The sequence below is a fragment of the Balaenoptera musculus genome, chromosome X, assembly GCF_009873245.2.
Source record: "Balaenoptera musculus isolate JJ_BM4_2016_0621 chromosome X, mBalMus1.pri.v3, whole genome shotgun sequence".
NCBI classification, from domain to species: Eukaryota; Metazoa; Chordata; class Mammalia; order Artiodactyla; family Balaenopteridae; genus Balaenoptera; species Balaenoptera musculus.
The window spans coordinates 84,508,854-84,771,444 of NC_045806.1; the positions used below are offsets into that span (position 1 = coordinate 84,508,854).

Consider the following 262,591-nt stretch of genomic DNA (forward strand, 5'->3'; position numbering starts at 1 on the left):
TAACGAATCAACCCACTATCACCTGTAACTCATATTTTCACAGAAGGCAGGATCCAGAGAGAAGGGGACCTATGACAGATTCCTGGGGCATCTGGCAGTAAGGAGAAGTTAGAATGGGGTACTGCAGCAGAGGACTTTGGAAAACAGGGGTGCATTGGGTGTTTGGAGGTGGACTGAAGCCAAAGTGAATGCCTGAAGAACCCCTTGATCCACCTATAATGCCCTCTCCATACCTACTGAATCAGAATTTTCATTTTAACAGGATAGCCAGGTGATTCATGTGCACATTAAATTTGAGAAGTGTTGCTCTTACAGAGTCTGCAACTCACAAGGGCTCAAACACTTAAGCAGGTTGGGAAAAAGATTAAATGGAAAAAAAGTTGGGAATTGATCTCACAAAATGGTTTAATTAGATTCCTTTATTTAACAAAGATTTGTCCTTTAAGAAATGGTTTAGAAACTAAACTTCCTTGCTTGAATCTTCCCCGATGGCAAACCACACACAATCCCCCTTTTTTTTATTACAGGAAAAGCCTCAGTTTAGGTGAAATAAACATCAAGATTCCGGGGTTGGAGCCCTTCTTTTGATTGTTAAGGAAATGAAAACAAACGATAATCAAAAAACCCCTAGAGACTTTGTTTAGATACCACTTTATCTTAGCACCTGTCAGAGGTCATACAGCTGAGAGCTGGGAGGTAGGTGGCAGGTCAGATCTCAAAGTGGACTGCTCTTAAAAAAAAAAAGGAACAAAATATAGTCATTGCTCCAACTTAAGGCTCTTACATTTAGAAATCTCAGTTGGAACTCAGCTTAGTTCCTTGGCCTTTTCTGAGCAAGCTGATTCAATGAAAAGGGATCCCCTATTTTTCCTAATAGGTAGTCCAGCTAGGCCCGTTAATGTGTGCCTATTAGAAGGGAAAAAAACTAGCCAGGCTGGAGACAGAGCAGGTGGCAGACAATCTTTGAGGAAAGATTGAAAATGTGCCTCTGCCTTGGAACTGACCTCTCTTCACTCTGATTTTTTGCTACCCTCAGGTGGCTTCCTGGTAGTATAAAGAGAGGAAAAACAGGTAATTTTGGGGGAGACGAGGAATATTATTTTACTGTTTTATAATTGGATTATAAATTAGTTCATTTCCAAGGCGGAAAATGAATACCTTGAGGAGTTTGGGGTAAGTTCCATTTTCTCAGGGAAAACTTGATTCTACCGGGCTTTCCGAAGACTAAATCAGAGAATCAACAAAGTGAGCATTTGCTCATTCAATGTTCACTCAACAAACATTTATTAAATACTTACTCTCTAACAGGCACTGTGTTAGGAGCTGATGATACAGCAGTAAATAAGATATACAAGCTCCCTGTCCTTATGGAACTTATATTTTGGTGGGAGAGACAGATTAAAAACAAATAAAAAGAAATATACTTCAGGTAATGAGGAGTGCTATGAAGAAAATTGAAACAGGGAAGGGAATAGACAATGATGTGTGTGGTGGAGGGGCTATTTTAGATAGGATGATCAGGGAAGACTTCTTTGAGGAGTTGACATATGACACTTGTGTGCTGAGAAGGGAACAGTCATGCTTCTTTGGCGTTCTAGAGGGAGAACTAGTACATATAAAGGACCTGAGGTGGAAATGAGCTTGGTGTGCTAGAGGAACAGCAAGAAGGCCAGTGTTATGGCTTGAATTGTGTCTCCTCTAAAATTCATATGCAGGGGAATTCCCTGGCGGTCCAGTGGTTAGGACTCAGCGCTTTCACTGCCGAGGGCCCAGGTTCAATCCCTGGTCAGGGAACTAAGATCCCGCAAGCCCTGTGGCATGGCCAAAAAAGAAAAATTTGTATGCAGAACCCCCAGTACCCTAGAAAGCAACCTTATTTGGATGTAATTCATTAAGATGAAGTCATACTGGAGTAGGGTGGGCTTTTAATATGACTAGTGTCATTATAAAGGGAGGAAATTTGAACACAGACATGCACACAGGGAGAACACCATGTGAAGATGAAAGCAGAGATCAGGGTGATAGTTCTATAAGCCAAGGAATACCCAAGATTGCCGGCAAACCATCAGAAGCTAGGGGACAGGCATGGAACAGATTCTTCTTCACAGCTCTGAGAAGGAAAAATCCCTGCCAACATCTTGAACTGGGACTTCTAGCCTCCAGAAGTGTGAGACAACAAACTTCTTTCTGTTGAAGCCACTCAGTGTGAGGTACTTTGTTATGGCAGCCCTAACAAATGAATACAGCCAGTGTTGCTGGAGGCAAGTGAGAGAATGGGGTAAGAAATGAGTTCAGAGAGGTAGGTAAAAGTCAGATTATCTAGGGTCTTGCAGGCCTTTGCAAATGTGATGCAAATAGACCTAAACCCATTGTTTTTGGTAGACTTAGGGAGCCTCTAAAGATTAGAGGTAAATGAGGGCTATAGGTCGCCTCTCCCACAACCTCCTTACTAGGTAGAACATTACAGAGAAGGTAACTGTCAGACTAAATTCTATGACACATGCAGTTATTAGCAATCAGGGGTCAAAACAGTCACATAGCCTCTTCTTGTAAATTGGGTGAAGTATCAATACATACTCTCTGTCTGACCTTTAGGAACTCCAGCAAGTTGCTTGCATGAAAGATTTACCTGAAACAGATGGTCTAATAATATGGTAACAGGATCAACCTATCTTCTGGGTGGAGCAGGAAAATCTTCCATTAAGTGATATATATTAGTTATCTATTGCTGTGCTACAAATTACCCCCAAATTTAGTGCCTTAGCAACAAACATTGATTATATCACATAGTTTCTGTGTGTCAGGAATCCAGGATCAGCTTTGTTGGCTGCTTCTGGCTGAGAGTCTCTCGTGAGGTTGCAGTCAAGATGTTGGCTAGGGCTGCAGTCATCTAAAGGCTTGAATGGGCCCGGGGATCTTCTTCCAAGGTGGTTCACTCATATGCCTAGCAAGTTAGTGTTAGTTGTTGGCAGATCTCAGTTCCTCAACACATGGCCCTCCATTTCTCATAACGTGCAAGCTCAGAGCAATGATCCAAGACAGAGCAAGACAGAAGCTGCAATGTCTTTTCTGACCCAGCCTTGGGAGTCACATTTGGTCATTTCCATAATAGTCTACCGGTTACATTACAGTGGTTACATTCTTCCCTATTCAGTGTGGGAAGGGAGTAACTACACAAGGAAAGAATCACTGGGGACCATCTGGCAGGCTGGCTATCATGTAGTGGGATAGAGGACCACACAGAATCTGAGGCCTAGAATGCCACTCCAAAGAGTACTGAGCTGTTGGGTTTGCTTGCCAGATCTTTATATTCTGATCATGCAAGGATGGAAGCACCTGGACAATATTTCTAGCCACTTCACATATTTTGAAAGCAATCCATTTCACCAATGAAATATATTTCTTACATCTTTTATGCTGATAAGTGGAGTCTGTGGTGCAAGGTTTCCTAACCTTGGGTCCTGGGGATAGAATCCAGGGGGTTCTGGGACCTTGATGGGAAAAAATTATGCCTTTATTTTTTTTTCTTGCTGAATGTAGTCAACAAACCACAGTCTTATTAGTAGTACCTGTGACTTTGTCACCAGCACATATCAAAGATATTTTCATATCACATTATAGCTATTGCCAATATCTTAAAAGATCATTAAATTCATTACTATTTCAAAATTATGGTGATTATTAGATCTGCTGCTAGATCTTGGTATTTGCTGGGCTAATAAAGAAATATATATATTAATATGTCAAAATTGTATCTTTAATATTTTTTTCCTATTTCTTTTTTTATTATTATTAATTTTCATTGGAGTCTGGTTGCTTTACAATGTTGTGTTAGCCTCCACTGCACAACAAAATGAATCCCTTTTGGACTTCCCTCCCATTTAGGTTACCATAGGGCAGGGCATTAGGTAGAGCTCCCTGTGCTATACAGTATGTTCCCATCAGTTGTCTATTTTATACATAGTATCAGTAATGTATATGTGTCAATCCCAGTCTCCCAATTCCTCCCACCCCCCCTACCCTGTATCTTTAATATTTTGATAATTGCGTTTCAACACAATTGGTTTTAATTGTAATCTTATGTGTTTTATCTTGTTGTGCATTAAAAACATGACTCTGAATCGGGTTCAACAGTTGGCCAAAGGGGCCCATGGCACAAAGAAAGTTTAAGAACTCCTGCTTTAGCACAGGTTCATATAGGAAAATGTGAACATGGTGTGGGGGGGAGGGGCATGTAACTATCTTTGGGGTAAGGACACCTGAGTAGGATCTTTCAAATGCTAACTAACCACTCCTGAATCTATATTCCTGATTAGGATAATTCAAATGTTAACTAACCACCCCCAGAGTGTGGATTAAAACTAATTTACAGTGAGTTGAATAAATTGTTTATCAATATGAATAATCATTGCCTGTTCTTTCTCCACTTCAAAATATATACTAAACCCACCCCTTCTTCCTACCTCCACTGCCCCCACCCTAGACCAATATTTCAAAAGATTATTTTTTAGACCAATACACCATTTCATTAAATCATTAATTCTATGAATCCAAGATGTCCGTAGGTTGTAAGACCCATCATTCTCTTATGCACCAAGAAAGAAAAATTGCTCTTAATTAAACTACGCTGTACCATTAATGGTAAAATTCATCCCAATTTCAGAGGTGATGAAAAGTGAGAAAAATATGCATCTTAGAATAAACAAGGTATATTACACAGCTGATACTGAAGTGTTTTGAAGTAAATTATAGGCAATATAAAACATTGCACACATACAATATAACATGGCGAGGAGTTTGGATTTTATTTTAAATGTGATAGAAAGCTGTTTTGAGCAGGGAAGAGATGTGATCTGATTTTCATTTTTTATACGTATACTCTGGTAGTTGTGCAAAGAACAGATCAGGGGAGAGGTGGATGTGACCAGAGAGGCTTGGTCTAGGGTTGGAGCAGTGGAGGTAGGAAGAAAGGGTGGATTTAGTAAATACTTTGAAGAGGAAGAAGACCAGTAATGTTCGTTCATATTGATAAACAATGTATACAACTCATTAAGCAAAAAGAAAACATTGCTACAAATCTAAATAATTCTTAACCCTTGTTTTGACATTCATTAAGTCAGTACTACTGAATCTCTTTGACTTTCAGAAGCTCTGCCAATCTTTCATTAGCTGCAGCTAAGTCCCACCTCCAGGTGCCAGTATTTCACTTCATTGTAAAGGAGAAAGCAGCACGAATGACTAGCACAAGGGTGGGAATGACTGACAACAGCCCCTTGTGTGAGCCTTCCCTAGGGACATTGATATTTTCATATGGGTGCTTTAAAATACAGAGTAAGTATGTGTATTAGTTTGTTCATGCTGCCTTAACAAAATAGCACAGAGCAGTTGGCTTAAACAACAGAAATTTATTTTCTCACAGTCCTGGAGGCTGGAAGTCCAAGATCAAGGTCACCATCAGGTTGGTTTCTGGTGAGAGCTCTCTTCCTGGCTTGTAGATAACTATCTTCTCGCTGTGTCCTCACATGGCATTTCCTCTGTGTACATGGAGAGAGGGAAAGAGGGAGAGACGAAGAGAAGGAGAATGGGAGGGAGACAGGGAGACCGGGACACCAGCCTTATCAGATTAAGGCCCCTTCCTTATGACCTCAACCTTTATCACCTACTTATATGCCTTATCTCCAATACAGTTTCATTAGGGGTTAGGGCTTCAACATATGAATTTTGGGGACACACAATTTAGTCCATAAGATTACCATTCTTCAAAATATATTAGGGACATAATTTGAAGTACGGAAAAAAATTATGAAAAAAGATGTTCATTGCAGCATTATCTGTAGTGGTCAACAAAAAGGAAATGATCTAAATGCTCAATAACAGAGAATAGTCAAATCAATTATAGCATATCTACACAGTGGAACACTACACAACTATTTAAAAGAATGTAACAGGAAAATGTATATGATTTGAAGTTAATGGAGAGAAAAACCAAGATATCAGAATAATCACAACAATGTATAATTTGGCATGTAAAAGGCCTGAAAGGAAATATAGCAAAATATTAAATGTGGCAATTGATAAGTAATGAGTTTCTTTATGATTTTTTTTGATTTTCTGAATTTTCTACATTTTTTTTTGTTGTTGCTGACTTGCATTCTTTCCCAGAAAACATCTTTGATTCATCATAAAACGTCCAAATCTTTTGGCAGATAAATTGCAAGTCTTTTTCTGCATATCAAATTTGATTCTCCAAGAAGATGTAATAACACTATTCTATTTTATAGGTAACGAAACTGGATTATTGTCACTCACTATCAAAACACACAGTCACAATTTCCAGGCACATACAGTGGTTGGTAGTCAGATAACCAAACTAACATGCCAAGCTAGATAACACTGTACTGTTTTTCAATCCCAGCTGGACAGTGTTCCACTTTCACAATTACCATGGTATGCACACAAAAGAAAAGCCTATCAGAAAAAACATCTTACAAATATTGTCATCTTCGGTTACTGACATTAACAGAAATACACAAAGACACAGACCTCCTCAAGTCTCAGTCCTACAGAGACCTTCTCACAGGTTTCCATGGTCACAATATCCATTCACGACCACTTATTGTTGCTTTCCAACAGTAGCATATAACCTCTGATACAAACTGCCTTACACCTAAGGAAACAAAGATTCACATTTGCAGAAACTATCCCATGAAAATAAACAAGTCTACACAGGGTTCCAGACACCGAATTGGACCCACAAACGCACCCAAAGCAAGACACATTCATCTTTTCAACTGCCAGACCCTGCTCCAGTCTCTCGTGCCCAGGTAAGCTCGTGACCCCGCTCAGGGTCATTCTCACGGACTTCACCCAGGATGCCCCCACTCACTGAGGCCTAAGTCCCTGGTCACGCGCCCCTCCCTCTCCCCCCCCCCCCCCCCCCCCCCGGCTCTGGACTCCAGAATGCGTTCCTCAGCCTTCGCTGAGAACCTCTTAATTCGCCTACAGCCATGCTAAAGACTACTCTCTACATTTTTATAATGTGCATCATTGCTTTTATATTTTAATTTTTAAATTTTTTATCAAAGTTATGCATTATCATAGTTTACAGAGTTTAAAAGTTCTACAAGTTTTGTTATGAAAAACAGTGCCCTTTGCCCTTCCCCATAATTTACCTCTCCCCAGAGGCAAGAGTTTTCAACTCTTTTAACTGATTCTTTTGGTATTTACCTTGGTTCTCTAAATAACATTATTTTATTGCTACTTCTTGAATTTTAAGTTTTTGACATTGTCTATTGGCATTACCTACACTCACCCTGCCCTCCCAATTCACCCAAAGACCCTTTTTATCCCTACATTCTTCCAATATAGGCATATCATAATTTTGGTTAGACCACTATTCAATGTTTACAGTATGGTGACCAAGGAAACTTTATTCACAGCCATGAAGTCACAAATACTTTTCCTTACTTGCACAACTTTTTGTGTTTCCTGGAGCTGATAATTACTTTGTTTTTTCTTTAAATAATTTTCTATGTACTTAGCAAGAATTCAACTTTAAACTCTTGATCAGTTACCTCCAGCTCCTCTCCATGTGTTTTGGTGTATCAGGTATCTTGAAGATATCTCTCCTGAAGTCTCCTGACCTGTATGAGCTAGTTGACCTCTATTCCTTCTTTGTGTGCAGCTGTCATCCTGGAACCTACCTTCACCCTCTTCTGGAGCTTCCCTTTTGCCTCTTTCTTATGCTGGATCATCTCCCCACAAACCCAAGTCCTTCTGCTTTCTTGGTTTAAAGAGGTTTCAAACAGGGAACTATACTGAATATCCTGTGATAAACCATAATGGAAAAGAATATAAAAAATGTATACATGTGTATAACTGAGTCACTTTACTGTACAGCAGAGATTGGCACAACATTGTAAATCAACTCTACTTCAATAAAAAAATTTTTTTAAAGAAAGAGGTTTAAAGAGATTTCTTTCTTGGTTTCAAGAGGTGTATGAGGGGTAAATTTTTGAGACCTTGCTTATCTGAAATTGTATTTGTTCTATCCTCACACTTGATTGACAGCTTGGCTGGGTACAGAACTCTAGGTTAAAAATAATTATCCTTCAAAATTTTGAAGGCATTTTTGCTCATCTCCTAGTTTCCAATGTTGATATTGAAAAATCCAAAGCCATTGTGATTCCTGATCCATTATATGTGACCTGTTTTTATCTCTGGGAGCTTGTAAAGTCTTCTTTTTAACCCAATGTTGAGAAATTTTATGAAGCTGTGTTTGGGTGTGGGTCCATTTTCATCAGTCAAGGATATTTCAACCTGGAAACTCATGACCTTCAGTTTGGGGGAAATTTCTTGACTATATTAAACATTTTATTCCCTTCATTTTCTCTCCTCTCTAAATAGAATGCCTCCTTTTCCGATATTGGACCTGCTGGACAGGTCCTCTAATTTTCAAATATTCTTTCTCCTATTTCAATCTTTGTCTTTTTGCTCTCCTTTCTGGGAGATTCCTTCAACTTTATCTTCAACTTTCCTATTGAATTTTTTCCTATTGTCATATTTTTATTTCCAAAGAGCTCTTTGTTATTCTGATTTTTCCTATTAAAAAGGTGCAACCCATTCTTTTTTTTTTTAAATTTTATTATTTATTTATTTATTTATTTTTGGCTGTGTTGGGTCTTCATTTCTGTGCGAGGGCTTTCTTTAGTTGTGGTGAGTGGGGGCCACTCTTCATCGCGGTGCGTGGGCCTCTCACTATCTCGGCCTCTCTTGTTGTGGAGCACAGGCTCCAGACGCACAGGCTCAGTAATTGTGGCTCACGGAGCTAGTTGCTCCGCGGCATGTGGGATCCTCCCAGACCAGGGCTCGAACCTGTGTCCCCTGCATTGGCAGGCAGATTCTCAACCACTGCGCCACCAGGGAAGCCCAACCCATTCTTACTAATGGTTTCTCTTAACTCTAGGGATACTAACAATAGTTCTTTTTTTTTTTTTAATCTTTTCTTCTCCCTATGTAGCAGACGCCTGGTGTACATTGCTTCACATTCTTTCAGCCCACAGTTTAGCCCAGCCATTGCTGTGGCAACCAGTCTTTTGCAGGAGTAATCTGACAGTGCCTCACTTTAGCTGCACCAAGAATTGCTTCACGCCCTAGAGCTCTTCTGACCTACAAAGTTATGCTTGGGGAAATCAGCTCTGCACTGCAGCCTACATAACCCAGAAGTGCACGGTAGTTGACATCCTTGACCAGTGAAGGATGGGAGCCAGTGGATTAATGCTCTCCCTTTTCATAACTCAGGAGGATAATTCTGAGATAGGTTCAACATAGCTCCTCAGAAGGTACTAGCAAGATAGAACCCCAGTTGCCAACAGCAGTGACTACTTGATAATGCATCCTTTCCTTCCTTCCCTTTTTTTACTATCCCATGTCTCTCATTCTTGTTTCCTGGGATTACTTCCCAAAATAAATCACCTGCAGGCAAGCCTTTACCTCAAGCTCTACTTTGGGGTAGAGGAAACAGACTGAAAAACTTTACATTATCCACTTTTGCTATGTTTACGTGGGCTACTATCTTTCATATTAGAGACTTTGTTCAGATGTGTACTGACCTTTGGCCATCTGATTATAATTAACAATGGGAAGCTAAAAAGCGAATTGGAAGTTCAAAGCCTGTAGTTGGTGTTTGTCAATTGTGACACTCACTGTAGGATAATGTAGTTAGGCCATTTCATTGGGGAACATTTGGCATCAATATATTTAGGTCTTTATTCTTGGGCTCTTCTGATTCTCCAGAGAAGAGTCTTCCAGTCTCCTATCTGGAGGATACATAACTGGCCACCAGCTTTCTGGAAACTGAGTGGGGAAGAGGGCTAAAGTATCAGCGTTCAGTATGTAAACATTCACTTAATCTCTCTGTTTCTGGTTGGATACCTTTGTCCTCAATTGTATCTAGTAACCCTCCTGTCCAGACATTCTCTGTTTTACATCTTCCAGAAAATAAATCTTCAATCCTTTGTCAGGAAAAAGAAGGACAGTTGCTCTATGCATGGAATGAAGGAAGGATTCCGGGGATTTGCTTTCAACCAATCCCCCTGTTTTTAGCCCCATCTTCATTCCCACTTTTGAAGGTTCTGTCAATTCCTGATCCCTTTTGGGGGGCAGTGCAAATTGGTTTTTTTCTTGCTATTGTTATAAGGTTCAGCTTTGTCAGATCTGCTGAGTAAATTACCCACTTCACCATTGCTTTCCAGCTTTCAAAATACTATCTATGCTATCTTCTTTCCTATTCCCTTCAGTCTTGTGGGTTATGCCTTTTTAAAAAATCCCTTCATTGTCATTTTTTTACATATTAAACACACATATTCTGGATACTAATCTTTTTGTTATTATTTTGCAAGTCTTGGAGGTTTTCTTTCACTGTCATTTAAATGGGGCTTGGTGAAGGAGCAAAACCAAATTCACATGTTCAATCTGCCATATTTAAGTGGAACCATGTTTTGCTTTTATAATTTACAGTACATATTTTCACATACATGTGAAAATTTCCGGAAGAGTAAAAGTCTAGTGGAAAACATCTTTTTGGCCCCGGAGTCTTCCCAGAACCCTTCGGATCACAACATTTAGACTACCACTGAAACATCAAGTCAGCTCTGGGGAAAAGCTTTAATGAGCTGCAGTACCCAGCATGTACCATGGATAGAAATAACTGATAGGATACTGTGAAAATTTGCCATTATATCAGAAAGTGCTTTCTGTTCCTCTCTCAGCTTGCTAATTCAGGGTCCCTGCAGCAGCTGAATAGACGATGTTTGCATGACATGATTTCAGGAAAAGGTCTCACTCTCAAGTTTGTATCCTCCCTTCATTCTGCCATTGCCACCCTCCCTGGAGCCTGAACTCCTTTTAGCCAAAAACAGAGCCTTTCTTTTCACAGTCAGAGGACAAACTCTCCAGGAGAGGAATGTGATGACATATGGTCACAAGAGGCTATTGATAGGTGCAGAGACCACCAGGGCTCTGAGTATTTGAGGTCAGAGAGAGGGCACCTTGAAGAAGGGCTGGGAACACAAGAATAAGGGGAGGTCTAGAAAAGAAAACCTTGGAACATTGGTAATGAACATTTTCTACCTCACAATGTTGCCAAAGCTGGTGGGGGGTGGAGCCTCAGCCTGTTATAGTTTAGAAAACACTTTCTTCACACTTCTGAAAAGTCAATATTTCAGTTCTTAAGCCTGCTGACCTGCCATAAGATGGCAAGAGCTCCAAGGAGACACTTGGAGAAGCAGTGAATGGAAGTGAAGACAAGTGCCTCAGATGAAAGAAATATCAATAACAATAACAACAATGTGTTTGTCTTTTGGATGCCTCCAATGGGTTTATTTCAAAGTTGACAATAGTGAACAGAAAACAAGTACTTCAGGGAAGTATAAAGATGCACATCTAATGTCCCATTCTGCCTTGTGCGTACTGGTCTATGCCCGTCAGTCACAGGGTCATAGGCAAGATCATATGATTGGTATAGACAGCGGACAATGAGGACTATTTGCAATCAGGCTGTCAGGGCTGTTTAACATGTTTGGGAACCTACTTCAGCCTCAGGCAGCTTGTGACCTGGCGCAAAAAAAGCCAAGGCTTGCCACGTTACTTTGTTCCTCATTACTGTCAGGCAACCCATTTGTTTTTAGCACAGAGTATGTAATAGAGAAAATAATAGGATGCAAGCTCTCTTATGTATCTGTGGGATGAGTGGTGAGGAAGGTGAAGCCTCTCCTGTGCCATGAAGGCCAGAGTTACCAATTTGATCCACACTGGCCCTGTGGAGAGATATAAAGAGGCCTGAACTCTCACACATTGGTGATGGGAATGAAAAATGGTATAGCCCCTACGGAGAGGAATTTGTCTCAATCTAGTAAAATTAGACGTGCATACATAAAGCAATCTCACTTTCCAGAAACTATTCCAAAGGCATATTGGAAAAAAATTCAAAAATAGCATATGTCCAATGTATTCATTGTGACATTATTTGTAATATCAAAAGACTGAAAGAAACCCAGTACCTTCACGAAATGGAATAATATACAGTTACAAAAAGGGATGAAGATAATCTTCATGTATTGACATAGAATGATCTCCAGAACATACTAAGTGGTAAAAAGCAAGGTAGAGAATAGTTTCTATAGTATGTCATCTTTTATGTACAAAAAGGGTAGAAATACCTATACATATTTGCTTATATTTTTCAACAAGAAACATCAATAGTATAAACCAAACTGGGAGAAGGAGGGAAGGGTGCAGTGACAGGAATAGAAGCTAAACTTCTCTGAATGTACCTTGTTATCTAGTTTTGATGTTGGAAGCATAATTAAAAATAAAATTAAATCAAAAGGAAAATAAAAATCAATCCTTAAAAACTGAAAACAAACTGAAACAAATGAACCTCACTGTCTATCAAGTTGGTGGCATAATCACACAAAGAAGAGAATAACGTCAAGTGACTTTAAAAGACAGTATTTTGGCTGTACATCCCTAGCTATATATGGTCTAAGAACAAAATGAACCACAAAGATGGAAATTCTCCAGCTCCCACTGCAGGAGGCACGGGTTCGATCTCTGGTGGGGAGCTAAGATCCCACCAGCCACATGGTGTGGCAAAAAAAAAAAGAAAAAGATATCTTAAAGTGCTTTCAGTAGTCTTATTGTTAATCATAATATTGGCATTGTTATTTTAAATTATTATTGGCTTATTTAGAATAAAGTAAATAAGTATGATGTTAATGTAGTTATAAACCAAGATTACCAGGGTAAGAGAAAAAAGATATAAGTACAAAATAAAGAAATTAGGTAAAACCCTGTACTATTAAATTTGAATTGGAAATATCATTACAAACTCATATTTTTTGTTTTTTTAAACATCTTTATTGGGGTATAATTGCTTTACAATGGTGTGTTAGTTTCTGCTGTATAACAAAGTGAATCAGCTATATATATACATATGTCCCCATATCTCCTCCCTCTTGCGTCTCCCTCCCACCCTCCTTATCCCACCCCTCTAGGTGGTCACAAAGCACCCAGCTGATCTCCCTGTGCTATGCGGCTGCTTCCCACTAGCTATTTTACATTTGGTAGTGTATATATGTCCATGCCACTCTCTCACTTCGTCCCAGCTTACCCTTCCCCCTCCCCATGTCCTCAAGTCCATTCTCTATGTCTGTGTCTTTATTCCTGTCCTGCCCGTAGGTTCTTCAAAACCATTTTTTTTTCAGATTCCATATATATGTGTTAGCATACGGTAGTTGTTTTTCTCTTTCTGACTTACTTCACTCTGTATGTTTTTCCTAGCTCTATCCAGTGAAAAGCCTAGAAGCAATGACAACTCAATAGCAACAAATATCCAGGTCTGAGTCAGTAAGTGTACAAGATGAGCCTGAGATATCTTGTAGCAAAAAGCGAGGAAGCTATCAAAAATTACTGGGAGTCTGTCAAAAGGACAACAAGCCACTTTGAAGGGGATTCCACTGGCCAATGATGAGACAATTTGTGCATTAAAGGTAATGAATGGACATCTGGTTTTAGCTCAGGCATATTAAGAGCTTGGAAGTGGAATTTCCATCCTTACAAAATTTTTTTTTTTTTTAAATGGAGGTCACCAAAAATGGTGGAGTAGGTAATTCCAGGGTTCTGTCCCTCCACAGAAGCAACTAATAAGCTATCAAACTTTCAGAATCAACTTTTTGGGATCTCTGGAATCTAGTAAAAAACTCATACCAACCAAGGGAAAGCTTAATGAAGAAGATGCTGCATTACAGTGAGAGGACTGTGGCATTTTAAATTGTGTGCTTGCCATCCCTCACTCCAGATTGGCAGCAGCTGTGAAGATAACAACCTATACTCCTGGTGCAGGTTGTTGTGCCAGAGGAAACAACGATACAGACCTTATCCTCAAAGAACTGTGAATGTGTATTTTGACCTGTCAAATCTGCTGCTTCCTTCTTGTTTGTCTGGATGATCTATCCATTGTTGAGAGTGGAGTATTAAAGTCCCCAACTATCATTATATTACTTTTTATTTCTCCTTTTAGCTCTGTTAGTTTTTGCTCTATATATTTAGGTACTGTGATGTTGGGCATGTAAATATTTACAATTGTTATATCTTTTTGATGGACTGACCCAGAATATTATTCACTAGATAGATAGATAGATAAAAAGAAATGAACTATCAAGCCATGGAAAAACACGTAGGAAAATTAAGAACATGTTACTAAGTGAAGGAATACAATTTGAAAAGGCTACATACTGTATGATTCCAACTATATGGCATTCTGAGCAAGGCAAAACTATGAAAACATTAAAAATATTAGTGGTTGCCAGGGGTTAAAGGGGAGAGAGGGATGAATAGGCAGAGCACAGAAGATTTTTTTTTTTAATTTTATTTATTTATTTATTTATTTTTGGCTGTGTTGGGTCTTTCGTTTCTGTGCGAGGGCTTTCTCCAGTTGCGGCAAGTGGGGGCCACTCTTCATCGCGGTGCACAGGCCTCTCACTATCGCGGCCTCTCTTGTTGCGGAGCACAGGCTCCAGACGCGCAGGCTCAGTAATTGTGGCTCACGGGCCTAGTTGCTCTGCGGCATGTGGGATCTTCCCAGACCAGGGCTCGAACCCCTGTCCCCTGCATTGGCAGGCAGATTCTCAACCATTGCGCCACCAGGGAAGCCCCAGAAGATTTTTAAGGCAGTAAAATTATTCTTTATGATACTACAGTGGTGGACACATGTCATTATACATTTGTCAAAACCCACAGAAGGTTCAATACCAAGGGTGAACCCTAATGTAAACTGTGGACTTTGGGTGATAAAGATGTGTCAAGGTAGGTTCATAGATTGTAACAAATGTACCATTCTGGGGCAAGATGTTGATAATGGTGCAAGATGTTGTACATGTGTTGGGACAAGGGTATATGGGAACTCTGTACCTTTCACTCAATTTTGCTGTGAACCTAAAGCTGCTCTAAAAATAAAGTTTAGCAGTAAAAGAAAAAATTCAACATTTTACCTATAGCAAAGGACATCTTAGGCAAAATTAAAAGGACAAATAAATGAAAGGGAAGAAACTGCCTGTGTTCTTTTCTTTTTAGTTTTCGTGTATATATTGCAGGTTTTTTTTTTTAACATCTTTATTGGAGTATAATTGCTTTACAATGGTGTGTTAGTTTCTGCTCTATAACAAAGTGAATCAGTTATACATATACATATGTTCCCATATCGCTTCCCTCTTGCGTCTCCCTCCCTCCCACCCTCCCTATCCCACCCCTCTAGGTGGTCACAAAGCACAGAGCTGATCTCCCTGTGCTATGCGGTTGCTTCCCACTAGCTATCTATTTTACGTTTGGTAGTGTATATATGTCCATGCCACTCTCTCACTTTGTCACATCTTACCCTTCCCCCTCCCCATATCCTCAAGTCCATTCTCTGGTAGGTCTGTGTCTTTATTCCCGTCCTGCCACTAGGTTCTTCATGACCTTTTTTTTTTTTCCCTTAGCAGTATGGAGGTTCCTTAAAAAACTAAAAATAGAACTACCATATTGCACGTTTTTGATTTGTGGTTACCACAGGTTTCATATACGTTGACCTATATCTGCTTGTTTTAAACTGGTAGTCATTTAAGTTCAAACACATTCTAAAATATCTACATTTTTACTCCCATCCCACACAGTCTGTGTTTTTTCATGTCATATTTTACATCTTCATGGTCATCTTTTAACTGTTTATTCTAGTTATAGTTGCTTTTACAATTTTTTTCTTTTAATCTTCATACTGGATTATTTAAGTGGTTGATCTTTAGTCTTTACTTTTATTTGTTTTTCCTAGTGGCATTTTCTCTTTCCTATAGATTTTTACTTCTTTTCCACTTAGAGAAGATCCTTCAACTTTCCTTTTAGAGTGGGTTTAGTATTGATGAACTATCTTTTAGTTTTTGCTGGTCTGAGAAGTCCTTTATCTCTCCTTCTATTCTAAAGGATAATCTTGCTGGGTAGAGTATCTTAGGTTGCAGGTTTTTCCCTTTCAGTGCTTTAAATATATCATGCCACTCCCTTTTGGCCTGCAAAGATTCTGTAGAGAAATCAGCTGATAGCCTTATCAGGGTTCCCTTGTACATGACTCTTTGTTTTTCTCTTGCTGCCTTTAGAATTCTCTCTTTATCTTTAACTTTTGCCATTTTAATTATGATATGTGTTGTGTGGGTCTGTTTGGGTTCATCTTGCTTGGGACCATCTTGCTTCCTGTACCTCAATATCTGTTTCCTTCTTCAGGTTTGGGAAGTTTCCAGCCATAATTTCGTCAAATAGATTTTCGATCACTTTCTCTCTCTCTTCTCCTTCTGGAACCCCTATAATGTGAATGTTGATATGCTTAATGTTATCCTAGAGATCTCTTAAATTGCTTTCATTTTTTAAATTTGTTTTTATTTTTGTTGTTTATAGCAAAACAAAAACAGACTCACAGATATAGAAAACAAACTAGTGGTTACCAGTGAGGAGGGGAAGAGGGGAGGGATACGTTAGGGGTATGGCATTAAGAGATACAAATTACTATATGTAAAATAGATAAGCAGCAATGCTATATTGTACAGCACAGGGAATTATAGCCATTATCCTGTAATAATTTTTAATGGAGTATAATCTGTAAAAATACTGAATCACTGAAATTAATGTAATATTGCAAATCAAATATACTTCAATAAAAAATGAACTTGATATAAAACCAAAAAAAGAAACTTGCAATGATATGGCATTTAAAGAATTAGAAGATATAAAGATTTTTAAAATTTTCTAAAAGCATGCTAGTTGGAATGGAGGAAACAAAACTATGTAGAAAACCCCAAAGAATTTACAAAAAACTCCAGGGACTAATAAGTGACTTTAGTGAGATAGCAGGATATAAGGTCAATGTCCAAAAGTTCATTGCTGGAATTCTGTTTCTGGGAAGTTGAAGTAGACGTACTTTTTCCTGTTACTCTCACTAAGTACAACTAAAAATCTGGACATAAGCAAACATAAGAAGCCTCTGAAAGATGGAGATAAGAAGTCAGACAGGCTAGAGACCTCAGAACCCAAGGTAGTACATGGCGGTGAGTTCTCTGGGTTTTCTTTTTTGCATCACATATCATAGACTTGGATCTGAAGAAGCCAGAAAGTTGGAAATGCCAATGAGTGTAGACCAAAATAAAACAAAACAAAAAAACTCCAACAAAAGTCTGCTGTCTTTAGCCAAAGGACTAGGCAAGGGGCAGCCTAGTAAGACAGAAAACTTTTAGACAACGACTGCTCTATTCCAGCCAAACATCACAGAAAAAAATGTGGTCCCACCCCATCCATGCCAGCAAAGGCTGAGCGGAAACCTAGACTTTCACCATCACCAGATTGTAGCAAGGCACCATGAATGAATGAGAGAGAGAGAGAGAAAGAGAAAAAGAGAGAAAAGGAGGGAGGAAGGAAGGAAGGAAGGAAGGAAGGAAGGAAGGAAGGAAGGAAGGGTTGGATTATAGCCCGAAGAATAAAATAAATATCCATGATGCAAATAAATGATTGAACAAATAAATAAATTGGGGAGAATAGACAGATCTCCCATACAGATGAATTCCAAATAATTTATGTAGATAATGCCTCCTCAAGGAGATGGAACTTAACTCCCCACCCCTAGAGTGTGGGCTGTTCTTAGTGACTTGCTTCCAAAGACTAGAGTATGGAGTGAGTGGTGGGGATACTATTACAGCAGAGAAACCTGGCAAACACTACCTCAGCCAGGTGATCAAGTTTAACATCATTAGTGATAAGTCATGTTGCTAGCATGTATCCTTGATATGATGACAACACTTTATCTCTGTGGTCTTCCTCCCAAGAACACATAACTCCAGTCTAATCATGAGAAAACTATATGCAAATTCTACGAATTACCTGACCAGTACTTTTCAGAACTGTCTAGGTCATCAAAAATAAGGATAGTCTGGGAAACTGTCACAGACCAGATGAGGCTAAAGAGACATGACAGTTAAGTGTCATGTTGTATCCTGGGTGGGATCCTGGGACAGAAAAGGGGCCCTAGGGAAAAACTAGTAAAATCTGAGTAAACAATGGAGTTTAGTTAATAACAATGTATCAATAACGGTTTCTTAGTTGTGACAAATGTACCATAGTAATGTAAGATATTAAGAATAGGGGAAACTGTGTGAGGGATATATGAGAACTCTCTGTATTATCTTTGCAACTTTTCTATAAATCTAAAACTAGTTTAAAATAAAAAGTTTATTAAACAAAGAATAATGACTGCATTGGATTGAAGCACATCAAACATATAAAAATACATAAATTCATAATGATGCTAAAAGCAAAAAACCTTTGTTGAGCACCATTGGAGATTGCTAAGGCAACAACTTATTACTCAGAAAACCAATAAAGAGAAAAGAAATGAAGCATTTATTCTGCCTTTCCTTGTATAAATGGTTTCTCAGAGTAAGCAGATAGCTGATGAGGGAAAGTTATTATTTATAGAATTCCAGCTAATAAATGCCAAAGAAATGTTAGCACTAGAAAATCACCATCTTGCAATTCCATAATAATCTAGGCAAAGGTTGACGGAGAGCTTTATAATAGGGGAGATAAGCTGGCATCATCTAAACTCACTGACTGATCTTAGCATCAATCAATATGAGATATGCAGACATAATGCACCTCACAAGCTGATGTGGTAGGAAGCACCTAGCACCATCTATCAGGTATCCTTGCCGAAAAATTGATGCTGAATCTAATCAAATCTCTAGATCTAACAGTTCATAGGAAATATAGGTGATGGGAGAGCAAGTTAAACAATATCATAAGGAAGCAATTGCCCAAATCCAGAGTGCATGACAGTCTACAGAAAAAATGATCCTGTTTCTTCAACAAATCAGTGACATAAAAAAGGGAGTATGGACTACTACAAAATAAGAGAGACTTGAGACCTATTACCCAAGTGCAATGTGTAGATCTTGTTTGGATCCTGATCTGAACAAACCAACAGTACAAAGACATCTTGAAAACAATTGAGAAAATTTGAATATGGACTGAAATTAAGGAATTATTGTTAATTTTGTTGGATGTGCTGATGGCATAGTGCTACGTGTATTTCTTAATGTCTTTAACAGTTATAGATTGCACACCAAATTAATTATTGTAAATTTTTAAAAAATATCCTCCAGCCAGATGAAAAGAAACAACGATTGGAAGCTTGATGAAGTAAGAATGGCAAAATGATAATTGTTGAAGCTGGTTGGTGGTACATGAAAGTATATTATATTCTCTCTTTTATGTATGTTTGAACACTTTTATAATAAAAAGTTTTTTAAAAAAAAGAAGTATAGACTAGGGGTATGAGCCCTAGATTCCATTCTGATTTATCCTTAATTAGTTGTGTGATCCTGGCCAAGCCACTTCATTACAGTACCTTAACTCTTTCCTTAGTAACTTAGAAATTATAACTGATAAAATAATGATAAAATTTACTGTCTAATGTGTGCCTAGAATTATGCCAAGTAGTACAAAGGAACAAAGAACTGTATATATACTACCTATTCTCCTACCTATTCTCCAGGCATCCGGGTTAGGGTGGGGAAGTGGGAGGAGAGGAAATGTGGCTTTTGGAAATGTAAACTATTATAGAGAAGAAAACTATCACTTCTAATTCCATCATGCAGAAATAACACATTAAGATCTTGGTGTAGGGGACTTCCCTGGTGGCGCAGTGGATAAGACTGCGCTCCCAATGCAGGGGGCCTGGGTTCGATCCCTGGTCAGGGAACTAGATCCCACATGCATGCCACAATTAAGACCCGGCACAACCAAATAAATATTAAAAAAAAAAGATCTTGGTGTATATTTATATACCTTCCAGACATTTTACTATCTATATATACATGTCTTTTTAAAAAAATATAAGATTTGGACTATTCTGTATGTGTCCTTTTGTGGCTTGTTTTTTTGTTTGTTTGTTTGTTTTGTTTTGTTTTGTCTATAGTGTGTACTATTATACCCTTTGAGTAATCAATGGAAACTAAAATATATCAAAACATTATAGATATGTACACATGACCTAGTTTAGTTTCTTTTTTTCCCCTACAGCTCTGATTAATTACCATCGGCCCTTTAATGAATATGTACCACCTATGGTCATCTCTAGTTTAAATTCTTGCAGCTGGTCTCTCGACATCTAGTTTTACCCTCGTGTAATCCATCCTTCACACACCACAAAAGTGATCTTCTTGAAATAGCCCTAACTACATCACTCCTCTGCTCAAAAACCCTCAATGCAAGAGGCTGTGTACTGTATAATTCCATATGTATGACATTCTCAAAAAGACAAAACTATAGGGAAAGAGAACAGATCAGTGGTTGCCAGGGGTTTGGGGTGTGGGGAGGGTGTGACTGTAAAGGGGTAGTATAAGGAAATTCTTTTGGGTATTGAAATTGTTTTGTGTCCTGATTGCAGTGAGCCAATCCAATGGGAAAGAGCAAATTGAAGAGTCAAGTGAGGCAGGCAGAGGTTGGTAAACCAGAGAAGTAGAGTAAAATGGGTCCGGAAAGCAAGAAGGGACTGGAGTCCAAAGCCAAGAATATGAGCGCATGGAGGTCAGGAAACTATATAGAGCAGGCTAAGCCATAGGTTAGTTTGGGTATATATCAGAGATAAGCATCCTTTGTTCCCTTCTGTGAATGTACCTGCCCCATTTAAAAAGTCAAAGCTGAATATAAAATACCCACTGACTTCAGTCCTACCCAGTCCAGACCATTGGACCAAATATCTATGGGAGGCAGTGTAGTAGAATGGGAAGGATATGAGCTTTGGAATAAAAAAGAACAGGATTCAAATTCTGCCTCTTTCCCTGAGTAGTGTGACCTTAGGCAAGTCACTGTCAGCTTCAGCTTCTTTGTCTGAAAAATGTAGATAGATAGCATCTACCTCAGAGGAGTGTTGTGATGAAATAAAATTATGTAAATGATCCGACATGAACCTTGGTATCTAATAAGCACTCAGCAGATGATAGCCCACATCCTTCATGGGCACCTATCTTAATTTGTCTTATATTTCTAGTTAGTGTATGCAGTACATCTCTCCCTCTTCAACCAGATCTTAAACTTGTTGGGGGCAGACACTGTGTGTGAATGATTTTTTTACATATATTTACTTTTTAAAGTAATATATTTTTCAAATTACAAACATCATGTAAAATTATACAAAATTCAAATATTACAAACTACTTAACACAAAAGAAATCCCCAATCATGTCCCCCACTTCCCCAACCAGAGAACTGCTGTGAAGAGTTTGGAGCATTTTTTTCCAGCTCCTCCCACCACCATATTGTTGTTTTTGTTTTGTTTTTACAAAAATGGGATCATTGTTAAAGTATGATTTTCAAAATGTTCAAAAAAAGTTTTATACAAAGATTGTGAGCATGTGTCAAAGTTTAATTTTAACTCATGAAGGAGGAAACCAGCAGGATGGCAAAGTTAACTCAAAAGAGGATGTGAGAACTGGTATTTTATATATAGTCAGTTAAAAAACAAAGGAAGGTTAAAATAATATTGCTAAGTTAGACTCAAAGCTGATAAATGTCCAACAGGGCAATAAGAGCCATAATCATGGTGTCTTCTTTAGGTGGACAGAAAATGTCACTGCATCAGTTTTACAGAATTGTAAAATGACTAAACCCTAATCAGTTGTGCTAAATTACACTTCTCTTAGACCTAAAGAGTCAGGTGACACTTAAACAAGCCTGTTAGAAAATGCTCTCAACGTGACATTAAGGCATCAAGTAATCATCTTTTCCCTTTGTATTAGTTTCCTAGTGCCACTTTAATAAAGTACCGCAAACTAGGTCCTTTTATTTAAAAAAAAAAAAAAAAAAAAAAAGAACATTTCCTTAGAGTTCTGACAGTCAGAAATCCAAAACCAGTTTCATGGGGCCGAAATCAAAGCGTCAGCAGGGCCCTGCTCCTTCTGGAGGCTCTATGGGAGAATCTATTTCCTTGCTTTTTACAGGTTCTAGAGCTGCATTTCTAAGTTTGTGGCCCCTTCCTCCACCTTAAAGCCAACAGTGTAACATCTTCAAATATCTCTGCCTCCATCTTCACATCACCTTCTCTCTTATAAGGACCTTTATGATTACATCTAGCACACCCGGATAATCCAGGGTAACTTCCTATTTCAAGGCCAACTGATTAGCAACCTCAATTCCTCCTTAATTCTCCCTTGCCATGTAACATGACATATTCACAGGTTCTGAGAATTAGGACAAGGGAGATCTTTGGGGCAGAGTGGGAGGGAGTGGGTATCATTCTTCCTATCACACCCCTGTTTCCAAATTTTGAGTAATTCTTCATAACCTTATGCTATATATTTTGCTCTCCAACTTGCTTTTTTTCACCTATCTTTTCACTCAGCACATGCTGTATACACCTACCCCATTCTTCTTCTTCTTTTTTTAAAATAAATTTATTTATTTATTAACTTTTGGCTGCGTTGTATCTCCGTTGCTGCACGTGGGCTTTCTCTAGCTGCGGAGAGTGGGGGCTACTCTTCGTCGCGGTGTGTGGGCTTCTCATTGCAGTGGCTTCTCTTGGTGCGGAGCACAGGCTCTGGGCATGTGGGCTTCAGTAGTTGTGGCACATGGGCTCAGTAGTTGTGGCTTGCAGCCTCTAGAGCGCAGGCTCAGTAGTTGCGGTGCACGGGCTTAGTTGCTCCGTGGTATGTGGGATCTTCCTGGACAAGGGCTCAAACCCGTGTCCCCTGCATTGTCAGGCAGATTCTTAACCACTGCACCACCAGGGAAGCACACCCCCCCAATTCTTCTTAATGACTGGACAGTATTCCAGTTATGGAATTGCCAGAATTTAGTCATTTCCCTGTAGATGGAAATTTAAGTTACCAGTTTTTCATGGTTATGAACAGTGCCTCAAAGAACATTCTTGTACATATCTCTCTGCACAATTGTGGCTATGTTTCCATAGGAAAAATTCCTAGAGGTTAAAATTCTGAGACAAAAAGTATGCCCATTTAATTTTGACTAATACTGACAAGCTGCCTTCCGAAAATTTGTGTGACTATTTTACTCTCATACTAGTAATATATGAGAGTGCCTATTTACCTCCAACATCACTTACACTTGATATATTTTTTTAACATCTTTATTGGAGTATAATTGCTTTACAATGGTGTGTTAGTTTCTGCTTTATAACAAAGTGAATCAGCTATACATATACATATATCCCCATATCTCCTCCCTCTTGTGTCTCCTTCCCTCCCACCCTCCCTATCCTACTCCTCTAGGTGGTCACAAAGCACCAAGCTGATCTCCCTGTGCTATGCAGCTGCTTTCCACTAGCTATCTATTTTACGTTTGGTAGTGTATATATGTCCATGCCACTCTCTGACTTCGTCCCAGCTTACCCTTCCCCCTCCTCGTGTCCTCAAGTCCATTCTCTAGTAGGTCTGCGTCTTTATTCCAGTCCTACACCTAGGTTTTTCATGACCATTTTATTTTATTTTTTTTAGATTCCATATATATGTGTCAGCATACGGTATTTGTGTTTCTCTTTCTGACTTGCTTCACTCTGCATGACAGACTCTAGGTCCATCCACCTCACTACAAATAACTCAATTTCATTTTTTTATGGCTGAGTAATATTCCATTGTATATATGTGCCACATCTTCTTTATCCATTCATCTGTCGATGGACACTTAGGTTGCTTCCATGTCCTGGCTATTGTAAATAGAGCTGCAATGAACATTGTGGTACATGACTCTTTTTGAATTATGGTTTTCTCAGGGTATATGCCCAGGAGTGGGATTGCTGGGTCATATGGTAGTTCTATTTTTAGTTTTTTAAGGAGCCTCCATACTGTTCTCCATAGTGGCTGTATCAATTTACATTCCCACCAACAGTGCAAGAGGGTTCCCTTTTCTCCACACCCTCTCCAGCATTTATTGTTTGTAGATTTTTTGAGGATAGCCATTCTGACTGGTGTGAGGTGATATCTCACTGTAGCCTTGATTGGCATTTCTCTAATGATTACTGATGTTGAGCATTCTTTCATGTGTTTGTTGCCAATCTGTATATCTTCTTTGGAGAAATGTCTGTTTAGGTCTTCTGCCCGTTCCTGGATTGGGTTGTTTGTTTTTTTGATATTGAACTGCATGAGCTGCTTGTAAATTTTGGAGATTAATCCTTTGTCAGTTGCTTCATCTGCAAATATTTTCTCCCATTCTGAGGGTTGTCTTTCTGTCTTGTTCATGGTTTTCTTTGCTGTGCAAAAGCTTTTAAGTTTCATCAGGTCCCATTTGTTTATTTTTGTTTTTGCTTCCATTTCTCTAGGAGGTGGGTCAAGGATGATCTTGCTGTGATTTATGTCATAGAGTGTTCTGCCTATATTTTCCTCTAAGAGTTTTAGTGTCTGGCCTTACATTTAAGTCTTTAATCCATTTTGAGTTTATTTTTGTGTGTGGTGTTAGGGAGTGTTCTAATTTCATTCTTTTACATGTAGCTGTCCAGTTTTCCCGGCATCACTTATTGAAGAGGCTGTCTTTTCTCCACTGTCTATTCTTGCCTCCTTTATCAAAAATAAGGTGACCATATGTGCGTGGGTTTATCTCTGGGCTTTCTACCCTGTTCCATTGATCTATATTTCTGTTTTTGTGCCAGTACCAAACTGTCTCGATTACTGGAGCTTTGTAGTATAGTCTGAAGTCAGGGAGCCTGATTCTTCCAGCTCCGTTTTTCTTTCTCAAGATTGCTTTGGCTGTTCGGGGTCTTCTGTGCCTCCACACAAACTGTGAAACTTTTTGTTCTAGTTCTGTGAAAAATGCCAGTGGTAGTTTGATAGGGATTGCATTGAATCTGTAGATTGCTTTGGGTAGTATAGTCATTTTCACAATGTTGATTCTTCCAATCCAAGAACATGGTATATGTCTCCATCTGTTTGTATCATCTTTAATTTCTTTCATCAGTGTCTTATAGTTTTCTGCATACAGGTCTTTTGTCTCCCTAGGTAGGTTTATTCCTAGGTATTTTATTCTCTTTGTTGCAGTGGTAAATGGGAGTGTTTTCTTAATTTCTCTTTCAGATTTTTCATCATTAGTGTATAGGAATGCAAGAGATTTCTGTGCACCAATTTTGTATTCTGCTACTTTACCAAATTCATTGATTAGCTCTGGTAGTTTTCTGGTAGCATCTTTAGGATTCTCTATGTATAGCATCATGTCATCTGCAACAGTGGCAGCTTTACTTCTTCTTTTCCGATTTGGATTCCTTTTATTTCTTTTCCTTCTCTGATTGCTGTGGCTAAAACTTCCAAAACAATGTTGAATAATAGTGGTGAGAGTGGGCAACCTTGTCTTGCTCCTGATCTTAGTGGAAAGGATTTCAGTTTTTCACCATTGAGGATGATATTTGCTGTGGGTTTGTCATATATGGCCTTTATTATGTTGAGGTAAGTTCCCTCTATGCCTACTTTCTGGAGAGTTTTTTATCATAAATGGGTGTTGAATTTTGTCGAAAGCTTTCTCTGCATCTATTGAGATGATCATATGGTTTTTCTCCTTCAGTTTGTTAATATGGTGTATCACATTGATTGATTTGTGTATATTGAGGAATCCTTGCATTCCTGGGATAAACCCCACTTGATCATGGTGTATGATCCTTTTAATATGCTGTTGGATTCTGTTTGCTAATATTTTGTTGAGGATTTTTGCATCTATGTTCATCTGTGATACTGGCCTGTAGTTTTCTGCCTTTGTGACATTTTTGTCTGGTTTTGGTATCAGGGTGATGGTGGCCTCGTAGAATGAGTTTGGGAGTGTTCCTCCCTCTGCTATACACTTGATATTTTGGATTCACTTGTCTTTCAGCATCTACGTAGCACTTTGAGATATCTATATAGGTTTTACAGGCACAAAATAAGAGTTTAATAATTGTTTGATGAATTGAATTGAAAGTTAGCTATTGTATTTATTTATTTATTTAATACACTCACGGCTAAATTTATTTATCCTTATTACATCAGCCTTCTTGCCAGGCTTCTTCTGTTTTAATTGAAGTATAGTTGATTTACAACATTGTGCTAGCTTCAAGTGTACAGCAAAGTGATTCAGTTTCTTTTTCAGTTTCTTTTCCAATATAGGTTATTATAATATATTGATTATAGTTCCCTGTGCTATACAGTAAGACCTTGTTGTTCATCTATTTTATACATAGCAGTGTGTATATGTTAATCCCATCCTCCTAATTTATCCCGGTCATTAGAACAATGCAAATTCATGTGTACAACTCAGAGGGCTTGTCCTAACAATGACACATTGGTAAGAGAGCAATATGTGTAAGTGTGTCTTGAATATTATAAAGTGCTATTCAGATGTTAGTTATTTCTATACATGGAAATGTGTTTTCACAGGTAGTTCTCATATCTCACACAGATTGGCCTTGCTGCTTCCCAGGTTCACATGGTATATGCTTTGTTGCCAAGGCCCATAACATACTTTCACTGTGCACCCCACAGGCTCTAAGGTCTAAAGTGTGTGACTGATGGTGCCCGTCTTTCAGGAGGAAAGGCATGATAAGATTATGGGCATACGTGTCCCCTGAAGATAGTAATTGTGTGGCTGAACCACACTGACTCCATTTTGTCAGCTCCATCTTAGGCCCGTGGTCCTACCCCCTCCCCTCTCTGCATGACTGAGCTTTAGCTTACTCACTAGGAATGCACCCAAGCCAGATAAGTTCCCTATCAACTTTTACCCTTGCCTTCATCTGATATGAAAACTAGAAGAATACCTTCTGCTGACACAGATGGGTAATGGTAATGACACCCCTGGGGTGGGGGAGGAAAAAAGCCTGGTTCCCATAGGTGCAGCCGTGCTTCTCCCTTGGTAGCCAGATTCTATTTGTAGCTTTGGCCCCTTTAAGCTCCCCCATACCCCTTTCGGGGGCACAGAGTGCAGCTGTGAATACCTCTGGATCATTGTCCACCCGATCCTGCCTGTATGTAAGTTACCCCCAACAAACTTCATAATTGTACTTTATGGAGTTGCCTGCTTCACTTTTCGGTCCTAAAGTTCCTTCTCAGTTCAGAGGATATTACTCAATATCCCCGCCTCCCAACAGTAATAAAGCCCAATAGCAAAAGCTTCAGAGAAGGAGGATCTCCATTCTTAGATAAAGATTTTGGAGGGTCCAGAGTCAACTGATTTTGTACTAAAAGATTTCTCAGAGACAGAGTCTCATGGATTTAGATGGAAATATCCTGGGGAGTACCCAACCCTACAGCCGCCCACCTCGCCTATCCCAGGAAGTAGCTAGCAATCAATTCTGTAATGCTAAGGACTATGACCTTGTGAGGTGCAGGGATGAGGGGGCTAGCTGAAAGAGCCCTCAAGGTTGACCTAGTCTCTCAGGACTGACAGCTCCCAGTGGGGCATTATTCTGTACCATCCCCATCCTCTGGCCTGCTCTGGGAGTCAGCTTCTCAGCAGGAGTAAGAGCAGTGTTGGCAAGAGAAAGTATAAGAGAATGAGCTTCAGCACTACCCTGCTCTGATTGGTTATTTCTGGAGGAAGTACTCATACAAACCTGACTGGGAATTGCTCCCTCCAGTTTTATCCCCACAACCAGGGTCTAGAAGGTATGTGTCTAAGAATATACAGGAGACAAAATCCTGAAACTAGAAAGGAAATGATTCCCTTCACCCCCCACTTCCTAACTCTCCCAGTCCCCAGCCTATAAGTGCATGTGAACACATGCTCGGTTTTTATCCTAAGCTTTTTAGGACTTGACCCTTCTCTAGAGTGAACTGAGTGGTGCCCCTTGATAAGGAGTGTTTGTGAGAAAGCATGCTTGATACGAACCCAGCCATAGCCCATAAAATATTCTTGAAACCACTAACATATTAAAATAATTTCACAAAAGACCTAAGAGAACTTAGAGGTTTATGTCATGATCAAGAGTATAAGGTCTGGAGCCTGAGTGCCCAAGACTGAATCTGGCTCTGACACTCTCTGTGACCTTAGGCAGGTCACTTCACTTTTCTATGCCTTAGAATCCTCATCTGTAAAATGTGGAATAACAGTACCTACCCTCATAAGAGTTGTTTTGAGGATTGAATGAAATAATGCATATAAAGGACCATGCCAGACATATCATAAGTGCTCATAAATATTAGCTAGTCTTTAATTATCCGACAGTGCCTCATGGTTCTATGCCCATAGTCTTTAAGGCATTTGTGGAGCAAATGAAATTGATGACCATTAGTTTATTTAATACGTTTCCTTAACATGTTCATTTCCCCATACTTAGCCTACTGACTTTCCAATGACACGAGGATAGTTGTTGTTACAGTGGCCTAGCATTTACACCCAAACTTTGTGATTCTGCACTCCTTTTCCAAGACCTATTTGCTGGCCCCATCTCTGCCTCCTCTCCCACTCCATTAGACTTGCCCCTACAAAAGTACCCTGTGTTACTTTAAGATTTGAGGATAAAAAGAGAGTTGTCAATTAAAGAAGTGTTTGCGGATGGAAGGGAGCACTTTCCTCTGCTCTACCCCCCGTATTCCACAATTTCTTCATCTCCTGTGTATTTAAGAGATTGCTGTGGAACAGAAAGGCCACCACCTATAGGAGGTTCTGAAGGTTCATTTGTATAATGTATCACTAGTGTCTCTCCTCTGTAGGTAAGGGCAACAGGTTTTTCAGGTGGAACTTGCTCCACACTCCTTACCCTAAACTCGCTGCATTCCTGGGATATTAAGTCACTGAGGCTGGAGAGGATACGTGGGGGAAAATATGCCTGGTTCGGCATGAGGCACATTTTTCTGCCCTGTGTATCTCCACTCCAGCTCTAATTGGCTTGCCTTGCTCACTGTGTGTCTCTGTGTTCTCATAGCATCTGACCCTTAAGTAGCCGAGTCACACGGCTTTTATGGACCAAATTATAGTTCCACACTGCTCTTGCTCTTAAAGGAAGGCATATTAACCATTAGGGAGAAATTCTTGCTTGAATTCCAAAGAGGCAGTGTGTTCTTCTGGAGGTTTGGTAGATTATTTCTTTCAAATTCACCTTGAATAACAGTCAGAGGACAGCAGTGTGTGCTTTTTATGACAACAACCTTCATCTCTATCATGAAAGATGAGGATGAGGAATGCGGGAGTTAGGTTGAAAAAGGAAATCTCCACTGCTCCAAAGCAAGTCACTTCACTCTCCCCCAAATTAAGTATCCAATCCTTTTAGCCCCAAACAGTGGTTGAAGATGGGAAAACCACACTAGACATATCAGCAAATAGGACAATTCTGGCTCATAGCCCTGCTACTTAGAAGAGGGAGCTCTTCCAACATAATGTCCTGACACTGTATAAGAGGAGGGGAAATGGCTAAAGATAAATTCTTAACATGATCCCAAGAGTAAAACTGGATGAGAATGGAAAGCCTTAGGTTAGATTGTTCACAGTTCTTCACAGCATTGTGGTGGGCACAACTGTACACGCTACTAGGAGCTCTTCTCACTTTCCTGGTCTGTGAGGGGCAAGCATTAGTTAGGTAAATGCTGGGATACTTGATCCCAATAGGCAGTGGCCATAGTAACTTCAATTCCTTGGTGACTTTAGAGGCATCCAGCTGACTTTCTCATCAAAATACCCAACTCATAAAAGATATAAACACTAAGAAACATAAGGAAGGGAGAACTGCATTCATCCACTGGGGGTGTGTGAGCGAGCAGATGGTTGATAAGCATATGCTCCTTATTAGAAAATAAAATCCTGTGGGCAGGAAGCAGTACCGATGATGATTTAACGTGATCTCGTTTCCCTCCTCTGCCTTCACTCTACCTTGGAGTGTTAGCCACTCTCCCAACCCCAAACAACATAAAGGCGATGTCCTAGCTATCATTACCTCTCTCTCCCCCCTAAAAAACAAATCAACAAAATACTCAGGATAGTAGGAAACACAAAGCAATCTTCATTTCTTCCACACATTAGAAACATTTTCAATTACAGTTCAGCTTCTCTGAGATCTACATCAATGTTGGTCAAAGAGCACAGAAAAGCCAGGTTGGAGGGAATCCCTGATAAGGAGGCATGAAGTGAGAGCTTTGACTCAACCACTCCACTCAGCACAGTGGAGGCCCATGCAGGTCCCTGAGATAGTCATTCTGCTTTATGCCTTGAAGGAAACCCACTCTGTACTCCCTCCTCAGAGTGTGCCTTTGAAGGGCCACTGAAAAGAAAGATCCTTGATGAATGATCACTAGTAAAGTCCTAATGGAGAGCTAACTCATTTAAGGAGCAGCTCTTTTAATAGTGGGGGTTTTCCTCTTAATCAGTGTTTCTCACTGGAATGAAAAGACCCCAGCCACGTTCACAGTTACAGGTTTCACATAAGTCAGACTGTTTCCTGGGAGGTAGCCATAGCTGATAAGCAGGCACATCCTCTGATCAGTCAGGATATATTCTGGTGGGATTCTGGGCCATTCAGTCCAGCCCACAGAAACCTCAGTAACGCTCAAGCCAATGAGCAGAGCTACAGAGAGCCTTAGGTGCATGGAGGTAAGTTATCTCATAGGGCAGCCAGACAGCTGACCTGGGTGGGAGGAATGTGAATGATATCTCTGACCCTCCCAGGTACACAGTGGTTACCTTGGTGTCCAAACATAGCAGTCAATCTTAAGGAAATAAAATCTATTTGGGGGCTGCTCTTTCTTCTGATAGGCTTACAGAAAACTCAAAACAATGTCCTGGTGGGTACTCACCCAGGAGCCTCATCGTCTCCTTCAATTTCACGGTTGCTCTCGGCAACCCCAACCCATCCCAAAATACCCGAAAGACAGAATCAGACAATGCTTTGCCCTGCTTCAGCATCAACGGATGGCTCTGAGTTCTCAACCCTGCCCCGAGGGTGCTGGTAGCAGCAGACACAGTGGAGATAGTCCACTACATTGTGGGTGAAGAGTGAGCGCAACGGGTGCAAGTACTGGAAGAAAAGGAGCATGAAGCCAATGGAAATCAGATAAGCAATAATGAGCTGCAAGGCAATCAAGGAATGACAGTAATTCAGCAACACTTTCACTCCAAAGAACTTAAAAACCAAGACCATGATCACATTCTCTAACAGTCTCACACTATAGTGCAGGCCCATGTGTCCCCAGTTCTGACCTTTCTCAACAAGGTCGCTGTCTGCTAACTTCAACTGCAAAGCTGACCAGCAAGAGAAGTTGATGCCAGCATAGAGGACGGTAACGGAAATCAACACCACTAAGGTGCCAAGCCGGCTGAAATTTTTCTCTATGTTACTGGGCATATGGGCACCACTCCTCCAGAACTTAACCCAAGGCTCAAAGAGGATGATCAGGAAGTTCAGCAATAAGAAGGGCACAGCCTTCAATTTCAAGGTGGCTAAAAAGAGCACGAGAATCATGAGGCGGGAGGTGATCTCCAATGTCCGCCAAATGGTGATGCACAGGACTTCTAGTGGCCCAAGGCGAGTCTTGTATTCATCGTACTTGATCTGGATAGCCAACATATTGCAGAGGGTAGCCCCATAGGTGACAGATATCAGGGAAAAGACTATTAGCACAGCTGTAAGAAAAAAAAAGAAACAGAAGAAAATAGATAATCAGTCAATGTTGGTGAAGTTTGTACTCTGACCCAGAGGTCCAGAGAGATGATAGGTGAGACTCAAGGGCCCAAGTTAAGAGCAAACCTACGAATGAACAGAGCTATGTAAACAAACAGCATACACAGAAAGAAAATGGAAATAAACTAAATTTTTTTGCATGACAGGGATTGGGGCAGTTTTTAATTTTTTTCTACATTTCTCTAGTTTCTAAATTTCCCATGAAATAAGAAATGAACATATACTGGTAATATTTTAATAATCATATAAACATACAAAATAAACTAAAAAAACAGTGGGCCTCAGAACCATCATTGAGAGGTCACTAGCATTGAGAGGTCACTAACACAAGAAGAGTACATATAAAGGGATGGGCAGCATCTACCTGATGAAACAAGCTTCTGAGAAAACAGTGCTGGAGGCAGAGAGAACTTGATCTGAAAAAAATCCAGTCTTAGGAGACTCAGAGAGAATGCCTTTGGTTATAGAAGTCCCTGCTTTGATGAACATCTTCTTCAAGGAACTAATCTTGCTTGTGTATGCTTCTGGAACATAAAATATATACTGGAAATCCCATGAGGGCAGAAGGGACCATGTCTATTTTGTTCACTGCTGTATCACCAGAGCCTAGCACACTGCCTGGAGCATAGTAGGTGCTCAACAAATGTTTGTGGAATTAATGAAGAATTCTGAGTTTAGAGAGGCACCATAACATACCTACGATTAGAAGTGCTTGGTTCAGCAGTGTGAGAGCTTGTGCGACTCACTGAATATCCATGTGCCTTGGTCCCCTAGGTGACCTACACTGAGATACTCTAGAGTTGCTTGTATTACTAATCAGCAATACCAATTTCCCAATGCTTTGGTATACTTTAGGAATCCCCAAACTTCTGGCAGAGTGGTTTAAAAATTTAAAAATCCCATTTCCTAGCCCATAACATCCATACCACTGTGCGTTAGAGTAGGGGCCCTGAAGGATCAGGATGCCCTCTAATCCTGCTATCCTAAGTCTCAACTATAGGTCACACAGTGGCTCTTTCCTTTGCTTCCTTTCTTTATATCAGAGGATACCAATCACTAAGAAAAATCTAGTGCTCTCAAGGAGAGTGAGACGCCAGAGTGTACTCATCCAAAAGAAAAGCTGGAGCTTTCTGTTCCCGTAAAAACACTGGATTGGATCAGGGAACTAGAGCCATTGAAATGTCAATTTAATCTGCAAGCAAAGTAAAGACCTTCTGATAGAAACCCAAAAAGAAGCACAGCGTTGTTTCCGAGATCTTTTCCAGCTCTAAGTAGAGGGTTGCAGTCTCTAAGACTGGAAGACTCTCTTAAAGTGTCTACTCTTACCTTTATTTTTATTCCTTATTATTTTTTTCCAGCTTTATTGAGATATAATCAACATATAACATTGTATTAGTTTAAGGTGTACAGCGTAATGATTTGATATACCCTTAGCTTTATAAACCACTCTCAGTCCCATCCTCAAGAGTTGATGCTCCTTGTGGAGTTTGGAACATCAGGGCATATGTACAGCCAGCCAAGTGTGGTGATGCTTTCCCTTAAATTTAGAACTCGTTTATTGATAGTAGTGTAATAAAAAGCAGAAAGCCTGATGCTTCCAATAAATGTAAAAACACCTTCCATCTGTCTCCCTACAAAAAGACACATGCCATAAGAGGTCATAATGCTACTAGTGAAATTTGCTCATCTATGCTGATCTGGATGGCCTTCCAGAGAAAAAGGAATAAGAAAAGGGGTAGCAAAGAGAAGACAGGAGGGTGGGTGAAAATGAGGAAAACTAAAACCAAGAAGTAGTTCACAAAACCTTAAAAGAGAGGGTGTTGTCAGAAAGTTTTTAATAGGAGAAATTACTGAAGAATTGAAAACAAGGCCTTGTAGAAAGTTTCCCTTACATCCTTTGTAGAGTGACCTATAGTTAGAAACACGGATCCTAAAGGTAGATGTCCTGCATTCCAAACCTCTTTGCCATCTATTACTTATGGAACCTTGTGGGGGAATTCGCTTAACCGCTCGGTGCCTCTGTTTTCTCATTTGTAAAATGTGGATAATAATAAGTATCTCATAGTGTTGTTGTGAAGATTTAAATGAAATAGAGAAATGCCTGGAACATAGTAAATGCTATCTGTTAGCTCCTATTATCATCATCATCATCATCACCATTCTCTATTTCCAAAAGTGCAGGAGATGCATTTACTTTGCTTAGGTGCTACCCTGACACTTAGGAAATCAGGTGATTTCAAAACTGATAGATAGACATAAGCCTTACAAAAATGTGAAAAACCTATAATAAGAAAATGATACAATTTTACGGAAGTATATTTAAAAATATTTAATGACATGTACTTCGGTAAACTTGTATATAGTTGGCCCTCTGCATCCGCAGATACAACCAAAACCATGGATAGAAAATACTCGGGAAAAAATTCCAGTAAGTTCCAAAAAGCAAAACTTGAATTTGCCATGCACTGGCAACTATTTACTTAGCATTTACATCATATTCATAACTATTTACATAGCATTTACATTGTATTAGGTATTATAAGTAACCTAGAGATGATGTAAACTATACGGGAGGAGGTACACAGGTTATACACCATTTAATATAAGGGATTTGAAAATCTACGGATTTTGGTATCCGCAGGGGGTCCTGGAAACAATCCCCTGCAGATACCCAGGGTCAACTATAGTTTTCTTGCTACGGGTCTTACATATTTATGGCACAGAGTGTAGCGATGCTGCACCGATGTATATTTATCTCCAAACTCATCAAGTTGTACACATTAAATTGGTAGAGGTTTTTGTTTGTCAATTGTACCTCGATGAAGTGATTTTTAAATATTTAAGGAAATGGAGAGTTAAATTATCTTCTAATATGAAATTGATTGATCCTGTAAAGATGTAAACTCCCTCTAAAATAACCTAAACAATTGAATGCAATCCCAATCACAGTCTCAATAAAATGTTTTTTCTTTTGTTGTTATTGTTTTGCTTTGTTTTGTTTTCTGGTGGGGGAAATGACAAATTGATTGTGAAAATTCATTCTGTTTGGAAGATCAGGCTAAATTGCTCTACTAGATATGAGCTGTGAAAGGCCTTTGAAAGGCACAAGACCTAAAAGCAATAAAGAATTTGAATACATAAAAATTTAATACTTCAAAATGCCAGAAAAGACTACAAGTATATTGTCTCTTACATATAGTGTGTTGCACATCTGTTACATGTATGACATGTATATGCACATTTAAAATGTGTGTGTGTACACACATACAGAACATTATACAAATGTATACATACACACTTATCCACAGCAGAGAAAGGATTAATAGCCAGAATAAGTAAATAGATCCTCCAAATTAATAAGGAAAAGGTAAACAACACACTAGAAAAAGTGAGTAACATATAAATAAGATATTTAAAGAACAGAATGACCAAATGATGCTCAGCTTCACTCATAAAGAAAGTAAATTATTAAAACAGTTATTTTATAATTATATAAATATTTAGTTTAAGATATAAAGAAACAGGCATCTTCATACACTGCTGGTGGGAATACAAATTCATACAACCTTTTGGCAGTACTGCTAAAATTCTAAATATGCATATCTTTCCTCCCAGCAATTCTACTGCTAAGAAGTTATTCTACAAAGTCTCATTCCAGTACACAGATGCTTATAAAGATGTTCACAGGAGCATAGTCTGTAATCAGAGAAAAACTTTTTTGCATGGATGGAAAAATTATAAACAAACTTTAATCCTACCAACAGAAGATTAGGGAAATAAGAAAAAATGGTCCAATTCATATAAAGGAAATACATAGTATATTTATCATTATCATTATTATATATATAAATAACTGTTGAAGAAATATTGGCATACTTTTGAAAAAAACATGCTGCTGAATAGAATGTTTAATTTGCCTTTTTTGGCAAATATATATATATACACATATATATGTTGTATGTATGTTTATATTTACATAATAAAAAGAAGTCTGCACTACTGTGTATAAAATAGATAACAAATGAGAACCTGCTGTATAGCACAGGAAAGAAAGAAAGAAAGAAAGAGAAAGAGAGAAAGAGAGAGAGAGGGAGGGAGGGAGGGAGGGAGGAAGGAAAGAGTCTGGAAGGATAGACACTAAATGGTAAACAGATTACCTTTGGGAAGTCAGATTACATCTCCTATTTTATATATATTCTGTACAGCTTTGAATCTTTACCATAACCACGTCTGATTTTTATATTTAAAAAAAATAAGGACCAAAAATAGTAATACATGATCATGGTAAAAAGAAATCCAAACCATATAAAAGGGTATAAAGTAAAAGCTAATAAAAGTCAGCTGACTTCTCATTTTCACTCGCTAGAGGTAAATGGTTCCTTGCATATCTTTCTAGAAATAGTCTGTGCATATACAATTACCTGCAGGCCATCCGGTTTGTGCATGTATTACTTTTATGATGCATACATATTTTAATTAGATGATTTAATTACCCTCAAAATTCCCAGGAGGAAGAGCATCATCATTTCCAGATTTTTCTCCCCATACTACTGTCAATTCTAGGTAGGTAAAAAGCTTCAAGACCAGTAGAACTTCATGAACAATTCTTAGTAGAGAAAAAAAGAGGGCACATTTCCTCCTTTATTTGAAACATACGGCTTTGCCAAGCAGGGTCAGCACCTAATAATAAGGAAATGGTCCAAAGCTGTACCCACAGCTGTACCAGCTCCAGCCCAAGCTAGAGGCTTACTCATCTCGGGATCCCTCTTTTACAAGTGGGAAATTAAGACAGTGACCTCTTTGGTAACTTCCTCTAAAGATTACAGAGAAGGTCAGGACTGGGACCAGGCCTGACTCGCATCAGTATTCATTCCACACCCCTTTTTCTTTCTCCCCACTGGAGTTGGAAGGAGTGATTAAATCAGTGGTTCCCAAAAGTGGCTGTTCAGAATCAACTGGGGTACGTTAAAAAAATGCAGATTCTTGGCCTCCCACACTCAGATTGATTCAGGTCTGAGTATGGGATGTAAGTTTTAAAGGAAGCTTTCATCCAGTAATTATGTTTTCTCATGATCCGTAATATTTGGGAACCTCTTACTTAAAGGCAGCCATCCCTAAACCAACCAACCAACCAACCAACCAAACACACTCAGTACAATTTAAACACTGTGGGTAGGGAAAATGTCCTCCTGGCTGCTGGTATTACTCACTTCTTCTGGGTCCAGAGAGGGTTTATCTGTGGCATTTTTAGTCTAAATACCTTACCCCAGTTTAAGAAATCTGGCAGGCCTGAGATGTCTGGCTCCCCAAGTTGACTCTTGGTGCTGTCCAATAGAACTAGTTCTATAATACCAATAGAGTAATCACTAGGCACACGTAGCTACTGAGCACTTGAAATGTGGCTAGTATGACTGAGGAAATAAATTTTTCATTTTTCATTGTAATTTAAATAGCCACATGAAGCTGGTGGCCAGTATATTGGACAGCTCAGGTGTAGATTTCTAAGACCCTTGATTTCAGTGGAGCCCTCCCCTCTCCTGACCCCACTCACCTCTATCCAGGGGGACCTCTGCAGAGATCAGGGTCACATAGAGCTGACAGGTCAGCTGGGGCACTGAGCCCAGGAAGGCTTGGATCTGTGACATACGTTTGTAGGCACTGCGGTGCATAGCCAGGGTCCGGATGGAGTGGCCCACCTCCCATTCTATCAGCACCTCCTCGCCATTTATTAGCATCTTCTTTCGGGTGAGGCTGACATAGGGCTCCTCCTGCCCTCCTTTCTTCCACAGTGTGAGGTACTTAATCATGGCTTCCAAACATCTGCAGAAGTAAAGCATCATGAGTACTTAACTAAAGCTGTCCTAGGAAGGAAAGTTGTAGTGAGGGGGGAACAATAACTCAGGAGGGCTGTGCTACTTTTTGCCATTCCTTCTCTCCTGTTCTACTCATTTCTCATGAGGCAAGGAGTTGGTCATGCCTTCCACGTGTCACTTCAGTCTAAATCCTTTGTGTTGGGTTGGCAATCGACCAACCTAAGAACACCAATTCAGAAGTGTTTGAGGACTTAAGAATAAGCCTGTGACAGAAAAATGGCTTGAACACAAAGACATTAAAAATGTGTTGAGAGAAAATGATGAAGGTTCCAAAAGGCTCTGGTTTTCATAACACCTCAGGTTCCTGAGGTAAAGCATTCCTTATTCAAAGCTTTCAGCTCCATAATCAGAGCTTTTGAGCTCTGCTTTTTCAAGACAAAGCCCACAGCTATAACTGTCGCAGCCAAAAAGTCTTGGAGGGGATCTGGAAAAACCTCTCAAATACACAGGAAAGCCATTTAGCAACAAAGGTACTTAAAAGACTTGACAACTCAGAACCGAGTGTACTATATACCTAGGGAACCTCAAAAGATCTCTTTAAAGGTTGTTCTGGGTGCCTCTTGACCTGTTTGGGAACAATAGCCTTTTAAACTTCATTCTTTCTCTACAAAGAGTAAAACATCCTTATGAGATCCTATCATCCTTGAAATAATATTAAGACCACATTTCCTGCTGTACCTGTCCCATATCCCCCATATAAATCAGAAGTCTTTAGCAGTTCTGATGTGGTGAAAAGAGAAGCAACTAGAACGTATTGTTTTGGAACACCTGAGTTACCACTTCCCCCACTCACACTGAAATAAATGGAAACTGTGGACTATTTCTTCTAAGTAAGAACAGTTGTGTCAAAAATTAAGCAGTCTTTCCTGATAGGCTGAGGGCACGGGTTGCATTTATCTTACCCACTGCTCTTATCACATAGTGGGCATTTGATAAATATTTGCTGAGTAAATGAAAGAGTAAGAAGGAAAAAAAGAATACAGGGTGAGAAGTGATGGAAGGAGAAGATAATAATTAATAATGGCAATGTAATTTAACAAAAAAAAAAACAGACCAAAGACGAGCTCAGATTTATATGCTCTCTAGGCCTTTGGCTCCCAATAGAAAAGCTTGGAACAGTGCTGGCTGCCATTCTCCACAGGATCCCTTTTTTAAAAAAAATTATTTTATATTGGACTATAGTTGATTTACAATGTTGTGTTAGCTTCAGGTGTACAGCAAAGTGATTCAGTTACACATATACATGTATCTATTCTTTTTCAAATTCTTTTCCCATTTAAGTTGTTACATAATATTGAGCAGAGTTCCCTGTGCTACACAGTAGGTCCTTGTTGGTTATCTATTTTAAACATAGTAGTGTGTATATGTCAATCCCAAACTCCCAATTTATCCCTCCCCCCACCACCTTTCCCCTTTGGTAACCATAAGTTTGTTTTCTCAGTCTTTGAGTCTGTTTTGTAAATAAGTTCATTTGTATCATTTTTCCACAGGATCCCTTTGAGATTGGTGCATGTGTACCAGCCTAAAGCATGTAGTTTGAAACATCCATGTTGTAGGGAAAACTCTAAAATCCAGGAGAGAAAAAGATGGAAGGAGAGAACAGAAAAGGAAAAAAAGCAACTTTCTCTTCTTATTCAGGAAAAATGCATAAGTGCATTTCCAACAAGAGAGTTTAGATTTTAACCCAAGCCCATCAATGTTATTGCTGAATAAAACATTGGGAGAGGTGGTGGCATGAAGAATTCTGTTTATGCTTCTATTCTTAAGGCCATCTACTGGTTTAAGTAAGCATGTTTGCCTTGCTTATAAGCGGCAGCAAATGAGAGTACATTTTCATTTCCAGAAGTATCTTTGCGTTTCATACAAGGGAGCCAGGCCCTCCAAACACCTTCATGTGCCTAATAGCATTCATCAAGTTGCTGCCTACCTAAAAAGTAATTTGCCTTGAAAATAAGCATTATCAAGGATATGATTTATGAGCTTTTAATTATTTTTTTTCCCTGCTGTGGGGTAGCTGACTGAGATTATAAATGCTTTCCGATCATTTCTAGTGGGAGCTAAATGACAAAAATGAAACATAGTACTCAACACTCCATATGGACGGTCCAAATCAAAGATGGCTTGGGAGGCCACAAAGCAAAGAGAGAAGTTGAAACGGGGAGCCGGGGCAGAACCTACTGAAATTTGCATCTTAAGAGTGATTGATCCGTTAACTCAATATATTGCATTTGAAAAGGGCAAGAAGAATGGTTTCCTTGCTCTAATGACATCTCTACATGACATCTTGGTTCCAAGTTCGAGATGAGGTCTTCCTTTCACAGCTTAACTTCAAAGATTTAGAACTGGAAAGGCCCTTTAGATTACCTAGTCCAGAGGTTGCATAGGCCAGCTGAGTCACATCTGACGAACAGCTGTGGTGTGTTTGGCCCGGACAGTGTTTTTATTTAATTACCAAAATCAGCTGTCAACATGTTCAATCATTCTATTTCACATAAAATCCTGTCTTGGGAGCTTGTCCTGAAAAGTTGGGGCCTTGGCGATACTGGGTCTGAATTCCAACAGGGAAACAATGGGCTGGAGCTGTAGAGCGGCTGCCCTCCTTTAGGCAGATCTTGCGGACTGCAGACCGCCACAGTACTCACTAACGCTCCATCATTTCTCTGACACCGAGACTTCATTTTTACTTATCATCACACATGAAACTACTGTTTCTTCTCATCCTTGGCTTGCTTCAGTCATTTATGATACCTGCCTGGCCGGCCCCTGTAAGTGTTTGAGTTTGAGACCCATGATCTAGCCCAACCCATTTATTTTACAGATGAAGGAACTGAGGCTCAAGGCATCTTCAGGGATTTCACCAAGGCCATGTAACTAGTCAATGACAGAGGGCAAACTAGCTTCCAGGTCTCCTGAATTCCAGGCCACTGTTTCTGTCGATGTCTCATATTTTCGCTGATGGAGTGTAATCAATTCCTCCCCATTTAAACATATTGATAAAAAAATTTTTTAAAGGGGGCAGTTCCATCCTTAGTCAGTTTCAGACTGTGTTTATTTCTAAGGATGAAATATCTTCCCATTGCAATTACAACATCAACACTCTGACCCATATTCCTCAGCTGACTGCAAGTTTCTGCCTCTCTTGCAATCAAGATAAACTTGGTCCATTCTTTCCTACTGACCTCAGAAGTTTTGCAACATCTCTCTACCTTGAAAATCACATAGCATCCAGATGAGACTTCTGACACAGATGCCTGTATCCCTAGGATAAGGCACATTCTTTCTTTGTTTTTTTAAACATCTTTATTGGAGTATAGTTGCTTTACAATGGTGTGTTAGTTTCTGCTTTATAACAAAGTGAATCAGCTATACATATACATATATCCCCATATCTCCTCCCTCTTGCGTCTCCCTTCCACCCTCCCTATCCCACTTCTCTAGGTGGTCACAAAGCACCGAGCTGATCTCCCTGAAGGCACATTCTTGTCCCTTCAAAGCAATCTGAATGGAAAGACTCAATACTATTACATTGTGCTACAGCATCCCGATGGAGAGATAGGCTATCTTCCTTTGCCCCCTTCTAACCGTGTACCTTTATTGCAGAAAGATACAGAGATAAATAGGAGACCAATAAACTGACAGAGAAAAATAAACTACAATGGGTTCGGGTACCAGATGAGCACAAATGGCTTAAAATACTTTCCAGATGTCAAATAACTCCAGAAAATTTGAAAATATCAGTAGCAGCAGCCCAAGCAACTCAGGGTAAAGAAACTGAATGTGAGATGGGATGGAGGGGGTAAGGAACTTCCATCCAATTTAAAGAGCATCTAAAAGGCAGAGTCAAAATAACACACTCTGAAGCTATAGCCTGTGTTTACAAGGTGACCACATCAATTGGTCTCATACCAGGTTTCACAACCCAAATCCAGATAGCAAACATTGTCAAATGAAGTCTTGTTAATGGTACCATACATGGTTTCGGAACACAGGTACATGCCATATGTTCATTGTGGTGGCACTTAAGACTGCAGATAAGACTTTTTGGATGGCAGGCAGGGAAACCAAGAGTGGGAGGGAATGGGAGAATCGATTCGATTCGAGGCACAGTAACAGTCTTAAAAATATTAAATTCATCTTTCTCTGCACAGTTGGGGGGCAGGGGAGGAGGGAAAAGATTTAAAAGTTGCTCACCTGATAACAGGTCCCAAGAGGATTAGATGCATAAACAGTGATAGTGGCTTGTCTTTGGCCAGATCTCTGTGGACAAAAATGAGGGTCAACTGGACCATAATGGATGAAAACATAAAGAAGGAAAAGGTGTATGTCATCCAGTAGGTTTCACTATTCTTCCGATAGATTGTAACCATGTACAAGGCAGCTGCTGCCTCCCCACAGTACAAAAACGTGGAGAAGAGGATGCCAAATGGAAAGGTAAATCGGGGGTTGGTCCCACGGATGACATCTTCCTCCAGAGAGGATATCGGCTCCACGTTTGGCTCCTCAGGAATTTCAAAAACTCGGTCCATTGTTGAGGTTCTGAGTGTTGTGGTCTGGTCTTCAGAGCACTCCCATCCCCACCTCCCAAGAGAACCCTGTAGCCACTGCAGTGCAAGTATTGGTGAGGAGAGCTGTCAAGTCCAATTCCAGAACGGAGATCTACTAATTAGAGCAGGAGACCGCTCTCTTCTCGTCTCAAACTAGACTTGCTGGAGTCTGGGATGAAGAGGCCAGGAATACCACTTTGAAACTAGACTCTTGATTGGCCCAGGATTCCAATCGTCAACTACGTGCTGTGGAAGTTGGACAAGGCAAAAAGCAAGCATCTTAGCGCCCAGTCCGGAGTCCAGTTCCAGGCGCGTCAAGAGCCATGGGAACAGCTGTTTCCGTGGCGGCTCCGCCTTTCGCAGCCCCCCAGGCAGGGCGGGTAGCCACTCTCTCTGGGGCACCGACACTCAGCAGCTCCTCTTGAGGAGCCCTGACCAGTGTGCTCTCTCAAATCAGCCGAGAACTGAGCCAGGGCAGAAGAGTGGGCGCAGCCTGAGCGTCCCTTCGGGGATCCAGTTCACTGCCCAGGTACCTTAGCTAATGCTAGGCTGCGGCTATTAGCTCGCCTGCTCGCCGGCGGTCTCTCCGCACCCGCGCTTAGTCAAGCGTTCTCACGGCGGCTCCTCCAATTCCCCAAGCTCCGCCCCCAAGGCAGCCAGGCCAGGGGCAGGAGCAAAGCCACAACCCCGGCCCCGAGCGCAGTCACCGGGGAGAGAAGCAGCGCGCGCGCCCGCTACAGGATCAAGAGAAAGCTGGAGGGGCTTCTTTTCCACAGAGAAACTTTGCTAGCGAAAAACACGACGTGCGGGGCGCCAACCCGGCCCGACGGATGTCGGCAAACTCTCGGGCGCCGTCTGCTGCCGGGGTCCCTGCCTGGCTCGCAGTTCCAGCTGTGAGAGGTCGGTGGCTTCAGGAACGAAGGCACCGATGGCGGGGCTGCACGAAATGGGAGAGACAGCTGGGGCCAAACAAAACCAGCCTGCGAGTTCCAGGGCGGCCAGATGAAGGGTACTCGGTGCATAGAGGCGCGACACAAAGGGGCTTGGGCCAGCCTTCAGAAGCACTTCTCATCACGACCCCCGGACCCTGGAGGGAGCCACAGCTTTCCTCTTAGCCAACAGCAGCAGACCCCCAGTTCTACCCCGCCCTCCCTAACTAGCTCGCTCCCACACTCGCTCAAGCCAGGCGGTTAAGCAGGAGTGTCTCTCTCGGCCTCAGGGTTGAATTTCCCTAGGTCCTATTGCCCTACAGATTTTATCACGGTGGGGTTGGGGAGAGACCTGGGAGGCAATTGGGCCGTAGAGTTTCCTTTCCAAGCGAGAGTGTATGTAGCAGAAGGAAGAAAGAGAAAGAGGGAATGTCAAAGAAAGACTCAAGGTCATATCTAGGATGAGCAAGAAATAAACCTTTAGTGTTTTACACCCCTGAAAAAAAAAAAAAAAAAAGACTCAAGGTCAGCCCACAGACCCATATTATATGCCTTGATTTCTCCACTTGCAAAATGAGGCCAGGATGGGAACTTTAGAATGAACTTTCAGGTCTTTGGCTGTTTAAGGTTCTGAAGAGGTGCCAAATTCTAAATAGACTGGAGAGGAGCCAGGAGAGCTGTTAGTAAAAATTGAGAGGGGTGTCTTAAAGAGCTCTGAAATTTGCCTAGATTCTTAAGAGCCATCTTCCCCCACCTCGCTGAGCTTTTGTTTTTGTGCCTTCATCTGCATAATTCTAAACCCCGGGGGGGGGGGGGAAGAGAAAACATCTGCCTCCTGGTAATAATATAAATGTAGCCGAGCCTGTGCCAATCTCCTTTTGCTGCAGGAAGTCAGTAAAAAGGACCTTTGTGAGGAGCAGCCACCAAAATGATGGCTTCAAGAAAGGCTTAGTCTTGCTGTTGTATTGGTTTTTAAGATTCCTGCAATTGCTGTCTCCTTTCCCCGGGGCTGATTCAAGAACAGATCAGCTTCAAAAGGTTGTTGCTTTTGAAGCAGATGTCCCATCTTGGTCTGTACCTGTGTTAGCAGCTGGGTTAGGAGGCTGACCCTTCCTCCTTTCTGTTTCACAAGGCGGGGCAATGCTATCTGAGAACACTTCATACATAGTGTTGATGGCTTGGGCCTTTCCAAAAGGCACAAAGTTCTCTGCCAACAGTATACGGTGCAGAACTTCTTGTGGGCTTCTTCAGGACCTATTCCCAAGATGGATCACAAGTAGGGTGAGAAACTCATCTGTTTGCTGAGTTGGGATGAGTTGGCCACCCTGACATGGGAGACTGAAGCTAGGAAGACTGTAGAATCTCCATGTCTTTCTTTTAGCCTTTCCTTGTTCTTCCTTGTGCCCTTGTCATTCCCCAAATACACAAATCTACACTGCCTTCCTACTTTGTTCCAAGATGACTCCTTCTGCCTGACATTTAAGGCTCTCTGTAATCATCAGACTATTTTCCTCTCCAACTTCATCGCCCACGCTACCCTGCCACACCCTTTGCTCCAGTCCAGCAGGTTTTCTCACTTAATCACACTTGCCTTGCTCTCTCAGTGCCTTGTTGAGGCCGTTTACAACCCCCTTCACTCTTTTCTCCATTAGCCCAAAGCCTAATCTTCTTTCAAGGGTCAGTTCAAGTATTACCTCCTCCAGGAAGCCTTCCCTCACCTCCCCAGCTCTCACTTTTCCCTCTGTCTTTGTGCTACTGGCATGTACTGTCTTGATCTAGTCCTTCAACTCTTTCTGTGTTTGCCCTGCCTCCTAAACAGAAGTGTAGACTCAGGGAGGGATGCTCAATTAATGTTTGTTGTGGTTCTTGTTGATGATAGTGATTAACAAATAGTGATGATGATGAAGCTTCCTCCCCTGTGTTTCCTCCAGGAAAACATACAAGACTCAGGCACACTCATCTCTAAAAGCTGTAGCCACTGTAGCTGGAGCATAAAGTCCTGTGGGGCACCTACTGCCTCAGCCAGCCATTCAGCTCACAGAGGATGTCAGCCCACATGATCTCTCCCTTCTCAGAGCTCCTACAGCACTTTTTTGGGTCAATCCCACAGTTTAGCACCAAATTACAACTTATTTCAAGTATATTAATTTTTATTTCACCACTAAATTACCATAAGCTCCTTGAAGGCAGAGACCCTACTGTTAACATTTTTTTGGATTTCCCCAAGGTTGGTATATACGCGTAAATCTCCTGCCACTTGATCCCCCTCACCCACTAGCTTCTCTGTTTTCAGCCCTAGGACTCTCTGGCGCTTTAGGTCACTAAATCCTCTGGTCTCTTATTTCCTTGTTCCTTTTGCCCTGCTGGGAGAAACTGACTAAGAATTTGCCCTGTTTCTGTCCAACTCTCCTTCCTCTTTTAGACAATCTCTAGACTCCAGCCCTTTACTCTTCTTAAGACTACAGACCTGGAAATGCTGATACTCATGAGACTGCTGAGGACCTGGGAACCCCTTCCCCATTAAGAGCACTGTTCTCCCAAGGACTGCTCATCTGAGGTGATAACCCCGTGCTTCCCCGTGAATGCTAGGCCGTGTTCAGGGGTTTGGTTCTGCAAGAAAGGGAGACCCAAGATTTGACTCCCCACTCCCCCTACCTCCAGCCCCCGACTCAGCAGGAACAGAGAACGGGGTCTAAAAGCAGTTTGATCGAAAAGCTCTTGGCGTATTTATCAGCTTTCAGAACCCCTCTGAACTACATAAGGTTCGGAGATAGGTTTGAGCTTACAAAGCCCCTGCAGCCAGAGCTGATTCATAAGAGGTAGCTGGCATCCACGAGGGAAAAGGAGAGGAAGGAGAGAGATGTGCTGCAAGTGGCTGATAGTCCAGTCACAGAACACTGTCTGGTGAGAGGTGATGGACAAGGCCTGGAGAATCAGTAGTAAGGATGGAAGAATGGCTTCCATCTGTAGAATGCTCGGTTTGGACTGTTAGAATCCTTAAAAGATATGTAATGCAAAATCAGTCAGGTATCCTCTGGGCCTTCTCTTTTTGCTCTAAGCTCCCTAAGGACAAAGACTTTTGATTATCCTTTTCCAAGCCACTCTCTCACCATCCATTTTCCAAAGTGGCTGCACCATTTTACATTTCTATCAGCACTGTGTTTCTCCCCATCCTCAACAGCACTTATCTTTTTTCATTATAACCATCCTAGTGGCTTTTGATTTGTATTTCCCTGATGGCTAAATTAATTGATTTTGTGTGTGTGTGTGTGTGTGTGTGTACAAAGTCGTTTGAACACTAGCTGGCCACAATCATTCAGTTATTTCAATAAACATTTATTTGTAATAGCAGTAAGACAAAGATCTCTGCTCTCAAGAGGTTCACAGAGTGTAATGGTATAATAGACATTTGTCCTTTTAGGGGTGTTGCTGTACAGCATTTGAACCCCTTTATCTGGGGGAGAGGACACAGGACTCTTGCTAAGAAGCAGGGCCCCCTTGTAGCTGGGGCACAGGCATGTGACTTAGGCTCCCTCAATCCAAGGATCCATCCCTTGAATTGGGAGCCAGTGACCCAAAGAAGTGGACAATCTTCTCCAATTCAGACAGTCATGAAAATGTGCCCCTTGGTTCTTCCAGTGTGGGAAGTGTCATTGACCTTTGCCCCAGCTGCTGTGCTTTAAATTCACCCCAATATTTGCTGCTTTGTTCTGAAGCCACACTGCTCCCAGCCAGTGACTGAGCACAGCAGGGATACTAAGTCATGCCCATTTCTGGGAGACACAGGACTATGTGGCCTGTGACTTTGGCAACAGAACTCCCCTCCCCGTCAGCCTGGTCGAACTTTACTAGCACTGCACTTCAGTCTACGACACTTCCTACCTAACCTTCTTTCCTTCTCTCATCCATAAAGGGCAGATTTACACTGCAGTTTAACACCTCTCCCAGCTTCCTCTGGCTCCCTCCCTATGTTCTCTCACTGACATTTTCCCCAATAAATCTCCTGCATGTCTAATCCCAGCTTGGTTTCTGCATCTCTGAGGACCTAAGCCAACCCACTAATGGTGCTAGCATGGTGGTAGTAATGGTGACAGCTGTGATGTTGGCTGTGTAGCCCTGAGTCTGGTTCTCCAGTCCAACTTGTGATTCTGGGAGCTATTCAATATGCTTTTAAGACAAGCATTTTCTGCTTAAATTAGCCAATCAATTTCTGTTGCTCACAACTAAGAACCCTCTGGATTATAGGGGAAGGGACAAAAACATTCAACTACAATACAGTGTGACAAGGGTTATGATAGAAGCACAGAATCTGTGGAAGCACATAGGAGGCACCTAACCCAGTCTTTATATCCTCTCAAATGAAATATCCATATGCTACCTGGAATTGCTGGTCAGCTCTTCTCACTAATTTTACAGGCCACCCCAAATTCAAAGGCTCACAACCATCTTCTCAATTTACCATTCCTTAGGAAGTAGTTCTCATAGTTACATTCACATAAGAATTATTTGGGAAAGAAGACTACTTGCAGATACCAGGGCCCCATCCTTCGAGTAATGCAAGTGCTCAGAGGATCATAACTTGAGAAAAACTGTCCCAGGGATAGCTCTAGAATCTGTTCCTAAAACAATTTTATCCATCATCATAGTGCGCATTTCATAAATACTGGCAGCAGTTGACCCCTCTGTGGCCTGAGCCAAAGTGAAGATAGACTTAAGAGTCAGTCCACACATGGGTCCTTGATTTCCTTGGGCTGCCCACGAAGAATATCACCTGTAGTTTGCTCCCTAGCACAATTCAGTAAGAATTAAACTATCCGCTCACACTTTCATATTCTTTCCTATTGGGCACATTATATGCTTGTTGGACCTTAAGGTGTTCGACCTTATGGCCAAGGAAAGGAGATATTCCAGCCGTGCCAAGAGGAGAAAGGGACTCCCCCTAGACTATACGATGACTCAATGGATGAACTAAGAGAAGAAAGCTTGTGTAAGATCATAAATCTTACGCCATTACCAGACATCCTTCCCAGTACTCCTGCCTCTCCTACTTGGCTTTAGTACTAAAGGGTCCCCCAATTGTCAAGGACTTCAGTTCTAACTTTTAAAAAAGATGGAGTTATTATTAGTGGGAGAAGTCAAAGCAGCAGGGAAAAGTAGGATAAATTAGGTTGGCAAAGTCAGATCCCGGGAAGAGAAATCATGTAAAGACAGGGTAGTGAGATCACAGTGGGCCAGATAATGCACAGTCCTGCCTGGCAGGACAGAAATCAGGCCACGCCAAATCTCTCTGACCCACAGCAGTGTGGTGTAGTAAAAAGAGCTACATTATAGACTGGAGTAAAACACTATGGGTTTTAATCCTGGATCTGCTTCTAAATCTTTGTGTGATCTTGGTTCTCTCTGGGATCTCCAAGATTCTGTCTAGCTTAACATCCCATGACATCTGTGTAGTTAGGCATGGCTAGGCCTCCTAGAATCTTTGATTCCACACGCAGTACCGTGGTTTTATCGCCACCAAGCAACTGAACAAGCCAATGACCCAAGTGTCCTAATCAATTTCTCCTAGAGATATACTCTCACATGTGAAATATAATATGTATAAACATGTTTATAATAGCCAAAGGTTGGACACTACCTAAATGTCCACCAACAAAGAACTGCTTAAATAAATTCTGGTATATCTATAATAATTATGGAACACTGTGCAGCCATGTAGCCATAAAGAAGCTCTTTATGTACTGATATGAAACAGCCTTCTATGTAAAAAGTGAAAAAAAGTAGGGTGCAGAATAGCATTTATGGTATGCTACAATTGTATAAAAATTAGGGGTGTACATATACAAATATGCATAGAATATCTCAGGAAGGATACACAAGAAACTGGTAACAGTGACTGACTTCAGCGAAGGGAAATGGACAATGAGGGAGATGGTAGTAGGGAAAATAGATATTCATCTGTTCAAAACATAAAAAAAGAACCTTAACCAGCCATGTCACAAACCCATCTTTTTCAACCATCTAGCAGAATGTAAGTGAACAAAGTTGGGAGAGACTTTGGTTCTGAAAGCAGAAAGAAGAGTCTAAGGCAATTTCTTGGCTCAGCCTGTCTCAGAAGTGTGTAGGTAGCTATGATGGGTCTTCAGCTGTTTCCTTCCCTCTCTGCCTTCAAGACCTGAAGGTGCATCTTGAGAGTTGCTTCAGGCAGCTGACTGTCAAAGAAACTGGAGCGACTAGGAGAAGCTTCTATTCGGGTGAGGCCTGGAAGAAAAGTGAAGCAGAAGCCAAAAGTTCACAAACTACCAAGTAGGCATCTAAAGAGAATTTCTCATTCCTTGAAAAAGCTGTCACTGCACCCACAGTACATCGTGAGCTCACTGACACCAGATGAGATATATATCTTTGCATTATCAGTCCATTATCAGTCCCCTACAAGGACAAAAAAGAGTTCATTCTTTTTTTCTGAAATGAATATCATAAAGAGCATTCACTGAAAGCTAGTAGCAATATAAAAAGTACAAAGTTTTAAAAGATATATAATTCATAGCCAAGAACTAACCATAGATTAAAGCATTCAGTGGGAAGAACAATTTGTCCTCTATTTAGACTTATTTTATGAAGGATAATCATATGTTAAATTTAGTGAAGAATTATGCTTTGAAATACAACTCATTAAGCAAAAAGTCTAGGGCTTCCCTGGTGGCGCAGTGGTTGAGAATCTGCCTGCCAATGCAGGGGACACGGGTTCGAGCCCTGGTCTGGGAAGATCCCACATGCCGCGGAGCAACTAGGCCCGTGAGCCACAATTACTGAGCCTGCGCGTCTGGAGCCTGTGCTCTGCGACAGTGAGAGGCCCGTGCACCGCGATGAAGAGTGGCTCCCGCTCGCCGCAACTGGAGGAAGCCCTCACACAGAAACGAAGACCCAACACAGCCATAAATAAATAAATACATAAATAAATAAAAAAAAAAAGTCTAGGGCTTGGGTTTAATATTCTGGATGGGCAAATTTAACACTTTGTTGGTGAAGATTAGCTTTAACTACTATTATATAACTTGGAATAAATGAAACAGCTCTTTAGTTTTCTTTTATTATTATTAATTTTCTTTATTATTTTTTTTTGGCTGCGTCGGGTCTTAGTTGCGGCATGTGGGATCTTTTGTTGCGGTGCGTGGGATCCTTTGTTGCGGTGCGCGGGCTTCTCTCTAGTTGTGGTGTGCGGGTTTTCTCTCTCTAGTTGTGGTGCACGGGCTCCAGAGTGCGTGGGCTCTGTAATTTGTGGCACGTGGGCTCTCTCGTTGAGGCATACGAGCTCAGTGGTTGTGGCATAGGGGCTTAGTTGCCCCGCGGCAAGTGGGATCTTAGTTCCCCGACCAGGGATCGAACCCACGTCCCTGCATTGGAAGGCGGATTCTTTACCACTGGACCACCAGGGAAGTCCCAAGAGCTCTTTAGTTTAAATAATATTAATACCAGCATTAATTGAGTGCTTATTATGTGGCAGGTACTGTTGTAAGTCATTTATGATATCATTTAATACTCACAGTGCCCTTATGGGATGGGGCTATGATCATTTCCAGCTGACAGATAAGGACACTGAAGCACAGAAAAGTTAAGTGGCTTGTCTGAGCTAAAACAGCTTAGATAGTACGGCTGGGATTTGAGCCTAGGCAGTCAGGCGGTGGTGCCTGGGCCCTAGTCATTTAAAACAACAAACAAATTGTGTGGAAAATTCAAATCGGGCCTGCAGGGAAATATTAGGAATCGACTGAACAATTCCAAGGACACCAGCCAGAAAGATCAGGATTTGTGAAGTCCATATCTGAACAGTCACCTAAATGGTTTCCTTAGCTAGTTTCTATATCCTACACCTTCTGTCCTTATCAAGCTTCCTATGATTCCTCTATCAACATGTCACTCCTTTGATCAAAAAGCTTCCAAGGGCTCCTTTCTGCCTATCTGATAGATCTCAAACTTGAATGTGCATCATACACACCTGTGGAGCTTACTTATAATACTGATTTCCTAAGCTGTGACCCAGAAAAGTTGATTTAGTAGGTTAGGGTGGGGCCTGGGAATCTGTGTTTTAAACAAGCTTTGCAAAACACTGGCCTATGTGGACAAAGCCCAAACGCTTTGTTCTAGCATTCAAGGCTGTCCATGACCTGGCCCCAACCCATCTAACTCCTGATATGAATACTCTATTCTAGAAAGGCCATTGTCCTCTAACGTCTCATATAGGAAGCGTTTCTAACTCTAAACCTTTGCCCACACCCTCCTACCCATCTGGAATGACCTCCTGCCTTCTTTCCTCCTATCCAAACACTATACATCCTTCAAGGTGAAGCCCAAGTTTCACCTGCTCTACAAGACTTAAAATCCTTAAACTCTCCAGACCAGAAGGGTTGAACAATTAAGTCTCTACTTTCTGACCTCAATCCTTTTGGTATTTAACTGGTTTCAAGAGTATATGCCTTGCTTCCCCAATTAGATTAATGGCTGCCACTACCCACATGTGGCTATTTAAATTTAAGCTAATTAAGATTAAATAAAATTAAAATTTCCATTCCTCAGTCACAGTAGCCACATTTCAAGTGCTTAACAGCCACATGTGTATTGGTCAGCACAGAGAGAGACCATTTCCACGTCACAGAAAGTTCTAATGGACAGCGCGGCAGGAGTCTGCTATGGCTGTCACAGCCACAGCTACCTTCTTATATACACTCCCTATAAACATTGCTTGCTGTGAAGTTAAGTAAATATGTATCCTGACCACAAAATAGTGATGGATTTTCTTTTTAAACTCTGATTCCTATTTCCAGTAAAAATAAGGAGCTCAGAAGATAAGTTTCAAATGTAAATATCACTCAGCATTTCTAATCAAGTCTCAAAACCCTTGCCTTTTCTCAGCTCTCATCCTCCTTGACCCCTCGGCTGTATGTGGCATTATGTAGAGCAGATTTCCCTTGTCTACTCAAAATGCTCTCCTCCTTTGCTTCCATGACGCTGTAACAACAAGAATGATCACCATTAATATACTGAGCTCTTACTGTGTGCCAGGCACTGTGCTAAGCATTTTACATACCTCATCAACCATATTAGGTAAATACTATTATTATCACCATTTTATAGATGAGGCATCTAAAGTTCAAAGAGGTTAATTGATTTGCTCAAGGTCACAGAGCTAATAAGTGGTGGTGCTGGGACTAGAAACCTAAACCTCTCTTAAGGTTTTTCTCAAGGGTCATTACTAGATCAAATGCCTAAAATAGGCAAGGCAGACCATCAATGACAACATCAAAGAAAGGAAACAACCCATCGAAAGGAATCTCTTCTTTTCTTTTCTCCCTTTTTCTTCCCTGCCCTTCTAAAACTCTCTTTTATTCTATCTCACATAGCCCTCTGATAGATTTTCAAGGTCTTAACAGCCTGGGGAATTTAAACCCAATTAATAAGTACTTGAGAAAAAGTAACCATAGTAGGTCAGGGAGAGCAGGGACCATATATTGCCTTTCATTTTCAGGAATTCTGTTTTTTCCTAAATACCCTGTAGGCCCTTAACATTAAAACTTGTGTTGTTCACGACTTGGAATTTCGATTGAAGCACTCTGCCAATAGTCCATTTTAATTACACTGGAGACTGTTTATAGCTTTTCTGTTCTCTGGGCTAGACTTTGTGTCCAGCAGCTACTACTAGAGCTAGTCAAACATGACAGAAATGCTGGAGGAGTCTGGCTTTAGGTTGGAACAGTCACCTGCTTACTAGTGTTTCACATTACCCTGTTTACTGATACCCTTAAGCAGGTCAAACTTAAGCATTCGTGGCCAGTACACCGAGCGTGAGGATATAGGAAAAAAAAGTTTATAGCAACTCTGAGCCCTGACTTCATGTAAAAGAGACAACCTGTTGATCCCCTGAACTCACCAGGCTCCCATAATGTGTTCTGAGCTACATAAGGCATAGTTACTCGAGACAGGGAGCTACGTTAATGACTGTGCAGACCCTTTAGGGTTTGAAGCCTCCATTACTTAGGTTAAAAAAGAATAAGGAGTATGGAAAATCTCTGTACCTTCCCCTCAATTTTGCTGTGAACATTAAACTGCTCTAAAAAAGTCTCTGTGGTTGCCAAGGTCTGGGGGGAGGGATGGATTGGGAGTTTGGGATTAGCAGATGCAAACTAGTATACAGAGGATGGATAAACAACAAGGTCCTACTGTATAGCACAGGGAACTATATTCAATATCCTTGATAAACCATAATGGAAAAGAATATGAAAAAGAATGTATATATTGGGCTTCCCTGGTGGTGCAGTGGTTGAGAATCTGCCTGCCAATGCAGGGGACACGGTTTCGAGCCCTGGTCTGGGAAGATCCCACATGCCCCGGAGCAACTAGGCCCGTGAGCCACAATTACTGAGCCTGCGCGTCTGGAGCCTGTGCTCCGCAACAAGAGAGGCCGCGATAATGAGAGGCCCGCGCACCGCGATGAAGAGTGGCCCCCGCTTGCCACAACTAGAGAAAGCCCTCGCACAGAAACGAAGACCCAACACAGCCATAAATAAAATAAATAAATAATTAATTAATTTTTTTAAAAAAAAGAATGTATATATGTATAACTGAGTCACTTTGCTGTACAGCAGAAATTAACACAACATTGTAAATCAACTATACGTCAATAAAATTAATTAAAGCAATAAAGTCTTAATAAAAAAAGAAAAATAAGGAATACTGGCTTCTCTTCCTAGCTCTGCCACTAACTGGCTATGCATGTGTGTGTGTGTGTGTGTGTGTGTGTGTGTGTGTGTACAAATATTTAGTGAGAACTTTTTTCCTTTTACTATCCATTCATGTACCATAAATATTATAGGGTATTGTTTTGTGTTCTTATATTTTACATAAGCGTAATTATACAGAATTTTATGCAAGGTTTTTTCTCAACAGTATGGTTTTGTTACATTTTGCTCTAGTTCTATGTTGCTACATGTAGTTATAACTCATTTCAACTGCTTTATGGAATATCATCAGACGAATTCACCATACTATAATTTATGTATTCATTCTGTTGATAGTAAAAAATGGAAAACAACCTAAATGACTATCACAAACTAAATCCTTCAGTGGACATCTGTACATGCATATGTATCCTTATTCACATGTGGGAGAGTTTCTCTTGATTAAAAATCCATGAGTGCTGTACACCTGAAACTAACACGACATTGTAAATCAACTATACTTCAGTCAATCAATCAATCAATCAAGCAATAAATAAATAAATAAAATGTACAATTTAAAAAAAATCCATGAGTGGAATTACTTGGTCATAGGGTATGCATAAGTTCAGCTTTAGCAGACACTGGCAAATACTTTTCCAAAGTAGTTGTACCAATTTACACTACCACCAATAGTGGAAGAAAGTTCCAACTGACCCACATTTTCATCAGTACATGGTATTGTAGGTCTTTTTTCATTTTAACCACTCTGATGGATGTGTAGTGGGATCTCATTGTGGTTTAAGTTTAATTCCCATGATGACTAGTGAGATGGAGCACATTTCATAGGTTTATCATCTGATATGCTTTCTTAAAGGAGATACAGACAAGAAAGAGAAAGAGGTGAGAGGAAGGATATGGCGGGGAGGTAGTGACTAAGGGATGGGGGTGGGATGATAACACTGTAGAAAGGGGAGCCTAAGGGCATTAAATCACACTTTCTAAGCAGACCAGTTTTTCTGAGGGCTAGCCAAGTGTACACAGATTTGGGAGTCTCTTAAATTCAGCAGCTAAAGGTGCTATAAAGGTGCATGTAAAAGTGTATGTTAAACATGTTTGAAGTAAATCATAAAAATCTGGCAGCGACCAAAGGCCAAGTTCTCTTTTCCACAACAGCAGCAGCTCTCGCCGCTTCCTGGCACCTTTCACCAAGTCGAGCTCCGAACGGGCTCTCAACGCCCTCATCTCAAAAACTGACAGCTCTGGGGCTTCCCTGGTGGCGCAGTGGTTGAGAATCTGCCTGCCAATGCAGGGGACACGGGTTCGAGCCCTGGTCTGGGAGGATCCCACATGCCGCGGAGCAACTAAGCCCGTGAGCCACAACTACTGAGCCTGCGCGTCTGGAGCCTGTGCTCCACAACGGGAGAGGCCACGACAGTGAGAGTCCCGCGCACCGCGATGAAGAGTGGCCCCCGCTTGCCGCAATTGGAGAAAGCCCTCGCACAGAAACGAAGAACCCAACGCAGCCAAAAATAAAAATAAAAAAAAAAAAATGACAGCTCTGGCTTTGTGGATTCCACTTACAAGGCCACATGATACCAATGTTAAAGAGCACAGAATGGTAAATATTCTTCCCTTCCAGCTTTACTGAAGTATGATTGACAAAATAAAATTGTAAATATTTAAGGTGTACAACATGATGTTTTGATACATTTATACATTGTGAAATGATTACTACAATCAAGCTAATTAACATATCTATCCCCTCACATAGTTACCTTTTTTCTTAAAAAAAAAGTGTTCTTTTTACCTAGTACCAATCAAACAGAACTTTCTATGGTATTCGGTAATAGACTGTAAAGTAACATGGTTTAGATCACTGCATCTCAAACCTTCGTGTATGTGTGAATCCCCTGGAGATCTGTTACAATGCAGATTCTGATTCAGGAAATATGAGGTGACGCCTGAGATTCTGTGCTTCTAACAAGCTCCTGGATGCTGCTGATCCAGGACCACACTGTGTGCTTACAACATGAGCTATGGAGTCAGACAGACCTGAGTTTAAATCCCAGCTCTGCTTTCTTAGCTGTGAAATCTCTGGTAAGCTATTTAATCTCTCTGAGCCTTAGTTTCCTCGCCTATAAAAAGATAAAAATTACCAGCTTCATAGGTTTGCTGTGAAGGTTAAGTAAAATAATGCATATAAAATATGTATAGCCCAGTGCATGGAAAGAGTAAGTAATTGATAAATGCCAGCTATTGTTAATATTCCACGAACTGGCACTCCTACACATTATGATACTCTGAAGACTGTGCTTCAGAATGATTATCTGGAAGCACTGCAAGAGCCTAGATTAATCAGAGAGAGACAGATTGAATCATATTTAGTCATATTTTATGTTGAATCATATTTAGTCATATTTTATGTTAGGCTTACTTTATTGTATTCTAAGTCTTTGAAAATTGAGACTTCATCTGTTTCAGTCAGGGTCCCAGCAGGGAACAGATGGTGCACTTGCATTAGCATAATTAGTGGAAAGTTTACGAAAAGGACTATCCACAAAAGTGTGAGCAGAGTATAGGAAAACAAAGAGGGATAGATAGTGCAGTAACTTGGTGCTGTTACCACCCCTACAGCCAAAAGTATGAGGGGAGGGAACAGATACCAGAAAAAGGAGAATGTGGTGTAGAGAGGGTCCCCTTGAAAGGTGCTATGACCTTTAGTTAAGGGATAGCAGCCAACCAGAGGCAATCCTATAAGAAGGAAGCCAGGAATAAACAACCTGACCTCAGTTTCTTTTCTCCCTTTGATGTCCTGCCAGGGATCTCCACTGCCCAAACCCTACCAGAGGCCAAGAAGGAAAGAGAACTCACTGATGTAATCCATATAGGTTAGCCTCCTGGGGCACAGAGCAGGGTATAAAAGGGCAGAGGGTGGATCAGGAAGGGTAAGCAAAAGATACCTGGTACATCATCCATGACACATATACTCAACCAAAATTCTATCCAAAACAGAACACTATTCTGACCAAGCCAAAAGAGAACAGACTACTATTTTAGACAAAGCTAAACTCAACTAGTTTATCACCAAATGAGGATCAATAACTTCCAGGGTATCTCCCCATCAGATGTCCTATAATCATCCAAATCTCAACACAGCTACAACTGAAATCATCTTCCTCTATCACCATAACTCAACTTTCCCATTTCCATCAAAGGTGGCCTTTGATATGTTAGTCTCTCAGCCTGAAACATTCTTCCCTTTCCTCCTTGTATATTTAAATCTTACCTACCTACCTTTAAGTTCTAACTCAAACACTTCTCCTTCCTTCAAAAGGTCTTCCCCCAGCTATTTTAGCCTACAGTGATTTCCCTTTTCTCTGGACCCTCATTGCCAGTAATTTAGTCACTAGTGTCAGGTATTGTTATTTAACTAGTTTGGGGTATATATACCATTGCCCCAACTAAATAGTATACTTCTTGAAGGCAGGAACTATGTCTTAACTTTATTTTTTTCTCCTTGTCAAGACCAAGCATCTTGAGACTTACTGAATATATGTACATGATAAACACCTAAAGAATGAAGAATAGGGAAAGAATAGCAGGATTCAAATTTTTAATCTCATTTTTCTATGAGAGCTTCTCAGAAAAAGGCTCTCTGAAGAACTGCCTGGCCTTACATAGAAATATGCAGGCACAAAGGACAGCTCTGTTCTCATCTATCCACTTGGCATTTTTAAAACACTCTTCTAAGTAACCCTTGGGTTAAATAGAGAATCAAAACAGAAATTACAAACTTTTTAGAAATGATCAGCAAGGAAATCAAAACCCATGATATGCTGCTAAAGTGGTACTCATAAGAAAGTTGTAGCATTAAATTCATTTATTTATTCCAATATATTCAAATATATTTCAACTGATAATACATGATTTTCACTGACAAAAAATGAATTAAAGTCAACTCAAGAATACACATAAATAACAATAAAATATACCCAAAGAAAGAAATAATTAAATATTTTTTCAAAACTAATGGCCCATTTCTCTCTAGTCTTCCTTCTTACAACAACAAAAAAAACCTGGACAAAATAACAATCAAGTGTAGGAAGACTCTGAAAAGTGGAAAGAAGAAAGTGGACTGCCTGGAGACTTTAGGATGTGAGGAACACTACAGTGGTGAGTTGCCTGGGATTTCTTTTTGCTTCCCATATATTGCAGATAAGGCACCGGAGAAGACTACAACCTGAAATTGCCAAAAGGCCCAGACCAAGAAAAGCCCCAAGAGAATATCGTTCCCTTTAGTTAAATAATCAGGGAAATGGCTGCCTAGCAGAACAGAAAATATTTTTGATAATACCCAACCTACTCTAACCAAACATCAAAGGAAAAACTGCCCCTTCCCTGTGGTGTCAGTGGTGCCAAATAGAGCCACCCATGTCTGGCCCCACATGGCAGCAGTTAGACAGGGAGAGTTGGCCCTCTGTTTCCCCCACAAGTGTGATATCAGTGGGACCAAACAGAGAACAGAACTTCCACCCCACCTCCCTGGTAGCAAAGAAGTGGAACAAGGCAATGCAAGGTGGTACTAGCTGGCACTCCATTTGCCCACTGGAGTAATGTTAGTGGGGCCATCCCCACCTGGAAGCAGTGAGGTAGTGAGAGTCAACCCTCCATTCCCCATTTTTCCATCTGGTGTTGAGGGGATCTAGGAGGGAGCTGAACTTCCACACCCTTCAGGAAGTAAAGAGCCTCAGGGGGGCTGTGGGAAAATGAAAAAAGGACAGAATTTATATCATTGGAGTCTCAGAAAAAGAGAAAAAAGACTATAGGGCTGAAAAAGTATTTGAAGAAATAACTGGCTGAAGGCTTCCCAAAGATGAAAATGTGGATATTAGTAGACTGTGATAAGTTTCTTATGTATAATGTAATAATTAGAGTAACCACTAAAAAATCTATTTAAAAATATGTTCAAAACGTGTAGAGATAAACCAAAATGGAATTCTTTAAAAAGGTTCAAGGGACTTCCCTTGTGGCACAGTGGTTAAGAAACCGTCTGCCAATGCAGGGGACACGGGTTCGAGCCCTGGTCTGGGAAGATCCCACATGCTGTGGAGCAACTAAGCCCGTGCGCCACAACTACCGAGCTTGCACTCTAGAGCCCGTGCGCCACAACTACTGAAGCCCGCGTGCCTAGAGCCCGTGCTCCGCAACAAGAGAAGCCACCGCAATGAGAAGCCCGCACACTGCAATGAAGAGTAGCCCCCGCTCGACGCAACTAGAGAAAGCCTGCTTGCAGCAATGAAGACCCAACGCAGCCATAAATAAATAAATAAATAAATAAATAAATAAATATCTTTCTAGAAAAATTAAAAATTAAAAAAAAAAGTTCAAGTAACACACAGCAAGGCAGAAAAAATTGAGAAGAGGAACAAAAAACAGAAGGAACAAACAAGAAACAAAAATAAAGCAGCAAACATAAGCCTTAACATATCAACAATTACATTAAATGTAAATGGCCTAAATAAACCAATTAAAAAATGAGTTTGGTAGAGTGGCTTAAAAAAACATGACCCAAACATGCTGTCTACAAGAAATCCAATTCAAACATAATGACATAGGTAGGTTGAAAAGAAAAGGATGTAAAAAGATATACCATGCATAGTGTCAAAAGATAAAATAGACTTTGGAACAAAGAAAATTACAAGAGACAGAGAAGGATATTACATAATGATAAAAGGGTAAATTCCACAAGAAGACATAGCATATCTAAGTGTGGATGTACCAAACAACAGAGATGCAAAATACATAAGGCAAAAACTAATAGAAATGAAAAGACAAATACACTTAGAAAGTTCAATATCCCTCTCTCAACAATTGATAGAACTATTAGAAAATCAGCAAGGATATAGAAGAACTAAACAACACCATCAGCCGACATTTGCAAAACATTCAACCCAACAGAAGAACACATTCTTCTCAAGAGCCCATGTAACATTCACCAAGACAGACCATCTCTTAGACCATAAAATAAATTTGAACAAACTTAAAAAAACCAAAACTTTAAAAAAGTGTTCTCTGACCACTGTGAAACCAAACTAGAAATCAATAACAGAAAAACAACAGGAAAATCTCCAAACATTTGGAAATTAAGCAACTCACATATAAACATATCATGGATCAAAGAAGAAATCTCAAGGGAAATTTTAAAAATACACTGAACTGAATAAAAATGAAAATACAATATAGTATCAAAATTTGCAGGATGCAGCCAAAAGCAGTGCCAAGAAGGAAATTTATAGCACTAAATCCCTACATTAGAAAAGAGGAAAACTCTCAAAAAAAAATCTAAGCTCCCATTCTACTTTAAGAAACTATAAAAACAACAGTAAAATAAACTCAAAGCAAAGAAGGAAGGAAATCATAATGATAAGAACAGCAATCAATAAAATTGAAAACAGAAAAACCATACAGAAAATGAATGAAACAAAAAGCTGGTTCTTTGAAAAAAATCAACAAAACTAATAAACTTCTAGAAAGACTGACCAAAAAAATAAGATGCAATTTACCAATATCAGGAATAAAAGATGAAATATTGCCACAGAACTTGTATACATCAACAGGATAAGGGAATACTATGAACAACTTTACACAAATAGATCTGACAGTTTAGATGAAATGGATCAATTCCTTCAAAAGCATAAATTACCACAACTCACCCAATATGAAATAAATAATTTGAATAGTTCCATAACTATTAAGAAAATTAAACTCATAGTTCAAAAGCTGCTGAAAGAGAGATCTCCAAGCCCAAATGATTTTACTAGAGAATCCTATCAAACCACTTAAAGAATTAACATTAATTCTACACAATCTCTTTCAGAAAAGAGGAGGGAATTCCAAGTCACTTATGAGGCCAATATTATCTTGAGATAAAAATCAGATAATGTCAGTAGAAAAAAAGAAAACTACAGTCCATTATCACTCATGAACAAAGATTCAAAAATCCTCAACAAAATATGAACAAATAGAATTCAGCAACATATAAAAATAATTATGTACCACAACTACGTGAGGTTTATTCCAGGGATACAAGGCTGGCTCAATATTTGAAAATCAGTGTAATCCAACTATCAACAGGCTAAAAAAGGAAAACCATATTGGTCATGTCAAATGATGTAGAAAAAGTGTTTGACTAAATTCAACACCCATTCATGATAATAGCTCTCAGCAAATAAGGAATACAAGATAACTTCATTAACCTAGTAAGGAACAACCACAAAAAACCAGAGCTAGCATTTTCCTTAAGGCTGAAAGACTGAATGCTTTCGGAAACAAGGCAAGAATGTCTGTTCTCACCACTGCTATTCAACATAGTACTAGATATTGTAATCAGCACTATAAGGCAAGAAAAATGAAATTAAAGGAAAAAAGATTAGAAAGGAAGAAATAAAACCACCCATTTATGGATGACATGATTGTCTTTGTAGAAATTCACACACACATACGTACACACACACACACACACACACACACACACACACACTACTGATACTACACACAACAAACTGGACGGATCCAAACGGAATTATGTTGAGTGAAAAATCTAATCTCAAAAGGTTACATACTGTATGATTCCATTTATATAACATTCTCAATAATGAAATTATAGAGATGAAGAACAGGTAAGTGGTTTCCAAGACTCAGAGGCATGGAAAGAAAGATGATTGTGACTATAAAGGAGCAGCAAGAAGGATCTTTGTGGTTAAGGAACAGTTCTGTATTTTTATTATGGTGGTGGTTATAAAAATCTATTCATGTGTTAAAATTGCCCAGAATTTCAGGACAACTGGATATCCACCTGCAAAACAATGAAGTTGGACCACTTCTTCATACCATTTATAAAAATTAACTTTAAATGGATGAAAAACATTAGTGTAAAGCGTAAAATTATACAACTCTTAGAAGAAAACAGCCATAAATCTCCATGAACTTGGATTAGGCAGTGGTTTCTTAGATATGATACCAACAGCACAAATAATAAAAGGAATAACAGATAAATTGGACTTCATCAAATTTAAAAAATTTTGCCGCAAAGGACACCATCAAGAAAGTAAAAACACGACCCACATGATGGGAGAAAATTTTGAAAATCATATATCTGATAAAGTTCTTGAATCCAGACTATATAAATAACTCTTACCACTCAACAATAAAAAGACAAATAACCAAACTTTTTAAATGGACAAAAGATTTGAATAGATATTTCTCCAAAGAAGATATACAAATGGCCAGTAAGCACATGAAAAGATGCCCAACATCATGAGACATCAGAAAAATGTAAATCAAAACCACAATGAGATACCATGACACACACCAGGATGGTTATAATCAGAAGGACAGATAATAAAAAGTATTGTCAAAGATGTGGAAAAATTGGAACCTTCACACTGATGCTGGAATTGTAAAATGGTGCAGCTCCTTTGAAAAACAGTCTGGCACTTCCTCAAAAAGTTGTTCCCATATGACTTAGCAATTCCACTCCTAGACATATCATCAAGAGAAATGAAAAGATATGCCCATACAAAATTTTGTACACAATGCCATCACAGCATTATTCCTAAGAGCCAAAAAATAAAAACAACCCAAAATGTGCATCAACTGATGAATGGATAAACAAAATGTGGTATATCCAATACAATAGAATATTATTTAGCAATAAAAAGAAATAAAGTACTGATACATGCTACAACATGGATGAATCTTTAAACTATTATGCTAAGTGCAAGAAACCTGTTACAAAGGATTACATATTGTATCATTCCATTTACATGAAATGTACATAATAGGCAATCAATAGAGACAGAAAATAAATTACTGGTTGCCTAAGGCTGGGGGTGGGAAGAAAAGGTGAGTTACTTCCAACAAGGAATACCCTACACAGCAAAGTTATCATTCAGAATTGAAGGAGAGATGTAAAACTTTCCACACAAGCAAAAGATAAAGGAGCTCATCAGCACTAGATCAGCCTTATAAGAAATGTTAAAGGGACTTCTTTAAGCCAAAACAAAAGGGTGCTAATTAGTAACAGGAAAATATATGAAAGTAAAATCTCACTAGTAAAGGTAAATATATAGTAAAATTCAGAAAATCTAATGTTGTAAAGGTGCTGGATTAATCACTTATAAAGCTAGTATGAAGGTTAAAAACAAAAGTAGTAAAAATAACTATAACCACAATAATTTGTTAATAGATACACAAGATAAAAAGTTGTAAATTGTGACATCAAAAACATAAATCATGGGGAGGGGAGTAAAAATACAGAGATCTGGAATGCATTCAAACTTAAATTGTTGTCACATTAAACAGACTGTCATAAGTTGTTATATGTAAGCCTCATGGTAACCACAAAGCAGAACCTTATACACAAAAGATAAAGGACTACAGAAAATCATCAAATCACGAAGGAAGAGAGCAAGAGAAGAAGAAACAGAGGAACTACAAATCAGCCAAAAAACAACGAACAAAATTGCAATAAGTACACATCTATCAAAAATTACTTTAAATGTAAGTGCACTAAAGTCTCCAATCAAAAGACATAATGTAGCTGAATGTATTAAAAAGAAAGCTAAGACCCATATATATGCTGCCTACAACATTCTGAAAATGAAGGGATGGAAAAATATATTCCATGCAAATGAAAACCAAAAGAAAGCTGGGACAGCTATACTTACATCAGACAATATAGACTTTAAGATAAAGGCTGTAATAAGAGACAACGAAAGTCATTACATAATGATAAAAGGGTCAATCCAACAAGAGGATATAACATTTGTAACTATTTATGCACCCAACATAAGAGCATCTAAGCAGATAAGCAAATATTAACAGACCTAAAGTGAGAAACAGACAATAATACAACAATTGTAGGGGACTTTAATAATGCAGTTTCACCAATGGTTAGATTATCCAGACAGAAAATCAATAAGAAAACATTGGCCTTAAACAACACATTAGACCAGATGGGTTTAACAGACATGTATAGTACATTCCATCCAAAAGCAACAGAATAAACATTCTCCTCAAGCACACATGGAACATTCTCCAGGATAGATCATATGTTAGGCCATAAGTCTTAATAAATTTAAGAAGACTGAAATCATATCAAACATCTTTTCTAAACACAATGGTATGAAATTAGAAATCAATTACAAGAAGAAAACCAGAAAATTCACAAATAGGTGGAGGTTAAGCAAAATGCTACTGAACAACCAATGAGTCAAAGAAGAACTCAAAAGAGAAATCAAAAAATATCTTGAGACAAATAAAAATGTAAATACAACATACGAAAACTTACAGAATACAGCAAAAATGTTCTAATATTGATTGCAGTGACAGATGCACAACTCTTTGAATATACTAAAAACCACTGAATTGCACATTTTAAATGGAAGAATTGTATGGTTTGTGAATTATGTCTCAATAAAGCTGTTATTTTTTAAAATGCATAGAACTATACACACACATAAATGAGTGCATGTAAAACTGGTGAAATCTGAGTATGGTTTATGCATTTTTATCAGTGTCAGTTTCATAGTTCTAATATTGTACTATAGTTATACAAGCTATTATCGTTAATAATAGGGGAAGCCAGGTGAAATGTACATAGGACCTCCTTGTACTGTGAATCTGTAGTCATTTCAAAATAAAAAGTAAAAATCCTGAATATACCATCAACAGACAAATGGATAAAGAAGTTATACACACACACACACACACACACACACAATGGGATATTACTCAGCCATAAAAAAATGAAAATTTGCCATTTGCAACAACATGGATGGACCTGGAGGGCATTATGCTTAGTGAAATAAATCAGACAGAGAAAAACAAATACTATATTATCACTTATATGTGGAATCTAAAAAATAAAACTAGTGAATATAACAAAAAAGAAACAGACTCACAGATATAGAGAACAAACTAGTGGTTACCAGTGGGGACAGGGAAGGGGGAAGGGCAAGATATGGGTAGGGGATTAAGAGGTACAAACTACTATGTATAAAATAAATAAGCTACAAGGATATATTGTACAGCACAGGGAAAATAGTCAATATTTTATAATAACTATAAATGGAGTATAATCTAGAAAAATTCTGAATCATTATCTTGTACACCTGAAATTGATATATTATAAATCAACTATACCTCAATTAAAAAAATATAAACATTCATCTTGTTAAAAAAAATCCTGAACATGAATGTTTATTCTAGCTCCATTCACAACTGCCAAAAATTGGAAATAATCCAAATGTTCCTCAGAAGATAGAATACACTGTGGTACATCCACACAATGGAATACTATTTAGCAATAAAGAGAAACCGACTATTTATAGACACAACTATTTGGATGAATTTCAATGGCATGAGGCTGATGTAAAAAAACCAGTTTTAATCATAAATGTATGATTCCATATATATAACATTCTCGAAATGACAAAACTATGATAATAGAGAACAGATTATTAGTTGCCAGAGGTTAGTGGGGTGGGGGAGGTTGGGGAAGAGGTGAAACTATAAAGGGACAGCAACAGAGAGCTTTTTGGGGTCATGGAACTGTTCTGTATATAGATTGTGGTGGTGGATACATGAATCTATGTGTCTTAAAAGTGTATAGATGTGGGTTTGTAAAGTCTACTTTAAGGTATGATAATGTTGAAAAGAAAAGAGAAAGGAATAGAGAATAAACATGTAGATTAAATAAGATGATGGTTACTAGGGTGTTCACTTTATAGTAACTCTTTAAGCTAAGTTTTGTTTTGTGTAGTTTTCTGTATCTTTATTTTAACTAAAAAGTTGTTTAAAATAAAAATAACAGGGATGAAAGGGGAAATGGAAATAACCTGGGTCAGGGAAGGCTTCTTTTGAGGAGGTGACAGGAAGATGAGAGAATTGAGAGATGAGAACGAACCATGAAAGTGAAGGGTGGGAGGAGAGTATTTGAGGCAGAGAACTGGAGGCAGGAGAGAAGGGGTAGGATAGAAGGAGGTCCTGATGCAAGAACAAGTAGCTGTTCACATCCATCCCAGCAATAGGAGGTGTGTGTGTGTGTAGATTTATTATAAGGTACTGGCCCATGCATTTATATAGTCTGGCAAGTCCCAAGATCTGCAGGGTGAACTGGCAAGCTAGAGATTCAGGAGAGCCGATTGTTTAGTTCCAGTACGAGTCCTAAGGCCTGAAAACCAGAAGAGTGGATGGTTGTAGTTCCAGTCCAAAGGCCAGGGGACTCAAGACCCAGGAAGAGCCGTTGTTTCACTTTGAGTCTGAAGGCAGGAAAGAAGTCAATGTCCCAACTCAAAGGCAGTCAGACTTCTGTCTGACTCCTTCCTCTCTTACTTGGGGGAGGGTCAGCCTTTTTGTTCTTTTTTTTTTTTTAAGAACAAAGCATTTTTTAAAATCAATTAATTAATTAATGGCTGTGTTGGGTCTTCGTTTCTGTGCGAGGGCTTTCTCTAGTTGCGGCAAGCAGGGGCCACTCTTCATCACGGTGCACGGGCCTCTCGCTGTCACGGCCTCTCCCGTTGCGGAGCACAGGCTCCAGACGCGCAGGCTCAGTAGTTGTGCTTCACGGGCTTAGTTGCTCCGCGGCATGTGGGATCTTCCCAGATCAGGGCTCGAACCCGTGTTGCCTGCATTGGCAGGCAGATTCTCAACCACTGCGCCACCAGAGAAGCCCCAGCCTTTTTGTTCTTAGTCCTGCCTCCAACTGATTGAATGAGGTCAAATTAGGGAGAGCAATTTGCTTTACTCAGTCTATTTAAATGTTAATCTCACCCATAAACACCCTCACAGAAACACTCAGAATAATGTTTGGCCAAATATCTGGGCACCCCATGGCCCAGTCAAGTTGACACACAAAATTAACTTATTACAGTATGTGTATTACAAATGTATGAAACAACTTCATTGAAGGAGGCAGGGTAAGTGTGGTGACCCAACTGACTTTGGAAATAAGTGGAGTCTGTAACACTAAAGGCAAAAGAGACTGCACTAAGGAAATGTGAATGAGGTATGTACTTTAGTTAATAATAATGTATCAATACTGGTTCTTTAATTTTAACAAATACTAGTGTGAGGTATTATAAAAATTAACAAACAGAAATCTCAAATAAAATAGAGTCAAGGAGCCAGAAGGGGGAGCTCCCACAACCTACGACAACAGCAGCCCCCAACAAGAAAAAGAAAAACCTCCTCTTTTTGCCTGGCAAGAGCTCAGCCAATGAGAGACTGCCACAACTCAGCCAATGAAAAGCCACTATACTTCAAACTCTCAATTCCTCCAATGGGCTCTCTGCTTACTAGCCTTCCCGGCTTCCTCTTTGAACTCTCGCTAAGAGTTCTCGTCACGTTGAGGCGGAGGGAGTTGCCCGAGGCTCGCCACCGTTGCAGACCGGGAATTAACAATTCTCTGCTGATTCTGAGTAAGTCCGCTTTTACCTCAGAAGTAACTGGCAGTCTGTTTGTTTAAGGTCAACATTTTGCGGGCCCATACAGGGATCCAGAGGAGACCTCCAATGACTCTGAGGCTGGTGCGCAGACAGGTATGGTAACTAAAAATCCCACTGAATGGTTTTTTATTGCTGACCCTGAGGTTTAAGGGTAAGTTTTTCTCCTGAATCCAAGCTTCTGCCCTCTTTGTGTTTTGAAGCTCTCCAGGTTTAATTTGGGATCTATTTTAACGGTTTATTCTTTCTGATTAAGGCCTTATTCTGTCTGTGAGTACTTCTTTGGCACTTCGGCCTGGTTTTTTTTTTTTTTTTTTAAATCAGGCTATTCCAACTGGAACTGTGGTAGCCTTCAGCTTGATTTCTTTTGGAACAGGAACTGTTTCATTGGAACTATGCTATTCAGCCTTCAGCCTGATTCCTTCAGGATTAGGTTGCTCCAGTAGAGCTGTGCTGAGCAGCCTTTGGCCTGGCTCCTTTGAGACTAGACTGTTCCCTCAGAACCGGCTGGTAGTAGGCCTGCAGGCTGTTTGAGCCTGCTTAAGCTGTTCAGGCTGTTTGAAAATTACTATTTTACTCTAAAGAAAAACCTCTGAGAAATGGGATCCCAATTATCTAAATACTTTGAGGGCACCCTTACCTACCAGGACCCTGGCTGATTTTATGTTTAAAAACCGCAGTCCTTCCTCATGTACATTTCTAAGTAAATGGACCAACCTAACCAAAGGCAATTTAGAACATGAATGGTCATTATGGAGAACTATTGAAATCCCAAACTTACTTAAGACCAAATTGACAACCACACCTGTAAAATTTCCAAAACTGAATGGAATGCCTATTTCAATTATTTTGAGGCTTACAAACATTATCAGGAGCCTAAAATTGCATCTCTGCAGAATAAGATTTTAAGATCCTCTGAGGCAAACAAAGAAAGATAGAATGGCTGCAAAAGCCTCATGTTCCTCTTCCCTGGCTTCTGCATCACAGATACCACCTCCAGTGTCATCTTATTCCTTTCCCCTGGCTCTGCCTCCAGTGCCATCCTCCTTCTTCCCTTTTATGCCACCTATACCTCCTCTGTAACCCTCAGTTCCCCCATACTAATTCTCTCACCAAACTTTCCCTTTTCTCTGAAACTCTCCCCACTGCCATTTCCTCTGAACTTACCAGAACCTGTCTCTCTAAAATTAAGCCTTGTGAGGATCCAGAGACTAAACTCTTAAATTTTTTTTATATCCCCTGGACTAAAGTGGAACTGCAAAGCCATAGTCAAAGATTTTCCCAAAGTAACTGAAATCCTTACAGATATGCTGAGGAATTTAATGTAGTCATTCAGACTTATCAACTCTGACTTAAATCAGCTAGTTCATATGCTTGTCAGTGAAGGCCAGGCCCAGCTTTGGATGAAAATCACCAACTGGGGAAATCCTGAAAGGTCTCTAGAATTACAACTGGGAGACCAGCCCATTTACCAATCAAGCTCAGGCAATTGCTAAGTGAGTTCATAGAGCAATTCATAGTGCTTTTCCAAAGCCTGTTGACTGGAACAAAATTCAGGCTTGCACACAAAAACCTAATGAACCTGTTCATGACTATTATGATCAACTTCAGAATGTGTTTAAGGAAAATTCTAATCTTCCTTCAGATGATGTTCTTCCTGGGTAGCTTTCAACTCTATTTTTATTAGTGGGCTGAACCAGGATTTTTCTCTTCTAGTAAAAAGGACCAGGATGGAATGGGAAACTTTGTCCACTCCAGATTTAGTTAATCTGGCAAACCAGCTCTCTTACACTCTAGATGAGTCACATAAAAGGAAAACTGCTAAAATTCTTAATCTTCAACTCCAGCAAGTGGAGGCCCCTAAACAAAACCAAAACCCTCCTAGTTTCTGCTATTATTGCAAAGAGCCAGGATATCAGAAAAGAGATTGTTACCAATTTAAGCACTTCAGGTGCCTTCAGCCTTCTAACTTGTCTATCCAACATCCTCCCAATTCTCAATGACAGGATTCAAAGGAACTATAAGGGCTATTCCCAATCCCTCCCTCTTAATTATCTTGAAGAACATTTCTCTAGATTAAGGATAAATCTTTTCCAGTCCTGACACCAGAGCCACACTCTTGGTGCTCAACCCCACTACAATAAAATGGTCTCTACCTTGGAGCACTAAGACAGTTCAAATAGTAGGGATCCCTAATGAACCTCAAGAGTTTCCAGTCTCTGAACCTATTCTCTTTTGTTTAGGCCCTTTGAGAGATAACACACCCTTTTCTCTTTAGTTCCTCCACCCCTATCCATTTATTTCACTGAGTCTTCTTAGAGAAGTACAGCATCATGCCAGAATTTTTCTCTCCCAAAAGGAAGAAATAATTCTACAATTTGACAGTAGTCATCAAAGCAGTCAATCAGGTGAATTAAATGACCCTTTGACATCTTTTATTTGCTCTGTCTCTGATGGTACTACAGCTGATTCTGCAAACATTGATCATTTGTCCCTATTGGATCAGCTACTACCCTCCTTGTGGGCAAAATCTCCAACTGATATTGGTAATTCACAGTGTACATCCCATCAAGATCCAAATACCCCCCCAAACTTCTCCCCAAAACTTCTCCCCAGAATTAATCAACACCCTGTAAGTAAAGAAGGCGTTCAAGGTAAAAAGCCCTTAATAGAAGATAACAAGGCTCAAGGCCTCATTATCCCTTGTACTACTCCCTGTAGTCCTCTGATTTTACCAGCAAGAAAACCTAAGGGCTGAGGGTGGAAGTTTGTCCAGGACCTCTGAGCAATAAACAAGACTGTTATCCTTCGACACCCTGTTATTCCTAACTTTCATATGCTACTAACATCCGTTTCCAACAGAAGCAAACTCTTTACTATGATTGATTTATGCAGCGCATTCTAACCAATACCTTTTTGCCTTCATTTGGGAAGAGAAACAATTCACCTGCACAGTAATGCCTCAGGGTTTTACTGAGAGTCGTTATTTCTCACAAATCCTGAAGGCTGATCTGGATGGTATAAAGTTCCTTTGGGGTTCTACTTTGTTGCAATATGTGGATGATTTGCTTCTTTGCCCTCCTTCTCAAGCCTCCTCACAGGAAAACAGCATCCACTTGCTAAAGCTTTTAGCCTTAAAGTGACATAAGGTTGCCAAGGAAAAATTGCAGTTTTCCCAAACCCAGGTTCGATATTTAGGGCATCTGATACCAGAAAAAGGGCTATACCTGGATCCAGAAGGCTTCATGATGTCCTAAGTTTCTGAAAATCCAAAACTAAGTGCCAACTACAAGGTTCTCTCGGGCTAGGTGGATATTGCTGAAACTGGATTCCAAATTTCTCTCTTACAGCCAAATCTCTGTATATTTTACTAAGGAGCAACCCCAACACAATTTTACGGGAAGAACCAGACAAAATAGCCTTTAAGGCCTTAAAGGAGAGTTTGATGAACCCACACACCCTTGGGCATCCAACGATCAGATTCCCTTTTCCATTTTTATATATGAAAAGCAAGGTAATGCCTTTGGGGTACTCACCCAAAAACATGGGGGCCACCATTGATCCACAGGGTATTATAGCCAGCAACTGGACCCTGTGGCACAGAGACACCCCCAGCCCACAGCTTGCCTTAGAGCCATTACTGCCACTGCCTTTTGGGTTAAGGCCATCAAACAGATCGTGGTGGGATCCCTTTTAACCATTTTTGTACCTCATGCAGTAGAAGCCCTTCTGAATTCTCCTCACACTCAGCATTTCTCAGTCAGCCAACCTCAACTCCTAAGAAGTCCTTTTGTTAACTTCCTCACATAACTCCTTTAGGTTGTAATAACCTTAACCCTGTGACTCCTCTCTCCTCCATCATCAGCAAAGTCCCTCACAACTACTTAACACTGATGGATCACCTCCTGATGTCTCGTGATGATCTGCAGGAAAGTCATTTGGGTAATGTTGACTTCGCATGGCTTGCTGATGGTTCTTTTTTAAAAGGTGATCATGGTAAATACTGTGCTGGGTGTGCTATTGGAACTCCTTTTGATGTTGTTGAGACAGCGTCTTTACCTATGGCTGCTTCAGACCAACGGGGCTGTACTTCAGCCAAGTACAAAACTGCCAATATTTATACTGATAGTAGACATGCTTTTGGAGAAGCTCACGATTTTGGAATGTTGTGGAAGCAACATGGCTTCCTAACTTCCAGTAGAAATAAAATTTAAAATGGCCCCTGTGTTCAGGAATTATTGAATGTAATACTTTTACCTGCCACTTAAGCTATTATTAAAATTCCAGGGCATTCTAAACTTGACTCCCTGGAAGCTAAGGGAAATTACCTTGCTGACAGTTCCACAGGGAATGCTGCCCTTAAAGGAACCAAAAGCAGTCAAACTTCTGTCACGGTCCAAAGGGATATTTCCCCAAATGATAACTCAGAAAAACTGGCTGGAGAAGCCCAACAACTGGCCTCAGAAAAGAAAACACAAGATTGGAAATTCAACAACTCTTGGTTTGATAAAAAGCGAAAGCTCTGGTTCAGATCAAATAACAATTCAGTCTGACTGAAGACTCTAAAATTCCTACTCCTAATCATTGTATATGCATTAAACCGTTGGTCTACTGACAAAATTACAACTTTCATGAATCAATATTCGTGGGGAAACATTAACAAAGCTGCAAAAAATGCCTACCTCACTTGCCCTACTGGTCCAAAGTACAACCCAGGGAAGCCTGTTCTTACTGCTCCCAAGCATTTTAAACTGCCTTATAGACCATTCAAGGTCTGGCAATTGGATTTCATACAACTTCCTCCATCTCAGGGATGTAAATAAATACGTTTTGGTCATGGCCTGAATGTTTTCACACTGGACTGAAGCCTTCCCTTGCAGAGAGGCTACTGCCTCTTCTGTGGCTAAAGTCCTTTTGGAAAATATACCTACCTGGGGAAATCCTCTCAAACTTCATAATGATCAGGGGACCCATTTTACTGGTCAGGTATTTTGACGTCTGTGCTGTTTGGCCAGTTTTACAACAGTTTCACTGCAATTAGCACCTTCAATCCTCTGGTTTAGTCAAATGCACTAACGGCATTATTAAAACTCAACTGGGGGGCTTCCCTGGTGGCGCAGTGGTTGAGAATCTGCCTGCCAATGCAGGGGACACGGGTTCAAGCCCTGGTCTGGGAAGATCCCACATGCCACGGAGCGGCTGGGCCCCTGAGCCACAATTACTGAGCCTGCGCGTCTGGAGCCTGTGCTCTGCAACAAGAGAGGCCACGATAGTGAGAGGCCCGTGCACCGCGATGAAGAGTGGCCCCGCTTGCCACAACTAGAGAAAGCCCTCGCACAGAAACGAAGACCCAACACAGCCATAAATAAATAAATAAAAAATTTAAAAAAACACAACTCAATTGGCAAAATTTGTGTGGGCCCTCTAAATACGTTGGCCAAAAGCACTGCCATTGATCCTTCTAAATCTTATATCCATCCCTTTTGGAACTCAAACGCTCACCCTCTGAGATAGTCACAGGTCACTCAATGCACTCGGTTCCTACCTCTTTTGCCCCACAGCTGACAAAACGAGAAATACTCCAATATTGCAAAGGCCTAATCGCTTCTATTAAAAATAACCATGTTTTAGTAGAGCAATGTTTTCACAGTGCGCTCTCAGGAGACAAAGACCTTAAGCACCCTCGCAGCCTGGAGATTTCATCTACTGGAAAAGACACCTCCAGGACTTCCCTGGTGGCGCAGTGGTTAAGAATCCGCCTGCCAATGCAGGTGACACGGGTTCGAGCCCTGGTCCAGGAAGATCCCACATGCCGCAGAGCAACTAAGCCCATGTGCCACAACTATTGAGCCTGCACTCTAGAGCCTGTGAGCCACAACTACTGAAGCCCACACGCCTACAGCCCATGCTCTGCAACAAGAGAAGCCACCGCAATGAGAAGCCCGCACACCGCAACGAAGAGTAGCCCCCGCTCACCGCAACTAGAGAAAGCCCGTGTGCAGCAGTGAAGACCCAACACAGCAAAAAAAAAAAAAAAAAAAAGTTCATTTAGTAATTAGCTTTAATCAGACAAGGTAGGGAGATGTGAGTTTGGCTGCTATAAACCAGGCAGTGGTTACCATGGATATGCCAGAACCTTAACAGCCACTGTTAGGACATGGACTTACTCTTCATAAGGGGGCAACTAAGCTGTGTTACTCTGGCAAGAAGGCTAGAAAGCTCAATACACCTTCCTATTACTCTACCCATCTTATGTCTTTCACCCAAAAAGAACCAACTTCTAATCAGATACATAATTAACCACCCCAAGGTATGCAAAATGTATCATTATCTCCATTCTGTAGATAAGAAATCTGAAAATGGTAGGTTTAATTTAGGTGATTTCATTCCAGAGTACCCAGGAGAGGTGCTAGAAATGAAAGGACCCAGCAATCCCTAGTCCAGTTATTTTCCTTCTTGGTTATCCTACTTATCCTTTTTTTTTTTTTTTAAACACATCTTTATTGGAGTATAATTGCTTTACAATGGTGTGTTAGTTTCTGCTTTATAACAAAGTGAATCAGCTATACATATACATATATCCCCATATCCCCTCCCTCTTGCATCTCCCTCCCACCCTCCCCATCCCACCCCTCTAGGTGGTCACAAAGCACTGAGCTGATCTCCCTGTGCCATGTGGCTGCTTCCCACTAGCTATCTATTTTACATTTGGTAGTGTATATATGTCCATGCCACTCTCTCACTTCGTCCCAGCTTACCCTTCCCCCTCCCCGTATCCTCAAGTCCATTCTCTACGTCTGCATCTTTATTCCTGTCCCGCCCCTAGGTTCTTCAGAACCATTTTTTTTTTTTAGATTCCATATATATGTGTCAGCATACAGTATTTGTTTTTCTCTTTCTGACTTAACTTCACTCTGTATGACAGACTCTAGGTCCATCCACCTCACTACATATGACTCAATTTCGTTTCTTTTTATGGCTAATATTGCATTGTATATATGTGCCACATCTTCTTTATCCATTCATCTGTTGATGGACACTTAGGTTGCTTCCATGTCCTGGCTAAATAGAGCTGCAATGAACATTGTGGTACATGATCCTTCTTTAAGATATGTTCTTAATGAAGAATTTGTGTGATGCCAGTTTGACCTCTTTTAGTGGTACTAACAAATACAGACTGCCTGAGATCAAGTTAGGAAGCTCTGCTAATTATCAGGAAATAGACATGAAGCTGCTACTTCTTGTCTCAAAGGGAGATGGCTATCATGGAACCCAGACAATCAGACTCTAGTGTTTCAGGCTCCAGGTCTTATCAACTTCATGAGCAAAGCTGGAGTAAGGCTGGTTTTGATCACAGGCCACATATAAGGTTTCCCTTTCATCTGGCATAAGCCAGAGCTATTCTCCAGGAGGTCCTTATGGGAATCCAAATGATTTTCTAGGGAATGAACTATGCTCTAAGACATGCTATGAAATGTGAGTCCCTATTTGGGGATGGCAATTCTCTAAAACAGTGGGTGACTCTGCAGAACCCTGCTAAGTTATTCATTGATAAGCTGGCACATACACTGTGCTCAGCAGATAGCTAAGAAAAGCCCATCTGAGTATCAGCCTAAGTACTTTGTTAACCCAACCAGAGCTTCCCCCAGCTCTGGGCCCCAGTGTAATTAGTCATTAGGAAAATATAAATCAAAACCACAAATTAGATACCACTTCACATCCACTAGTATGGCTATAAAAAAATACAGCAATGAGAGTTTGCGAGGATGTGGAGAAATTCGAACCATCCTGCCTTGCTGGTAGGAATGTAAAATGTAGAAACAATCTGACACTTCCTAAAAAGGTTAAACATAGAGTTATCATATGACCCAGCAATTACACTCCTAGGTATATACCCAAGAGAACTGAAAACATATGTCCTCACAAAACTTGTACACACATGTATATAGCAGGATTATTCATAAGAGTCAAAAAGTAAATACAATCCAAATGTCCATCAACTGATGAATGGATAAACAAAAGGTGGTATATCCATACAATGGAATATTATTCAGCCATAAAAAGTAATGAAATACTAATACATGCTACAACATGGATTAACTGTGAAGTGACTGTGTAAATTACCCTTTCTACTTAGGCAATCACTTCCAAATACAGCTGTACTTTGATATCACCTGGGGAGCTTATGCTGCTCCCTGAGAATCTTTGAGAGTAGGGTACCTGGACTGATGTTTGAAATCAATTAGAGTAGATGATCTCTAAAATCCCTTATAGCATTAGGAATTGTATGAAATCTATGATAGTGGGTCACCAACACCCACATTTTTGAAGCAGAGGCAGTAAGAGAACCAAGCCCAATGAATAGTTGTTAATTAGAACAGGTCTTCCAGTTGAACTCTAAGCTGGTTCTTCTCCAAGGCATCTCTCCACCCCACCCGCACCCCCAAGGTTGCATGAAGACATTCATAACAGGAATGAACTATGGCTGAAGGGATAGGTCACACCTGATGCCATCATGCCTATGTGGGTTGCTTTAATAAGAAATCACCCCATTTTGCCACTAGAGTTGACTATAACCAGTCCCTCCCTCTATGACATAGACAAGGTTGGATAGAATGAAGTAATGGACTTCTGACAGTCCCAGGCTTCCTGTTTATCAGTACCTGTGTACTCATAAGCTGATTTAGGTTCAGAGTTAATAATGGGGCTGATTTCTTGTTTACTTGTTTCCCTTAATATTAAAGAACTAAGCTGAATCATGTTCCAGATACTGACCTCCTGCTGGCCTTGTGTAAAGGCAACTGAAGAGACACGAAGGTAATACTGTAATTATTTCTCTAGACCTGTTCCACCATTTCCTCCAATGTACCTGCCCACAATCCCTCAAAGGACAAATCTTTATGATATATATTATTAGGGGAAGTGACTAAGTAGTGTCTACAAGATTAGGGACAGGGTTGGGGGAGGATGGCCAATTCTACAAGGCAAGTGAATCAGGGAAGAAAAGCATCCTTGGAGGCTTTGGGGAGGGGTCCCCACACCACCTTCTACCACCTGGCTGTGCCTTTTATGACTGCATTGGAACCACTGCAGGCAGAGCCCCAAACACCAAGGAAGAGTATAATTCTTTCTTTAGCTTAAGAACTAACAGTACTTTTAAGGCTTTGGCTCATTTTCCTTTTCCATTTCTAGGAATGTGACCATCATTATCATTGGACTGGACAACTCAGGCAAAACTGTTCTTGTGGAGGTGTTCCAGAGACGTAAGGAATTGAGAGTATTAGATCCTGGTTTAGGTCTCCCATGGGTCCCAGCGACCAATGAAACAATCATTCCTTCCTAGCCTTACTTCATGACCCTTGAGTTTCCTCTTTTGAAGGTAAACACTTCCTAACACACACACACACACACACACACACACACACACACACACTCCCTCTCCCTCTCTCTCTCTCTCTCTCTCTCTCCCTCCCTCCCTCCCTCCCTCCCTCCCTCCCTCCCTCTCTCTCTCTCTCTCTCTCTCTCTCTGCTCTCCGCTCTCCTCGGGTGTTATCAGCCTGTTTATGTAATGTCTGTCACCTGCTCCCTTTATAAGATATCCTAATTGAAGGTCTTCTCATAATGTCAGTATGAATGAACTCAGACTATGTAAAGCACTGCAGTCGATTAGGAAGGATAGCATGTTTGAAAGTGTCTAGTTTCAGAGCTCAATTAAAGTGGAATTTGGTCTAGATAAGAGAGACAAGTGGGGGATGATGAAGAAGTTCAATAACGTGAAACTCTTTGTGACAGTTCATATAGAGGGTTGGAGCTTGAGAAATGGTGTCAGTTCAGAAACGTGCAAGTTTAATACCAAATCTCCAGTTTAATACCTTGACATTTCAAGAAGCCATTACACAGAATTTCAGGGAGCTACTTTTCTGGTTGTGAAGACACAGCTAACTGCTAGCCAATCAAAGAGCCCAGCACAGTGGTTGGCACAGGATGCCCTCCACTGATTTTTATTAAATAAAAGAAGGGTTATGATGAGGTGGTTGTTTTATGTAGGCTGGCAGCAATCTACAACGTAGAGGAAAGGGCTAACTTGACTCCTCTGCCTCTGGCCTACTTGAAGCCAGCATCAATTTCGTTGAAATACAGCAACAGCCTGCTGGCTGATCTTGCCGTCTGTAGTTGTCTCCCCAGTATTCAGTCCACACAGCTGCCCGAAGGACTTAATGCAAACATCTGATCATGACCCAACCCTGCATGAAACCACTCAATGCCTCCCTGTTGTCATCAAAATAAAACTTAAGTTTCTCAGCTGCACACAAGGAAGGCCCTCCACAATCTGGTCCCTGATTTCTCCAGCTTCACTTCCCATGCTCTGCACATAGGCCCCCTGATGGAGCCAAAACAAATGACTTGCCATTCATCTGCCACTATACCATTCTAGTTCACATGCCCACACTTGCTGTACATGCTCTCCTGCTACCTAGTATTTCATCCCCTCCATCATCTACCTGCTTAATCAGATGCCTCAAGACACAGCCTAAGCTTGACCTCAGGAAAGCCATCCCTGACGCCCAGCGCCTCCTTCTTCAGCTCCTACTCTATTCTGTGCCTCCCTCGATCATGCACTTATCACAACATCATTGCACAACTGCAAGTCCATCCCCTACACTGCGAGCCCCTGAGGAAAAATAATGGATTTTTTCAGCTCTGTATCTTCAGTCTCTGTACTTTCAGTACGTTCAGGTAGGTACTCATTCACTTGTGGAATGAATGTTCTCCCTCATTCCACCATTCTCCTCAGGCTACATGTTGCCTCATTCCAACTTTTCCCTCTCTTCCCCTCCCCCCACCCTCGGAGTGGTAGCCCCAAGCACATTTTAGCCAATGGTTCAGCCTGGTATCCCACCTTATGGGCAGCAGACTTGACTCTGCCTCTCCCAATTCTCTGATTGGCAGAAATGGTAGAAAGGTAAGCAGCAGCAAGAAAATCAAGGAGCCAGGGTAAATCACAAGATTACTGATAAAAGTGGGGATAATTTTTAGAGCCCAACTCAGCCCCACCCCTAGATTCCCATCCAGTCTGGGTGGGGCCTGGGAATCTATATTTTAAGAACTCCCCAGGCCTTTCAGTTGGCCAGTCAGCTTTGAGAAGCACTCATCTGTAATTAGCCCTATGCTATTTTGCCTAGGAGAATAGCATCTGCTTTCCATTTTAATTCCTAGAGGACAGAGCCTGGAGTCTGTTTAATTTGTTACTGTATAACCTGCCTTGTGGTTGGTGAATAACTTGGGGCTGATACATAAACCAATAGGTTTATGGTTGTGACTTCATTCACGGAGAAGTTTTTAATGGCTAAGAAGCAAAGTGCCACTGATGTCACATTCTAAAGAACATCTCAGGCCACCTCTGTCCGTGCAGGACTGCCAGAGTCAATCTAGTAGGTTCCTCTGTACCCAAAATGCAATAGCTTGCCCCCCCACCAGCTCCTGCAAATGTTCATGATTGCCGAAAACAGATAATAGCCTAGGGAGGAAGTTCCAATCTACAAGTAGTAACTTGTGTGAATATCTGAAGGCACCAGCTATAAAATCTTTTGGGACATAAGCCATTATCATTAACATCATTCACTATAATTGTTTAGTCTGGCATGGTCATATGGGGCAAGGAACCCAAGCATGAGCACAAGCAGGTGCCCTAAATGAGGGCGTTTAAAGCAGTTTCTCTCAAACCCGGCTATACATTTCAATCATCTGGGGAGCTTTAAAAGAAAATGCTGCCTGAGCCCCGCCCCAGATCTATGGCATCAAACTCTCAGAGAGTGAGGCCTAATGTCATAGGTTTTAAAAGCTCCACAGGTGATCCTGGAGCATAGTGAGTACTGAGAGCCAAAAATCAGAATCACCTGAAGAGCTTTCACACCAACTGATCTGGGACCTGAAGGTTCAGATATTTTGGCCTGGAGAAAGCCCAGGGAATCAAAACCTTAACAAGCGCACCAGATGATGCTGAGACACAACAGGCATGAATTTTACTGCTCTTTAAGGCAGTGGGTCTCAAAATGTAAGGTGCAGAAGAATCACCTGGGGATTTTGTTAAATGTCGGAGTTTGCTAAACATACAGATGCTTGGGTCCCAAGCCTAGGGATTCTGATTCATTTGGTGCAGGGTAGGACTTAACAATCACCCACATGTAACTCTAAAGCAGACAGTCCCCAAACTATGCTTTATGCAACACTCTGCTAGGGATATAGAGATGGATTCATCTCAGTACCTGTCCTCAGAGTGTTTATAAATTAATAGAGGAAATAAGAGAAATGTAAATTTTCAGGGGACAACTTCTGGTGGCTTCTAGGGTTTGCCAACAACACATTGAATTATTGAAGAATTGGTAAGGTTTCAAGTAAAAAAAAAAACGGGGAAGATAACATAAAGCTTGCACTGATACAGAAAACAAGATTTTAAAATTACCTTTAGAGTTTTCACCTATTCACTTATTATTTTTAAGTAGTCTAATACAGACATAACAAATAACACATCAAAGCTGTGACTGAGGGCTTCCTTGGTGGTGCAGTGGTTAAGAATCCGCCTGCCAATGCAGGGGACACGGGTTCGAGCCCTGGTCCAGGAAGATCCCACATACCGCAGAGCAACTAAGCTCCTGCGCCACAACTACTGAGCCTGCGCTCTAGAGCCCGTGAGCCACAACTACTGAGCCCACGTGCCACAACTACTGAAGTCCGCACGCCTAGAGCCCGTGCTCTGCAACAAGAGAAGCCACAGCAATGAGAAGTCTGCGCACTGCAACAAAGAGTAGCCCTCGCTCGCCGCAACTAGAGAAAGCCCACACGCAGCAACATAGACCCAACGCAGCCAAAAATAAATAAATTAAATAAATTAATTAATTTAATTAAAAAAAAAGCTGTGACTGAAAATTATATGTTCTGTGAAAGCTATAATTAAAAATAAATCATTGACTAACATAAAAACAGAAGAGGACATTATGAGATGACATTAAAATGTAATAATATGTACATATACACACATATAGAGAGACATGTATACATGTGAATGTGTGTATAATCATAAATTTCCAAAGATCTGAAAGCATCCTATTAACTTCTCAGCTAAACGACTTATTCTGGCAATCCTATGGAAAATGTTCCAGGTAGATTTGAAACTATAAATAAGAAGCTACTGATTCTGGTCTTAGAACTCCCAGGTGTGAGTGTAGAGAATCTATAAAATCATTTTATTACTAATATGGGCAGAGAGCTGGGCCAGAACTGTCAGTTGAACAGACTGGAATGGGTCTGCAGACTGTCACGCTGAACCACATTTCTCTGGGGGCTGAGTGAGGGGTGGAATGCCCTGTGGAATTGTATGGTCTGGCCATAGCCTTGAAAGGGCAAAGGTACCTGAGTTTGGCATGGTTTCTCGGAGGAGATAGGAGGAAGAGGACTTCATACGCTCATCCACAGTAACAGGCACCATAAACGTTTACTGAACACCTACTGTGCATAAGGGAATGCAGAGCCCCTCCCTCACAGAGCTTAGATTTTAGCTGGGGAGACAGGACACACACAGAATGAGGTGAAGGACCAGTTTAACAGATCACGTGTTCAACAAGAGAGAGAGAGAAGTGAGAGCTGGACTGGTCAGAGAAGCTTCCTAAAGTAAGTGGTACTTGAGCTGGGCCTTGAAGAAAGGATGCGAGAGAAGAGCATCCTGTTAGTTCATTCATTCATTCATTCACTCATCAAATTCATTCAACAAATATTTATTGAGCACCTGTGTGCCAACCTCTGTGCTTGGCATTATGTATATAACAGTAAGTAAAACTGAAGGGGTTCCTATCCTGTTGCAGTTTATAACCCAGATAAATAAATCATAGAATTTATAACACTGTAATATGCGCTGTGATAGTGGTAAGCCCAGAAGAAAGGCACCTTATCCGGACTGGGGGATGGTGGTGTGAGAGAAGACTTTCTAGAAGGAACAAGATCTAAGTTGATATTTAAAAAACAAAATAGGTGTTAACGAAGCAGAGAGTAGTGGAAGAGTGTTCTAACCAGCAGGAATAGCATCTTGTGAAGGCCCAGGGCAAAAAGAGCATGACATTCATGTGGAGTGGCAGGTAGAGAGGCACATGAGTCAGGAAGCATAGGGAGGAATAGACTGGGTACCAGGGACCCTGGACACCAGTCAGGGAAGAGATGGATCTGGCAGGTTAGAAGGCAAAGGAGTCTGTATTCTATCTTCGGAGCAGTGGGTACTCACGGAAGGTTACTGAGCCAGGAGAGGGTAGCATGAACAAAGTGTGGTTTAGGAGGATGGATTGGCGAGCATGAGCCGGATGGCAGGATACATTCGTAGGATTCCTCAGGGCAGGCTCTAGTCAAAGTTCAGATCATCGTTTAACAAATTCTTTCATCTAACTATAGCCCCGTTTTGTTGTTGCTTCTCCTCTCTTCCCCTATGCATAGTACTCCCCAGTAGGATGGGCGGTTGTATGAAACCTGAACTGACCACAGTCCTGCTGGATGATTATGAAGTTTCCATCTACGACCTGAAAGGAGACAGTAAGGGCCGAGAAATCTGGCCAAACTACTACGCGCAGGCACATGGACTTGTTTTTGTCCTGGATTCCAGTGACTCAGCGCGCATGCAGGAAGTGAAGGTCATCTTACCACGCCTGCTGTCTGATGAAAGAGTGGCCGGGAAACCCATCCTACTGTAAGAGTCTGCCTTTGTGTCCAATTTCCCCTTCCCATTTTGTGCCTTTAGAAGAGAAGTAGACAGCGGAAGGGTTAAGTGGTCCCTGTGTCACATCCAGTTAGACCTCCTCTCCTCTTTGGCTGAAGGGGAGTGGCCCAGTCCTCTGGGGGCTGTTTTCAAGAGCCACTTTCTACCAGGCGCTGCCATGGGGGAACCTGTTACCTAACTGTGCAAAGGTAACTTTGAAGGCAAGCATCAGAGGGAAATGGAGAGTAATATCTGGATCTTCCACTGCACCCCCCGCCCCAACCCATCCCTCGACTCTTCCTGAAGACTGCCTTCCTAAATTTGCTTCTTTTTTCTGGCTTCGGTCTTTGACCCTGAGATGATGGCAGAAAACCCCTATTTTGTATATTCAACGCCAATGGCCTCCTCTCTTGGAAAACTGCCCGAGAGTTATGTAACTAACTCTTACCCCAGGATGATGATTCAGGTGGCCTGTCAATCCTCACCCCTCCCCCACTCCCTTTTACCCTTTTTTGTTCCTCGTTAGGACCCCCAACTCAAGCGTGGACAGAGTTTGGGGGAGGATGTAGAAGCGCCAAATTCGTTTGTATCCCAGTTAGCGATTCTAATTAAAGTTTGATGGTGCAGTGTAGAGGAAGTGAGAAATGAGGCCTGGGGATTATCTCGGATTCAAATTACTTGTGCTATTCTTTCCTCCACTGAGAGTTGGCTAGAAAAATGTCGGGCTCACCTCACTGGGTATGGCTTAAAAGCTAGTCCCTGGATATGTAGCAGCTGTACCAGAATTGGTTGTCCCCCTCTTTCCCTTCTTTTCTTTCCCTTGGCCTCTATCTCAGTTTTACTCTTCCTCTCTTCTTCCCTCCCTCTCTCCAATGCCCGGCTTTAGCCTGGCCAACAAGCAAGACAAGAAGGACGCCTTGCTACTTAGTGATATTACTGAATATCTGCTGCTGGAAAGGCTAACGAAGAAGAACCAGTCCCTGTGCCGAATCGTAAGTGTCCAGCCCTCCCCTCCCTTGTCCTCTCAAGCAAGGCCAATGCCTCCCTTGGCCCATAATCAGCCTCCCATGCCGGGTCTTAGGCAAAGCCTCTCTTTGCCAGGCAACAACTACAGTGACGATTTCTGACTCAACAGTGATAATAAATATCCCACTCTTACAACACTTTCACATCTGTTTTCTCATTAGGCCTGCAAAATAGCTCTTTAAAGTTGGAAGTTTCAATAGCCTCATTTTATGGTTAAGAAAGTTAAGGCTCAGAGACTCTGAGTGACTTGTCCGAGGTCACACAGCCAAGACATTACACTTGATTAAAGGATCTTAGCTTTTGTACCTTTCATATACCTTCTCAGGACTGAATGCTGAGTATCTCCTAGGAAGTCTTAAGAGCCTCTCTAGGCACAGCAGAGCTTATGTGCACGTGTGCTCTTTGGCTGAGGGTGACTGGGACTGTGAGCCCCAGGGGTCCCAGGCTGCTGGGCTGGAGCCTTCTCTTCTCTTTTTGTCACAGGAGCCCTGTTCAGCCATCAGAAGCCTCCGAAGAAGGAACCATGAGCCTATAATTGGAAGCCTGCGCTGGCTGTTATCTGCCATTGGGGATAAATATGAAGAGCTGTGTGCTCGCCAACAGCCACTCCCATCGAGCATCCCAGCCTCCAAGGGCACCACCAGAGGCTTTGGGGAAATACGCTCATCAGACAGGTACCGAGCTGTCTCTATTAGGTGTACTGATAAGAAGAGATGCAAAAGTCAGTCTTCAACATAAGCAGTGAGTTCTGGGAGGGGCATGGATTCTGTGCGGTGCTGAGCAAGTCTCTCAAGATCAGTTGGCCCAAATGGGGCGAGGGCAGTGACCACAAACATACCAACATTGTTAGGTACACCCTCCCCTCGGCACAATTTAAGTGGTCACGTCAGTGGGATGAGTTAAGTCATCAGTATTAGATCGTCTCCAAAAGAGGGTTTCAATTCCCTGGTTTGTCACAGAGAGGAGGAAAGGAGCACGAGCCCCTTAAGGAGCTTACTGGCAATATTCTATGGCTAAATGCCCTGGAGGTGCCCCACATTCTCCGCTTCCTGTTCTCTGATCATCCCAATGATAAGGAAAGATGGGAGGGAACAGGAATATGGAAAAGAAGAAGAAAAAAAAAAGAAAACGGGGTGATCAAGGTTTTGAGGAATAAAAGGACTAAATGTCCTCTTGTTCTGTTGTCCGTTTAATTGTTCCAAAGACATATGGCAGGGCTGGGGGGATAGCTGGATTTGATTAAGGAGCTTGCATCTGTTTTCACTATGGCTTTGTCCTTTCTATCTTCCCCAGCTTCACTACCAGGATGGGAAACTCCAAAGAAAAAAGACAGTGCCTAGGACAACACTCAATGGAACCTAAGCCTCTAAAGCCAATCCTACAGGTAAGTGGCTCATTAAATGTTATTGCCCCAGGGACCAATCCCTGAGCTCTCGGGCACCAACTGACTTTTTTTTTCCTTCATCTTCCTGCTATACAGAAAGAAGGTGTAAGAACAAGACCTAAAAAGAACACATCAGTAACATTTGCTTTAGACGAACCCGAGGAGGAGCATGAGTGTTATGGGGAAAATGGAGCTCGTAACACCACTGAGCTTTGCTACAATGAGAGCCCCCAGCTCCATATGCCAAGGAAATCTTTTTGAAGGTAATCCTGGATCAGTGGTTAGTCAGAGAAGAAAAGATATAAAGGCCTTTCCTCACAATTTATGAAACAGTATTCCTATTTTGAGTCCAAAACTCTTTTCTCATAATATGGTTGGTGGTCAGAAGAAAGAAATGTAGATGAAGTGCTTGGGGATCACCATCTGGCCGTCCAGTATGATGCCCCAAGATCTTTGTTTGGATGTCTATAGGGTTATCTTAAAGGTTATGATTTCCAGTGGTGGAAGTACAAATTGGTACAACCTTTAGGGAGAGTAGTTTGGTTGTATGTCTCCCTCCTACTCTCCCTCTCTCTCTCAATAGATATATATCGAGAACTTTAAAATTGTGGAAACCCTATGAGCCAATCATCTCATGTCTTAAACTGAAGCCAAAGATAATTACACAAGTACACAAAAAGGATGCTCATGGTTGCTTAATCATAGCATTGTGTATAACAGCTAAAAATTGGAAACAAGCTAAATGCCTAACAATAGTGAATGGCTAAATGAATTATGGTGCACCCACACAATGGAATACTATGCAGACCTTAAAAGGGCTAATGTTGACTTATATTTACTGACATGGAAAGTTTTCCACAACCCAAAGTTTTGTTAGAGAAAATGGCAATTGAGAGCACAGCACATATAGCATGATGTGTATACATGCATAGAATATCTGGAGGGGAATCACCAAACACAAGCAGTGGTTTACTCTAGGGGTAAGATTCTAAGTGATTTTGAGAAGAGCCGAGGTACCTTTCTTTGGATTTGTGTATTATTGGACATTTTTTTAATAGTCATATATGATTTCTCCCAATATACTAAAGGCACTAAAAAAATCTGTGAGGACTTAAAGGCCCATTGTTGTAAATGTCTCCTCCATCTCAGTGTTCCTTGGCCCCAGTCTCCACGACGGTAAACTGTTAATATTATAATGTCACTTCTGCTCTCCAAAGGATCTGGCCCTTCAGGCTACCCCAGAGCCTTGGGTTGTTACACCTACACAGAGGGCCCTAGATAGGAACATTGAGGAGGAGAGAGGTACTGCTCTGGGAAGGAGGATGAGAGGTGAGTGGAGGGAATCTGGCAGAAGAGCGGAGGAAGTGTCTTTCTAGATGTCAGAATCTACCCTTAAATCTCTGTCCAAAATTGAAATCCATTTTTCATTTCTATAACCTCAGAACCAAGGGCAAAAAAGAGAGAAGACACCGGGGACCTTGGAAAGTAGCTAACACCCTCCTCACCTGGATGGACAGGAAGCCTGGTGCTTAGCTTTGCTTGCAGTGACTACCTATTTTCTTTCTCTTTTTAGACTTTTAACAGAGCGCTGAAGAGGAAAAGGAAGGGAAGTCAAAAGAAACATCTCATATCCCTCCTTTAGTAAATGGGTTCATCTACAGAACCATTAGGATTATTCAGTTTTTCAATTTCTGTTTGTTAGTACCTCTACAGTCCCCCTACAACTCCACCTACTCTAACATAATATCCCTGAGAACTCCCATTGTGCCTGTACATCGACATTCGAGCCATCAAATGAATCTTATCCCCACCGAGAGGCTCAAGAACAGTTAGGGGGCATCCGTTTGAGAGTGAAGACGACGTTGGCAAAGAAGATCAGAGCCTTGACGTCTTTGTACCCAGATGCTCCTGATGAAGTTTGTGAACAACATGTTGTGGGTGACCAACTGCAGTTGAGCCTTAGAAGTACAGGGTCAGTTTAGAATTACATTTTCCCCCTATGTTCTTGGGTGGAAGGGGACTGGCATAAATAAATAAAACTGTTCTGCTGAGAATTATGCTCTGCTGAATCATTTTCAATCACGCCTCTGAAAACAACTCAGTTTTAAATTCCCTACCACTGTCTGAGAAGCCTGGCAACAATTCTTTTGCTGTCCCTTCAGGAATAGCAATTGCTGTCTCTCCTAACACTTAGGTTAGGTATGCAAAAACCATACGAGCTTAAACACATTCAACTCTCCATCCCAAGGAGGGCAGTGGTAGTGGTGGTAATCATTCTTCACTATTAGTTCAGCTGTTACTTTCACCATCAATACCACAGCCCCCATTTACTGAGTGCCTTCTGGATGTCAGATGCAGCACTAAGCTCTTCACGTTCATTATCTTATTCACAAAAACCTTGGGGGTAGGCAGTATACCTGCCTGCATTTTACAGATGAAGAAACTAAGGGGTAGGGAAGTTAAATAACTTATCCAAGGTCTCACAGCCTGTAAGATGCAGAGCAGGGAACCAAATCCAGATCTGACTCTAGAGCTACTTTAGGCCAGAAAGATCTGCTTATGCTTTTCTCACACTCTACCCAGAAAGAGAAAGCTATACCCAGGAAAAATGCTGAAGCTTCACCACGCCCATGTCAGGAGAACTACATTGACAGCAATAAGCACACCCATGGTAGTGGCAGACACGGGTGAATGAGCACTTCCATTCTGCAGGACGCTGGGCTAAGTGGTTTACATACATTACTGCCTTGCATCGTCACAAGCCTATGAGGTCGGTTCTATTATCATCATCTTACAGAGGCAGAAACTGATGTTCAGAGAGGTCAAATCATTTGTCCCAGGGCACCCATTAGGAAATGGCAGAACTGGTTTTCAAACTAAGCTCCAACTCCATAACTCATGCTCTTAACTCCTACCCTATATGGTCTCACCAGGCAGTATAAACCAACTAGCCTATAATTGTTTCTGAGAGAGAGAAACCTGGCACATAAGGATCAGTCTCACAACACCATCTGGAGGGCCTGACACTGTCAAAGACTGCAGCATTTGCTATTATGCATTGCATATGGCCTCATGTCCAAGAGGATCACCCCAGGCACTTTGTGGGTCCTTGACAGGATTCTGACTAAGGCTCAGCTTATTAGTCATGGAGCTGGAAGGAACCTTACAGAACCTCTAGTCCAACCCCAGCTGTTATACAGATTAGGAATTTGGTACAGAGAGGTTAAGTGACTTGCCCGTGACTGTAGAGCTGATCACTGACAGACATGCTCCTAAAATCCAGATCTCCAGCATGCCCAAGCCAGTGTGCTATCATCCCTGCCCCAACGTACTACACCCTCTCTGGGGCTTCTCTGGCCACTTTTGACCCACCTACTTTCCTCCAAATTGCCCAATAAATATCACTGGAGAATTCTACTGACAATCATTCTCACCCAGGGACGCAGCAAATATCTCTACTGAAGAACAGTTTTATCAGGCAGGAGACTATAATTCAACAAACCAAGGTTCTTCAGAAAATTGGACCACCCACATTTCTCTTTATGGCATGTATGTCTATGAGGCAGGCATACTTTCTCAGCCAAGAGAGAAGGAAAAGTATGGCTAAAAGGGTGTGAGAATGCTATCTATGAATATGGGCAGGGTGGAGAATTTAGGATGCAACGACCTCTGACAAAACTGAATTTCAGTATATCGGCATACTTCCCTTTGTACAATATATGTGTTCCTGGGTGTCAACCAAATTTTCCTACATAAAAATCTATCAACCAAAAATATTTAAAGAGGGCTTCCCTGGTGACAGAGTGGTTAAGAATCCGCCTGCCAATGTAGGGGACACAAGTTCCAGCCCTGGTCCGGGAAGATCCCACATGCTGCGGAGCAACTAAGCCTGCGTGCCACAACTACTGAAGCCCACACGCCTACAGCCCACGCTCTGTAACAAGAGAAGCCACTGCAATGAGAAGCCCACACACCTCAACGAAGAGTAGCCCCTGCTCGCCATAACTAAAGAAAGCCCGCAGGGAGCAACGAAGACCCAATGCAGCAATCAATCAATCAATCAATAATAATAAAATGAATAAATAATAAAATGAATAAATAATAAATAAAAATTTAAAGAATATCCCCCAACACAGCCAGCATACTCTTATTTATTTAACATCTTTACTTAAGTATAATTGCTTTACAATGTTTAGTTGCTGCTGTATAACAAAGTGAATCAGCTATATGTATGCATATATCCCCATATCCCCTCCCTCTTCTGTCTCCCTCCCACCTTCCCTATCCCACCCCTCTAGGTGGTCACAAAGCACCGAGCTGACCTCCCTGTGCTATGTGGCTGCTTCCCACTAGCGATCTATTTTACATTTGGTAGTGTGTATATGTCAACGCTATTCTCTCACTTCGTCCCAGCTTACCCTTCCCCCTTCCCGTGTCCTCAAGTCCATTCTCTACATCTGTGTCTTTATTCCTATTCTGCCCCTAGGTTCTTCAGAACCATTTTTTTCCCTTAGATTCCATATATATGTGTTAGCATACAGTATTTGTTTTTCTCTTCCTGACTTACTTCACTCTGTATGACAGACTCTAGGTCCATCCACCTCACTACAAATAACTCAACTTCATTTCTTTTTATGGCTGAGTAATATTCCATTTTACATATGTGCCACATTTTCTTTATCCATTCATCTGTCGGTGGACACTTAGGTTGCTTCCATGTCCTGGCTATTGTAAACAGTGCTGCATGAACACTGTGGTACATGACTCTTTTTGAATTGTGGTTTCTCAGGGTATATGCCCAGTAGTGGGATGGCTGGGTCATATGGTAGTTCTATTTTTAGTTTTTTAAGGAAACTCCATACTGTTCTCCATTGTGGCTGTATCAGTTTACATTCCCACCAACAGTGCAAGAGGGTTCCCCTTTCTCCACACCCTCTCCAGCATTTACTGTTTGTAGATTTTTTGATGATGGCCATTCGGACCGGTGTGAGGTGATACCTGATTGTAGTTTTGATTTGCATTTCTCTAATGATTAGTGATGTTGAGCATCCTTTCATGTGTTTGTTGGTAATCTGTCTATCTTCTTTGGAGAAATGTCTATTTAGGTCTTCAGCCCATTTTTGGATTGGGTTGTTTTTTTGATATTGAGCTGCATGAGCTATTTATATATTTTGGAGATTAATCCCTTGTCAGCTGCTTCATTTGTAAATATATTCTCCCATTCTGAGGGTTGTCTTTTCATCTTGTTTATGGTTTCCTTTGCTGTGCAAAAGCTTTTAAGTTTCATTAGGTCCCATTTGTTTATTTTTGTTTTTATTTCCATTTCTCTAGGAGGTGGGTCAAAAGGATCTTCCTGTGATTTATGCCACAGAGTGGTCTGCCTAGGTTTTCCTCTGAGAGTTTTATAGTGTCTAGCCTTACATTTAGGTCTTTAATCCATTTTGAGTTTATTTTTGTGTATGGTGTTAGGGATTGTTCTAATTTCATTCTTTTACATGTAGCTGTCCAGTTTTCCCAGCACCACTTATTGAAGAGGCTGTCTTTTCTCCACTGTATATTCTTACCTCCTTTATCAAAGACAAGGTGACCAAATGTGCATGGGTTTATCTCTGGGCTTTCTATCCTGTTCCACTGATCTATATTTCTGTCTTTGTGCCAGTACCATACTGTCTTGATTACTGTAGCTTTGTAGTATAAAGTCCAGGAGCCTGATTCCTCCAGCTCCGTTTTTCTTTCTCAAGATTGCTTTGGCTATTCGGGGTCTTTTGTGTTTCCATACAAATTGTGAAATTTTTTGTTCTAGTTCTGTGAAAAATGCCATTGGTGGTTTGATGGGGATTGCATTGAATCTATAGTCATTTTCACAATGTTGATTCTTTCAATCCAAGAACATGGTATATCTCTCCATCTGTTTGTATCATCTTTAATTTCTTTCATCAGTGTCTTATAGTTTTCTGCATACAGGTCTTTTCTCTCCTTAGGTAGGTCTATTCCTAGGTATTTTATTCTTTTTGTTGCAATGGTAAATGGGAGTGTTTCTTTAATTTCTCTTTCAGATTTTTCATCATTACTGTATTCTTATTTATTTTTGAGTGAATAATTTTGTTGCTGCAGGGTGTTAGCATACTCCAAACCCCTTATCAAGCTGGGTGACCGAGCAATTTCCCCCAGTGAAGACAGGAATAAGAGTACGTACCTCACGGGCTTGTTGGGAGAATCAAAGGGGACAATCCAGAGCAAAATGCTTAGCAGAGTGCCTGGCACATAATAAGTAGCTCATGAAATGTTAGCTACTATTATTATGATTAGGGGAGGATCTTAGATCATTAGATAGCTATACCTCCTTTCTGGGAGAAGTATCCTCTTTTCTGCAAAGAACAACCCAAAGGGAGATGTCTTAGATTCTAAAATACAAATAGTATAGGGAGCTAGGGTAAGTATAACCACTGCCAACCAATGATTCCCAGGTTTGAGAATCCTAAACCTGCCAAAAAGGTCTTACAAATCTGTCTTAGCGTGGCAGCCCAGGGACCAAGATCAGCGAGAGTTTCTTGAGCCTTGAGGGTAAATTTTCTTTCAGGCAAGTGGTTGCCTTGGAGTTTCATTGTCAAGGTCTTGGCCTCCCTCCTCCAGGATTTTTAAAGTCTAGCTCCTGTCAGAGACACTTCGAACATATGACCCTGGCCCATCATTCAACAAGCCCCATGTGGCTCCGGGTACTTGTCCATTTTGTCTTGCAAGACAGGCCTGGGCTTTTGGACTAGAGAATTCTATATGTTTAGGTAGAGGGGTCCCTCTGCTCTGAATGGTTTTTACTCCTGAAATCTTGTTACTACTCTTCATATACTGTTTCTACCCGCCCTGTATTGTCCAATCAGTAAGGCTGGTATCCAGTATGATCTGCAGAACATGGGTCAGAGATTCAGTACACCATAAGGGTTAAGGAAGAACTGTGGTAATTTAGGGTTGGAGATGGAAACCAAGAATAGCTAACCTAGTCACAAATCCCATGGAGATTTGAGTGTTTGGGCCATCCCAGTGGTGTTTATAATATCACTCTTCCCTCCCAGTATCCTATTAAAAATCACTTGTTTTCAAGGCAGTTGCAACTGGCAAGACCTAACCAAATACACCGAGCACAACACCACTCAGGAGAATTTTGCCAATTAGCATCCTTAACTATAAAACACCATTGGCTATGGGTGGAGTAGGGCTCATGCCTGGACTCACTGCTTTGTCACTCACCCCTGTAAACCCTTTATTGGATGGGCCAAACTTAGATTTCTGACAGGAAGGGGTGTAGAGAACAGGAGCTCTATCGCCCAGCTTTCCAGAACTTGAAACCATCCCCCCATCCCACTTTATTTTCACAGGTGTGCCTAAAAGAACTGCAGCCATGGCGCCCCTGACCTGTGCCTTATTCCTTTAGCTATAATAATCCATCCTCCCACTCCTCCTTGCCTTTTCTTCCATATCAAGTTCTGTGGGAAACACAGGTGGAGTTGTTATCCCCAGGCAAGAGAGAAAGCAGCAGGAACTTCCTGCTGTTGGCAGGGAGATAGTATCAGCTGAGGGTCGTGGGAGTCGGGGGGGCTTGTACTTCCACTCCGGTGCCCCTGAAGTGCCCGGCTCAGGTTCACGGAGCCCGGGAGGCTCTGCTGTCAGGTGTCGGGCAGAGCGATGTTAACAAAGCGCTCAAACTGCGCTGTTCGATGATGACTCAAGAATCCCACGCAATCCCACGCTCCTGCCAGTCGCCACTTCCAGGAGCTAAAATAGACCTCTGATGCTAAGAGACAGCAGGCCTTTTATATCTGCTCAGAAAAATGAGCCCAGCCCTAAGAACTATCCTGCTATTCGATACAATGCAATGTTATACGGCCATTAAAGATACCAATTATGCACACTGTGCAGGTGGGAACCAGAATGTGAAATAATGTTACATGAAAACAGCAAAATAGGAAATAGGTACACATGCCGATCAGAACTACGGAAAACACACATCGAAGAGTTCATCCCTAAAGAACCAAAGAGAATGAAGAGCACCACAGTCCTTTGAGTTTCCACCCACCCACACACACACCACACCTTTTATTATAATACACTTTTCTAAAACTGTCGTGCTGGTCATGCTAGGTTACTGAGGCACCTGCCTTTTAAGTGACACAGGAGTTAACTCTGCAGATCATTTAATTCAGGGAATAAAGAAGAACTGAATGCTAAGGGGGCTGGTGCTTTAAAATGACTGGATTCTTCCTCTTCCCACTCCCCTTCTCAAGATCAGGGCACATTATCATTTCAGGTTTAGCACTCCAATGAGAAATTCCTTCAAAACACCTAGCCCACCAAACTCTAAGATGGGAGTTTAAGGAAACATGTATTTGGACCTCTCTGAAGTTGGACTGCTGTGTTTTGAACTTAGCTAGCTTATATGGAGAGAAAGGAACTGTTTTTTGATAGGCTGCCAGAAATTCCTTATTGAAAAAGAATTGCTAAATTCTCTCCCCCAGCCCCACCCCCTGTCACCTTGTCACTGGTAGTGCTTACAGTTAGCCAAACATCTAGCACATATTTGGGTGTCTGGGTGAGCACTATTCTCTTTCTGGGGTCCTGGCTTCAACACCTGCCCAGACTTGGTTTTTCTAGAATTAGCTTCCAATCAGTATGTTTAGTTTTTTTTTTTTTTTTTATAAATTCTTTTTTTTTTTTTAATTATTTATTTATTTATTTTTGGCTGTGTTGGGTCTTCGTTTCTGTGCGAGGGCTTTCTCTAGTTGCGGCAAGCGGGGGCCACTCTTCATCGCGGTGCGCGGGCCTCTCACTATCGCGGCCTCTCTTGTTGCGGAGCACAGGCTCCAGACGCGCAGGCTCAGTAATTGTGACTCACGGGCCCAGCTGCTCCACGGCATGTGGGATCTTCCCAGACCAGGGCTCGAACCCGTGTCCCCTGCATTGGCAGGCAGATTCTTAACCACTGCGCCACCAGGGAAGCCCAGTATGTTTAGTTTTTAAAAGACTATGTGTAGGTTTTTTTTTTAAACTTTGTATTTTGAAATAATTTTAGATTTACAGAAGAGTTGTAAATATAGTACAAAGAGTTCCCATATACCCTTCACCCAGCTTCCCCTAAGGTTAACACCTCATATAACTCTGGTACATTGATCAAAACTATGACATTAACGTTAGCACAATACTATTTACTAAACTACAGACTTCATTCAGATTTCACCAGTTTTTCCACTAATGTCCTTCTTCTGTGCAGGATCCAATCCAGGATCCCATGCAGTGATTATATATAGAATGTTTAGTTAAAAAAAAATCACCCCTAGAAACAAGTTTCCTTCTAGGAGGTGGAACAGGTAAGCCAGTAGGTGTCTGGGCAATTTATGATCCTGAGCTATTCTACCCAGAAGGGAACTCTATCACTTCTGTACCAAAGCCCTTAATTCAGAACACCTCATCATGGTTATTTTCAGAAAACATGTCTTACATCAGCACTTCTCACAGTAGTACAAAGGGATTTGACAAGTGGGTTATTTTAGCAACCAATATTATGAGGGTGACAAAATGAGCAGGATGGCCTTATCTGTTTCCTATGTGTCATTTTTCTTCAAACTGTATTGAAACTTTTTACTAGAAGCTATAATATTTGAGTGGAACATAAATGCTGAGAAACACCCACACCAACAGGGAAGGTACTCTTTCCAATGTGTGTTTGGTTTTGTTTGCCTGAAATTAAGTATTGAAATCTTACAAAAACCAAATTGATTAGGTTATTTTGACTCGTTAATCTTGAGAAGAAAGGGAAAGCAGGCTATAACATCCATTTATTCCTTCAACAAATAATCAGATAATCAAGAATAACTCCCCCCTTAATCCATGCCAACTATGTGCCAGGCAATTTGCAAAGTGCTTTACAAATACTGTTTCGTTGACTAGGTCACCACAATCTCATGAAGTAAGTACTATTATTACCCTTCTTTTACAGGTAGAGGGGCAGGGAACAGAGGATTTAAGAGGTTAAGTAACTCACCCAAAGTCACACAGCATAGAGTGATGGAGCCAGAATTCAAGGCTGGGTCAGCCTGATTCCAAAGCTGGTTGTCTTGGCCAGTATGCTATATTGCCGCTCTGAGCACCTGCTACATTTCAGTCACTGCGCTGGGTGCTAGACAGAGATACAACACTGAACAGCCCTTATTCCCTCAAATCTTACAGTCTAGTTGGAGGAGAGAGACCATTAAAGAGCTAAGTAACAGCCCTCTCTTCTCCTTAGGTATTCCTTGGATTGGTTACAAGTAAAGGTGATCAGTAAACGCAATCAGCGAATCCCAACATCTTTATATATTTAAATTCCTTTTTTAGGTCCTCAGAGAAAAGTCCTCTCCCCTCTGTGTACCCTGAGGATCCCTAACAGTTAGGAATAGACTTGAGGATACTGACATGTTCCTCCATTTTGTGGCTCTGGGCTAGATGTCAGCATTGCCCCCCCACCCCCCGCCACTTAGTCTCCTTTGATGAGAAACAATGGGAACTATAATGTGCAGACACATATAATGATGAAATCAAATCAGCTGATGGAAATTTTTAAAGTCTGGGACACAATAATTATATTCCATTTCAACTGTCTTTTCACACTTGCATTAATTGGTGAGCTCTAAGGGAGCTTCAACTGGTTCATGACTATATGGCATTCCATTTTGAAATATATTTCTTAGAAAAATGACAACGATGACCCTGTACACTATAAACTGGCAACGTGATTTTAAAAGTGACGGGCTGGAAGACTTAAATCTCAGCAAATGACAATCATTCTCTCTCCCAGCCTCCAAACAATCAAATACCCTAACCCTGTGGTTTTCGAGGCTGGCTGCATATGGGATTTTAATGTGCAGACAAGTTTGGGAACCACAGCCCTAATCGGAGGATCATAACCCTGGCTGCACGTTAGAATCATCTTCGGGGCATCTTTTAAAAGTCCAGATGCTTGGGCCACATCCCAGACCAATTAAGTTAGAAGATGTGGGGGTAGTGCTCAAGTCCCAGGAACCAGGATTTTTTGAAAAGGATTTTTCAAAAAACCAGGATTTTTTGAACTCCTAGAGGAGTTCAATGTGCAGCCAAGACTGGGAAGCACGGCCGTAGGTGCAACTCCACACCTGCAATAAGGGCAATGGCAAAATTTTGCACTCAGACGTTCAGCAACTCTAGGATGAGCCTAATGTGAAGAAGCCAGTTCTAGAAGCCAGGTGGGAAGCAGGCTGAGGACAAACCCTTAGAACAACTATCCTACTTTAATATTAAAATGAGCTCACTTTTCTCTTGCCATGTATGAGGGTCAACTTTTAAGGCTTGTCTAGGATCACTAGTAACTGATGGTATCTAAGCCCCACTCCCTACCACACCCACCAAAATAACTGCAGAAAGAATGGGAAATAAAGTACTTTAAAGGGATGAAAACCTTTGCAAAGGGCTGCAAACCACTGCTCAGAGACCCTGCATGGATGTAGACAAGGAGGAAGCAGAAAAGCAAGCTATTTGACCTACGTATTATCCAACTAGTTAGTTTTTACCTGCAACTTCATGTGCATTTTTACTCACCAAGCCAAACTCCGGGCTTGGAGGAAAAAAGCCCTAGACCATGATTCTCATCCTTACCTACACATTAGAGACATCTAGGGAGCTTTTAAAATAATGATGCTAGGGCCACACCCAAAGTGAATTAAATCAGAATCTCTGAGGGGATGACATCCAGGAATCTCTGTTTTAAAAGGTCCCCAGGTGAAAAGGTGAGGGAGAGGGATAAACTAGGAGGTTGGGATTAACATATACACACCACTATATATAAACTAGATAATCAACAAGGACCTACTGTATAGCACAGGGTACTCTACTCAATATTCTGTAATAACCTATATGGGAAAAGAATCTGAAAAAGAATGGATATATGTATATGTATAACTAAGTCACTTTTCTGTACACCTGAAACTAACACAACACTGTAAATCAACTATACTCCAATATAAAATAAACATTAAAAAAAATACATATCTTAAATAAAAATACTTTTAAAAATAAAAATCGCGGGGCTTCCCTGGTGGTGCAGTGGTTGAGAATCTGCCTGCCAATGCAGGGGACACGGGTTCGAGCCCTGGTCTGGGAAGATCCCACATGCCGCAGAGCAACTAGGCCCGTGAGTCACAATTACTGAGCCTGCGCGTCTGGAGCCTGTGCTCCGCAACAAGAGAGGCCACGATAGTGAGAGGCCCGCGCACCGCGATGAAGAGTGGCCCCCACTTGCCGCAGCTAGAGAAAGCCCTCGCACAGAAACGAAGACCCAACACAGCCATAAATAAATAAATAAATAAATAAAATTTAAAAAAAAAAGAAATTGTTAAAATAAATAAATAAATAAATAAATAAAAATCGCTTAAAAATGCTAAAAAAAAAAAAAAGGTCCCCAGGTGATTCTAATGTTGCAACTGTAAAACAAAGACTGTTGCCCACCATCCAGTTCTACCTACAGTACACCCTGAAAGGAATGCAGAGCGAAGATCAAGAATGAAGCACTCTGCTCTGGGAAAACAGGCAGAACAGGCCCTCAGTTATATATTTTCAGGAAAAATTTTTATGAACCCAGATTCTTGCATCTTCCCATACTTAGAAAAGCACTAAAATCATTAGCTAAGATGTCTGTTCCTCGTGACTAGCAGCAACCTTCTACCAGGATGTGTGCTTGGTTGCACATACCTCTTCGCCAAAATCACATACATGCTGACCTCCCCCTTTACCTCTTTGGAGCAGTTCCTCAGAGCTCTCTGATAGGCTGTCTCCCGGGCTTTAGTCCTCAGTTAAGTCCCCAAATAAAACTGAACTCACAGCTCTCACGTTATGTGTTTTTATTTTAGTTGACACAACCAAGGCTGAGAACTGTCACTCTAAACCAGTGGTTCTCAAACTTGAGTGTGCATCAGAAATCACCTGGAGGGCACATTAAATAAAACACACATAGCTGGGCCTCACCCTCAGAGGTTCTGATCCAGTTAGGGTGGAACCTGAAAGTCTGCATTTCTAACAAGCTCCTAGGTGATGCCAATGCTGTTGGTCCAGGGACCACACTTTGAAAGGCAGAGCCCCCTGTGGACCACTGGTTCTCAGCCTTGGCTGCACATGAGAATCACTGGTGGGCATTTAAAAAATACTGATGTCTGAGCCCCTCCCTAAACCAATTAAATTGTAATGTCTGAGGCCCAGGGATCAGCATTTTTAAAGGTGATACAAATGTGCACTGAGGCTTGTGATCTACTGCCCTAGACCTAGATATTTTACAGCTGGAAGAGATCATTTAGTATAAACCCTTAAATTTCCTAAGAATTTATAGCTACTTTAGCTACTACTGGTCCACATGTCCCAATCCCAATTTCCACTATTCTTCCTTAATCATTACTATGTATTAACAATGGGAACTGTAAATCAACTATACTTCAGTAAAATTAAAAATAATAATAATAATTTAAAAAACAATGTGACCAATTTAGGGTGACCAACTTGTTGTCCTGGTTTGCTTAGGACGCTCCTGGTTTTAGCACCGAAAGTTCCAGATTCAGAGTAAATCGGGAAAGTTGGTCACTGTGGTAATGTTTTACAGCTCACAGATTGGAATACAGTACTATTAGATTTTGCTTCTAACATCCAGAATCAATCCTCCACTAAAAGGAACCAGGGCTCCTTGGAAATAGCTTATTCCAGGACTAGGGCAGAGAAATGTATAGTGAGCCTAGGAGTTTTCTGTCAGAATCTAAGGAAGTGCTCAAAGACTCATGGAAGCATGTCAAAAGGACTAAAGGGACTCCCACTGGCCAAACTGGAGAAAATTTGAGCATTACAAAGAAAATGCTGAACTGAATGTAAAGCACTGAATTTACATTAAAAAATCATTGAATTAAGTGACTTTCAAAACAATAAGTAAAACTACTTCTCTACTATTGGAAGTAACTATTACATCAACTTGCTTTGAAAATTGGTATTCGAGGGGAAAGAATTAGGCCTTTACATGATCTTTTTGGTTCATATCCTATAGATGAGAAAAAGCTCACCTTTACGGAAGAATGCCAGCTAAGAAACATAGACTGGATGACAGAATTAGGAAATCACCATCTTGCGACCCCTGAGTAAATCACAAAGTCAGGAAATATATTTTAAAAATTAGAAAAACAAATTACTGAGTGAGGAAACAGGAACTGATGGATGCTGAAATTTTAGGTGAGAGGTTATTGGGGAACAGGACAGTCACATGGTACCAAAGTTAACACCCCAGATTTCTTGCTAATTAGGAAGAGAAAATTAAAATTACATGGAGAGTTCTGAGGGCCACCACCTTAACCATCACCTTTACTAAGAGTGGACAACTGCCATTATGTACCACTGGATGGGATGCTACATGAAGTACACAGCATTATTTATGAAGCATTCTTATCAAAACTGAATCTAATCAAGCCTCTAGACCCAATAAATTCCAGTTTACGGGAAACTCAGGTGCTGGAAGGGAAAGCTAAACACTATCATAAGAAAACAAACCATCCTGGTTTGCCCAGGACTGAGGACTGTCCAGGATGCAGGATCAGTGTTAAACCAGGAGAGTCCCAGGAAAACTAGGACGGTTGGGCACACACACAACAGTCAGAAAGATTCATAAGTGGGGCAGACCTGGTCTCTAAAAGTCAGTGCTATTAACAAAAAGTGGGGAGACTGTTCTAGATTAAAAGACACTAAAGAGAGACCACACTCAAATGCAACATGTGAACTGGCCATAAAAGACTTCAGGGGACAGCTGGGGAAATCTGAATATAGAGCAGTACTACTCAGCCAGCCCACAGATGTAAATGAACCAGGTCATTAAGCACACTATTTAATCTGGCTGACATATTTTTGGTAACAAAACTTCCTCAATGAAGGATGTGGTGCACTGATACACACTCTGGTACAAGCTCCTTATCTCCCTCTGAACCATCAAGCAGTCTGCAGACCACACATTGGGAAGCACTGTACTAGATACTGGATAACACTAGTAAAGATCAGTGAGGTACTGGTAATTTCTTTTTTAGCTGGGCTTACGGTATTATGGTTATGTAGAAAAATGTCCTTACACTTAGAAGATGTATGCTGAGACGTTTAAAGGTGAAGTGTCATGGTGTCTACCACTTACTTTCAAATGGTTTATCAAAGAACAGATACACACACAGATAAAGCAAATATGGCAAAATGTTAACATTTGTTGAATCCTGGCGGTGGATATACTGGTGTTCATTGTATTATTCTTTCAACTTTCTTGTATGCTTAAAACTTTTCATTATAAAAATGACGAAAGCATAATTCTAAGATCATCTTACTTACAAGGTGTAACACTAACAGAATTACCAGGAAGCTGATTACCTACAGCTAATCCTACATTTATTCATTAGATATTCCTTAGGGGATAGCTAAGTTAAAGATAGAAAAATGAGCTGAGTTAGCCAAAAGAAAAAAGCACATTCCCAGCTGAGGAAACAGAATGTAGAAAGGACCAGAATGGAAAAAAATTATCTTTTTCAAGGAAAGGAACTCAATGTGTATAGAAAAATGAGGCTACCCAGATTATGAAGGGGCTTTGAGGCTTCATGAAGAATCTGAGACTTAATTTTAAAAGGAAGAAGGAGCCCGTAACAGACAGATTTCAAGCACCAGAGAAACACAATGAGACTGGCATTTTAGAAAACTCACTCTGGCTGTAGAGAACAGAATGGATGGGGGCAAGAATGAAGACAGCAGCACAAGTTAAGAACATGGCCCTTTCAGTAATAATCTGGTGAGAGATGACGGTAACCTGTAGGGATGGAGACTTGGTGATACACTGCATGTGGGCAGACGGTATAGGAAAAGAAGGACTCAGATATAATTCCCAGGCTTCTGGCTTGAGTGACCAAGTAGATGGGTATATTAATCAAGATTGGAAACATAGGAGCAAGAACAGGTTTGGGGGAAAGATGTGAAGCATGCGACATTAGATATGTTGAGTTCAGAGTACCTAGAAGATATCCAGGTGGAATCCACCTTGTAGGCAGTTGGATATGAGAATGAGAAAGATAACTCCGGCTTCCGGTTTACATAACTAATAGATGGGATTGCCATTTACAGATATAGGCAACAAAGGAGGAGAACATAAAAGTCGCTTTACATTTATGCTTTACATTAAGGTTTTTCAGTTATAAAAACAATATAATATTATTTATATAAAATAAAAAATAGGGAAATGGAAACATAATGTATATAATATACAAATATATAATATTATTTACATAAAATGAAAAAATAGGGAAATGGGAATAAAACTTATCTGACTACCATTAATCAACATTTTTTTGTCATTTTAGATTATTTCCTTCTAATATTTTTTATATGGATAGTTATATAGTAGCTTTAAGAGCCATATTTTTCTGAGAAAGTGGCTTCTCTAGAGGTATTTAGGATTGAGAAAAATTAAAAACACTAGCTGACCTGATATCAGTTTGTAAATCAGACAGTGCTCACTAAGTTACACATCCTTAGTCTGTTAAGATTCAAAACATAATTTAATTGTTGGGCACGTATCCAAGAACAATTCCAGAGTTGAAGAAATCATGACTAGAGAATGTCAGTTTCAATACCCATACTACACAGCCCAATTATAGGTATTCAGTTTCTTCTTTGAAGCTCTCCTTTCCCATAGGGTCTCTACTACAACCACTTCTCCCTCCACAGGTGAGAGCTAATTGGTGGTATTGCTCCTAAGGGTAACCACATTTTTAAAAGCTGTTCTGGAAGCCTCAAAGCCTAGAAAACCCAAAGGAATGAATCTCTACTGAGATCACACAGTCACTCTGCAATCATTTCATAGCTTACTCTGCTTTTTAAAAAAGCTAGACTTGTTTCTAGTTCTAATCCTTGGCTACCTCATGAATGCAGAACACATCTAGTAAAATCTCCAGGCAAATACAGAAACCCCACTCAATGTGAAATTATGACCAGATGCGGAGAAAAGCTCAGTTGTCACCCCACCACAGGCAGAGCTAGACAGAGGAGACAGACTGTAAACTAGGATCAAGGGAGCTATGATAGGCTGACAGCAAAAAGAAGGAACAGTCCGGATCCAGGGCCAAGGAGTGGTCATAACCAGGCAAACACGAAAGAGAGGCAGCAAACGTGAAAACTAAGGTTATAAATCTACCTCAGGTAGGAGGTCCACTATATTTTTCCTGCTCAGGATCCAAAGATTGGTTTCCCTGGTAATGCTCTCAGGGTCAGCGATGTAGCAATATGCCAGACCTGGAAATTACTGACGCTTCAGCCTTAACAAAGAAACTGCAGGCTTGTAGGAGGCTGCTTATCGAGTGAAGAGAAGCACCAGCTCACAGTGCGGGGTGTGGGGGAACAGATCCACAGGCACAGCTTGCCTTAGGACGAAACGCTCGCCAAGGAGCTTCTTAGCAGAGTTTGGAGGACAGCACAACCTGTAGAAACAAGTCATAATATCAGTTTGAGATAGCCTAATCCACCAGAGGGCAGACAGCAGAAGCAAGAAGAACTATAATCCTGCAGCCTGTGGAACAAAAACCACATTCACAGAAAGATAGACAAGATGAAAAGGCAGAGGGCTATGGACCAGATGAAGGAACAAGATAAAACCCCAGAAAAACAACTAAATGAAGTGGAGATAGGCAACCTTCCAGAAAAAGAATTCAGAATAATGATAGTGAAGATGACCCAGGACCTCGGAAAAAGAATGAAGGCAAAGATCGAGAAGATGCAAGAAATGTTTAACAAAGACCTAGAAGAATTAAAGAACAAACACCTAAACAGAGATGAACAATACAATAACTGAAATGAAAAATACACTAGAAGGAATCAATAGCAGAATAACTGAGGCAGAAGAATGGATAAGTGACCTGGAAGACAGAATGGTGGAATTCACTGCTGTGGAACAGAATAAAGAATAAAGAATGAAAAGAAATGAAGACAGCCTAAGAGACCTCTGGGACAACATTAAACACAACAACATTCGCACTATACAGGTCCCAGAAGGAGAAGAGAGAGAGAAAGGACCAGAGAAAATATTGGAAGAGATTATAGTCAAAAACTTCCCTCACATGGGAAAGGAAATAGCCACCCAAGTCCAGGAAGCGCAGAGAGTCCCATACAGGATAAACCCAAGGAGAAACACACTGAGACACATAGTAATCAAATTGGCAAAAATTAAAGACAAAGAAATTATTGAAAGCAACAAGGGAAAAACGACAAATAACATACAAGGGAACTCCCATAAGGTTAACAGCTGATTTCTCAGCAGAAACTCTACAAGTCAGAAGGGAGTGGTATGACATATTTAAAGTGATGAAAGGGAAGAACCTACAACCAAGATTACTCTACCCGGCAAGGATCTCATTCAGATTTGATGGAGAAATCAAAAGCTTTACAGACAAGCAAAAGCTAAGAGAATTCAGCACCACCAAACCAGCTCTACAACAAATGCTAAAGGAACTGCCCTAGGTGGGAAACACAAGAGAAGAAAAGGACCTACAAAAACAAACACAAAACAATTAAGAAAATGGTAATAGGAACATACATATTGATAATTACCTTAAATGTAAATGGATTAAATGCTCCAACCAAAAGGCACAGATTGGCTGAATGGATACAAAAACAAGACCCATATACATGCTGTCTACAAGAGACCCACTTCAGACCTAGGGACACATACAGACTGAAAGTGAGGGGATGGAAAAAAGATATTCCATGCAAATGGAAATCAAAAGAAAGCTGGAGTAGCAATACTCATATCAGATAAAATAGACTTTAAAATAAAGAATGTTACAAGAGACAAGGAAGGACACTACATAATGATCAAGGGATCAATCCAAGAAGAAGATATAACAATTATAAATATATATGCACGCAACATAGGAGCACCTCAGTACATAAGGCAAATGATAACTAATAAGAACCTGCTGTATAAAAAAATAAATAAAATAAAATTCAAAAATTCAAAGAAAAAAAAATATTCAGTTTGATAAACCAAGGAGAAACTACAGGAACACAATTCCTTAAACTTTAAGCCCTTCCTCTGTGTTCCCACAGCCCCCTGTGTTTCTCTCTATAACAGCATTTATCACATTTAATGTAACTACCTGAGTTTTTTAAACCATCTTCCTCATGGGAGTATATAATCTTTTTGAGGCTAGAAACGAGGCAAAAACTGCTTATTATTCATCTCCGTGTTCTCAGTGTGTGACACAGAGTAGGGGTTCAATGGTGAATGGAGCAAGGGGCCTGAGTCATACACTTTTCTGTATGATTTGCACACAATAGGTAATTAATATATATATTACGGAATTATTCTATTGAAAACTTTCTAAGCAAATTACTTTTTCCCTTATTACAGGAAGTCAAGTAAAAATGAGAACAAAAATTCACCTATAAACTCACCATTCAGAGAAGAATACCTGCTGCTAACTTTTCAGGATATATCTTTCCAAATATGTACATTTAAATTGGTTTCTTAAAGTGGAGTCACACTGTACATACTATACACACTGTTTTACAACAGCTTCTTCACATAATAACGCATCATAAGCATCTGTCCACTATATGTAGTTACCTCACTTTTATTGGCTATATGGTATCTCATTAAATAAATGTAATGTAGCTTATTTATCTAATTCCTTGCTATTGGAAATGTAAGTTGTTTCTAACCTTTTGCTATTTCAAAAAGTCCCTTCATGAATATTCTTATAGTTATATCTTTGCTTACATTTTTAGTTATTTAGCGGAACTGCTGAGTTGAAGGGCCTGTATGCTTTTAAGGCCCTAAGATATGTATGACTAAACCTTTTTAAACCTTGTTTAAAAAGGTTCTACTAATTTACACTCAAACCAACAAACCAGATGAGTTCTTGTTTCCCTGGCTAACACTCAGTCATTTCGATAGCACTGTCTTATTAAAATAAGGAACAAGACAAGATATTCACTATCACTCCTACACTGGAACATCTTCTTATCCAGTGTAATAAGAAAAAAAAAAGTATTGGAAGGAGAGAGACAAAACTGCTTTTATATGGTGATCATATGGCCAGCTACCAAGAAAATGCAAGAGAATCAACTGGAAAACCTGTAAAACAAATAAAAGAATAGGTAGCTTGACACAAAATCAGCAATAACCAGTTAGAAAATATCATGAAAAAGGTCCCTTTCATAAAAGCAATAAAAACTTTACAATATCTTGTATTAATCTTAAGAAAAAAGACCTGTATTGGGAAAAAAATACATATTTATTTTTAGAGAATTCCATAAGCCTAGAGTAATTGAAGAGATAGGTCACATATCTGTATAGAAAAAATACTGTAAAGATTTCAATTTTCCTTAAATTAATTAATTGGAATCAATAAATTCCAATCACAAGCCCAAAAGAATATTTTTGATAAGTTGATTCTAGAGCTCTGTTAGAAAATACATGAAAACGTTAAGAGCATATATCCTTTAACCCAGCAATTCCACATCAGGGATTTATCTAATAAATATACTATCACATACACTTATTCATCACATATACATAGTCATTGCACAAATATGCAAAGATATATGTACAAGGACATTCACTGCAACACTGTGGTAACAATAGAGTAGAAACAACCTCAAAATTCATTAGGATGAATATCCCTTCAAAGGGACAAGTTAAATGATATATTTATGTAAGTTAAAACTATACAGCCTATTTTAAAAATTAAGTAGACCTTTAAGTACTGATGCAGATTCTACATCACTGTAGAACAATCTCCAAAATCTACTGTTAAGTGACAAGTATGGTGCAGAATAGTGGGTTTTAAAAAATTTTTTAAATTGAAGTATAGTTCATTTACAATGTTGTGTTAGTTTCAGGTGTACAGCAAAGTGATTTAGTTATACATATATATATATTCTTTTTAAAATTCTTTTCCATTATAGGTTATTACAAGATACTGAGTATAGTTCCCTGTGCTATTCAGTAGGTCCTTGTTGTTTACCTATTTTATACACAGTAGTGTGTATACGTTAATCCCAAACTCCTAATTTATCTCCCCCACCACCACCGCTATCCTCTTTGGTAACCATAGGTTTGTTTTCTATGTCTGTGAGTCTATTTCTGTTTTGTAAATAAGTTGTTTATATATCACTTTTTTAGGTTCCACATATAAGTGGTATCATATGATTTTTTTGTCTTTGTCTGACTTATTTCACTTAATATGATAATCTCTAGGTCCATCAGAACAGTGTTTATAGTCTGTTTCTATCTGTTTAAAAAAGAGAGAAAGAGCGATGTACACACACACACAGAATATATCTGGTAGGCTACACAAGAAACTAGGAAGAGTGGTGACATCTGAAGGACTAGGAGCCAGGAATAAGAAGAAGACTCATTACTCACCGCATGCACATGCGCTCTTATGTACTGTTTTTTTTTCTACCATATGCACATACTGTCTTTTCAAAATAAATTTTTCTTGCCTTTCTGAGGCCATGTTTATTGTTTTACTCAGTCTGAGTGTTAGCAGAATCCTAGGCTTACTCTTTTTTTTTTTTTTATAAATTTATTTATTTATTTATTTTTGGCTGCGTTGGGTCTTCATTGCTGCGCGCGGGCTTTCTCTAGTTGCGTTGAGCAGGGGCTACTCTTTGTTGCAGTGCATGGGTTTCTCATTGTGGTGGTTTCTCTTGTTGCGGAGCACGGGCTCTAGGCGCGCGGGCTTCAGTAGTTGTGGCTCGCGGGCTCAGTAGTTGTGGCTCGCGGGCTCTAGAGCGCAGGCTCAGTAGTTGTGGCGCACGAGCTTAGTTGCTCCGCGGCATGTGGGATCTTCCCAGACCAGGGCTCGAACCCGTGTCTCCCGCATTGGCAGGCGGGTTCTTAACCACTGCGCCACCAGGGAAGCCCTAGGCTTACTCTTAATCGTTGCATTTTTTAATCTATTGTTTTGCAAAATAAATATTTTCATTTTATTCAAAAGTGAAACATATAAAGGTATATAGTGAAGTTTCTCCACACCTCTGACTCCCAACCCTGCAGTTTTCCCCCACCATAGATAACTACTATTATCAGTTTTTTGTTCTTGTTTTTGTTTTTTTGGGCCGCACATCGCAGTATGTGGGATCTTAGTTCCCCGACCAGGAATAGAACTGGTGCCCTCTGCAGTGGAAGCACGGAGACTTAACCACTGAACCACCAGGGAAATCCTTTTTTTTTTTCTTAATTTTTTTCTATTAATCAGTTTCTTATAAAACTTACCAGTTTCTGTATGCATATACAGCAAATACAAATCAATATTCTCTTCACCTTTTGTCCGTTTTTACAAAGATAGTTATTATTATATCAACAATTCTGCATACCTTGCTATTTCCATTCAGAACCAAAATCACAAACCACAAAAGAAAAAACAGACTGGACATCATCACAATTAAATAATCTTGTGCTTCAAAGGATAGTGTCAAGAAAGTGAACAGACAACCCACAGAACAGAAAATTTTTGCAAATCATATATCTGATAAGGAACTTATACCCAGAATTTTAAAAGAATTCTTAAAACTCAATAATAAAAAGATGACCCAACTGAAAAATGGGCAAAAGATCTAAATAGACAGGTCTCCAAAGAAGATTTATATATAAATGGCCAATAAACATATGAAAAAATGTTCAACATCATTAACCATGGGGAAATGCAATCAAAACCACAAGGAGGTACCACTTCTCACCCATTAGGATGTGTATAATAAAAAAGACAGACAGTAGAGTTAACAAGGACGTAGAGAAATTGGAACACTCATATACCGCTGGTGGGAATGTAAGATGGGAGGCTGCTTTGGAAATAGTCTGGCAGTTCATCAAAAGGTTAAAATAGGTACCATACGACCCAGCAATTACACTACTAGGTATCTACCCAAGAGAAGCATGGTGCAGAATAGTGGGGTTTTTTTTTCCTATAAACGGAAAACCCACTATACCCAAGAGAAATGAAAACATATGTCCCCACAAAAACTAGCACATGAATGTTCATAGCAACATTATTCATAATAGCTAAAAGGTGGAAACAACCTAAGTGTCCATCAACTGATGAGTGAATAAAATGTGGTATATATATATCCATAGAATGGAATATTATTCAGCCATAAAAAGGAATGAAGTACTGCTACATGCTACAACACAGATGAACCCTACAAACATCATGCTAAGAGAAAGAAGCCAGATGCGAAGGACCACATTTGCAAAGAAATTCACTTGTACGAATTGTGCAGAATAGGCAAATCCATACAGACATAAAGTAGATTAGTGGTTGCCTAGGGCCAGGGGGTTGGGGAAAAATGGGAAGGGACAGGTGAGAGGTGCAGGGTTTCTTTTGGAGTGATGAAAATGTTCACAATTAGACAGTAGTGATGGCTGCACAAGTCTGAGAATGTACCAAAAACCTTTGAATTGTACATTTTAATTAAGGTTGAATTTTATGATATGTGAGTTATATCTCAATAAAGTTGTTAACAGAAAATAACGTACCTTAGAGGTCTTTCCACATCAGTAAACAGAGAACATCTTCATTCTGTTTTATAGCAGCATGGTATTCCATTGTATGGATATAGCATATTTGATTTAACTAGTTCCTCACTGATGGACTTTTAGGATATCTCATCATTTGCTGTTACAATATTGCAATCAATCAATCAATCAATGCATGTCATTTTACATGTGTGTCAGTATATTTGTAGGATAAAGCCTCAGGAATGGAATTACTGGGTCAAAAGGTATATATACATTTATAATCTTAATCTATATTGCTAAATTTCCCTCCATGGGATAGTGCCAATTTACACTCTGACCAGTAATTTTTTAGAATTCATGTTTCCCCATAGTATTGCCAACAGTGCATTATCAAACTTTGGAACTTTTGCCAATCTGAGATACAAAAAGTGGTATCTCAGGGTACTTTTAATCTGCATTTCCACTATAATGGAAGAGACTGAGCATCCTTTCATGGTTCATAAACACATTTATGTTTTCTTTTTATATCTTGCATTCATTCTTCTTTTGGGCTGTTGTTGTTTTTCTTACTGATTTCCAGGAGTTCATTATAAATTAAGGAAAAAAGTCTTTGTAATATGAACTGCAAATTTTTTTCCAGTTTGTACGTTGTTTCCTCTCTTTGCTTTTGGTGCTTTTTATCATGCAAGTTATTGATTTTTAAAACTGTTTTATTGCAATATCATTCACACAGCTCAACCACTTATTCAGTTCAGTGGTTTTTAGTATATTCACAGGGTTATGCATCTATCACAACAATCAATTTTGGAATATTTTCATTAACTCCTTAGCAGTCACTCCCCATTTCTCCCGAAACCCCCCACCCTAAGCCCTAGACAACCATAAATCTACTGTCTGTCTCTAGAGATTTGCCTAGTCTGGACATTTTCCTATAAACGGAATAAGTGGCCTTTTGTGTCTGGCTTCTGGATACCAGTCCCTTATCAGGTAAATGATTTTCAAATCTTTTCTTCCATTCTGTGGGTTGTCTTTTCATCTTTTCACTTTCTTGATGGTATCATTTGCAGCACAAAAAGTTTTTTTAACTTTGATGATGTTCAATTACACACACACACACACACTTTCTTGTAGCTGTTCCTTGGGTCTTTGATGTTATATGTAAGAAGGCTTTGCCTAACCCAAGTTCACAAAGATTTACTCCCATGTTTCAAGCTCTTACATTTACTTCTATGATCCATTTTGAATTCGTTTCTGTGTATGGTGTAACGAAGGAAGTTTTGTTTTATGTAGCCAAATTTAACAACCTTTTATTATATGTCTTCTGAATTTTCATAGTTAGAAAGGGCTTCTGCACTCCAAGATCATGAAAAAAATTCTCTGATTTCCTAGGGTACATTTATGATTTCCCCCGTTTACACTTAAATCTCTTAACTCTTCTGCAATTTATCCTGGTCTGAAGCATGAGATATAGATCCAACCTTTTTTTTTTTTTTTGCCTTAGCTACCCAGTTGTCCACCACCATCTATTAAATAGTTCATTTGTTCCCCATTGATTTGAGATGCCACCTTCATGACATGTATACAAAAACATTTTTAAACTGTAAAATGAAAATAAAAATAAAGGACAACTGGAAGAGTATGCAGGAAACGATAAGGAAGTAATTGTGAAAATATATGGGCCTCATGATTTTATTTTGGGTAGAAGAAGCTCTTTGACAACTTTCTCAATTTTTTCCCATGGGTACTGGTGTGTTTAGGTTTACTGTAGCTTCTAGAGTTAATATTAGCCATTTGCATTCTTCTGGGAAATCTCCCATTTCATCTAGGTTTTCAAACGTATTAGGAAGGAGTTATACAAAGTACTTTCTTATATTTTTAAAAATTTCTTCATATCTATAGTTATGCTCCTTTTTCTCATTTAAGACTTTATATTCTTGATTAGGTTTACTTATCTATTTTATTTTCTTCTTCCAGTAACACCTTCTGGTTTATTTGTTGAGTCTATAGGTTTTTTGGTTTTTTGTTTTTTTTTTATTGGGGTGTAGTTGTTTTACAATGTTAGTTTCTACTGTACAGCAAAGTGGAGTTTCCTGTGCTATACAGCAGGTTCTTATTAGTTATCTATTTTATACATATTAGTGTATATATGTCAATCCCAATCTCCCAATTCATCCCCCCACCCACTTCCACCCATTGGTGTCCATACGTTTGTTCTCTATTTCTGTGTCTCTATTTCTGCCTTGCCTTTGTAGTTCATTAATTTCTGGATTTTTAAAATGTTATTTATTTCTTCCTTCAGTTTTCGTGAGCTTTATTGTTCTTCTAGCTCACTGACTTGAAAGCTCAATTTATTTCCTTCAAATCTCACTTGTTTCATCTAGGTATTTCATCTGTACTTTATTTATTAATTTATTTATTTTGGCTGTGCCACGCAGCTTGTGGGATCTTAATTCCCGGACCAGGGCTTGAACCCAGGCCCTCGGCAGTGAAAGTGCAGAGTCCTAACCACTGGACCGCCAGGGAATTCCCTCATCTGTACTTTATATCCACCTATGTTGTTCGAATATTACAAAGAAATTGTGTTACTTATGTAAAAAACAGAGAGAGATTACAAGAAGAAAACATTTCAAAAATCAAAATAATTGACCAGGGCTAGAACTGGGAGTGAAGCAGAAGGCATTCCCCATGGGTGCACAATTTAAGAGGGTGCCAAAAACTCAGTAATCAAGACAAATGATATCTTGATGTAATAATTTGGAAAATCAAATTGTAAAATTATGGTTGGCAGGCTGGCTGCCTGCTTTTTTTTTATTTTTATTTTTTTTATTTTTTTTGCCTGCTTTTATAAATACAGTTTTATTGGAACTAGGGCCAGGACTAGAGTAAGGTGACTGAGGCGTGGCTTAGCAAGTACAGGAGTGGATCTCACTTTTTTAAAAAACTTAATATTTTGTTCACAGATATTCTGGACAATTTAATTCTTGAAAATACTGCATTAAAAATGCATCTTGATTACTAAGATTTGGGGCATCCTCTTAAATTTTGTACCTGATGTGGGTTGCTTTATTTGCCTCATCCAAGACCTGGCCCTATAATTGACTCTTGATGACAGTATGACTTTTTTCTTTCTTTACACTTTGTACACTTTCCAAATTCTGCACAATAAGCATAACAATAAGGATTACTTTGACCATCAGGAAAACATAATTTAAAAACAAAGTCAAGACTCACTCAATGATGTTCCTTGTGGTTTCACCATGGGGCTTGCAGGAAACAAAAACTAGTATGTGGATGGCTCCGCAGTTTCGAATGGCTTGAACCACCTGGTAATCTAAAGGAAGAAACACATTGCTATTAATATAATTAAACTATCATGGTCCAGGTTATCGCAAACTTGCAACTGGCTGGCACATAGGACTGGTTAGGAATAGAGAAGCAGGTTCAGAGCCAGCTCACTGAGAGCAGCCTTAACATGGTGTAGAAACGAGAGACCAAAGCTGGTGGACATCATGGGAATACCTAACTAGCTCTGTAGCAGGAAAGCTAGTCATCCTTACGCAGTCCCGCCTGGGCCGGGTTCACTACAGCAACAATTAACTGCCCATCTTCCTTTGACTTTAGTAGCTGTGGCAAAATCTTCTCTGCTCGACCGGTGTGGAATTCACAGTTGGTGATGCCTGCAAAAGAGAGGCCCACATGCCATAACTCAAAATGCAAGCCAAGCAGTTGGGGGTGGGGAGCTTCAGCTTTATAGAAACATACAGAAAGCAGGGAGGGCTCTGCCATCTTCCCTTTGGATCTAACATACTTCTGCATAACAATGACAGAAATGCCTTTGGACCTGCTTCATTTTTTCCAATGCGCTTTCCCTTGCAATATCTGTGTAGGCCTTTCAGCTTGAGAGACTAGATGTGTTATTTTACAACTTAGTGACTCACACAGCACATAAGGCCCTATACCAAGAAGAGAACCTTGACTATAACTCAGGTGCTCCTTCTGCTATATTGGAGGCTTTCACATGGAGCCTCAGGAGCTGTCTAGAGGTGAGGTAGAGGGGAAAGAAAATCTTTTTCCTATGTTGCAGTTTGGCCTAAGACTTTGTTCAAAGAAAAGGTCCTTTTGCTAAAAATAGTTTGAAACCTACTGTATTGTTATGATGCCTCATGAGTCTAATGTCAAGAAGGCTCTTCTATATTATTCAAAGTTTTGCCAAGTTCCCTTCCTATCAGCTAGGCTTATTCCTTCCCTTAGGCTTTTTCCGGATAGAAAAAAAAAAAGATTAGGGAGGGATAAATTAGGAGTTTGGGATTAACATATACACACTACTATATATAAAATAGGTAACCAACAAGGACCTACTGTATAACACAGGGAACTCTACTCAATATTTTGTAATAACCTATAAGGGAAAATAATTTTTTTAATGAATTTATTTATTTATTTTTGGCTGTGTTGGGTCCCTGTTGCTGTGCACGGGCCCCCTCTAGCTGCGGTGAGCGGGGGCCACTCCTCGCCGCGGTGCGCGGGCCTCTCATTGCTGTGGCCTCTCCCATTGCGGAGCACAGGCTTCAGTAGTTGTGGCTTGCGGGCTCTAGAGCGCAGGCTCAGCAGTTGTGGCACATGGGCCCAGCTGCTCCGCGGCATGTGGGATCCTCCTGGACCAGGGCCTGAACCCGTGACCCCTGCATTGGCAGGAGGATTCTCAACCACTGCGCCACCAGGGAAGCCCAGGGAAAATAATTTGAAAAAGTACATATACATATATATATATGCATATAACTGAATCACTTTGCTGTATACCTGAAACTAACACAACATTGAAATCAACTATACTTCATTTTTTAAAAAAAAAAAAAGAAAAAAAAAGGGGGGACCTCTTTTAGAAAGTCATCAGGATCCAACTCTGAGCACTCCAGAACACCTTCCCTTCCTCCCCAGTCGTGGATACAGTAGATGTCCTTTCCCACAGAACCGTTCCCACAGTACAGGACAACTACAGCTCTTAATTTCTCCCCAGAATGTGAGCAGTGTACCATTGAAGGCTGCAGTCCACCTGGCATCCTCTACTGCTTGCTCCATCAACTCAATCCCAAGGACCTGGGAGGTATACTGAGCCAGAGAGAGGCCCATCACACCTGGGGAAGTAGGAGAGAATAAGAGGAGGGTATTTTAGGGTATTACCAATGAGGTTATACCTGCACGACTACCACCACCTCCCCACCTCGGCTGCAAGGGCCCTGGGTGCTGCGTGGATGGTGTTGGGGAGATAAGCTGCATGTTGATTCTGCCCTGGGCTGCCACTTGCCAGTTACACAGCAGATGTCAAGGAGGATGGTGTTAGAGTTCACTCCACTCAGTTCCCCCACAGTCCGATACAGCATCTCTGCACCAGCCGTGTTAACCTGGAAAAAGGCATCTGGAAAGATGCGGATCTTCAACCCCAGGAGATCTTCAAAGATGTGGGGCTCCCCAAATAGGAGCTGGTAGGGGGACTGCTGATGGCTGCAACGGGTCATAGCACTAGAAAAGAATAAAAGAAGAAAGCACCTTGGAATGGCAGGGCAACCTATCTCTAGTGGTTGGTTGGAGAGGGAGGCCCCAGCATCTCAGCTAGGAGACAAAGCCTCCATGGCATGGCCCTGAGAGCTCTGGAGGAGTTCCCCTCTCAGGGGATGGAGGTACATGCAAACACTTGGCCATCAGCAGCGCTGCCTCAGTAATCCACAACCCAGACTATGGCAAGCCATCAGACTCCGGCTTGCTGTTGGGCTGTCCCAGGTTTACCTTTCCTGGAAGTAAAGTGATGTCAAGTCACAGACTGCTCCTGACCCTTTGGTGAAAAACTTCTTTACAGTCTCCTTCTCAACACAGAGCTCCTCCTGCCCAGACCACAAAATCAGGAGTCAAGCAAAAACCCATCTCTGACAAATTTTCTCTCCAAGCTCTATGGTAATCAGCCCTGCAGTAGTCAGACAAGAAGGCACATTACTCAAATCCTATTATAGATAACACTTAAAGCAATGTTCTGTAGGACCAAAAAGAAAGCTATTTTCACATCTCAGCAGAAGCACTGCTTTGCTTATTGGCTTTTGACAAATGCTATACAATAGACATGGCACTTTCTCTGGTTTGAGCCTCTTTAATAGTTCTCTAAAGAAAGTGTGAGAGTTATTCTTGTTGTAACCTAGGAGCTAAACTCAGCTTTTGTTCCATCACGAACAAGCAATAACCTTTCAATTCCTTTCATACTTCTCTACTTCAAATATCCCATCCACCCATCCAAATACCACCTCAGAAGACACGCGTCCTAAGAGAAAGGAAAGAAAGGGCACGGAACAGAATGAGCATGGTAACTAAATCCTTTCTTCGAGTTCTGAATGTTTTAAAATTCTTACGTCACTACAGAGAGCCCTGTCCATTAGCTTGACACAAAGACATATGACAATAAACTATGTTGGAGCTATAGAGTTAAAAGGCCAGGAATCAATGACCTGGGTTCAAGCCCTAGCTTTGCTATTTACTAGCTCTTTAACCTTGGTACCATTTGCTCAGCTGTGAAATGAAGGGAACAATACCTCTCCCTCTCCAGCCTACTTCACAAGTTGCTTGAGATGATCACATAAGTATTAGGATATTTTGATACAGGCATGTTTGAAAGCTCTAAGTGCATTACAAATGTAAAAGTATTATGTGGATTATGAAATTCTGACCATATTCTAGTCTCTGTTAAATTGGCTTCTGGAATCAGCAGAACACCTAATAAGTTCCGTGGGCAAAGTTCTTGTGAAAATCCTCAGGAGTCCTCACATGATAATTAACTTGGTAACCTAGCCTCAGTCTCTTTGGTTTCATTATGCCAGCAGCATGGTTAACAGGATTCTTGCCATCTCCTCCTCATCATCCCCAACCCTTCTTTCCAACCCATACACTCCATGGATGCGTTGCTTCTGCTATCTGCCCTGAAACCTCCAAATACCAACTGCAGCATATTGATAGTAAGGGTTGCTATAGAAGCTGCTCCTTATCATCCTTTGAGTCTCACCTGCCTTAATTCCCGGGGATGGAAAGTGATGATGGCCATTGTGTGCCCTTGGCTATTGGTGTGGGCTATGAGCTCACGCCAGTACCCACCTTCAGGAAACAGAAGGCAGGGCTCCAATGGGGACTGTCGAAGGAATACTTCGTAGTACTAGGAAGAAAACAGTACTATTACACAGGCAAAACTAACAAAGTTTGACAGCTCATTATTCATGCTGAGCGACTGTTATGGGCTGAAGTGTATCCCCCCCCACACACAAATTCATATGTTGAACCCTCAGTACCTCAGAATGTGACCAGATTCGGAGATGAGGTCTTTAAAGATGTGTTTAAGTTAAAATGAGGCCATTAGGGTGGGTCCGAATGCTGTGGTTTCAGTCGGCCAGGCTGCCACCCCAGTGGGCCCACCACACCAGTGGGCCTGGAGGACAGTATCAACCCATAGAGGATTATTCTCGAGCCTTAAAATTTAGTGGAATTTGCCCTGCTAGGTTTCAGATTTGCTTGGGACCCATGACCCCTTTCTTCTTTCTGATTTGTTCCTTTTGGAATGGGAGTGTCTATCCTATGCCTGTCCTACGACTGTATTTGGGAAGCAGATAATTTGTCCAGCTTCACTGGTTCACAGCTAATTCTGTCTTAGGATGAATTATACCTTGACTGATACCTCTCATCCACACTTCATTTAGATGAGATTTAGGACTTAGAGTTGATGCTGGAATGTGTTAAGAATTTTGGGCTGTTGGAATGGGGGTGAATGTATTTTGCGTGTGAGAAGAACATGAATTTTGGGGGTCCAGAGGAGAGTGTTATGGGCTGAACTGCATCCCCCTAGGATTCATACATTGAAGTCCTAACCCCTAGTACCTCAAAACGTGACTGTGTTTGGAAATAGGGCTTTTAAATAGGTGATTAGTTAAAATGAGGCAGTTAAGGTGGGCTCTAATCCAATCTGACTGTTGTCCTTATACGAAGAGGAAATTTGGATACACAGAAACATCAGGGATGCACACGTGCACAGAGGAAAGCCCACATGAGGACACAGCAGAAAGGCAGCCATCTGCAGGCCAAGGAGAGAGGCCTCCGAAGAAACCAAACCTGCTGACACCCTGATCTTGGACTTCCAGCCTCCGGGACTGTGAGAAAATAAGTTTATGTTGTTTAAGCCACCCAGTCTGTGGGATTCTGTTATAGCAGTCCTAGCAAACTAATGCAGTGATATAAGAAACATGATCACTGCCCTGCAACCTTACTGAGGGATCCTATCCATGACAGCCCAAAAAGTATGCTCCATGAAGGCTCAGAGTTGTATCCTGAGTCTAGCACATAACCAGTGCTCAATAATTACTATTGAAAGAAGGCATGAAAGAACAGCAAAGGTATCTGTATGAAGAATCTCAGCTTATTGTGTACACAATGTGGAATACAATAATCATCCATTTCTGTGAATTCCTCCTGGCAGCAATTCCTAATATACTACTAAGCTGCTATAATTCCATTCTTACTTATAACTTCCTGATGTAAGCCCATTGTTTCTATATTTCTTCATATAACCAGGTGCCAACTAGCTTAGTTGGATCCTTCATCTTCCCCTGGTAAATACAGGTCAAAAGCAATCCTGATTCAGTGTTGAGATATCAAAAATCCTTACAGCCAAACTTCAAACACAAGCCAGTTGCTGCCACAACAGGACACACTATCTGATTTACTAGGTCCTCTTGTTTTCATAATGCGTGGGCTCTGGATCCACTGTATTTTCACACAAACCCAAAATAGTGCATGGAAGGGAGAGTTACACCAAAAAACAGTGCCACTTGAGAGGGTAAAAATCAATTAAGGGTGCACTTGACCACTTCTGCTATAATTTCATATAAATGCAACATAAGATGCTTAACTATAAAGAACATATTTTTCCAAATTTTTTTTTCCAAATTTTGAAGTTGGTGATTTAAAGAAAGACTGGTTCAACTGTCGTTTACTTGCTGGTTGGAAAGGAATGTTTTCTGGAAGAAGATTCAAATGTCTTTGAGGTCCTAGAAGGATAGGAACTGAAAAACTGAGTCTGACCTGGAAGATAATGGGTAAGTAAATATGAAGTACAGCTTCTCCACTGTATGATCCAAGGCTTTGGTTTCTTCATTTATAAAATAGAGCCTGAAACTCCTATTCTTACATGGGAATGCCTAAGCATCATATTGCAATATACAGTTGACCCTTGAACAACATGGGTTTGAACTGTGTGGGTCCACTTACATGCGGATTTTTTTCAATAAATACGTACTACATTACTACACAATCTGCGGTTGGTTGAATCTGGGGTTGGTTGAACTCGAGACATGGAACCGCAGATATGGGAAAACCAAGGATATGGAGGGCCAGCTACAGAGTTATAGCTGCATTTTCAACTGTGCAGAGGGTCAGCGCCCCAACCCCCGTGTTGTTCAAGGGTCAACTGTATAAATGTATCAAATCAACACACTGTACACCCTAAACTTACACAATGTTGCATGTCAATTATACCTCAATAAAATAAAATTTTTAAAAAGAGTAAAAGGGGGCTTCCCTGGTGGCGCAGTGGTTGAGAATCTGCCTGCCAATGCAGGGGACACGGGTTCAAGCCCTGGTCTGGGAAGATCCCACATGCCGCAGAGCGGCTAGGCCCGTGAGCCACAACTACTGAGCCTGCGTGTCTGGAGCCTGTGCTCCCGCAACGAGAGGCCGCGATAGTGAGAGGCCCGCGCACCGCGATGAAGAGTGGCCCCCGCTTGCCGCAACTAGAGAAAGCCCTTGCACAGAAACGAAGACCCAACACAGCCATAAATAAATAAATAAATAAATAAAATTAAAAAAAAAAAAAAGAGTAAAAGGGCCTTCTGGTTAAAATAACAGACTATTCCTCTTAAAAATCCTACTAAAATGAAATAAAGGAATAAAAAAGACATAAACGTATTTAAACTCATCGATCCACCAATTCTCCCTTCTCTCTCTCTTGCATCATTTTCCTCCCTCACTACTGGATCATTCCCATCAATACACAAGCATGTTCTTCTAACTCTCCCACCTTTAAAAAGAAAAGTAACCTTCTCGAACCCACTTTCCCCTCCAGCCACTGTTCCATTTCTCCGCTCCTCTTTGTAGCAAAGCTCCTCAAAAGAACTGTCTATATTCACTGCCTCCCATTCCTCTCCTTCTATTCACCCACTCAAATCAGGTCCCCACCACTCCACCTAAACAGCTCCCATTATGGTCACCAACGACCTCCATGTCATGCAGTTCAAAGGTCAATTCACACTCCTCATCTTACTTGACCTACCAGCAGCACTGGCACAGCTGATGAGCCCCTCCTCCTCAGTTCACTGTCTTCACTAGGCTTTCAGGATCCCACACTCTCCCGGTTTCCCCTGACCTCACTAGCTGCCCCTTCTCAGTCACCTTTACCGGTTCCTCTTCTCCTCCCAGACCTCTTAAAATGGGAATGCCCCTGGGCTCAGTCCATGTTCCTGTTCTCTTTCTATCTACTCTCACTCCCTTGGTCATCTCTTCCAGTCTCATGATTTTAAATAACATCTACATGTTAACAACTCCAAGATTTCTAATTCTTGAACCTCATCCTAATAGATCCAACTACCTATTTAACATACCCACTCAGATGCCTAATAGGTATCTCAATGCAACATGTCCAAATTGAGCTACTCACCTCCCCCTGCTCAAATCTGCTCTGCCACAGCTTTTTCCATTTCCGTAGTTAGTAACTCCATTGTTCCACTTTCTCCTCCCAAAAACCTAGAGCCATTTTTCACTCCTCTCTTTCTCTTATACCTTCACTCAATCAATCAAGAAATCCTGCGGTTCTGTCTTCAAGATATATCCACCTCCACTGCTGCTCCCACTGGGCTATATCATCTCACATCTGGATTATCACATGAGCCTCCTAACTAGTCTCTCCCTGCTTCTACCTTTCCCTACAACAATCCATACACAATACAATAGCCAGAGTGATCCTGTTTAAAACCTAAATCATATCATGAGATGCCCCCCCCAATCAAAACCTCCAATAGCTCAGAATAAAAGCCAAAGTCCCAACAATGACCTCTGAGGCACTACATGATCTGGTCCCCATTAACTATCCTACCTCTTCTCCTATTACTCTTCTGGGTCTACCTTCAGTTCCTCCAGAAAGCATGCCATACTCCTTCCTTAGGGCCTTTGCCATGGCTGTTCTCTTTGCCTAGAATGCTCTTCCCTCAGACCTCCACATGGCTGACACCCTCATTTCCTTTAAGTCTTAATTCTAAAGTTTCTCAACCTTGGCACTATTGTCAATTCTGTGTTGTGGGGGGCTGTCCTGTGCACTGCAGGATGTTTAACAGCATCCTTGGCCTCTACTTACTAGACAGATACAAGTAGCACCGTCCAACCATCCCCCAGTGGTAACAACCAAAAATGTCTCCAACATTGCTAAATGTCCCCTGTAGGGCAAAACTAATCCCAGTTGAGAACTACTGCTTTATTCAAATATCACCTTCTCAATGAAGCCTAACTTGATCCCATTTAAAATTACAACCCGCATTTCCCCCAAACTTATGACTTCTCATCCTCCTTATCCTGCTGCATTTTTCCCATGGCATTTGTCTTAGTCTGTTTGCACTGCTAAAACAAAAATACGATAAACTGGGTGACTTATAAACAACAAAAATTCCTCAGTTCCGGAGACTGGGAAATCCAAAATCAAGGTTCCGGCAGATTCAGTGTCTGGTGACAGCTTCCTCAATGACAGCTGCTGTCTTTTCACTGGAACGTCACACGGCAGAATGGACAAGCTAGGGGCTTCCCCGGTGGTGCAGTGGTTAAGAATCTGCCTGCCAGTGCAGGGGAGACGGGTTTGAGCCCCAGTCCGGGAAGATCCCACATGCCGTGGAGCAACTAAGCCCGTGCACCACAACTACTGAGCCTGCGCTCAAGAGTCCATGAGCCACAACTACTGAGCCCACATGCCACAACTACTGAAGCCTGCGTGCCTAGAGCCCGTGCTCTGTAACAAGAGAAGCCACCACAATGAGAAGCCCACGCACCGCAAGGAAGAGTAGCCCCCGCTCACCACAACTACAGAAAGCCCATGCACAGCAAAGACGACCCAACACAGCCAAAAAAATTTAAAAAACAAACAAACAAATAAATAAAAAGAATGGACAAGCTAGTTCTCTGGGGCCTCTTTTATAAGGGCACTAATCCTAATCATGAGGGCTCCACTCTCATGACCTAAGCACCGCCCAAAGGCCCCAACCTCTTAATACTATTACCTTGGGGGTTAGGATTTCAACATATGAAATTTGGAGGGACAGAAACATTCGGACCAGCACTGCACTTATCACCTTCTAACATATTATATAATTTACTTTATTATGTTTTTTAAAAAAATCTGTCTCCCCCCACTAAAATATAAGTTCCACAAAGGAAGGGATATTTTCTTCATTATTGTATCCTAAGCACCTAGAATAGTGCCTGGCACTTGTAGGTACTCAATTGTACTTGTTGAATGAATAAATGAAAGAAATAACAGAGATAATGGGAGAGAAGACAACAAGAGTAAACCAGATAAAAGACTGGAATGGCAACTGACTTAGCAAGATGAAGGAAGCTACATCCGGATTGCCTACAAAGGGGGACCTGATGAGAGGTAAGGCTTATCTGCTCCACACAAGCCTGGAAAGGCTCAAACTTGAAGTGCAAGGAGGCAGAGATGGGATAAGGTACAGGGCTAAAAACAGGGTTTGGTTGAAAGTCTGGACATAAAACTGGTAAACAACCTCATCCTACAAAAAACCTCTATCCTTCTGTAGCAGGAGGTTGGGGATTTTTTTTTTTTTCCTTAGGAGAAAATGAACACACAAATACCAGGTAATACCAGGCGGAGTAGTGGCAGAGGGGTGGAAACAGGAAGATTCAATGTAAGTTCTCTCAAGAAACCGAATAGTCCCAGAGTAATGACCTCCCAAGAGAGAGACATGGGCCCCCACCCACAAGCACCAGCAGTGAAGCCAAGAATCAACAAACCACTCAAGCTGAATTGCCAATCAATTTAAAGCCTCATGCTTAAACATGAACAGTCAGGCAACTACCACCAGCTATTTGATTAAAGCCTTCATTGCAAAAGACAATACCCAAAACAAACAGGAAAAAAAAATCCCTGAAGGAAGCAGATAATTCAAAAAACAGGAAAAAAAAAGGCAAAAGCAAGATTTAAAAATATATATATATGAGATATATATATATATGTGTATATATATATATATATATTACATTACTAAAAAAAAGAAGATGCTGTACAAAAGGAACAATCAGAGAACAAGCAAAAGCTTTTGAAAATTAAAAGGTGGTAGAAAAGAAGTCAATAAAAATGTTGGCATTTATTTCAAGAAAATTTCACAAAAAGAAGAACAAAAGGGAAAAGAGATGGAAAATAGAAGAGGAATGAGCAGCAGATTACAGAATCAATTCATGAAGTCCAAAATCCAAATAATAGGAGGTATAGAGAGAACATAGAAAATGAGAGGAAGTAATTAAAGAAATAATACATCACACCAGTCAGAATGGCCATCATCAAAAAGTCTACAAATACTATATATAAAATAGATAACTAATGAGAATGTACTGTATAGCACGGGGAACTTTACTCAATGCTCTGTGGTGACCTAAACGGGAAGGAAATCTAAAAAAGAGTGGCTATATATATATGTGTAACTGAATCACTTTGCTGTATAGCAAAAACTAACACAACATTGTAAAGCAACTATACTCCAATTTTTAAAAAAGTCTACAAATAATAAATGGCAGAGAGGGTGTGGAGAAAAGGGAACCCTCCTACAGTGTCAGTGGGAATGTAAATTGGTGCAGCCACTATGGAGAACAGTATGGAGGTTCCTTAAAAGACTAAAAATAGAGTTGCCATATGATCCAGCAATCCCACTCCTGGGCAGATATCTGGAGAAAACTCTAATTCGAAAAGATACATGCACCCCAATATTCATAGGAGCACTATTTACAATAGCCAAGACATGGAAGCAACCTAAATGTCCATCGACAGAGGAATGGATAAAGAAGATGTGGTACATATATACAATGAAATATTACTCAGCCATAAAAAGAATGAAATAATGCCATTTGCAGTAACCCATAGATGGGCCTAGAGATTATCATACTAAGTGAAGTAAGTCAGACAGAGAAAGATAAATATCATATGATATCACTTATATGTGGAATCTAAAAAAATGATACAAATGAACTTATTTACAAAACAGAGGGCTTCCCTGGTGGCGCAGTGGTTAAGAATCTGCCTGCCAATGCAAGGGACATGGGTTCGAGCCCTGGACTGGGAAGATCCCACATCCCGCGGAGCAACTAAGCCCGTGCACCACAACTACTGTGCCTGAGCTCTAGAGCCCGCAAACCACAATTACTGAGCCCATGTGCCACAACTACTGAAGCCTGCGTGCCTAGAGCCCATGCTCCACAACAAGAGAAGCCACGACAATGAGAAGCCCGCACACCGCAACAAAGAGTAGCCCCCACTCACCGCAACTAGAGAGAGGCCGCGCGCAGCAAAGAAGACCCAACGCAGTCAGCCATACATACATACATAAATAAAACAGAAACAGACTCACAGATATAGAAACAAACTTATGGTTACCAAAGGGGAAGGGGCAGGGGAGGGATAAATTAGGATTTTGGGATTAACATATATACACTACTATATATAAAATAGAGAAACAACAAGGATCTACTGTATGACACTGGGAAGTATATTCAACATCTTATAATAACCTATAATGGAAAAGAATCTGATAAAGAATATATATATATATATATATAACTGAATCAGTTTGTCGTACACCTGAAACTAACACAACATTGTAAATCAACTATACTTCAATAAAAGAAATAAAAATAGGGAATTCCCTGGTGGTCCAGTGGTAAGGACTTGGCGCTTTCACTGCAGGGGTCCGGGTTCAGTCCCTGGTTGGGGAACTAAGATCCCACAAGCCACGTGGCATGGCCAAAAATATAAAAATAAAAAATAAAGGGCTTCCTTGGTGGTGCAGTGGTTGAGAATCTGCCTGCCGATGCAGGGGACACGGGTTCGAGCCCTGGTCTGGGAAGATCCCACATGCCGCGGAGCAACTAGGCCCGTGAGCCACAACTACTGAGCCTGCGCGTCTGGAGCTTGTGCTCTGCAACAAGAGAGGCCGCGACAGTGAGAGGCCCATGCACCGCAATGAAGAGTGGCCCCCGCTCGCCGCAACTAGAGAAAGCCCTCGCACAGAAACGAAGACCCAACACAGCCAAAAATAAATAAATTAATTAATTAATTTAAAAATAAATAAATAAATAAAATAATAATACAGGAAAATTTCCCATGTCTGAAAGTATTAGTTTCCAGCTTGACAAGGACTAGAAAGTGCCCATCATAACGAATGAAAGAAGGGCCACATGGTCATGAAGTTTCACGGACAGAGATTCCCTAAAAGCTTCTAGAGAAAAAAAGAGGGGAGAGATTATCTACAAAGGAACAGGACTTAAAGTAGCATCCAGACTTACACAATATTAGTGGCCAGATGACAATGAAACCATGTCTTCAAATTTATAAAGGCAAATGATTCAAACCTAGAATTTGAAATCCAGAAATACTCTCAGTCATATGTCAGGAAAGAACTAAGACATTTATAGACATGCAAAGACTCAAAGTTTACTCCTAGGCACCCTTCCTCAGGAAGCTAATGGAGGTTGTATTCCAGCTAAATGAGGATGTAAACCAGAAAAAGGAAGACAGGGGATCTGAGAAACAGGGGGAAAGACAGAAGAACAGCAAAAGGAGTCCCAAGATAACAGCTAGGCAGAAGGCCTCAGGAGCCTAGGATGGAGACTCCAGAAAAAAGGTCTTCAGGGAAAATACTAAACTCAAGTTTTTGACCATATGGAGACTATTGATGAATGTTTGACAGAGCTCTTAGAGCACTCAGAAAAAAAATTAGCAATAGGTTCATAGAAAACTAAGCCAATGAGAAAATGAGGTAATTATTCAAGCCAATGAAAACTAAAAGTTGTAAAATCCATCATATTACATAGGATTAAGCAGTTATTTTTTAAAAAATGAAGCATATAGCAGAAACTAACACACTATTGTAAAGCAATTATACTCCAATAAAGATGTTAAAAAAATGATCAAGGGATCAATCCAAGAAGAAGATATAACAATTGTAAATATTAAAAAAAAATGAAGCACATTATTATGTGGAAAAAAAGGTACAGAACTGTGTCCATATTAAGCTACCTTTTAGCTAAGAAAAGGGGAGATACAAATATGTTTCCATTTTTTAAAATAAATAAAAGTGAATAAAAATGTTACCCATAGAAGGAGGAAGAGAACTGGGCAGAGGGGACAGAAGTGAAAGCTAGACCTCTTTAAATACACCTTTATGGGACTTCCCTGGAGGTCCAGTGGTTAAGACTCTGCACTTCCACTGCAGGGGGGGCGGGTTCAATCCCTGGTCAGGGAACTAAGATCCTGCATGCGGCGCGGCCAAAAACAAAACAAAAAGAAAATACACCTTTATTTTGTAGATATGACTTTGAAACCATGTAAATATCTTACAAAATTATAAAACAAAAATTTAATCAAAAGGAAAAAGAAAAAAATCCCTAAAATTTGAAAGCAAGAAGAATGAAGAAAAAAAAAGAATCCATGTATCATGTCAAGTTGGTGGTGTAACTACAAAGAGATGAATTCCTTCAGAGCCATAATAATTGGACAAAAAGAACTGGACAGAAATCTTGAGCTCTTTTCAGTAATCATTTGTTAGTAATAATACTAGTATTGTTGTTCTGAAATTATATGTAAAGAGTAGGATAGAATAAATAAGTACAGCTGACCCTTGAACAACACGGGTTTGAACTGCACAGGTCCACTTATATGAAGATTTTTTTCACTAAACGTGTACTACAGTACTACACGACACATGGCTGATTGAATCCACAGACGTGGAACCACAGATACGAAGTGGATTTTCGACTGCACGGGGGTTGGCGCCCTTAACCATGGCCTTGTTCAAGGGTCAACTGTAGGTATGCTAATGTTGTCAGGACTAAAGTTTTAATTGTAAGAGACAAGAGATAAAAATATAAAATCAAAGGATTTAAGTAAAAACTCTACAATTTTTAATTTGATTTGGACATATTACTGTGAACTCATATTTTCTTTTAAAAATACTTCCTAGCTCTGTCCACTAAAAAGGCCTTGAAATATGACCAACTCAGTATAAATAAGCACGCACCTAGCACCCTGCCATTTCCCACTAAAAGAGACAAGGATTCCTTAAAGAAACGGCTGATTCCAGCTCCCAGGCATAAAATGGACTAGATGTGCTAGAAATCTTATCATTCCAGAACTATCACGGCCATCTAGGTCTCACAGCCAATTTAAAGAGGTTCCAACTGGCCAGAAATGGAGCAATTGGAGTACCAAAAAACCCGTAGTATCTGCAGTAGATTGAAACATATCAAGTATGTTAAAAATCTATGAGTTCCTAATGATACCAAAACAAACACATTTAACTGATCATCTTCTGAGGAAGGTGAAAGAACCAAGGATTTATCCTGCCTTTCCTGTAAGAGTACCTTAGAGTAACCAAAGGGTTGATAGGGAAAAGTTATTTCTAGAAGAATTCCAGCTAATAAATGATAGATTTAGAACATAACTGCATTGCAACCCTCCCCTGAAATAAGAGATCTAGGGACTGACCACTAATGACAGCTAAACCACTAAGCGAAAAGCTGACAGGGAACTTTTCAATGAGTGGATCAGACTGATGACACCAGAATCCACTGTTCAATGTTAACATCACCAAAAAAGAGAGCCCACTAGACATCTACATATAAAAACATTCTTGCCAAAAATCAAACCTGAATCTGATCAACACTCTAGATCTACCAGCTTAGAGGAAATACAGGGGATAGAGGAAGAACATTCAATGATATCAAGGGGATTCAATCAGCAAAATCCAGAATGGGAGACTCTCCAGAGGAAAACAAACCAGTTTCTTCAAAAAGTAAATTGCAGGGACAAAAAAATTAATAGGGAGGGGTACTTACAAATTAAGAGGCTAAAGAGACATGTTAATCAAATGCAATGTATATACCTTGTTTGAATCCTGATTTGAACAAGCCAACTATATCAATCAAGCTTTTTATGAGATAAAACAGTGCCAAATCTGAACATCTACTAGGTAGTTGATGATATTGTGGGATAAATGTTTATTTGCAGGTGTGACAATGGTATGAAACTATGTTAAAAAATTAAGTCCTTTCTGTTAAAACTCATGCTGTGGTATTTATATCCTATATGATATAATGTCTGGAATTTGCCTCAAATAAATCCAAAGGGGCTGGTGGAAAGTGGGTGAGAGTACAGTGAAAGCAAGATGGGCCATGTGTTGATAGTTACTGAAGCTGGGTAATGGGTACATGGGGTTTGTTATACCATTCTATACTTTTATAAGTTTGTAATTTTCCACAACATAAAATGAAAGAAAAAAACCAGTACAATAAAGGAAACAAAATCTTAGTACATCTACTTGGCTCAGGAGTGAATATCTACAGTCATAACAATACAGATGCTAAATATCAGTGAGACCAGTTGCCTGGACTGGAGTGGTGATGATGGTGGTGGAAACAGAAAGAAGAGGGTAGAGTCAAAGTATTTTTAGAACGGAAAACTGAACAAAATAAATAAGAAAACAAAAAAAAAAAGAAAGGAAAACTGAAAGGACATGGAGATTAATTATATGTGGCTGAGGAGGAAGTGGTAGGATTAAGACAGAGGAGTCTAAGAGGACATGTTTCTAGTACATGTTGCTACCATTTACTAACGTGAGAAAAAAAGGGCACATTTGGAAAGGGAAGAGGGTAAATTTAGCTTAGGGCAATGGTTGTCAACCGGAGGCGACTGTGCCCCACAAGAGATATCTGGGGGCATTTTTGGTTGTCACAACTCATGGCCTCTAGGGGCAGAGGCCACGGATGCTGCTAAACATCCTCCAGTGCACCTAACAGCCCCACACAATAAATAATCATGCAACCCAAAATGTTCATAGTGCGAAGGCTGAGAAATCTGGATCTGGGCCAATGCTGATTTGAAGAGCTCCACAGGAAAACTAGGTGAGGATGTTCAGTAGCCTTTGGAACCCCACCTCCTGAAGCTCAAGATGGAGCTGGTATGCAAATATAAGTTTAGGAGTTGTCACTCTACAGGTGCTCATTCCAATCATCAGCTATAGTGGTGTGCAATCTCCCATGAATATATTCAAAAAGAAGGCCAAGGACAGAGTCCTGGAGGACACCAACACTTATCGTGGGAAAGAAAGGGAGAAAAAGATCCCATGAGAACGACTAAGAAGTGGCCAGCGAAATAGGAGGAAAACCATCAGAGAATGTAGCACAGAAACCAAAGACAGTGTTCCCAAGGAGGAAAATAAGAATAATAAGCGGTGCCAAAGGCAGAGAAAAGTTGAGTAAGTTAGGGGCAGAAAGTTTCCATTTAATTTGGCAAAATGGAGCTCACTGATGACTTTGGCAAGGTTAATTTCTAGGAATTGTTGGGGGCAGAAGCAAGAACCATCAGATTTTTTTTACTGAATATGTTTATGAACTGAAAGAAAAGAGCCAATAGAGGTGGAGAAAAATAGGTAAAGAAACGGGAGAAAAAGGGAATGTAACAAAGGAATAAGGGACTTGGGGAGAGAGGAGATGAGTCCAAGATGGTGTTTCAAGGAAGAAGAATAGCCTTGGACAGGTAGAAGACTAACAGCATTTCACTGAGATAGGAGGGAAAGGAAGGGTAAGATTTCAGCGAAATTGGTAGATGGTAGGGGAAGCAGCTAAGGGAATTCTCATCTGTTGGTCTTAATTTTCCAGTGAAGAACCAGGCACAGCCATCTGTTAAGAGCAAGGGTAAAGGTGATGGGATAGGAAATTCGAGGAGAGGTAAGAGTTTAGAATAGTCACTGAAGACAATGGGAGAAGAAGCTGACAAGGGTCATGTAGGAAGATTTCTGGAGAATGATCTTATGATGGGAGCTGTGTTCTAGCCAGGAAATCTTTGAGGTCAAGATGTGTCCTATGAGAAGGCACCACCCAAGTGTCAGAAAGCTGAATCATTAGGAGGATGGGTGCTGTAAGTATAAACAGGGAAAAAGTATGTCAGTTGGAAGTCCTGTTTCTTTTGCCTTTTTCTTTTAAGTTCCAGGAGGGCAGGCACCATGCTTGTTTGAGTCACCACTGGATCCCCAGCACCTAGTCCAGTGCCTGACACGTAGTAGGTACTCAATAAATAGTGCGTGCATGAAATAGAGGGATACTAAAATGTCTCAGAGGCCAATCTAATGATGTAGATGCCTTACGCCCACTCCCACATCTCTCATGATATGTTTCAACCTTGTTCTGCTGAAAACACTAGCCTTCCAAATCCAGACACCTGCCACTTGCTATCCTGCCCTCATCAGTATCTCTCTGTCCTAAATTTCCCTTGTATTAAATTCCTTGGATGCTTGACATTTGCAATAATGGATGCAGTTCTCTCTCCTCCTCTCCACCCTCTCTGAAATGAAACACTAGCAATGTTCTCTCCACCGTTAAGAAGTACACTTTCAGAACAGAACCCCCCTCCCCTGTAGCACTAGAAGAGCTCTATTATTAAAATGTCAGGCATGCTGCCGTTATAGACTGCAATGCCCAGGGTCATCTTCAACCAGCCTTTGTTCCTTATTACCTGTGCCACTTGACTGTGTTTCTTGGGGATATTTTTCAGATGGTTAGACCGCACACAGACCATGTTCCTGTCTATGGAAAGAAAAAGAATTTGATTTACATGGTTTTCTTCCTAAAAGATTATTTAGAATAAAATGTCTAGCAACTCAAATCCCCTAATCCAAAGAGGCATATGCAAATATGAAGAAGCAAAGTACCTAATTCATGCTCAAGGCCATTTTTCAGAGAAAACCTGTTTCCTGGTCTGGCCATTAAAAAGCTTATTCTTAATGGAGCTAGTCCGCAATATTTTCTCTCATGCCACAAATGTGCGATATGATAATGTCTGCTTTCTGTTCAGATTTTAAGAGGGAAGTAAAATGTAATGGGTTTTGTTTTTCTGTTAGTGAATAACAGAACACTGACGTCATATACTCATTTAATTCAACACACAGGGGAAAAAAAGAAAGCCAAGTGCCTACCCTAATGAACTGTAGTTTAAGGCATATGGATATTAAACAGTGTGACTAATATAAAATGATGGTGTTTCAAGTGGATTTATTGAAAATGGGCAAATGGTAAGTTCAGGAATGGAATCTGGGAATGGATACTGGAATTAAGTCTCAGAAATATGCCACTGTGATTTCTCTCACCAGCACTCACCTCCCCTACCAGTTCTTTTAAGGCAGATTTATCACAGAAAGCTCTGAATTTTCAGGGATATGGGGATGTGAAATAGAAAGGGCATGTCTCTAATAAGCAGGAGACTGCTCCCAGTACAGAAAGTAACATAAAATGATAACGACGATGATGACGATGTTGACAACAATGATGATAATGAGAGAGCAGCAGCACCAGCATCAATATTTATGAAGTGCTTACTAGGCCTCAGGCATATGGCTCTTAGAGGAAGAAAGCTGGGGGGCGGGGAGGTTGATTCCTAGCCCTATAATACAATGACTACTCACCAAAAAGTATCCCCAACTAGCCTTATTTTTTAATGCCTTTTTTTAAATTGAAGTATAGTTGATTTACAATGTTGTGTTACTTTCAGGTGTACAGCATAGTGATTCAGTTATACATATCCATATATACATATCTATATCTATATATTCTTTCTTAGACTCTTTTCCTTTATAGGTTATTACAAAATATTGAGTATAGTTCCCTGTGCTATACAGTAGGCCCTTGTTGGTCATCTATTTTATATATAGTAGTGTGTATACGTTAATCCCAAACTCCTAATTTATCCCTCCCCCACTTCCCCCTTTGGTAACCATAAGTTTGTTTTCTTTGTCTGTGGGTCTATTTCTGGTTTGCAAGTAAGTTCATTTGTATCATTTTTTTTGATTCCACATATAAACGATATGATATTTGTTTTTCTCTGTCTGGCTTACCTCACTTAATATGATAATCCCTAGGTCCACATTGCTGCAAATGGCATTATTTCATTTTTTGTAGCTGAGTAATATTCCATTGTGTATATATATACCACATCTCCAATTAACCTTGTGATCATGCTCTGCATCAAAGGCTTCCAATTCAACTTTCTCCTTTAAAGCCACCATATTTCCCACTCCTCTCCACTCCCACAGACACTGTTCTCTGCACCCTCCCCTTTCCTCTCAGTTTTTGGTTTGTTATTTCTACTAGTCACAGCCTTCGACTGACCTCTCCAAGTTCCCAGGTAGTATCCCACAGTCTTTGGATTGCCATCTGGACCTCGGTTCACAGAGAAGGTGGACTTATTTCGGTAGCCATTGATGACAGGCTGGAGAAGGCAGAAGGATAGGAGAGGGACAACAGGTCAAATAAAACCAAGGAGGACAACAATACAAAGAATGAAAGAATGTTCTCTGGATGAGAAAAAATAAATGATGCTTGCTTGGAAGGTATGGCATAGGTGAAATTCCATGACTGAGAAGATCAAGACACTCCATAGACACTCCATAGGAGAAAGGAGTTCCAATCTTGCCATAAAGCAGTAGTCAGAAAACTTTTTCAATAAAGGGCCAGACAGTAAATCATTTTAGGCTTTGCAGGCCATACGGTCCCTGTCACAACTATTCAACTCTGCCACTGTAGTGCAAAAGTAGCCATAGACAATCCATAAACAAGTGAGCTCAGCTGTGTGCCAATAAAACTTTATTTACAAAGTCGAGCAGCAGAGCAGATGTGGCCTCAGGGCCATAGTTTGCCAACCTCTGCCACAAATTAAATTCTGCCTTTCTGAGGCCTCATTAGAAGTTTTCCAAAGTCTGGAATCTTTCTAAGGAGGCAGTAGTGTACTGGTTGAGAAAGTGGGCTCTGCATCAGATCAACTTGAGTGTAAACCTTAGCTCTGGCACTTTCTAGATGTGTGTCCTTGGTCGAATCACTTAATCTCTCTGAGCCTCAAGTATTCATCTGTAAAATGACACTGTCTATCCCTCAGTGTGACTGTAAATAGTAAACAAGACAATGACACATGTTACTCGCTTAGCATAGGGCCTGGTCCCCAGCAAGTGCCTGGTTAAGTATTGGCTGATAGTATTAGCTATTAAGGAGACTTGGTAGATAAAGGATAGGGAAGTAGGGGCTTACAGAAGGTATAATAGGATGGAGGAAACAACAGAGCCCCTCAGATCTGGGTGCAACTGTTGTCACATTGACTCCATTGAGCATCTGTAGGTAAGATTCTAGTCTCTGTAAAATTTTCTTCTGAGCTTCAAATTTCACCTGCAAAAGAATATAAGCAGTGAAACAAAAGACTTCTGCAGTATCACCTCAAAGTATAGAAAACAAACAGGATAAGAGAAGGTTGTCCCACGGATTCTTGGGTCACGGTCTCAGCAGATAAGGAACTCAGAATGATGGAACAGCAACAGACCTAATGAGGTACCTGGAAAAGGTCAAGTGAGCTCTTATGTAAGCTCACCATTTCATCTGACCTTTCAGACTGAACATTCCAGCTACATGTTAGTGCTGTCCAGTAGAACTTGCTGTGATAATGGAAATGTTCTCTATTGGTGTTATGTTCTGTGTAACAAGGCAGCCTACACTAGCTACAGGTGGCTACTGAGCACTTGAAATGTGACTTGTGACTGAGGAAACGAATTTTTAATTTTATTTCATTTTAATTAACAGTCGGGTCTGCTATCACGTGACACAAGCATTCCTACACCATACTATGCAAAATTACTCAAAAGAAATCACAGGGCTCATGGGACAATGGGGTTGGGCACACACATTCCAAAAATTTATCAGTAACACACACAAAAAAGGTAGGAAATTAGTAAAAATAGCAAAGTTTTGCACATGTTAAATGGCTAAGCAATGTATAAACACTACAATAAGGATGGCTCATTACCCCGACAAAGACCTGAAACTTGCTTGTGGAAGTGGCTGTCCACTTATGAGTTATCGTGAGGTGGTGAAAGGAGGGTTATGGGGGTGGAACAGAAAGTTCTCACAACAGATGTGAATGGGTGTGGCTCATACCACACTCAGTGATCTGAGGGAGCTGGGAGATGTGTGAGGTGTGTGTGGGTGTTCATTTTACAAATTCTTACCCAGCTCAGTTCGGCCGGGTACAGATCCCCTTTCATCTCATGTTTCTTGTGGACAAAATCACTCCTAAGCAAATATGAAATCTGCATTTTGTTCAAATTGTTCCCTAATACATCAATCTGTTGGAACAAATTTTCATTTTCAAAACAAGCATTAGAGCAGAATTGGCTGTATTTAAATTTAAATAGCCACATGTAGCTAGTGGCTACCGTGTTGGAAAGTGCAGCTATATATGAAGCAGCAAGAGCACTTGCTACTCACACACACAGAGCTATAAGAATAACCCAAAAAAAAAGCAAGGAAGAAAGGAAACAGGCATTCGGATATAAGGCTCTAGAGTTTGGAAGACACAACTGGCCTAAAGTGAAAATTTCAGAGTCATTAGCATATTGAGTTTAAGGACACGTTGGGGCATCTGGGTAAACCTGTCCAGCCAAGCTTCCTACAAGTCTACCACCTGATAGAATGGAGGAGTGAAGACTTAAGCTGGGTACCTACCTTGAGCTGTTCTTCATAGCTCAGCCTCTAGAGTGGCGTCACAACATCAGCCAGCCTTGAATAAAATAAGTCAGGCACCTCATTCATTATCTAAATATGTACTGAGCACCTACTACGCATAAGTACTTCCTGCCACCATTTGCTCTGGCATTTTACTTATCATTCAGAAGACCTAACTCTCAGGCCCCTGAGGAGATGGAGTCTGGGAGAAGAGCCCATTCTGGTGCTGTCTACTTAACAAAGCCGAACAGATGGGCAAACCTAATATAAGAAAAATCCAGATTTATCAGGAGGTAATTAATCATATTACAAAAAGGCTTCACTGTTGGGTTCCTTTAAATAGCTCACCTCCCTAACACTTTTAAAATATAATTTGATTTAGAAAATACAGTTGTTGCATAAAATGAGGTATATTTGTGTTTGCATGGTTGCTGTGGGACTATTCATTTCTAATTCATCTCATCTCTAAGTCCCTGGCTTTCAGTATACCTGTCCTGGACCTTTTGAGACACAAGGTCCCAGTTTAATATTCTCTTTCTGCCAAAAACACACATAAAGGCAAGGAGAACATTTTCTGCAATCACAAAGCATTTCCACCAACATTCCTTAGATGTCTTAAGTTTGCCCTGGGTATCCTACCTGAGGGGCCCCCCTGAATCCCTGCATATGCCACATTGTATGTCAGGCATACAGAATTTCAGTAGGCCCAGAGATTCAGATTTGTTAAGGGGAAGGGATATCACCCAGGGCCTTACCTTTCCTGCCAGGAATCATCTAGTGGTCCAAGATGTCTTGGTTTCTTCTGACTTTTCTGTCTTCTTTGACACTTCTTGGCTATCATGTGGGTGAAGTTTCCCTTACATGCTGAGCCCAAAAAGAGTTGTGACCAACCTGGAGGTTTTCTGGCACGCCAGGGGAGCAAATAATAATAGCATCTACCTTATAGAGTGGTTGCAAGAGTTAAATAAAGGATAATAAAAAGCACTTAGCATGGTGCTGGGAAAACTGGACAGCTACATGTAAAAGAATGAAATTAGAACACTCCCTAACACCATACACAAAAATAAACTCAAAATGGATTAAAGACTTAAATGTAAGGCCAGACACTAAAACTCTTAGAGGAAAACATAGGCAGAACACTCTATGACATAAATCACAGCAAGATCCCTTTTGACCCACCTCCTAGAGAAATGGAAATAAAAAACAAAAAATAAAAATAAACAAATGCTACCTAATGAAACTTAAAAGCTTTTGCACAGCAAAGGAAACCATAAACAAGATGAAAAGACAACCCTCAGAATGGGAGAAAATATTTGCAAACGAAGCAACTGACAGAGGATTAATCTCCAAAATATACAATCAGCTCATGCAGCTCAATATCAAAAAAACAAACAACCCAATCCAAAAATGGGCAGAAGACCTAAACAGACATTTCTCCAAAGAAGATATACAGATTGCCAACAAACACATGAAAGAATGCTCAACAGCACTAATCCTTAGAGAAACGCAAATCAAAACTACAATGAGGTATCACCTCACACCAGTCAGAATGGCCATCATCAAAAAATCTAGAAATAATAAATGCTGGAGAGGGTGTGGAGAAAAGGGAACCCTCCTGCACTGTTGGTGGGAATGTAAATTGATACAGCCACTCTGGAGAACAGTATGGAGGTTCCTTAAAAAACTAAAAATAGAACTACCATATGACCCAGCAATCCCACTACTGGGCATATACCCTGAGAAAACCATAATTCAAAAAGAGTCATGTACCAAAATGTTCATTGCAGCTCTATTTACAATAGCCAGGACAGGGAAGCAACCTAAGTGTCCATGGACAGATGAATAGATAAAGAAGATGTGGCACATATATACAATGGAATATTACTCAGCCATAAAAAGAAACAAAATTGAGTTATTTGTAGTGAGGTGGATGGAGTTAGAGTCTGTCATACAGAGTGAAGTAAATCAGAAAGAGAAAAACAAATACCGTATGCTAACACATATATATGGAATCTAAAGAAAAAGAAAAAGAAAAAAAAATGGTCAGAAAAACCTAGGGGCAAGATGGGAATAAAGATGCAGACCTACTAGAGAATTGACTTGAGGATACGGGGAGGGGGAAGGGTAAGTTGCGATAAAGTGAGAGAGTGGCATGGACATATATACACTACCAAAGGTAAAATAGATAGCTAGTGGGAAGCAGCCGCATAGCACAGGGAGATCAGCTCGGTGCTTTGTGACCCCCTAGAGGGGTGGGATAGGGAGGGTGGGAGGGAGATGAAAGAGGGAGGAGAAATGGGGATATATGTATATGTATAGCTGATTCACTTTGTTATAAAGCAGAAACTAACACAACATTGTGAAGCAATTATACTCCAATAAAGATGTTAAAAAAAAAAGCACTTAGCAGAAGATTAAATAGACATGATGTTTGTAAAGCTCTGAGCAGTGTCCAATGCCTGGGAAAAACTCAGTACGTGTTAATTACAACTGTCATGATGTTTAAAGACAGTATGGGACTGAGTGGGGGTGGCAATATTAAAGGAAGGGAGCAGGGGGAAGGAATAGTGGGAGTAACTATGAGTCAAAAGCTGGAAGAGTTAGAACAGGTGAAGGGCCTCACTTTGGAAAGAGGAAGGAACCCCTCTTCCTCCAACACAGGACTCTCTGTTGTCGCCTATTTACCTAATGGTGCCTGATCATTGATGTTTAACTATTTTGAGTACCAAGGACACATGAATGGACTTGGCCAGACACCTCACCGATCTGCCATGAAATTACCTTTTTGCCCTTGCCCTCTACCTTGGATTTCATCCCAATGTTAAGTCATACCTTAATTCAGAATGAAATACATTTCAAGTCCAATGTATGGAATAGGTTTATTAACAAAGATTCTTCCATGGGGGATTCCCTGGTGGCGCGGTGGTTGAGAATCTGCCTGCCAGTGCAGGGGACACTGGTTCGAGCCCTGGTCTGGGAAGATCCCACATGCCGCGGAGCAACTGAGCCTGTAAGCCACAACTACTGAGCCTGCGCGTCTGGAGCCTGTGCTCCACAAGAGAGGCCACGACAGTGAGAGGCCCGCGCATCGCAATGAAGAGTGGCCCCCGCTCGCCGCAACTAGAGAAAGCCCTAGCCCAGAAACGAAGACCCAACACAGCCAAAACTAAAAATAAATAAATTTATTTAAAAAAAAAAAAAGATTCTTCCATGGACTCAATGCAACCAAAAATAAATAAATAAATTTATTTTAAAAATTAAAAAAATTTAAAAATTAAAAAGATTCTTCCATGGCTCCCTCTATTACTGTGAAATTAGTTTGCGTGATCACTACCTAATTTAGAGGACGCTGACATGGGTGCTGCAATATTTAGCCCATACAGTATTTTGTATGTTTACAAAGTACTAAAGAAAGTAACTGTCATAGCTTGGAAGCGTTTTGAGGATTTCAAATTTCTAACAGAATAAATTTAAGCTGGCCCAGAGTTCAGGTGTTAACAATAACACAGTCCACCCAGCTCCCAGGAAGGGACAAGTCATTAAGAACGTGGGCTCTGGGGCCACGTTCTAATCCCAGCTCTTCTTCTCACTAGCTCTGTGACTCTGGGCAAGTTACCTAAGTGTTATGAATCTCAGTGTCACCATCTATAAAAATAGGACTGGTAACACCTACCTTTCAGGGTTGTGGTAAGAATTAAATGAGCTCATATACAGGAAGCACTCAGGTCTGTGCCTAACACAGCAGCTGTTCAACATGTGTCACTGCCCTGCCTCAGGCTCTGATTTGAAGTGTGTCACTTGACTTCTTTGCGCTTCAATGTGTCCAACCTGTAAACCTGGTGAGATATAATAATGCATGCGAGTGCTGTGAGGGTAAGAACAATTATGTGGAAACTTAAAACAAACAACACACACACGCAATCTCTCCTAACCTCAGTGCCTGCTGGAGTGTGGTGAACTTAAGGCCCACTCAGGACCAACTGTTAATACTACCAAATGTGTGACCTGTGGTAGACCTTTTTCCAAGGTGAGACAAATGTATATATTTGATATAAGGAAAAGCAAAACCAGAGAAAGGAAGTGGGCGAAGGGGCAGGAGACAAAGAATAAAGAATGGTATGGAGAGGGGCACTGAGGAGGCCCACACTACAGAGGGAGAGAGTGGTACTCTTCCAGGAAAGGGGCCCTGTCCCTCCAGCTGGCAGGGAAGGAAGAAGGAAACTGCAGGCCCACTGGGGGTTGGCAGAGGGACAGGGGAGCTGAGGAGTTTGAGGACAGCTATCTCTATCCCATGACATTTAGACTTTTTGTGAGTGTGGGCCCTCTCCCTGGTGACTGCCACCATGACTGTGCTCCACTTGCCCTGTACCCCTTGTCCTTCTACGTTTCTCCAAATGGGCAGATATAGTCTACAATAGGACTCTACTATTTCAGGGTGCCAACCAGACATCTCTCCTGGTAAAGAGCCTCTCATCATACTTAGTAATTTCTCAAGTGAAATATAGTTTTCAAGGCAGTACAGTAATACCAGTCAAAGTGAGTTATATTTTGTTTTTATAGTGTTTCCTGTTTTAAATAAATGCTTGGGTTTAAAAAAAAAAAAAAGAATGTGACAACTGCTCTATTTCTGCCTCAGGAATTGATCAGAAAGACACCCAAGGTCCAGAGCTGCCAGAGAGGAAGCTATACTAACTCTCTAGGGCTGAATAGCTAACCAGCCTGAAATGCTCAGAGAGGTTCAAAGCAGAGACTATGTAGTAGGTTTAATCCTCACAGAGCCAAGGATCTCCTTGGAGCAAATGTTCACCCACGGAAAAGGATCCTGCTTACACTCTCCGTTTACCCTTCTTGCAGCTAGCCTGGCCCCAGATATGGTTCCTGGCTAAACCAGACGGACAGATGGGTACTGCTGCGTCCTGACTGCAGCCCACGTGCAGTCAGGTCCTTCCTTCCCCCACCAGACCCCCTTCACCAGCCCTTCCATCTCTCTCTTCTTTGGGCAAGTTCTGCCCACCGTGTCTGTAAGAAGGGTAACGAGGAAGAGACACTAGGAAAGGCTACCACTGAACTTGGGCGGACTGCAGGGCCAGAAGAGCCGGCAAGGGGAAGCAGGGGGAGGTCAGAACACAGGCGGACGCAGAGCTGGATGCGACCACGTGCAGCCAGCGTCCGGTCGTCCCCTCCCCCACCTCGCCTGCCTTCCCAACTCCCCGCCCAGGGTGCAGCTTGGCGCAGTAAGCAGTCTTCTCTACTGCAGGGGATAAATCGGGTTTTCGGACACTCCACGTACCCCTCTTACCTTCGTAACCTATAAATCTTCTTACAAACCGGAGGCGGTTAACGAAAAAATCAGCTAAGGGCCCTCATCGCAGCCTCTGGGGAGAGTCACTTACTGGTGCGTCCAGCGCCTCTACTCCCGGGACAGACGCGGCGGGACGCTGGGCTCCCCCCGGGCGCCGGCTGGCCCGACACCGGGCAGCTGGTCTCGGGAGCCCTTCCCCCGACTTTGTCCGGGCCCTTCTCTAGAAATCTTCAGCCAAAGCACTCGTTGCGCTAAGGTCCGGCGCCTTCCCCACCCCCACGACCCCTCCGCGCGACCCCACCCCCACGACTCCTCCGCGCGACCCCGCCCCCTGCCTGCTCTCCTCACCCTCCCATTGGTGGATCTGGATAAATCTCCTAAATCACTTAGAAATTCTCAATACTGTATCGTAAACAGCGCTACCTCTATAGGGGTAGCCTACAACCAAAAGAATAGTTTTCTGGGTGGTCACCCTAGAGGGGTGGGATAGGGAGGGTGGGAGGGAGGGAGATGCAAGAGGGAAGAGATATGGGAACATATGTATATGTATAACTGATTTACTTCGTTATAAAGCAGAAACTAACACACCATTGTAAAGCAATTATACTCCAATAAAGATGTTACAAAAAAAAAAGAATAGTTTTCTAATGGTAGAATTGCAGGCATCAGATCCATAATGGATTGGAAGATTGGGAGATGAAGAGCGGGGTGGCTTCCTCAAATCGCAGTGTTGAAAGATGCACACGTATGTGCTGTAAAAAACTTACTTTAACAGAATAAAATTTACAGCAAAGTGAATCTACATTTTATGACGCTCGATTTGTATGCTTAATAGTAATTGGGCTTAAATGGAAAGCACTTTACAGTCAACATTTCAGTTATTTATTCAAAGCATAATATGCCTATTATGTGCAAGGCAATGCATTAACCCTAGTGAGTACAGCAGTAAGTTAAACAAGGACCAGTAACTCACATAACAGCAAACATTGTCAGCCTGACCAAGGTTCAAAGCACAGATCTGCCACTTATAAGCTGTGTGAATTTGGGCCAGTTACTTAATTGCTCAGTGCCTCATTTTTCTCATCTGAAAAAATGTCCATAACAATTGTACCTACCTCACTGGGTTTTGATAAAGATTAAAGAAGTTAATGCATGCAAAGTGCTTAGAACAGAGTAAGCACACACTCAATAAATGTTAGCTATTATCATTCAAAAATAATTGTATATACTGTGTGTGTATATACACACACGTGCATATATACCTTTTTTTAAAAAAGAGATCTTTATACGATGTGTAAAATAAATAAGCTACAAGGATATATTGTACAACACAGGGAATACACCCAATATTTTATAATAACTTTAAATGGAGTATAATCTATAAGCGTTTTGAATCACTATGTTGTACACTTGAAACTAATAGAGTATTATACATCAACTATACCCTAATGAAAAAAAATTTTTTAATCCACTAAAAAAAAGAAAAGAAGAGAGATCTTTGCTTCCCATTCTAAAGACTTGAGCAGGTAAGTGCTTGACTCAAATTGTGGCCTTCCTAACTGCTCTAATGGCTCTTGAGCAAAATTGGAGTGCAAACCACTGCTTCAGGTTTCTAGGCCTGCACTGGGCTAGCAAGTGAAACCAGGCCAGAGAGTGTGCTTTTGGGTCTCTTCTCCCTTTCTCTCCTCTTAATCCCCTCTTATTCAGAAAGCCAGCTCTACTCCTTTCCTCACCTCCTCTTCCCCTTTCTTCTCCTTCCCATGCCCTTCTGCTCCTTTATCATTTCTCATCTTGGCATCTTTTGTTGTGCCTAGCCCAGAGCCAGGTGCCCAACAGGAGCTCGATAAATATTTGATGAATTGAATTGAATCCCACCTTGTCTACTGAAAGGAAAAGGGCATATCTTCTCTCACCCCCACCCTCACCTGCTCTGAGCATCCAAGCGAACTCATTTAAAGCAGGTCTGTCATTTGAGAAGGCAGACCCTGAGGGGTGACAAGAGAAAAGAGATTAAGGAAGCTATAATGTAATTATTTAGGCTTAACACTTCTATATATGTTTAATCTGATAAACCATGTTCTTCTCTACAAGTGAAATCATTACATTTGTAAGAGGGGGAAAATATCCCATATTATAGAAAAGGTTAGACTCTTCAACAGGAAAGTCAATAAGTGAACATGTCATAGGTGATAAGAAATATTGTTGAATTAAATAAGAGCCAAAACCAAGATAACCTTTGCTTAACTTTGTTACCAGCAAACCAAATCACCACAAAGTGAAATCTCTAGAAATTTGTCAAATATTCTCATTTCGGACCAAAGAAAGGATTTCTGAGAGGCTACAGCATTAGCTCTCAGAAATAACATGTATTAAAATCACTTGGAAAAATAAATAAACAAATAAAATCACTTGGCAGTTAGGGCTGATTTGGTTCCATTAGCCATGTTCTTCAGGTGTGCTTCCCAGGCCTTTAGGCCTGTGTTAGAGGCCATGAGGGATAGACACAGCCCGCGCCCTCGAGAGATTGTGACCTGATGGAAAGACAAGGCTCACAAAGTCAGAATACATAACCATGGGCTTTGGTAATTCTAGAAAAGCAGAGGATCTTCTTGGTAGTCAAGGAAGGAAGAGAATGAGAATTGAATTAATGCATAGAATTTTAATCACCTGAGAGGAGGTGGGGGCTGCAGCATGAAAAGAGGAATGAGCAAAATATATGTCCGAGGCCCAGGAGGAGGCAGGTCCGGCTGGAAGGGACTGTGGTGCCGAAGTGAGTGGAGATCAATAGGTCCAGGAAGATAAAGGGCCTGGAGCCATTCCTACTGTATTTTTATACTTTTTGGCAGCATTAAACATTTTTATTAAATAGAAAAAAAAAAAGAAGGGCCTGGAGTTGTAGTGCTGGGATGAGGGGTTTGATCTAGTTCCCTTAACAACAGGCAGCTAGTGAAGAGTTTTTCATGAAATGTTTCTGGAAGTGAACTTTAGCAGCTGTGTGTAGGATGGATTTTAGGGTGTAGTGACTTGGAAGCTGAGGGAGACTGCTATAGTCATCCAGATGGGAGGTGCTGAGTCTCTGTACTAAGGCAGGCTACACTGCACTTTGCAAGAGTTTCTCAAAATGTGCACAGGGGCCCGTGTGCAACGTAATCATCTGGGGTGATTGTAACACATGCAGGTTCCTGAGCCCCACCCCACACTTACAGAATCAAAATCCGAGGGGGGTAGGGCCCAAGAATATCTGGGTTTTTAACAGGCACCCCAGTGATGCCTGTGAAAATTTGAGCCCTACTACCAGGCATCAACTCAAATTCCAGATGAATTAGTTGAAGGTCAAAAAAAAATCAAATCATAAAAGCCCTAAAATAAAATATAGATGATTATACATCTGAAATTTGGAGGCAGGAGAACTTTAGCAGTGGGAAAAAACCACCACATACGTAGATTTTACTACATAAATCTGAAAAACTTCTATATGATAAAAATATAATTAAATTCAATCATAAACAAACAGAAAAATATGTACGACTATGGCAAAAGGTCATTTTCTTTATTGTATAAAGAGCTATATAAACTGATAAGAAAAACCTGATGACCACAATAGAGACCTTGGCAAAGGCATGGAGAGGTAATTCACAGGAAAAGAAATATAACTGGTCAAAAAATGCTTTGTTCTACCTCACTAATAATGACAGAACATGCAAACTATATATCAAGTAGATAATACTATTTTATCTATAAAATTGATGAAGATTTAAAAAAGAACTGATATTCCTCAAAGTAGACCATGGACAGTGAGGCAGATGCTCTCATGCATTGCTGGTGGGATTGTAAATTGATACAAACTTCCTGGAAAGCAATTAGAATCCAGAGCCTTTAAAAATTTTATACTATTTGCCCCAGAAATTCCACCTCTAGGCATCTATTCTAAAGAAATAGAGATGTGAACAAAGATATATGCCCAGAGGCTCTCAAAGTTAAAAATAAGAAACCATCGTCAAGGTCCAACATTAGAAAAATAGGGAATGGTTACGTAAAATATGGTCTGTCCATAGACTATTAGAGAGACACTAAAAATTATGCTCATAGTATGGTGTTAGAAGTCAGGATGGCATTACCTTTCTGGTGCAGGGAGTGGCTGGCAGGGGCTATGAGGAGGCTTCTGAGGTGCTGGTAGTATTCTATTTCTTCATCTGGGTGCTGGTTATAAAGATGCATTCACTTTGTGAAAATTCATTGTTATACTCTTCATATGTGTGCTTTTCTGTATGTGTTATACTTCAATAAAAAATTTAGCTTAGGGCTTCCCTGGTGGCGCAGTGGTTAAGAATCCGCCTGCCGATGCAGGGGACACGAGTTCAAGCCCTGCTCCAGAAGATCCCACATGCAGCAGAGCAACTAAGCCCGTGCTCCGCAACTACTGAGCCTGCACTCTAGAGCCCGCGAGCCACAACTACTGAGCCCGAGTGCCACAACTACTGAAGCCCACGCACCTAGAGCCCGTGCTCTGCAACAAGAGAAGCCACCCAATGAGAAGCCCACGCACCGCAACTAAGAGTAGCCCCCGCTCGCTGCAACTAAAGAAAAGCCTGCGCGCAGCAACAAAGACACAACGCAGCCAAAAATTTTAAAAATAATTAATTAATTAAAAAAAGTTTTTTAACTTAAAATTGTGTCTTTGAAAAGTTTATAATGACATAGAAATATGTGTAGAAGGCAACCTTAAGTGAAAAGGGCAGGATAAAGAATTGTGCATTCAGTATGATTTTAAATTTGTAAAGAAAAAAATGCATTGCAAGGCAATATGCCAGCTGTTTACAGTGGTTGTTTCTAGAGAGTGGGCTTGGGGTGATCATTTGCAAAATTTTTTTTCCATTTCTGTACTTTCTAATTTTTTATACAATAGACAGTCATTACATTGAAAATTAGGGGGGAGAGAAAAACACCTAAAATATCAGAGAAAAAAAGTGACTTGATGAATCTTGGTGAAGCTCCCATAGTCCAGTATGTGGAACTGAGAACTAGATTTCATCCGTTCCCGTGGAAGTGATTTAGACTCTGAGGGACTAACTTACACTAAGCAGATTAATAGGAGACTGGCTTACAAGCCAAATGCCAGTGAGGAATACAGTATCTAGTGACTGACATATTCTTATCTCCTGTAAAAGGTTATACCTACCAACTATTAATGTACCTGAGAAACCAAACTAACGATCATTTGTAATTTGAATATATGGAGCTGAATGGTTTTGAGGGACCTCTTTGGCTGGGTTATTTGTAACACATTTTACCAGATCAGTGTTCCTGTTACTTGAACAATGCTGGATAAACACTGACGCTCCAATGTTCTTTTTCCACCATCTCTAACTAGTTGCCAGACTCTTCTGTCATTACAATATTAACTGCCTCCTAGCCTCATTACATGTCACAGTTGCCAAGGTAACAGCTCATCTTACATGAATTACATTCCAGGTTGGTAGCTCCCAGGTGAGATATTGGGAAGCATCTTAATCTCATCTGCAGTATATCTACAAATTATAGTTACAAGAAGCCACTTCGGGGAAGAGTCACAGATGGCTAGGTTCATCCACTGTGAGCTTTTATTTTTTTTTAAATTTTCAGTTGAAGAGTCTATCATTTTCTGATTTATGTGTCTAATTTTTTCTAAACTCTACCTCTTAGGTTTGGAGATACACATTACTTTTGGGGCCCTTCAGTTCCCTGATTAAACGTTAAGGGTTTTTGACAATAGTACTTAGGAGAATGGCACTGGCACTTACTTAGGGAAATCAGGGAATCTTTTGGGAGAGGGAGATGATAGTGCAACATCAAGTGAAGGTCCAGTGGCCATGTAGAGAAAGAGTTAACATAATAGGAAAGCTCTTATGTTGGAGGTGGGAGGAATTACCCTGGAAACTGTCACCAAACTACCTAGCTACCTTTATGTTCTGGTTTCTAGGGTAACACAGATATTTACTACCTCACATTTACATGGCTGGTGCTAATGTTCATTTTCTGACTTAATAAGGTCTCAACCCTTTGCTTTTCATAGTGTTGAAATTTGCAATTCAATGTCAGTAGCATCCCAGCACTGACAGTCATCCCTTAGATCTAGATGTAGAGAAATAACATGGGGACACCTATCCCATGTCCTGCTCTACACTGTAATGCCATCAGTACATGAATCTTGGCTTCATGCTTGGGACTCAGCACCGAGGGCACAAATCCTACAAATTACTTAGAGGCTAAAATTTCAGTCCTTTCCAAATCACCATCCTCAGCAAATACTCAATAATAAAGAGACTCATCTCTACTTTCTTTCCTGATGCTATGCACCTGGATTTCTTTTAAGAGCCATTATTAGGCTGAATGGAATGGTAGAACTAGACTGCTTTTAGGCATGCCCCCACTTTTATGTTCCATGATTCTGTGAAGAAACTGGTAGATGAAATACTTTCTGCCCCATTCCCATTGAGTTGTTTAAGATACACTATTTGGTTTCTGATCTTATAATTAGGATCTTTTCCAGAGGAACCCAATCACATTGGAAATGAAAGTTGATTATCCAGAACAGCCAATATAATAATAATAATGAGTATCCAGGGCTTCCCTGGTGGTGCAGTGGTTAAGAATCCGCCTGCCAATGCAGGGAACACAGGTTCGAGCCCTGGTCCGGGAAGATCCCACATGCCGCAGAGCAACTAAGCCCGCGTGCCACAACTACTGAGCCTGCGCTCTAGAGCCTGTGAGCCACAACTACTGAGCCCACGTGTCACAACTACTGAAGTCCATGCGCCTAGAGCCCATACTCCGCAACAAGAGAAGCCACCGCAATGAGAAGCCTGCGCACCGCAACGAAGAGTAGCCCCCACTCGCCACAACTAGAGAAAGCCCACTCGCAGCAACGAAGACCCAACGCAACCAAAAATTAATTAATTAATTAATTAAAAAAGATAATGAGTATCCAACATTTATTGAATCCTTACTTTGTGCCTCCCACTGTGCTCCGTGTTCTATGTGCATTATTCCATTTAAGTACCTATTTTACAGATAAGAAAATTGGCGGCTGTATTTTATAGATGCGATGACTGAGACTTAGAGAAGGATCAATAACTTGACCTAGGTCACACAGTAAGTGATGGAACCAGAACTTGAATTCAACTATCTGGTGCCACATCTCCACTCCTAATCTTTTAACTTTTGGCCAGCGGTTCTCAAATTTTGATGCCAGCATGCATCAAAATTCCCTGGAGGGCTCCTTAAAACACAGATTGCTGGGTCTTATCTCCAGAGGTTCTGATTCAGTAGGTCTGGGGCAGGGCCTGATAATTTGCATTTCTAACAAGTGCCCAAGTGATGCTGATGCTGATGCTGCTGGAGCATAGGACCTGCACTCTGTACTCTACTGCCTCCGGTCAAGAGCAGAAGAGCCTTGACCTTCTGAAATGAAGGACAGGGGGCTTGTGCTCTCCTCATGGCTCAGTGCTCAGGGATCCTGGGGATGTTCTGATCTGCAGGTTTCAGTCACTACTTCTGCCTCTCCAGGAAGACCAGATAACTGGCTAGAGACTCCACCCTGGGGGAGTACACAGTGCATAGGCTGCCTTCATAGAATACAATATTTCTGGAAAGAGCTGGACATATCCTGAGTTAGGCTCAGTTTCTAACTTAGTCCTGACAGCTATAAAAACCTGCTGCATGTACCATGTGATCTTGGTTCTCCTTTGGAAGTAACCTGAAGAGTTAAAATTGAAGCTCAGTATTTGCTGAGTATAGCTACCTGTCAGTTGGGATTTTGATATAACTCACACATTCAGTCTGAGGCTGCGGAGGGGCTCGATTAGCACCACTTGTGAAGCTGAGGAAAGAGCCATTACCTTGCAAACTCTCCTCAGAGCTGGTTGTTCACACCTACCTTATGAAGAACACATGTTGCCTACAGTAGGCAGAGAGAGGCACATGTTGAACATAACACTTACCCCACCATAACATTATTTCTCTTTTTCCACCATGTGCCTTGTAGTTTCCTGAGATACAGCTGAGGCCGCTGAGTTTCAAGGCAGCAGAGTGAGGTGTTCATTAGTGTAGCTGCACACTAGAATCGCTTGGACAGCTTTGTAAAAATACCAGTACTGGGGACCCCACCCCAGACCAATTAAATCAGAGTCTCTGCAGATGGGCCCCACTAATATGCATTAAAAACACATTTCCAGGTGATTCTAATGCTAGCCAAGTTTAAGGACCAATAATGATCCAAAAATATAGGCTCTGCTATGGGGCAGGCTCCATTTCTAGCTCTGCCACTTAGGAAAAGATGGCCTAACCTCTCTGAGCCTCGATTTCTTCTGTCTGTAAAAACTTGCATAATAATTGAACCCATTGGACTTGTTTCATAGGGCTGTCTGGAGGATTAAATGGGCTGGTGTATGTAATGCACTATAATGATACAGTGCCTAGCACAGAGCGATCTCTCTCTAGATGGTAGCCAGTAATAATATTAAGACATCCCACTTCAGTCTACAGAGCAAGTCCTCAGATTGTGACCCTATGGGAGATGTGGGTGTTGTACCCACTCCTGGGTGGATCTCACAGTCTTTCAATCAGGACTGCTATTACAAGGCAAATGACTCTGCAGAACATCTACTGTACATCACAGCAAACCTCTCCCATAACAAACTGAGGAAATGATGCTTATTTGAATAAGACACAAGTAAATGCAAACCAGAAACAAAGTAACATTAACAGTCTAAGAGAGCAGCCCACAAAATACCTCAAGGGAATAATAGACCACTTGGGGTTCTCAGACCATACTTCGAGAACCACCAAAAGAATGCGGGACGATCTGTGCTATAACTGGTCGCCTCATTAGCAGTTACCCCAGAATTTCCAGAGCATTCAGGGGTCACAGTACAAAAAAAAACCCAGTTCTGTTGCCTAGTGTCTCACTAATTTACACATTTATGTTAACTCTTCACTCTCTGCAGGCATGTGAGTTTGTGAACCCTTGGGCAGTCACCATCCAGAGACCTCTACAGTTGAAGCAAAACCCTACAGATATTTAAGTGGTAGGATGTAAGGAATGAGATGGATCAAGAACAGAATTTCTCAGGCCCTAAGAGACAACAAAGAGGGCCACCTCTTTGTAGGAACCAGGTATAGGGTCTCAGCTCAGTTTCAAGTTCAAGTTGAAAAATCCAGTATTCTATTTCGCCTCCAGAGCCAGATAAAGAATATCCATCTCAACCAATAGCCAACATCATGATAAATGATAAAATAGAAGTTAGTATAATGTAGTTGTTAACAAAATGAACTTTTGGTTTCAGACCTACCTGGGTTTTATTTTATTCTTTTAAAGATTTTTTTTTAAGTGGACCATATTTAAAGTCTTTATTGAATTTGTTACAGTACCGCTTCTGTTTTATGTTTTGATATTTTGGCTGCGAGGCATGTGGGATCTTAGCTCACAACCAGAGATCGAACCTGCACCCCCTGCATTAGGAAAGCAAAGTCTTAACCACTGGACCACCAGGGAAGTCCTCCTACCTGGGTTTTAAATGCCAGCCCAGGGACATACAGGCATGTGACTTTGAGTAAGTTACTTAATCGAAGCCTAACAATGATAGTTCCTACTTTTTAGGGTTGCTATAAGGAATGAATGAGATTATGTATGTAAAACACCTAGAACGTCATTTGACATGTGGTAAGCCCTCAGTAAATGATAGCTCTTTACTAACTTGAAACAAAAGGCAAATACAACCAAATGCCATGATGTGAGTTACGCTGCCGCTGATGTCAGACACTGCTTTGGTGTACAGGGAAAATTTGAGCAGCAGAAGTGCTTAGTAAGAGAAAAGACAAATTAACTTGTCAAGTCCTTCCTCTCTCAATAGCAATAGATTCTTTCATAACAATGATTGTTTCCCAGTAGTAACAAGCATTGGCTTTCATGTTTCTTTTTGTGCTCCAAATTATGGTTCCTTGACATGTGGTAAGTGGGCCTCCATTTGTACTCTTGCCCCGGGCCAGGCAAATGTTAGAAGCTGGCCTGTAGCTAACACAGTAAGATGTGAAAAAGAAAGGAGGCATAAGTATTGGAAGGGAGACAACAATCATCATTATTTGCAGCTGATCCAGTTGTCTATCCAGAGAACACCCAAGGGAATCAATTGAAACACTCATAGATTTAACAAGAGAGTTCAGAAAAGAGTTCAGCAGAGTGGTTGAATACCAATCAATAGTTTTCCTGTAAGTCAGCAACAACCAGTTAGAAGATATAATGGAGAAAAAAAATCCATTCATGATGACAAAAAAATAGCATAAAATCCATAGGAATAACTTTTAAAAAAATGTATAGGCTCTACACAAAGAAAACAAGGATATTTGTACATCTCTCAGCAACTGGGATTTGAATAAATGGAAACTGATGCCATATTTCTGGATGGGAAGGCTAAATTTTGTAAGATATCAACTTTTAAAATTAATTACATGTTTAATTCAATCCAGTCAAAATTCGAAGTTATTTTACCTTGATAAAGTGATTCTAAAGTTCACCTAAAACAATAAATAGGGGAGAATGGCAAAGAAATTTTAGAAAAAGAATAACAGTGATGGGAGACTTGGCTTATAAGATATTAACATGTATACATAAGTTATAATATTTAAAACGTAGTACTGTCACAAGAATCAACAAACAAATCAGTAGGACTGAACAGAAAGCCTTGAGACTCACCTAGAAAAAGACAAGAACCTGATATACAATAAAAGAAGCATCACAGACCAATGAGGATAGAGTTAGTCAACAATATTAAATGTAAAAAAAGATGAAAGAATAGAACTGCTTTAAGAAAATATAGGCAAATGTTTAATCTTCAGGTTGGGAAGAATTTTCTAAGCATAAAAGCAATGAAAAAAATCATAAAAGTATTGTTAGATTTGACTCCATCAAATTTATTGACAAACACAAACTGGAAAAATATTTAAAACATGATCGATGTCATACAGATCTCTTATGAATCAATCAAAAACCACTAACACTCAAAATAGAAATGGCAAAGGACATAAACAGAAGATATACATACGACTAATAAATATATGAAAAAATGTTCTAACACACAAATAATCCACAAAATACAAAATTCTAAATAATGAAATTAGTGAAGATGAAAAACGCACTGATACTCTCAATGCAGATCTGATGTGGTGATGCATATATATTTCTCTGCTGCTGATCAGAGGGTAAATTTTTTTTTCCTGGAAAGCTCTTTAGTAATACGTATCGAGCCTTTTAAATATTCATATCTTCTAAATGAATTAAAGGAGCAGAAGCAGGAAACTGAGGAACAACGCAGGTTTAAGTTGAGTACCCCAACAGGCGGCAGCCCTGCTCTGGACTTGGGGAGCTGCTTCCCTGCTGGCTCAGTTTCCTCATTCACGAAATGGAGAGAATTAATAGTACTAATCTCACAATACATGCAAGTCACTTAGCATAGTACCTGGCATCCTTTAAGTGATGAGTAAATGTTAGCTGTTATTAAATTTGTATACATATGCATACATATATATGAAAAATTCATAATTTTGACCTATTCACCTTCTAGGAATTTATCTTAAGGAAAAATTCAGGAATTCAGAAAAGGCTGATATACAAGGATATGCAGAAGGAAAAACCATGGAAACAACATCAATATCTAGCAATAGGAGAATAGTTAAATGAATTATAGTATATTCAGATGATGCTGGAGCATTATACAATCATTTTTAAAAGATTGTGTTTTTGAAGACAGTCTAATGATACAGAAAAATTGCTAACAACTGAAAAAAAAGCAGGGCATAAAACTGACTCTATAGTAGGATTAAATTTCGAAAAATAATTTATATATATTTTGTACATAGGTATTTAAGAAAAAGGTCAATTAAAATATTGACCCATCAAAATATTAAGAATGTTTATCTCTGCACACTGGGATCATGAGTTATTCTTTCCTTGTAATATTTATTATTCAGTATTTTATACATTTTTATAATTAATAGTGTTATTCCCATTATCATGTAATTTGAAAGGAAAATAGCATATATATATTCTGATCATTTGCTTAAGTATGTGAATGCGCTTCCCTAAGTACTCATTTTACTGACATATTCAATGTAGGACATTTGGAAAACAAATTATAAAGACAAACATTTCATTTTGGTTTATTCTTTCCAGTCTTTCTTTTATGTATGAAGAAATTTTCTCCTCTCTAACAAATCCTACTCTCTACTATGCAACAAGCCCATTGGGAGCAGGGTCTATGCCTCATTTATCTGTGTATTCCTACAGTGCCTAATTCACTTGTATGCACGTTGTAGTCACTCACTAATTTATAGGTAGAATCATAATAAGAAAAGAGTCTGAAATGCTTCCACTATAAGATATAAATGATTGCTAAATCTTAAAGTGTTACCACTCCCCAGGATATTTGCATTTAATTCATCAAATTTTTCCCAATCAAGATATATTAGGATCTGGTGCACAACAGGGGTTGTTCTAGGTACTGTAGGGGATATACAGAAGTTGTTCCTCCCTTTTAAATGCTTATAATCTAAACTAGTTGTGGAGTGGATTAGGAAGGCAGAAGAAGCAAAAAGAGAACCACATCCATTGAGGTATCATTATGTTAGACACTGTGCTAGGCAATTTACTAACATGGAATTCTTACAACAAACCTTTGAGGCAGAATTTTCATTCACATTTTATAAATGTGGAAATGGAGGCTCAGATAAATGACTTATCCAAGTTCACAGAGTTAGTGGTAGAGCTGGGATTGAAACCCTGGACCTTCAGGGTCTGACGCCAGACTGTTCTCTCTCTCTTAATGAACACTGCCTCTCAAAAAGGTGTGTGTGTGTGTGTGTGTGTGTGTGTGCATGCACGTGCCCACTGTGTAATTGTGAGCACTGTGTAATTACAATGCTCAGCAGTATCAGGTAAGTGTCATATTTACGATACAAAATATTATACAGAGAGGCAGTAGAGTAATGGATAAGAACCTGGGCTCTGGAAATGACTGCCCAGGTTTGAATTCTGTCTCTCCATATACTAGCATATACTCTTGGACAAGTTACTTAACTTCCCTGTGCCTCAGTGTCCCATCCATAAAATAGGAACTCATATCTAGCTCACAGTGTTGCTGTTAAGATGAAATTAGTTAATACAAGTCAAGGGCAGTGTCTAGCACTTAGTAAATGGTCAATAAATATTGGTTACTATCACAGGAAATCAGAGGAGGGAGAAATCATATCCAGCTGGCAGTGGATCAGGGAAGGCAAAGGAGGTGACATTGAAGAAAAGGCTGAATGCTAATGAAGGGTGATAGAGCAGGGAAAGGGAATGTAGGGGAGGTAGGAAATCTCAGGTTGGATGGGACCATGAGTGGACAGGAGATGAGGGGTGGCAGTGGGAATTACTGGAAGATAAACCTCCAAAGAGAGGCAGAGGTCAAAATGTGGAGGCCCTTAAATGCCAAATTTAAAATTCTGGAGTTAAACACTGGGCAATGGGAGCCATGAAAGGTTTTGGAGGAAGAGAAAGATAAAGCCTTCTTTGGCAGCAATCAAGCTGGACAACTTTGCAGATTTATCCTCGAGTGTTACCAACTGCAGAAACCACCAACTCTGAGGACTAATGTTTTGACTGAGGGAAAGGAAAAGGGGACAGAAGGGGAGAGGTTGGAAAAGGGGAGTGAATAATTAAAGGACTATACAGATAAAAAGCACTCCTGGTGCGAAGTGATAGAACGGTCTTCCTTAATTCCTCATTGCAGAGGCAGCCCAGGGACTGAACTCGAAGCATAACCTACCTTTTCCCTCATTTAAGACTTGAAGTTTCCACCTCAGTTTAGGACTTCCTTTAACATCGAGACTGTGCTTTTGGCCAGTGCGGAGAGAGCGTAGGGCATTAGGACCCAGCGATTGTTGTAGTGAGAGAGGTTGAATCTCGGTCTCTCAATTTTTCCCTCGAGCTCCCTCTTCTCCCTTTGTCATTCTAGCTGCCTGCTGCCTCCGCAGCGTCCCTCTAGCTCTCTCTGTGCTAAGTGCCTGCGCCTTAGACAGACAGGGTGCGCAAAGCAGCAGTATTAGTCGGGACCTGCCTTGGTGACCCCATGGCATCCCCTAGAACCGTAACCGTCGTGGCACTCTCAGTGGCCCTGGGACTCTTCTTTGTTTTCATGGGGACTATCAAGTTGACCCCCAGGCTCAGCAAGGATGCCTACAGTGAGATGGTAAGTGAAGCAAACGGGTGATGAGGAGCGCACCCCCAAGGGATGGCGAGTACCTCTCCCCTTCTTTCCTTCCCGGTCCACGGTCCCAGCCCTTTCACCCCTACCCCCACCCCGCACCCCCCCTTCTCCCCAACAACTTTGCAGCTGGGAAGGAGCAGCTGGACGAGAGCGATTTCATTTGCGGGCTATGCCGGGAGCAACTGTTTTGGAGCCACTGAATGCCAGTTGGGGGAGGGGTTGCCCAGTGAGTACCCCCACCCCCAAGTAAACCGGAGGGCTGAGACCTGCGTAACACCTGTCATTGGCAGGAGCCCTTCCCTCCTTCCAGCACACCCAAAGTCCCGGCAGCCAGTCTGCAAGTCTGATTCCTTCCCTTGGAGCTAAGAGTTTAGCAAGCTGGAGAGTTTATTTATCTTGGGGAAGAACAAAAGGCAAGGAGGAAATAGCTGAGGGCGAATGGGCTACTGAAACAAGCAGTTTTTAGGGGCGGGGAAGGTATTCCTCATCCCTGGCGGAGAGCCGATGGTGTTCCCCTAGCCGCCTGGGCGTGTGTCTATATCCTCGAGACAAAGCCGTCTTGGCCCAAATAAAGGTCACGGAGAGCCTGCTTCTTCCCTTTCTCTCAAGGGAGAGCTGGATGTTTTGTTTTATTTTGTTTTGTATATGGGCTAATCTGCAAAATCTGCAAAGTCTGCTTTTCCTCTCCTGCAAAATAGTCCTTAATCCCCACCTTGTCTCCTGTGGATGCCCAGGGCCAGGCCCTCTGCAGGTTTTCCCCTCCGCAGAGTTAGAATCACCTGAAGGTGAATGGCCAAAACATCTCCTCTGCAACCTGGGGGCTGGGCTGCTCTCCACAGTTGGGTGTGAAGAGGACTTGTTCCTATTGCTGTGGAGTACGAGGTGATGGCAGGGGATGTTTCCAGCACTTCCGCTCTCGCTTCTCCCCCTGTCACTTTGCCTCTTCATTTCCCCGCCCCAGCTGAAGAGAACCTGCTTCTCTCTGCTTTTGCCAGGCTGCCAGTAATGGGAGGGAGCCCATTAATGGGTTCTCAAGGTCAAGAAGGAAAAGAGCTTAGGGGAGGAACAGGAGGGAGAGAGAAGAAAGGCAAGAGGGATTCCCCATTAGGGCTAAGGCAAGGAGGAATAGCCCCACACGTTGACAGTTGACAGGAATAAATAGCTCTCCTGGAGCTCACTGCAGAGCCTTCCAGAGCCCCTCAACGTGAGCTGCAAGTGGATGGAGTCTGGCAAATTGTAGATGCTCAGAAATGTTTGCAGGCAGCTCTGGCTTCTGTCTCACGGTTTGAGCTGGTGTTTCCCATGTCTCTCTCACCACAGGATCACCTTGGGGTCGGGGAGGGTGGCTGGGACTCAGGGGCCAAGGTCTAGCCCCAGTTGCAAATCCTAATGTGTTTCTCCTTCCCCCTTTCCCTCCTCCCAGAACATTTGACCAGATGGAATTGAAATCAGGTCAAAATGAGTATCCAAGGCAGCCTGCATTGGGGAGGGGAGGGGAAGTGGGGTAGCGAAGCCACCAAAGGCAGAGGGAAAGGGTGGAGGGGAATTGCCACTATATTTTTGTCTTGGCAGCAGTAGTTTGGCGTTAGATTATAAATAAATGCATATGCTCTTGCTTTTCTTTCCTTTTCATATATGCATACATTTATATGTTTGTGTGTGTGTGCCTTGGGTATATTTAAGCTTTCCCTTGCCTTAGGGACATAGTACCCTTCTTCAGTATACTCCCTGTCTCCCTATATCCTGCTCAGCTGCTTTAGAGGCCGCCCAAGCTGCACCCTAAGTACAGTGTTAGGTTTTGCAGGCAATCCAACTAAGATGGAGTCACCGGGAAGCTTCCTATCAGCTTGGCAGGAGCTCATGAGGAGGACCAGCCACAAATGGGTTTGCAGTAGGTTTCTTCCTAGGGTGTGGAGCTATTACAGTTTAATGAAAGGCAGAAGAAATATATGAAGATTCCATATCATACAAAGGAACATATTTAAATAGGTATAATCTAATACAGCAGTACAGAACCATTGTGTGTGTGTGTGTGTGTGTGTGTACACACAGTTCCGTGCTTCTGTGCTCAGGGGCATCTGGAGGCAATGGAAGAACTATATCTAGCTGGGAGGTAAACTTCACAGTAGCATGAAGCTTGAGGAGGATTTTCAGACCGCCGTTTTCCAGGGTCCCCTCCTGCATTGAGCATTGGACCCCAGGCTAGAGATGGCTTTCTGGCATAGGGCCCACTGCATAGTGCCTGGGCCGGCCCAGCTTTATTGTTGAATCCATAGGGAGTGGGGACAATTCAGTTCTAGTACAAAGAAGTTGCTCAGTTTATATTTGTTGAGTGGCTGGGTGAATGAATGAGTCATTGTAGCATTGTCTTAGCTTGTCACCACCCTTCAGATTTCTCTGGTTGGCTCTTGATGATGCAGCTCAGAAGCCATTTCTTGCCCAACCAGAGATCAGCTGGGATGATTATCTGGGATTTTCTGTTTTGCATTTAGGAGTGATTCCTCTGCATTGATGGAGTTAGTCATGTATTGACTGCAGTGGCTTTTTGTATAAAATCTCAAGGTGTTGTTGTTGCTCTTGTTGTTTATTTGTTCTTTAAAACATCTCTGTGAGGTAGATTCATTTTTTAAAGTTATGCTTATTTTACTGATGGATAAACTGAAACAGAGCAAGTTTAATGACTTATCCAAGATCCTAGGGTAAGCTGCTGTTGAAGCAGAGATTAGAAACCAAGTCTGTGACTCAATATTCCCAGTAGAGGAGTCATTAATGGTTACAACTGCTTTTTTGGATGTCAGAACTTACAACCGATTCTTGAAAATATCTGGCACATTTTTTCTCCTTTTTTGGTACCAGTTTAACTGCCCCAATCCCATATTTTGGGGTTTCATTTTACTTCGAAACCAATTTTTCAAATTTAGAGTTTTTTTTTTTTTTTTTTTTGCTTTTCTGTCAACTATTTTTTCTTGTTCTAAAGCCATTAGTGTTATGCTTAGGTGTTATCCCCTCCGTGGACAATCACTGCTAAAAACCAGACAGACAAATGACTATGAACTTCTTTCCTGTCTCTCCTGGGGAAGCCAGGAAAGGTTAGTGGAAGGAGTACAGACTTTGAGTCATGTAGGTTTGGGTTCAAGACCTGACACTCTTAGTGCCTGTCTCAGTTTCCTCATCTGTAAAATGAGGATAACAACCTACCACAGGAAGTTGTTGTAAATATTAACTGAGATTACATATGGAAGCATCTAGTACAGTGTATGAATATGGTAGGTGTTCAAGAAATGCTCTGGGTTGAGGTGATGATAATTGATTCTATTTTATGCAATGGTTTCCTGACTAATTTGAATGGCCAGTTTAAGGGATTGAAATCAGGCATGTAAAAGAGCAAGATGCTATTTCCTTATGCCGTGGTGAACAGACCTCTATGCAGTCAGCTAATATAGAAAACTCCACACTTGCTGCTGGGTAATACACAGTGGATCCCATGCAGAATTTCCGGATGCCTCTCTTGAATAGCCTGTTTGGTATGTGTCACTCCATACCTCCTCCCAATTTAGCAAGTGTCATTATAGAGTACTCTAAATCCCACGTGAATTCAACACGACTGACCGCTCCCCTGACTAAATGCCTTCATTAATTCACTTGAAATTGTGAGACAGCACTTACAAATGCTAAGCAGTTTAACATATGAATGGTTGACTTGCTCTAAATTTGGTGTTCAGCTCTTTGTAACAGTGGTTCTATCCTATAAGCACAAAGGGCCACAAATGGAATAGTAAGAAAACACCACAAATCCTGTCACATTGAAGCCAAAGGATTTTGACCCTGAGGAAGAGAGGGCAAAGTCTCTGACAGGGCAGGTCTCTGCCACTTCTTTGCATCCCCTTATAGGGAAGGTTTGTTGTTGATTTGGATGATTTGCTTATTTATAGTGAAATGCCCTCCAGTATTTCCCCAGGGTTTGTGTAGCCCTAGGAAAATACTCCAGATAGGTTTGGGCAGTTTATTTAATGTCCATAGGTGATCTTTTATACTTCCAATCACACTATTAATTGCTTTCCAACTACATAATAGTTGGAATGATAAGGTAATAATACTAAGATAATAATAATAAGATAGTAATTTACTGGTGCTTAGACTGTTCTCTGAGGTGGTACAGTACGTTTATTCCTTCAGAGAGGCAACTGACCCTGAGATGTGAAATGACTTTGCTTAGTTCACACAGCTAGCCATCCTAAGTTAACTACATTGAAATTTATGCCAGGGAGCTTATAGCCTCTCAATGGCCAACAGCTGTGCTTGTTTCAGAGCGACTTTTGACTGACAGTGGAAGTCAGACCCTTCTCCCCTTAGATGCAATCTGGGAGGGATCCACTTTGGTTAGTAGGACCAGGTTTGCCACCTTCCTTTTTAGGTGGGCATTTTATGACAGTGGAAGGTAGAACTGCTTAAAAGGTGTTTTTCATTCACATGGATATTTGGCAATTAAACATGTGATGGTTTATTACTGCATTTAAGAAATGATCTATGATTCACATATGGCTATTTTTCCTACAGAGATTCAGGAAAATCATACTTGAAACAGTAAATTTTGCAGCACTTATGTAGCCTTTATGATCTAAGATATCAACCAGGCTGAGATTTTTAGCCAAAATATATTTTTGTCAGTGCCCTCTTTTGCTTTCTTATAGTTTTTTCCCTGTAAATTGTATTGAAGTATAACATACATACTGAAATGTGCGCCTAAGTGTATACAGCTTGAGGAATTTTCAGAATCCCCCTGCGTAACCAGCACCCATATCAAGAAGCAGAACATGACCAGCATCCCAGACACCTCCCTCCTGGCCCCTTCTGATTACTACCTCTCCAAGGGTAAATCCCAACTCCAACAATATAAGTTAGTTTCATCTGTTTTTGAACTTTATATAAATGGAATTATACAGTATATTAGCCAAAATTTTTTTTCTTTTACCTAACTAGCATAAGTGAACTAAAGTAAACCAGTTGTGAGCTGCTCAAGTTTAATGTAATTAATATGAGATCATGGCCCCTGGGGTGTTGTGAAGAATAAATGATAAAAAGAAAAAAGGTATAACTAAAGAAAGGCTCCATATGATTTTGACTCATGTCTGAATCATGTCGTCTCATACGATAAAAACGGACCTGCTTGAATCATTGCTATTATCATTTAAATAATTACTGTGGCTTGCAAACATATGGATTTCTAATTGTGTGGTTCATTAATGATAAAATATGTGTGTGTGGCCCTTGGTTGATGCTATGATGTTATGATTCTTTGACCAAATCTCCAAAATGCTCATTTAATTTACAAAAGGGGAAACTGAGGTAATAAAATACTTAGTAATTTTCTGCAAGCAATTTAGGCGCAAAACTAAAATTGGAATTTAGCTTATCTTAGCCCAAGGGTATTGCTAGATGACTGCCTTTGATTAAAGGGATTTGAAACATTTGACTAAACCCTTCTGTCTCCTGCTTCCTTCCCCTATAAGGAAACTATGGTTTCAGGGTCTGGGTCATGGCAATGAAAAAGAAACAGACATAACAAAGTGAACTTCCAGAGCCTTTTGGGAGAGTGACTCAGTCAACTCCTTTTATTCTTACTGTCAGAGCAATTAAAGTCGTTAGAGATCTAATTACTATAGACTTAAGACACGTGGCCCTTCTATTGTTGGAATTGAGGTGGCCCAGACCAAGTATTGTTGCTGCTGGCAATAGCAGGATACTCTTGATATCTCTATCCTACTCCACAGGAGAAAGAATAAAGGGCTTCCTAGACTGTCAAAACCACATCCAAGCTTAGTCCCATCTCTAAGTTAAACATGACTTCCCTATCAGGAGTCGTGGAGAATAGATGCTATCTGTACCTACTCAGCTTTGAACTAAAGATTTGATGAAATGGCTTATCCACATGCAGTTTCCTCTTGAGAAAAGAAGGAAAGAAAGAAGCAACTGCTGCATAAAAATATCTACAGCTGCAGTTTAAGAGGTTAGATAAACAACTGAAAAAGTAATATGGAGTTAGAGCAAATGGAGAGAACAATGATCACTGAAGTCATAGGAACTTGATTTAAAGACCTGGAATTTGGCCTACAGATTTCACTATAGTATAGATAAAAATCTATTCCTAAATGATGGGTGGTTAGCCCTAGGCAAAAAAGGAATGTTTCCAGAAGGCATTCAGTCAGCATCTGGAAATCTTGGCTCTGCACTGACTGTAAGGAACTCATCCTGCTTCCTGTGTTCATTATGTCAGAAGGTTACACTTAGGATTTAGGAACTGCCTCTTGGGGAGCTTTGTGTTGCTAATTTAAAAAGGTCCTAGCTTGAAAGTGTTAAGGAAAACTCTTGGGTCTAGATTTCTTTCCCTTATGTCCCCCTGCTACCATCACCAGAGTGTTGAGGGAGAGAGAGTGGGCAGGTGGCATCTAGGTTAATAGTGAGAGGAAACTACCAGATGCCCTAATCCTCGGCTCAGCTCTGCTCCACATGGGTCTAGCTCAGTTCAGCCCAGGGTTTTACTCTGCCTACTGGTCAACCTCTCTCCTAATTTCTCTCTGAAAATCCCTGATTTAACCTAAAATGGGAAGAGGGAGGAAGAACGACTGATACTTTGTGTTTCACTATATGCTCAGGAACAGATTAGGGACTAGAGGTGAATAAAGGTAAATAAAGACAGGATCTGACAGGGCTAGGATTAGGAAGAGGTGTGAGGCAGTGTTGTGCAAGTGCAGAATCAGATCCTGCCTCCATTTAAAGTTGTGATATTTTATTTGTTGTGGATATTATTTACCTTAATCAATGAGTGTTTTGGTGCCTTCTTAAATTTTGCACTCAGGGGACATAGGCTTACTTCATCTTAGTCCCAGCCCTGCTCAGGAAAATGAGGCTCAGAGAGGGCAAATAATTTGCCCAGGGACACCAACTAGAAAATGACAGAGATGGGATTTGAAGCCAAGCCTGTTTGAATCCAAATCCATTCTTTTTTTTTTTTTTTACTAAACCACTGGTCTTGAAACAGTACTCATAAAGGACTATCTTGTGCTACTCATGATAATTAATCCATGAAATAAAGGTGCATTCACTAGAGAAATGACTTAACATTTGTTCCAAACTAGAGTGTGTGTACACTATTCTAAGCACCAGATGCTCCTGACAGGTCAAGTTGGCTTTCTGCCTGATTCTTGAAATACTTGTCTTGCATCTGGTGCTTTTGACTATTCTCTTCTTAAAATTTTTGGCCCCTATGACCCCATCTCTCCTGGTTTTCCTCCTACTTTTCTGACCACACTTGCTTCTGTCTATTTTGTGGATTCTCTTCCTCCTCCCATTTTTTAAATGTCTGTCAAACATTTTCCCACTGTATACATTCTACCTGGGCATACTGATAACTGTCAATTCTGTATCTTTACCCCAGACCTCTATTATTGAGCTGCCTACCAGACATCTCCACTTAGGTGTCTTAGAGATACTTCAACTAAAAAACTCCAAATTGAGTTCCTCATTCCTTCCTGCCCCATCCCCCTCTTCTTCTGGATGCATTCTTGACTTCTCCGTTTCCCTCAGTGTCCACATCCAATGAGACATCAATTCCTGTTGATTGTGCATTCAAAGTATCCTTGAGTCTCTCCCCTTCCCTCTATCCTTACTGTCATTACTCTAGCCCAGTTCTCTCACCTGATCTCCTCGCTTCCAGGCATACCCCTTCCAATCCATCCTCCATGCTACTTCCAGAGGGACCTTCCTTAAAAGCAGATTATGTTGCTCCCCTGGCTTATAGGATAAAGTCCAGCTCCACAACGTAACACTCCATGATCTGATTCATATCTGTCTTCTCTGTCTCATGTCTCACCCTTTCCCCCTTCCTCCCCCAACCTATGCTGAGCTGGGGCAGTGTTCGAAACACGCGCCAGTCTATTTTGTGCTTCAGGGCCTTTGCTCATCCAGCTTCCTCTGCCCTCGATGCCCTTCCCTTATTGATCTTGCAAACATCTGCTCTTCTTTTAAGATTCTACTCTAGCTTTTCTCAGTCCCCATCTAGGGAGATTTGACCACTCTGGTGTGCCTCCACTGTACCTACTACATAGTTTATTTCAGCACCCATAACACTTTATTGCACTTATGTACTTCCATAACTTTTCTTCTCATAAACTCAAACTTCAGGAAGGCAGGGCTTTTGAATGATTGATGTCTGTATCTGGAGTACTGAGTACAATGCCTAGCACAGGAGGCACTTAATAAATATTGAATGAATTAATGGATACTTCATGAAAACAAAGTAGTGGGCAAAACCAGAAAGACACTTGATAAAATCTCATCACTTTACTACAAAAGGAGGATTGGGTCAATCTGAATAGTGAAAAATATGATTATCTATTACTCTAAGGTCAGTATAATTCTATTACTTTGTAGTATATCCAGTGCCTCCCTTCTCTGTTCCATGATATCTGCCTTTGGGCTACAATTAGATCTTATACAGTACTCTCTTATATACCACTAACCATGCTGCTTTATAATGTTGTTTATGCATCTGTTTCCCCCCACTACACTGAGAGCTTCTTGACCCTATCATATTCATCTCTATATCTCCATCACATAATCCATAATAGGTATTCAGTAAATGTTTATTGAATTAAAATTAATGAACTTGAACTAGGCTAATCAAAGTAGTGTCTTGTAAAATCCTAGGGATTTATCTCAATGACCATAAGAACGATTTTTGTCTTACTATATTTTAAAGATATATAAGGGGCTAACATTTGCATACATTAAAATTTTTCTGTTTGCTTAGCACACACTTTTTTTATTTTTACAGATACCACAAATGTAAACTCCAACTCAGCTCTTTTTTGAATTAACACAGATTCCAAATTAGGGAAGTCCAAATTAGTGAGGCTTTACTGCCTTGTCTCATTTTTGTTGGTATTCATATGCATCTGGGTTTGGACAATGTAGGCACTAGAAAATGTGGATATGGCTAATCAGCACCAGTTTTTATGGGCCCAGTGAATTTTCTTTTAAATTCTTAATGTTGTTTATGATTTATAATCAGAAAAATTTTTTTTTAATAAAAGGTGCTTCCACTGCAGGGGCCATGGGTTTGATCCCTGATTGGGGAACTAAGATCCCGCATCCCGCCCACATGGCGTGCCCCCCCCCCCCAAATTTTTTTTTTAAACTATAAAGCCAAATTCTCTTACCTTTGGTGCTGTGACTAAGGTTTAAATCACAGGGATCTCAGCAGATTGCTTGCTTTTTTCCTTAATTACAAGGCTTTTATTTAGGGGGCACAGTAAAAAAGAATATGACACCCATGTCTGGTGTGGAAAGGGAATGGTGGGGAAGAAGGACCTTGCTTGTGTTTTCTTCATTCTGTTAAAATCATGGTTAATGCAGCGATTTCCTTATGGTATTCCACTCTAGAAACGTGCTTACAAGAGCTATGTCCGAGCCCTCCCTCTGCTGAAGAAAATGGGGATCAATTCCATTCTCCTCCGCAAAAGCATTGGTGCTCTTGAGGTGGCCTGTGGCATTGTCATGACCCTTGTGCCTGGGCGTCCCAAAGATGTGGCCAACTTCTTCCTACTCTTGCTGGTGTTGGCTGTGCTCTTCTTCCACCAGCTAGTCGGTGATCCTCTCAAACGCTACGCCCATGCCCTGGTGTTCGGCATCCTGCTTACCTGCCGCCTACTGATTGCCCGAAAGCCCGAAGACCGGTCCTCTGAGAAGAAATCCTCGCTGCCAGGGAATGCGGGGAGTACCGGCAATGCGGGAAATACCGAGGAGCAGCCGTCCTTATATGAGAAGGCCCCTCAGGGCAAAATGAAATTGTCGTAGGAAAGCGGAAGTGCAAGAAAGTGGACCTTCCAGGCAGTTGCCTCCATGACACCCAGGAAGATGTCAGTGTGTGTTTTTCATTTGATTTATTTATCTTGGGGGAAAAGGGACAAATATAACCTGCAAGTTAATGGCCCTATTGGCTTGTGTACACCTATACCCTAAAATGACCTCCCCACATAGATGTATGTGCACCACCTTTAATCACTCTGGGGCAACTCTCACATCTTGCTGCATGTACATGTATATGGCTAACTATTGAAGTGTATTTGTGAGATGGACTCCAGCAAGCATGTGACTGTGAGATTAAGTGTGGGAAAATGTTACTGTGTGTGTGTGTTTGCGTGTTTGCACACACGTGCGAAGGAGAAGGCTCTGATCTTGAACTAATCCTGCATAGATATCCTTCCCTTCATAGACTGATTCTGGTGAAGGCAGAATAAAATAAATCTCCTATAAAGAGAATCCTACTTACTTCTTGGTATAAAACAAACTATGTATTCCCATGGGATGGGGGAATCCCTCACTAGATTAAGCTGAAAACTTAAACCTACCACTTTAGGAAAAATTTCCTTCAATTTGAGACACTGAGTTACACGTAAAATGAATTAACTTCTACTTTAACAGTTGTTTACATTGTAAATACTCCATACTGAGTTTAATTAAAATAAGGGAAATGTGCAGTCAATAGATAATCTAATTCTTCAAGTGATAAAATTGGAAGTTTCACCTTGCCTTTGTCGGAGCCCAACCTACTAAGCTCCTTTACTCACACTTGGAAACTGAAACAGTAAACTTTATATCGGACATCTTTTTTGGATTTTCTTAAGCCAAAAGCTGCCTCACTTCCACTATTCTCAGCAGCTAACCAGGATTTGGCAGCTGCTCCACTGTTGCGGTTGAGGGAGCGAGGATTAGTCCCGTTAGAAGTCTGTGAATCTCAAACTAGCTGTTCTTTTAAATCATCTGAAATTTGACAGAGGAGCCGTATCCAGTGTTTCGCTGCCAAACAGATTAACTATTCCTATTGAATTTTCATTGAGCTTTGCTAGTGTAAGCAGAGAGCCAAGTTACCCCCACAGCTGTCTCCTCTACACCTCTTTATCATTCCAGTGAGTGGAGTTTAGCTGGGGGAAGGACATTTGATATAGGCTAGTTGGATTGAGCAGTATGAAAATTTGCTTTCTTCATTACGTACTGCTGCTTCTCCTTGTTAGATGTGCTTTGATGGTTTTAATATTATTGTGCCAGGGATGGGAAAAGGGGTGGGAGTGTTGTGTGTGGGGGGAGTACAAATTATTGTATTTTCTTCGATATCATTGTTCTTGTTGATTGATACCTCTCTGTCTTATTTCTCTCATTCTTTCAAAATAAAAATTTTTGAAGTTTGGAGGAAGTGGTCTCGACAAATAATGAAAATCTGGAAAGAAAGGGTCATGTCATGGGATTCAGGTTGTCTTATTTTTGAGTGGATGAGGGAGGAGGATAAAGAGAAGGGGGAGTACAATAACTTAATATACTAATGAGGTTACTAACTTTCCAATCTCATTTAAGTTTCCTCACACTTCTGTGATGTCAGCACATAAGACAGAAAGCCACAAAATTAGATCTCAATACAGTTCCCAGGTTTGGGGAGTTCTGCTTTATTAGGTGATGCCAAGGGAAGGTAGAAGAATGATTTCAGAAATAATTGCAGGTATATTAAATAAAGATGAACCAGTGTCTCTCACTATATATGCATCCACAAACTGGCACAAATTCCCGTGCCACAGACTTGTCACATTAGGCAAGTTATTTTACCACTCAGGGCCCCAATTTCATTTACAAAAATAAGGGGATTGAAGGCTTAAAATTCTTTCAATTTACATTTGAGTATGAAATGATTATGAAAAAATGACTCGAGAAATTTTCAGTTTTACTAGATAAGGAAGATCAGCTATCATAGAAAATGCTGAACACTCAGTTCTCATGCATGATTAAATATGATTTCTTGAAAGTACTCTGAAAACAATGTAAGATGTGGTAAATAATCATTTTTTGCTGTAGTCTTTCCCAAATACATCAACTTAGTCTGATTCTTCATCTCTCCCCAAGATTGCAAAGTTTCCTCCCACACTTTTGCCTATAGTTTATGGGTATATTTTGGCCTCAAAAAAATCAGTGAGAGTCATTAAATTTTTATCTTTCCTCTCCAGTTCCTACTCTAGTAAGAGACTAAACTAGGGACTAAGTTCAGGTCTCAGACTAAGCCCTTGCTGCTGTTTTAGCCAGTTTCTTTAAGGTCCATCGATTCCTCAAAGTTAGGAATCTTTACTTGTTGACTGGCCGGCTACCTACAAGATGCCACATCTGGCTCAGGACATACGTTTCCAGCATACTCTAGAAGGTATGCGTGCCCATCCTCGGTAAAAGGAGGGCAAATTCAGCCGCTGTCCTTTCCTCCCACCTCCTAGCGACAGCTTCAGAGGTGTCAGACCCTTTAACCTAATTCTCTTGCCCAACATGGGAGAAGCAGCCTTTATTGAGAAGTTTGCAGTTTCATATTTTCCTACAGATTCAAAGTCCCGACCTTTGGGGTCAATCTGAGCAAATGGATCACTGTAATTGGTCTTGTTAAACTCAAGAACCGAGACACTAATTGTTCCGTTTTAGGCACAGTGACGAATGGGAACAATATTAGAACAGTGGGAACATCAGCCAATGGGCTGATTTCAGCAGCAACTGCCCGCTAGCCGGGCGTCCCCGGGCCTGGCGGGTGTGGCCGGCGGCTCTGCGGAATTGCGTTTGCGTCAGCGTGGGCGCGCGCGCCGCTTCGCGCCATTGAGCTGTGACCCAACCAATCAGGCTTCAGCAGAGCGCGTGGCTCCGCCCTGAAGCCCCTTGTGTCGCCGCGGAAGCGCATGCGCGGGGCGGAGCCCGCTCATTCGAATCCGGGAGGTGACGTTTGGACTCCAGAGGCTTTGGGACTGAGGAGTATTTTAGGTGAGGTGCTTTTAAACACCGGGCAAAGTGGGAGCCCCGAGGCCGAAGGGAATCAATCTCCTGACTTCTGAGCAAGACTGTCCTACAAGGTATCGGGTTTTTCCCCAGACCGGGAATCTGCCCAGTGGGTCAGTTGTCGTGGCCAAGTTCGCTCCTTGCTGGGGCAGGCTGTGAAAGGGGGTCCTTGGGGAGTGATGGGACGGTTCCACTGGAAAGGGCCAGAAGCTGCTCGCCCGCCCTTCTTTCGTAGGACCCGAGGAAACAACTCGGAACCTGGAACTTCTTGGTGGGTTAGACATACATATTGCTCTTCTGCTCCAGCCTCATCTGTTCTAGGGAGGTGGGGTTGATTGTCATTACGACCATTCCCTTAGTTTTTCCTATTTGAAGCCCAAAACTTAGAAGTCATTCTGGCTTCCTCTCTTTCTTTTTCCCTACATCCAATTCCTTTATTACGGCCTTGCCCAGTCTCCTTCCAAAACATTTCACGAATACAATCATTTTCTACCTCTCCTACCATTTACACCTTAGGCCAGGTTCAGATTGCAGTCATATCTCTTCTGGACTTTTGCTAGACCCTTTTAATTGTCTGTTTCCACTCCTGCACCCCTAACATTCTGTTTTCCGCACTGCAGCTAAAATGATCTTAAAACATAAATCAGATGGTATCACTCCTCTCTGTAACAGTCTTCCCTTCCCCCATAGTGGCCTATGACACTTAAAAACCAAATTCCTTGTTCTGGCTTACAACCCCAATATAGCAGTCCCTGTCTGCCTTTTTGACTTCGTCTCCCACTACTCTGTACCTCTTTCATGCCACTACCCCACCGACCCTCGCCTCTTCCCGGTGTTGTTGCTGTTTCTTTAACACACAGAGCTCTTGCTTTAAGGTCTTAGCATGTCTTGTTCTTTCCTCTCCATGAAATACTCTTCCACCAGCTCTTAACATGGTTGGTTCCTCCTGGCATTCAAATCTCAGCTTAAAGGTCACATCAGAGAGGCGTTCTCTGAACACTTATTCCAAAGTAGCTTCTCACCCCCACCTCTCTTCTATGACATCACTGTATATTATGTTCACTATTAGTTATTTACTTATTTATTGACTCTCACAACTCCTCTTCACTCCACCCCCATAAGTTTCATGAGAGCACAGACCTTGACTGTTTTGTTATTTTATCCCCGGTGAGTAGAATTGTGCATGGCATATATTGTAGATGATGCTCAGTAATTATTTATTGAATAAGTGAATTATCGGGGCATGTTTCTGTTCTGAGAATCCTTGGTTTGGCCACCAGTTTGTCTTTAACTTAGCACTGACAAAGCAGGCAACATTAAAGTTTAAAAGCAAAATCAAGGCAGGGTGGAGAAAAATAGGAGTGGAGAAAGTAACATTGAGTTCATGAGATGGATTAGTTTTGGACTCACTTATGTGATATAGCCCTTTTAAGAGAATTTGTTATGTTGCCTGTACTCTTACTGTTTTTTTCCCCTCACAAGGCCAGCTAGTGAATGTTACCTTGGAGAGTTGTTTCTGTTCCTATTTAGGTCAAGGGCTTTTTGAGAAAGTTAACCTATAGATTTTGTTGCCTGGATTGCTGTCAGTTTTTTTATTGTGTACCTGTATGCTAGGTCCTCTGTACTAAATGTGGGAATACCGGCATGTGTGATCCCTGTCTTTGTGGAGTAAAAAGGGAGGGACAGTTTGGCTGGTTAATGGTAACTTGACACTTGTTTCTGTATAGAACACGTGCAGTAATGTCACCTCAAAGGAAAGTTAAGAACTCTCAGGCACAAAAGAGGACTTCACAAGGTAGTAATAGCTATCAGACTAGACTCTCGGCCTGGAAAGTGAAAGAGGACCTAAGTGACTCAAAGAGCATCTCGAAACATGGACAAAACAATCCAGTGGAAGATTATGAACATGCTGATGATCAAGCAGAAGGCGCTCTGCAAATAGCACTGACATACTTTGAGAAAGGTAAGACAGATTGTTTTCCTTATGTTAAGTCCTATTCCTGTAAAAATATTCAGACTTTTTTTCTTAAGGATTTTTAAAGGAAAGCATATTTTTGCTCATTCGTGATTTTTGTTTATTTAATGGACATTTATTGAGCACTTACTACATATCAGTATGCTAGGTACTAGGGATATAGCAACAAAGCATGTTCCTGGCAGAGTGGTTTCCAAACTGTTGCACATTGGGATTTCCCAAGAATCTTTAAAACCCACTGGTACCTGGCATCCACTCTTAGACTTTCTGATTTTATTGGTATGGGATACAAGCTGGGCATTGGGATTGTTTAACGGCTCCTTAGGTGATTCCAACGTGCAGCAAAGTTTGGGAACCACTGCCCTAGTTTTTGCAACAGCTTAGTCTAAGTTCAGTGCTTTTAGTTAGTTTAGAGCAGAGAAGCCAGGGAAGGATTCAGTTTTCCTGCTTTGCTGTGAAGTGTTCTAGGGTTTTAAAGGCTTTGAAGGGTTTTTAGGAAGACATCTTTTACGTAAAGCTATTCCTTTGAAGAATCCTAATTGTAACTGTTGAGGCTGAGGAGTGAGAGAGTTTTAAAGTCCTCACTATTTAATATTGTTCCTCTTCCAGGTCCCGTTGAAACTTCACAGAGTAAAGATAAAACCTTGGAGAAACACTTGAAAACTGTGGAAAATGTGGCGTGGAAGAATGGGTTAGCTCCAGAAGGAATCGACATTCTATTAAATGTGGCCCTCAGTGGCAAATTTGGTATGTCAAGGGGATAAATTTTTCAGTTTGCTATTTGTTTTGCCTTTCAGACTTTGAATTAGATTGTTGATTGGAATCAGCTGCAGTTAAAGAACTATATATTTTTCCTATTCTCTTCATAAAACCAATCTGATAAGATTATATCAATAAAATGGGCCTTTCTTGTGTTCAGACTACCTTATGAACCAAAAGTTTCTATGTGCATATGCTGAAAATGGCTAGTTATCACATATCTTTACAAATAAAATGGATTCTTGTCACCAAATACATGGGAGCCATTTTTAGTATTTCTCTTAACAAGGATAGATAATAATTTAAATAGTGTTGCTGGAAGGCACATTAAGAGATCACTTGGTCTATTTTATTGCCTTTAGGTTCACTTATCTATGGCAAGTCCCTGTTGATACTGTCTCCATTCCAGTGTCTGTGGCCTTAATAGTCAAGATGTTTTTTCTTTTGTGCCAGTGCTTCCTTTTCTGTTCTAAGTTCATTTGTAATGGCAGTGGGGGGAGAGTCTTAGAAAGAAATCATATCTGTCCGTTATTCTTTTTACTCGAGAAGAACCTTTTAACCTACCCTCACCCAAATTGAGACTTAGAGAGTATTTTAGCCCTTGAACATTCTCATTTTAAAGGTGAGGAAGCTGAAGCCCAGAGTGGTTAAAGAGACTTGCTTAATCTCAGAGCTAGAACTGGGGAACTCAGATCTCCTAACTCCCCTTCTAGTGTTTATGCTGCACCACACTGCTACTGGGTTTTCTCCTTTTTTTTTTAAATTAAGACAACTATCAAAATTGAATACTTTATATACCATTTTCTAGCCCTTGCATATTGGGTTCCTTTGTGCATACCCTATCATGTTTGCAGGTGTGTGTGTGTGTGTGTGTGTGTGTCTGAGAGAGAGAGACAGCACATTACTAGCCGAATTCAGTATATGACTTCCAGGAATTTTAGTTCTCTATATTTTTAAAAATTTTTATTTATTTATTTTTGTCTGCGTTGGGTCTTTGTTGCTGCGCGCAGGCTTTTCTCTAGTTGTGGCGAGTGGGGGCTACTCTTCGTTGCGGTGCGCGGGCTTCTCATTGCAGTGGCTTCTCTTGTTGCAGAGCACGGGCTCTAGGTGCATGGGCTTCAATAGTTGTGGCACGCGGGCTCAGTAGTTGTGGCTCACGGGCTCTAGAGCACAGGCTCAGTAGTTGTGGCGCATGGGCTTCGTTGCTCCACGGCATGTGGGATCTTCCCGGACCGGGGCTCAAACCTGTGTCCCCTGCATTGGCAGGTGGGTTCTTAACCACTGTGCCACCAGGGAAGTCCCTAGTTCTCTATTTTTACCTGATTAGTTCTCTTTGTTTTCCTAGAAAGTTAAATTTGACCTAATAAAATTGGTCTTCTTCTAAGTGGTTTCAGATTGGTTTTGACAAATTTCTAGGAATTCATATTTAACTGATTAGTGTCTATTGAGAACAATTCTATCTATCCCTTCTCCCCTTAAAACATGTATAGAATGTACAGATGTTTTCTATTTTGGAATTTCTCTTTTCTTTTTTGATATCTCAGAAATTAACGTTTAGAAGGTTTTCGTGATGTTTGCCGGGTCTTGTTGCAAATGCATGCATGTTTCAAAATGCATGCCTCAGACTTAGAAACTTGTATGTAACAATTTAAAAAATAATCTCTGGCTTTCTAGTCTAATTTCGTTTTTCTGTTAAGCTGGAATTTGGTGACATTAAATGTAGCCTCATTAATTGCTTTTCTCCTTTTAGTTATTTCTGTGATATCCACCATCACTACCAGATCTTTATATGTAACTCTTTTGCTAAGTTGAAATACATATTGAGGGGCAGGTGTGCTAGAAATGTCATAATTAGGTACAAAGGGACTTTGGACTCTTTAGTAATTGAAAAGTCACTGGGAAGTAAGAATAGAGTCTTTATTGATTTCTCCCTTTGAATTTGGTGCATGTGTAAAGTGTTAGCGGTCAGACTGTTGTAAACTTTACAAGGGTTGGGGGATGGGAGTAGGGGAGAAGAGAGGAGTAAAAACAAGATACCACGAGACTGGAAAGCAGAGATTTTTATTCTTGTGATTCATTACCTGCCATCACTGCTTCCTTTCTTCTCCACAGAATGATGGGGTAGGAATTGATGAGATATATTGTTGAAGTTATGTAGGATATATAAATCTAGAGATCTGATGTACAACATGATGAGTATAGTTAGTAATATTGTATAGAATACTGGAAATTTGCAAGCGAATAGATTTCATGTGCTCTTACCACACACAAAGAATGGTAACTATGTGAGGAGATAAAATGTTAATTAGCTTGACTGTAGTAGTCATTTTATTATATATAGGTATATAGTATCTGCCGGGTGTTGGTTCCAGGACCCCCTGCGGATACCAAAATCCTAGGATGCTCAAATCCCTTGATAAAATGGCGTAATATTTGCATATAACCTACACACATCCTCCTGTATACTTTAAATCATCTCTAGATTACTTATAATACCTAATAAAATGTAAACACTATGTAAATAGTTGTAAATACAATGTAAATGCCATGTAAATAGTTGTCTTGTGTGGCTAATTCAAGTTTTGCTTTTTGGAACTTTCTGGAATTTTTCTTTTTTTAAACAAATATTTTCTCTCTGTGGTTGGTTGAATCCACAGGTGCAGAACCTATGGATATGGAGGGCTGATTATATCGTATCATCATGTTGTGCATCTTAAATATATACAATTTTTATTAAAAAAAATAAGAGGTCTACACTAGTAGGAAAAGAAAAGATGTATAAGATGTTTCTGAGAATGCTGCTTGCAGGCGAAGTTAAGAACAGTGTTATCTTGGTGAATGGATGTGATAACCATGCTATAATGCATGTAAGACAGCGTTTAAAGACCTGTATGTTTCTAAGAATGCTACTTGTGGGAGAAGTTGAGAACAGTGTTATACTGAATGGATGTGATTAGCACGCTATAATACCTGTAAAACAGTGGTTAAAGACACATGTATCCAAGATATTGTTGAGGCTTCTACTTGCATGAGAAGTTGAGAACACTGTTTTTTCAGTGAATGGTTGTGATCACCACTGTATAATGCAAATAAAATAATGTTTAAATACAAAAAGAAATTGATGATATACATGTATATTTAATTATTGAAGCCTTAATAAGCAGAAGTTGATATAGGGTATACACAAAACTACTCGCAAAATCACTTCTATTAGCAGATGGGAGGATAGCATAGAAGCCAAGAGAGTATGATGGAAAGATTGGACCAATATAGAATGATATTACTACCAGCTAATAGTATAGTTGTTTCATTCTGCTATCCTTCCCACTTTTTTGGGGGGGATGGAGACTAGAAATATATCTATTTATTCTTAAACATAGGAGCTCATGCAAGATATCTTAGAGTAGCTTTAAATAAATCAGAATCTATTATGCCATTTTAAAAAGTCCTTGAAATTTTCCTAGGAGTAAAAGACTTTTTGAGGTGTAATTCACGTACCATAAAATTCACCCTTTTGAAGCATACAATTCAGGGTTTTTAAAAAATTTTTTTTAGCATATTCATAGAGTTGTGCAACCATCACCACTATCTAATTTCCAAACATTTTCATCATGCCAAGAAGAAATCCTGTACTCATCCTCCCTTGTTAGATAAAAATATTAGAACCAAAGAATTTGCTTTATAGTTTATATTAAAAGTTAAAGGTACATTTTTGTTTCAAACTATGTTTTGTAATGATGATAAGAGATATTGAATATTATTTTATTGCCTTCAATGTGAAGTGAAATTTTTAGGACCAAGAGTTAATAATAGTAAGGAAACAGTCAAGATCCTAAAATGTAGTTTGATTTAGAGTTTGTCTGCTTTCCAGGGAGTGCTGTAAACACTCGGATATTCAAGTGTATGATTCCAGCAACTCTAATATCAGAAGATTCTGTGGTTAAGGCGGTCTCTTGGCTTTGTGTTGGCAAGTGTTCTGGTAGCACCAAGGTAATCTTTTTAAACCCTTTGATGATAAGTCCTTCAGAACCACTTAAGGGCTGGCAAGGAAGAGCCACTTATGGAGTAATGGCAGTGGCCTTTTGTGCAAAGCCTGTAGTTTTGGAACAATGTAGCTTGATGCAAGGAGTCTGTTCAAACAGAAATTTTTACTGAGAGATAAAATCTATTATCCTTCTTTGTGCTAGAGGCTTCTAAAACAGCCCTGAGGGGGGGAATTAAGCTCCTTCCTCTGCAAGTTATATTTCTCTAAAGATAAGCATTTTGTCTCTCAATAGGTACTTTTTTATCGTTGGCTGGTTGCAATGTTTGACTTCATTGATCACAAGGAGCAAATTAACTTGCTCTATGGCTTCTTTTTTGCTTCATTGCAAGACGATGCACTGGTAAGTAAAAATTGGACAGCATCATGCATTGATCAAATGGTATGTGCTTGTATATCGATGCACTATATGTGCTTCAAAGTGCCACACAACTTTCCTTACTTATTTTAAAACATATGAAACACATAGAAAAGTATAAAGAGTAACATAACAAATATCTTTACACCTGTCTCTCAGATTAACAAATAAAATTTTTAATGCATTTGCTTTATATCTTTTTTAAGGAAATAATTGTAACAGATAGAATTGAGTTCACATTGGAGTCTATTTGCTGATATAGAGCAATGATTGCCATCTTTCCCCTTTTAAACCACTTCAGCAGGGTCCTTTGGGTCACTTATTGTACAGTTTCTTGATTAACACTGCGAAAACCTCATCAGAATTAATGAGGAGAGGATTACTTTTCATGAGATGCCAATGGACTGATTTTGATTAAATAGCATAATTATTCCCATTGAAAACATTAATAACTCTAAGAAATCAATCTACTGTCCACATGGAAGACTTTCAGGACCATCAGTAGTTCACAGACCATGTGAACCATTCATCTAACCGAATTCCTCTTGCTTCTGGATAGGGAATTCATCCATTGATTTCATTTTTAAAAAACTGACTGTCTTCATTGCATTGATCGAGGCAATGTAGAAGATTCAAAGTTTAGCAGAGAGTTTCCATATTCCAGGGGTTTATAATCCAGTTGGGGGACTAAGGGAAGCAGATAAAGTTAAATAACAACGCATAAGTTAAATTATCAAAGACAGTATATGTTAACATGAGGATAATAATTGCTGTGATATTTCCAGGAAGGAAAGAACACTGTAAACCAGAGTGATTAGAAAAAGCATCATAAAGTATGTAGGCATTGAGCTAGGCCGTGAAGGTTGAGTAGGATTTGAGATTTGATGTTTGATATGACAGGAATATTTCAAGCGAAGTTGTGAACTGTGTAAATTGTATTTCAGGAGACCTTAAATAGATCAGACTGACTTAATTACAATTGGTGTCAGGCAGTGGTGGGTGATAAGGCTGAAAAAGTTGGGTGAGGAAAAATTGTTGAGGTCTTTAAATGTGATGGTAAGGAATTTGAACTTTATCCTATATCCAGTGGGGAAATCACTGAAAAACTTGGGGCAGAACATGTTGAAAGCAACACTGTAGGAAGTTGTATCTAGTAGTGCCAAACATTATGAATTAGGATGGAGGCTAGAGTCAGGAAGACTAGTTAGGAGACTAACATGATGATGACATCCTAAACTAGCAGTTCTCAGATATGCTCTGTGGACCCCTTGAGGCTCCCTGAGAACCTTTCAGGAGGTCTCAGTGGTTCAAGTTATCTTTATAGCAATATCAAGATGTTATTAGCTATTTTCACTGTGTTGACATTTGCACTGATGGTGGATAAAACTGCTGGCGCCTTAGCACAAATCAGGTCAGTGGGACCAGACTGTACTAGTGGTCGTTGTGTTCTTCACTGCAGTAAAAAACAAAAATGCTAGTTTCACTTAATAATGTCCCAAATGAAGCAGTAAAAATTACTTCATTAATTATATTAAACTTCAACCTGTGAGACACATCTTTAATATTATGTTTGATGAAATGGGAAGTACAAATAAATCCCTTCTGCATACTAAAGTACAACAGTTGTCCTGAGGAAAAGCACTTGTGTGATTGAGTTGTGAGCTAAACCAGCTGCTTTTTTCACAGAATACCATTTTTACTTCAAAGAGTGACTGACATATAAACTGTGGTTATTCAGACTTGGGTATTTGGCAGATGTTTTCTTGAAAATGAACAAAGTGAGCTGGTCATTTCAAAGAAAACAAGTGGCACTATTTTTTGCCAGTGATAAAATTTGAGCTTTTAAGCGAAAATTACAAGTTTGGAAAATTTGTATCTGCCACTGTGAACTTGACAGCTTCCCAATACTTAAAGACTTTCCTGATGAGGATGGTAGCAATATTAATGAATGTGATTTTTAGATATTGTATAATGAAATGTGTCAATATTTGGAAACTTGGTATAACTAATTTCCAAATTATCAAGTATGATATTATGAAATTATGCATGGGTAAAAGAGCTATCCAAAGTGCAAGATATATCAATGAATTTTAATGGAACAGAGTACAAAGAGAGTTCATTGATAAGATTTCAGATTCCACATTGCAGCTGTTCCCTAAGAGACTATCACTTACCAAGTTTTAGTGAAGTATCAAAGACTAATATCCACAATTTTCTGAAAAGGCTATTAAAATATTACTTTCTTCTCCAACTACATATCTGTGTGAGGCTGGCTTTTCTTCATGTACTTCAATCAGAACAACATATTGTAACAGATTTAATGCAGAAGCAGAGAATCCAGCTGTATTCTATTAAGTCAGAAACATTAAAGAAATTTGTAGAAATGTAAAACTGTGTCACTCTAAGTCATTTTTTTGGGAAAATATAGTTATTTTTCATAAAATATTTCATTTATTGTTAGCATATGATGGGCTTATTTTTTAAATGAGTTAGTAAACATTTAAAAATTTCCGAGTTTTAGTTTCTAATATGGTAAATATCAACAGATATAAACCAGATAAACAAAAGCTCTTCGGGGTCCTCTAAGTTTTAAGAATGTAAAGAGTCCTAAGACCAAAAAGTTTGAGAATCACTATCCTAGACTCAGGGGAATGAAAAATTGAAAGGACAAATTTTAGGGGAAATTGTAAAGGAAGAATTGACTTGGTACCTATATTGGATTAAGGGAAGGGTCAAGAGATAAAGATCCAAGTTTTTAAGGCAGCATGACTCAGAATGATGGTACCTTTGACCATAAAAGGAAATTTGTGAAAAGGAGGTAGTTTTGGAAGGAATATAATATATTTGGCTTTAGATGTACAAAGTTTGAGGCTACATCCTGTAGAAATTCACTCAATGAACATTTATTAACCACATAATATGAAAGGCATTGAACTAGTATTGGAAATACAAATATGAGTAAGAATAAGTTAACTATAAGCCTCATATAATTAACTTATATGAGGCTTATATGCCAGGCAGTAGTATACTTTATATACACAGTATTTCATCATCTCTAAGATGCCATCAGTGTTAAGATGCATCATTATGTTATGAACCGTTACAGTAGAATGCTGCCATTAAAACTATCACATGATATGGATTTTAGGATTAGTTCTGTTTTCAGAGATGTTAAAATGTAGAGAAAGAAATGTTAGACTATGTAAAGTGTTTTTTTCCCAGTTCTGAGGGTCTGAAAGTTCTTTTCTTACATCGATATTCTAAAAGAAATTAATGAGCACCTACTATTTTCTATACTTGTGCTACCAGTATAGTAGCCACTAGCTTCATTTGACTAAGTGAGCACTGGGAATGTGGCTAGGCCAAACTGAAATGTGCAGTGAGTGTAAAACACACACCAGATAAGAAGTGGTTTTAACTCACATGAACCTCTTGCCAGCCTTATGTGGTATACACTTTTATCCCCATTTTAGAGATGAGGAAGCTGAGGCACAGAGAAGTCAAATAATTACCCAGAGTCACGTGACTAGAGCCAGGATTTATGGAAAATGATATTCCCATTTTAGAGATGAGACAACTGAGGCTTGGAAAAGTTATGTAACTTTGCTAAGGTAAGCTATCTAGTAAGAGGCTGAGCCTTGAAGATCTTTAAATGTAGTAGGAGAGAAGATAAGTACAGTGTGATAAATCCTGTGATAGTATCCACAGAGCTCCATGTGAGTATACAGGAGAGGTATCAAAATAAGACTGGGGATCAGGGTTAAAGTCATAGGAATTTGTTTTCAACAGGAAGAGAGACATGGGTGTTGATGTCAATAAATTTGTGGGTTAGTAAGGGACATGATTGAGGGAATTCCTGCCCAGTGGTTTTAGTGATTTTTTTTTTCCTCAAAGTTTCACTTAAGTAGGAGGCAAGGTCTTCTGCTGAGAATGAGGATGGGAAGATAGAATATTATGTTTGAGGAGAGAGTATACATTTTGAAATAGCTTTTGGTGGAAATAGAAATAGGAGGTTAGAGACACAGTTCTGAAGGCCCAGATGAGTTTAGGGAGCACGAATTTGTGATAGGTAATTTCTCCAGGGTGGGACAAGGAGGCAAGAGAGTGACCGCCGATGGATCAGGAAGTCTAGAGAGAAAAGGGAGAAGGTGAAGACAAAACAGGGCAGATTGGGAGCACACGCAGCTGAGGTTCAGGATGCCTTGGTGACATTCAGGAAATGTATTGGGGTTAAAAACTGGAATGATAGAAATTGTAGCATTGGAGTTTAAGATTTCAGGAGGGGATGGTTCAATGTGATGACAAGATTCAGAGTGACAATGGGGTGAGTTGTTGAAGTAGGGTGAGGGAATGAAGGTTATTGGAATTGAAATTTTCTCTATCCTTATGGGTTTATTGTTGTTGCTGCCCATTTATCAATTACAGAGTGAGGTATGTTGAAAATCTCCCACTATGAAGGCAGATTTGTTAGTTTTTCCTTAAAGTTCTGTCAAATTTTACTTTATATATTTTGAGTCTATTACTAGATATATGCACAATTATAGTTTTCATATTGTCCTGCTGAATCAAACCTTTATCATGGAGTTGCCCTTTGTTAGAAATGCTTTTTTTTTTTTACTTGTAACAAGATGAGTTTAATAGTTATTTCATATCAAAAAATAGCCAGAAAGAGTATACAACACAAATATAGTGAGATCCATAATAAATTTCCCTTACTTTTTAAGTGGAAATAATATATATGACTTGAATTTATATAATTATTATAAATAGACTAAAGACAATATTTGTCCTTTTGTGACTGGCTTATTTCACCTGGCATGTCTTTGGGGTTAATCCATGTTGTAGCATGTGCCAGAATTTCCTTGCCTTTTAAGGCTGAACAATATTCCATTGTATGTATATACCATGTTTTGTTTATCCATTCATCCATCAATGGACCCTTGCATTGTTTCCACCTTTTGGCTGTTGTAAATAATGCTGTTACAAAATAATAATAATAACAATGAAATAATAACTAATAATGCTATTACAAACATGGGTGTGGAAATATCTATTCAAGGCTCTGCTTCCAATTCTTTTGGGTATGAATGCAGAAGGGAATTGCTGGATTGTATGGTAATACAGTAATTTTATGTTTAATTTTTTGAGAAGCTCCCATACTGTTTTCCACAGTGACTGCACCATTTTACCATCCCTTGCACAATGCACAAGCATTCCAATTTCTCTACATTCTTGCCAGCACTTGCTATTTTCTGTTTTTGTTTTGTTTTAAATAACAGCCATCCTAATGGATAAGAATTGGTATCTCACTGTGGTTTGCACTTCCCTAATAATTAGTGATGTTGAGCATTTTTCATGTGCTTATTGGCCATTGGTATATCTTCTTTGGAGAAATGTCTGTTCAGGCCCTTTGCCCATCTTTTAATCAGGTTGTTTGTTTCATTGTGGGAATTCTTTATATATTCTGGATGTTAACCCCTTATCAGATATATGATTTGCAAGTATTTTTTCCCATTCCATGGGTTACCTTATCACTCTTGTTAATAATGACTTTTGTTGCACAGAAGTTTTTAATTTTGACATAGTCCAGTTTATCTATATTTTCATTTGTTGTCTGTGCTTTTTGTGTCATATCCAAGAAATCATGGCTAAATCCAACATTATGAAGATTTCCCCTATGTTTTCTTCTAAGAGTTTTTTTTTAAAACATCTTTATTGAAGTATAATTGCCTTACAATGGTGTGTTAGCTTCTGCTTTATAACAAAGTGAATCAGTTATACATATACAATATGTTCCCATATCTCTTCCCTCTTGCATCTCCCTCCCTCCCACCCTCCCCATCCCACCCCTCTAGGTGGTCACAAAGCACCGAGCTGATCTCCCTGTGCTATGCGGCTGCTTCCCACTAGCTATCTATTTTACATTTGGTAGTGTATATATGTCCATGACACTCTCTCACCCTGTCACATCTCACCCCACCCCCTCCGCATATCCTCAAGTCCATTCTCTAGTAGGTCTGTGTCTTTATTCCCGTCTTGCCACTAGGTTCTTCAGAAATGCTTTTTGTTTTAGTCATTTCGTTTGATATTGACATTGGCTAGTATATTGCTTGGTATATTACCATCTTTTGGTTTTTTGAAAAATCTCCTTTTTCCCTCATGTCTTAGATGCCTCTTTTATTTATTTATTTTTAAAAAACAATTTATGTTCTTTTTTTCTTTTTATATTTTTGGCTGCATCAGGTCTTAGTTGCGGCACGTGGGATCTTTCGTTGCGGCGCAGGCTCTTTGTTGTGGTGCGCGGGCTTCTCTCTAGTTGTGGCGTGGGCTCCAGGGTGCATGCGCTCTGTAGTTGGGGCGCACAGGGTCCAGAGCACATGGGCTCTGTAGTTTGTGGCACGCGGGCAGGCTCTCTCTTTGAGGCTCACAGTGCGGGCTTTGTTGCCCCATGGCATGTGGGATCTTAGCTCCCCAGCCAGGGATCGAACCTGTGTCCCCTGCATTGGAAGGCAGATTCTTTACCACTGGACCACCAGGGAAATCCCTTAGATGCCTCTTTTCAATAGCATATAACTAGATTTTATTTTTAAATCCTGTCTGACGGTTTTTCACTTTTACCTGGAAAATTAGTTTATTTACTTTTGTAGTGATTGTTGATATAGTAGAAATAAATTGAAATATCAATATCTTATTTTGAGCTTTCTAAATGATCTGCTTTTTTCTGATTCTTTCCCTCATCCCTTTTATTTTGGATTGATTGTGGTTTTCCCCCATTCTTGGTTGGAAATTACACATTCTGTGTGTGTTGTTTTAGCTGTTATTGTACCTATTTTAACATGCATATATAGTGTAAAATGTAAGACAGTGTCATCCTTCTTACTGCTTTTCTTTTGTTTGGAAAATGTAGTTATTTTTTTGTAAAATATGTCATCTAGCATATAATGGGTTTATTATTTTTTAATGAATTAATAACTTTATAATGTTCTCAGTTTAAATTTTTAATGTTTTTTTCTTAAAGTCCAAAGGTAACTAATATCTTTACCTTCATCTTGAATGATACAAGGACCTCAGAATGCTTTAACTCTGATCACACCCCTCCCAGATTATATGCTATTATCTGGTTTTAGTTCTGGCTCTTTCTTCTCCATCCTCCTCCACATACACATACAGTAGACATTATTATTTTCTTCACAGTTGGTGTTTGTTTAGATTTGCCCACGTATTTGCCAATATCTTTGCTCATCATTTGTTTTTGCATCTCAGACCTTCAGTCGAGCTCGTTTTCTAGAATATTCTTTCAGTAGAATCTTTGATGGTAAACTCTGTCTTTGCCTAAAAATGTCTTTACTATGCCCTTGCTCTTGAAAATTGGTTCTACTGTGTGTAGAACTCTAAGGTGACAGTGAAATTCTCTCAGGACATTGACAATATTGCACTGGCACCTCCTTTCCATTGTTGTCAAATCAGTCTAATTGTAGTATGTCATTTCTTTTCTCGCTGGATACTTTTTAAAAACAGCTTTGTTGAGATGTAACTCACATACCATACAGTCCACTCAAAGTAAAATCCACTGGTTTTTAGTAGGTTCACAGATATGTGCAACCATGAACAGAGTCAGTTTTAGAACATTTTCATCACCTCAAAAATCTCATACCCCTTGGGAAACCAAAAAATTCGTGTGACTTGCTTTATTGTGACATTCTTTCACTTTATTAAAAAAAAAACTCATACCTTTTAGCTATCACCCCCATCTTCCTATTTAGAGGTTCTTAAGCAACTCTTAATCTATTTTGTGTCTTTAGAGATTTGCCTATTCTGGACATTTCACATAAATGGAATCATACAATATGGGGTCTTTTTTTCTTTTTCTTTTCTTTTTTTTTTTGGCTGCCCTGCGCAGCATGCAGGATCCTAGTTCCCCAACCAGAGATCAAACCCAGGCCCCCTGCAGTGGAAGCACAGAGTCTTAACCACTGGACCGCCAGGGAAGTCCCTAATATGGGGTCTTTTTTGACTGGCTTCTTTTACTTAGCATAATGCTTTCAAGATTCAGCCATGTTGTCAGCATGTATTAGTACTTCATTCTTTTAACCTGTTATCTTTTTTCCATAACGTAAAATTTACCATTTTAACTATTTTAAGTGTTGTTAATTGTTATTAATTTTTAAGTGTTATGAATTTTTAAGTGTTATTAATTTTAAGTATTATTAATTGTTATTAATTGCATTCATAATGTTGTGCAACCATCACTGCTATCTATTTTCAAAACTTTTATATTACCATAAACAGAAACTCTCTAGCCAGTAAGCAATAACTCCCCATTCCTCCTCCATCCAGCCTCTGGGAACCTCTAATCTACTTTCTGTCTATGAATTTGCCTATTCTAGGTGCCTCATATAAGTGGAATCATCCAGTATTTGTCCTTTTGTGTCTGGCTTCTTTCACTTAGCATGTCTTCCAAGTTCATCCATGTTATAGCATGTGTCAGAACTTCATTTTTATGGCTGAATAGTATTCCATTGTATGTTTATACCACATTTTGTTTATCCATTATCTGTTGATGAACCCTTGGGTTGTTACTACCTTTTGGCTAACATGAATAATGCTGCAGTAAACGTTGGCATGCAAGTGCCTGTACAAGTCCCTGCTTAGAATTCTTTTGGATGCATACTTAGGAGTTCTTCCAGGCAGGGACTGAGCCTCTTATAACCCAGGTATTTAGTATTGTAAACTTCATAAGAGCAGACCTTTTTGTCTGTTTTATCCACTGCTTAATAAGTACTTATTTCATGAGTGAATGAATGAATAGGAACTATTCATAAATGTTTGTCAAATAATTGCAGTATACTTGAGTAGTTTTTATGATGCTGACGAGAGAGTTTCTTGCTCAGCATGGCAGGGGGGGAAGGGGGCCTGCTTTTTTTCCTTTTCTTTTCTTTTTTTCTATCTTTTAAAAAATACTTATTGAAGTATACATACACAAAATTACTTATAAGTGATCAGCTCAATTAATTTTTATAAACCGAACATATTTGTATAAACATCACCCAGATCAAGAAATAGGGATCCTAACTTTTAAAAGCATTAAAAGTCACAACTTGGCAGGCGCCTGACTCTGTAGTGACTGAGATGTGGTGGTTAACTATTTGCCAGAAAAGCAATTGTAAAGTCTTAGATGCACATGAATTTTTCCTTTCTAGATGTGATTAAAGGAGAATGTCAGATAGAATGCTGGGGCCTAGGGTGGCACTCGTTTCATACCCAACATGATAAGCAGTATTGCTAATGGTTCATATCCTAGGGATGTGAGGCAGTGAGTTTTTTTTTGTTTTTTGTTTTTTTTTACTGAAAGTTACTATGTTTTGTGTACAATGTGGCAGACTTGGTCATAACATGTATTCTTCCCTTAAAAACAAGAAGATCCTATATATAAATCCACGCTTATTACAAGTATGTTCAGTCTTTATCAACCCATTTCTAAGTAAAGGAATGGCAATATGGAATGCTGTACTTCAAAGTTTAGAATCAAGACTACTAAAATATGAGTTTGTTTAAAGAAAATCTTTGCTTTTGTTGCCTTCTCTAGTCCTATTTAATAATTTACTTTTTCAATTTCCTAACATCTAAAGCAGGTATTGGCAAATTTTTTCTTAAAGAGCCAGGTAGTAAATATTTAGGTTTGAGTGCCATACTGTCTCTGTCACAAGTACTCACTCTGCTGGTGTAGTGCAAAAGCAGCTACAGACAATAAATACATAAATGAATGACTGTGTTCCAATAAAACTTTATTCACAATAACCAGCAGTGGGCTGGATTTGACCCACAGGTTGTTGTTTACCCATCCCTGCAATAGAGTATTATTTCCTTGTCTGATAAACAGATATTCTTAATTTAATGAACTCTAATTTATTGGGGTTTTTTTAATGTTTTATTTTATGGTTATCATTTTTTTTTTAATGAAAGTAAAACACTGCCACCTGCTGGTCCTGAAGATATTCTACTCTAGTTTTCTTCTAGAACAGGTATCAGCAAACTTCTCCTGTAAAGGGCCAGATAGTGAATATCTTAGGTTTTGCAGGCCACTCAGTCTGTGTCACAACTGCTCAGCTCTGCTGTTGTAGCGAGAAAGCAGCCATGGCCAATACATAAATGAGTGACTGCGGCTGTGTTCCAGTAAAGCTTGATTTGCAAAAACAGGTGGACTGTAGCTTGCTGACCCCTGACCTAGAATAAAACCTCAACAAATGGACGCTCAAAATGAAGTGGTATAAGGGAACCAAGGAATCATTTAGTAGTTTAACAAATTTATGATGTGATATTTGCCAAACTGAGGGCTAAATGGTTAATTAAATTCTGGTATATCCACTCACTGGAATATTAAGATCATTGAAAATGATCATTTTGAAGACCAAGTAACATGGGAAAATACTTCTAAGTGGGAAATCAGGATAAAAATTTTAAGTTTGTATCTTAATAAATACGGACCTACTAGAAGGAATACATGAATTTTTGTTAGGTAGAAGAATCTTTTTCTGGTTTTCAAATTGTCTGCATTGTTGTTGTATTTCAAAAATAACTTTAAAAATGGCATAAAGGGATGCCAATTAAAACTATTGTTTTTTTTATCACTACTATGTAGTATGAAAAAGAGAAGCTTTGTAAAACTATTGTTCAATGAAATCCCGAAGCCTTTTTTCTTAGTATAAGATTGACATTTGAGGAAAATGCATTGTTGCCCCGGTCAAGATATATTGTCATTTTTTTTCTTTTATTTTTTATATTTTGACAGTGCCCTTATGTCTGCCATTTGTTGTATTTACTTACCAAAAAAGAGAATGGTGAGTACTTTCATTCCAGTTGTATTACATTCACTCTGTAGAATTAGCATTTGTATCCGCCTTATAAAGTTAACTGTTATCATTAGTTCTATGACAGGGTTTTGTGGGATTTCTTTTTAGTACTTTTATCTAAGAGCATCTGCTTAATGGCTTAACTGAACAGGGTAATTATATTCTTGATGTGTTGTAAGGAGAAGCTACATGAACAAGGTTTCTTTTTATTCTGAACCACAGACTAGTACTTCTTTTCTTTACCTTTTCTAGTCAAACCATTTCGTGTGAGAAAACTGCTTGATCTTCAGGCCAAAATGGTGAGTACTGAAAAGACCTAAAACTGGCCAGTGTACTCTGTGCTAGGTACCGAGCTAGGCTTTGGGGATGTAAAATCGAATGCGTGTTTACCTTCAAGGAACTTAATTGCCTGGGGAGCTCAGTCAACAAAATAAAAAATCAGAATCAGACTGGGGTCAAGGAGGAGTGGTGATGGTGAGTAGAATTTAACTAGGCCAGGAAAGAAGAGAAGGGCACTCTTGGCAGAGGGAACAGCATGAGCAAAGCCAGGTCGATACCAAATAGCAGAAACCGTTTACAGAACTGGGTTGGTATGGCTGGAAAATAAGTGTTAGGGAGTAGTCAAAAATGACTACTTTATTTTATTAAAGTGGCTAGCTTATTTATTCTGTGGCTGTGATCTAGGAAAGCATTCTTTTCTGGATACTTAAACTTCAGTATATTCCCTTACTATTATCTCTTGTCCTTACAGCTCTCTTGCATTGTTATTTCCACTATACCTGCCAGGTAACAGAAGTCTGTGAAGGTTTGGGTGTAAAACAATAGGAAGTTGTAGTGCCTATGCCTAACTGTTGAAGCCTGCGCAACCTATGTAGAGGCATTCAAATTTCATGAAAAACACAAGCACATGTGCACATGTGTGCTTCTCCGTTGTGAGGTTTCCTGTTGGTACAATTCAATGATTGTTCTTGCTTTATAGCTTCCTATTTTGGCGCTCTGGGTGCAGTATCTTCTCGTAGCTCTCTGAGGATAGTAATGGTAATGTTTTTGTCCAAATTTAATTTTATTTCACATTAATAGAAATTATGAAAAAGATGTACATTTTTCCGTGTTAACAGCAAAACATTTCAATGGAATAAGAAAATCTTACCATAAATAAGATCTTGTTGATTTGTATTAACTGAGACAAGTATATGTTAAAGTTAAAAAAATGACTCAGTACAGTGTCTAAAAATTTTTAACCCAGACATTAAATATATGGCTTCATTATTAATATTCTATATAGTACATTACTAAATTACCCCATTATCAATGCCTATTTATAAAGATACATTCATAAAATTGTTTTGATAAGCTGGATTTCGGTGACTTTGATCACATCCAACAATACCGAGCCTAGAAGACATAGCCATGCTCACATGTAACTGAACATGTAAAATGGTAACAGGCATAATCAGCCCATGTAAGCAAATGTATTGGGTATGTGAATTTTTGATACCTGCAGAGGCATGTGTCCCCTCTGTACCCATCCGTGCCCCATAACTTCCCATCATGATGGACACAAAACAGAGAAATTGTCTTTCTGGTGGCAAGCATGAATGGTGGGAAGTGGAGCAGGCACATTGTTATCTTATATGCACCAGGCCCTTTGAGAGCAGTCTTTGGAAAAGGAAGGGGGAGTTAGGTCTCTTGTTGAAGGTGGGTAAGGGTGGTTTCTGGGATTCTCCCTCTACCAGGCATGAACCTGTGTGATTTGGGCTGATTTTTTTTTTTTTCTGTTCCGAGCTTTGTCTCTGTTTCCTCAGAGTTCCTTTCTTGTTTGTTTGGTCTTTCATGGTAGAGGCTTTTCTCAAATACCTGGTAAACCTTGTTTGCCCATATTTAATAGTAAAGCACTAAAATGGTCATTGGAAACTTGTGTACGTGAGCAGGACTTGTTCATTGTAGGATCTTGATGTTTCATTGGGGAATCCCCCAGATGATGGTGTCACTTTTCCTAAGAAATTCTCCTGGGGACTTCCCTGGTGGTGCAGTGGTTAAGAATCCGCCTGCCAATGCAGGGGACACGGGTTTGAGCCCTGGTCTGGGAAGGTACCACATGCCGCGGAGCAACTAAGCCCATGTGCCACAACTACTGAGCCCGCGTGCCTAGAGCCTGCGCACTGCAACAAAGAGTAGCCCCTGATCGCCTCAACTAGAGAAAGCCCACGTGCAGCAACGAAGACCCAATGCAGCCAAAAAATAAATAAATAAATAAAATTTAAAAAAAATTCTCCTGTTTCCTGACTAGGGGTTGTATTAGTCAGGCTTCTCCAGAGAAACAGAACCACTAGGATGTGTGTATATATAGAGAAAGATTTTTATACGGGATTGGCTCACATGATTATAGAGACTCATAAGTCCAACATCTGCAGGGTGGGCCTGCAGGCTGGAGATCCAGGAGAGCTGATGTTCCAGTTTGAGTTCATCTGCAGTCAGCAGTCTGGTGGAGAATACTCTTGCTTGGGGGAGCTGGTCTTTTTGTTCGGTATAGACCTTCAACTGATTGAATGAGGCCCACCCACATTATGGTGGGTAGTCTGCTTTACTCAAGAGTCCACCGATTTAAATGTTAATCTCATCAAAAACACCCTCAGAAACACCCAGAACATTTGATTTGGGCACCCCATGGCCCAGCAAAGTTGACATGTAAAATTACTTGTCACAGGGCTATAAACCTGGCTACTAGCACTCTGGGACTTAAGCAGTAGAAAAGATTGGGGAAAGGTTCTGGTACACTCCCTCAGTTCTGCAAACTGTATGAGTTCAGCTTTTATCTTCAGTGAGTAAAACCCTGATGTTTGCCAGTGTAGTGAAGGAATTTGGGGTTCTAACTGCTTCTTATGTAGGCTTTCAACCAGTCCTTCTGTTTTTCAGCCCTCTTGCACCTCCACTTTTCAGAGGTATCTGATCCCTCAAATTCCTGAGCCTTTCTGGGAGTTCTCAAGCATGAATCTGCTGCTTTTGAGGCTTTTTCTGTTGCTGCCTTAGCTTTCGTTTTCTCTGTTCTGCCAAGTTGGTTATTGTTTGTCCATCCATCTTCATTTGAGGTTCCGAAATCTTGTTGAGACCTCACATGTGCTATTGTCTGCCTTCTTGTTCTCTTTGAACTTGTGCTTTATGCCTTTTTCCATTCCTTTACTTTTTAGTGGGGTTTTATGAGGACCCAGAATTAAACATGTATGTTCAGTATGCCATGTTTAACTAGAAGTCTCTCTCTCTCTTTCTTTTAAGAAAGTGTTAACTTTTTAACAATAAAGATAGGTTTAGTTAACTAGACAATAAGTTCTAAAGGTCTCTCCACTCCTAAATATTTGCTCTTTCAAAAACATTCCAACTCAAAGCAAACACTCTGATACTAATTGATAATGAGTACAGAGATCAGAAGATATTTCAGCATAGATAGCCTGGGTCATTTGGGTTTTGTTATCATAAATTTAATTTCAGGAAGCTATTATAAAATAGGAATACTGTATTTCTAATCCCCATTTTCTGCCTTCCTTATTTTGTATAGTATTTGATTCAACAAAATAGTAATATAATAAAACAGTTTGGTTTCTTCCTTGGAATTTTAGTGGTATGCTTCCTCTGGATAGCCAGATATATCAAACACAGGTATCCAGCAGTAAGGACTTCTGTCATAAAATTAATGTTTTTGTAAAGACTTTTTCAGTTATATCAAGCTGTTTGACTTCTGCATACCAATTGTTAGATATCCTAGTGAATTTTCCAAGAATCATGATGCTAAGGTATTAATATTTCCTTTGCTCTGTTTTCTTGGCTTCCCTTTTTGTCCTTCCACCTTCCTGTCTAAATCAAGAATGAGTAAACTTTGAGTCCTGAGTATTATACTAGTGAGAGTAAGCCATGCTAGCAGATATGACTGGTAAGCCTAAGGCACGGGCAGAGAAGAAGAGAGAAAATATAAGGAAGAAGTAAAATCTGGAAAAAGGTCATAAAAGAGAAGATGACAAGTTGGCGAGGGTTGCTTTATGATAGTTGATTTAAATGTTTGAGTTTCTATTCCTTGATTTTCTATAGCATCTTCCTATAGCTATATCACATAATAAAATTAGGGTCTGAATATATGTTTAATCTTTTTATTTTATTGTTACTTTTTTTTTTCTTACTGGCCACAGAATTGAAAATTGAAAACTCTTATTTTATTTCAGGGAATGCAGCCTCATCTCCAGGCTTTGTTGTCACTATATAAATTCTTTGTTCCTACTTTGATTTCTGTATCTTTGCCTATGAGGAAGAAGGTAAGGGATTAAGGAGCAGTAAGTCATATCGAGATAGAAATATGTTGTTTTGAGTAAGTTAATTTATAGATTTGGGCTAAAATGTTTATAGCATACTGTTTTAAGATCTAATATTGTGGCACTGTTTCTGAGTTTTTTTAGGGATTAGCACTTCGTTTTGATTCCATTCAATGTATTCCATTCAATGTAATAGATTCCTGATTAGAAAAAAAAACTTAAATGGATTTGCATGGGTGTAAAACATTTCATAATCAATATACTTTGAATTAATGAAGAGTTTTAGGTTTTATGCTGCTCCAACTTATGGATACCTCCTCTCATGTACTTTACATTCAAATTTATAGATCTATTTTAAGAATTCAGAGAATCTGTGGAAGACAGCTCTACTTGCTGTGAGGCAAAGGAATCAGGGACTTCCTCCAGAACCTCTAAAGTTGATGTTAGCTAATGTCCATCCTGTAAAAAGAGTAAGTATCTAAAACCCCAAGTGACTTGCACAGTCTTCTTTTATTAAATTCAAACAATAACCATTCAGATGTTGGAAGAGATTATAGATATTTAAGTACATTTTAATTACCCAGTATTCTATGCAAACTATATTCAGACTCCATTCATTAAACCACCTTAACAAGTGCTTTTACACTTAACAGTTTGTAATCTGCTTAGTCCATTGATAGATTGTTTTATTATCTTTCTTTTTTAGAAATGGAATTCTCACTCAGTTATACCAGTGCTAAATTCCCGTAACTACAGTAAAGAAAGTGGGAAAAAGGGGATGAATCTTTCTGATTATTTCAGTAGCAATGGATCATTTCCACTGGAACAGCTTAAAAGCTTCCCTCAACTCTTACAGAACATCCATTGCTTAGAGGTATGTGACTGGACCGACCATGTGCTTATTTGCATTTTCCATTTGATCTTCATGGCCTTTATTTTTGTTATATATTTCCTATCTGATGATTTCCTTGTTGCTCTGATCTCCTTTTTATATACTTACAGTTGACCGATTGTTCTGTCTTTGCAGCTGCCTTCTCAGATGGGCGCAGTGCTGAACAACTCTCTGCTACTACACTATATTAACTGTGTCAGAGATGAGTCAGTCTTACTGAGGCTCTATCACTGGTTGAGTCAAACATTACAAGAAGGTAAAAATTTATACTTAGAAGTGTTAGATGAATGAAGAAGGAATAAGATGGTTTACAAATGGGTTTCTTTTAAAAGGGTGCCAACTTCTAGACAGGAGGAGCCTTCATATGCTGTAATTATTTTTCCGGTAATCATGTATTCAGAGCCTGAATGCTGCTGTTGCTGTAATTTTAAGGGGTAGTAAGAAAGGAGGTGTATTGTTAAGGAAACACTGCTGGATGGCCACCAAAACTCACTGGGTGGCTCCACTTTGATGACTGTCACAGTCCAAGGCCTCTTCGTCTTTGTATGTTCAGAAACTTGCTGTTAAGCCCCCAGAACCATCAGATTAATGCTAACCAAACTCAGAGACTGTTGTGTAAGCCAGAACGTCAACTTTTTATTTCATAATAGAAGTAATTCTTTCTGGTGACCAAAATGTTCATGTTTGCCGACTAGAATAGCTCCTCTCTGCTATCAATATATATGGGGACCACATTAGTCATCAGAAAGTTTCTTAATTATAGAACTGAAGGAAAAGGCAATGAGGGAGTTTTTCATCCAGGCCATAGTAAAGCCTGATCATTTCATTCCTCCAAGGAGGTCGATTTCTCTAAACATAGTATTGAGTTCACCAGATTATTTCTTTCCTGGATAAGTAAATCCCGACTCTTCAAGTGTTTAAGGTCAGTTTTAGTCGGTTCCAGGATAACTCTCCTTTTCCTACTCAGTCTTTCTTTACATAGGATATGATACAGTTTGTTAGATTTCCACTAACTAAAGTTCTGCCACCCTTAGATTACCCCCAGCTCACCCTAATTGAAGTTTAGGCATTCTCAAACTTTTAATTCATACACTTACAGTCTTTTGGATTACTGTGTGGCATAAAGCTAATCACATTCATTATATGTGACATTTACTAGTTTATTTTTTCACTGTAAGCTTTCCCCCTCTATTACCAAGTTCTTGAGAAACATCACTATCACTTCCACATATATATTATAGTCTCCAGTGTGAGTTGGCTAGGATGTATGAGACAGATAGCTTGTTTATATTTGTCATTTATTTGTCACTTTAGAGTTGTGGTGGTTATGTTTTGTGTAGTTTTTACTGTTGTGCAACCGGAGTCTTATGTTTAATATTTTTGTTCTAGAATGTATTTGGTACAAGGTGAATAATTATGAACATGGAAAAGAATTTACCAACTTCCTGGACACTATCCTCAAGGCAGAATGCTTCTTACAAGTAAGATTCTGCTTGTTTCCTACACACTTCACCACTTTAAAAAAAATTTTTATTAATTAATTAATTTATTTATTGGGCTGTGCTGGGTCTTAGTTGTGGCATGCAGGATCTTTAGTTGTGGCATGCAAACTCTTAGTTGAGGCATGTAGGATCTAGTTCCCTGACCAGGGATCGAACCCAGGCCCCCTGCATTGGGAGCGTGGAGTCTTAGCCACTGGACTACCAGGGAAGTCCCACCACTTCTTAATTTATTTAGATATCCATTAAAAACCTTTTCTTTAGCGCTTGACATCTTTTGTAAACAATATCTATTCAATTCAAAATTCATTATAAATAGAGCCAAGTTGCACTGTCGTTTATCTTTGTACTGTTGGATTTGAAGAAAGAATTTGTTAAATTATGCAAATAAGAGAGAAAGGTCTAGGGAATTCCCTAGCTGTCCAGTGGTTAGGACTCCAGCGCTCTCACTGCCGAGGGCCTGGGTTCAATCCCTGGTCGGGGAACTAAAATCCCGTGAGCCCCCCACCCCCCCCCCAAAAAGAGAGAAAGGTCTATAATTTAAGAGAACAAACTGAAGATGTAATTGAATACATTAAATTAATTGAATTAGCCAGTAAGATAAATCTCATAGGGTTACTACTTGTGTCCTTATAATCAACAAACATTTTTTTGATTGTCGAATATATTCCAGCCAATTAATTATTTGGCCTGGGTAACCCTGAGTTGTACTTTTAAGCTGCCACTCAGGTATCAGCACCATCAAGAAGCCTTTACTCAGTCTGGGTTAGATGTTTGTTCTACGTGCTTCCTTAGCTCTCTGTGTTTGCCTGTATCGTGGTACTTTCAGCATCTGTTTTTCCACACATGAGCTCTGGACAGGTGGGAACCATGTCTAACTTTTCTTCATGTATGGGTGTTCAACTTGGTACCTGATACAAAAGAGATTCTCAATAAATGTTTGTTGAATAAATCTTAAGGATTTGGTGTGAAACCATTGAATTAGAAGTTGGGTGTGGATAACGGTGGTGAGGATAAAGGGATGAATTTAGGTTGATATTTTAGATTTCCTGCTTGGGAGGATGATGATGGGAATATAAGAAAAGCAGGCTAGGAAGGAAAGATATATTTGATTTGAAGGATGCCTGTGGGATATCTAAGAGGTCCAGTAGGCAGTTAGATAATGAGTCTAGAGCTCAGGAATGAGATTTGGGCTAGAGATGCAGAAATTTAGGACTCCTCATGATATAGGTGGTGGTTTTAGCTATGTTATAGATGCGATTGTCCAGAGAATTCATGTCATGAAAAGAAGGTCCAGAATAGAGTCTTGGTGCACGCCACTATTTAAGGCTCAGGACGACAAAGTTAAAAGGGAAAACCCTGGATCTTCACTCTGGTAAAAACAGAGGCAGCCTAGACATTCAGGCCTCTCCAGATGGGGCTGCCCAGAGTTTGGGTTTGGTCTATGGCCCCTAATGAAATTCCAGCCTTATTATACAACATTGTATGCACTCTATTGACTATCATGTACTCCAAAATAATACAGTGTCATTTATCTTTAAAAATATTCCATAACTTGACTTCTTACCTTCTTTCCAATTGGTAAAGTTTTATGGTGTTTGAAAACTATGTTGATAAAGATGGTAATGTATCCAAATATTAATCATCTGATCCTTTTTATGAGAAAGTCTGGCACCTAATCCAAGGCTTTTAATTATATTTATGACAAAAAAATTAGCCTAAGGGTAAAACAACTATAGCACAAAGTAAACTGGTTGTTTCAAGAGTAATTACGGCTGAAGAGTTCCATGCAAGGTTTTACTATCAACTTGTGTTACAGGAGGGGTTTTATTCCTGTGAAGCATTCCTATATAAGAGCCTTCCTCTCTGGGATGGCTTCTGTTGTCGATCACAGTTCCTTCAACTTGTGAGCTGGATTCCTTTTAGTAGCTTCTCTGGTATGTATCATGAAAATTTGGAGTCGTTTAATTCAATGTAATATTAATTAAAAGGATTGAATAACTTTTTTTATTATTTTTAGAGGTGAAACCACTTCTTTTTGACCATCTATCACGGCTCTTCTTTACATCAACTATTTATTTCAAGGTAAAAAAAATTGTCTTGCTTAGATTCAATAGGAAATATTAGTCTGTGGCTGGTGGTACACAGTTTCAAACCCACACTATAGCAGTGTTTTGTAACAGGAGTTGCTTGGACCTGGACTTGAGGTGCTGCATCATTCAAATCACAGTTAATGTGTAGAATCTTCTGTTTTTAAGGTTTTGTTACATGTAATTTTCCTGAACTGTAACAGATGACAAAGTGAATGAACAGGTGGCAAATGAGTATTAATAAAAACAAACTGGGAAATAACTTAAGCATACTTAGTTTGATTGTTGTGGTTGATAATTTTGTAGATACACTTATTCATTTCTCAAATGTATATTGAGCACCCACTATGTGTTATAATATAGTCATTTTCTGCTAATAAAATTGTTCCAACCTTATATAATAAAATTAAAAGTTGTTACTATTTTGCGGTGTGCTCCAAAAAAAGACCACTGTGGCTTCCAGACTAAGTTTGAGAGCCACTTTCTTATAGAATGGTTATTCCTATTCGAAAAGAGTGACAATATAAGTAATGTTTCTTTTATAACTTTTTTTCACCTTAAATCACTTACTGTTCGCCACATTTACAGGAGAAATATATTGTCCTGGTTAGTGTTTGTCATAATCAAGTGGTACTTTATAATTACCTGTCACATTAACTGCGATTCAAGGTTTATTTATATTATTTGTAACTTTCTACCTTACCATGTCATGTCATTCACGTGACAATACACACTGCTTCTCCCAGATAACACATTTTCAGAGACTTCATTTTGCAACTTTCTGTGATTCTCTTCCGATCTTCTAATTCAGTTATTCTTTATTTCTTCTCTTATTCCACCAATCTAGAGCGCTATTTATCTGTAAATATTAGGTTAAACCATATGAATAGGTTTAACCTAATAGGTCAAAGATGTTTGACAATTGGCAGTTTCATATGTTCCAGCCTAATAAGTATATATACGTTTATACACACATGCATATATTTATATTTGAGAGTGGGGGGTGGGGAGAGGAAGGGAAACAGACAGTAGGCCAAAGACAGAAATCAAGGGAATGCTCACTGTTTAATTCTCACTGAAAAGGAGGTGTCTATGAAGGAACCTTTTCAAGAGGTATGAAAAGAACCAGGAGAACAGTAGTGCCAAAGAAACAGAGAATACAGGCTATCAAGAAGGAGTGAAGGGATAATGTTGCTACATATCCCAAGAGGGTCCAGAAAGATATGGAGCAAAAAAAAGTTTCTTTTGGAATTGATAATACAGAGGTCTTGGCTACCTTTGTGAGCAGGTTCAGTGGAGTGTAGGGGTAAAAACCAAATTGTGGAGGTTGAGGAGTTGATGAGAAATGAAGACAAGACAATGAGTATTGACTGTGTTTCCAAAAGTTTGGCTAAAAAGAAGAGGTAGAGAGAGAGAGAGAGAGATAGCTGTAGTGGGACTTTGAATCAAGGGAAGGTTGTAATCTTCTTTGTCCCCAGAGTGAGAAAAACCTGCACATGTTTATAGATAGGATGCAAGGAGCCAGATGACAAGAGGGAGAGGTTGAAAATGGGGGAAAGATGAGGGATAATTGACAGTGCAGGGTTTCAGAAAAAGCATGAAGGTATTGGTTTAAGACTAGGTAGAGGGATTTGCTTGAATGGGTGGTAAGAGGTTGGGAGGTACTACTTATTCTCTAAGATTGGGGACGAGGACGTAGAGATAGGTGGACATGTAGATATATTTGTACAGTTTGAAGAAAGAGCAAGAAATTGAAATACTTGTGCCTAAAAATGTTAAATTTCTCAAAATAGGAAGTGCATTGTAGAGGACAGAATTGAGTAGGGGACTTCAAGACGGTGTTATGTGCTTCGCCATTAAAAAGAATGGGAGAGAGAGACAGCTAATTGAAGAGAAATATAGTAAAAGGATTATTGAGCTTCATTAAGGGCCCAGATGAAGTTGGGGACCATAACTTAGGAGTGCAGAGCTGTGCTTCTCAACCATTTTTTTTAAGCCCATGCCCCCTTTTCATAAACCTAAGAATCTCATGCCTTCCTTTAATGTGGAGGCTGGATGGGGTAGAGTAGGTGAGTGGAGATTTTCTGAATATGTCATAGTAATATCGAATATCTTTTCAAGTGTTAAATTGACACCAAAATAGAAGATTGTTTTAGGTGATTCTAAGGTTGCTTTCAACTTGAACATATTTATAACCTGAATGTGAGGTGTCAATTTCTAAAAAAAAAGAGATATTTTTTAAATTAATTAATTTATTTATCTATTTTTGGCTGTGTTGGGTGTTCGTTGCTGCACATGGGCTTTCTCTAGTTGCGGCGAGCTGGGGCTACTCTTCATCGCGGTGCGCGGGCTTCTCATTGTGGTGGCTTCTTTTGTTGAGGAGCACGGGCTCTAGGCGTGCGGGCTTCATTCAGTAGTTGCAGCATGTGGGCTCAGTAGTTGTGGTTTGCGGGCTCTAGAGCGCAGGCTCCGTAGTTGTGGCACACGGGCTTAGCTGCCCTGCGGCATGTGGGATCTTCCTGGACCAGGGATTGAACCCGTGTCCCCTGCATTGGCAGGTGGATTCTTAACCACTGCGCCACCAGGGAAGTCCCTAAAAAAATATTAATTGAACTGTGCTATGAAGTAGCAGTAAGCATTCTATCACTGGAGATACTCAAATATAAATAGTATCTAGACCATCATTTATTAAGGATATTTAAGAAAGGTTTTACTCAGCCGTAAAAAGAAATGAAATGGAGGTATTTGTAGTGAGGTGGATGGAGTTAGAGTCTGTCATACAGAGTGAAGTAAGTCAGAAAGAGAAAAACAAATACAGTATGCTAATGCATATATATGGAATCTAAGGGAAAATAAAGGTCATGAAGAACCTAGTGGCGAGATGGGAATAAAGACACAGACCTACTAGAGAATGGACTTGAGGATATGGGGAGGGGGAGGGGTAAGATGTGACAGGGTGACAGAGTGGCATAGACATATATACACTACCAAATGTAAAATAGATAGCTAGTGGGAAGCAGCCGCATAGCACAGGGAGATCAGCTCGGTGCTTTGTGGCCACCTAGAGGGGTGGGATAGGGAGGGTGGGAGGGAGGGAGATGCAAGAGGGAGGAGATATGGGGATATATGTGTATGTATAGCTGATTCACTTTGTTATAAAGCAGAAACTAACACACCATTGTAAAGCAATTATACTCCAATAAAGATGTTAAAAAAAAAAAAGAAAGGTTTCCTGTGTTAGGTTTTAGGATGGTATGGATTGCTTTCAAATTTATAGATATTATGATTTATCCTTATAAGTGTTCCAGGCACACTTATTTCAAGACAATATTTTTTGTATATGAATGAGTCCCTGGGAAATCAAGGCAAGGCCTGACAAAGGAAAAACTATAGGATTGTTTGTTTTCCACAATCACAGAAGATAAATTTTATGACCAACAAAAAGAGTAAATTGCAGTTGTAGACACAAGGCGAAAAGGGTGGCAAACTCCTATCTGTAGCAACTTCAAAGGATCTCTGAGGGGAGCTAATAAGGGGTGGGTGATGTAATATATGTTATGAATGAATGTAATTTAGAGAAACAAGAGTCTGTTCCTCACTGATAAGCTGGGGGCAGGCTTGTAGAGAAAATGGTAAAATAAACTTGTACTTGCATTAATCTGTCTCTTGGCGACCAATTAGGTTGGAGCAGCAGCTATTGGGTTCTGAATTGGATGTGGTTATCTCCACAGTCCCTTCCACCTCTAAGCCTCTGGTTTAGTCTGTTAGTTCTCAGCACTATGGTATGTCTGATGATTTTTTTGTTTTGTGTCCACAGTGTAGTGTTCTTCAGTGTCTGAAAGAGCTACTGCAGAATTGGCTGTTGTGGCTTTCTATGGACATCCACATGAAATCTGTGATGAACAGTCCTCTGTGAGTTATCTTGTAACCCTCCATAAGAGTTGATCTCTACAAAACTGTTTGCATATGGATTAATAGTGTGGCATAAAACCTAATTGCTTCATGCAAATGCTTAATTGTACTTTTCTAAAAAAAATGTTTTTTGTTACTTTTCACTCTTCCCCACAATCCTGTGAGGAAGGTTAATTCTTCAAGTTTTATTCTATAAGTCAGAAAGCAACCCCCAAGCCTCTGAGTCACTTGCAAGAGTTAATATAGCAAAACATTGGCCAGCTGACGTTAGAACTTGCAACTTTGACTTCCATTCAGTTTAGCTCATTTTATAAAATGTATTCTTGCTTATATGTGAAGTCAATTTTGATGATGGCTAGGAGGATCTGTAATTTTGCTGTACAGATTTTTTTTATGTTTCTCTGATGTATTTTGCTTATATATGTTAATTTATTTTCACTTTGTAATTAAAAAAGAGCCCTGAATTTCCATTATGTTCATTACTGTTAAATGTGAAACCTCAAAGTGAAAGTAAAAGCCTGACTGAATTTCAAGGAACTGCCTGATCAGGTTTTTTTCACTCTTTCTACCTAGAGTCTTTTGCTTCTCCTGTATTCTTTTTTAACATTAATGTTTTTTATATTATAGAAAATTACAAACATACTCAAAAGTAGAGAAAATAGTACAATTGTTACCCTTATGTACGCATCACCTGGCTTCAACAGTTATCAACTCATGGTTAACTTTTTTTCATCTATAACACCCCTCACTTTCCTCCTCCTTTGTACTAGATATTTTTTAAGCAAAACCCAGACATCATTTCAGCTGTTGAAAAATGATACCAGTATAACACCTAAAAAATTAATAGTTCTTAATATGTTCAAATATCTAATGGATGTTCAAATTCCCTGTATTATCAGTCACATTCTTACTTTATAAGATAAGGATCCCTTAGCTCCAACTGCAAGTAGCTGGTGGTTGGCTTAGTTAGATTAGCCCAGATCTATTTTTCTATATGTTCTTTTCCCTATAGTTGTCTCCTACTTTGTTAGGAGAATAGAAGCTTCTTGGGAGTTGCCTGGAAACTTTTTAATTCTTCGTATTCATTATTGCAGTACTACCATATATCGTGTATGTCTGATCACTTTTAGAAGGAAATGGAGCATTAGTGAGTAGTGAAAGTATCTTGTAAAGCCGTGCTTCTCAAAGTGTGGTCCCTGGACCAGCAGCATCAGCATCACCGGGGGTCTTGTAGAGATACAAATTCTCAGGTACTGCCCTAGACCTACTGAAGTAAACTCTGGAGGTAGAGCCCAGAAATCTGTGTTTTAACAAATGCTTCCATAATTTTGGTGCAAGCTAAAGTTTGAGAACCACTATCATAAAGAAATTCCATTTGAATAGTTAACCTCTTCAAACACCTCAATTCTATTAAGAATAGTATGTTTGCATTTATAATCTTTGGCCAATTTGCAGTGTAAGTCTTAGGCACCCTAATACAAGTGCTTTATAATTTCTATATTTTCTTTCTAAAAAATCCTAGGATCCTTTTTAATTAGTGTCATAAACTTTGAGAGGGCATTTACAAAGGGGCTCTGCTTTCTAAAATTCTTAAAACAAATAAATAATTGTAGGTAATTGTAGGTAACTTTGCTTGTCATAATACTACTTGGCATTATATAATATAGCTCTTAAGTTCTCAATAATTTTTCTATCTTGGAGATATGAGTGTAATGCTATGTCTCCATCATATGACCATATGCCATATGACTGTCAAAGAGGGAGTAAATTGTAGTTGTAGATCACAAGGAGAGAAGGGTGGGAAACCATTCTCAGCAGTGGCTCTCCAGGGGGCATTTTTGGTTGGCACAGTGACTGGGAAGAGGGTGCTAACATCTTTTAGTAGGTAGGAGCCAGAGGTGCTAAACGTTCTGTAGTGGGTGGGGAGTAGGAGGCAGTCCTGAATGGCGAATTGTGTCATCCAAAATGCCAGTAGTGTCCTGTGGAGAAACACTTTCAAAGATGCTACCTGAGCAATCATCATTGTACAAATTATTTCAGACACATTTTGTCAGGTGCTGCCAGAAATCATAAAGTACAGTTTTGCAAGTGATGGGCTGACTGTATGTATGCCCACCTATTTGAATGGTCTCTTAATCTTTCCCTGCTTGCTCTGGCACTGAATCATCATGGTGGTGGGTAATGGTAGAGTTATCATCATCTCAGACTCTAAGACTATATGCTATTCCTTTTTCCTTGTGCATAACCATTGTTGGCTACCTAGATCTGAGGGTAAAGCTATGAAATCACATTTCCCAGTCTTTTCCTAATCCACTCAACAGTGGATTGAAGGAGAGGGGTGGGGAGATGGATGGATTGAACTAATTATACCCATGTGTAATTTAAAGACACATGGTTCATTGATTTAGGAAGAATATAAAATATGTAGGTCTGGTTTTTACTAGAAGAATGAAAGATGCCAAAGATTTTACTCATTCGGTTTTAGAATTGAATTCCAGTTAAATAAGTGAAAATATTTTTAACAGCATTTTAGTTCAGGAATTCAGGCAAAACTGGGTTTGGATTTGTGTACTTAGAAACTAATTTGCTGGCTGCTATGGTCCCTGGACATAGGTGATATTATCTAAAGTCTGGAGCTTAATCCTTTCGTTCTCTGGTATTTACTAGTAGAATGGTTGCTCAGGGATGTTCTATGAATTGATCTTAATGGTTCCCTAGAGGGCTGTATAGTTTTATGATTAATCACTGGTTTAAAAAAATGTGAATTATACATTGGAGCACTGATCGTTTTCTGAAATTCCCACCGACTTTCTGCTGTATATTTAATCCAGCTTTAGCTTGGAAAATGTGAGGACTTTTGCTAATATGGATCTTGGTTTCTTATTGCAGAGAGACAACTTTAGGTGGATCCATGAACTCTGTGTCTAAACTGATTCACTATGTAGGGTGGCTGTCCACTACTGCAATGCGCTTGGAAAACAACAGTACTTTCTTGCTGCACTTTATTTTGGATTTCTATGAGAAGGTAGTATACATCCCATTTTCCCTACTTAGATTTTTGTGATGGCTGTCTGCTTTACTAGTCTATTGTTTAAATTTTATGCACAACTATTAATTTCGGCTATGACCTTATTAGCATACTTGAGATAAGCTATGTATTTTGAAGTTAATGATTGTATTCTGGCCTGAATAATTGACATTCATAAAACAAAGTGGAAAAAGCAAATGCTTTTTTTGAAGTCCAGGTACCACTTTAATAGATGTTCCCCTGAATAATGCTGGCCCTAGACAGAAGTCTGTCTTTAGTATCACTTTTTGCTCATCCATTGTACATTTCCAACCCCTGGTAAAAAAACAAAAATACCTTTTATTTCTTTAGCTCTCCACCCCCACCTTTCAACTGCCTTATCTCCCAGTACCTATGATTCTGGTCCTCTTCTATTGTTTTATAGTATTCAACCTAGACAGAACTATTATCTAGGAAGTACCCACTAATCTCATTTTTCCTGGCTTCTTCCCTTCATTGATACCTAGTTGTCTTGTGTTATATTTGCTTGGAAGCATGCTCCTTTGTTTTCCAGGTTGACAGCTAACTAATATGATAATTCAGTATTTATAGGACTTAAGAAGAAAGAAATGCTCCCTTCCCCTTTCTCCCTAACTCTAAGATCTCTCCCCAGAAAAAAATAAAAGATTTTAATAACTACCTTGCAGAAATAATCCTCTATTGTAAGGTTGCTGTTTGGTGAGGTACATTTTTAAGCAGGTTGTGGCTACGTATTCTATTTATGAATCAGGCAGGCCCAAACCTGATGTTATATTATTGCTTATTCTCTAGTGGTGATTCTTTGGGTGAAGTTGGTTGAGAAGTTCTGAGGAATAATTTATATACTGGTCTTGTCATTCTTCCCAAAAGGTGTGTGACATATATATAAATTATAACCTTCCATTGGTGGTGTTGTTTCCTCCTGGGGTCTTCTATCCCGCACTCCTCAGCCTGGATTCCAGTATCCTGAACCAGCTCTGTTACATTATGGACAGGTACACAGCCTTTTTACCATTTTATGAGTTAATACATCATAATTCCATCTTCATTTTCCAGCTATACAATAATTTATAAATATACTACAATAAGTTTATTGTATATAATACAGTGAAATATTAAATACAATAAAATTGTTATCCATTTTCTGCCAGGACCTTTGGAAATAGGAAACATGGCTTTCTTTCGGGAATGACCTTCCAACATGGGACTATTTTAACTGTGTTTTTAAAATGTCACTGTGGGGGATATGGATTAAAAGAATTCACAGTTAAGGATCTTTTGTGCAGTGGTACCGCTGCACTCAGCATTGTTAATTCTCATTGCTGTGTCTCAAAGAATAATTAGTCATTTACTGACAACTGGTTTAAGTCTACATAGCTTCTCTGGTAAAAAGAACATTTTCTGAGAGATAAGGGGAGCTATTACCAATTATATGAAACTGTAAGTATTATTTCTGATCTTTTCTAATTTTTTCACTTATGGACTGAAATTGCTCTTTTTAGCCCATAAGTGTAGACCCTTTTGGCGTAACTTATGAGACTATGCCAAGGTTAAAATGTTGAAAAGCTACTTAGACTAGTTCTCAGGCAAGAAAAGATTACATCTCTCAGTTTTCCCTTTATCCTTTCTACTGTACCTTTTTTTTCCACATTAGGAAAATATGTTTTGTAATATGTTTTGTATCAGTGACTGCTTTTGAGCCTCTATTAATTTTTAACAGTGAAACATTAAAAGCATTTCCTTTCTTTTTTATTGAAGTATAATTTACAGAGTCATATCTTAAATGCATATCTTAAATTTATAAGTACTTATCCTAAATGTATAACTCAATATTTGAGCCTCTATTAATTTTTATTCTTTGAGGAAAATGTACCACAAAAGGAAAAAAAAACTTAAATAGACAGCTGGATATTTGTGTATGTGCATATATTTACATTTAAAATGTAAACTTTTGTTTATGTTTACATATCAAAGGCATTTAATGGTAAAAGTTCTCTTCGTTCTGTCTTTAGGTATCGTAAAAATTTGACTGCTGCAAAGAAAAATGAGTTGGTACAAAAGGTATGGATGATGAATCTCTGTTTTAAATCACCATTGTTTAAAAATTGAGTGTAGAGATATATGATCTGTTGGGAATAAGAAGGAAAGGGAGAATAGGTGATAATGACAATTTTTTTTCTTTCCCAATAGACAAAATCAGAGTTCAGCTTCAGCAGCAAGACCTATCAAGAATTTAATCACTATTTGACAGCCATGGTTGGTTGCCTGTGGACATCCAAACCCTTCCAGAAAGGATTATATATTGACCCCGAAGTCTTAGAAAAAGCTTCAGTAGCAGAGTACAAAAACAGTTTAAATTTAGTCCATCATCCTGCTCTTTTGAGTTATGCTGTTTTCTTTCTGCTACAGGTAAGAGTATTTAAATGATCTTTAGATTTTCTATAGGAATACTATGATGGCAGAAATAGGAAATGCCATAAATTTAGCGTGTCTGAATTGCAAGACATGTGTTCAGTCATACTTTTTGAGTATCAGCTAACTTTTGGGCATTGTGCTAGGCTCTGGGGATTCAAAGTTAACTTAAGTAATTAGTTTCTACCTACAAAGAGCTTGGGCTTGTGGCAGAGACAAATTTGTGAACATTACTGCAATACAGTTAGGTGAAGTGAGAAGAGATACAATTGTGAGAAAGATGGGAGAGTGAATATTAGTTCAGTTCTACCTGGGTAGAGGTGGTGCCAGGTAAGAAAAGGGTACAGCGAAGTTGAAGCTTTAGTAAAATCCTTCTAGGCAAGATGGAAAATGTAGGCTAGATGATGTTATAATTAGAGTTGGAGTCTTAGCCAAAGACTGCTGATTTAATGGGTTGATATCAGTATGTAAGCAAGGGGGTCTTCTCAGGACTTTACACCAGCCCTGTCATTTTCAACATTATCAGTGACTCAGAGAACTCAAATGGTGTGCATGTCATATGTGTGGATGACACAACAGGATGGGATTACAAATACACTGATAGAATCTGGATTCAGAATTCCCTGAACAGACTGGAACATTGAGAAATCTAACAAAATGAAAAAAGTGTATAGAACGGGGGAGATATTCATTGAGTAAATGTTTAATATATTCATGTAAGAACCAGGCACTGTAGTGAACAAGACGCATCTGAGTACTGCCCTCATAGAGCTTGGAATCTAGTCAGGGAGGCAGTCATTAAACAGACATCTTACAATAACGAATAATGAATAATATAGGGAAAGTACAGAGAATGATGAAAAAATATACAGGGGGGCTTCTGTAAAGCCACTTCAGGCTTTACAGAAGTGATGCTAATTGGAGTTTTGAAGGATGAGTATGAGCTTGTCAAGACAGGAGCAGTATTTGAGGAAAAGTGCAAAGCTAGAACAGGGGACAGCAAACTTTTTCTGTGGAGGGCCAGACTGTAAATATTTCAGGCTTTGCAGGCCACATGGTCTCTGTCAAGATTACTCAACCTTGCTGTTGTAGCGTGAAAGTGGCTATAGACAATGAGTAAACAAATGGGCATAAACAGTTTATTTACAAAAACAGGCATTGGACTGGATGTGGTTTGTGGACCCCTATGTTAGAGCATGCTATGTTTGAGGAATTTAAGCAGAATTATAGGGCTTGAGCAGGGATTCTACCCTGACTCAGCAGCATAAGTACCCGGGCTGCTTTTCCAAAGTATACATCCTTGATTGCTTCCACCCTGACATTTTGATTTACTAACTGGGATGATATCCAGGATCTGCTTTTTTTTTTTTTTTAACATGTTTATTGGAGTATAACTGCTATACAATGGTGTGTTAGTTTCTGCTGTATAACAAAGTGAATCAGCTATACACATACATACATCCCCATATCTCCTCCCTCTTGCGTCTCCCTCCCACCCTCCCTATCCCACCCCTCTAGGTGGTCACAAAACACTGAGCTGATCTCCCTGTGCTATGTGGCTGCTTCCCACTAGCTATCTATTTTACATTTGGTAGTGTATATATGTCCATGCCACTCTCTCACTTCGTCCCAGCCTACCCTTCCCCCTCCCCGTGTCCTCAAGTCCATTCTCTACGTCTGCGTCCTTTTTTTCTTTTTTTTGAATTTTTAAATTTTATTTTATTTATTTTTTTATACAGCAGGTCGTTATTAGTCATCAATTTTATACACATCAGTGTATACATGTCAATCAACGTCTGCATCTTTATTCCTGTCCTGCCCCTAGGTTCTTCAGAACCATTTTTTTTTTAGATTCCATATATATGTGTTAGCATACGGTATTTGTTTTTCTCTTTCTGACTTACTTCACTCTGTATGACAGACTCTAACTCCATCCACCTCACTACAAATAACTCAATTTCGTTTCTTTTTATGGCTGAGTAATATTCCATGGTACATATGTGCCACATCTTCTTTATCCATTCATCGGTCGATGGACACTTAGGTTGCCTCCATGTCCTGGCTATTGTAAATACTGCTGCAATGAACATTGTGGTGCATGTCTCTTTTTGAATTATGGTTTTCTCAGGGTATATGCCCAGTAGGGGGATTGCTGGGTCATATGGTAGTTCTATTTTTAGAACTATCTTTTTTTAAAATTGTATTTATTTATTTATTTATTTATGGCTGTGTTGGGTCTTCGTTTCTGTGTGAGTGCTTTCTCTAGTTGCGGCAAGTGGGGGCCACTCTTCATCGCGGTGTGCGGGCCTCTCACTATCACGGCCTCTCTTGTTGCGGAGCACAGGCTCCAGACGCGCAGGCTCAGCAATTGTGGCTCACGAGCCTAGTCGCTCCGCGGCATGTGGGATCTTCCCAGACCAGGGCTCGAACCCGTGTCCCCTGCATTGGCAGGCAGATTCTCAACCACTGCGCCACCAGGGAAGCCCTAGAACTATCTATTTTAAGGACCCTCCATAGTGGCTGTACCAATTTACATTCCCACCAACAGTCCTTTGCCCATTTTTAAATTAGGTTATTTGTCTTAATGGCTTATAAGACTCATGTCTGTATTCTAGATTCAAGTTGCTTATCAGATATATGATTTGCAAAGTTTTCTCCTATTCTTTGGGGTGTCTTTTCATTTTTTGGTTGGTATCTTTTGAAGCACAAAAGTTTTAAATTTTGATGAACTCTATTAATTTTTTCTTTTATCACTTGTGCTTTTTTTTTTAATGCCTCCTCATTTCCTTCTCCCCCCAGCCCCTGGCAATGACCAGTCTACTCTCTGCTTCTATGAGTTTGATTATTTCAGATTCATCATATAAGTGGTATCTTGTAGTATTTGCCCTTCTGTGTTGGCTTATTTCACCTAGCATAATTTCCTGCAGATTTGGTCTCTCAGTAGATTGTGGAGGATAAGGGATATTGATTTCTCCTCATGACGTCTGTCTGGTTTTGGTTTCAGGTTAATTCTGGCCTCAAAAAATAAGTTAGGAAGTATTCTCTCTCCTGTTCTTTGGAAGAGTTTGTGAAGGATTGGCATTAATTCTTCTTTAAATATTTGGTAAATTTTACCCATGAAGCCATCTGGTCATGGGCTTTTTTTTTTAAAATTTATTTATTTATTTTATTTATGGCTGTGTTGGGTCCTCGTTTCTCTGTGAGGGCTTTCTCTAGTTGTGGCAAGCGGGGGCCACTCTTCATCACGGTGCGCGGACCTCTCACTATCGCAGCCTCTCTTGTTGCGGAGCACAGGCTTCAGACGCGCAGGCTCAGTAACTGTGGCTCACGGGCCCAGTTGCTCTGCGGCATGTGGGATCTTCCCAGACCAGGGCTTGAACCCGTGTCCCCTGCATTGGCAGGCAGATTCTCAACCACTGCGCCACCAGGGAAGCCCCCATGGGCTTTTTTTAATGGGAAGGTTTTAAATTACTATTCAACCTCTTTTCTTTTTATAGGTCTATTCAGATATTCTATTTCTTCTTGAGTCACTCTCAACATTTATTTTTCTAGAATTTCTCTATTTTATACCATTTATATAATTTATTGATAATACTTTTTTTAATAAAAATTTCTTTTCTTTTACATTATGGTTTATTACAAGATATTGAATATAGTTTCCTGTGCTATACAGTAGGACCTTGTTGTTTTGATAATACTTTTTATTTCTATAAAGTCAGTAATGTTTTCCCTCTTTTCATTCTTGATTTTAGTAATTTGAATCTTCTCTTTTTGTCCTAATTTAATCTAGCTAAAGGTTTGTCAATGTTGTTGATCTCAAAGAACAAACTTTTGGTTTCACTGATTTTTCTCTACTTAAAAAATTTTTTTAAATTTAAAATTGTGGTTAAATACATAACATAAAACTTACCATCTTAACCATTTTTAAGTATACAGTTTACTGGCATTAAGTACATTCACGTTGTTGTGCTAGTATCACCATCATCCATCTACAAAACTCTTTTCATCTTGTAAAACTGAAACTCGGTACTTATTAAACAGTAACTCCCTGTTCCCTCCTTCCATCAGCCCTTTGTTGCCTTCATTCTACTTTCAGTCTCTGTGAGTTGACAATTCTAGGTACCCCAATAAGTGGAATCATACAGTATTTGTTCTTTTGTAAATAGCTTACTTCACTTAGCATAATGTCTTCAGGGTTCATCCATGTTGCAACATGTGTCGAAATATCCTTTTTTAAGGCTGAAAAATATTGCATTGTATTTATATACCACATTTTATTTATCTGTTCATTCCTTGATGGACACTTGGGTTGCTTCCAGCTTTTGGCTGTTGTAAATAATGCTGCTATGAACACGGGTGTAAAATTCTCTCTTCAAGTCCTTGTTTTCAATTCTTTTGGATATATACCCAGAAGTGGAATTATTGGATCATATGGTAATTCTTTTTTTACTTTTTTTGAGGAAACACCATTCAGTTTTCCATAGGCGTTTCCATATGAATTTTACATTCATACCAGCAGTGCACAAGGGTTCCAATTTCTCCATATCCTCGCCAGTACTTAATTATTTCCTAGTTGTTTTTTTCATAATAGCCATCTTAATGTGTGTGAAGTGATATCTTACTGTGGTTTTGATTCATGTTTCCCTAATGATAGGTGGTGCAGAGCATCTCTCTATATGCTTATTGGCCATTTGTGTATCTTCTTTGGAGAAATATCTATTCAAGTCCTTTGCCTATTATTTTAATTGGGTTATTTGATTTGTTGTTGAGTTGTAGGGATTCTTTATATAAGAAGTCTAGATGTTAATTGCGGATATATGATTTGCAAATATTTTCCCCCATTTTGTAGGTTGCCTTTTCATTTTGCTTGATTGCATCCTTTGATGCATAGAAGTTTTAAATTTGATGTAATTGAATTTAGCTATTTTTTTCCGTCTATTTTTGCTTTTGCTGTCTTATCTAAGAAATCTTTGCAAAATCCAGTGTCATAAATCTTTCCCCCTATGTATTTTTCTAGGAATTTTATAGTTTTTAGTCTTATGTTTAGATCTTTAATCCATTTTCAGTTAATTTTTGTATATGGTATAAAGTAAGGATCCAACTTCATTCTTTTGCATGTGGAGATTCAGTTTTCCCAACACCATTTGTTAAAGAGACTGTTATTTCCCCCAGTGAATGGTCTTGACACCTTTGTCAAAGATCATTTGACCATATACATGAAGGTTTATTTCTGAGCTCTCTATTCATTTCCATTGGTCTATATGTCTGTCTTCATGCCAGTAATTATTTTAATTTGTAACTTTGTAGTAAGTTTTGAAATCAGGAAGTACGAGATTCTCTTTTTTAATATTTTTTATTTCAATTATTTCTGCTCTAATCTTTATTTATTTCCTTCTTGCTTTGGATTTATTAATAGTTTGCTCTCTTGTTTCTAGTTTCTTGGCAGTAAATTATATTATTGATTTGAGATCTTCATTTTTAACATAGATGTTTACAGCCCTGACTCATCAGCCATGCTCACTAGGAAGGACCAGTGGCTTACATTGCTGTTCTTATGGAATTTTAGTAGATTTTCTTGAATAAATATTTTTATATTTTCTATATGTCGTTAGGGCAGTTTCCAAAGACTTTAAATGCTGGGTTTGTAAAAACAGTTTTTGCCAACTTTGCCCATTTTGCTGGGGAGTGGTTTCACAGAACTCCTTATGATCTCATCCTGGAAGTAGAACTCCATGTGGACACTTTTTATCATAGAGCAACCACTCTCCGTTTCTTGAACATCCTTCCAGAGACATACTGTATGTTTCTGTATAAATGATCTTTTTCAACACTTTTCTGCCTCTTGATTGTTTTTGACTTAATATCTTGGCTTTTGTTTCATGTTTGTACATAAAGGACTGCCTCATTCTTTTTGTTATCTCTGTAGTATTCCATTGTGTGGATGTAGTACCAGTTAAGCATATAACTTATAAATTGAGCATTTGAGTTATTTCTAATCTTGTTATTAGATTATACTCTAATGAATGTGTTTGAACTATATATATCATTTCATACATATGCAGGTGTGTCTGGTGGATAAAATTGCTCCAAGTGGAATTGATTTCAAAGGGTATATCTTTGTAATTTTGTTAGGTATTGTCAAATTGCTTTCAGTAGAAGTTACACCAATTTACATTACTGCTAACAATGAATGGGTGTCCAGTTCTCCATACCCTGTCAATACAGTTGCATCCAATTCTTACTTGGAAAAGTATGCGATGAATCATAGAGTGGAATTGATTTTTGTAAGTCAGTTCTTTTTTTTCTTCCAGACTGTGTGTGTCTGTGTATTAATTATAAGATTCAGTCTCTAAAGTAGTAAATATTATCAACTTAGGCATAGGTAAGTAAAGTTGTTTTGGAGGATCAGGAATTAATATATTCTTTTAAATTGAAGTGTTTTAAAAAATATTTTAGGAAGGTTAATTCTTGAAGGTTTAATTCTAGCAGCATTGAGCACATTTGGCAAACTGTGAAACTACCATTTTGTAATTGATGTTTCTGTATGATTCTGAAAATACTAGACTTTAATGTCAATTTTCTTTTAAAAGAATGCCTTTTGAGCCTCGTCACCAACTAACTGCTCATTATCTAAGTATCATACCTTTGGGGTGGTAAAAATAACCTCTGATGCCGTGGTAATGTGATGTAATTCTGGCAGTTTTACTTTGCTGAATTATCACATTGTAAATATTTCAAATTGGCCATATTTTTAGAGCTAATTTAGTAAATTTTATTTGGCCAATCAGTTCTCAGTATCAAAAGAGCTCAGGTCACTTCATGAGTTTGGACATTTGTAGAGCTTACATTTCAGGAAATTCAGAAGCTCTAGGTTTTCTTATCATCAATTACCTTTGAATTAATAACTAGTTATTTCCTTATTCATTCAACAAATATTTGGTGTCCACTGTGCTTTGGACACTGGGAATACAGTGCTTAAGAAGATAGATACCATCTCTGTCCAAATGGAGTTTATATTCTAATGAGAACAAACAATAAACAAGTAATAAAATAAGTAAACATGATAATTTTAAATTTTTAGAAATGCTATGAAGGACATAAACAGGGTGGAGTGAGAGAGACTGTGACTGGGGAGTTGTCAGGGATGGGTGTTCAAGGATGGCCTTTTTGAAGAGGCGACAGTTGACTTGAGATTTCTTCTAAAAGATGAGAATAAGCCAGCCTAGGAATAGCTGGAAGAAGAGCATTCCAGGCAGTGGGAACAGTACTTAAGGGGTTCAAAGAAAAAAAGAAGGCCAGTGTGGCTTAGATTAAGGAACAAGAGGGAGAATGGAATGAAATAAGGTTGGAGAGAAGCAGGGGCCACTATCTTACAGATCTGTTAGGAGTGCAGTGGGAAACAATTGAAAGATTTTTTTTTTAATTTTTTAATTTAATTTTATTTATTTTTTTATACAGCAAGTTCTTATTAGTCATCAGTTTTATACACATCAGCGTATACATGTCAATCCCAATCGCCCAATTCATCACATCACCACCACCACCCACCCCTGCCGCTTTTCCCCCTTGGTGTCCATACGTTTGTTCTCTACATCTGTGTCTCAATTTCTGCCCTGCAAACCGGTTCATCTGTACCATTTTTCTAGGTTCCACATACATGCGTTAATATACGATATTTGTTTTTCTCTTTCTGACTTACTTCACTCTGTATGACAGTCTCTAGATCCATCCACGTCTCAACAAATGACCCAGTTTCGTTCCTTTTTATGGCTGAGTAATATTCCATTGTATATATGTACCACATTTTCTTTATCCATTCGTCTGTCGATGGGCATTTAGGTTGCTTCCATGACCTGGCTATTCTAAATAGTGCTGCAATGAACATTGGGGTGCATGTGTCTTTTTGAATTATGGTTTTCTCTGGGTATATGCCCAGTAGTGGGATTGCTGGGTCATATGGTAGTTCTATTTTTAGTTTTTTAAGGAACCTCCATACTGTTCTCCATAGTGGCTGTATCAGTTTAAATTCCCTCCAACAGTGCAAGAGGGTTCCCTTTTCTCCACACTCTCTCCAGCATTTGTTGTTTGTAGATTTTCTGATGCTGCCCATTCTAACTGGTGTGAGGTGATACCTCATTGTAGTTTTGATTTGCATTTCTCTAATAATTAGTGATGTTGAGCAGCTTTTCATGTGCTTCTTGGCCATCTGTATATCTTCTTTGGAGGAATGTCTATTTAAGTCTTCTTCCCAGTTTTGGATTGGGTTGTTTGTTTTTTTAATATTGAGCTGCATGAGCTGTTTATATATTTTGGAGATTAATCCTTTGTCCATTGATTCGTTTGCAAATATTTTCTCCCATTCTGAGGGTGGTCTTTTCGTCTTGTTTATGGTTTCCTTTGCTGTGCAAAAGCTTTTAAGTTTCATTAGGTCCCATTTCTTTATTTTTGTTTTTATTTCCATTACTCTAGGAGGTGGATCAAAAAAGATCTTGCTGTGATTTATGTCAAAGAGTGTTCTTCCTATGTTTTCCTCAAAGAGTTTTATGTGTCCGGTCTTACATTTAGGTCTCTAATCCATTTTGAGTTTATTTTTGTGTATGGTGTTAGGGAGTGTTCTAATTTCATTCTTTTACGTGTAGCTGTCCAGTTTTCCCAGCACCACTTATTGAAGAGACTGTCTTTTCTCCATTGTATATCCTTGCCTCCTTTGTCATAGATTAGTTGACCATAGGTGCATGGGTTTATCTCTGGGCTTTCTATCTTGTTCCATTGATCTATGTTTCTGTTTTTGTGCCAGTACCATATTGTCTTGATTACTGTAGCTTTGTAGTATAGTCTGAAGTTAGGGAGTTTGATTCCTCCAGATCCCTTTTTTTCCCTCAAGACTGCTTTGGCTATTCGGGGTCTTTTGTGAAATATTTTTAAGCAGGGTTGTAGTATGGTTTGAGGTGATGTTTAGTGGAGATCACTTTGGCTTTTTAGTGGAGGATAGAGTTATAAGAGGAGGCCTGAGTGGAAGCAGAGGCACCAATTAGGAGGCTCTTGGTCTAGACAAAATAGATTGATAGTGATTTGTATACAAGTGATGGTAGTGAAGATGCATAGAAGTGGCCTGATTGGAGATATACTGCAGAGACAGAGCAGACAGGGCCTGATGGCTTGATCAGAAGTGGGAATGAGAAAAAGGAAAGGACTTTTGAGTTTTTTGAATTGAGCAAGTGGGTTGATGGTGGTTCCATCATGGTGTAAGGTCTACAAATGTCCAAACTCATGAAGTGACCTGAGCTCTTTTGATACTGAGAACTGATTGGCCAAATAAAATTTACTAAATTAGCTCTAAAAATATGGCCAATTTGAAATATTTACAATGTGATAACTCAGCAAAGTAAAACTGTCAGAATTACATCACATTACCACGGTATCAGAGGTTATTTTTACCACCCCTAAAGTATGTTACTTAGATAATGAGCAGTTAGTTGGTGACGAGGCTCAAAAGGCATTCTTTTAAAAGAAAATTGACATTAAAGTCTAGTATTTTCAGAATCATACAGAAACATCATCAATTACAAAATGGTAGTTTCACAGTTTGCTAAATGTGCTCAATGCTGCTAGAATTAAACCTTCAAGAATTAACCTTCCTAAAATATTTTTTAAAACACTTCAATTTAAAAGAATATATTAATTCCTGATCCTCCAAAACAACTTTGCTTACCTATGGTGGTAAGAGGAATAATGATAGAAGAACAGGATAGGTTATTTTGTTTTTTGCGGAGGACAAGTTGAGAATCAAGTTTTGTTTTGAGCTACTTAAGTTTGAGATGCCTGTTAGGTATCCAAGAAGAAGTGTAAGTAGGCAGTTTGAAATAGGGGCTTAGAACTCAAGAGAGTGGTTGGAACGAGAGAAATCAATATGGAATTCATCAGCATGGACTATACTTCATCAGTTCCAAAAACACACATTTTTTTTCACTTTTTATAACTTCTCAGAGATCAAGATGCATCTTGTGATCGATGTCAGCCAGGCAGCAATCATGATATAGTTGTCATTTGCTGTTTTTGAGTGTGCGCAGGCAGATTGCCAGAATCAGACCTTGCAGATTGGATGTCAGCAGCATGGGGGAAAGATTGGAGATGATGCTGGAGCACTGTTTTAAGCTCTCAAAACCAAATGACTTGGAGGAAGAAGGGAGGGAAGTGGTGAACAATACATGTTATGGACTTTCCTTGAAGTAAGGGCCAAAAGTAGGTTAGATTTATGCAGTTGGGACCCAAGCACCATAGCCTTTATTAGTTCCTTTAAGAAATGCTACATAATCAACACTCTGGCACAGAGGATGATATTTTGTGAAAAACATAGATATCCACAACCCTTGAGTAGAAAAGTAATTCAGAAGACTTGGACTCTGAATGTGAAGTTTTAGAAATACTTTCACCACTTAATTTTGTTTATATTTACCATTTCATGTTTGTAAAAATGATATATGATCAAAATCTGCCTACATCTAAAACTCTTTCAATCATTATAAAATAAAAACTTCTAAGTGTTAAAAATGCATTGTGTTATATGTAGTTTAATAGGCAGAGTTTTTTCTTAGTGATACGTAAAAAAAGTTGTTAGAATTGATGGCTCTTCAGTGAAGTACAGTAGGTGATAGTTAAAGCCGGGGAATAACTAGCTAGCTCACCTAGCTCTGAGTTTTTATAAAGAATTACAAATTCATAGAATCTACTGTATACCCAGACTACCTCACCAGACTTCATCCTCATCCTTCAAAACTCAATTCAGGTAATCATATTCCTCAGAAAAAGCCCACCTTCCATCTCCACCCCGGTGGCTGAGTACAGAATTTTAAAAAATGAAGCCAAATATTAGCAAAATGGTGCTCACTTTATCCACTGTGATTTTATTTTTTTTCTGTTTGTGCTTCTAGGGAGAAATATGGAAGGTTATAGTGGGTGCTTATTCAAAAGGAATCCAAGAGTGTTGGTAGGAATAGAACGTAGCAAATGAATCAGATAGTGAAGAGCCATCTTAATTTTCTGGTAATTTTTGCTAACCAAATATTTTCATCCCCATTTCTCTCCATTTTCTTTTCTGTTTGTTTTTTGTTTTTGTTTTGAAAGGAATGGCCAAAAGAAAGGAGAGTAAACATGAGCTCTGTTTGGGTAAGTAAATTTATTTTCATCATGTTCAGGGATTTCATAAAGCTTCATTTCATCAGAAGAATTTATACCTTTACTTTTTCCCAAATCCCAAGTCTGATGCCTAGACAAAGTCAAAGTGAAGTGTTTGCCTTCTGAATTAATTCCAATGACTTTTATGTGACTTCGTTGGCACGTACCCTCTACATAGATAAAACTATTCAGAGTTTGACTCTTGCTGTTGTGTCTGTGCATCATCTTATTTTATAATACACTTGCATGTAGTCAAAGTGTCACTGTAATGCGTCTTATTTAACAAAGCCAAGCACAATTGTCTCAATATAGAAACTCTGCTGTGTACATATTTAATATAGGAAGTAATATAATAATGTCTGTGTTGTCTGTTTTAGATGTTAAATTCCTAGAGTTCAGGAATGATGACCCATTTCCATTTCACAGTACTTGTTCATTTGAACAGCTGAATTTTTTTGCCAATATAATAAAAGGAATATTTAGCCCTTAAACTTCGGGTACTCTCTGGTTTGACTGTTACTTAGTGACTGAGTTTCAGTTACGAACCTGGCCACTCGAGCTAACTCTTGGTATGTGCATCCAGGATGCTGGGAACTTTTCCTAGGCAAAGAAGAGGAGGTAGAGAATAAGCAAACGAAATATTTGATAAGTAATTTTCCCTTTTTTGTGCCTGCAGGGGAAGAAATGGAACTGGTATTTGGACTATTTATTTTCAGAAGGGTTACAAGGCTTGAAACTTTTCATAAGAAGCAGTATTCATCGTTCTTCTGTCCCCTGAGCAGAGAGCATAAATCACCTGATCAACATTAAATGAATGTTGACAGAAACAAACTGAGCATATGGGACTAAATTCCTTCCTTGTTGCTGGAGAGGTCAAGTGGCTCCACTTGAGTTTCCATACTCATTTCACCAACAGACTGCCATCCTCAGGGAGCGCTTAGACTGGCCTTCTATCCATGGATCAGGAGAGCCTCAGTGTGGCTAATTTTATTTTTCAGGATCTAGATTCTTTAGCTCATTAGTGAAAAATGACTTCATCATCAGGCTCTGCCTTCCACCAAATTATACATAAAGAGACATATCTGTTATGTGGTGGGATTTTTCACATTCTTGTGGACTATGAGCTGCATTTTTGATGGAAGAGAGCAGGTAAATAATATATAGTGGCAGTTAAGCTACAGACATATTCATGCAAAATACTCAGCTGCCTCTGTAAAACCTCTGTGGATATTGCCATTTTTCTTATTGTGAACAACCACACCAACACCAAGTTAAGAGGATACATTTCTAACTCTAAAAGGTGGCTCTAAGTAGTTGGTAGATTCCTGTGCCTTCACTGGTAGCAGTTTGATGAGAGAAGGAAGGGAAGAGGATTGTGGGATAATCTACATTCCTATTTATACCAGTTTGATTTCACAAAACTGCTCTATTTTGTGTGTGTGCGCATGTATGTGTATGTATATATCCCATTTTTGAGTGTTTAGGTCCAAGTAAACTAACTGTAACTATTTTCAGGAATAATTCTGAAGCTTTTAAAAAGTTGTATAATAGCTAGAGTATCTTGCTGAAAATTGACTACAAAATTTTGCTTCAGCGCTGCTGAATAACTCTCCTTCTTTTAATAAAATTCATATCATTTGAAAGAAATCAAGCTGAATTTATTTTTATTTTTAAGTGCACATTGTGGCTCTTTTTTTTTTCCTTTTAAAGCAAAACAGAACCCTAAACTATATTATTGGATGGTGTTCAAACTAGAAATACTATTTATTCATTCATTTTTGATTTAATACATATTTATTGAGCTTACTATGTACCATGTATTCTTCTGTGTGCTGGTTATACAGTATCTGCTTTTGTGGAATTTACTACATTCTATTGGAGAAGACAGATAATACAGATGTAAACAAATGTATAATATCAGGTGAAAAAGCAAGGAATAGGGACAGAAACAAACTGAGCATACGGGACTAAATTCTTCCCTCATTGGTAGAGAGGCCAAGTGGCTCCACTTGAGTTTCCATACTCATCACCAATACACTGCCATCCTTAGGGAGTGCTTGGATTGTCTTTCTATCCATGGCTCAGGAGAGAGAGCCTCAATGTGGCTAATTTTATTTTTCAGGATCTAGATTCTTTAGTCCACTAGGGAAAAATGACTTCATCATCAGACTCTGCCTTCCACCAAATTATACATAAAGAGATGTACATGTTTGAGGGGGTTGCTACTTTAGATAAGATGGTTAGGGAAGGCCTGTTTGAAGAGGTGACATATGCAGAGGCCCTAATGAAATAAGTGTATGAACCATGTGAATATTTGGGGAAAGAGCATTCTGGGAAGAGGTAAAGGCAAGTAAAAAGGCTTAAAAATGTTAACTTACTTGGCATGTTTGAGGAATAGCAGAGGCCAGTAAGGTTACAACATACTGATTAAGGGAGAAACATGGTAAGAAAAGAAATAGGAGAGAAAACCAGAGAGTAGTTCATGAAGATCCTTATAGCCTGGTATGGATACGTAATGTGAAGCCATTAGAAGGACTGAGAGCAGAGGAGTGACATCATTTTACTTACCTGTATGGAACTGCAGTGTGAAGGTTAGACTGAAGAGGATTAAGGGTGAAAGCAGAGAGACCAGTTAGGTTATTACAGTGTTCCAGGCAAGAGTCTTAGACTAGTGTGGTGGATGATGGAGAGTGGGGGGGTAGTTAGATACTGGACGCAAGCTCTAAAGGTAAAGAAGATAGGATCTGCTGATAGCTTGGATATGAGGAGAGAGAAAGGGAGGAGTAAAGGATGACTCCTAGGTTTTTAACTGAGTAGCTGGGTGAATTCTGAAACAGAGATGAGGAACAGATTTGGAGGAATGTGGAATCACGAGTTCTTTTTCAGTCATGTTAGTTTGGAGATGCTAAATAGGCAGTTGGCTATCCAAATCTAGAGTTCAGGGTACAATTTGGTACTGACAAAATTGATTTGGGAATCTTTACTGAATAGCCATGACATTGGATGAGATCACTTAGTACAGCTTGAAAAGAAAGTGGCAAAGGACTGAGCCCTGGAGTATGCCAATGTTAAGAAGTAGAGGAGAAGAGGAGGAACCAGCAAAAGACTGAGAAGGACCCACCAGTGAGCTTAAAGAAAAGTCAGCAGACTGGTGTGCTGGAAGCCAAGTACAGAAAGTGTTTCAAAATGGAAGGGTTATTTAATGGTGTGGAATGTAGCCTATATACCTGGATAAAAGAAGCTTTAGCTGCTTTGAAGTAAATCTGATAGCTTCCCCAATGGGTAACTATTTAGAGAATTCTCTTTTGTTTTTACATTTGTACTCCAAATAACTTCCCATATTGTTTTTCAGAACATGGTATTTTGATCCTTAAGATCATGTAGAACTTTAAATTGTGAGAAGGGGTTTGATTAGTTTTTATGAAATTTAACCAGTAACAATCTTCAGATCATGGAAGAAACTTTTCTAAACTTAAGTTTATGTTCTGGGAGAAAAAAAATTTCTCCTTTAGTTTGCCTTTTTGTTCAATAATGATTCCCTGGGTACCTTTTTGACCATATTCTTCTCTTGATCAATTTTTTAACCCACTTAAGATTAGATATACAGCTATGCAAGTATGCCAAATCTAGTTATTTGAAAAATCTTTTTTGAAGAATCTTCACGGCAAAGAAAAACAAAATTTAAATAAGAATAGCTATTTTGTTTCAGTGCCAAACATGTCTAGAAAAGAAAAGAAATAGAAAATGTGGTTTATTTTCCCAATTGTACAAAAAGAACACTTTACCCAGTATTTGTGTAAAATTGTTGATGTTATAAATATTGACTTAATATTCAATAACACTGCTATTAGATTTCTAACATTTTATTTTTCTTTTTATCATAACTTCTCCTTTGGTCTTGGAGACAATCTGGAAAGAAAAGTAGATAAGTCTATGGTGCCTCACATAACTTTTATTAACATAGTAGAAATTCTCTTTATATCAGATACATTTTTTTATCATAAAATGGTTTACTAGATAGAAGAAAAATTATTCTCTAAAATTGGTATTATATTTTTAAGATTTTTTTTCAATTGATACTACTTTCACTTTGTTTAAATTATTAGGTTTTTTAATATAGAGAGCCTCTGTTTCTGTCATGTAAAAAAAAAAATCAGTTTCAATTAAAGATGGATGCTATGGACTGAATGTTTGTTTCCCTCAGATTCATATGTTGAAGCCCTAACCCCCAATGTGATGGTGTTTGGAGATGGGGCCTTTGGGAGGTAATTCAATTGTGAGGGTGGAGTTCCCATTAATGGGATTAGTGCCTTTATAAGACGAGACAAGAGAGATACGATCTTTCTCTCCACTGTGTGAAGATCCAGCAAGAAGGCAGCTGTCTACAAGCTAGGAAGAGGACCCATGCTGGCACCCTGATCTTGGACTTTTAGCCTTCAGAATTGTGAGAAGTAAATTCGTTTTTTAAAGCCACCCAGTCTGTGGTATTTTTGTTATATAGCAGCCTGATCTGACTAAGACAATGGGCAATAGTGTTTAACAGAATATACTGTTGACCAGAATCATTAATGCTTTATTTTTATAATATTCAGAAGAGGATATCTTCCCAAGGAGCATAATAGTACATGTGAATTAAAGTCCATTTTAACGTATATAACAGGAATGCAACATTTTTCAGCTTGCCAGGAAGAATATTAGCTTATCTAAATAGATTTGGTGCACAGAGCTGGAGGCTGGATGTTAAGGAGTCCTTCAATTGCTTCTAGTTTTAGTTTCATCATTAGTGAATTGTACGACCTTGGAATTCACTTAAATACTTTGCCTCTTGATTCTCTCTTTGGTAAAATTTAGATTCTGATGTCTGTCTTTCAGAGGTTTGGCATATAAAATGATAGAAAATTTGTAGAATTTTCATTGAAAACCCACAAAGGGGAAAAGAGATATAAAAGTTTTTCCTACTTTGGAAGCTGTATTTGATCAAAGTATATCTTATAGAAATGCAATTAAAGACTATCCCAGGAGGTATTGGCTTACTGAAGTAATGCACATTCTCTGTACTTTACTTTCTGTGTGAACAGAGGTTTCCTGAGCCTTTCTGAGAAAAGTGCTGAAAGTATGAATGAATAAGCACCTACTTAATAGTTTGACATCCTAAGCATTTATGAGTATTCCAGCCCTGGATACAATAACATAGTTAATATCACATATGAAATTGAACAAGATTGAATTTTTAATATGCTGTACTTTCCCCTTGTATCTATTTGTAGGTGAACTTTCTATTACCTGGGGTAGTGAGGAAGAAGATAGTATATAATTGTTTAATTAGACGTGAATTTCAACTTAAAAAAACTGAATCCTTTTTCTATTTGTAATCAGTTTTGTGGACTAGGTTAAATTCACAAACTTGATCGTCAGTTTCTGCATAGTCAAGCTCAATGGAACTTCTCCCTAGAAAAATATCTACCTAATTGGTCAAAATTAGCAAAGACAGTCATTGAAAGTCTCTGGAGAATGATAAAGGGATCTGCAACAAATTGAAAACCATTTATTCAAAATGTACAAAACTCAGTAATAGTAGTAGGAGTCTTTAACATGTGAGATAGAGGTTACACCCATTTTCCCACCCAACTCTGCGTTGCAGAAGAGGTATTACAGTGAGCTTGGCAGCCAAGTGGCAGCTCCTATCTCCCCCAGATACTGTTCCATAATATAGAGGTTCCAACAGGGTCAGAGAAAACCTCAAAGGCTGGCAACACCCTGGCCCTGCCTGAGGGACCTGACTTTATTTGGATTGTGGAGCAATTTGTGCCTCAAAGGAACTGTCCAAAATAAAAATCAGCAAACAATCAGTGGAGGCCAAAAGCATGGTATGATACTAATAGAGGCAGACCAGCCAGAAGTTTAACAGACCAGAGAAAGAGCCAGCAAAGGAGGCCTGGTGATATGGAAGAGTGTGCACATACCTAAGGCCACACTCTCTCAGGAGCAACTGGAGAGGAAACTGCTTTGCTATTAGTCCTTGACTAAATGTGAGACAAACTTGTAAGCTCCCTGAAGTGTGAAAGCAGTCTTTAAGCCACACAGGTCAAACAGCAAAAAATGAAAACCTTATTGGCTCAGGGGATTAAGTACAACTCCAGTCAATCAGTGGATGACTGCTAAACTATACTGACCCAGGGATTACCCTTAGGAACCCATGTGTCACGATGAAAAATAAAAAATCCAAACAGGAAAATTAGAGGCTACACACTATGGGGGAACTGATTTCACAGAATTAGTCTAGCCAAGTTGCTCTAAGACTCTGGAGCAGGGACAATCCAGTGCTGTTACAATATATTACCTAATTGTTCAGATTAATAAAGAAATAGGAAAGTGTGACCCATATTCAGGGAAAAAAAAGACAAATTGCCTTTGAGGGGGGATCAAATATTGAACTTAGTGGACAAGGACTTCAAAGCAGCTATTATAAATATGTTCAAAGAACTTAAACCATGTTTAAATAATTAAAGGAATATGTAATGACAATGACTCATCAAAAAGAAAATACCAGTAAAGGATCGAATACATACACACCACACCCCAAATGGAAGTGCTGGACTTGAAAACAGTGAAGAAAAATGAACAGAGCCTTATGAAAATGTAGTACAGCATTAAGCACACAAACACACTCATAATGGGTATACCAGAGGAGGAGACAAAGGGACAAAAAATATTTAAAGAAATGATGGCTGATAATGCCCCAAATTTGATGAAAAACAGTCTATACATTCAAGAAGCTTGGGAAAATACTAGCGAAGCAAATCCAGCAACATATAAAACGGATTATAATCCATGACCAACTGGGATTTACTCCAGTAGCGCAAGGTTGGCTTAACATCAATGTAATACACCATACCAAAATGTTGTTTAAAGAAAGTAAAAATACATCTAATAAATGCAAAGACGTCCCATGATCATAGATCAGAAGACTGAATACTGTTAAGATAGTAATACTCCCCAAACTGATCTACAGTTTCAATGCAATCCCATGTTCATTGCAGCTCTATTTACAATAGCCAGGACATGGAAGCAACCTAAGTGCCCATCATCGGGTGAATGGATAAAGAAGATGTGGCACATATATACAATGGAATATTACTCAGCCATAAAAAGAAACGAAATTGAGTTATTTGTAGTGAGGTGGATGGAGTTAGAGTCTGTCATACAGAGTGAAGTAAGTCAAAAAGAGAAAAACAAATACAGTATGCTAACACATATGTATGGAATCTAAGGAGAAAAAAAAAAGAAAAGGTCATGAAGAACCTAGTGGCAAGACAGGAATAAAGACACAGACCTACTAGAGAATGGACTTGAGGATATGGGGAGGGGGAAGGGTAAGCTGTGACAAAGTGAGAGAGTGGCATGGACATATACACTACCAAACGTAAAATAGATAGCTAGTGGGAAGCAACCGCATAGCACAGGGAGATCAGCTCTGTGCTTTGTGACCACCTAGAGGGGTGGGATAGGGAGGGTGGGAGGGAGAGAGGTGCAAGAGGGAAGAGATATGGGAACATATGTATATGTATAACTGATTTACTTTGTTATAAAGCAGAAACTAACACACCATTGTAAAGCAATTATACTCCAATAAAGATGTTAAAAAAACAAAACAAAACAAAACAAAAAACCCCAGCTGGCATTTTGCAGAAATTGATAAGATGATCCTAAAATTCAAATGGAAATGAAAAGTACCATGAATAACCAGAACAATACTGAAAAAGAAGAACAAAATTGGAGGACTCATACTTCCCGCTTTCAAAGCTTACTACAAAGCTACACTAATCAAGACAGTGTTGTACTGGCATAAGGATACACAAAGATCAATGGAATAGAATCAAGAGTCCAGAAATAAACCCATTCATCTAGGGTCAATTTGATTTTCAACAAGGATGCCAAGACAGTTCAATGGGGAAAGAAAGTGGTGCTGGGAAAACTGGATATCCCCATGTAAAAGAGTCTGGTTGGACTGTTTATCACGTCAAATACAGAAATTAACTTAAAATGGGTAAGAAGCCTAAATGTAATGTCTAAAACTATAAAACTCCTAGACAAAACATTGGAGTAAATCTTCATGACCTTAAGTTAGTCATTGATTTTGTAGCTCTGATAACAAAAGCACAAACAATAAAAGAAAAAATTCATGAACTTCATCAAAATTAAAAACTTTGTGCTTTAAATGAGACCACCAAGAAAGTGAAGAGAAACTTCACAGAATGGGAGAAAATATTTGCAAATCATATATCTGATAAATGTCTTGTATCCAGAGTCCATAAAGAACTCTTACAACTCACTAATAAGGACAACTCAATTAAAAAATGGGCAAAGGATCTGAATATTTCTTCCCAGAAAAGAAGGGTAATAAGAACATGAAAAGGTGCTCAACATCATTAGTCATTAGATAAATTCAATCAAAACCATAGTGAGATACCACCTCACACCCTTTAGGATGGCTATAATAAAAAAGACAGAAGAGAGGATGTGGAGAAATTAAAACTTATACATTGCTGCCTGGGCTATAAATGGTTGTAGCCACTTTGGAATACAATTTGGCAGTTCCTCAAAATTTTAAACATAGAGATACCATATGACTGAGCAATTCCACTCCTGGATATATACTCAAGAGAAATGAAAACATGTCCTCACAAAAACTTGTACACAAGTGTTCATAGCAGCATTATTCATAATAGCCCCAAAGTGGAATCAATCCAAATGTCCTACTGATGAACAGATAAATAAAATATGCTATTTCCATATAATGGAATACTGTTTAGCAAAAAAAAAAAAAAAGGAATGAAGTCATACATATTATAATATGGACAAACCTCAAAAACATTATACAAAGTGAAATAAGCCAGTCACAAAAGAGCACATACTGTATGGTTCCATTTACATGAAAATGTCCACAGTAGGCAAATTGATAAAGACAGAAAGTAGTTAAGTGGTTGTCTGGGGCTGACGGGGATAGGGTGGAGGTAACGGGTAACGGGGAGTACTATAGACTGAAAGTTTGTGTGCCCCCAAAATTCATATGCTGAATTTCCAGTGTGATGATATTTGGAGGTGAGGCCTTTGGGGATGATTAGGTCAGGAGAGTGGACCCCTTATGAATGGGTTGAGTGCCCCAGAGAGCTTCCTTCCCTCTTTCACCAGGTAAGGTTATAGCAAGAAGATGGCTGTCTATGAACCAGGAAGCTGGTCTTCACCAGACACACTGAATCTGCCAGCACCTTGATCTTGGACTCCCCAGCCTCCAGAGCTGTGAGAAACAACTTTCTATAGTGTATATGCTACCCAGTTTATGGTATTCTGTTATAGCAGCCCCAAAGGACTAAGACGGGAAGTGACTGCTAATGGGTATGAGGTTTCTTTTTAAGATGATAAAAGTGTTCTAAGCTCTGTAAATATAATAAAAAACACTGAATTTTATGTTATTAAATTATATCACTAAAGCTCTTAAAAAAAACTTATAAGAACTGTTTCAGGCTTCCCTGGTGGCGCAGTGGTTGAGAATCTGCCTGCCAATGCAGGGGACACGGGTTCGAGCCCTGGTCTGGGAAGATCCCACATGCCGCGGAGCAACTGAGCCCGTGAGCCACAACTACTGAGCCTGCGCATCTGGAGCCTGTGCTCCGCAACAAGAGAGGCCGCGACAGTGCGAGGCCCGCGCACCGCGATGAAGAGTGGTCCCCGCTCGCCGCAACTAGAGAAAGCCCTCGCACAGAAACAAAGACCCAACACAGCCAAATAAATAAATAAATAAAATTAAAAAAAAAAAGACCTGTTTCAACTCCTGCTTTGGAAAAGGGTGAGATGAGTAATCCTTTTTTTAAAAAAAATTATTTATTTATTTTTGTCTGTGTTGGGTCTTCGTTTCTGTGCCAGGGCTTTCTCTAGTTGCGGCGAGTGGGGGCCACTCTTCATCGCGGTGTGTGGGCCTCTCACTATCGCGGCCTCTCTTGTTGCGGAGCACAGGCTCCAGACGCGCAGGCTCAGCAGCCGTGGCTCACGGGCCTAGTTGCTCTGCGGCGTGCAGGATCTTCCCAGACCAGGGCTCGAACCCGTGTTCCCTGCATTGGCAGGCAGACTCTCAACCGCTGCGCCACCAGGGAAGCCCGAGATGAGTAATCTTAAAGATCGCATGTTTGCATAATGATTATCTTAACTGTATAATAAGAAATTTGGAAAAATTATAGTCATAAAATCATTATTTGCTTCTCTTCTATGTCATACCTTGTCCTCTTCCAGTCTAGGAAATTAGGAATATGCAAAGAGAATTTTATGTGGTAATTGTGCAGCCATCAAGCATTTTAAAGAATTTTTAAAGGTAGATACCAGATTTACATGTTTATTTGAGATATTTTAGGGTCAGTAAGGAAAAAAGATAGGCTGGAATAATTTTCTAAAGTATAGATAGGCAAGTGGAAGTAGGTTATGAAATAGTGGGTAAAAATCATTGTAATATTGTTTCTCTTTAAAAAGGTTTCTGATCAATTTTAGAGGTATTTGCATATTTTTCTACCAAAAATAAAAATATAATATAGCTATAATGGATGTATTCAAACAAATAAAGTGCAACTGAATTTCTAACAAAATATTTAGTTAATTTTCCTTATTCTGAATGAGGATACAGCCAGAGTGAATGATATTTTAAATAGAAATGGGAAATTTTCACTGTTTTTTTAAAAAATAAATTTATTTATTTATTTTTGGCTGCATTGGGTCTTCGTTGCTGCATGTGGTCTTTCTCTAGTTGCAGAGAGTGGGGGCTACTCTTCGTTGCGGTGCACGGGCTTCTCATTGCGGTGGCTTCTCTTGTTGTGGAGCATAGGCTCTAGGCGTGCGGGCTTCAGTAGTTGTGGCACGCGGGCTCAGTAGTTGTGGCTCGCGGGCTCTAGAGCACAAGCTCAGTAGTTGTGGCGCACGGGCTTAGTTGCTCCGTGGCATGTGGGATCTTTCTGGACCAGGCATCGAACCTGTGTCCCCTGAAATTGCAAGCAGATTCTTAACCACTGAGCCACCAGGGAAGTCCAATTTTCACGTTATTATATGGATAATTGTAAAGAAAAACTTATTAATCTATTTAATTTCAGGTGAGAATTGTAAACGTTAAGCTTATTTCAATTATTTAACCGAGTTTCTAAGATGCTCTGTGTAAAAAATTCTCTCTTCCTCCACCTTCTGATCTCCTGTCACTGCCTCTTATTGGCAGACTCCAACAGTAAGCTTAGTTAGCAAGAGAGCCTGGGAAATGCACGAAGCATAGAATGGTAGGAGTAGAGTTGAGGGGCAATGAGTAAATTGCTGGCACAGGTCCCTAGAATTTAATTTTTACAGATTGTTGAGATGTTGTCTAAGTGTTGCTTAATTCATCTTTGTATATAATATTCATATGAATAATTGTTCTACCCTTTCCAAATCAATGAATAATCATTTTCTAACACAGAGGAAATAGAAGAAAAATAGATACTGGGTAATTTTGCTTTTTCTATTCCATTCTTTAAAGTTTAAGTATCTGGAAACTTTGAATAAAAACTTGAACTAATGGTATAGTGGTTAAGAGGCTAGATTGTCTAGTTTAGAATCTAGACTCTGCCACACTCTAGGTGTGTGGCTTTGGGCAAGTTATTTAATCTCTCTGTGTCTCAGTTTCCTTATATGTAAAATAAGGGTAATAATATCATCTTCCTTTTAGGGTTGTTATAAGAATTATGTGAATTAGTACATGTAAAGCACTTAGAACAGTGCTTAGTATATAACGATCACTTCATGAATGTTAACCATTATTATCATTACTTCTTCATGCAATTTACCACCGTTAAGTACTAATATGGAGGAAGCAATAAGCTTTCATTTCTCCAACATCAATTTGGTTTTGAAGGAAGTATTTTGCTTAACATGATAGTAATTGATGGACTCATAATCCTCACCTAGCAATTCTCCTTTGAAGTGAGAATCTTTAGTCAAGAAGACACTGAGGATTTTCAGGAAGGAGTTGTGAGATAGAGAAAATAGTTAACTTTGTTCTTGTTAATGTTTGACATTGATATATATTGTCAGAAAAACATACCAAGTGAAAGTAAAACTGACAATCCAGTGAATAGCCACTACGAAAAAAAGAAAGGGAAGCATTGGGAAAGAAATGGGGATGTCAGTAGTCTACTCTTGTTAAGCATCTTTCTATTGCAAACAGAAGAGGGATTTACTCCTGGAGACCAAGTGTAGGGATAAAGATATCTATGGGATCTGTAGTTACCAATAGAAGAGTTCTAGGGCAGACATTTAGAGTTGAAAGAAAAAGTATCCAGCCATTACTTAGGATGAATTTCAGAATACTTCATCACAAGCCTACAATTACTAAAATCCTATAATAAGTAATAGTCCTATTTTTTAAAAAGTCTAAAAAGAGTATATTCAATTTTTTTTAAAATAAATTTATTTATTTATTTTATTTTTGGCTGCGTTGGGTCTTTGTTGCTGTGTGCGGCTTTCTCCAGTTGCTGCGAGCGGGGCTACTCTTCCCTGCAGTGCATGGGCTTCTCACTGTGGTGGCCTCTCTCGCCGCGGAGCACGGGCTCTAGGCGCGCGGGCCTCAGTAGCTGTGGCTTACGGGCTCCAGAGTGCAAGCTCAGTAGTTGTGGCGCACGGGCTTAGTTGCTCCGCGGCATGTGGGATCCTCCCAGACCAGGGCTCGAACCCGTGTCTCCTGCCTTGGCAGGTGGATTCTTAACCACTGCGCCACCAGGGAAGCCCCTATATTCAATCTTTTAAAGAGAAATTCGGAATTGCAGAAGATGTAGATTAAGGCTGAATCATCTAGGTGAGTCTCTGAATGCTTGTCCTAGGATGAAAAACTTATTAGACTAGATGATAGTATGACTAGGAAAGAAAGTTCAATACAACTTTATCTAGTTTACCTATGAGAATTTTTTTTAGATACAAGGTGGAATTAGAAAAGTGTTCTGATTATCTCTTGTTGCGTAACAAACCACCCCAAAGTTAAAATTACTGTATTTTTGTCTCCTCACATTTTTGTGGGCTGACTAGGCTCAGCTGGGCAATTCTTGGCTGGGGTTGGAGTCATCAAAAGGCTCTATTGGACTGGATGTTCAAGGTGGCTCATTCATATCACTGGTGGCTGATGTTGGCTCTGGGCTAGGAACTCAGCTGGGGCTGTCAAATGGAACAACTACCTGCTCCCTCTCCATGTGGCCTGGGCTTATCACAATATAATGGCTGAGTTCTGAGAGGGAATAGTCCCAGTGGCCCAGGTAGAAGCTGTAAGGCTTTTTCTGACCTTGCCTCAGCATTCACACACTCACTTCTATCTATTGGTTAAAAGAAAGTCACGAGACCAGTCAAGATTCAAGGGGAAGGGAAGGATATGGGATAGGTCACATAGGGTGTGAATACAGGGAGGCATGGGCTCATTGGAGGACCACCACAGGAAGAAAAGACAATAATGTGTACATTTTGGCTTGTAGAGAAGAGTCGAAGCAAGAAGGAAATGGAATGAAATTATACCACTGAGGAATTACTGGGGAATATTCAGCATGGGAAAGAGAGTGAAGGGAATTAAGTATTGTGTCTATGATGAGTAGGCACTGTACAAAGGTGAATAAAATATGGTCTGCCCCCTCCAGGAGTTAAGGTCTTTTGGGTGAATATTTTGAAAATATCTCCTGCCTATTGGTTTGTACTGTGTGTGTGTGTGGGGGGGTAGTTGAATGTTAGCACAAAAATGGTGGTTTTACTTTATATTTTATTCAAGAGGGAGACTTGTGGGCAGGGGCTTAGTCATAAATGCCTTTTGTGCTAAGCTAAGGAATTCAAACATATTAAATGGTATGAAGAACCACAGCAGGTATTAAATAGAGGAGCAACATGATCAGATTTGGGTTTTCGGAAAGCAAGAAGACCAACTAAGAGGTTTTTGCTGCAATTAAGGCAAGACGGGGCCTGAATCAAGGCAGTAGCTATAAGAATAGAGAGACTGATTAGAAAGATTTAAGAAGTAGACTCAGTATCAGACTTGTGACTGATGATATAGGAGTGTCTTATCAGCCCAGAATTCTCAGGTTTCTGACCTAACCTCCTGGGTAAATAAAATAGTACCACTCACTGAGTTTGGTTTAATCAGAGTCCTTTGATTGCAAACAGCAAAAAATTAAAATAAAAATGCATTCTCTGGTTAGGAAGGGTAAAGAAAGGGAGAAGGTAATGTTTTTAAAAAGTCAAACACAAGTTTAAATGTGTGATTCCACTTATAATTTAACCTTGAGCAAATTACTTAGCCTCTACTAACTTCAGTTTTTTCATTGCAAAAACGGGATAATATGAACTACCTCCCAGGCTTGTGGTAAAAAAATAAATACCATAATAGACATATTGTACAGCACAGAAGATACTCAATACATATTAGTTAAATTAATAAATACTTTTCTTATTCTCCCATTGCATTCCTAATGTCATAAGTATATCAAGAATGGAGGAAGCAGAATATGAAGATCCCCAGGACAGGATATTTCTGAGGCTGGTCAGTAATATTGCTGTAAAAGCCTGGCAAGAAACTCTTCACCAGCCCCACAGAGAAAAACTTCCATCAGAGAAAAATCCCCTACCAAAGATCTCTCAGGTGGAGCCTCTTTTTACTCCTAGCTCTTCCTTATGTCCTACTAGGCCTTATCTTTGAAAAATAGTAATTCCAATATAAATATTAGGATCAGTCCTCATTCATTCAACAAATATTTAATGATCCGGTACTTGTGTATTAGTCAGCTCAGGCTACCAAAACAAAATACCACAGACTGGGTGGCTTAAACACAGACATTATTTTCTCACAGTTCTGGAGGCTGGAAAGTCCAAAGTCAAGGTGCTAATTTGGCCTCTGGTGAGAGTTCTCTTCCTGGTTTGCAGATGGCTACCTTCTTGTTGTGCCCTCACATAGACTTCCCTCGGTGCATGTGAATGGAGACAGAGAGAGAGAGAGAGAGAGAGAGAGAGAGGAAGAGAGAGAGAGCACAAGCGAGCACTGGTCTCTCTTCCTCTTCGTACAAGGACACTAATCCCATCGGATGAGGGCCCTACCCTTATGGCCTCATCTAACCCCAGTCACCTCCAAAAAGACCCTATCTCCAAATACAGTCACATTAGGGGTTGGGGCTTCTACATACGAATTTGGGGGAACACAAACATTCAGTCTATAGCACTATGTATAAGCATTGTGATTGACTAGATTTAGAAAGCTAAAAAAGAAAAGGTTCCTGACATGGTTCATCTCCACAGTACACACATATAGTATAGCAGAGTGGTTTTGGAATCACACAGGCTTGAGTTTGAGTCCCAGCTGAATGACCTTGTGAAAGTTACTATCAATTTGTGTCTCATTTCTCTCATTTGTAAAATGAAAAAAACAAGAGTACCTAATTCATTTAAAAGATATTTGTTCTGTAACTACTATTTGCCAGCTTTTCTACTAGAGCCATAGGGTTGTGGTATAACTGAAAGATCATAAAAATATATAATGTGCCTAGCACAATATAAATATTCCATTAATGTGAGTTATCGTTATAAGGCAGAGCCTCATTGAAAATTGAATTCCAAGGCTAGGATTTCCAAGTCAACATGTCCAAAACCAAAGTCATCATTCCCTCCTGATATGCCTCTTACCTCTTAATCCTCCCCCACCCCAGACAGATAAATAAATAAAGTCTGTTTTTCCTCCTGAGTTCCCTTTCTCTATAAACATCTAAGGAGTCATCCAAATTAGCCATGTCCATCACCTTTGATTTTTCTCTTTCTTCCCCCACACTGAACTGGTCACTTGGTAGTGGTATGCCGGCTCACACTGGCTCAAGAGAGCTGACTGAGCGCACCTCTTCCCAATTCCACATCCAGCGACATCTAGTGGTACCTTTTTTTTTTTAAACATCTTTATTGGAGTATAATTGCTTTACAATGGTGTGTTAGTTTCTGCTTTATAACAAAGTGAATCAGTTATACATATACATATGTTCCCATATCTCTTCCCTCTTGCGTCTCCCTCCCTCCCACCCTCCCTATCCCACCCCTCTAGGTGGTCACAAAGCACAGAGCTGATCTCCCTGTGCTATGCGGCTGCTTCCCACTAGCTATCTATTTTACGTTTGGTAGTGTATCAGCCATGGGGAAGTATTTACACTATGGAAATCAACAAACACTGTAAATCGGGGCTTTTTTTTCCTTTTCTTTTCTGGCGAGCCAGTTGTTTACCAGCACATCACTGCTTCTTAGTGTGTTCAAATCTGCCACCTTTCAGTTCCCACTACCACTACCCTAGATATAGCTCTCATTTCTTATCTAGCCCTTTGCTAGAGCCTCCTCAATGGTCTCTTTACCTCTGCCTATCAAGCCTCCATACTCCCACAGAGCTCTCTTTGTTAATGTGGATTGGATTGTGTTTCATCTGCTTAGAACACCCCATTGCCTAGAGGAGTAAGTCCAGCCGCTTAACCTGACTTTCAATGCCCTTCACATTCTGCCCCACCTTACCTTGTTCCAGTCTCCCGGGCATCACTCTCACTTTGCTGATACCTTCCACTGTAGTCCTGCTCAGCTATTCACTTTCTTGAATCCACCATGCACTTATGTACCCCTGAACCCTTGCTCATGTTGCTCTCATCCTGGAATGCCCTTCCCTGCCTGGTGACCAGTTTAAACAGCAGCTCCTGTTGGAAGTCTCACAGACTCTCCCCTTGTGGTCAGAATTAATTTCTTAGTGACTGTGCTATCAGGCTGAGCTTCCCCAAGAGGAGGAAACAGTGATAAAAGTCGTAGTAATAGCAGTAGCAGCAAGCTTTCAATAAGTAGAGATCTTTTGGATAGCTTGGTCCTTGGTAGATTTAAACAGGAAAAAAAAAAGACTAGACAGCGTGGGCGCTAAACAAGGTGGCTCATCTCTGTGGGGGTCAGGAAGTATAACCAGAGATTCACATGGTTGGAAGGGGCCATCTCTTTGCTTTCAGCAGAACTACTCCTAACCCACTTTAGACAAGCAAAGGAGAACTTTTTGAGAATGTCCCATTGAAGAGAAAAATAATCCTAGCAAACTACTTGCCTTGCCTGGTACCTCCCCCTCACTGTGAGCCTTGTTACCCTAAGTGGGAGGTGTGAGGGACTGGGATACAGGAATCCAGAGAGTGTACCCATGCGTGGGTTGGTAGCTCATTGGAGCTCTGGGTTCATTCTGCTCAGTCTGCCATTGCCTTCGATCCCTCGGAATTAGATTGGTCACAAATGGTTGTTCACCAGCCCACTGTTTCTGAGGTTCAGCCCATCATGAGTGGAAAACAAAAACAGGGCCTTCAAATGGCACAGGGATTGAGAGAAAACAGCAGACCTGGCACAGGAACGCCCAATGATGTTAACACACTGTGTGTATGCCCTTGGGGCCCTCCAGCCCTTCCCTGGGAGGACCAGAGACATTTCACTGGGTTAGTTGTTGTTTAAAGACTATGGAATGCCAGTCCAGTGAGTGACTGGTGCAGCAGAGAACATAAACATAGAATTTAATACAGTTATGGCTACAATCCTATAACAAACAGAAGTGCCCACGTATGATTTTATGTCACTTTGTGAATTGAGTTCAAGAGGTTCTGACTCTAAGCGCGGTATGTAAAATAAAAGCAGTTAGTGCAGCTGTTACCATTGTACTCTCCAATCTGGAATTAAGTTACAGGCAGAAAGTGTAGACTATTTTTCCCACTTCAGTTTAATCACAGTTTGGAAGCAGGAAGCACATTTGTTGCTTCTTTTGGGACCCTTGCAATACTCAGCATTACTGTGCACAAAGGAAACACTCGATAAATATGAAAGCCAGGAAAGGGTTTTAAAGATTCCTGCTTGACAGCCATTAGCATGGTCAAAACAGTATTCTCACCTTCACGTCCCACTCTCCCTAGTTCCTTTTGAGCCTTGTCTCAGCAAAAGCCCTCTACTCCCTCAAGTTAGTCCTAAATCAGTCTTCTCCTCAGTTGGCTCATCAACTGGATTTTCTCTCTGCCATATTTGTCTTTTCTTGGGGTCAACTGGGTACCCCAACTCACAGGACTAATTCCAGGAAAAGTGTTGCTGGGAGGAAGTTAAAATAATTTGTTAGGTTCCGGGCTTTGCACCTAACAATCACTTCCCTAAGTCTGCATTGTCCTCTTCGTCATGTGATGGAAAACTGGACAGGCAGGGGCTGGGTTGTGTTAGCAGGAATCATTTACCCTAGAGCAGAATGCATTGATGTGCAATAATTTCTTCTTTGGTGTTGATATTCTTCTGAAACTTCCGTAGTGCAACAAGTAGTTCCCTGAAATCCAAGTGTTGTTTCTACTTTACCTCCTCCAGTCATGACACTTTTCCTACCACTCTTCTCAGCACGTGCTTCTTCCCCAGAGCAGTTCCAGCAATGGGCCCATGAAACTGGCCGAAGGGCTGTAAAATTTTATTCCCATCCATTGATCCCTGACAAGTTTGCTCTGATTCTGCATGAATAGCAATATTAGCTAGCATTTATTGAAAACTTCCCATGGGCCAAGCAATGCACTAGCCACTTCACATATGGATCTCATTTCGTCCTTATGTCTACTCTATGGCATGAGTAATTTTATTTTCATTTTACCAAGAGAGAAACTAAAGTCAGTAAGCAGGCATTAGAGTCAGGATTTGAGCCTAGGCAGTTGGCCTTCAGAACCTGTGCTGGTGACCCCTCTGCTATTACTACTCTGAAGTATTCAAATTAGTAAGTGCTCAATAAATATTTGAATAAACAAAGAAATGATTAGAGGTCTCTATTTTTCAAAGAGCTTCCTCCAAGTCCTCCCTCAGGCAGAATCACGTGTTTTTACAACGCCCTGGCCCATTGCCCTGAGCAGGGTTTAGACAGATGGTTGAGGGCAATTAGGTTGTGCTTGACTTTTTCAAGCACAATTGAGTCCCACTTCAGAGAAGTAGATAGCAGTTCAAAAGTGAAATTACCTTCTCTGGTCTGTTGAATATGAGTTAGCTGTGCTCAGGCAGCCCGCTTACTCTTAGCTACTCTCAGGAGAAAGGCTTGGGACCTGGGGAGTAGGTATCCCAAACCCACAACCTCAATAGCTGCAGTTTTCTCATGGGTAGAGGTAGAGGTAAAACAGGGAGGACACACAGAACTTCAATCTGATAACATGATTTCTTTAAAATTATTGGGTCACTTAATCTTCATATGCCTCAGCCTCTCCATGATGAAATGGGAGCAATCTCTTTGGCTTGCTTTCTATTTCCAAAGCAAAATACAGAATCAAAATGCTTCTAAGGCTGCAAAGGTTCTCTGAAGGCTTAGCTGATTGCAAGCATCATCTCCAGAAGTTGGGGTGTACTGGTGCAAAGAGGTGTGATGGGAACAATTCAGGTAAAATGGTAGATTGGGGAGAGGGCAATGAGGAACTGCCAGAATAGGACTTGTTTGTTGTTGCTAAGAAGGTTGCAATAGGAGATTATTATTTATAATGCACTTTAGATTTACAAAGTACTTTACAACCATTCTTCAGTGCAGTCTTACAAATTGATGTAAGACTGAAAGTAATGAGGCCAAGTCTGAAAGAGCCAGCCCGTGGGTAGTAAGTATGAATAGTAATTGAAATGAGAAGATGACAAATATACTTCTCAGGCTCAGTACAGTATACCTCTAAGAGCCTTGTTCCCTGCTCTTGTAACTGTTTCCAAGAAGACTCTGGATTCACGCTGTGGCTGGGTAAGGGTGGAGAGCCAGTTTGCTTTGGTGATGTTTGAGGTTGCTTAGCACTGTATTTTGAGAGAACTGCATCTGTTTTGCCCTGATACCCCTCTGTACTTCCCTTGCCTTATTATAGCACTTCCCTCATTCTACTTTGTTTTGTAGTCGTTTTGGGTAGGTGACTGGCTCCCCTATTAAACAGGAAATGTGGCTTAGTCATCTTTGTGTCTTGGTTTGGTGTTAGAAATGTTTTACCTGATAGGCCCTCCCTTATAGCCCTCCAACCCGAGGAACCAAATCAATTCTAGCTGATCCCAGTCCTGGATGCTTTAATAATAGGCAGATCAAGCATATACTTAGGAAACCAACTAAATAGAGGCATTAAAGATTTTTTTTAAAGAATTGGATATTTGATATTTCAAAAAAGGATTGACACAATGAAATACAAATTCATACACTCTAGTATGGCTATAATCAAAAAGACAATAACAAGTATTGGTGTGGTGGGAATGTAAAATGGTACAGCCACTTTGATAAACAGTCTGGTAGTCCCTCAAAAGTTAAACAGAGAGTTACCATATAACCCAGCAATTCCATTCCTAGGTATATACTTAAAAGAATTGAGAACATGTGTCCATACAAAAACTTGTACACAAATGTTCATAGCAGCAATACTCAATAATAGCCAAAAAGTGGAAACAACCCAAATGTCTATCAACTGATGAATGGCTAAACAAAATGTGTTATATCCAAACAAGGGAATATTATTCAACCATAAAAAGGAATGAAGTGCTGATATATGCTACAACAAAGAATAACCTTGATAACATTATGCTGAGAATAACATTATGCTGAGTGAAAGAAGCCAGACACAAAAGACCGCATATTGTATGATTCCATTTATGTAGAATGTCCAGAATAGGAAAAATCTACATAGACCAAAAGTAGATTAGTGGTTGCCTAGGGCTGGGAGGGAGTGGGGGGTAAAGGGAGTGACTGATAGGGGTTCTTTTGGGGGGGAAAGTGATGAAAATATTCTAAAATTGATTGTTGTGAGGGTTGCACAACTTTGACTATATTATACGCCATTTAATTGTACACTTTTAATGACTGAATTATATGGCAATAAAAAAGAATTGCAGTAGTAATTATGGGAAAGGTCAGATTCTGTTGAACCATCTTATGCTTAGTTTATAGGTTTACATCTTATGTTTAGTTTATAGAGTTTGTAACACTATCTCTTCGGTGCTTAGGGCTTCTAAATGTCTTGATCTGGACTTGCTCAACTCTAGCTGCCCATTATACATCACACTGAAGCTTCCTCTCTGCCTTCTCCTTCAATATGATTTGCCCTGTATCCCATACCTGTCTGGTGATTAGAATGAAAGTGATAAACTAATGATTATAATATATCACGACTGAAGATAGCACTTACATTTTGACAGATGCCTTAACCTGAAAGAAGTGATTAGTAGGAAATTGCAGGTCTCATGGCAAGGCCAGCAGGGGAAATCATTTTGATTAGTGATAGCATTTCAGTCCTCCTCAAATCATACCAGGTAGATACCTATCAACTCTATTCACCCCTATAAGGTTGAATCTGAGGAGGGAACAGTGTGGTAGCTCTGAGTTTGATTGGTTATTGGCCAGAGAACACTGTGTGAGGCATCCTTTTAACACTGACAGTCTCACCTTGAAATTGTCACTTTGCCTCTGCCAAGCAAATATCTTGTCTGTCTTGCGAGATGTGTAGAGCTCACTACTTGATGTAAAAGATAGCTCTTGTCTGTTAGGTCCAGGCTTTCTTTCTTTCTTTTTAAAAATTTATTTATTTATTTATTTATTTTGGCTGTGCCGACTCTTAGTTGTGGCACGTGGGATGTTTGTTGCTGTGTGTGGGATCTTCATTGTGGCGTGAGGGATCTTTAGTTGCTACATGCAAAATCTTTTAGTTGCAGCATGCATGTGGGATCTAGCTCCCCAACTGAGGATCGAACCTGGGTCCCCTGCATTGGGAGTGCAGAGTCTTACCCACTGGACCACCATGGAAGTCCAGGTCCTGGCTTTCTTTAGATTCCAAAACAACTTCAAGATTTAGAGGCATCACTGAAAGGGGACTCTACCTGTTGGTGGCTAAGGTACTTGCCAGATGTTATGCCAATATGTACTTTTGAGTGCAACAAGAAGTGGTAATTTCTAGGATGTGCCCTGCTTTGAATATTGATGTCCTGCCTAGAAGAAGGAGAGAAGTGGGAAGAGCATCAGCATTGGAGTCAGATGGATTTGGGATGGAATTCCAGCTTGCATGTCTTATTAGCTTAATGAACTTGAACAGCTTACTTAACATTTCCGAGATGCAGTTTCCTTGTTTATAGAGTTGGGAACAATAATCCTTACCTCACCTAGTTGTTGTGAGTATTACAGGAGGTAATAGCTGTCAAGTGTCTTACACTGTGTTTGGCACAGAGGCTGAGCTCCAAAAATGTTAGTTCCCTTCTCCTCTCAATGCAAGTTACAAGCAAGAAATGCTCATCTTGGCCCAGCAACCTAAACACAATGAAAGTACAAATCAGTAGCAGTGTCCTTTAGCCTAGAAAACCAATAGTTCGTATCGGGTTGTACATCCTAGCCTAGAATCTCATATGTGAAGGTTGTTAGTGTGTGTGCATATATCTAGCCTTCTGGGCTGGAAGGAGGGATGGGAAGGTTGATAATGTGAAGGATGTGAATAAGACTCTGACTGCCTTGTTGGTATGTCTGCTTAAAGCACTATAGTATCTGATCTATCATGGAAACAGGGAGCTAATTACCTTTCTGGCTCTGCTTCCTTAGCTGCTATAATCTACTCTGGGTCTTTATGTCTTCTGCAGATAGAAGAATCACCAGGACGTTGAAGCAATGGAAATAGTAATCTCTTATATTTAAATAGCATTTTATAATTTCAGTATGTTCAATATATATTCATATCCATTATCCTGTTTGATTCTCAACCTAATCATGTGAATAGGGCAGATATTACCCTCTTTCCGGTGGAGGAGAAAACCCTAAGGCTCATAAAGGTTAACAGCAATTTAATAGCAAAATTGGGACTAGAACCTTTGTCTTCTGACTCCTAATTCAGTGTTCTTTCCACTGTACCATTTTTACTGTAGCTTGAATGGTTTTGGTCTAAATGGAATATATTTAAAAACATAAATAGAACATAATATTTGGTTATATAACATCCCAGCTGCTGAGTCTGGTGTAGCAGAAGCTTGAAAAGCAGAAGAGGGTGGGAGGTAACCAAGTGTGTAAGATGAGTTCCACATTTTGAGATGTTCAGCAGAAACAGCAGAGGGTGTTCAGGACATTGACTGGGACAACACTGATTCTTCAGCCCTTCTCTGTTGTGGCTTCACCTTATTCCTTACCAACTTCAATGACAAAATCCAGCCTTTTCAGCAGTGCGCCCCTACATTCCTAACATGTTCCTCCAACTTATCACCAAATTCCCTGCTCCGTTGTCTATGTCATACACACTTGGTGAAACTCCCTCCCCCCTACTCTCTGACTCATTCTCACAATCCCAAGTTCTCAGGCATTTCACCTCTGTCTGCCCCTCTACTTAATCCTTTCTATTTTGCTACATGAAATTCCCATTCGTTGGAAGCAATCTCTGCTAGATAAACAAAACAATGTGGCAAAAAGCACTCTGCAAATAACTGGCAAATGTTTATTATTCTTTACTGTTTAATTTTTTATTGAAGTATAGTTGATTTACAATGTTTTCAGTGTACAGCAAAGTGATTCAATTATACATATATATATAACTTTTTCAAATTCTTTTCCATTATATGTTTTTACAAGATATTGAATACAGTTCTCTGTGCTATACAGTAGGTCCTTGTTGTTTACCTACTTTATAGATAATAGTGTGTATATGTTCATTTCAAATTCCCAATTTATCCCTCCCCCCTTTCCCTTTTGGTAAAAATGTTTATTATTCTTATTCTCTGCATTTTCTTAGTTCTACTTTTTATGTCCTAGCCTTACCTGAAACCTGGGAATTCTTTGCCCTGATGAAGTTTCTTCCCTCCAAACTTGTTGGTAAGACAGTTTTGACCTGGTTGTGTGTGTGGTGGGTTCCTATAGGGCAGAGGGGAGGGCTTTCTCTAGTGGGGGAACATTCTTCCCAGTTCCCAGCTCATGGGAGTCAGCAAACTTCCTTCTCCTCACACGTTTTTAGAAAGCAGGAAAAAGTGTCAAAAGCAAGGAAAAGGTTGAAGATGAAAACCAGAGAGAGACAAAAATTTATGAAGTTCCCAGAGAAGATAGGAAGAGAATGGTGTGAGGTCATGAGCAGAGGTATTGACCTTGGTGAGGAAAAAGCAGGGGGAGGTCCTTTGTCTGGGGATAATGGAAGGGGAAGAAGATAGAAAGAAATTCTGAGGCAGAGAAGACTTTTGCAGGGATAGCTTTCACCTTCTCAGCAAAACAAGAATGGAGGTTATTTGCTGAGATAGGTGGGCATGGGTTGGGTGTTTGAGAAGAGTAGAAATGATTTGAAGTAATACTTTTGGTAAACATGGTCAGGGGGGCAATGAATAAGGTTGTGGAATGACAATGGGAATTACCTATACTACCTCTCCCCCACCCACCAAGGACAAAAAAGCTATTCACAGTTTATTTCTCTTTTAGCAACTTGGCAAGTAGTAAAGCTAGGAAGAAATGATAAAAGGAAAGGAGAATATGAGGAAGATCCATTAAGGATGGGGGCACTGTCCCACCCTCACTACCAACTGCTCTGCTTCAGGCCCTCATCAGATGAGTACTACAACCACCTCCTACTAGGTGTCCAAGCTTCCCGCTTTCCTCCCCTCCAATTCATCCTTCATTGCACTCGATTGTATTTATGTTTCATTAGTTGTCTCACCCATTAGACTGTGAGAAACTTGAAGGTAGTTTTCAAGTTTTCTCTGTGCTCTTGGGGTCTAGCACAGACCTAGCATGCAGCGGGCACTCAATAATTGTTCTTCGCAAATGTTGGCGAGGATGTGGAGAAAAGAGAACCTTAGGACATTGTTGGTGGGATTCTAAATTGGTGCAGCCACTATGGAGAACAGTATGGAGGTTCCCCAAAAACCTATAAATAGAACTACCATATGATCCAGCAATCCACTTCTGAGTATATATTAAAAGAAAAAAAACTAATTAGAAAAGATACATACACCCCTATGTTCATAGCAGCACTATTTATAATAGCCAAGATATGGAAGCAACCTAAGTGCTCATGAAATTTTGCCATTTGCAACAACGTGAGTGGACCTGGAGGGTATTATACTACGTGAAACAAGTCAGACAGAGAAAGACAAATACTGTATGATGTCACTTATATGTGGAATCTAAAATATACAACAAACTAGTGAATATAACAAAAAAGAAGCGGACTCACAGATACAAAGAACAAGCTAGTGTTTACCAGTGGGGAGGTGGGAGGGGTGAGATGGGAGAGGGGATTAGGAGACACAAACTACTATGTATAAAATAAATAAGCAACAAGGATATCTTTTACAGCCCAGGGAAATAGAGCCATTATTTTGTAATAACTCTAAATGGAGTATAATCTATAAAAGAAATTGAATCACTATGTTGTACACCTGAAACTAATATTGTAAATCAACTATACTTCAATTAAAAAAATTGTTCTTTCAATGAAAGCCATTAGAATGATACTTCTAAAACATAAATCTGACCATGCCACTTCCCTGCTTGAAACAAAAACAACAAAAACATAAATGACCCTAGTGCCTCTGTGTGCTTCCAAAGCTTCATCTCCTGCCGCATCTTGCCATTTCCCACCTGTAACCCCATCTTAGCTTAGTCAAAATGAGTTAGTACTTACAGTCCCTTAGCAAGCTGTGTCCTCTCAGCTTTGTGCCTTTGCACACGTTTTCTCTCTGCCTGAAACGCCCCACCTATCCTTGTCCACTGAGCAAAGTCCTGCTCAGTGACGCTAGGATGGGTCTCAAACATCCTCCTATAGGTTACCAGGGTGGAGATACAATCAAAGCTTGTGGCCTGACCCCCTTTCATCTTTCTTTGTCCTCATCAGAAAACTAGTTGAAGCTAGCCTATGTGCTTGCTCTGGTTTGTTGAGATGTCTCCTGGGTGAAAATGGGTCTCCCTGGGATTTAAATGTCAGAGTGAACTATTCTATCCAGTTGCGATGTTCAAGCCAAGATATTACCTTTCCTGAAACACAGCTAGAGACTCTACCCACCTTGACACCCTCCAGGAAACAAAAACCAAACAATCCTCTTCTAAATACACCAGAAGACCAACGACAGTAAGGAATGTACCTTCGGTAGCCTATGAGACGGCACCCACTGAAAAGCCACAGGAGCTGAACAGGTAATATAAATGACTAGAGTACAGTGGGCAGTGTGGGAACCATAGCAAACTGGAGCACTCCACCTCATCTCAAGGTCATTTGTCTTTTCCCTTTCGTACTCCATTCATAGCCTTAACCAAAATTTGTGTGGACTCTGCGCACTTGGGACTTCTCAGAGAGAGAAATCTTACGTCTAAGGTCCCTTGTGTTTCTGACCTCTAAAGGGAAGGGAGACATTTTGAGGAAATAGCCTGAGAAAAGACAAAAAGATTAGAAAAACTATCCAGGGACTTCTGCCCTAGTCACATTTGTCTCAATGACCTACCTAGGCTTGACATCTGATCAGGCCACTACAAGATGGATGGAGACAGTATAGCATCATGGTTAATCATGTGGGCATTGCCCAGAGACATCCAGGATAAGTCTTAGCTCCATAATGCATAGCTGTGTGACCTTGGGCAAGTCATGTAACCTCACTGTGTTACAGTGCTTTATCTATAAAGTGTGTGGGGGGATAATAGAAGCTATTTTTAATCTGCTATGAGGATGAAATGAGCTAATAACATGTTCAAAGCACTTCAAACAGTGCCTAGCCTGGAGTAAATGCTCAGTAATGTTAGCCATAATTATAATCTAATAATTAAATCTTAGGTGTTGCTAGCTGATAATAGCTTAACGTTTTTTTGTCTCACTGGTAATACCCTCATTTTACACAAGAGCTCTGAGTGCCTAAAGCAAAGGAACAAGGAGGGGGGGTCTTTTCCATCATGATCGGGTCAACGGGAGAGAGATTTAGGGAAAGATTTTGTTGTATCCCTCAAAACAAACTCTGCGGGTTTATTTTCCTGGAGGCTGGTATTGTCTTTTTGTAACAGCAGCCTGAATGCTTTCTCTAGAGATAGAAAAATTAAGGAGGATTCTGACTGCTCATGGTGATCTGGGCCAGTCCAAGTGCAGTCAAAGTGGGTAGCAAGGGCTTCCCTGGTGGCACAGTGGTTAAGAATCCACCTGCCAATGCAGGGTACACGGGTTCGAGCCCTGGTCCGGGAAGATCCCACATGCCACAGAGCAACTAAGCCCACGAGCCACAACTACTGAGTCCGCGTGCTACAACTGCTGAAGCCCGTGCGCCTAGAGCCTGTGCTCCACAACAAGAGAGGCCACCGCAATGAGAAGCCTGCGCACCGCAAAGAAGAGTAGCCCCCGCTCGCCACAACTAGAGAGAAAGCCTGCCTGCAGCAACGAAGACCCAATGCAACCAAAAATAAATAAATAAAATAAATAAATTTAAAAAAAAAGTGGGCAGCAAGTACCCAATCCGGCTCGCTCTCCTTCTTCTTTCGAAACCCAGGTTCGGCTTTGACTTGGTGTGCCAGCGCACTGGTGCCAGGAGTGGGCGTGGAGTCAGGTCCCCATGTGTTTGGTGTGTGTTCTGTGCTGTGCCAGCCCAAACAGTTTCTCAGAGTGTTCCTCTGGTCTTTCTTCTAGCCAACTGCCCCCTCCAAGTCATTCTGAGTCAGTAGTAAAGGGCTCCTGGGGCCCTGGATCTGGATGGTACTGAGAAACCCTGCACGCTGCCAGGGCTAAGACTGGGGCCAGGCCGGGTGAGGCTGGGGAGCTCAGAACTGCTCTGGCGGGGGTGTGCAGACTGAGAAGCCGGATGTGCTTCCAAAACCCCTTCAGAAATCAAAGGCCCTTTCTGCGTCTGCATGGGGGCCGGGCAGGGGGGGCCGCTCACACAGCTCTAAAAGCCTCATTTGGGGGAGGGAGCAGTTGGTTCCCATTTTCTTTGCTCGTTTTAAAGAGGAGATCAGGCCTTATGGCTAATCTTTTACTGAAACCAGCAGCTTAAGTTTTTAACATTTTTATCTCAAAAGAACACACATACACACTAGTTATTTCCTACCTGAGGATTTTCCATAAAGATAAAACTAATAATAATAATAATAATAATTCTCAGTCTTTGTAGAAACTTTGTAAACACTAGTCCCAAGTCCTTTGGGCCAGGAAGTATTTTGTCTTCTAAATTCCATTGCCATCAGAGCTTATAGAGTTCTTAGAGGCAAATCAGTAAAGTTAAGCAACCCACCCCCAAACCAACCTGTTTCTCCTTCTCATACACACCCTGTTCTCAGAAATGGAGAGAGGAAAGAAGAATGCTTCTCTTATCCTTTGCCGCAGCCTGGAGCTGCTGGGGCTTTAATTATGAGTATGTTTGTGTAGGAGGATGGGGATGGGGGCCTTCTGACTGCTATCCAGCCATCCATCCATCCATCTATCCATCCAGCCATCCATCTTTTCAATTTACTCATTCAACAAATATTTATTGAGTTAATGTACTGTGTGCTGGGCACTCCGTAAAGGGGTATAATCCCCTCCATCCCTTTAGTGGCTTCTCCCAGGTCTCTCAGTGTGTTTGGCGTTCATACCCTCTTCTCTTTAACAGGGGTGACAGTTAAAGTTGTAAGGGCTGGTATGGACAGAGGGAAGGAGAGTGACTGGGGTAGTGGGTGAGGGGAGGCACGGAGGAGCTGTATTTTCTTAAATCATTCAAGGCGCATTTTGCTGCTCTCATTGTCAAGGCTTTCTCTACATTTAGAGCTAAGAGGAGGTAAGGATGGAACTTACAGGTGACTGGCAGACTGCCCTGGGCCCAAGACTCTACCTTGGGTACAAGTGATGATTCTAGAGCAGAGGTTTCAACCTCTAACACAGAAACTGAATCCTGGACTGGCTAACGAGGGGCCCTGCCAGCTGCTGGCTCTGAAGTTGGCTTTGGCTCTGAGCTAGATCTGTGGAAGTTGAGGCCCAGGCTCCTCGCTCAGCAGCTTGTATTGATCTCTCAGCCTCTTTTGTCTCCTCCTCCCCAGTGGAAGCCTCTCCCCCTCTCCCCCTCTGCCTCTCAGCGTCTTCCGCTTTCCTTCTCTGCTCCTAATAAATTGAAATCTCCGAGAGAGCCGCCAAGGCTCTGGTAGTTCTACAAAACTGTCCTTGCTCTTCCTGCATTTGCCCAGTCAAGGGTATCTTTGCCTGAGGTCGGAGTGATGCTGTTAGTCCTGTGATATGATTGCATAGCAACACAGAGCGGTTCCGAGAGGGGAGGAGGAGCAGGAGAAGGAGGGCAGGGAGGTGGGAGAGACAGAGGGAGAGTGTGCATACAGCAGCTGTCAGCATCCCTGTCTCAGGGACTTCTTTGCTGATTCACACAGGCAACCCAGCCCTGGCCGCCCAGCTCCCAGTTGTCGCCTGCTCCTCAGACCTGCTGGAATCAGAAGGTAGGCCCCAGAGAAATGATTTCCAAGCCTCACCCTTTTTCAGCCCACTGAGGGGAAATGACTGAGGGAGGGGAAGCTCCAGAGGTACTCTGTGTGCGCCCGTGTGTGTGTGTGTGTGTGTGTGTGTGTGTGTGTATGCACCTGCCTGCCTGCCTGCCGCCTGCTTGTGCCTTTAGGGGAAAACTTGCATTTAAAAAATGCCCACAATGAAGTAGCCACCGCTTGGATTCATAGAAGGAAAAAAAAAAAAGATGCCCAGGAATAGAAACTCCATCCAATTTGAGCAGCTATGGTCTAAAAATGAATAAGAGGAAGGTCCGCAGTTTGCTGCTTTGAGAGGAGAGGAGTATTTATTTAGTTACTTGTTTGTTTATTTATTTATGTCTGTTCTCAATGACAGGCTTTTTGTCCATGGATGGATTTCCTGGAGGGAGGGAAGGGAAGGGGTGTGGAAAGCATTAGCTGAAAAAGGAGGAGAGAGGAAACGTGGGACCTCGGAGCAGGTTTCCTGAACAAATGAGTGTCTGGCCAGCAGACAGGACACAGGAGCACTTCCTTGGAGCAAACCGGGCTCTGACCTAGGAGCCTGGGGTTGAAGGCGCATCCTAATCTCTGCATTTACTTCCTGGCTCAATCCGGCTTCCCCCGTTGCAGTTTTCCTCTGGTTGCTTCCCTTGATTTCCTTTCTAGCCCCTGTAACCAGGAGGCTCCTCTCCATTCTTGAGAGCAGAGCTTGGAGAGCTTTGAAATGGGGCTCACCTCTTCTGGCATCAAACACCCTGTTCCTTTTGCTCTCTTCAGCTTTCCCCAGCATCAGGCCCAATGCCCCAGCCTGGTAAGTAGGCCTGACACTGTGTGGGTAGTTAAGGCTTATCTTGCCTTTGGTAGGCAGGGAGAGCCAGGCCTCAGAGGTGCTGGGTCCGAGCAGGTAGCTGGGCAGGGCCGTGCTGGGGTGGAGTGGGGTAGAGAAGGAGGAAGGGCAGCAGGAGCAGCTGCCTGGAAAAGAACATACTTTTCTCATGTTTTCCTTTTGATTGTTCAAAAGAACAAAAGCCTTTAAAAAAATCTCTCTGTCTCATTCACCTTAGCACCTGACTTTTCCAAAGGAATCCTTGTTTCTAGATTAAAGGCCCTCAGGTAAATCACCTTTTAAAAGGCCCTGTGGGAGCCACAAACCTCAGGGCTTTGGATGGGGAGATAGTTCCAGAGAACCCTGGGATCTTCTAAGGAACCCCTCCCCACAAAAGGCAGTGCTGCCAGTGGAAGTGATAAGTGTCCTGTCCCTGAAAGAAGTCGGAGCCCCTCTTTTCCTGGGTGCACTGGCCTCGGCTCTGCAGTCCTGTCTACAGCAAACCAGTGCTGGGCGATGAAGGCACTTAGGGGTCCTCTTCCCGTGAGACTTGTCCCCCAGGAATTCGGCCCTGAGCTCTGGGCCAGAGCACTCCTCAGCTTTGCAATCACCCAAAGGAAGGGAACACGGCTTGAAGCAGCAAACTTAGCAAAGGCCCAAGAGCCAGGTACAGAGGGCACATCTGGGATGCAGCACTTCTAACCATAGATACTCAGAAGTTTCTCATGTTAAATCTGCCAAAGTGCGAGATAGAATGGGCTCTCACTAATGAAGCCTTAGAAGATAGCCTTCTACACTGGCCAGGAACACTCACTCAAAGGAAACCCACTCTGTGGAAGTTAAACTAGGAAACTACATTCCACTCTTACAAAAGATTCTAAACATCCATCAGCAACTGAAAGAGCAAGTGAGATAAATCCTTCTAGGATGACATTTACCAAACCGATGTTCCACAGAACACTGTTAGGAAAGAATGTTAATAGATTCTGTTTTAAAATAAGGAGTGGTGGTGGTGTGTTGCACGTGGTGGGGGGGGACGTTTTCTTTCTTTTTTTTTTTGAATTTTATTTTTTATACAGCAGGTTCTTATTAGTTATCTATTTTATACATATTAGTGTATACATGTCAATCCCAATCGCCCAATTCATCACACCACCACCACCCCCCACCCCACTTTCCCCTCTTGGTGTCCATACGTTTGTTCTCTACATCTGTGTCTCAATTTCTGCCCTGCAAACCGGTTCATGTGTACCATTTTTCTAGGTTCCACATATATGCTTTAATATATGATATTTGTTTTTCTCTTTCTGACTTACTTCACTCTGTATGACAGTCTCTAGATCCATCCACATCTCTACAAATGACCCAATTTCGTTCCTTTTTATGGCTGAGTAATATTCCATTGTATATATGTGCCACATCTTCCTTATCCACTCGTCTGTCGATGGGCATTTAGGTTGCTTCCATGACCTGGCTATTGTAAATAGTGCTACAATGAACATTGGGGTGCATGTGTCTTTTTGAATTATGGTTTTCTCAGGGTATATGCCCAGTAGGGGATTGCTGGGTCATATGGTAGTTCTATTTTTAGTTTTTTAAGGAACCTCCATACTGTTCTCCATAGTGGCTGTATCAATTTACATTTGCACCAACGGTGCAGGAGGGTTCCCTTTTCTCCACACCCTCTCCAGCATTTATTGTTTGTAGGTTTTTTGATGGCCATACTGACTGATGTGAGGCAATATCTCACTGTAGTTTTGATTTGCATTTCTCTAATGATTAATGATGTTGAGCATCCTTTCATGTGTTCATTGGCAATCTGTATATCTTCTTTGGAGAAATGCCTATTTAGGTCTTCTGCCCATCTTTGAATTTGGTTGTTTGTTTTTTTGATATTGAGCTGCATGAGCTGCTTGTATATTTTGGAGATTAATCCTTTGTCTGTTGACTGATTTGCAAATATTTTCTCCCATTCTGAGGGTTGTCTTTTCATCTTGTTTGTAGCTTTCTTTGCTTTGTAAGAGCTTTTAAGTTTCATTAGGTCCCATTTGTTTATTTTTGTTTTTATTTCTGTTACTCTAGGAGGTGGACCAAAAATGATCTTGCTGTGATTTATGTCAAAGAGTGTTCTTCCTATGTTTTCCTCTAAGAGTTTTATAGTGTCTGGTCTTTCGTTTAGGTCTCTAATCCATTTTGAGTTTATTTTTGTGTATGGTGTTAGGGAGTGTTCTAATTTCAGTCTTTTACATGTAGCTGTCCAGTTTTCCCAACACCACTTATTGAAGAGGCTGTCTTTTCTCCATTGTATATCTTTGCCTCCTTTGTCATAGATTAGTTGACCATAGGTGCATTGGTTTATCTCTGGGCTTTCTATCCTGTTCCATTGATCTATACTTCTGTTTTGGTGCTAGTACCATATTGTCTTGATTACTGTAGCTTTGTAGTATAGTCTGAAGTCAGGGAGTCTGATGCCTCCAGCTCCAGTTTTTTCCCTCAAGACTGCTTTGGCTATTAGGGGTCTTTTGTGTTTCCATTCAAATTTTAAGATTTTTTTGTTCTAGTTCTGTAAAAAATGCCACTGGTAATTTGATAGGGATTGCATTGAATCTGTAGATTGTTTTGGGTAGTATAGTCATTTTCACAATATTGATTCTTCCAGTCCAAGAACATGGTATATCTCTCCAACTGTTTGTGTCATCTTTGATTTCTCTTATCAGTGTCTTATAGTTTTCTGAGTACAGGTCTTTTGCCTCCTTAGGTAGGTTTATTCCTAGGTATTTTATTCTTTTTCTTGCAATGGTAAATGGGAGTGTTTCCTTAATTTCTCTTTCAGATCTTTCGTTGTTAGTGTATAGGAATGCAAGAGATTTCTGTGCATTAATTTTGTATCCTGCAACTTTACCAAATTCATTGATTGACTCTAGTAGTTTTCTGGTGGCATCTTTAGGAATCTCTATGTATAGTATCATGTCATCTGCAAACAGTGACACTTTTACTTCTTCTTTTCCAATTTGTATTCCTTTTATTTCTTTTTCTTCTCTGATTGCTGTGGCTAGGACTTCCAAAACTATGTTGAATAATAATGGTGAGAGTGGACATCCTTGTCTTGCTCCTGATCTTAGAGGAAATGCTTTCAGTTTTTCACCATTGAGAATAATGTTAGCTGTGGGTTTGTCATATATGACCTTTATTATGTTGAGGTAGGTTCCCTCTATGCCCACTTTCTGGAGAGTTTTTATCATACATGGATGTTGAATTTTGTCAAAAGCTTTTTGTGCATCTATTGAGATGATCATATGGTTTTTCTTCTTCAGTTTGTTAATATGGTGTATCACATTGATTGATTTGCGTATGTTGAAGAATCCTTCCACCCCTGGGATAAATCCCACTTGATCATGGTGTATGATCCTTTTAATGTGTTGTTGGATTCTGTTTGCTAGTACTTTGTTGAGGATTTTTGCATCTATATTCATCAGTAATATTGATCTGTAATTTTCTTTTTCTGTAGTATCTTTGGTTTTGGTATCAGGGTGATGGTGGCCTCATAGAATGAGCTTGGGAGTGTTCCTTCCACTGCAATTTTTTGGAAGAGTTTGAGAAGGATAGGTGTTAGCTCTTCTCTAAATGTTTGATAGAATTCACCTGTGAATCCATCTGGTCCTGGACTTTTGTTTCTTGGAAGATTTTAAATTGCAGTTTCAATTTCAGTGCTTGTGATTGGTCTGTTTATATATATATTTAAAAATTTATTTATTTTATTTATTTATTTTTGGCTGCATTGGGTCTTCATTGCAGTGCATGGGCTTCTCATTGTGGTGGCTTGTCTTATTGTGGAGGACAGGCTCTAGGCACGCAGGCTTCAGTAGTTGTGGCACGTGGGCTCAGTAGTTGTGGCTTGCGGGCTCTGGAGCACAGGCTCAGTAGTTGTAGCACATGGGCTTAGTTGCTCCGTGTCATGTGGGATCTTCCCAGACCAGGGCTCGAACCTGTGTCCCCTGCATTGGCTGGCAGATTCTTAACCACTGTGCCACCAGGGAAGCCCCTGGTCTGTTTAAATTTTCCATTTCTTCCTGGCTCACTCTCGGAAGGTTGTGCTTTTCTAAGAATTTGTCCATTTCTTTCAGGTTGCCCATTCTATTGGCATATAGTTGCTTGTAGTAATCTCTCATGGTCTTTTTTATTTCTGTGGTGTCTGTTGTAACTTCTCCTTTTTCATTTCTAATTTTATTTATTTATTTATTTATTTTTAATTTATGGCTATGTTGGGTCTTCGTTTCTGCGCGAGGGCTTTCCCCAGTTGTGGCAAGTGGGAGCCACTCTTCATCGCTGTGCGCGGGCCTCTCACTATCGCGGCCTCTCTTGTTGCGGAGCACAGGCTCCAGACACGCAGGCTCAGTAATTGTGGCTCACGGGCCCAGCTGCTCCGCGGCACGTGGGATCCTCCCAGACCAGGGCTCGAACCCGCGTCCCCTGCACTAGCAGGCAGACTCTCAACCACTGCGCCACCAGGGAAGCCCCATTTCTAATTTTATTGATTTGGATCTTCTCCCTTTTTTTCTTGATAAGTCTGGCTAAAGGTTTTTCAATTTTGTTTATCTTGTCAAAGAACCAGCTTTTAGTTTTATTGATCTTTGCTGTTGTTGTCTTTGTTTCTATTTCATTTGTTTCTGATCCGATCTTTATGATTTCTTTCCTTCTACTAACTTTGGGTTTTTTTGTTCTTCTTTCTCTAGTTCCCTTAGGTGTAAGGTTAGTTTGTTTATTAGAGATTTTTCTTGTTTCTTGAGGTAGGCTTGTATTGCCATAAACTTCCCTCTTAGAACTGCTTTTCCTGCATCCCATAGGTTTTGAATCATCGTGTTTTCGTTGTCATTTGTCTCTAGGTACTTTTTGATTTCCTCTTTGATTTCTTCAGTGATCTCTTGGTTATTTAGCAATGTATTGTTTAGCTTCCATGTGTTTGTGTTTTTTACGTTTTTTTCCCTGTAACTCATTTCTAATCTCATAGCATTGTGGTCGGAAAAGATGCTTGATATGATTTCAATTTTCTTAAATTTACCGAGGCTTGATTTGTGACTCAAGATGTGATCTATCCTGGAGAATGTTCCGTATGTACTTGAGAAGAAAGTGTAATCTGTTGTTTTTATATGGAATGTCCTGTAAATATCAATTAAATCTATCTGGTCTATTGTGTCATTTAAAGCTTGTGTTTCCTTATTAATTTCCGGTCTGGATGATCTGTCCATTGGTGTAAGTGAGGTGTTAAAGTCCCCCACTATTACTGTGTTACTGTCAATTTCCTCTTTTATAGCTGTAGCAGTTGCCTTACGTATTGAGGTGCTCTTATGTTGGGTGCATATATATTTATAATTGTTATATCTTCTTCTTGGATTGATCCCTTGATCATTATGTAGTGTCCTTCCTTGTCTCTTGTAAATTTCTTCATTTTAAAGTCTATTTAATCTGATATGAATATTGCTACTCCAGCTTTCTTTTGACTTCCATTTGCATGGAATATCTTTTTCCATCCCCTCGCTTTCAGTCTGTATGTGTCCCTAGGTCTGAAGTGGGTCTCTTGTAGACAGCATATATATGGGTCTTGTTTTTGTATACATTCAGCGAGCCTGTGTCTTTTGGCTGAAGCATTTAATCCATTCATGTTTAAGGTAATTATCAATATGTATGTTCCTATGACCATTTTCTTAATTGTTATGGTTTTGTTTTTGTAGGTCCTTTTCTTCTCTTATATTTCCCACTTAGAGAAGTTCCTTTAACATTTGTTGTACAGCTGGTTTGGTGGTGCTGAATTCTCTTAGCTTTTGCTTGTCTGTAAAGCTTTTGATTTCTCCATCAAATCTGAATGAGATCCTTGCTGGGTAGAGTAATCTTGGTTGTAGGTTCTTCCCTTTCATCACTTTAAATATATCATGCCACTCCGTTCTGGCTTGTAGAGTTTCTGCTGAGAAATCAGCTGTTAACCTTTTGGGAGTTCCCTTGTATGTTATTTGTCATTTTTCCCTTGTTGCTTTCCATAATTTTTCTTTGTCTTTAATTTTTGTCAATTTGATTACTATGTGTCTTGGCATGTTTCTCCTTGGTTTTATCCTGCCTGGTACTCTCTGTGCTTCCTGGACTTGGGTGGCTATTTCCTTTCCCATCTTAGGGAAGTTTTTGACTATAATCTCTTCCAATATTTTCTCTGGTCCTTTCTCTCTCTCTTCTCCTTCTTGGACCCCTATAACGTGAATGCTGTTGCATTTAATGTTGTCCCAGAAGTCTCTTAGGCTGTCTTCATTTCTTTTCATTCTTTTTTCTTTATTCTGTTCTGCGGCAGTGAATTCCACCATTCTGTCTTCCAGGTCACTTATCCATTCTTCTGCCTCAGTTATTCTGCTATTGATTCCTTCTAGTGTATTTTTCATGTCAGTTATTGTATTGTTCATGTCTGTTCTTTAATTCTTCTAGGTGTTTGTTCTTTAATTCTTCTAGGTCTTTGTTAAACATTTCTTGCATCTTCTCGATCTTTGCCTCCATTCTTTTTCCGAGGTCCTGGATCATCTTCACTATCATTATTCTGAATTCTTTTTCTGGAAGGTTGCCTATCTCCACTTCATTTAGTTGTTTTTCTGGGGTTTTAGCTTGTTTCTTCGTCTGGTACAAAGTCCTCTGCCTTTTCATTTTGTTTATCTTTCTGTGAACGTGCTTTTCCTTCCACAAGCTGCAGAACTGTAGTTCTTCTTACTTCTGCTGTCTCAGGGGGGCGTTTTCTATGGTCCAATAATTTTTTGAAAATGCTTCATAACTGAATTCTCCTCTTGAAGAGTCATAATATATATAAACGTATTAAAGGCTCTGAGAAGTACTGCTGTAAAGAAATCTGTTTAATTCTGTTTAACCCAGTATATCCCAAACAGATTTGACCAGGGAACTCTTTTCTACATGGAAAAAATGTTTGTATCTTGCACACACAGTTTTAGAAATTGCTGCTCAAAAAAAAAAATCCTGGAAGAAATTGACATATGGAAAAAACTTTAAAATAATCTAATCCAGCACCACCTTTTTAAGTGTGAAAAAATGAGAGGTTAATGAAATTGTTCTTTCTGAGTATTTGAGAGAATGGAACCCTTATCTGCTAATTCTTAGTCCCCCTGTTCCCATTTGCTGCTCCTCTAGCAGGTTCCCTCCTGTTGAACTAGTCCCAGGAAAATGAAGCAGGTTGAAGGAATAATCCTGTCATTTTGAGTGAGATGTTTGTATCTTATACATTTCTTTAGTTATTTTGTTATATCCGAAAATTCTGAATTTCCCTTTCAGCCTGGGATTTGTTGCATTCTTTTAAACAATGTGCTATGAAAATTTTTAGACATTCAAAGAGGTATAAAGAATAATATAATGAAAATCAAGATATCCACCACCCAGCTTAAGAAAAAACATCTCCAGTAGACTTGAAACCCTCTATCCTTCTGTGATCAAAGCTTCCTCCTTTCCTCCCTCCAAAGTAACCACTCTCTGGATTTGGCATTTATTATTCTCATGCATCTATTTATACTTTTACTATATATGTATGGGTCTTTAAGCAGCATATGCCACTGCTTTATGTGTTTTTAAAATGTATATCAATGGTATGTATTCTTTTCCAATTTGTTTTTTTCTATTCAATGTTATATTTGTGAAATTCATCCACGTTGTGATATGTGACTCTAGTTCATTCATTTTTCACTATTGTATAGTATTCCATTTAATGAATATGCCATGATTTATTTATCCATTCTGTAGTTGATGGACATTTAGGCTGTTTCCAGTTTCTGGCTCACAGTTAGGGCTACTGTGATCATTCCTGTGTAGATATTCTTATGTGACTATTGCTATTGGGTATATATCTAGGAGGGAATTGTCCCGTTGCAGGGTATGAGAATTTTCACTTTTGGGAGATATTGTCAGATTGCTCTCCAAAATGGTTTACTAACTTATACCCCCACCAGCAGTGTATAAACGTTTTAGATGTATTGCATTAATTGGTTCTTTCTTTTTCCCTTTCCAATTCCTATATCTTTTATTTCATTTGGTTTTCTTTTTTCTTTTTTTTTTATTGGAGTATAGTTGATTGACAATGTTGTGTTAGTTTCAGGTGTACAGCATAGTGATTCTGTTATAAACACACACACACACACACACACACACATATTCTTTTTCATATTCTTTTCCATTATGGTTTATTACAAGATGTTGACTATAGTTCCCTATGCTATACAGTAGGTCCTTGTTGTTTATCTATTTTATATATAGTAGTGTGTATATGTTAATCTCAAACTCCTAATTTATCCCTCCTCCCCCCCTTTCCCCTTTGGTAACCATAAGTTTGTTTATTAATTGGTTCTTATAATACAATTCTCCTCATGAGGATGCATCTCTGATCTTTCTTCCCACTGGAAAAGAAATTTTATTTCTCAAAATTACTTGACATCTACCTTCTCAGGAACACATTTCATTGTTTCCATTTGTAAATGAAGGGGTTGGCCTAAATAACCTCTAAGGTCCCTAGCAGCTTGGCAATCTGTGTTCCCATGAGTTATTCATTAGTGAGAGCATCTGAAGCAGAACCTTGGTTTTTGGTTACATTGCAGGAATTATTTTAGGAACACATAACAAGGTTTGGTACAAATGAAATGTGTGTCTTGTCTCTTAGTGTCATGCTGTCAGGTAGAAAGGCAGTGCTGTGAGAGGGAGGGCCATCATGCAATGTCACCTTGGACTGGAGAGAGGAATCTGTAGCTCACAGGAAGGGGTCTTCTTTTCACTTCCCTCTTCTTTCCTGAGCCTCTCATGATTTAGAAGTCTTCCTTATTTATTCTCTTCCAAGAATAATAAATGATTGTTGTAAAAATTATATATATATATATATAATATGTACACACACACAAAGTGTATAAAGTCAAAATGAGGGTCCCCTTCATACAACTCTCCAGAAGCAATGTCGCTAAACAGTTTTGTATATCCTTGTAGGCTTTCTTTCTGTGCATACACAGAAAAAAGGTTTTTTACAAAACTGGAGTTATACCAGACATGTTCATTCTGACACTTTTTTTTTAACCTAAAATATATATCTTCAGCATCTGTTCAAATCAGTGAGCACATATCTACCTCTTTCTTTTTAACAGCTACATAATATTCCATAGCATGAGTGGCTGCAATAATAGAAAAGATTTGAGTACTTACTAGATGTCAGAAACTATGAATTAGCTCCTTACAACAAGGCTATGAAGTATGTCTTTTCGTTATCCCCTTTTTTACAGATGCAGGGACTGAAGCATGAAGTCAGGGAGCTTGTCCAAACCTGTGCTGTTAGGTCTTGGAGTCAGGATGCAAAACCTAGTGTGCTGGCTCAGAGCCCACACTCTTCACTGTTATGCGGTGCCGCCTCTCCGACACAATCCACTTAACCAGTCCCTTGTTGATGGACGTTTGAGTAGATTGCAGTTTTGCTATTGCAAACAATACTGTAGCAGACACCCTCATCCACTTCTGCAAGTATTTCTGTAGGATAGGTTTCTAAACTTCTCCAGTTTATAGGTGGAAAGATCTTATTCATTTGTTCAAAAAACATTTACTGAGCTCTAAGGCACTGGGAAAGCTCTGAGGTCAGACTGGGAGAGTTGACTAGCATTTTACTTCCCAGATGTCCTTGGAAGGTCATTTAAATGCTCTGTAGGATTTGCCAGCTGGGTGATACCCCAGACCCACTGCATTCTGTCCATTCTTAATTGCTTGTGTCTTTGCCTGGGTAGTGGCATATCTGAGTCAGCCCTTGGGCTCCCACCTGGTGGCCCATAGCCAAGAATCTTCCCTACTTACTAAGTGTCAGTGACCACAGTGCCTCAGAGCCTGGGTTCTAGAATTTACAGAGGCAGAATAGTGTAGCAGTGAAGAACTTGTATCCTGAGACACACCAGCCTGGATGTAAATCCCAGTTCCTCACCTCATGGTCACAATATCACTTTGAACAAGTTACTTACTGACTATGTGCCTCCGTGTTCTTACCTGCACAATGCAGACAACAGTAGTAACTACTTCATAGGACTGTCCTGAGGAGTCAATGCTTGATGTATGTAGACTGATTAGTTAATATACGTAAAACATGGAATACAGTAAATTTTAACGGTTATTATTTATTTGACTGTGGAAAAGCTGCTACACCTTCCTTTCCATAAAACAGTTGAAGATGTCCATGGCACTTTGGTGAGGAGTGGGGAGGGAGGGAGAGAATAGCCGTTAAATAGCTAATATACTCACACAGCTCCAAATTCAAAAGGTACAAAATGATATTCAGTAAAAACTATATCTCCTATTGGTGACATGGGGCTTTTGTGGGTGTGAGTAATTATTCTATTTCTCAACCCAAGCCATGATTATATGGGGATTTACTTTGTAATAATTCAATATATTTTACACATATGTTTTATGCACTTTTTTGTAAGTTATATTTCTCAGTTTTAGAAAGAGAGAAAATAAGGGAAAATCCCAAAGGAATGGAAGGAATTCTCCCATCTCTGTCTAGTAGCCACTTGACGCCATTCTCCAAAGGCAATCAATGTTAACGGGTTCTTTTCTATACTTCCAAAGATATTTTATTGCATATATAAGCGCATATTTTCCTTTTTTTAACACTAATGTAAACTAACCACTTTTTTTTTTCTTCTTTCCTTTTTACTTAAAAATATATCTTAAGAGATCATTCTATATTGGCACATAAATAGTTCTTAATTCTGTTTTTAACAGCTGTATAGAATTCCATTGTATGGATACACCATTATTTATTTAACAAGTCCCTTAGTAATGGACAGTTAGGTTGTTTGCAGTTTTTTTGCCATTTCAAGCCTTGCTTCAAATGCTAATGTTCTGTACACATCATTTCACACAAATGCAAGAAACGTGTATATCCAAAGTCCTTCTCTTCATGCCCCTTGGAATTTGTACCTACAAAGTTGAGGACCTGTACACTCACCTGTTTGGAGTTCAATTCAATAGATCAAGTTAGTTTTTGTCTCTTAATCCCATACCCCTATCTCACCTCTTCCTGATTCCCTCTCCCCACTGGTAGCCACTAGTTTGTTCTCTATATCTGTGAGTCTGCTTTCTTCTTGTTATATACACTTGTTTGTTTTATTTTTTAGATTCCACATATAAGTGATAACAGAGTATTTGTCTACACATAAAATAATTAAGCAACAAGGATATATATTGTACAGCACAGGGAATACAGCCATTAGTTTATAATAACTTTAAATGGAGTATAATCTATAAAAATACTAAATCACTATGTTGTACACCTGAAACTAATATAATGTTGTAAATCAACTATACTTTAATTAAGAAAATCAAGTCAGAAAACATTCACCGAGTGCCTGCTCTGTGCCTGGCTCTGTGTTAAAAATATGTGAGGTAGAAACAAATATTGGGCATGAATCTTGTCCTCTACCAGCCAACAAACTTGCTTTCATGCTGAAATCCTGGTATTCCACATATATTAAAAGCTTTTATCTCTGCCTAAGTTAAACAATGTCTCCTCCCTGAATCCTCCCAGAAGGGCCTGTATATGGCTTTGAGAACTAGGAAAAGAGTATTCCTATTGGGAAAAAGCCACAGCTTGGTATCTAGCAGGATCCCTAGGGGAGAGCACAGATGAGTTGGTTCCACGGCAAAAGCATCCTCCATACTACTTCATGCATCCAAAGCTTCTCTCTCACCTTAGCTCAAAAACATCCATAAATATATCCTATATCCCTCCAGCTTGAAGTGAACAGTTCCTACTCTGTGACCTCTCAGAGTATGATTTCTGTGCCCCACATAAGGTATGAATCATTTCTCCCCTGTGATACTTGTTTATATGTCTTATTTCCCACACTCGACCGTTTGGATACCAAGCCAGATTCATCTCCAGTTCCTCACATACTCTGCAAGTTAAAAGGAGGAATAGGAAGAGAACAATCAGTATGTACAGGTAGTAATTGGGACAGGATGGAAATAAATAAAGAGGCAGCAAGAAGAATCTTTATGTAGACCAAAGAGCGCTGGCCAGGAGTCAGGAGGTCCAGGTTCACTTGTGTCTCAGCATCTTCATCTGTCAGATGGGATCATAATTCTGGCTGGGCCAACCTTACCAGGTCCATTGAGGATCAAGAAAGACAGTACAGCAGGCTACAAAGGCATGCCCTACAAATACAGCAAATGCTAGCATTTTGATGTGTGGCAACTGTTAAACATTAACATTTTAGCAAACCAAGGTCTAGAGAGGTGAAATGACTTGTCACAATCAGTGGCAAAGTCTGAACATAACAGAAGGTAGTCATGCTAGTACTAGAAACAGTTTATTCCTTTTTGGCCTGTGTTGGGATTAGAAGATCTGAATTCCCTGATTCCTGGATTTGTTTTATTTTTATTTTGTGAAGCATCAAACTAACATCAGGTCAGTAGAGGAGAATAGGAAGGAAGGAATTTAATCTGTAGAGAGGTGAACCTCAAAAGAGAAAAAGGGATAGTTTATGAAAGAAAAACTACAACTGGCCACTAAAAATGTAAGGAAAAAGTTAAGCATTTCTAGTAATTAAGGATACAAAGTAATCCTCAAGATGCCATCTTCACTTACAAAATTGGCAAAGATATTTTAAAAATAAGAATACTAACTACCGGCAAGTGTGCTGGGAAACTGGCTCTCTCATACATTGGGGGTAGTACAAAGTGATCTAACTTTTTTCTAGGGCAATTTAGAAGTATGTATTACAAGTCTGGGACTTCCCTGGTGGCGCAGTGTTTAAGAATCTGCCTGCCAACGCAGGGGACACAGGTTCTATCCCTGGTCCGGGAAGATCCCACATGCTGCGGAGCAACTAAGCCCGTGTGCCACAACTACAGAGCCTGAGCTCTAGAGCCCATGCACCACAGCTACTGAAGCCCGCGTGCCTAGAGCCTGTGCCCCACAACAAGAGAAGCCACCACAATGAGAAGCTGGAGCACTGTAACAAAGAGTAGCCCCCGCTCGCCACAACTAGAGAAAGCCCTCGTGCAGCAACGAAGACCCAACACAGCCAATAATAAACAAAGTAAATAAATTAAAAAAAAAGAAGTATGTATTACAAGTCTGAAAATGGTTCATGCCCTTTGATCCAGGAATTTTCCCTTCTAGGAAATTATCCTACAGAAAGAATCACAAATATGCACAAGGCTGTTCATTGCAGTGTGACATGTTTAATTGTTAAAATAAATTTTGGTATATCCATTCAGTGGGATAGTATACAACAATGATTACAGCTAACATTTATTGAACAGTGTGCCATTGCCAGACACTGTGCTAAGTTATTTAAATACATTATTAATTTTAATCGTTAGAAGTAGTCTATGAGGGCAGTCATCCCCATTTTACAGATGAGGACACTGAAGCTCAGAGAGGTTAACTTGTCCCAGGCCACACTGATATTAGGTTGAAGAGTGTGGGTTTGACCCTAGGTCTGTCTGATGCCAAAACCCATGGCCTCAACCATAGCACTCTAACAGCTTTGCAGCCATTAGAAATCATCTTTTAGAGGAATAGTTAGTGAAATTCTAAACTGATCATGATATAAAAGGCAAATAAAAAAAGCATGATACAAAATTATAAATATATAATAAATATATAAATAATATGACGACAATTTTATTTCCAAAGTGTAAGTATATATTTTTCACAGAAAAACTACCATAAGGATTCACACCTGTTAGTAATGGTTATCTCTGGATACTAGTATTATAGGTTATTTTTAGTTTCAGTTATGGTTTTATATATTTTCCAGTTCTTCTATAAAGAACATGCATTACTTGTATAAAAAATATTAATGTAAAAAGAGGTCTGAAAGCAAGACTTTTGTAGCCATCATACTTACAATATGTCCATAGCAGTACTTCATTTTTGATCTGAATGATTAATTCTTTTATGTTGGTGTTGGATCAGAGGGGAGCCACCTTTTCAACCATTCTTTAGGGCAATCTCTTTGGGGATGAGGAACGATGTAGCTGTGTGATCTCTAGGGACTTTGACTACAATAAAGTGTCCTTCAGACAATAAATTCTTGCACCTTCATGATCTGTAATAGTCCCAATCTTTGGACCATAGACCCATGAGGAGGAGGGAAGGGTACTTAATGTGAGGAGTCCACAGATCTTTAAATGTATAAGTGTTTTTCTCACTCTGCAAGTGCTAAAAGTACAGCTACTATGTAGGTGTGAGTGGGTGAAGTGAGATTTTTTTATTTTAAGAAGAGGCCCTTATACCTAAAATGTTGGGAACCACTGAAATAGAGACTAAAAATGGTGGCTATTTAATCATCAGGATCAGGAATCAAAGATGTTCACTTCCTGCCCATTGGATCAAAGTTGGCACATCTTTGCCCAGCACTAAAAGATATCACTTTTATCATCTGTAAGCATTGTTTTAGCCACCCATCCTCATCACACTTGTGTACATTCACTAAACTGTCAGTTGGTCTGTACATTTAACTTTTTCATTCATGTCTTTTCTAAGCTTAGCTCTTGACATCAAAAGCTGAACATGTCTAAAGAATAGCTTATTACGGAATACTGCTCTCACCCGCCCCCGCCACACCAAATTTGCTTCTTCTCTTGTCTTTCCTTTCCTGCTGTTGGCAACATTATCCACCCAGCTCCCAAAATTAAAAACCTTTGACTCCTTCACCTCTCTCATCCTTCACCTCCAAGTGATCACCAAGCCCAGTGTGTTTTACCTCTTCAATGTAACTCAAAGCCATGTTCTCTGCTCCCTCTTCACTGCAACTGCCTTCCTATTTTGACAGCTCCTCAATGGGTTTTTGCCCAAGAGAATCTCTCCACAAGGTAGCCAGAGGCCTCTTTCTAAAATGCAAATCTAGTCATGTCACTCCCCTGCTTAAAGTCTTCAGTGCTTCCCTATTGTCTACAAGGTGAAGCCTTAGAATCCTCTGCTTATCATTCAAGGCATGACCCAATCTGGCCACAGCCTCACCTGCTACTCCCCACAAGGCACCTACCTTGTACTCTGGTCACACCATACATTCTATTTTTGTGCTGTTTGGAATGTTCTTTTTTGTTTTATCTTCTCTGACTAATGGCAATCTGATTTCTCTTTTATGACTCACTTCAAGTATATTTCCTCTAAGGAGACTTTTCCTGACATGACCAGGTAGAACTCACCTCATCCATCCCTTCACTCCAACCCATAAATACTTCTACAATTAACGCAAGTAACACTTTATGGCTTGATTTTCCCCATGCCTGTTCTCTCTGTATGTGAACTCCTCAGGGACAGGCACCATGTCTTTTTCATCTCTGTGCCTCCCAAACTCCAGCCATACTGAACTTACTGTTCTCTGAACATGCTGTGCTTTTTTTGTGACATCCGCCTTTGCACAGGTGCATCCCTCTGCTGGGAATGCATGTCTCCCTTTCTTCTCTTCTCTGCACAGGCAAACATCTACTCGTCCTTCAAGACTCATCTCAAATGCAGTCTCTCTGAAATCTCAGATAGAGTTAGTTGTTCTCCACTCTGTGCTCCCCTAGCCTTCTGGTCAAACCTCGATTATAGCATTTGCCACATAAGTGTTTTATTTTCATTATCAGCTTATATGACTGCCTCCCTCCTTCTCCCACACCCCATCCCCAGGCAGTGAAATCTCAGCATATCATCTTTGTGTCTCTAGCACAAAGCACAATAGAGAAACAATAAATACTTCCTTGATCAATAATTAAATCAAATTTTTATGGTACATGATAGCCTGGGAAAAACTATTGGATAGGTCAGTAAGCTTTGAATACTTATTTACATAACTGGTCAAGGCACCTCTAGGGAAGTGGTGGATTTGCAGTCCTTTTCTAGATCTTGACTCTAAATTTCTCCTTGTTACTCTTCCAGGTGCTTATGCTCAACAGTTGGTGCACTGCCTATCCTCACTCCCCCATGAGCCTCGGTTCTGATGCAACCTATGGTCATGCAGGGATGCCCTTACACCCTCCCACGATGTCATGAGTGGCGGGCAGCTGACCACTTCCATCACAGCAGCAGCCTCCGAAGCACCTGCCCCCAGCCTCAGGTAAGAGGTCGAGAGCAAAAGAAAGACCTGTAGAGACAGGGTGGACACAGGATCTGTGTGTGATCTTGTGGGTATCCATGCTTCCTAAGGCTCAGGGGTACTGTCCATATACATGAAACCTCTTGGACAGCACGGGGCCTCCTTTGGCCCATCCTTGTCACTCATGAGGCCTTTTATGGGGGGCATGGGGCAAAGGAAGTGTGTTGAGCTGGACAAGCCAAAGGGCCCACAATGGCTGAGGGGGCTGGTTTTATGTTAACAGCCCAAGGGAGGTCCTAGAAAAGCATGATCCTTCAGGATATAGCCAAGGACAAGACAGGACCTTCCTTTGTCTTGACTTCTCTGTGGCTTACCTCATATTCTGCACCTGCAGAATATTCCCTCTCATTCTATGGGCTCTTCTTCTCAAGTCCCTAGTCTTACTCGCAGTGGGTTAACCCCACTAAGGCTCCCCTGAGTTTCATACTGGCCTCTCCTGTCTCTCTCCTCCCCTAGAAGTGGAGTGGTGGTGCTGCGTGTGCCCACCTGCATACGTTCTAGGTGGTCAGAGTATGTGTGAGAGGCAGTAATCCCAAGAGGGCAGCCCCCTTTCCTGACAATAAGGGAGGTCCAAGGGAAAGCTGACTAGACAAGAGAGAAGTATCAGCCTACTTTGGCTTGCCCTACAATGCATTGGGGTCCAGAGGCCATGGGAGTGTGTGAAAGTACTATGTTTCTTAGTATCTCACAGATGGGCTGTGGCGCTGAGTCACTATTCAGCTGCAAACAGCAGCTGAATATACAGGGAGGAGGAAGAGAGAGACACGGATGGAGAGCTGGCATGGATGGAGAATGTAGGTGCTGGGGAGCCCATTTGGGGGAGAATAATGGGAGAAAGTCAAGGTCCAGAGAGGCATAAGACCCAGGTCCTCCCAAGCTGTTTTCACATGTCTAGCCAGAGACAATTTGCTGCTTGTAACATATTCTCAAAGTCAGTGTCAACTTAGAGTCCCCCTGTGCACCTACCCCTTCCCCAGACTGGGACTTTCAGAGGGTTGAGGGATTGAGAAGCATGGGTCCTTCCATAAGGCTTGCCCTGCTCATTGCCCACCCCCTCCAAACTTCTCCACCTGGCAACGGGACCTGAGGGCTTCATTTTGTGACAGAGAATGGTGAGACCAAGCCCTCTCCTCGGTCACTGTCTAGTTTCTTCTCTTCCTTCTCTATGGCTCTGACTTTGTCTTAAAGTTTCAAGAGATAAGGAGAGAGCCCTATGGGGAGTGGGGAGTGATAAGCAAACATCTTGGCCACAAAAGCCAGAAGTAGAAGGCTATTGATAGGGAAAGAAAACTATGATTATTCATTATTTGCCTATTGTGTGCCTGGTTCTGCCCCAGGGGACTTGAGATTATTAGGGGGAACTCGGAGGGGAGAACAGGGTGATGGAGCATAGTAAAGGAGCCAAATGGGGGCATAGGAAACTGAGAGGAAGGCTGGAGGGAATGAAAGGCTAGCATGGGTGGAGCCCAGCTCATCGTGGGCGCTTCCATCAGAACCAGACAACTAGGTTGTGGCTGGATCACAAGAGGCCATTTCTAACTCTGGGGCATTCCCAGTCTGGGGGACTCTGTGAGACTGGCTTGGGACCAATTATCCCAGCATAAGCCAAGCTGCGACCCAGAGCTAGAGCCACTCCCTGCTCTTGGCCTGCTATCCCCTGCCATCCCCCATCCACCCCGCAAGGCTCTACCCCGTAGCCCCAGAAAGGGTCAGGCAGCTGCTCTAACTATTCCTGTAGGTGGGCCTCAGCATGGAAACAATGTGGAACTGTGGAAAGCCCAGAAGACTCTGTGGGAGATAAATGAGGATTGGAACAGAACCCTTTTTGGTCAAAATGAAGTGTTTTGCCTCAGTGCTTAGGGGTGGGGGCCCAGCTCGGGAATGTTAACCTTTCTCCAGCCAAGTCTGCTGGCAAAGGAGAAGAGTGGCCACCTCCAGAAGGGGCCCTGCCCCTCAGGCTAGGGACCTAGGACAGCACAGGCAGGGCACAGGAGCCTCCCTGGCACTGGATCCCTGCATGGAGTTTCTGGGTTCCCTCTTGCCCTCTCCCCACCCTGCAAAAGTCCAGGGGGGGGATGCCCATTGACCATCCATCTCCCCCTGGCCTTAGAGTGCAGGGGGAGGTCTGTGGGGACAAGTCTCTCCCTCTTCTCTCATTTTCACTGCGGGCTTGGGTCAGTCTTCTGCTGCCCACCTGCCCAACCACAGCTCTGTCCCCAGGTGTGCCACACACATCTCTCACTGCCTCTGAGGACGCTTACTTAGTCAAGGACAAGGTTTATCACCAAGCTCATCATCCTTCCAGACCTTGGGGAAATTGCTTACCAGAGGTTTGTCACCAAAGCAGTCTGATCCTTTCCTTCACCTCAGGGGGTGGGGGTGGAGGCAGAGTGAGTCCTTTGTGTCTTCCAGGGAAAGGGAACATAAATCAACAGAAGCTCCCCTCTTCGTGCCCCTCCTCAGCACCATGGAATGCTCAGTCCCACTCTCACCATCCTTGCCAGTCTGGGAGGGCCCTCCTGGCCCCGGTGTGGCGGGCCCAGTTGGGAGTGAGCCGGAATTCCCCAGGGACAAAGCCCTGATTCACCGTCTGGAGTCCTGACATAGCCGCCCCCTCTGGATTCCTGGGGGGTCAGTAAACAAACAGGGTGACAGATCCCGCCTCCTGGCCTGGCTCAGCTTTGCCCACCCTCCCTGAGGGAGCCTGCTCAGAGCCTGTCGGGACTCTGCCTTTAGCTCACCAGGCACTGGGTCCTGATTTGTGTGGAGGGATCATCATGGAGCTGTCCAATCCTGCAACTGGGTCCCCAGGCGGCACAGGTAGGGTCCGCTCCCGGGGACGCAAGGCAACTGAACTCAGAGCTTTGCCCCAGAGCCTGGCTGCTCTCCCGCTTCTCCTTCCGTGTGTGGCTGCGAGCTGTGGGTTCTCTTTTAAATCTTGAATATTTGTTTATTCTATAGATTGGGCATCATTAATTTTATCAACAGATATTTATTAAGCACCTACTATGTGTTAAGCACTTCGAGCTGTGGTTTGAATGGGATGATTGGTTTCCCAACTTCCGGAGAGTCTTGTGTGGGGAGGAAGTATGGTTTGGGGGCAAGGGGAGACAAAAGGAGGTTCACCCACCAGGACCGTGTGCTTTCCACAGAAGGTGAGGAGGTAGACAGGCAGGAAGGCAGGTGGGTTTCCCGAGGCTGAGATTTCCTCTCCACACTCCCCTGCCCTCCACCCACTTCTGCCCCTGGCTGCGCAGGTCTGGCACTGCGTTGAAGGTAGCTAACTCCTGAAGGGCTACTTGGCACAACCCACACTCTCCCAAACCCCACAATACCCTACAGGGTGAGCAAGTGACGGGCTCTGAACTTGACGGCCCAAGGCGAGGCTTTGGCAGGCTCCACAGCTGGTCCTCTTAGCTGTCGACTCTGGTCAGAGTCCTTTGGCGATCAGGACCCAGAATGCTGCTTTAGCCCTTTCGCAACCCATGGAAGATGAACAGTGCTCTTTAGGACTCTTTCCAGCCTTCCTGACTGTGGCGGGAAATGCGAGCGGGGAAGAGG

At 40.2% G+C, this 262,591-nt stretch overlaps 4 protein-coding genes across 5 annotated transcripts; 3 read left to right on the forward strand and 1 right to left on the reverse strand.

The window, feature by feature from the left end:
- Nucleotides 1–30,042: 30,042 nt before the first annotated feature.
- On the reverse strand, nt 30,043–138,428 carry LOC118889113 (XK-related protein 2-like). The gene is made up of 16 exons (XM_036840768.1): nt 138,166–138,428; nt 136,540–136,702; nt 133,622–133,768; nt 132,867–132,921; nt 131,403–131,537; nt 130,491–130,590; nt 128,842–128,912; nt 115,027–115,173; nt 113,769–113,863; nt 113,290–113,504; nt 113,018–113,119; nt 111,542–111,661; nt 111,216–111,315; nt 41,773–41,838; nt 37,260–37,528; nt 30,043–31,650 (listed from the first exon to the last, which is right to left on the reverse strand). Exons 5-16 carry the CDS (start codon nt 131,481–131,483, stop codon nt 30,905–30,907), a joined length of 2,112 nt encoding a protein of 703 aa, XP_036696663.1. The 5' UTR covers nt 131,484–131,537; nt 132,867–132,921; nt 133,622–133,768; nt 136,540–136,702; nt 138,166–138,428; the 3' UTR covers nt 30,043–30,904.
- Nucleotides 76,027–86,021, forward strand: ARL13A (ADP ribosylation factor like GTPase 13A). Its single transcript, XM_036840769.1, has 8 exons — nt 76,027–76,085; nt 76,461–76,531; nt 81,747–81,996; nt 82,892–82,997; nt 83,515–83,705; nt 84,325–84,415; nt 84,512–84,678; nt 85,989–86,021. Exons 1-7 carry the CDS (start codon nt 76,027–76,029, stop codon nt 84,674–84,676), a joined length of 933 nt encoding a protein of 310 aa, XP_036696664.1. The 3' UTR covers nt 84,677–84,678; nt 85,989–86,021.
- Nucleotides 138,429–152,185: 13,757 nt separating the features above from the next.
- TMEM35A (transmembrane protein 35A) lies at nt 152,186–163,698 on the forward strand. The gene is made up of 2 exons (XM_036839147.1): nt 152,186–152,429; nt 161,889–163,698. Exons 1-2 carry the CDS (start codon nt 152,310–152,312, stop codon nt 162,300–162,302), a joined length of 534 nt encoding a protein of 177 aa, XP_036695042.1. The 5' UTR covers nt 152,186–152,309; the 3' UTR covers nt 162,303–163,698.
- A 1,510-nt stretch (nt 163,699–165,208) lies between these two features.
- CENPI (centromere protein I) lies at nt 165,209–214,424 on the forward strand. 2 transcript variants are annotated; one of them, XM_036839124.1, is made up of 21 exons: nt 165,209–165,284; nt 167,027–167,262; nt 167,884–168,021; nt 171,905–172,023; nt 172,311–172,418; nt 183,223–183,271; nt 183,536–183,582; nt 187,495–187,584; nt 187,929–188,051; nt 188,288–188,455; nt 188,609–188,729; nt 189,863–189,954; nt 191,792–191,909; nt 191,993–192,057; nt 195,880–195,974; nt 198,864–198,999; nt 199,891–200,015; nt 201,033–201,081; nt 201,211–201,429; nt 212,557–212,598; nt 213,284–214,424. In XM_036839124.1, exons 2-21 carry the CDS (start codon nt 167,040–167,042, stop codon nt 213,383–213,385), a joined length of 2,229 nt encoding a protein of 742 aa, XP_036695019.1. In that variant the 5' UTR covers nt 165,209–165,284; nt 167,027–167,039; the 3' UTR covers nt 213,386–214,424. The 2 variants fall into 2 exon arrangements, with proteins under 2 accessions (XP_036695019.1, XP_036695018.1); XM_036839123.1 differs by having other exon boundaries at nt 165,209–165,373; nt 213,284–214,423.
- Nucleotides 214,425–262,591: the final 48,167 nt, after the last annotated feature.

What these genes read in the sequence shown, in the direction of transcription:
- TMEM35A (XM_036839147.1), top strand. Translation starts at nt 152,310, where the DNA reads ATGGCATCCCCTAGAACCGTAACCGTCGTGGCACTCTCAGTGGCCCTG. An exon ending in AGGATGCCTACAGTGAGATG is followed by an intron (nt 152,430 to 161,888) that starts GTAAGTGAAGCA and finishes ATTCCACTCTAG; the next exon opens with AAACGTGCTTACAAGAGCTA.
- ARL13A (XM_036840769.1), top strand. Translation starts at nt 76,027, where the DNA reads ATGTTCCAGATACTGACCTCCTGCTGGCCTTGTGTAAAGGCAACTGAA. An exon ending in GAAATACGCTCATCAGACAG is followed by an intron (nt 83,706 to 84,324) that starts GTACCGAGCTGT and finishes TATCTTCCCCAG; the next exon opens with CTTCACTACCAGGATGGGAA. An exon ending in CTCTAAAGCCAATCCTACAG is followed by an intron (nt 84,416 to 84,511) that starts GTAAGTGGCTCA and finishes CCTGCTATACAG; the next exon opens with AAAGAAGGTGTAAGAACAAG.
- CENPI (XM_036839124.1), top strand. Translation starts at nt 167,040, where the DNA reads ATGTCACCTCAAAGGAAAGTTAAGAACTCTCAGGCACAAAAGAGGACT. An exon ending in CTTTGCCTATGAGGAAGAAG is followed by an intron (nt 187,585 to 187,928) that starts GTAAGGGATTAA and finishes TCAAATTTATAG; the next exon opens with ATCTATTTTAAGAATTCAGA. An exon ending in CATCAACTATTTATTTCAAG is followed by an intron (nt 192,058 to 195,879) that starts GTAAAAAAAATT and finishes TTGTGTCCACAG; the next exon opens with TGTAGTGTTCTTCAGTGTCT.
- LOC118889113 (XM_036840768.1), bottom strand. Translation starts at nt 131,483, where the DNA reads ATGCTCAATGGAGTCAATGTGACAACAGTTGCACCCAGATCTGAGGGG. An exon ending in CCCGGCCCAGGCGGGACTGC is followed by an intron (nt 111,316 to 111,541) that starts GTAAGGATGACT and finishes TTCTTCCTTTAG; the next exon opens with ATTACCAGGTGGTTCAAGCC. An exon ending in ACCACAAGGAACATCATTGA is followed by an intron (nt 41,839 to 111,215) that starts GTGAGTCTTGAC and finishes TTTTGTCCACAG; the next exon opens with AGATCTGGCCAAAGACAAGC.